Raw genomic sequence first — 288,358 nt, forward strand, 5'->3', positions numbered from 1 at the left:
AGACCTCTCCATGGTGCTGAAGAGCTACTCTTGCCCATTTGAGAGGAAAGAGTTGTTTAGTCAAACTGGCTTTGCAAGAAATCCATAAAGGACTGTCTGCGTTAGCAAGTGAAGTTATCTGAAGAATTTCTGTACCACATACTACAAACGAGATGCTTTGCTCTTCAGTTATCAACCACGATACTCAGGCAGCTCAAAGAAGATTTTGGAGCACAAATCTTCAAGTATTGACAAGAAAGAGGGAAAGCTCTTTGGGAGATGAAGTTTGCTGATTTTTGTCAATGTTCTTCAAATTTGGGGAAAAAAGAGAGAGAGAGAGACTACAAGGCTATTTAGAGAACAGAGGATTCCAGAAAAGTTCTTGATCTTAATGCAGAAAACAAGCTCCCATTAGTCCAAAGAAGCCAATTCGCTTCATCCTATCATTGCCTCTATTTTTTGATAAAAATATAATAAAATGAAATAAAGCTTAGAATTCCACGAGGCACTGCACACACTGTGTAAACAGGTATGCCTCTCTCTAGCCCCAGCCTCTGTCTGCTGAAGATTATGACAGCAGAAATCAGGCTCGTATAGCTTTCACAGATTATCTCTTTCTGAGGCTGAAACGTATAAAGAGCCACATGACACCCAATGATGTCATCTCTAAAGCAGGTCACAGTTGCTGCTGTATGTACATGAAGTCCTTCTAGTGAAGTATTTGACATGGTGATTTTCTTGAAAATCTACTTGCATTAAACAGTGTGGTCTTCTATCAATATACTTAACCCTATCAATACCATAAAGAGAAAAACAAATTATTCCCCACATGTGAAGCAGAATTTCTGTTTAAATTAAGATCAGCTTCTGCTGCTCCTTTAGGTTGTAATTAACCCATGGTGAAGATAGCAAAGAAGGGATTTCCCCTCACAGAGATATGAAGGGAATGAGAGGACTTGCAGAGATATAGAATCTACTTCTAAAACATCTCTCAGAATTTTTAGCAAGTTTTTTAAAATTATGTTGTAACATCAATCCATGAAAATTGCAAAATAAAAATTAAGGCAACTGTCCTCAATTACAGACATTTTACTTGATGGAATTTAAAATTTTCCATAGACAAAAATTTTACTAACACTATCTCACAAAGGATTTGAATATGTTTTCAAATGTTGGTAGGAAACTTTTTTATTCACTATTTCTAGAAGTTTTTCAGCTTTGAATAAAGTAACAAGACTTTAGCTATACTATAAATTTTACATGTAACTGGTAATAAATTGTATACACAGATTTATTTTAAAGAAAGTGTAATAATGACAAATATCTATTTCTATTCTGTGTAGTGTAATATATTTTCTCTTTCTCAACTATGTAGTCACACATCATAATTTAGGGTTTTCAGTTATAGTTGACATTCTTGTCAACTAATAATTAAATCATCAAATATCTTTTCATGCCAACTAAGAGCTCTCAAGAGCTGGGAGAAGGCAATGGCACCCCCACTCCAGTACTGTTGCCTGGAAAATCCCATGGATGGAGGAGCCTGGTAGGCTACAGTCCATGGAGTTGCTAAGAGTCGGACATGACTGAGCGACTTCACTTTCACTTTTCACTTTCATGCATTGGAGAAGGAAATGGCAACCCACTCCAGTGTTGTTGTCTAGAGAATCCCAGGGACAGAGGAGCCTGGTGGGCTGCCGTCTATGGGGTCGCACAGAGTTGGACATGACTGATGCAACTTAGCAGCAGCAGCTACAGCTCTCAAAGTCAAAGTGAAGAATAAATTGAAACTAATCTAATCAGTGCTTCTTGAATGTATCCTCTTTTAATATAGACCAAAATGGATCAAACAACAGAAGCCTTCCTTGTTGAGCACCGTATTTATATTCTTGAGAAAGAAAAGAACCATAAATCTTAGAAAGAGAAAATAGAATTTTCAACACAATGAGTGCCCCTGGGAAAATTCTATTAAAACAATAGTGGGTGTTTTGTTATAGGAACTATGAAAATTTGCCTAAGCACCTCCTCAAGGTACATCATTACAATACAAAAATATCGAGATGAAAATTGGAAAAAATATTGATCACCTGGATGATCATGTAAGTTTCTTAAATAAAATAGATTTTTTTTGCAATTTCTATAACTCAGTGTTTTCTATACTTCAATGATAATGAAAGTTACCTAGAATATTAAAATAAAACATACAGAATTCCCAGATATTCTGATTCAAAATATCTACTGTGGTTATAGAATCTGTATTTTTTAAAGCTCTCAAAAATAATTCTTATTCAGAAAACTGCAATAATTAATAAATTACAAAGTATACAATTATCTAAGTGCAAGGGAAGTACAAAAATATTTATGATATTAATATTTGTCATAATAAAAGGCCAATTATTGCTGCATGAAGCATCCAATGTTGGAGGTTCCCTTCTTCCCATCTCCTCAGGTTTCTATGAGAAAGAAATTTCCTAAATACTACCAGTCTTTGACTTCTACCCTTTGATCCATTTCAGGAAGGTGGAAGGAGTTACTCTAATTGGAGGATTAGGCAAAGGTCCTGGCAACCAGCATCATTCTCCCTCTGCTTTTTAATGGGATCCACCTCTCTGCACAAGATCTGTGGGTGAGGTTGACAGTATTTAGTGCTTCCTGGGATTGGTAAGTTTCCCTAAAGCCACAGTTTAGTAGCAGAAGGCACTGTGTCGGCAAGTCCTAAGTACACTCTCAAATCCAGCTTTGACAGGAAATAAAGCTCAGATTTCTACATCCCTCTGCCTGAATCGCTTGTCCTTCAAAATATGTTTCCAAATTAAAGGCAGAAAAGGAGCTATTTATTAACTCCCTAAAACCCCATCTCCTAATGCTGCTATGTTGTTGACTAGGCTTGGTCTTTGTAGCCAGTTAATGTAATAAGTTTTATATGTGAACCAATTGAGTAAATTTTGCATCATATAGCTCTGTAATAGAGACCTATTAAAAAAAAAAAGGAGATGTCATGTGTAAAAGTTTAATTGGAAGTTTTCAAAATGCACTGTTCAATTTATACTATTATTGAGCCACTTAGAAACTCCAGTTCTTAGGATTTGATTCAATAAGTACTAACTCTAGTAGTGTTCCATGGATCAGCAATCCAATAAGATGTTACTTTTAAAGAGTTTCCTGGTCAAAGAAGTTTGGGAAACATGGAGACATGACTGCCTTCTTTAAATTCAAAATGTGTATTAGCTTATTAGTAAGGCCCCAATAAGTCCTGAAGTAAATAAATTGACTTATTTCACCGTTCACCCAATTAGCATCTATCAATATCCTATGAGACTAGTACTGCAGGTTTTACATTTTGGGAAATTCTGCTCTGGAAGATGTTTTAGCAGTCAGATTTTTGTACCTAAACCATCTATACAATTAATCACTGAAACGTTATTGAGGATCTCTTTTAAGTTGTCAGTACCTCTGTTAAAAGAATTGCCAACCCCTACTGGGGAATTATGTAAATTATGCAAGGGCAGAAGTTGTGTGTATTTAGGAGGTCATTTTTACCTCCAGTGCTAGGAAAGGCCCAGCACACAGTAGGCACTCAAATATTTGTTGAATGAGTGAACAAATGCTATAGACTTAACCCAAGGATGTGAATAACTCCTCTTCCCCTCAAGATGTCTTATTTAGAGAAACTACATCCTAAAGAGTGACTTCCCTGGTGGCTCAGACAGTAAAGCGTCTGCCTACAATGCTGGAGACCTGGGTTCAATCCCTGGGTCAGGAAGATCTCCTGGAGAAGGAATTTCCAGTATTCTTGCCTGGAAAATCCCATGGATGGAGGAGCCTGGTAGGCTATAGTCCACGGACTCGCAAAGAGTCAGACATGACTGAGCAATTTCACTTTCGCTTTCAAAGAGTCTTAGACCAATGAGCTATCCAGGAAAAAGAAAAAAGAATACATTAACAGACCTCACTCCAGTTCCACCACATCCAATTTCTCCTTGAATTATAAAGCATCGCTCGATGTTCATCCAAAGAGTAAAATGCTGATTTGTGATGGTGAAACAGGTTTTGTAACAGAAGGTGCATCTGGTTCTAAACTAGGGACTCAACATTTTATCTCACCTAAGCTGTAGAATTAAGGAGAGGATCTTTATGAGGACAAATGCTGAGACTGGACTTGAGGTAAACTTCAAAAAGCACAAATTCTTTTTCAACTCTCTTTGTGTAAAATGAGGTACTTAATGCCTAGATTTTTGCATCTGTACTCCAAGGTCAATAACTTTTAGACTGCTTAGAAGGATTTATGATTTTACTATGGATGAATGAGTCAGTTATCAAATAAGGAATTGTCAATTTTGCATATCATTCTGAACTCAGGAAATGTTCAATGTTAGCAGTTCTTAAAATAATTTTTTAATCCTCAAACTGAAACAACATGCTCACCTTTAAACCTAACAAGAAAAATGTCCACAAATCATTAAGTCAAAAGGATGATTTGGGAAAAGGAATCAGTATTACCAACCAATATTCAAATACATAAAGAAGAGAGTGTTTGTGGTATACAGATACTGTTTTTTGCTGGAGAGGATGTGGAGAAAAGGGAACCTTCCTACACTGTTGGTGGGAATGTAAATGTGTGCAGCCTCTAAGGAAAACAGTAAGGAGGTTCCTCAAAAAACTAAAAGTAGAGTTGCCACATGATCATGAAATCCCATTTCTGGGCATATATAGGAGAAAGCCATAATTCAAAAAGATACCTGTACACCAATGTTCACAGCAGCACTATTTACAATAACCAAATACGGAAACCACCTAAATGTCTGTTGACAGATGAATGGAAGGAACATGTGGTACATATATACAATGGAATATTACTCAGCCATAGAAAAGAACGAAATAATGCCATTTGCAACAATATGGATGAACCTGGAGATTATCATACTAAGTAAATCAGAAAGAGAAAGACCGATGCCGTATGGTATCACTTATACGTGAAATCTAAAATATGCCATAAATGAACTTAGGTATGAAATATAAACAGCTGCACTAACATAGAGACTTGTGGCTGCCAAGGGAGGAAGAGGGGAGAAGTCAAGGATTGGGGGTTTGGGGTTAGCAGATGCAAGCTATTATATGTAGAATGGAAAAACAACAAGGTCCTATTGTATAGCACAGGGAACTATATTCAATACAAATCATAATGGAAAAGAATATGAAAATGAATTATATATTTATAACTGAATCACTTTGCTATACAGTAGAAATTAATACAACATTGTAAACTAACTAAACTTCAATAAATTAATTTATAGAAACATTATTTTTGTACAATTCCATTTTATTCATTCACACGGTCATATATGGTTATAAATCATATAATTTCTAAAAGTTTGAAAAAGAAAACACTTGTTCTCTAAGACCCTAGTTTGAAGAAGAGAAAAATGTATTTACTTCTATATCAAGAAGTCTTCTCTTTTTACATATGATTACTCTTGAGAAACATATATGCAGGTCAGGAAGCAACAGTTAGAACTGGACATGGAACAACAGACTGGTTCCAAGTGGGAAGAGGAGTACATCAAGGCTGTATATTGTCACCCTGCCTGTTTAACTTATATGCAGAGTACATCATGAGAAACGCTGGGCTGGAGGAAGCACAAGCTGGAATCAAGATTGCCGGGAGAAATATCAATAACCTCAGACATGTAGATGACACCACGCTTATGGCAGAAAGTGAAGAGGAACTAAAGAGCCTCTTGATGAAAGTGAAAGAGGAGAGTGAAAAAGTTGGCTTAAAGCTCAACATTCAGAAAATGAAGATCATGGCATCTGGTCCCATCACTTCATGGGAAATAGAAGGGGAAACAGTGGGAACAGTGGCTGACTTTATTTTTTGGGGCTCCAAAATCACTGCAGATAAAAGATGCTTACTCCTTGGAAGGAAAGTTATGACCAACCTAGATAACATATTCAAAAGCAGAGACATTACTTTGCCAACAAAGGTCCATCTAGTCAAGGCTGTGTTTTTCCAGTGGTCATGTATGGATGTGAGAGTGGACTGTGAAGAAAGCTGAGTGCTGAAGAATTGATGCTTTTGAACTGTGGTGTTGGAGAAGACTCTTGACAGTGCCTTAACTGCAAGGAGATCCAACCAGTCCATCCTAAAGGAGATCAGCCCTGGGATTTCTTTGAAAGGACTGATGCTAAAGCTGAAACTCCAGTACTTTGGCCACCTCATGCGAAGCATTGACTCAGTGGAAAAGACCCTGATGCTGGGAGGGATTAGGGGCAGGAGGAGAAGGGGACGACAGAGGATGAGATGGCTGGATGTCATCACCAACTCGATGGACATGAGTTTGAGTGAACTCCAGGAACTGGTGATGGACAGGGAGGCCTGGCGTGCTGCAATTCATGGGGTCGCAAAGAGTTGGACATGACTGAGCGACTGAACTGACTATATTCTCTGAACTAAAATTTGAAACAAAGAGATTGGCAAAAAAATTTGTGCTATTTCATGGTCTGAAAGACTAGATAGATAGAACTTGGGTGCTGAAATATTAGAATTCATGGAACCTAAATTTATAACAGCTGAGCATAATACTGTAACTTGTCCCTGACCTGGAAAATCTAGGTTATTAAATTATTAAGTAGCACAAGGCTTACATTCTCTATAATGTCACAGCCCTCAAGACTGTACTGGAAGTCCAGTCTTTTAGGGCCTGAGTTTCCTCCTAGAACAAGTGCAACTTTGTAAGAAGACTTTCTCCGTTTAGTTACTAGATTTTTCCTGATGTATTTAAAGCCTAGAGGTTGTAAATCTCAAAAAGGGTAATAAAACTTGAGGATAATTAAGCATATTTAATATAGGCACACTTGCCATGTCTGGCAGGCAGGCTCAGTGCTGGCTTTGGTGGTGTCCTTGGGGAGGTATGGTGGGTCACCTGGCTGCCTGTTATTGACTACTCAGCACTTACGCTGAACGCCAGGACCATTCCAGCAGCCCCATAAATATGAGGGCTCCACGGCTTTTCACCAGGACAATTAGGGTATCAGGGTCTTGAGTTGGTCTAGACCACTGCTCCTGAACCTGGTCAAGAATTACAAGAACTACAGAAACTGCTCAAGAATCACAAGAACTGTAATTGCTTCTGCCCAGGAGTGAAGTAGGGCCTCGTGGTGGTGGTGGTTGTGGGGGTGTGGGCAGCTGCTGGAAGGGCTCTTTCTGCACTGGCCTGCCTGAGAGGTGAGGCCAGGAAACCCTGTTCTCCCCAACACGCTGCAGAGTCCGCCATTTGTTTTTCCTCAAGTCTGAAGTGAGTAGAATAATCTAGATTTTCTTTTCAAACCAGTCAATCCTAAAGAAAATCAACCCTAAATATTCACTGGAAGGACTGATGCTGAAGGTGAAGCTCTAATACTTTGGCCCCCTGATGCAAAGAGCTGACTCACTGCAAAAGACCCTGGTGCTGGGGAAGAATGATGGCAGGAGGAGAAGAGGAGACAGAGGATGAGATGGTTGGATGGCATCATCAACTTACTGCACATGAGATTGAGCAAATTCTGGGAGATAGTGCAGGACAGGGAAGCTTGGCATGCTGCAGTCCAAGAGATCACAAAGAGTCAGACAAAACTGAGCAAGTGAACAACAAAATTTTTCTTTTACTATGTATGTGGGTGTGATTTATCAAAAGAAACTCGTTTAGAGGCAAAAGTGCTTGCACCTGACATCAACTTTGAGCATTGAAAATTCGTTTTTAAAGGATCAATACTAAAATGAATGCATAATATATTACTTTTTAAAGTACAGCTCCAATCTCAAAACCTATACACATATACATATATACCCTGAACATATGAAAAAAAAAATATATATATATACACACACACACTTTAGGGCACAATTTGATTCTCATGGATTCATCTGGTGAATTGAAAACAGGCTGCACGCAGCCCCGGCTCCCTCAGTGGGAATCAAGGTAAAACTGTCACCTGTGCTCTTCACAAGTTTTCCACAGTGTTTTGAAGGCATGGAGTGTTTTCAAGAGTGGGTTCAGAATTGACTAACATTTATTGAGAGACCTCAGGGCCCAGGTTCTGTGCTGTTTTATATATGCAGTGCCATTTAATCTTCACAGCAATAACAATCTATCTGTCTCTAAATCTATTATTTCCAATTGGCAGTTGAAGAAGGGCCTCTCAAGTGATAACCTTAGACTCAAAAGAAGTGGCAGAACTGCTATTTTAAGTCGGGTCCTCAGGTCCTCTTACCAAGCCAGGTCTCTATTCCCTGATCCACACTGCCCCCTACAGGCCAAACGGTAACAGTATGGGAACCAATGGGGGAAAGTGGGTGTGGCCAGGAAGGAAGGCCCAGGCAGAGGGAATCCCTTCAAAACAAATGGGACTCAGAATGTCTCCAAACAACGAAAGATTTTTTTGTATTTACGCAGGGATATGCTATTGATTTTTTAAAAAGGTATAAACCTAATGCTTTACAAGGTACCATTCTATAGCTTCTTTCCATGATATCCTATTGCATAAATCACAGATTTCTTAAAACTGGGAACTAAAAAAATAAGTATTTGGTCACATGAATTTGCTTAAGAAAAAAAAAACAAAAAAACACAAAGCATTTTCCAGTGTTGTCCTCTATGTAATAACTAATATTTTTATGGTTAAAAAAAGTTATTCTTTGCTTCTCACTTTGATACCCACAAGTTCCTTTTCTTAATAACAGCTGGTATTCAAAATTGTTATTTCTAAAACAAATTTTTCTGTTACCACATGATACACTGTGATAAAGGGCACTTAATATGCAAATTGCTAACATAACTTAATATTATCTTCCCTCCTGTTGCTCTTTAATTTGGCATTGAGCAGCTGAGGTTTGAGGTTTTAATCAAAGAGCATTGAATGAGGCAATTTATAAAATCAAATGAGCTTTCTTTTTTCAATTATTTCATTCACTGTTTATACCTACTCAATTGTAAAACAGCCCTAGAAATGCATTAATGCAATGATTATGTCTTTCACTGCTTGACCATGTCTAAATGAAGGCTTATTTTCAAGTGCTGCAATATAGTAGAACAGTAAAGCATGCAGGCTCCAGCCCAGTGAGTAACCCAAGGCAAGCTGGTTATCTCTCAAAGTCTCATCTTCATCATCTGTAAAATGGAGATAATAACAGGACCTCCTTTATATGGTCATAGAGACGATTAAAGGAAATAATCCACAGAAAGCATTGGCGAAGTGCCTGGCATACAACAAGTGCTCAGGTCTTACTAAGATGGTGAATTTGAGAGCTCATACGGAAACATTACTGTCGCTGTTTAATTTACAGCCGAAACATTCTAAGAACTGTATTAACTACATGCTTGGCCAAAAGAGAACACGAGCATGCAAACGCATCATTCTCAGCTCAGCACAAGGACTACCCTGGATCAGGTTTCTGGCTTCCCATGTAGCACATGCCCAGAGGAGACAGCTAGGATGAACAGTAATTGCAGTTATTATAGGCATGGGGGCGGGTGAGCAGCTGGCAAGGCCCACAGGTTAGGCAAGAGCAGACTGGCCTCCAACTGAGGTTGTGTTAGAGGTTAGTAGAGGCGTAGAAGGAAACAGACCGCTGATCAGACTGGAGAAGACAGACAATGGTCTCGGCAGCAACAGTGACAGATCAAGCCCAGAGGAAGAAGACTGTGGTTCAGCAAGCAGAGAGGATCCAGCAGAAGTCAGGGGCCTGGGAAATCCCCTAGGGAGACACCTCACTGACAGAATTTGACTGGGACCAAAGGCTTCTAACCCTGAAGTTCCGAAGGACTTTCTGATTATTTGAAAAAGCTCTTCTCTTTATGACAGGCTTAGCCAAGGTGAGCTGGGGGTCATCCTTATCCCGTCCATAAATTTGAGGTCTACTCATCAGAGGGTGGTAAAACCAAGTCTTCCTATCTGCTCCCCTGATAGGGTTCATATATGAACCCAGTGGGTCTGGCAGGTCAGTCAAGGTAGAGCAAAGTCATTTTCTTTTCATGGGACTGTCACCAACAAAAGATGTGAGAATGAATGAATCTTTTTGAATGAAGCCTCAGCAAAGGGATAATCATGGAAGATAAAACAACCTTTAGTTATACCAGTTCCAAACAATGAAGCATAAAGTTTTAAACAATAATGGCTTTGGTATTTTACCTGCCTGACAAATGAGAGACTTGGGAATGTGCCAACATCTTATATTTTCATGTTTTATTCTGTATTTAGTGTCACACCATTGCCATCATCAATACCAAAGTTGTTCTCATAGTCAACATTAGAATTCTGGGCAGGATCTGCTTGCTTTCTGAAGCTAATTCCAGTAATGATTTTTGAAAGTCTGCTTTGATTTTCAGTGTTTGTAGGCAGTCAGGAGTGAGCCAGACTCCCACACAGGAAATAGAGTCATCTTTGTCCCATGGGCACAGAGCTAAGGCATGATGACATGGTGGTGGAGCAGGGTGCCACTCTCAATTCAGTCTGACACACCTTATGGGAAACCAAATTGCTGGGCACACCAGAAAGGGAAAATCTCTGCTACTAAGAAACCTCAGGGCCCCTGGAGTCTAGGCTACATTAAATAAGGTGAAACCATTAGCAAAGCTGTGCAAAGATAGATGTAAACATAATGACCAACGAGGGGGAAGAACATGCATTTTAGGCACAAAAACACTTGAGGTGCTAGAATCAAAGCGATGCAGCAGCATAAATATAAAGCAAAGATAGATTCTTCCAGAATTTCAATAAGCCAAAAGGTTAACTATCCTAAAGCAATACTAAAACCATCAGGGATTTCTAGACAGTTGCTATTGTCTGGAATTAGGGCTGAGAAAGCACGAAGGTGGTAGTAAACTCAAGCCTTTAACTCCGGGGCAGAGTGATTTCTCATACTCAGTTTCCATCACTCAGATCAAGGCTTCCGAGTCGTTTACTTTGTACCTTCTATTAACATTCACAGCGAAGGTATCCTAAACACTCAATTTTCACATTCTTTTTCACTGACAAATCAAGAATTAAATACAAACTTTGCTAAACGCAGACATTTTCCAAAGTGGTTCATGAGCGCCCTCTAGTGACGGTGAGGCCTGTTAAGACAACACATGCCCCCTACCAAAACTGTATTTAAAAAGTGCAGATTCACCGTATTCCATTTCTAATGCCAGCTAAAAATAGATCTTCTGCCACCATTATTTCCACAGCTATTAACTTAACTTGCTTCTCTCTTTAGAATCCGTAACTAGATAAAGCCATTTATTAAAGAATATGTAATGCAATCATCTGAAAACATTTCAAAGTACCTTTGCTTGATCCCAATGTGAATGCATTATTTTGGCTGTTGGGAAGCATTTTTACAACCAAATAAACTTGATTACAAAGCAGTCAAGGATGATTTTTTTAAAAATAACAATACACGTGTATAGTTCATTTTTCTTCCTATTTCAGTACTCCAGTGACTATGGTAACTGATCACAATGGCTAAATCCACACAACTCTGTGTTACAATTGCCTAATCATTTATTTCCTTATACATTTGGTGTTCTTTTTTTTTTTTTTAAACAGAGGCTTCCCTCAAATTCCTCCATTCCTCAACCCTGTACTCCAGAGTTCTTAAACTAGTGGACCTGGGAAAATTGTGGTCTGCAGGCATGGTCTATTTACATTTAAAATTTTCTTACTGATTGCCAACATTTAAAAATCTTCTGAAGAAGGAAAATGATCTCTGGCAACACTTGGCAACATACTTCCAGGAGCCGGGGGAGGTGTGTGTGTGGCGGGGGGGGGGGGGGGGGAGTGTCCCTTTAGGTGAGCCAGCCACAACTCTCCCCATCAGTCACATGGGTTACTTACCCAGCCCTGAAAGCCTTTAAGATGCAATCTCTGAATCCAAGACCCCTTTCAGTTCTTCTCCTGAAAGTTCTCTTTAAAATCCTAGTAACCAAGCTAATCTATCCTATTTGTGCCACAAAAGGCTGCCAACAGCACAGATTAAAAGGAACACACTATCATCAAGAAAAGTAAAAAGTAACAGAGGAATGCCAACACACAAATGCATAGTTTAGACTGATTTCAAATGCAGTCACTTCCCTAAGCCTTGATAAAGTTCTCTTTGCCTTCATGACCCACATCTTTGAGATGACAAAACCCTCACCATAGCAAACAAGCAACTTGTAGATCACAAACCACCTGCTCACATCCCCAGATTCCTCTCTTGGAGCCAAAGCCCTGGAGACCAGATGACTGGCCAACCGAGTCATGAGAAGGACATGTGCACTCACGGGTGTGCTGCTATCGGAGAAGGTGTTCATGCTGACAGAGCTGCTCAGCTTGTCCGAGGACACGGAGGGCGGGGAGGGGCTCCGCTTCTCCGGGGGCTCCTGCCGCTGCAGGTATTCACGCCATGCTCGCTGAATGCTGCCAAAAACAAACAAAAAGCACAGGCACCGTCACTCCAGTCATAGACTCAGACCCTGACAAGCACGAGGATTCCGAAGGAATTGACTTTGACCAGGAACCTCAAGCACACGGAGCGTGACATGGGAAGTCAGAAGACCTGGACTGTGTTATTGGTTTGACTTTCACAAGCTTACCTGAACTAAACCAGTCTATAAGAAATAACTTAGAAAAAGTCATCTGTCAAAGTGCAATCAGTTTGCACATGTAAATGTACATGCTTCGACTTATGGGACACAAAACCTTTCAATTTCTCATCACTTTTTCAAGTGAGAATAATAAATTATTGTTGAAAGAACTGTTCTGCGCCAGAGTCAGCACTTGGCTCTGGATAGAGGAGACAGCACAGCCTTAGGGGTGCCATTCACACAGACTTCAAGGTGAAGGGCGTTCCATGATGTTAGATGGTATAGTCTATGTGACCAAATGCATTGGCTCTGCTCTGGGACAAGACTTGTAAGTGCCCTGCGGTCATGGATTTTACATACTGTGGAAGGAAACCGGTAATGTATGATGAATAAACAAAGACATCGACAGAGAAGACAAAAATATTTCAAACTGTTATGTACTATGCAGAAAATTAACTCATGATTAGGTGGCTTCTTGAGATTTCACCCAAGGAAGTTTTTTATGTCCTGTGGTTAGTAACTCTCAAAAGAGTCATCTTCTGATCTGAATAACAGAAACCTCTTCTTCATTCTTGCCTGGAAAATCCCCTGGAGGGAGGAGCCTGGTAGGCTACAGTCTATGGGGTCGCAAAGAGTCGGACACGACTGAGTAACTTCATTTCACTTCACTTCTTCATGAAAGCTAAGTGACTTTTCTCCATTTGGACTAGTTTCTAATCTTTGAAGAGATTAATATCTAGATTTTCACATGTGACCAAGGAACTGAATCTGTTTTCTCCTGGGAGTTGCTAGACATGAACACCAATTGTCAGGATTCAGCTTTTGAAAATAGTTTTAAATGGCTGTGCTGATTCTCTCATGATCTCTTCTCAACTCCTGGAAGCATTTGATCTTCAATTCTTCCACATACAAACAAAGTTACTGAAGGTGTTTTTGTATAAACAAACATTTGTTTTCATTTGGCTAGAACAGTTCAGAAACTGTCCATTCTCAATAATCAGAGAACATAAAGAACACATACACATTTGTATGTGTTCCCTCATTTATTAAGGCTTTGTGAGTTATAATGTTCAAGGAAAAGTCCAGAAACTACCCAGGGATCAGAGGCCAATTTTCCCTGAAACTATGAGCTGCTGGGGCCCTTGGTCATAGATGGTCACTGTTTTCTTATTTAATGTCTTCTCAAAATATACACATTTATTTTCCTTTGGTTTAAAATTTTAAACAGGATCTCAGAGAGACTCCTGTAAGATTAAGAGGGTCCTGTAAGGGTGGCTGAGTGTGGTAATCCTCTTGTTTCTTCTGGGATCCATTTTACTAAGGGAGTATCAAACTTTTGGCAGCTAATTTCCATGTCATCCAAAGTGCTTGAAGTGCTGGGCAACTGCCAGAGCACTGCTGAAAAGTTCTGCTACTTTTGGACACCTACAGCTTGTAAACCTGCCCATCAAGGACTTAAAAGCATGTGATTTTTTTTAAAGTAACTTAAAAAATAGAGAATACTGACAACTCATAGGATACCCACATGTTTATAGGACATGAAGTATTCCTCTCTCTAAGCCCCACTTTTTAATTGTCTTGGTTATTCAGAAAATATAGAACGGAGATATAGTAGCCTTTTGAGAAGTTGGGCTTCCCTTGTGGTTCAGCTAGTAAAGAATCCACCTGGGAGATTCTTCCCACCTGCGGGAAACCTGGGTTCAATCTCTGGGTTGGGAAGATCCCCTGGAGAAGGCAAAGGCTACCCACTCCAGTATTCTGGCCTGGAGAATTCCATGGCCTGTATAGTCCATGGGGGTCTCAAACAGTTCGACAAGACTGAGCGACTTTCATTTTGAGAAGTTATATTTTAGCGTGATGCACAGCAGGGGGCAGCATGACACCTTCAAACAAAACAAAACAAAACACTGCTGGACAAAAACCCAGGTGAGATGTGCAAAGAATTTAAAGCATTTTCTTCTCCTTTGTAGTTCTATGGGATCTGGAAAATGACATACCAGTTTTCCTTAAGTCAAAGATTAAGAAGAGAGTATTCTCCCCTTCGAAGTGGAAGGATATCCTCTTCTTTTCTTAATTGATAAAATGTGACATTTGTTGTTTGTTGTTTATTCTCTAGTTAGTATCCAACTCTTTGTGACCCCATGGACTGCAGCACACCAGGCTTCCCTATCCTTCAATATTTCCGAGTTCGCTCAAACTAATGTCCAATGAATAGGGGATGCCATCCAACCATCTCATCCTCTGTTCAGTTCAGTTCAGTTCAGTTCAGTCGCTCAGTCGTGTCCCACTCTTTGCAACCCCATGAATTGCAGCACACCAGGCCTCTGTGTCCATCACCAATTCCCGGAGTTCACTCAAACTCACGTCCATTGAGTTGGTGATGCCATCCAGCCATCTCATCCTCTGTCGTCCCCTTCTCCTCCTGCCCCTAATCCCTCCCAGCATCAGGGTCTTTTTCAATGAGTCAACTTTTTGCATGAGTTCGCCAAAGTATTGGAGTTTCAGCTTCAACATCAGTCCCTCCAATGAACACCCAACACCGATCTCCTTTAGGATGGACTGGTTGGATCTCCTTGCACTCCAAGGGACTCTCAAGAGTCTTCTCCAACACCACAGTTCAAAAGCATCAATTCTTCAGCGCTCAGCTTTCTTCACAGTCCAACTCTCACATCCATACATGACCACTGGAAAAACCATAGCCTTGACTAGACAGACCTTTATTGGCAAAGTAATGTCTCTGCTTTTGACTATGCTATCTAGGTTGGTCATAACTTTCCTTCCAAGGAGTAAGCATCTTTTAATTTCATGGCTGCAATCACCATCTGCAGTGATTTTGGAGCCCAAAAAAAATAAAGTCTGACACTGTTTCCACTGTTTCCCCAATCTATTTGCCATGAAGTGATGGGACCAGATGCCATGATCCTCGTTTTCTGAATGTTGAGCTTTAAGCCAACTTTTTCCCTCTCCTCTTTCACTTTCATCAAGAGGCTCTTTAGTTCCTCTTCACTTTCTGCCATAAGGGTGGTATCATCTGCATATCTGAGGTTATTGATATTTCTCCTGGCAATCTTGATTCCAGCTTGTGCTTCTTCTAGCCCAGCGTCTCATGATGTACTCTGCATAGAAGTTAAATAAGCAGGGTGACAATATATAGCCTTGACGTACTCCTTTTCCTATTTGGAACCAGTCTGTTGTTCCATGTCCAGTTCTAACTGTTGCTTCCTGACCTGCATACAGGTTTCTCAAGAGGCAGGTCAGGTGCTCTGGTATTCCCATCTCTTTCAGAATTTTCCACAGTTTATTGTGATCCACACAGTCAAAGGCTTTGGCATAGTCAATAAAGCAGAAATAGATGCTTTTCTGGAACTCTCTTGCTTTTTCAATGATCCAGAGGATGTTGGCAATTTGATCTCTGGTTCTTCTGCCTTTTCTAAAACCAGCTTGAACATCTGGAAGTCATGGTTCATGTATTGCTGAAGCCTGGCTTGGAGAATTTTGAGCATTACTTTACCAGCGTGTGAGATGAGTGCAATTGTGCAGTAGTTTGAGCATTCTTTGGCATTGCCTTTCTTTGGGATTGGAATGAAAACTGACCTTTTCCAGTCCTGTGGCTACTGCTGAGTTTTCCAAATTTGCTGGCATTTTGAGTGCAGCACTTTCACAGCATCACCTTTCAGGATTTGAAATAGCTCAACTGGAATTCCATCACCTCCACTAGCTTTGTTCGTAGTGATGCTTTCTAAGGCCCACTTGACTTCACATTCCAGGATGTCTGGCTCTAGGTGAGTGATCACACCATCGTGATTATCTCAGTCATGAAGATCTTTTTTGTACAGTTCTTCTGTGTATTCTTGCCACCTCTTCTTAATATCTTCTGCCTCTGTTAGGTCCATACCATTTCTGTCCTTTATCGAACCCATCTTTGCATGAAATGTTCCCTTGTTATCTCTAATTTTCTTGAAGAGATCTCTAGTCTTTCCCATTCTGTTGTTTTCCTCTATTTCCTTGCATTGATCACTGACGAAGACTTTCTCACCTCTCCTTGCCATTCTTTGGAACTCCTCAGCCCCTTTCTATTCCTGCCCTCAATCTTTCCCAGCATCAGAATCTTATATATACAAATGCCTTTAAAATAGGCATTAAAATCATCTATTGGTATAAGCCCACTCACTTCCTTAATTAAAAAGCTATTTCAATTTTTTAATATTTACCTTATTATCCTTGTCTACATATACGAAAACAGTTTTACTTAGTCTAAAGCATATTATATTTCGTTCTTTTTTCTTTAAATTTAGGGGTCAAAAATGAAAGGCCAGTCACATCACTTTAGGCTGCTATTCTAAATTGCTATACTATTTCTTTTGAATGGTAGAGCCTTGCTATTATTACTCTCTGAATCATAGAAAAGTATTCGCATCATACATTTACTCCTCTTTGCACTGATATGATGTTCATAGATTAAATTAGTCTAATATTAGCCCTCAGAATACCATCTTTAAATGTTATTTTACTGTAGGAAAGAATTAAAATGCAGAGGCATTTGTCCCTCGGTCAAAGGGAATGACTTTCACTCTCTTATTCCAGCTTTATCACAATTTCTACTCACAAGTCTCCTTTACGGCTGCAGTGGAAACCCTGAACACTAACTACCTTGACATTTTTACTTCTGAAACTAAGCAATACCATCAATATAATGCTTTAAAAGCTGGTTGCAGAGAGGGAGCACTCTCTGTGTGTTCCCATATGTTGAATTATAAATAAAGTGTAGAAATTTACTTCCAAAGAGATGATAAATACATTTTTCAATTTCTTTGCCAGCTCAATTCTGATTTATCTTCCCTTGTCTCAGGGACAGCATAATCATCTGCCTCTACCCTACCTCGTCAGTTTCACAGGGTGGTGCTTCTCTCCCACACTCACAGCTACTTGGGGACTTACAGCCTGGGCAGTTCTGGTCGTCTCTGGATGTCCTTACAGAGAAGAGCAGCAGAGAACACTCTGAGAGTTGGGATGCTTAGAGGAGGTTCGAGAGAGTCCTGGTTTTCAATTGGTTTTCAAGGATGGATGGGATTTAGACTGCTAGGGAGGAAGAGGAAAAGACCTTGGACAAAGGCATGGAAGTGAAGGTACCTGGTAGGATGCAGGAGGATCCCAGAAATGACAGCAGAGCATAAGGTTATGAAGATAGGAAGAGGATCCCGATGTCGACGGGGTCAGGTGGGGGCAAGACTGGGCAATACCTGCCCCTTGTGAGGGAGAATCCCCCATCAAGGCACAGTCCGTAGTTACTAGACCTTTTCAAAGGCAGCCAGAAATCTGGATTCTTGTGTAAAACTTACTAAATAATTTTAAAAATACTTTATTACCCAAAGTAAGTGGAATTTGAGGATGAGAAAAGAGGGCACCATCAAAGAAAAGACAAGTCTAAGTATCTTAGGAAACGATTTTATACAGCTCTTTTTGTGTGCATTCTCCCAATCAGCCCTACCACATGTGGGCTGTTGGGAAGGCTCCACTAATATTATTATCATAGTGGTAGGTTTTGCCTGCCCAACATTAACTTCTCCTTCTCTTGGTTCCAGCACCCATTTCTCCACGGGGACCCACCAACCCTCAACCAATGAGCTATGAATGAGGCAGATCCCACCCCTCCACCGTAGAGAGCAGCTTGTGTGCCAGACTGAACACCCAGAGGGCAGCGATTGGTTCATAGAAGCTCACATGGCTCAAGCCAGGCAACAAGAGGCTACAGAAAGAGAAGCCCCCTCTTGCACCTGGAGGTTTGCAATTGGTAACCTTGAGCTATCCGTGACCAGTTTGCTACAATCTTGGGAGAGAATGAAGAGAGAAGAGCTTACAGAAGACAGAGATGCCTGGTGACTGTGCCCCTTGGATGTTTATGTTAGGTAATATAATAAAAAATCTCTTTTTTTATATACAAGTTAGTTTGAGTTGAGTTTCTGTTACTTGCAACTACCAGTTTCTATGTATTAGATGAAACAGCCCCTTCTCCCAGTCTTGAAGGGTTGGCCTTGTGTAGGAGATAAACCTTATCATTCAACCTTCCCCAGCTCTTGATTGTCTCCCAAGCTTCTGCTTATCCAAACAACCCATTTCATTTTTAATAACTCCCAGTAGCTAAGAGTGTGCCCACACAGGAGACGTGGGTTCAATCCCTGGGTCAGGAAGATCCCCTTGAGGAGGAAATGGCAACCCACTCCAGTATTCTTGCCTGGAAAATCCTATCGACAGAGGAGCCTGGCGGGCTTCAGTCCATGGGGTTGCAGAGAATCAGACATGCCTGAATGACTGAGTACACACACACAGACCAGTGAGTGCCACAAAGGGGAGGATCTGTCAGCACCTAGATTTGGACTCATTGGAAGCTAGACCATCAGGAAGCAGCTTTCAAAAAAGTACAAATACGCACAGTCTTGTGGGACCATGAGCACAAGCCCTGCTGGCCTCCAGAGCCAGGAAGGGATCAAGGGGTAACATGCCCTGGGTGGCAGTCACAATAACCAGGGTGTGCATACTCAATTGCTTCAGCCGTGTCCAACTCTTCTGGGACCCCATAGACTGTAGCCCACCAAGCTCCTCTGTCCATGGAAATCCCAGGCAAGAATACTGGAGTAGGTGGCCATGCCCTCCTCCAGGGGATCTTCCCAACCCAGGGATCAAATCCGAGGCTCCTGAGTCTTCTGCATTGTGGGAAGATTCTTTATCCACTGAGTCACCAAGGAAGCCCAATATCCAGGGCACCAGATGTAAAAACTGGAGCCCCAGACACTCACAAGAGCTCCTCTGCAAGAGATGCTGAAGCTTTGGAGTATGGCCGAGGGGCAACTTGAAGATTAGTGCCCACCCCCCAATGTCTCAGGAAAGGTTTACAGCCAGCCCTTAGATGTGCACTTAATTAGAAGCCTCCTGTTTCACATCAAGACTGAGCTCTTGGCTCTGCTCCCTCTCGCTGTGCCCTGGGAGTGGGAACTGTTTATAAGAACACTTTCTCCGTTGCTTGTGGTCCATATCCTACTCCTCTGCTATAAAAGGGAGACTGTGTGCTGGGGCTGACCAGCTTTCAAATCAGCAAATGAGTTCTTTGACATGAAGTCTGGGCACTTTTTTAAAGGATGCTTCTGTGCTGAGCCCTGGAGTGGGTGAATCTGCACACAGGCTCTTTAAGAGAGGTTCCTCAGTTCACCATAACCTCTAGGATCTCGTGAGCATGAGCCAAATGGTCCTCAAAGCCAAATGCTTGGGGAACTCATCTCTCAGGGGCCAGTCATGACAGTTGGGGTGTTCAATGCAGAGTATAACTCTTTGTCTCCTCAGAGAGAAGCGCAAGATTTTGAGTGCACTCCCAAATAGGAGTCATCACACCAGCGTTTCATGGAGAGATTGTGTCTCCGCCTTTCCTATCCACTTTGATGTGGTTTCCCTCTTGTCTGCCCAATATGAAGGGGTCACTCCACCAGTTTTTAATTTTCCCTTTGAGAGGGAATTGTTCCATTCGTAGTTGTGGGTTCAGTGTGTCTGTGGGAGGACATAGTTCAGGATCTTTGTGTGTTGATGTCTTGAAACAAAACCTCGTGGAAACTAAACATGTTTGCACATGCTTAGTCACTCAGTCGTGTCTGACTCTTTGCTACCCTTAGGGACTGTAGCCCTCCAGGCTCCTCTGTCCATGGGATTCTCCAGGTAAGAATACTGGAGTGGGTTGCCATGCCCTTCTCCAGGGGATCTTCTCAACTCAAGGATTGATCTTGGATCTCCTGCATTGCAGGCAGATTAGAGTGATGTAGGTTCTTGCTCAGTTTTACTTCTTATTAGCTGTGGCCTTGGGAAAAGTACTCAACTTTCAGGCCTACACTTTGCTGATGCACAAAATGGGAACAACAATAATGTTTTCATATTCTTGCAAGGAGTCAAAGATATGGTATTTATATTTACGTCACTTAGCCCCAAACTTGACAAGTAGTGGTTCTAGATAAATCACTATAATTACTTAAGAAAACCAGACACTTTCAAATATTTTTAAGTAATAGGTGCAAATCATAAGGGCTTCCCTAGTGGCTTAGTGGTAAAGAAACTGCCTGCCAATTCAAGAGGTTCAAATTCCGTCCCTGGGACAGGAAATCCCCTGGAAGAGGAAATGACAACCTGCTCCAGGATTCTTGCTGGGAGAATCCTATGGACAGAGGGGTCTGGTGGGCTGCAGCATATGATATACTGGATTTCTGAGGATCTTTACAGGAAATATTTTATTAGCCCAATTTGATATAAAAATATGTTTAGAAAAGGTACAATTGCATGGGGAAGACACACTAGTGTAAATGTTTTTCTTAGATTTTCTCATTGAAAGCTCACTACAATCTTTTAAGATATGGTTCGTATTCTCATTTTATAGAAGAATGCAATGAAGGCCCAGAGAGGTAAACAATGCTCCCAAGGTCACTCAGCAGACAAGGAGCAGGGCTGGGATTTGAACCTAGGGTGCTCTAGCTTCAAAGTCTGCTCTCTTAACCCCTCACCCCTCATGGCTTCTTTTAATGAAATTTAAACAAAATTTTGGCAAATTGATAGGCAGTACTTTCAAACAAAGGCACTTTGGGTTTTACTGAGATTTGAGTTTGACTTATTTGGGGAATTGTCTTCCTTCTCAAGACTATGTCTGTCTGTCTCTGTCTCTCTCCCTTTTAGAGTCAAAATGTTATTTCATCACTAAATAAAATATACTAATAAAAAGTAAGGAGAGGAATTGATCATATTTAATGAGAAGACTTTTAAAAGATGATTCGTATTTGGTAGATCTTTATGTTATTCCATCACAAAATAAACATATTGTTAAAAACATAAAGAGACAGACCACACAGAGTTAATAATCAAGTGTTAAATGATGGCCTGTGTTCAGAAGATGCACTTTCGGTCTCACTGCAACATGCAAGGAGTGACCCTGATGTGAAGAGCAGGGATTTGAAGGGGTTTGGAGGGTCCATTTCCTTCCTCTGCAGCCAGGCCTCCCTGCTAAAGCCTGCACTTCTCTGCTGTGCACACTCATTCCCAGACCTTTGGGCAGCCTTGGCCCTAGCTCAAACCTTGTGACAACCTAGAAGGCTGGGATGGGGTGGGAGGTGGGAGGAGATGGGACGGGACATATGTGTACCTATGGCTGATTCATGTTGATGTATGGCAGAAACCAACATAATATTGCAAAGCAAATATCCTTCAATTAAAAATAATTTTTTAAAGAATACTTTGTGTCTTAGGGCTGCATAAGAGCGTTTGTCATGGTGCTTTCACTATGACTTTTGCCTTCACTAAGTTTTCTGACTTAAGAGGCTTTCCTTTGCTTGATCTTCCTGCCTTTCACCTCCCCAAAGTGACTTTTTATTAATAGCTGTGCAATCCTGATTGCTTTCGCCCTTTTGATGCAGTTCTTTGATCCTCTGAGTCTAAAACACAAAATTACCTCTTAACAGCGGCATTCTTGAGCCAGGGGATTTGCTCTTCCTGACATTTCCTCTAAATTCCACTCTCAGCACACTTGTTCTTTCCCCCACAGGCCTCTAATTCCTTCCAGGGGGCAAATACTTTGCATTGCCACCTACTGGTTGCGGTGGTTTAGTCTCTAAGTGAAGTGAAGTTGCTTAGTTGTATCCAAGTCTTTGAGACCCCATGGACTGTAGCCCACCAGGCTCCTCCATCCATGAAATTTTCTAGGCAAGAGTACTGGAATGGGCTGCCATTTCCTTCTCCAGGGGATCTTCCCAACCTGGGGATCGAACCCAGGTCTCCTGCATTGCAGGCAGATGCTTTACCATCTGAGCCACCAGAGAATCATTTCACTAAACCTCCTAGCAAAGCAAGGTTCCCCCAAACTACTATTAATTAAATGAACAGGAGTCTAGATTTTTGTCTTTTTCTTTAAGGCCCCTGACGAGGCCTATGGTGTACTTTCCTGACTAAGGACTAAGTCTCTAAGTCATGTCTAATTCTTTGTGACCCTATGGACTGCAGCTTGCCAGGTTCCTCTGTCCATGGGATTTTCCAGGCAAGAATACTGGACTGTGTTGCCATTTCCTTCTCCAGGGGATCTTCCCCATTCATGGATTGAACCTGGGTCTCCTGCATTGCTGGCAGATGCTTTACCAAGTGAACCGCCAGGGACGTGCTCTTATCAAACTGCCTCCTTTTAATGTTGTCCTGAGTGTGAAGGAATGACTGAGGTCCTTTCCTGCTCCTACTGACCCCCACCAGAGATTGGCCTGCCAAAGTACATCCCATCTCAGGGCTTGCAGGGGCTGGACCGTCCAGAAAACCTTCATCGGAACCTACTTCTCTCTTCTCATTAGGGAGGGGATTGAAGAGTCTACAGGAAAGCAAATGTTACGATGTAGTAACCCCAGCTTCTCCTTCTCCCCTTACCCCTTCTACCTGGGAAAGATAGGTTTCCAGCTGGTTCCCACCAAGAGAAGACAGAAGACCATACAGAAAGCTTGTGAAGTTTGACAGTAACTCTGGAACATGGAATAAAACATCACCTTTCATACCCAAGGCTCTGTAGGTCTAAAGGTCCCTTGAGAAGCAGGAATGGGTGTATGCCAAGGTATTCCTTGTTGAGAATGCCAAGGTCAGCCTGGGGAAGACCACCAGCAAAGCAAGAGACACAATGAGGGGTGCAACCCACACCACAGGTAGGGGCTCAGGGGAGACCCAGCAACCCTTCCCACAGAGTCCCAACTCTTTTAAGGAAGGAACTGCCTAGGGTGTGAAAGCTCACCATCGACAGGAAACCTGGAGCAGCCTTGATGTTTAGCCCTCAGAGGGTGGGAGAGGTGGCACCAGAAGGGGAGGAGAGGAGAAAGGAGGGGTGACAGGGAAAGAGAAAGAGGAGAGGGAAGGGAAGAGAGCCGGCTGCACAGCTGTGGGGAAGATATAATGCATGTAGAGGGGAGGTGTTCAAACTGTCACGAGAGTTAGGAATTTAATAACCAGATTAGACAAGAGTCACTGAACTGGAGTCAATTCTCCGATGGGACTCAAATTCCATTATTGGGTAAGATTAAGTTTTCTCTCCCTCATCCCCCTCCACTGAGTGGAAATGGGGTTCAGAGTTATTAGAAGAGATAAAACCATTCTGTTTGCACCTCACTGAGCTGAGACTCCTCCATCATACCAGCTACACATAAAACCCCAGATTCTCAGAGCTACTGGGCTCTTAGGCACAGAGATTCTTTTTGTTCTTTGCCTGCTCCTCTCTCTGGCACCTGCCCCTCTGTCTCTACAGATTGGAGAAGATGAAAACTAAAAAAGACCAGGGAGGTTTCTTAACTTAATTTCAGCATACAAATTAATCACTTTAATTTTTCACACAGCCAACCTTCCTTTCCAGTGCTTTTTCAGTTAAGAGAACGTTATCTTAATGAGAAAATTCCTAACAATAAACAACCTATGTTTGGAAACTAACATCTTGTGGAACGAGGCTGACACACGGCTTACATAAAACGATTTGGTAGCCTGATTCATTATTCACTTAGTAAGTGTGACACACAGCTCCTTAGCAGGGGGCCTGACTGGTTGAGAAGCCACATCTGAACTTTACGTTGAGAGGCAGCCCTGTGTGCTCACTCAGAGGCAAGCTTTTTACTGATAACCAAGGTTAATGTAGATTTATAGGGGTGTGTATTCATATTTGCTTTTATCCAGCAGGATATTATATATCTGCATCATTTCTGTTTCAATTCCTACATTCAGCAATGGCTTACTTTTTCAAAGTTGTACACCTCAATGCTCCCCTCTTCAAGGTGACTTCTTTCCTAAAAGATTCCTCTTTGGGCTTTTTGCAAATGATCAGTGTTCCTGACCAAGCACAGACATGTTCAGATTTTCTAGATACATGCTTTTCAGAGTGTTAAGCTGTGTGTGTGTGTGTGTGTGAGAGAGAGAGAGAGAGAGGAAGAGGGAAGGAGGGAAGGAAGGTGAGGGAAAGGGGGAGAGAGAGAGAGAAAGACTATATACACTCACTGGTAATGCTCATAACTTATCCCCAAAGAAAAAATCTGAATGGGAAAGGATCACAGAGTACAAACATAAACAGTTTAAAATTGCTTCTAAAGTGACTATTTGGAGAAGGAAATGGCAACCCATTCCAGTATTCTTGCTTAGAGAGTCCCATGGACAGAGCAGCCTGGCAGGCTAGAGTCCATGGGGTCACAAGACTCGGACACGACTTAGTGACTAAACCAACCAGCCAACCAAAGTGACTATGATGGGTCCTTTCTTAATAAAGTTTTAGAAGGTTGTTATTTTGTTCTAGAATACATCCTGTCTGTCTTTGGATCTCATTAGTTTTATTTTTGTTAACACTGAGGTGTATATACCAGTATTTTTATGCTTTAGTCACTTGCAGTGGGAGAAGGAGAATCTCATTAGGCCATATTAAGAGAGAATAAGAAAGGAAAGGACAAGAAGTGAGGAGGAAAAGGAAAGGATTTTTTCTTAAAATAACTGGACAAGAGTTGGACTGGAAACAGAAGGAAGAGGGTGGAAAGAGTGTGTATGTGTGTAAAAGACATGGTCTAAGGTGGAATAAACCAAGTTACGGAGAAGAAAGGCAGTGACAAATATTAGTGAGATCTGAAGAATGTTACTTTGCCTGAAAGGGAAACAAAGTGATGATCATCAAATACTTCCCTATGTTATCCATCAATGGTGCTGTGTGCTCAAAACAGCTTTGTTGCTACTTACAACTGGGAAGAAATACTGTGTAATATATAAATATAAATGTGAATAAATGTGTGATTCTTATACCCATGAACTCCAGAATAGTTCATAGATTAATAGAGTAAGAACTGTGAAAACACAAAAATTTTAATGTGAACTTTTAAATAACTTACATTTTCACCTTGGAGTCCAAGGGCTGTAGATTGAGGTGACACTTTTGAATGTTATTCTCCACATCCATGGCCAGTTGGTGACTACAAATAGAAATAATGCCTCAATATAAATGAATCCATAAAGCTGTCATCAATAAAAGTGCCAATTTAAATTTAATTGACAAAACAAGTACATATGCACTTTTGTTCATTTTATTAATACAGTCCTAAAAGTTCTGATTGATGGATAGTAGATAAATAACCATATCATAGAAAGAAAATGTGGTTTTGCCTTTTAACATTGCTTTTCTTTTTATTTCTACCACTTAGCTCAATATTCATATCTAAGGCATGTAAATCATTTACTTTACACAAAGACAAAGGCAGAATATTAAACTGTTTCAGAGGAATAAAAGCCATGAGTAGAATGTAAGCCCATGGTATTGTCCAACTAGTAAGTTGTAGAGAGAGTCTCATTCATTCCCAATGGTGTCACTACCACTGAACCTTTTCTCCTTTCATTGTGTAAGCTTTTTCAGAGCTCCCACTATGAACAAAGCATCAGTCAGCCCTGGACAAAGATGGAGGAACTGTGAATATATGCCATTGCTCCTATGAACCTAGGACAACCACTGGGTGCTACAATGGTCAAGGAAGACTATAGCCGCTGTGCTGGGTCTTGAAGAATGGACAGGGATTAGTAAGTTAACATGTAAAGGTAATGCCTATAAGGAAGATCCTAAAAGATGATGCTGTTAAAGTGTTGCACTCAATATGCCAGCAAATTTGGAAAACTCAGCAGTGGCCACAGGACTGGAAAAGGTCAGTTTTCATTCCAATCTCAAAGAAAGGCAATGCCAAAGAATGTTCAAACTACCAAGCAATTGTACTCATCTCACATGCTAGCAAAGTAATGCTGAAAATTCTCCAAGTGAGGCTTCAACAGTACGTGAACAGAGGACATCCAAATGTTCAAACTGGATTTAGAAAAAGCAGAGGAACCAGAGATCAAATTGCCAACATTCACTGGGTCATGGAAAAGGCAAGAAAATTTTAAAAAATCTACTTTTGCTTCATTGACCAGGCTAAAGCTTTTACTGTGTGGATCATAACAAACTGTGAAAAATTCTTCAAGAGATGGGAATACCAGACCACCTTATCTGCCATCAATAACCTCAGATATACGGATGACACCACGCTTACAGCAGAAAGCGAAGAGGAACTAAAGAACCTCTCAATGAAAGTGAAAGAGAATGAAAAAGCTGGCTTAAAACTCAACATTCAAAAAACTAAGATCATAGCATCTGGTCCCATCCCTTCATGGCAGATAGATGGGGACACAATGGAAACAGTGACAGACTTTATTTTCTTAGGTTCCAAAATTACTGCAGATGGTGACTGCAGCCATGAAATTAAAAGATGCTAGCTTCTTGGAATAAAAGCTATGACAAACCTAGACAGCATATTAAAAAGCAGAGACATTACTTTACTGATGAAGTTTGTATAGTCAAAGCTATAGTTTTTCCAGTAGTCATGTATGGATGTGAGAATTAGACCATAAAGAAAGTTGAATGTCAAAGAATCGATGTTTTTGAACTGTGAGGTTGGAGAAGACTCTTGAGAGTCCCTTGGACTGCAAAGAGATCCAACCAGGCAATCCTAAAGGAAATCAATCCTCAGTGTTCATTGGAAGGACTGATGCTAAAGTTGAAGCTCCAATACTTTGGCCACCTGATGCGAAGAACTGACTCATTGGAAAAGACTCTGATGCTGGGAAAGATTGAAGGCAGGAGAAGGGGATGACAGAGGATGAGATAGTCGGGTGGCATCACCAACTCAATGGACATGAGTTTAAGCAAGCACTGGGAATGGGCAAAGAACAGGGAACCCTGGCATGCTGCAGTCCATGGGGTCACAAACAGCCAGACACAACTGAGCAACTGAACTCAACTGATGAGGAAGATATTAAAATAAAGGAGTAAAATCCAAAGAAAACAAAAACACTAATTTAAAAAGATACTGCTGCACACTCCCCAGTGTTCATGACAGCATTATTTACAATAACCAAGATGGAGAAGTAACCTAAGTGTCCACCAAAAGATGAATGGATAAAGAAGATGCGGTATATACATACAGTGAAATACTATTCTGCTATAAAAAGAATGACATTTTGTCCTTTGCAACAACATGGATGGACCTGGAGGGTATTATGCTTAATGAATAAGTCAAAGACATACTGTATTGTTATCACTTAGATGCTGAATCTAAAACATAAAACACATGAGTGGATATAACAAAGCAGAAGCAGAGGATTACAAGGTACAAACTGCTCTTAATATGTACGAAGTAAATAAGCTACAAGAATATATTTTACAGCACAAGGAATACAGACAATATTTTATAATAACTTTAAATGTACTATAATCTATAGAATTGTAAATCATTATGTTGCACACCTAAAATTAATATAATATTGTGAATTAACTAAGTATCAATTAAAAATTAGGTCACTGATTCCAGAAACACAACCCAGGCAGGCCCAGGCAGGACTAAATCCCACTGAGATCCCATTCTGAAGGCGTGAGAATAGGGAGAGGAGGGCAGGAAGCTATTGACCTGGCCATGCAGGTAAGGGGATCTGGGATGCAGCTATTGGTCGGGTCAAGTTAGATCCAGTATCTTTCTACACCACCTTAAGGATCTTGTTCACCTGTGACTTTATTGTTCACCTTGTCACTTTTTTGTGACAAGCAAAATGATTCATTGAAAGTGACTCTACTGACATTATTGGGACCTCTGATGGCAATTTATTTCTATGACTGTGAGCATCAAACTAAACAAATGAATGTATTCTTTCATTGAAATGATGACTTGAAGTGCCATTGTTAAATGATTATAAAAGTGACCTATGTTCTTTGGAAAAAAAGAGTAGAAGTGAAATGTTCAGGCTATTTTTGAACAATAAAAAAAAAAAAATACTGTAGAAGGGGACAATACAAGTGGGAATAGAAGAGGAAATAAGTTTGTATAAGCAGAAAACTAATAGTCATTAGCCACACAATGTGTACAAAACACTGTTGTGACATTTTGCATGTATTACCTCATTTAGTTCTCCCAATGGCCTCTATTAGTCACGCATTATTTTCCATAGCATAGAGGTGAGAAATCCGAAGCTCAGAGAGGTTATGTGCAACTCAACAGAAATCACATTAAAACTCAACTCTTGCCACTACAAAGCACCGTTTGGAAGATTTTAATATCAGACTTTACTAAACTTCTACTGACTGTGGTTACCATAAAATATTTGATATCTAATCATGTGGTAATGGGTGTATGTGTATGTGTCCGTGTGTTTAAAACTGAAACAAAAGTTTCAGGAATTATGAATTCTCCAACTACATATAATGTACTCTGATATTTTTAAATTATATTTCAGATTTTTTAAAAGGTCAGTGGTGACCCAACAAATCAGTTTAACAAATCATCAGTGGATTGTGATCTACAGTTTGAAAAATGTTGCTACAGGGAAACAAAGAACTTGAAGCAGGAAAATGAGATAAATGGGATGTTTTAGAATGGCTTGTGGTGGGAGTGAGCAAGGAGAATGAAGGCAATCATTTAGCTGGGTATTCAAATTGGCCAGATAATAAAGACCAGGATTATAGTTACAGTAAAGAAGAGAAAAGGATAAGAAAAAAATTTGTGTAAGAGACATCATTAGAATAACGAATGTATTTTCTCCTCTCGAGAAAGGAATACCCAAGTGATGGGGAAAGCATGGTAGATTAGATATGGCCACTGCATGCTGCCAACAGCCCGACATACTGTTGTGGTTGCTCAAGTGGGGTGCTCAGGGGCAAGGGAAAAAACACCCTTGTCTTGTCTGTGCCACTGGTATTCAGGGTCCATTATTAACTTTATTTGCTCATTTAAAGTTATATTAAATGTCTCCTTTGTGCCAGGAATGATGCAAAACATGGGAGACACAATGATGAAAAGATTAGACATGGTTACTGTTCTTATGGTCCTACAGTTTAGGAGATGTATATTGAAAAAGTAACTAAAAATGTGGCAGATGTTATTAAAGGGCACCACAGAGACCTGAGCCAGTGGTGGTAGGCATGAAAAGTCTTATTTTTATAATTCTATGGTCTTGTGGGAACAACAGCCTTGTAAAAAGGATACTTTAAAATACTGTATTATTACAATAAGAAATTAACAATTTGGGCAATACAGATATACATGAAGTATTGTGGGACTTGTTGCTATATGCAGCAACCAAAGACAAGGCTCAAGTCCATAATGAGAACAATGTTTATAATATTAGCAAATTTGTTAACGTTTGTTAATTTATACATCCTCAGGAACTGATACACTATAAATACCAATAGGTTTAAATTAGAATGAACTTTAATATCAATAATTGCCAGTGGGTCATAAAGTGATTGGGGATTCCCAAGTAGCTCAGCTGGTAAAGTATCCTCCTGCAATGCAGGATACCCTGGTTCGATTTTTGGGTCAGGAAGTTCCCCTGGAGATGGGATACGCTAGCCACTCCAGTATTCTTGGACTTTACTGCTGACTCAGACAGTAAAGAATCCTCCTGCAATGTGGGAGACCTGGGTTTGATCCTTGGGTTGGGAAGATCCCCTGGAGGAGGGCATGGCAATCCAGAGAATCTCATGGACAGAGGAGCCTGGCAGGCTACAGTCTATGGATGGAGTCACAAAGAGTCAGACACGACTGAGTGACTAAGCACAGCACAATAAAATGATTATATTAATATGTCAGAAGACTGTGTGACTTGCAATCATGAATTTCCTATTCTCACACCCAGCCTGGCTCAATATTTACAAAAATAGCACTCAACCTAAGGTCTTAAGTTAATAAATGATTCTCAAAAACAACAGAGTCACAAGCAGCCGCCTTCCTGATTAATGGCCTTAGTAGTTGCTCTTCTCTGTTTATGGGCATATGCCAAACTTCACTGAGAGAAAGACAGACAGACAGAATGAGAGAAAAATGCACCCAAAGCTCCTGCATATGGTCTCAAGTAGAATAGAGTTGCCTTGGAGAAAGGAAATGGCAACCCACTCCAGCGTTCTTGCCTGGAGAATCCCAGGGACGGGGGAGCCTCATGGGCTGCCGTTGATGGGGTCGCACAGAGTCAGACATGATGGAAGTGACTTAGCAGCAGCAGCAGCAGAATAAAGTTGCAGCCTCCCCTCCCTTCCTATCAACTGTCTACCACAAAATCCTGTTGAGCATTCAGAATAAATGTAATGTTCCAAGGGGGAATAACAGATCAACTGCCACGACACCACTATCGCTTAACTTATGGTCATTTCAAGTAGCTGAGATGATTTACATCAGCACCCAAGTCAGCTACAGGTATAATGAAATGCCTAATCTGCTCACTCAAAGTACCCCAATTTCTCAATCAAATTTGACAGCTTTCAAGGACACAGTGTGGCCCTGAAGTAGACCAGAATTCCAGGCAAATGGACAGAGCAGTTAGGGCCAGCATGAAAGAGAAGCTTGCCCCGCAGGCCTGTGTGTTTTGAGAGAAGACTCTGAATCCCATCCCTCGAATTCCTCAATCATGACTGGGCAATACAAGCGTACAAAACAGATTGGCCATTTTCAGAAGCTTTTAGCTTTCTCGAGTTTCTAGAAAATTCAAGAGAAAAACAGAGGGCGGGCAATGAGGCGGAAGTCCACATATTGACCACTAGTCTTCGCATATCTTCTTGAGAGCACAGAGCTGGGAAAGATACATGCTGGTGTTAGCGAGGGGTTTAATACAGAGTAGTGGTCAATTAGCAGGAAAAAACTTCTAGAGTTCACTTCCCACATTAAAATCAATAATGACAAAACAGCATAGTCAGATTTAAAAAGTAAACGAGCTGAGCTGAACATCACAGAGAAAGTGTGTCCTCAGAGAATTAAGCTAAATGAGATTATTGAATAACTAAAAAAAAAAAAAAAAAAAATCTAAAATATATGTAGACCACTGGTTCTCAACCTCAGATCCTCATTAGTATCACACAAAGGAAGCTTTCAATAAATACTTATTCTTGGACCTCAGTCCCAGGGCTTCATATTGGACTTGTCTGGGCTGGTATTTTTATTAAACTCCCTGGTGATTCGAAGTGTAGCCAGGATGAAGAACCACTGATTTAATGTCATTATAATACTAATTAATCTCCATAGAAGAAAAATCTTCTTTCTAGTTTCAGCCAAAAAGTTTTCATTTATCATTGTTTATAAATAGTGATGATGGTGATGAGAGAGAAGAGGAAAATCAAACTATTTTATTCTTCTTTATTCAAATTAATGAGAACCAGCATAACAAAGATAAATCAAATCCATAGATAAGTCAGCGTCTTCATTTGATCAAATGACCTGTTCTTCAAGTGGTACCATGGAGAATTCTTAGTATTGCCATAGGATGGCGATGAACCTGGGGGGGTGGCTAATTCAAACAGCCCCCAGAAGGGTGGGGAAGGAGCTGATACTGAAGGCACCGTGCTATCATGGGTGCCACATTTCATGTGCTCCATAAGACTGTCAAGCCAGCATTCTTAGCTTCATTTTTAAAGATGGGGAAATGGGCTCAGGATGATTAAGTAATTTTTGCAGATTCATAAAGCCAGGAAAAAGCAGAAAGAGGAATCAAATCCAGGTTTTCCAATGTGCAGAAATGTTTTCAACAGCATCTCAGATGGCCATGCACACTCTTCTTAGGCACTTCCAGTGTCTATCACCTCACTGCTTAACAAAAAAAGTGCTCTCTGTTGAGCAGGCTGAATCTTTACTAAATTCATTCTTTTTTCTGTGTCACCAGCTATTGCTCCATAAATTCTGCTCATTAATCCCTGTTCTGCTTTCTAAAACAAGAAAAACAATGTAGTTCCTCTTTTATAGGAAAATGTCTTCAAATGTTTAAGTATAGGTATTTATGTCCCCTCCAAGATCTTTTTTCTCCAAGCTACACATCCTCAACTCTTTGCAGTAGTTTTTACATGGTCCCAGAACCCTCACAATGTTAACCCTTTGATGCTCTTGGGGATGTCAATGTGCTTTGAAAATGTGGTACCCAGAGACAAATGTGACCCCCACAAGGACTTGACCATGGGGCTCCCTTTGAAGACAAAAGGAGAACGGAGCAGCAGAAGATGAGATGGTTAGATATCAATAGCATCACTGACCCAATGGACATGAATTTGAGCAAAATCCAGGATATAGTGGAGGACAGAGGAGCCTGATGTGCTATAGTCCGTGAGTCCATGAGGTCACAAAAAGACACGATATAGCCACTGAATAACAGCAATGACATGGGGCTTACTGGTTACCAGCATGGGCTCTGGTGGCACTGAACCTGGCTTTCATTCTCATCCTCACCACTCTCAGCTGAGTGTACTTAGACAAGTGTTGAAAGCTCTCTGGGTCTCTTTTCTTATGGGTAAAATGGAAATAATAATGTCTATATCAAAAGGCCATCATCAGAGTGTGCTGAGGAAACATCTGTAAGCATCCACTGGTACAAAGTACACTGTAAATGCTCAATTAATGATAGCTCATTTTTTTCTTCTTTTATCTTGACAATATATACCTACTACTCAGACTATTATGGTGATATTTTTAGAAGCCATATAAAATCATGGTCTTGTGTTAATGTCAGATAAAACCTCTAAGCATTCACTGACACAGAAGTCAGAATATGTCTTTCACAAGCTCTAATGGTACAATTTTCTTTAATATCTAAATAAAAGACTGTACTTTAATCTCTGTTCAATTTCGTCTCTTTCATTCTTGCTTTTAATTCCAGCTCAGTTTTGTGCCACTCTTCAGTATTATTTTGAATGCTCATTCTATCAGTCTTAATGTTACCCTTGTATTTTTACAAATTTTATGACCTCCTTCTCTACACATCCCTGATTAAAAGCCAAAGCCAGAGTAGGGCTAAGTTTCAAGCCCTCAGACATACCATCAGATACATCTCCAGGTATCATGTCTCTCTGTTAACCAGCACAGTCTGTGTACTGCAGCTCAAGTAGCCATAAGTCTGTTTCACTATATCTCAAATGAGCCACATTTCTGGGTCCTGATCAAATAATATCCTAAGATGAATTTACATAATTATTTTTGCCTTGTGAATAGTTTTTTTTTTTTTTTTTGATGCCAGCCTTTCAACTTTAGTGTTTTAACTTACTTTTCAAGCAAATACTTTCCATCATTAACTTGTTTCAAGGGGTTCTGCAATCTTTTCAATTCTTCCTGTGAAAAAGAAAAAAAAAATGTCTTACAGGTTGACTCCATGTACTCATGGGTAATATTTCAGGAAAATTGTTACGCAAATTGATATAATCACTGTTACGAGTTCTGGACTTTGCAATGGATGAGTGTTTCACATACAATTTTATCCTTGATCAAATTAAAATACAGTTCTTCCACTTACATTGTATGATTTTTTTTTTAACCACTAAAGATAATGCCTCCTGTTATTTTTCCAGAGTGGCAATATGTTTATATAGATCCACCCACACACCTCCCAGATATACTCTTATCCACAGGGTTATGTTTGCTGGTTGCTGGGCGAGGGGCTCTAAGGAAAGTGGACTGGGTTTGACCATTTAGGAAACAGCGTCTCTTGTCTCTTGGTAACTCTTGGTTACCTCAGCCCCAGTGCTCACACACACACACACACAAACACACGCACACACTCCTTCCCTGAATTTCAGGCATCCAGTCTCGGTAATCCCATTCCCTCAGCCACAGCGATTGCTTCAGGGATGCGACAGAAGTCAGCCCAGGTTCCTGGTGAGATTGCCTGTCTCCAGACTTGTTGTCAGTCACAGCAGGATTTAAGGAAGGCCCACAGACAGCTACAGTCCATAGGGTCACAAAGAGCCAGACATGACTGAAGAGCCTTAGCATGCAGGCATGCACGGAAGTCTGGACCTGGGAAGACCACAATTCCTTGAGATCAACCTGCTTGTCTCATCACCACAAGTGACTGAAATGCCAAGAGGAAGCCCCAGTCTGCACTAACTACTCATTCACCTCTGAAAGACCATCAGACTAGTCCCAACATGTTTCCAACCCATCAGCCATCTGAGTCTCCTCGGTTAACCATTTTCTTTAACTTGTTACTTGACTGTACAACCCCAAATTTGACCCGATCACCCAACTCTCCCCAGTCCCTCCAGTCTTTCCACTGAACCCTTTGCAACTCACAGTCCATCATTATTAAAATCCTCTATCTCCTCAGTTTTTTTGAACATTCCCTTAATTGTCCCACTCTAACTGAACCTTTGCTGTTCTGGGGACAGCTAAGTCTTTGCTGGAGCTAGAAGATCAAAGAACAGTTTCAAAAAGAGTTTTAGGATATAAAGGAGTCTGCTGATGACAAACCTGGCTGATCCTGAGCACCCAGTCTCCTCTGGAATCCTCTGGAGAGGTGGCCATTTCCTCCCCATGTGCCATATACAATACACTCTGGAGGAGGGATGGGGCTGTTTTTGCTCCTCCCTGCTGTTCCCAGATCCTCTTCATCCTATAAAACCTCACTCTTCTGGAAACACACCAGCAGCCTGTCTGAGGGCTCTGGTCTTTCTCATCTATCTTCTCTTCTCAGGAGGTCTTATCCAGTCCTCAGCTTTAAATTTATGCTTGCACCTGACCTCTCCTCTAAACGCCATCTGACACATCCACCTGCCTTCTTGGGAGTTCTGTGTGCCTGGCTGACAGGCATCTCAAGTTCAAACCAAAGTCTTGATTTCACTGCCTAGACTTTCCCACCCAAACCTCCTGCTTCACCACTTTTTCCTCATTTTAACAAATAACATCAATATTTACCTAGATATGCAACAATATGACTCCTAAAACCTAGAATTCAGCCTCTACTCCTTCCTTCCTCTCTCAATCCACGGACAATCAATCAGCTGATTATGTTGGTCCCAAGTTCAAAATATATCCAGAAATTGACCACTACTCCTCAGTCTGCTCTAAGGCAACTGTGAGAGTCTCCTATCTCCCTGCTTCCCAAGTTAGCCCACTTCATTCGCTTCTCCTTATATCAACCAGCACGACCATTGAGTATTTGGGTTTGCTTTTTTAAATGACTAAAAAGCACACATCATAAGTGTACAGCACAACGAGTTTTGACAAATGCATACTTTGGTAGAATTACCACCCTAAATGAAATACAGAACATTTACTTCACTCCTGAAGGTTTCTTTGTGTCCCTGTTCAATCAATTCCCCTCTCCCAAAGGCATTTCTGTTCTGATTTTTATCACCATAATTAATTTTTTAATTAATTTTTATGGGAGCATAGGTGCTCACCATAGGTTAATTTTTCCTGGACTAGAATTTCACATATATTTGTCTATTCTTCGTATCTGGCTTAATTCCCTCAGCATCATATTGATAAATAGGCAGCTATATATGGTGAATGGCTATGAAGATAGAGATGACTTAAGGGTAGACAGAGAGAGACACAGCATCCTTTTCACTCTTACACATTTTATTTTCAAGGTAAAACTTACCCTTCAACCCTATAGACTCTAGTTTCTAGACTCTGGTTCCTAAGAGTAAGTCTCTACCTCTACTTTCTCACTGTCAGTCACTCAGTTTTATCCGACTCATTGTGACCCCATGGAATGTGGCCTGACAGACTCCTCTGTCCACAAAATTGTCCAGGCAAAAATAATGGAGTGGGTTGCCATTTCCTACTCTGGTGGATCTTCCTGACTCAGGGATCAAAGCCATGGCTCCCGCAACTCCTGCATTGGCAGGCAGATTCTTTACCCCTAGCGCCACCTAGGAAGCCCCCTCTATTCTCTATTTTCTCCCAACCCTCCACTCCTCCCAACTAATCCTTCAGCATATCCCACCCCACCTCTAGCAACCAGAGCAATAAATCCAGGTCATAGAAAAGGTCAGGCTTAAAGCCACTTTTATACAGAGAGGAAATAGGTTGGATAAGGATTCTTAGTTCTTGAAAACCAGAGGTGGATTTTTAGGCCATGAACTTTTCCTTGTTTCCCACCTGTTTTAGGATAAGGAAAGAAACTGAGTTGTGGTGGTTCTGGCACTTTCTTCTCTTGCATGTGCCTGTGGGTTTCTTTTCTTTTTCCCTGGGCATCTGTGGGGCAGGAAGGAACAGGTTTCTGCACTTGGGGCCAGCCACTCTCTTTCCTTTGGTTTTTTCATTGCAGGGAGCTTTGGGGAGGGAGAAGGAAGGCTTTGGTACAGCACTTTATTCAATCTGACTGTCCACGTTCTAGGAAATCATATTAAACATAAGGTCAATGACTAACAAGAGCTTTCTGAACAGCTGCTCTGCTGACAATTTGGAGGATTGATTTCATCATTTGGTTATTTAAGCTAACTATACAAAAACACTTCAGTTCAATTGGCCTGCAAGTTCCACACCGTATCCTCGTTTTCTGGGAGATAGACAAAGAAACTGGCTTATTCCATGGATCTTTGCTCGGAGTTTCACTCTGACAGTTTTCCATCGATTTACCATTAAAAATATATACATGTTGGTCTCTCCCACCCCTGGTTTCTCTCACTAGTCTTCCTTGCCTCAGTTGCACATCCAAGCATGCCGTTTCCTACTAGAAACCAGCATGGCTCCCAGGTGCTTTCAGATGGATTCCAGCATCTCAGCCAGAGCTGGTTTGTCTTACCAGGGAGGGCCCTGCCTCATGCCCTCCCTCTCCAAGTCTGGTCCTGTGAAACTTCACCCAACCCTGAACTCACATGCTCTCTTACGCTGGGGGACACTGGGGCCCCAACTCTTCTATTGGCCCGCTCTCATTCTTCCTTCAGGAAGCCCCCCCACTTTCCCTTCCTCCATAGAGCCTTCCCTAACTCAACAAGAGGATCCGGTACCTCACCCTGCCTCCTCAGCATCCTGGGGTGATGGTGATCCCTGGTTTAGCCTTACCTCGTTACCTGACCCACCCCACCACTGGGCTTTTCAAAATCAGGGGTGGTGATTTATTCACCTTGAGGTTCCTACTCCCCAGATGATGCATTTAGGTTGTGCCTACTGAATATATGCTGAATAAATGAATTGAGCTGAATGAGATGAAAAGAAAACTTAGTGGCTTAGTGTTCCCTCCAAATCTCAAGATGTTGTATGTCCTCCGGTGATTTTTCCCTGCCTCTCCACCTCTTTTGTTTGTTTTTTCAATCGTTCTTTAGCTTTCTTTTTTATTTAACATCATACCTTTTCTAACTTTACTTGGGTATACCTGACAGTTACAAATTGTATATATTTAAGGTACATACTTGATATATGTATACACTGTAAAAAAAAGATCACAATGAAGCTAATTAACATATTTATCACCTCCTACCCCTGCCAATTTCTTTCTTTTTTTTTTTGTTTTTTTTTGGTGGTGGTGAGCATACCTAAGATCTGCCCTATTAGCACATTTCAGATTTACACTGAAGTATTGTTAAGTACAGTAAACTGCTGTGCATTAGATCTTCAGAGTCTACTTGTCTTGCATAACTGCACATGAGACCTTGACCAGCATCTTCGCATTTACACACTTATGCATCATCTCTATTCTCTTCTATGCTCTGGGAGGCTCAAAATTAGACTTTATCATGCAGGTCCCTTGGCTCTGTGGCTTTGAATAGGCTTTGAGCAGTGGGAGGCACTGGCAGGAGATTAGAAGGGAACAGAAGAGAGAAGCTGAAGTATTTCTCCTCTGTGCTTCCTTCTTTTACTGCCTTCAGTACAGGCTCGAGTCACTGCAGGCCATAGCGCCTGTGGGGTGGTGGCCTCTCTCACGCGGTCATTCTTGTCACATTCCCATAACCGCTCCATCTTCTTGCCCCTCTGAAACATTTCTTTCCCTCTCTTCCCTCCTTCCCCTTCCTTCTTCTGGCCCTTCCAGCTGTTGATAGCCCCAGATGCTTCACCATTCCCTGTGGTTCTCCCTACATCCTGCCCATATCTATAGTCACTCAGTTCAGCTCTTCAAATCACCCTTCTAAGTGAGTCATCTGCCTTCTCCCTGGACTCTGGCTCACATGTCTCAAGGATGCTAAGATTGCTTTTGTTTGCCCTATCCATGTAATTCCTTTCCCATTAATATAATCCAACAAGTTTAATTAACATTAATTAATCACATTCATTAACATAAGAACATGTCTGTTTGATGGCTGATCCCTATTAGAGAAGTTGTCCTAACTCAAGGGCCCAGCTCAGCTTTATGACTCAGTTTGACTCACCAGATCAGGGGACAATTTCTACCATGCTCAATTTAATGTCTGTCTTTTTGACATGTGGGCTAAGCCCCTCAACAAAGTGCAAGTTGAGCTATTCAAGTACAACCTGGACGTAGAGCATTACATATTCCTTAATATCATTTCTCCAAATGAAATCTATGTTATAAGGGACTGTGAATGTAGGCTGCCCTAAGGGGGAATAATTGACTGACTACTTGCCAAACAAAGCCCATGCTTCCCACTGGCATCAGAGTCCTTCTGAGGTCACTTTGGTGTGAAATGCTAGACTGGATGATGGATTCTGGATTTTGTTCTTTTGTGTCTGGCTTCCCTTTCCCACCTTAATCCTGTAGGTTTTCTCCTGTCACAATCAGGAGAATACGGCTAAGAGGTTAGACAAATGCATCTCTGTGGCCACTTGGTCAGCCCCTTAATCTGACCAATAACAAAACACTCTACTTGTTTTTTCCTGTCTTTGCCACTTTTACTGTATAAACAAGCAGGGAGTGTTCTTCGGACAAGTTTAAAATCAGAAATTCACTCAAAACTGCTTTCTCTCTAAAGTGCACTTGTGTCTAAGCGGCAACCTTTTAACTTTTCTGAATTATGCCCTTGCTGTTTTATTCTCAGCATATCCCAGAGCATTTAAGGTAACTTAAAACCCACAGCAACAATCTACAATTTACTTCTTTGTGTAGCTATGGGTGACAAAACCGGTACCACTTCCATACATCATTTTTGAGTTGGGAATAATTTCATATTAACCTAAGGGTAGCTATTTAACAAAAGTTAAATGCCAAAATTACTTCTGACTATTCAATCATTCAATTAAACACCACCAGGCTTCCTCAATCCCCTCCACCACCCGCCCATTGCCCTTTTTTTAATGGAAGTGTAATAAGGGCACTAAAAAAGGGGTTACTAATGTTTGCATAATTTGGAAAAGTAGAAGACATAAAATCTATACTAATTTTAGCTCTGCATCATTAAACATGAAATATTGATTATTACTCTTTGCCACAGAATTTATGAAGCTAGTAGCTAGGCTGCTGTATCCACATAAAGTGAGTCTGAGGCTCTGCCCTCGGACCTCAGTGGCTGTAAATGATGCTCCTTGGTGACAGCTGGGAGGCTGGCATTCTGATCCACAGCCTTAAGAGATACATTTCCCAGATTAGACCAGGAATGACCCAGCTGCACAGCCCAACTTCAGAAAATTAAATTGGAGGGAGTCCAAACCTCTGTTGAAATAACTGTGTGAATTACAATGCTTCCATGGGTCTTGTTATAATGTAAATGTGCTTTACAATTTACTGCACTTCCCTCCTACCCCTGCTGTGAATATGAGCATTAACAGTCATCTCATATATTTAAAGGCAAAAAGGCATCAAAAATAAAAATGCAAGATTCATGTTTTCTCCCTTTGGAAAGCAGAGGCTAAACTCCCTTCTTTTTTTCTTTGGTTTGTGTGTGTGTGTGTGTGTGTGTGTGTGCAAAAAGCACATACATTTTGTTTATGTATTATGCATTAATGTTTTTTATGGCTGACAGACCTGTAAATTTTACACAGGGAAGTTACCTTGCAGCTGAATGTGAATTTCTTTGGGAGGAAAAAAATGGCTAATAGGACATCAACAGCTCATTTAAAAGATTCATTCAGGTAAGCTATGGGCACATGAGGCATATATGAGGTAGCAGACTTTGAAAGAGATTTGATTTGCCTGTTTCTAGCACTTTAAGAACATTCTGAATGTCCAATGAGATGCATCGGGGGCTATGGTTTTGTGGTGACAATCACTTAGTGAGGTGATCCTGGTTTCACTATGCAAGGTCTCAGTAGCATGATTATTCATCACCTCATACATAGTGAAACCTACAGACTTAAGAACATACAATATGATGCTAGGCATCATTGTGATAGCTCATTCTTTAATCTTGTTTGACCAACCAGGCTCTCGTTATAGGCATTAGGACATAAAAGCCTTTGACTGCCAATGCTGAGCATGCCAAACACCTGAGCTCATTTGAACAGATGCCAAAGAGAAACACCTTAAGTAAAAATCCAGTTATAACTGTTTCAATCATTGGTCACCTTGAATCTGATATGATATCAGCTCCTAAGATTCTCCTGGAGTGATGGATGGGAGGGTACACCTATAACCAGATCACCCAAGTCAACCCTGTGCCCTAATCTGAATAAGCATCTATAACTCCATCCACTTTCACTATTCGGCGCCAGTGGATCCAGGATTGTCAGACAGGGTAGCCAGCCCAAAGCCATGTGGAAAAGCATCCTCTAGGCTTAAATGTCCCGCATGACCTTTTCCTAAGATTGTGCATGATGTTCTCAAGGACTTTTGCTAGTTTTTAGGATCACCGGCATTCTAAAGTTACCATGAAGGAATGAAGCCCCAGCTCATTACAAAAAATCTAACCACTTCGACTAAATCTAGGATATGAAGAATTAAAACACTATTAGTAGTAATCTTGGAGAAGGCAATGGCACCCCACTCCAGTACTCTTGCCTGGAAAATCCCGTGGACGGCTGAGCCTGGTAGGCTGCAGTCCATGGGGTCTCGAAGAGTCGGACATGACTGCTCGACTTCACTTTCACTTTTCACTTTCATGCATTGGAGAAGGAAATGGCAACCCACTCCAGTGTTCTTGTCTGGAGAATCCCAGGGACAGAGGGGCCTGGTAGGAGGTCGTCTATGGGGTCGCACAGAGTCAGACACGACTGAAGCGACTTAGCAGCAGCAGCAGCAGTAGTAATCTTAAACTGGTTACTCTACTCAACCAATCCAGGCTTCCTGGATGGCTCCTGCAATGCAGGAGACACAGGAGATGCAGGTTTGAATTCCCACTTGGGAAGATTCCCTGGAATAGGAAGTGGAAACCCACTCTTGTATTCTTGCCTGGAAAATCCCATGGACAGAGAAGCCTGGAGGGCTACAGCCCATAGGGTTGCAAGAGTTGGACAGGACTGACTGTGCATGTTCCTGTTCACTCTGCTGCTGCTGCTAAGTCGCTTCAGTCGTGTCCGATTCTGTGCGATCCCATAGACGGCAGCCCACCAGGCTCCCCCATCCCTGGGATTCTCCAGGCAAGAAAACTGGAGTGGGTTGCCATTTCCTTCTCCAATGCATGAAAGCGAAAAGTGAAAGTGAAGTCGCTCAGTCGTGTCCAACTCTTAGTGACCCCATGGACTGCAGCCTTCCAGGCTCCTCCGTCCATGGGATTTTCCAGGCAAGAGTACTGGAGTGGGTTGCCATTGCTTTCTCCACCTGTTCACTCTACTCAAAGTTAATTCAGCTTAATTTCAGCAGGACAACCATGAAGACTCAACTGAGGCTGAAATACTAAGTTACAATCACTAGGGTGTAGATATTTTTGCATCTTACGTATTTCTGTATTTTGAGGGGGAAAAAAATCTAAATACCATGATTCAAGCAGAAAATTCAAATGCACATAAGCACACAAGCCAGCAAATAAACCCCTCTGAGAATGCAGACAGAATAGCAAAGGTGGATGAGTGAATCCACACACACCAAGTCCAGGTTTCCTGTGCCAAAGGACAAAAAGAAAGTGCAGGTATACAGAAAAACATGTGACTCCTGAAGCAAGATTCTGGAATGCATTTCATTGTAGTGCAGCAAATGCTGTCCAGATTAGATTTTTGGGTTAGTCCAATCAGAAAATGAGTTTAGGTTGCTTAGGTACTCATCAAGTGATATTGTGGAAAAGCAGCCCAAGTGCCTGCTGGGAAGAGCTCTCCTAACACAACTGCAGCACCTCAGACCTGTTCACCCCTCCCTCTGTTCTCTCCACTCCCAATGTATGCAGGACCTTTCCTGACTCTCACCAGGAACGGGTTGCACTGGGTTGCCTAAATGCTTTTCTTTAAGTACATTTCTAATAATTTAACACTCCTGCTCATAAACCCTCAGTTCAGTTCAGTTCAGTCGCTCAGTCGTGTCCGACTCTTGGCGACCCCATGAATCGCAGCACGCCAGGCCTCCCTGTCCATCACCAAGTTCCCGGAGTTCACCCAGACTCACGTCCATCCAGTCAGTGATGCCATCCAGCCGTCTCATCCTCTGTCGTCCCCTTCTACTTTTGCCCCCAATCCCTCCCAGCATCAGAGTCTCTTCCAATGAGTCAACGCTTCACATGAGATGGCCAAAGTACTGGAGTTTCAGCTTCAGCACCATTCCGTCCAAAGAAATCCCAGGGCTGATCTCCTTCAGAATGGACTGGTTGGATCTCCTTGCAGTCCAAGGGACTCTCAAGAGTCTTCTCCAACACCACAGTTCAAAAGCATCAATTCTTTGGCGCTCAGCCTTCTTCACAGTCCAACTCTCACATCCATACATGACCACAGGAAAAACCATAGCCTTGACTAGACAGACCTTTGTTGGCAAAGTAATGTCTCTGCTTTTCAATATGCTATCTAGGTTGGTCGTAACTTTCCTTCCAAGGAGTAAGCATCTTTTAATTTCATGGCTGCAGTCACCATCTGTAGTGAATTTGGAGCCCAAGAAAATAAAGCCTGACACTCTTTTCACTGTTTCCCCATCTATTTCCCATGAAGTGATGGGACCAGATGCCATGATCTTCATTTTCTGAATGTTGAGCTATAAGCCAACTTTTTCACTTTCCACTTTCACTTTCATCAAGAGGCTTTTTAGTTCCTCTTCACTTTCTGCCATAAGGGTGGTATCATCTGCATATCTGAGGTTATTGATATTTCTCCTAGCAATCTTGATTCCAGCTTGTGTTTCTTCCAGTCCAGCATTTCTCATGATGTACTCTGCATATAAGTTAAATAAGCAGGGTGATAATATACAGCCTTGACGTACTCCTTTTCCTATTTGGAACCAGTCTGTTGTTCCATGTCCAGTTCTAACTGTTGCTTCCTGACCTGCATACAGGTTTCTCAAGAGGCAGGTCAGGTGGTCTGGTATTCCCAACTCTTTCAGAATTCTCCACAGTTTATTGTGATCCACACAGTCAAAGGCTTTGGCATAGTCAATAAAGCAGAAATAGATGTTTTTCTGGAACTCTCTTGCTTTTTCGATGATCCAGTGAATGTTGGCAATTTGATCTCTGGTTCCTCTGCCTTTTCTAAAACCAGCTTGAACATCAGGAAGTTCACAGTTCACCTATTGCTGAAGCCTGGCTTGGAGAATTTTGAGCATTACTTTATTAGCATGTGAGATGAGTGCAATTGTGTGGTAGTTTGAGCATTCTTTGGCATTGCCTTTCTTTGGGATTGGAATGAAAACTGACATTTTCCAGTCCTGTGGCCACTGCTGAGTTTTGCCAGCCTAAACAAAAATCATCTTCAGGATTAAAACTAACTGTTAATTTCCTAACCCCAGCATCTCTCCTTCAATCCCTTCTGAAATCCTTTCAGTTCAGTTCAGTTCAGTCGCTCAGTCATGTCCGACTCTTTGTGACCCGATGAGTTGCAGCATGCCAGGCCTCCCTGTCCATCACCAACTCCCGGAGTTCACCCAAACTTTTGTCCATTGAGTCAGTGATGCCATCCAACCATCTCATCCTCTGTTATCCCCTTCTCCTCCTGCCCCAAATCCCTCCCAGCATCAGAGTCTTTTCCAATGAGTCAACTCTTTGCATGAGGTGGCCAAAGTACTGGAGTTTCAGCTTTACCGTCAGTCCTTCCAAAGAACACCCAGGACTGATCTCCTTTAGAATGGACTGGTTGGATCTCCTTTCAGTCCAAGGGACTCTCAAGAGTCTTCTCCAACACCACAGTTCAAAAGCAGCAGTTCATCGGTGCTCAGCTTTCTTCACAATCCAACTCTCACATCCATACATGACCACAGGAAAAACCATAGCCTTGACTAGACGGACCTTTGTTGGCAAAGTAATGTCTCTGCTTTTGAATAAGCTATCTAACCCTTATGGCAGAAAGTGAAGAGGAACTCAAAAGCCTCTTGAGGAAAGTGAAAGAGGAGAGTGAAAATGTTGGCTTAAACTCAACATTCAGAAAACTAAGATCATGGCATCTGGTCCCATCACTTCATGGGAAATAGATGGGGAAACAGTGGAAACAGTGTCAGACTTTATTTTTGGGGCTCCAAAATCACTGTAGATGGTGACTGCAGCCATGAAATTAAAAGACACTTACTCCTTGGAAGGAAAGTTATGACCAACCTAGATAGCATATTCAAAAGCAGAGACATTACTTTGCCAACAAAGGTCCATCTAGTCAAGGCTATGAAATCCTTTCAAGTTCATTGCAAATGCCATTTTGTATATTTTAGTATTTCCTTCCACAGCTAATTGCATGTCATTACTTTGAACTACTGTTATTACTACTAACATTTATTGAATTTTACCAGGTGCCAAGCACTTTGCATAAATTATCTTTTGAAAATTATGACTTCAGCCCCATAAAAATAGCAAAAGATGTGATTATTATTCCCATTACCTGGATAAGAAAACAGACTCTGAGAGATTAAGGAACTTGACCAAGGTCTTACAGGAGAAATGGCATGTCAACCCAAGCAGTCTGATTCCAGATTCTTTCCTTTTCACTCTTTCCCCATGAATGACATGGACAATGTGAGCAGCAGCAGTCTCTCACCAGTGGTGCTTGTAAAGCAGAAGTCATACAGGTCTGCAAAGTACTCAGACTTCTTACTTGAGCCAGACATGTCATCTACCCACTGTGTGACCTTAGACAACTGACTCACACCTCTCACCTCACTTCTGTCATTTGTAAAATGATGACAACCTCTAGTACAAAGTGTTTTGTGATGATCAACTAAAATGACATATTTTAAAGTGTTTTGTGTACAACAAAGTGCTGGCCACTCATAAAGAAATTCTTTAAGTGCCTGTGTTCCTAAGGACAGCAATGACATCTCTCTTGTCATTCCTGTGGTGCCATCTCTCTCAGTTCTAGTTGTGAGCTCTTGGGCTGGGTGGCCCCTCAGTTTCATCATCTTTAAAATGAGGACACTAATTGTACCAAATTCCAAGGATTGCTGTGAGGCGTGATGATTCAAAATTCATGTAAGTCATTCAGCCTTGCACTAGGCACAGAGTAGGTGCTCAGTATGTTTGTTATTTTCATGGTTTTTATTAGTATACTTCTGTAGCCCCTTCAAACATGGGTCTATACCTCAACACCTTCCCCAGGCCCGCACTAAACCCATTGTCCATTAGTCACCCTATTCTGCCAAATAGACTTCCTAATTGTGTCTAGAGCACACCTTCTCTGTTTCCACTGTCCCTGGTTGAGGATTTATCAACTGCCAGATGGAGCAACCTAAATGCTAACCTCATCCTTGGGTCAGTCCCCTGTTTGAAACCTTTCTTGCCTCCCTTCACCAATAGGAAGAGCTTAAGCCGCTGGGCCTGGAAGGACTGCATATGAGGTTTTGTGTGACCTGCCCCATCTGTCCCTCCAACTCCTTTCCCTGATCATCTGACCTCCCTATCCCACTTAATCCTCTTAGAACATCAACAAGTCATTAAAACTCAAATGTAAGATCAAGTGCTCAAAAACTTAAGAAGAGTCAGTCCACACATGAGTTGAAATAAAACAATGATAGAGATATTTTTAAAAGCAGAAGCAAAAGAGTAATAATGCACTATAGTATATATTTTATCATCAAATACTACAACATCACCTCAATTATCTGGAGTGTGGGCTCTTGGAAAACTCCATACTACACTGGAACATGTCTCCTGGGTACTAGGTCCTCTGAATTCCTCACACAGTCTCTAAACCCACCCATATTACCTATGGAGTCTTCATTTAGAGTTTTCTTTAGAAAACAATCCTTGTAAATCAACTATACTCATAAATTTTTTAAAAGAAAACAATTCTTCAGCAAATGTATTGTGTTTTCTAACTTGCAGCAAATAAAAAAATTCCAAAAAATGAGATTATCAGAAGTTGTGAGCTGAGATGTTCTCAGACTAAATGTGGGAGGAAGAAACAGAAAAACTAGAAAGTGGATCCCGATCTATATTTTCACTGAACACATAAAGGAAAATTCTTACTGCCTGGAATGTTGCCTTTTCTTGAAAACTTCCTGCAAGTTCTCCCCTTTTGAAGTAATTTTAATTTGCTGAAACCTTGTATGTGTTTACTCTGGGTATAGCCCTTATGTTGCTCATATACTTTGTATTTTATTTTCCTTAATATAACCTAAATGTTTAAGGGTAAAATTTATTTTTTTTCATTAAGTGTAAGTATCTTTCAAGCTTGCAAACCCTACTTCTGAATCTGGCAAACTAGGGTGTGCCAGCAACAGGCCAGGGGAACTAGGACCCTGAGATTAGGACACATTTTCCCAGGGCATCGCTTCACCCCAAGGATAACAAATGCGTGGTTTTAAAATGAAGTTCAAGGTTTACATCAATTTTAAAGTAAAAACAGAAGGCCTAAAATCAGGTTTAGGTTTCCTTATGGCAGCTTCTTCTCATAACCCCTAATAATAATATGTGCTCAGTTGCTAATTCATATCTAACTCTTTGCGACCCCGTGGACTGTAGCCCATCAGGTTCCTCTGTCCATGGGATTTCCCAGGCAAGAATACTGAAGTGGGTTATATACATGCTCACTATTTTATGCTTTTGATATTTCTGAGAATTTGATAAGCACTACCCTAGTCAGGAAGGAAAGTGACTATCATGTATTTTTAAAACTAAGATTTCTGAGCAGTTTGCAATAGTATGATTTCTATCAACACTGAATAAAAAAAAGAAACATTCTGTACTTGTAAGGGTAACACTGTTCTTTTCATTGCCATGGGACTATATTTCTATAGAAAGGCTATTTCTAGTTCTATTGTGGCACTCATTGGAGAGGGAAGTGGAATCCATGTATGCCTGTACATATGAGATCAAATGAAGTAGATATTATTGTACTTATGGAAGGGAAAACTCACTCCTACAACTGATTGCCCATCAGACCCAGTGAATACTGAGCTTTCTACGCCTGGATTATGATCTCAAGGGTACATCAATATGATAAATCTAGCGCCCAGCATAATTCTGGGACTCAGCAATAACTTGACTGCTAAGAGGAATATTTAATAAACAGTCATTAAATGAAGAAAGAGACACTTAGGGGTTAATGGAGGCCACAACACAGAAACCATGAAACTGAAAACAGATTGAGGAAGAACGTGAAGAAGAGGCTCCACAAGTCAGCAGCTGTCCTTTCATCATTTTTTCATGGTTTCACTCATGATTTAATGAAAATATAATCCTACATGTTCAGCACTGTGCTAGGCATGAGGAAACAATGGAGCCCAGGGAAAAGACAAGCAGACACAGCCGTCAACCTGCCACTTGAAAGGTCCAAAAATAACCAGAGGGGGAAAGGTGAGTTTTAAGTAGCCAAGGAGTTGTCTTAAGATTATTTTTACTCAAAAACTGGTTTAAATATTTTGACACTCAGAACAGAATGCAGATCAGTCAAATAAGGCTGACTCTTGTGTGTGCGACAATAGAGCCTGAACATGATATCCTAAGAGGGCCAAGAAAAGGAGGTGAGTGGGCCGATGTGCTCGTGGTGGAGCACTTGCTCCTACCAGCTGACTAGAATGGTGTGCCTGCGTGCAGTGTGCAAAGGTGTTGGAAATGGCACCAAAGTTCTAGGGCGCATATCAGGGGCTCATTCCGTAAGCATGACATGTCTTCAGGGAGGCAGAGATGAGGCAGGCAGGCAGACAAGAGAACAGAAGACAGTGTGTCCGAATCTGCTTTGTCACACGATCAGCCATGACATCATCACAAACAAGAATGCCTAGCTAATCCTTGCACGTTATAACCTATTAATAATTGAGTATCATATACATATAGTAACACAAAAGGCAGATCATACTGAATAATAATGCTTCCTTCTATAGATTATCCATTCTAAATTGTTAATTTTCTTGAACAGAGAAACCCATGCTGAACGGCAAATAAACAGGACATCACTTTTCAAAAACCAAAGAAATTTCCAATGAGATGACTTTATCCTGCTTATACGTGAAAATTCCTCATTACATTTCATGATTTTAGTGATTGCCCAGATCGCTTCATAACAAGTAGCTGAACAACTTGATAAGAAGTAATATATTCTGAACTGAGGTATGTTGGAATTGATGTTTCCTTCAACAGCTATAGCAGAATATTCAGAAAGAACACCAACATCCTGAAGAGGATATTAAACTTCAGCTGATCTGTCTTTTATTAAAATTACTATTACATCTTTTAGACATGCAATCTCTATGTACTCAAGATATAGTGACATTGTTATCTAAAAACCAAGTGGGAATACATGGGGGCAAAAATGAGTGGTTATCTAAAGGTGGAAGATGAAGAAGAAAAGAAAAGAGAGAATAAGAAATTATTGGAACAAAAAAATAAAGAGACAAATAAGAAGAAGATAAAAATAAATTATTGGAAAACAATAGGGAATGGAGTCTGGATTACTAAATCCATGAGTGATATTAACTTTCCTGAGCAGCTCCCTGAAGCTCCCAGCCCCAGCCTGGTGACTAGACTGCTCATCTCTTGTCTTCTCTTCATGTTAAATTGCCTTACTGACTATCACTTAGCCCTCCCTATTCAATATGAAATAGTCACTCTCAATATCTGTAAAATCTTCAAATTGACGATTTCATTCTGAATTCTCCAATGATTTCATGCACACCTGCTCTGTAACTTCCGTGTCCCCACCAATAACACAAAGCTCTTCTGAAAACGCAATCCTTCTTTGACAAAAAATTTACATCATAGTCTTCAGGTAAATGTTTCTCCTTTGCTATATGAAAATCTGGCAGAATCTTCTCTGAAGAATGCTCTCAGCCACAATCTTCAAGAAAAACTTGATGCACACAATAGGCTCCATCCATCTAGCATCTGTTTATTTTTTTTTTCTAATTTTATTTTATTTTTAAACTTTACATAATTGTATTAGTTTTGCCAAATATCAAAATGAATCCGCCACAGGTATACATATGTTCCCCATCCTGAACCCTCCTCCCTCCTCCCTCCCCATACCATCCCTCTGGGTCGTCCCAGTGCACTAGCCCCAAGCATCCAGTATCGTGCATCGAACCTGGACTGGCAACTCGTTTCTTACATGATATTTTACATGTTTCAATGCCATTCTCCCAAATCTTCCCACCCTCTCCCTCTCCCATAGAGTCCATAAGACTGTTCTATACATCAGTATCTCTTTTGCTGTCTCGTACACCGGGTTATTGTTACCATCTTTCTAAATTCCATATATATGCGTTAGTATACTGTATTTATGTTTTTCCTTCTGGCTTACTTCACTCTGTATAATAGGCTCCAGTTTCATCCACCTCATTAGAACTCATTCAAATGTATTCTTTTTAATGGCTGAGTAATATTCCATTGTGTATATGTACCACAGCTTTCTTAGCCATTTGTTTGCTGATGGACATCTAGGTTGCTTCCATGTCCTGGCTATTATAAACAGTGCTGCGATGAACATTGGGGTACACGTGTCTCTTTCCCTTCTGGTTTCCTCAGTGTATATGCCCAGCAGTGGGATTGCTGGATCATAAGGCAGTTCTATTTCCAGTTTTTTAAGGAATCTCCACACTGTTCTCCATAGTGGCTGTACTAGTTTGCATTCCCACCAACAGTGTAAGAGGGTTCCCTTTTCTCCACACCCTCTCCAGCATTTATTATTTGTAGACTTTTGGATCACAGCCATTCTGACTGGTGTGAAATGGTACCTCATAGTGGTTTTGATTTGCATTTCTCTGATAATGAGTGATGTTGAGCATCTTTTCATGTGTTTGTTAGCCATCTGTATGTCTTCTTTGGAGAAATGTCTATTTAGTTCTTTGGCCCATTTTTTGATTGGGTCGTTTATTTTTCCGGAGTTGAGCTGTAGGAGTTGCTTGTATATTTTTGAGATTAGTTGTTTGTCAGTTGCTTCATTTGCTATTATTTTCTCCCATTCTGAAGGCTGTCTTTTCACCTTGCTAATAGTTTCCTTTGATGTACAGAAGCTTTTAAGGTTAATTAGGTCCCATTTGTTTATTTTTGCTTTTATTTCCAATATTCTGGGAGGTGGGTCATAGAGGATCCTGCTGTGATGTATGTCGGAGAGTGTTTTGCCTATGTTCTCCTCTAGGAGTTTTATAGTTTCTGGTCTTACATTTAGATCTTTAATCCATTTTGAGTTTATTTTTGTGTATGGTGTTAGAAAGTGGTCTAGTTTCATTCTTTTACAAGTGGTTGATCAGATTTCCCAGCACCACTTGTTAAAGAGATTGTCTTTAATCCATTGTATATTCTTGCCTCCTTTGTCAAAGATAAGGTGTCCATATGTGCGTGGATTTATCTCTGGGCTTTCTATTTTATTCCATTGATCAATATTTCTGTCTTTGTGCCAGTACCATACTGTCTTGATAACTGTGGCTTTGTAGTAGAGCCTGAAGTCAGGTAGGTTGATTTCTCCACTTCCATTCTTCTTTCTCAAGATCGCTTTGGCTATTCGAGGTTTTTTGTATTTCCATACAAATTGTGAAATTATTTGTTCTAGCTCTGTGAAGAATACCGTTGGTAGCTTGATAGGGATTGTGTTGAATCTATAAATTGCTTTGGGTAGTATACTCATTTTCACTATATTGATTCTTCCAATCCATGAACATGGTATATTTCTCCATCTATTAGTGTCCTCTTTGATTTCTTTCACCAGTGTTTTATAGTTTTCTATATATAGGTCTTTCGTTTCTTTAGGTAGATATATTCCTAAGTATTGTTATTCTTTCTGTTGCAATGGTGAATGAAATTGTTTCCTTAATTTCTCTTTCTGTTTTCTCATTATTAGTGTATAGGAATGCAAGGGATTTCTGTGTGTTGATTTTATATCCTGCAACTTTACTATAGTCATTGATTATTTCTAGTAATTTTCTGGTGGAATCTTTAGGGTTTTCTATGTAGAGGATCATGTCATCTGCAAATAGTGAGAGTTTTACTTCTTCTTTTCCAATTTGGATTCCTTTTATTTCTTTTTCTGCTCTGATTGCTGTGGCCAAAACTTCCAAAACTATGTTGAATAGTAATGGTAAAAGTGGGCACCCTTGTCTTGTTCCTGACTTTAGAGGAAATGCTTTCAATTTTTCACCATTGAGGATAATGTTTGCTGTGGGTTTGTCATATATAGCTTTTATTATGTTGAGGTATGTTCCTTCTATTCCTGCTTTCTGGAGAGTTTTTATCATAAATGGATGTTGAATTTTGTCAAAGGCTTTCTCTGCATCTATTGAGATAATCATATGGTTTTTATTTTTCAATTTGTTAATGTGGTGTATTACATTGATTGATTTGCGGATATTGAAGAATCCTTGCATCCCTGGGATAAAGCCCACTTGATCATGGTGTATGATCTTTTTAATGTGTTGTTGGATTCTGATTGCTAGAATTTTGTTAAGGATTTTTGCATCTATGTTCATCAGTGATATTGGCCTGTAGTTTTCTTTTTTTGTGGCATCTTTGTCAGGTTTTGGTATTAGGGTGATGGTGGCCTCATAGAATGAGTTTGGAAGTTTACCTTCCTCTGCAATTTTCTGGAAGAGTTTGAGCAGGATAGGTGTTAGCTCTTCTCTAAATTTTTGGTAGAATTCAGCTGTGAAGCCGTCTGGACCGGGGCTTTTGTTTGCTGGAAGATTTTTGATTACAGTTTCAATTTCCGTGCTTGTGATGGGTCTGTTAAGATTTTCTTTCTTCCGGTCGAGTTTTGGAAAGTTGTACTTTTCTAAGAATTTGTCCATTTCTTCCACGTTGTCCATTTTATTGGCATATAATTGTTGATAGTAGTCTCTTATGATCCTTTGTATTTCTGTGTTGTCTGTTGTGATCTCTCCATTTTCCTTTCTAATTTTGTTGATTTGATTTTTCTCCCTTTGTTTCTTGATGAGTCTGGCTAATGGTTTGTCAATTTTATTTATCCTTTCAAAGAACCAGCTTTTGGTTTTGTTGATTTTTGCTATGGTCTCTTTTGTTTCTTTTGCATTTATTTCTGCCCTAATTTTTAAGATTTCTTTCCTTCTACTAACCCTGGGGTTCTTCATTTCTTCCTTTTCTAGTTGCTTTAGGTGTAGAGTTAGGTTATTTATTTGACTTTTTTCTTGTTTCTTGAGGTGTGCCTGTATTGCTATGAACTTTCCCCTTAGGACTGCTTGTACCGTGTCCCACAGGTTTTGGGTTGTTGTGTTTTCATTTTCATTCGTTTCTATGCAAATTTTGATTTCTTTTTTGATTTCTTCTGTGCTTTGTTGGTTATTCAGCAGCGTGTTGTTCAGCCTCCATATGTTGGAATTTTTAATAGTTTTTCTCCTGTAATTGAGATCTAATCTTACTGCATTGTGGTCAGAAAAAATGCTTGGAATGATTTCTATTTTTTTGAATTTACCAAGGCTAGCTTTATGGCCCAGGATGTGATCTATCCTGGAGAAGGTTCCATGTGCGCTTGAGAAAAAGGTGAAATTCATTGTTTTGGGATGAAATGTCCTATAGATATCAATTAGGTCTAACTGGTCTATTGTATCGTTTAAAGTTTGTGTTTCCTTGTTAATTTTCTGTTTAGTTGATCTATCCATAGGTGTAAGTGGGGTATTAAAGTCTCCCACTATTATTGTGTTATTGTTAATTTCTCCTTTCATACTTGTTAGCATTTGTCTTACGTACTGTGGTGCTCCCGTGTTGGGTGCATATATATTTATAATTGTTATATCTTCTTCTTGGATTGGTCCTTTGATCATTATGTAGTGACCTTCTTTGTCTCTTTTCACAGCCTTTGTTTTAAAGTCTATTTTATCTGATATGAGTATTGCTACTCCTGCTTTCTTTTGGTCCCTATTTGCATGGAAAATCTTTTTCCAGCCTTTCACTTTCAGTCTGTATGTGTCCCCTGTTTTGAGGTGGGTCTCTTGTAGACAACATATGTAGGGGTCTTGTTTTTGTATCCATTCAGCCAGTCTTTGTCTTTTGGTTGGGGCATTCAACCCATTTACGTTTAAGGTAATTACTGATAAGTATGATCCCGTTGCCATTTGCTTTATTGTTTTGGGTTCAAATTTATACACCGTTTTTGTGTTTCCTGTCTAGAGAATATCCTTTAGTATTTGTTGGAGAGCTGGTTTGGTGGTGCAGAATTCTCTCAGCTTTTGCTTGTCTGAAAAGCTTTTGATTTCTCCTTCATACTTGAAGGAGATCCTTGCTGGGTACAATAATCTGGGCTGTAGGTTATTTTCTTTCATCATTTTAAGTATGTCTTGCCATTCCCTCCTGGCTTGAAGAGTTTCTATTGAAAGATCAGCTGTTATCCTTATGGGAATTCCCTTGTGTGTTATTTGTTGTTTTTCCCTTGCTGCTTTTAATATTTCTTCTTTGTGTTTGGTCTTTGTTAATTTGATTAATATGTGTCTTGGGGTGTTTCTCCTTGGGTTTATCCTGTTTGGGACTCTCTGGGTTTCTTGGACTTGGGTGATTATTTCCTTCCCCATTTTAGGGAAGTTTTCCACTATTATCTCCTCAAGTATTTTCTCATGGTCTTTCTTTTTGTCTTCTTCTTCTGGAACCCCTATGATTCGAATGTTGTAGCGTTTAATATTGTCCTGGAGGTCTCTGGGATTGTCCTCATTTCTTTTAATTCGTTTTTCTTTTATCCTCTCTGATTCATTTATTTCTACCATTCTATCTTCTAATTCACTAATCCTATCTTCTGCCTCTGTTATTCTACTATTTGTTGCCTCCAGAGTGTTTTTAATTTCATTTATTGCATTATTCATTATATATTGACTCTTTTTTATTTCTTCTAGGTCCTTGTTAAACCTTTCTTGCATCTTCTCAATCCTTGTCTCCAGGCTATTTATCTGTGATTCCATTTTAGTTTCAAGATTTTGGATCAATTTCTCTATCATTATTCGGAATTCTTTATCAGGTAGACTCCCTATCTCTTCCTCTTTCGTTTGGTTTGGTGGGCATTTATCCCGTTCCTTTATCTGCTGAGAATTCCTCTGTCTCTTCATCTTGTTTAAATTGCTGAGTTTGGGGTGTCCTTTCTGTATTCTGGCAGTTTGTGGAGTTCTCTTTATTGTGGCGTTTCCTCACTGTGTGTGGGTTTGTACAGGTGGCTCGTCAAGGTTTCCTGGTTAGGGAAGCTTGTGTCGGTGTTCTGGTGGGTGGAGCTGTATTTCTTCTCTCTGGAGTGCAATGAAATGTCCAGAAATGAGTTATGAGATGTCTATAGTTTTGGGGTGACTTTGGGCAGCCTGTATCTTGAAGCTCAGGGCTGTATTCCTTTGTTGCTGGAGAATTTGCTTGGTATGTCTTGCCCTGGAACTTATTGGCCCTTGTGTGGTGCTTGGTTTCAGTGTCGGTATGGAGGCATTTGATGAGCTCCTGTCAATTAATGTTCCTTGGAGTCAGGAGTTCCCTGGAGTCAGGGTTTGGACTTAAGTCTCCTGCTTCCGGTTATCGGTCTTATTTTTACAGTAGTTTCAAAACTTCTCCTTCTATACAGCACCACTGATAAAACATCTACATTAAAGATGAAAAGTTTCTCTATGGTGAGGGTCACTCAGAGAGGTTCACAGGGTTACATGGAGAAGAGAAGAGGGAGGAGGGAGTTAGAGGTGACCCAAATGAGATGAGGTGAATCAATAGTGGAGAGAGTGGGCTAGCCAGTAGTCACTTCCTTATGTGCACTCCACAACTGGACCACTCAGAGATGTTCACGGAGTTATACAGAAAAGAGAAGAAGGAGGAAGGTGACAGAGGTGGCCAGAAGGATAAAAGGGGGGAATGAAAAGGAGGGAGACAGATCCAGCCAGTAATCAGTTCCCTAAGTGTTCTCCACCGTCTGGAACACACAGAAATTCACAGAGTTGGGTAGAGTAGAGAGGGGTTAGGGAGGAGACACAGGCGACCTGGTGGAGAAAAAGGAGAGTCCAAAGGGAGAGAGAGCAGTCAAGCCAGTAATCTCACTCCCTAGTGAAAAATGGGTCCTGAAGATTGGGTCCTTAAAGGTACAAAATTGGTAACAAATACATAAAAGCAAAAATTAAAAATCTAGAGTAGAGTTTGGAATTTCAAAAATACGATGTTAAAGAAAAGAAGAAGGAAAAGAAAGAGAGAAAAAACTAACAAACAAAAACAAACAAGGTCGCGAAAATTATAAAGAAAGTACCGGTACAAAATTGATAACTAATACCAGAAAGCAAAAATTAAAAATCTAGAGTAGAGTTTGGAATTTCAAAAATACAATGTTAGAAAAAAAAAAAAAGAAGAAGAAGAAAAATAAAGAGAGAAAACAAACAAACAAATACAAACAATGTCACAAAAATTATAAAGAAAATACAGGTACAAAATTGATATCAAATACCAAAAAGCATAAATTAAAAATCTAGAGTAGAGTTTGGAATTTCTGATATACAATGTTATATAAAAGAAGAAGAGAAAGAAACAGAGAAGAAGGAAAAAAAAAAGTCACAGAAATTATATTAAAAAAACTATAGGTACAAAATTGATAACATATACCAAAAAGCGAAAATTAAAAATCTAGAGTAGAGTTTGGAATTTCAAAAATACAATGTTAAAGAAAAGAAGAAAAAAACAAAAACAAAAAAAAACAAACAAAAAGAAACAAGGTCAAAAAATTATAAAATATATATATGAAGTTTGCTGAAGAAGAAAAAAATAGTCTTTTTTTTTTTTTTTTTTGCAAAGTAATAGTTTATAAAAGTGAAAATTAAAGGAACAATAGAGGACTTAAAAAAATTTTTTTTAATTAAAAAAAAAAGAAAGAATGATTGTAAAAATAATAAAAATATATCTAGGACTTTCTTGTTTTTTTTGTGGGTGTTGTGGGTTCAGTTCATTTTTGGCTAGTTCCTTGGTCAGACTTATATTTCTCAAGATCTATAGGCCCCTTCCTATGTAGTCCGTAGTAACCACAGGGTTTTGATCTATTGCCTGTAGCTTCCAAGGCGTTTCCCTCTGTTATATCTTCTTCTGTTTGCTAGTCTCTTCAGTATCTGATTTCCGCCCTGGCACAAAGGGCACGGTGGAGGACACTTTTTTTTTTTTTTTTTAGGCTTACTTGTTCAGTCGCGCTGTGGGGAGGGAGGGAGGGATGCTGCAAACAAATAACACTGGCGTGCGCTCGCAGTGCCTCAGCCACCCTGGGTCTGCCCCCGCTCACGGCGCGTGTAGCCTCCCTGTCCACACTGCTCGGACTCTAGGTTGTTCCGCCAGGAACAATCCGAGGCCGGCCCTGGGCTGCATGCACCTCCCAGGTCCAAGCAGCTCAGGTTCAGGCACTCGGGTAGTCCTCAGAGGCCCAGACTCAGTTGGGCCTGCGTTTTGTGCTCTTCCCAGGTCCGAGCAGCTCAGGTGATGAGGTGTTTGGCGAGCGCCAATGCTGCGACTTATCGCCTCCCCGCCACTCGGTTATCTGGGTGTAAAACCGGCGCACCTTCTCAGGCAGATGTTGACCGTCCAGAACCCCAAGAAGTTTTAGTTAGCAAAGAAGCCTGCTTACAGTTTTATAGATAATGTCTCTCTGGGGTTGCGATTGCCCCCTTCCGGCTCTGGCTGCCTGTCACCGGAGGGGGAAGGTCTGCAGCCGGCTATCTCTGTTCAGTCCTTTGTTCCGTGCGCGGGCCTGGCGGTCTTAGGTTAGGGCTGGCTTTTCGCGTGGTAGATATCCCACAGTCTGGTTTGCTCGCCCAAATTGTTTCATTCAGATAGCGCTCAGGGTATTCGGGCCAGATTCTTACTCTCAGTGATGCAGCCCACGCCGCGCCTCCCTGCCCAGCCCCCGCTTGCTAATGGCGGATGCAGGCGTCTGCGCTGCTTCTCCGCTGGGGGAGTTACCATAGGGCTCGCAATCTGCGAGTTTTAATTGTTTATTTATTTTTTCTCCCTGTTATGTTGCCCTCTGTGCTTCCAAAGCTCGGCACAGATTCGGCAGTGAGAAGGTTTCCTGGTGTTTGGAAACTTCTCTCTTTTTAAGATTCCCTTCCTGGGATGGAACTCCGTCCCTCCCTCTTTTGTCTCTTTTTTTTGTCTTTAATATTTTTTCCTACCTCCTTTCGAAGAGTTGGGTTGCTTTTCTGGGTGCCTGATGTCCTCTGCCGGCATTCAGAAGTTGTTTTGTGGAATTTACTCGACGTTTAAATGCTCTTTTGATGAATTTGTGGGGGAGAAAGTGTTCTCCCCGTCCTACTCCTCCGCCATCTTGGCTCCTCCCCCACTAGCATCTGTTTAGAGTCCACTCTGCACCTGGTCATTCTCTGCCATCAAGCAGCTTTGAAGATCTAAGGCAGGGCGACAGCCTTAGATGAATGAATCTACAATGTCACATTTAAAGGCCATTATAATACACCCAGATGCAAGGTGAGTGGGGCAAATGCATTCTGGGACATCCGTTTTAAGGAAAATAGTCATGCTATTCCACCCCCACCCTGATCCTACACAAAAAAGAATAAAGATTCTCACTGTGTTAGAAGGTCTTGAAAATATCAATGTAAGTGGTTATAAGCTTTAATAGGCCTTGGAATCCAATTAGCTGCAATTTTGTGGTGGCTTAATAATTTATGATAATTGCAAATTCATTAAGTTATAATTCACCACAGCCAAAACTATGGATTTCCTGATATCTTTAAAAACATGCATTCTCAAGGTGAAGCATGGTGTTGTCTACATTCATTGCTACCAAAATAATCTAATTTTAACCATTCAGAATGCATCCTATTACTTAAACCTGGATCATCTGGAGGTTTTCCCTGTTAATGCAGAGACATAAACCTAAGACTGTCACACCAGCTCATTAAGCCTTCCGATTTCAGCAGCTGTCTAGTATTAGCTGAATGCAATCTACTGTGTGTGCTTAAATGGTCCCTGTTCACCTCTTCCTCTGCTCCACAAACAAAAGCACATCCAGAGAATGCACACAAGTATGAACATGCACACCACAGACACAACACTTGCACAAAAAGGTAAAGTTGGTGAATTGTTATTATGCATATTCCTATCACTATCTCCTAAGAAAGAGAACTTCACAAAACATGTCAGGAGCCCCTTCACATGTCCATTCTGATTACAACTCCCTCCTCACTCCCTCCAGAACCACCTTCACCATAACTTACATAGGAGCCACTTCCTCTCATTTTGCGATAGTTTTCTCATCCAGTTGTACAGACTTAACCACTATGGTCTAACTTTGCCTATTTTTAACACTTTTTGAGAAATAATTATAGATTCTCAGGGAATTACAAAAAATTTACAATGTGGTTTCATGCACCCTTCACTCTCCCTTATTAGCATCTTGAATAACTATGGTGCACTAGGAGCACTGTGAAATTGACATTATACAATTCACAGAACTTATTCAAATTTAATCAATTTTATATTCACTCATTTATGTGTGTATGTATTTATAGCACTATGCAGTACTTATCACACATATAGCTTTGTGCAGTGACCTCCACAATCAGGATACCTGTTAATCACCACAAGGCTCCCTTATGTGCCCCTTTTTAGCCACAGCCACCTCTTCCTCTTCCCTGTCCTGCTCCTGCCAACTAGCAATCTGTTTTCCATTTCCATAATTTCTTCCCAGAATATTCCTGAATGCATCCGTAAGTCGTATAAATTTTTGAGAGTATTTATCACATAACATAATATCCTTGAGGTCTATTCATGTTGTAGTGTGTATTGATAGTACTGTTCCATTTTATTGTTGAATGCTGTGCTGTGCTTAGTTGCTCAGTCATGTCCAACTCTTTGCAACACCACAGACTACAGCCCACCAGGCTCCTCTGCCCATGGGATTCTCCAGGCAAGAATACTGGAGAGGGTTGCCGTGCCCTCCTGCCGGTGATCTTCCCAACCCTGGGATCAAACCCAGGTCTCCCACACTGCAGGCAGATTCTTTATGTGTTGTTCCATTTTATTGTTGAGTAGTATTCCACAGTATGGACATATTGCAGTTTGTTTAACCAGTCATCCATTGAAGAACATTTAGATTGTTTCCAATTTCTGACTATTATGAATAAAGCTGCTATGCACATTCATATATAGATGTCTGTATAAACATAACTTTTTACTTCTCTAGGATAAATGCCAAAGAATGCAATTTCTGGGTCATATGATTGGTGCATTTTTAATTTTAGAAGAAACTGTTGGAACTGTCATCCAGAGTGACTGTGCTATTTTACATTCCCACCAGAGGTACAGGAGTTAGCCTATTTCTCTGCATCCTTGCCAATACTTTGTTTTGCCCATTAAAATTTTTTTGATATGTACTTGATTTTTTTTTAGTTTACAGATTCTCCCTTTATCTCTTTCTTTTCCTAAAAGTGTGTTTGCTGAGAAACTCAGGCAAGTTGAATTACAGAGTTTCCTAGTCTGGATTTTACTGATTTATATGGTAATGATGAATTTGTGCATACAGTTGGATCCAGAGACGTCATCAGATTTTAGTTTGGTCCTCTAGGCATACAGTTAGGTGGTTGTGTTTCCTCTCATCAGGAGGTTCATCATGGTCTGATGTATCTCTGATGATAGTAACCACTAAAGCTTAGTGCTTAGTCTGCGCAGTTGCTCAGTCATGTCTGACTCTTTGTGACCCCATGGACTGTAGCCCAGCAGGGTCCTCTGTCCATGGGACTTTCCAGGCAAGAATACTGAAGTGGGTTGTCATTTCCTTCTCCCCACCCAGGGATTGAACCCACATCTCCTGTGTCTCTAGTGTTGGCAGGTGGATTCTTTATCACTGAGCCAGACTGCTTAGTCTACATCCATTAATTTTGGGGAGTGAGTTGCAAAATGATTGTGTACTAATTAAATGATTTTATTGTATTTAATATACAAAATAATTTTATAAAGAAACTTTCCCTTACTATTTGCTTATCCACTAGTAGATTGATATAGGAAAGTAAATTTTGATTATTTTAACAGTTTTTAAGATGAAGTGGTTCTCTGTCATCCTGCAAACGTGGCCAGTTATTTTTCTAACCTTACTAGGAATTCATGAACTTAAATCGTTTTTTCCCTTATTATTAAATATTACATATTTTAATTTTTGTTGTGTTTCTTATTATTAACACTCAAATTGTTCCATTATGGAGCATTGAGAACCCCCTTGAAACTGGCTCCTGTGTCCTTCTGATACAGCCCTGTAATCTCTGATAGCTTCCTGGCTGTTTGCTCTGACAATATAATCCAGACTTATATATTTCCTGCCACAAACCAGGAATCAGCCATTTCTTCAAGAAGCCCTGGTTTCTTTTAGTGGGAAATGGTATTTTAATATCATCATCTGGGCAGTAGGAATGCTCATTATCACTGCACTGGTCATTATTTCAAGTACTTTTCAGTAGACTGAGATAGGATATATAATAAAATACCTCACGGGCTCCCACTGAGATTTCCAATTCAATTTCAGGACTGCAGAGTTTTAACTTAACCTCTTTCATAAATGTCTCTATTTCCATCTCTCACACTGAAGTCTGGTCTCAAGGACATAGGAGATAATAGAATCCTGCATAATTACTCACTCCATAATAACATTATACACAGAAGAACTTACACATGTAATGTTACTAATACCACTACCACTCACTACAATTACCAAAAATAATTAGATTTTTACGTATGTCATCCTCATTTTGATCCCTCACTTCTTTAAATAGCTCTATTATATCTACATTGTTGCCTGTGGTCATTGTATACTATATTCTATCTTTTTTGATCCTGATCTTAATCTTAATTATTCAGTGAGTTTATGTTTAATAAAGACCACCATGCCCTCAGCTTGCATCTCTCTAATCAGTTTGGTTCTCTGAAGTTTTTTCTCTAGTAAATTCCTCTTAGAAACAAAATCCCCTAAGTTCTTATATGTCTGTAAGAGTTTGAAGAAGTTTAGCTCATGCCACACCAAAATGTGTTGCTTGTTACATCGATTATTTTGAGCTCAAGGAAGTTAAAAAATAGCAAAAGTAGGGATAGGGTTTCTCTGAACTCCTCTTATCTGCTTAAAGACAGATCCTCCAAAAGGAACTTGATTGCCACAAATTCCTTCCCTGGGAGGTTTATTGACCATTACAGGAGAGCAGATGCAATGCCCACGCCACATGCAACTTGATCACAAATGACCACCTCTCCCAGCCAGTTTTCTAAGGGTCCATTCATCCTCCCTAAAAATCAATCCCCTCCCCTTCCCCTATTATGATGCTATAGAAACTCTGAAAGCTCACTGCTTTTAGAGTATTTACTTTCTCTTGTGATACCTCTGTGTATGTCATATTAAAATTAATAAATGTTGTTTATAGTAATGGTCATTTTTTTTCCTGTTAATCTACCTATTATCAGTTTATTCCAAGCCCCAGCTAACTAACTTGGAGGTAGAGGAAAGACTTTTTCATCCCCTACAGAGTCTTTTACATTTGGAAAATTTCTTTCAAATACATAAAGTCTTTGGCATACTTTTTTTTTTTAATCTCTTAAATATGTTACTCCATTTTCCTTGGACCTAATAAAAAATCTAAAGGTAATCTAACTTTTTTCCCTTGTAAATCACATGTTCTTCCTGCCTAGATATTCAATGGCTATTTTTCTTTTTCTTTTTAGTTGAAAAAGTTCACTAGAATATATCGTAGTATTTGACATTATGGATTGATAGGTTTGGGTACACAGGATTCTCTTTCAATATATAGTTACAAATAATTATTTCAGCAAAATTTCCTGATGAATTGTAATTCTGTTATTTGGTTTCCTTGATTTCATTTTCTTCTTTAGGGATTGAGTATGTTAGACCTTTCTTGCGTGTCCTAAGTATTTGTCATATTCTCTTAAATCTTTTTTTTTCCTCTTCCATTTCTTTTGGATTTTAAGCATTTTTCTCTTTTTCACTTTTTTATTTCTCTTATGGGACTGTGTACTTATTCACTCATGTGTCTTCTAGTTTCGTGTTCAATCCTAAAATTGTTTCTTTCTTTATTTTCAATTCTTTCTTGGGCTCTGTCATCTCCCTGGCAGAGAGGCTGGATCTAGGATAAGCCCACCAGATTGGAAAAAATGAATAGAGTAGAAACTTCTCTTAATAGCGACTGTGGTCTGGCTTAAGAGACTGAGACAGCAGGGTTTTTTTGTCATTTGGAAGAATCTGGACCAAATAGAAAGCTGACATGCATTCTATATTCATATCTCCATGAAGTCTGTGAGAAGAAGAAAGTCGTGCCCCAGTGTTTGTCTCTACTTAGAAAAACTTGTTGCAATTTATAATCACTTCACTTTCTGTAGGAAAACTCTTAGACACAATCACCTTCAGGCTTTTTCCTTCAGAATTCTAGGGCTGAGATACAATTTTAAGAACAACTTTTCAGAAAAGCATTACGTAATTCTTGAAGGTCTCTTGTTAAGCATCTGTGGTACTGGAGAAGGTGTCTGGAAGTTAATGGTGCATCTATCCTATATCAGGAACCTTACATTTATGACACAACCAAATTCTCCCCCACAAGCCTATGACACTATTTCAATCATCATTATTTTAAAGAGGAAGACACTAACACTCTGAAAGGTTAAATACTTGTCTAAGATTACACAGAAGGGTGGGCATTTGAATTCAGACATGTTCTCACTTCAAGACTATAAATAATGTCACATTCTGTTTGAAATCTGAAAGACACAAAAACAAAACCCAGGTGTTGTTGTTTCTGACTTCCTAATTTACCTGCTCTCTGCTGGATTATTCTAAATAACCTTTCAAATGTTGGCAACCTGACTGTTATGCTCTCTATAACAGATTTTTCCTTTATATCATTAGGTCTTTCAAATTCTGAAAGAAATTGAAGGGTAGCACAATATGCTATCCTAAATATGCCTCTTTGACATTTTAATTATTGAGCTGAAAGCAGCTGAGATGAAGCAGATACAAGAAAAGCTCTCTGACCTTTCCTACTTGCCTTAAAGCAAGACATAAATTTATAAAGGTACCCCCCCTCCCCTTTTCACCAGGAAGGACAGGCATTAATCTCCAGAGACAATTCTGGACCTTTATCAGTGCAGAGGAATCTACATAACACATCTTGCTGAAACTAGCGCTTATCTACCATTAGTCCCATCATACATTTACTACTTTCACAGTTTGCTGCCCTAGAAACTCAAAGTTCCTTTCCTCTCTTGTGTTCTCTAAAAAATGTATTGTTCTTTTGTTAAGATGCTATGAAACCCAGGTTCTAAGCACTCCTTCGAATTACTCATTGCTGAGTGCTCCCGCATGTCTATGTAATGCACATGTTAATCAACTTGTTTGATATTCACTCATTTGTTACTCTCTTTTGTCAATCTAATAAAGGCACCCATGCCTGAGAATCTAAAAGAAGCAGAGGAAAAAGATTTTTTTCCCTCCCCTACAAACCAAACATGTAAATGACAACTGCTAAGGAAGGAGTCTAGTACAGAAATGGAAGCTTTAGTTCAGGACACAGAAGAACTTGGGCAAGTCACCTAAACTATCAACTTTATTTTCCAATACTGAAGATGAAAATAACCACCACCATAGTCAGCAGCCAGGATATGCAGCCCCAAATCTTAGTGTTCCAAACCCACAGAATTAAAGTTTTTGCCTGTGTTCCACATTCATCACAGATCCACTGTTGAGCTGCTGTCTTTGCTGTGCTGAGGTTGGGACCCAGGCCAATGGAGCAGCCACCCTTTGATATTACCTGAAGTGTTTCCAGTTCAGATGTTTCATGACTAGAAATAAGAGAGTGTATCTGTTTTCTGGGACTCCCAAAGCAAAATATGTAGACTGGGTGGTTCAGCCAACAAAATGTATTTTCTCACAGTTCTGGAGGCTGGAAGTTCAAGATCAAGGTCCCAACAGGGTTGATTTCTCCTGAGACATCTCCTCTTGCTATGTCCTCACATGTACTTTTCTCTATGTATACACTTCCCTAGTATTTCTTTCTGCTCTTATAAGGACACTAGTCCTATTGGATTAGGGCCTCCATCCTAATGACCTCATTTAACCTCAATTATGTCGTTAAAGGAGACCCAACCAGTCCATTCTAAAGGAGATCAGCCCTGTGTGTTCTTTGGAAGGAATGATGCTAAAGCTGAAACTCCAGTACTTTGGCCACCTCATGCAAAGAGTTGACTCATTGGAAAAGACTCTGATGCTGGAAGGGATTGGGGGCAGGAGGAGAAGGGGATGACAGAGGATGAGATGGCTGGATGGCATCACCAACTCAATGGACATGAGTTTGGGTGAACTCTGGGAGTTGCTGGTAGACAAGGAGGCCTGGTGTGCTGCAATTCATGGGATCACAAAGAGTTGGACACGACTAAGCAACTGAACTGAACTGAACTGATGTCGTTAAAGGGATTCCCAGGTGGTGCTAGTAGTAAAGAACATGACTACCAATGCAGGAGACATAAGAGTTGTGGTTTCAATCCCTGGTCAGAAAGATCCCCTGAGGAAGGGAATATTACCCCCAAATATGCCACTTTGACATCTTAATTATTAAGCTGAAAGCAGCTGAGATGAAGCAGATACAAGAAAAGCTCTCTGATTCTCCAGTATTCTTGCCGGGAGAATCCCACGGACAGAGAAGCCTGGCGGGCTACAGTCCATAGGGTTACAAAGAGTCGGACACGATTGAAGTGATTTAGCATGCCCGCATACCTCTTTAAAGGCCCTATCTCCAAACACATTCACCTAGGGCCTTAGGGCGTCAGAAAAGGAATTTTTTCAGGGGAAGAGGGTTGCAAAACTAAGACCAAAACAGAGACCATAGAGAACTATGCATTGACTTCAATCCCATAATCTTCTCCCATTTTTAATCTGCTACGGAGGCTGCCTCTCAAAGTCTAATGTGAGAGTGAAAAAGGAAATATCGGGGAGCATATGTCATGGAAATCTGAGACATACAAAGAATGAAACAGACCTGCTGTAGACTCACTTCTTGTCCATTAGGATTTATTCATGCCTCAACAGAGAAAAATTTCAAAAAACATAAAGGGCAAAGAGAAACCCGTTAAATTGCTCCATAGATATTCCTGAGTGCAGAGGAAAGCATCCCATTTAACTAGCCTTCCACTTTCACTCATCGAGGGCCTCATCCCATGGGACCAACTGGAGAATATTGCAAACTTGTATGTGAACTGGAAGTTATAAAGAAGTTGTTTTAGCTTAGACCAAAAGTCACTTCTCATATATAGAAATATGAGCAAGCCTATGTGTATATCCTGATGAGATCAGCCATTCCATTATGTCAGGGATACAAGCCAGTACAGTTAGAGAAAAAAAAAAAAAAAAAAATTTAAAGTCTCTAGCAAAGGAGAGACCCTTAATGCTTTATTGGAAAAACCTTGTGATCCTTTTGAAAGATCTGGAGTTGACTCTTTCTCAAATAACCTTTTTGAAGTTTGCTCATTGATGACTACAAAATTTACCTCTACCTCCTCTGTTAAGCACCAGATAGTCTTATCTCTCTTATACATCTAGAGGTGGTCCTCTTTTTTAACTGCAGGTCAGAGGATGTGGGGTCCTAGTCTAGTCTCATGTATAGAAGGCCAGTAACTTTGATATGTACTGAACTGAGATAGGATAGTCCCAAGCTTCTAACTGGGAAGACTTCCTCCCACCCTTTCTGCAACTCAATTCTTTTTAAAAGTAGTTTCTTTTTACATCGTAAGTTTGAATAAAAAAATCTGAGTCTTTGGATTTATTTTCTACAATGCCCTCAACCGGATGTCCTTTGGCTACTCATGCTTTTCTTAGAGATCATTAGTAGTCATCATAGACAGAATAATGGTCCCCACCCTGAATGATGTTCCTGGAATCTGTGTTCCCTTACATAGCAAAAGGGTCAGTACAGATGTGATTAAGAGTCTTGAGATGGGGGGATTATTGCAGATTATCCAGGTATGTGCTCAGTTACTCAATAGTGTCAGACTGTTTGTGACCCATGGACTGTAGCCTGCCAGGCCCCTCTGTCCATAGAAATTTTCAGGCAAGAATACTGGAGTGCATTGCCATTTCCTCCTCTTGGAGATCTTCCCAACCCAGGGATCAAACCCGAGTCTCCTACATCTCTTGAATTAGCAGGCGGATTCTTTACCACTGAAGAAAGACCAATTATCCAGATGGGCTAATGTAATCACATGCATCCTTATAGGAAGGAAATAGAGTCAGAGTGAGAATGGAGATTTGATGATGCTCTGCTGAGGGCACTGAAGATTGAGGAAGGGGCCAGGAGCCAAGGAACACTGGCAGTCTCTAGAAGGAGGGGACAGGCTCTCTTTGAGAGCCTGTAGAAGGGATGCAGGCTTCTGTACACTTGATTGTAGCTCAGTAAAACCCACTTATTTCAGACTTCTGACCGTCAGGTAGACAAGATAATAAATTTGTGTTGTTTAAGCCACTAAGTTTATAATTATTCATTACAACAGCAATGGAAAACTAATAAAAAGTTTCAATCCATACAACTCTGAAATAAAGTTTGAAATAGAAAATTATGCCTACTTTTTTATTTACCCCACTGACAATATAAACAGCTCTGAGTCTTGTGAACTCTCAAATCCTTTTCCCCATGCTAGGTCACCTAGGGATTTTCAAATGGTCCAGTTAAGCCACAGGTAGATTCTGACACTACTTCTTGTCCTCTCTTATTATACAAAAGACAAAGACAAGCTGATTCAAAAGCTTGTGACACAGTATTGCATATTTACATTTCTGACCGCTCCTGAGTCATCCCATTGACTGACTTGTCATAATCTTGCATCTTGTGTATTTAAATTTATGATAATATGTTATCTTTCTCTCCATCTCACCTCCCCACTCTCTTTCTCACACACACAGAAACACACACACATACACACAATTTCTCTTTGGTGAAATGTGATTATTACTATCTCAATAATTCAGCATACTCACTTAGAGCACACCTAAGTGAAAGCCACTCATGGTGCCTCTTGGCATCTGTAACTCTGTACTAGTTCAAGTATACTTGTTTATTCAGCTATTCATTAAGAACTCAGAACCCAGAGCCAGATTACCTGGGTTCAAATCCCAGTAACTCTTCTTGCTAGCTATATGAACTGAAATATTCAAGTTACTTAACCTTTTTGCTTCATCATGTTTAAAATGGTAATAATAGCAACAACTACCATATAGGGTTGTTTTTAAGACTTCCATGTATTGATTATATAATCAATCCAAGGCAAGTGCTTGGAACAGTGACTGCCACCAAAGCTGTACTAGGAAGAGAACACAGCCCTTGTCATCAGAGTTTTCTAGAAGGAGATTCAAGTAAGAAAAGAGGTCAGTGTGACTGAGGGTCCATGCTTCAACACACAGGCTCTGGAAGTGCTTATGGGGATGCAGAAGGGGTGAAGGGGCAGTTAAGAAAGACTACTTGAGGAAGGAAATCCCTCAGCTAGGGTCTGAAAAGCAAAAGGAGTTGGACAAGTAAATGGAGGAATTAAGGGAAGAGGCTGTGATCTGGGACAGGCAGAGAAAAGAGAAGACAAGAGAGCAGTGGGAATTAAGCATTCCTGTAGCAAAGACAGAATGTGTCCAGAAAGGACAGTATCTTGGTTTAAAAGTTACTCTCTCTCAATTCACTGGAATCCAGAAAGTTGAATCCTGCTTTTAGTACAATATGCAAATTCAAGATCATTGTTCCTAAGTAACAGAGATTGAGAGAGAATTCATGCTCCAGATTCTTACATGACAGAAATTATACATCTCACAAACTTTTAAGCCATCATGATGCAATTCAGCCAAGCATGTCATAAATGCTCAGCAAACACAAAAGATATTTTATTTTTCTAAAGAAAAGTGTCTTGAAGGACCATCTTGAAATCTAGATGACAACTCAATCATCCAACAATAAAGAAAGCACAATTTAGTGTTATTTATAAGAGTTCTACTGAGCAAAATTTCTAGAGGTTTTCAACCCTGGTTGGACATTAGAATTACCTAGAGAAGGGGGTTTCCCTGGTGGCTCAGGGGTAAATAATCTGCCTGCCAATGCAAGAGACACAGGTTTGATCCCTGATCCGGGAAGATCCCACATGCCTGGGACAACTAAGCCTGGAAGCCACAGCTCTTGAGTCTGTGCTCTAGAGTCAGCGAGCCTCAACTACTGAAGTTTGTGTACGGAGCCTGTGCTCCAAAACAAGGGAAGCCACAGCAATGAAAAGCCTGGGCACAGCAATTAGGCAACTAAAGAGTAACCCCCTGTCACCACAACTGGAGAAGCCCACACAGCAACGAAGACCCAGCACGGCCCAAAATAAATAAATAAAATTATATATACATGTAAAGAATTGCCTAGGGAGTTTTTGAAAATTACCTATTCCCAAGCCTCATCTCAAACCAATTAAAACTGAGTATCTATGGATGGAAACAGTTCACTCATACGTTTTCGAACCTTCCTGAAGCTATTGCTGCTAAGTCACTTCAGTCGTGTCCAACTCTGTGTGACCCTATAGATGTCAGCCCACGAGGGTCCCCCGTCCCTGGGATTCTCCAGGCAAGAACACTGGAGTGGGTTGCCATTTCCTTCTCCAATGCATGAAAGTGAAAAAGTGAAAGTGAAGTCGCTCAGTCGTGTCCGCCTCTTAGCGACCCCATGGACTGAAGCCTACCAGGCTCCTCAATCCATGGGATTTTCCAGGCAAGAGTACTGGAGTGGGGTGCCATTGCCTTCTCCGTCGAACCTTCCTAGGTGATGGTAAAATGCAGTCAGGGGTGAAAATTACTGGCTTAGCACTCTGTGTAAGATTCTAGAGTTTTGAAATATTCCAAACTTTTCTAGTAAGTGATCTATTCCAATTTAGATAACTATTTCATCCCAAATTTGTTAGGCAAAAAAGGGAGAGATAATCGAGTTCTTAAACTGGTGAAATGACAACTATTAATTCAATGATTAAATTGATATTGCTATTTGGATTGTCTATTTACCTTCACATATACCCACAGTCAAGTTACTGACTGCTATTTTTCCCAAGTCACTCTATTTTGGTTTTAAAGCTAACTTTAGGGGCTGTTTGGATAACACCCCTCTGACATTTTATCGTATTGCCTAAATGAATTCACCATTGATGGGAAATGGACTGTGTGCATGTATGCACTCATTTATTTTGAGGAAAAAAAAATCATATATGTCAGTCAAGAAACAAGTCATGGACTGCAGAAAAAATGTCCTGCTGAACAGAAAATTAGGCAATGGGCAGGAAACAAAGGGCACCATAATGGAAATCTTTCAAGCTTGAATTAGGTTACTGACTAATGAGGATCCTGCAGGGAACAGTGATAAGGGGGCTGGATGTTTATTAAAGAACTATTCATGCAAATTACCTGACTGATTGTGTTGCTGGCAAGGCCCCTAAAATCCCCGTGATAAGGCAGGACCTAAAGGGCAGCAGCCATTAAGCAATTCAGATGCAGAGGCATCTGAAAAGAAAGTAATTAGGAATTTTCTTTACATGTATTAAAGGAGGAGAACTAGCATTATTTATTAATAGGAAGATACTTTGGCAAAAATGCCTTAAATTACACCTGGTTGACAACTGAAAAAGGGGGATCTTTTTTGATGTTCACTCATAACAATGTGATGCATTGCTGTCACAGGACACCTGTGCAGAGAAGGTGCCCGTGAATGCCTGAACTCACGGAGCAAGCAGGGGCTTCCCCAGAGGTGCTAGTGGTAAAGAACCTGCCTGCCAATGCAAGAAACATAAGAGATGCAGGTTTGATTCCTGGGTCAGGAAGTTCCCCTAGAGGAGGTCATGGCAACCCACTCCAGTATTCTTTCTTCATACACGCATGCACATGGAGAGAGAGAGTAGGGTGGAGGACAGAAGCTTCTCAGTTCCTTTTCTGAGTCGTATATATGACATAAATATATATGTGTGTATTTTTTTTTCTCTCCCTCTTTAATGGAAGGGAGAAAATCCTTCAGAATCTATATGAAACACATTTACTCATTCCATCTGTAGTTACTGAGTTATTTCTAAGAAATGTAAGATGTTCTAGAACCTGGAAGTGTGACCTGAACCCAACCCCTATTCCTGAGAGAAACCTGAAACACAAGACAAATAATTACTGCTAACTGTAGGGGGAAATTGGGCTTCAGTGGAAAACTACACATTATCTAATCCAGACACCCTCTAGTTTATCTGCTCTAGCTGTTCATTGCCTTTGAGGTACTTCACAACTCTGTAAATTGTAGATAACTGACAACAATGCAAAATAAGTCCCACCTGCAGACTCTGTCCTGTCCAGGAAAGGTTTAGTTGACCTTTCTGCACTATAGAAACCAAGTTTACCTCCGTTTCATTTGCACATTCATATTTCAATATTCCTGTTCTATAATGGGTGTTTTTCAACTTTGCTGGTTTTCTCATTAATGAATTAAATAAAATCATTAATGTGTTCATTTGGAAATTGGAATGAGGGCTATTGTAACTTCTTTTGAAGTTATTTTTTAACAACCGACTTCCCTTCAGTGTGGCAGGCTGAAAAGGGATAGCAATACCTCCTCTGACTCCAAACACATGGATCTGCGGAACAGACTTTAAAAAAAAAAAAAAAAATTGTAGGTTCATAGCCAAGCTCAAAACTAAGAAAGGAAAAACTCCAGTTACCAGAAACAAAGAAGGAAACAATAGCCAAAGCTACAGGCCAGAGTTGAAATTGTGGTGCTCCCAGAAAAACTGGGTTAGTGCCTGCCTCGCAGGTGGGTTTTTATGTTTGTGAATGCACAGGACCTGCTGATAAGGTGAAAAGGGTCTCATCGATGGGCTGTGAGCCAGAAAGAAGGTTTGGTGTATGTGAATGAGTGAGGGGAGATCATTGCCAGCAGCCTGCCCTTGGCCACATGGTGAAATTGAGACATCATTGACAGATGAGGACCTAAAACCTGTGCTATATAAGTGAGAGGCTTGAATTTGAAACACCCATTTGATTAGAAGCATCAAGCCAAGAAACTAAGCTTAAGAATCATGCAGAACCAGTGAATCCTGTGAAGATCCTAATAGGAAGATCTTGAAATAGTTCAAGCAAAATGTGTTGAGGAGTGAACTAGGTCAATGGCAGTGAGGATCCAGGGAATGCGGGATGCAGGTAAGAGAACTCCAGGAGGCCGAACAGCTAGCACCAGCCCCAGATCAAATCAAGGAGAAAAAGAGAGTTGACTATAATAATCCCCAGGTTTTTTACTCCATTAACAAGTGTCATTAATAAGAATGAACAAAGAGAGAGTAAAACGATAGGCTCAGGTGGGCATAGAGGTGATCATAAGTCCAGTACTGTGTTCTGGTCATGCTGAGTTTAAGGTCTAGATAGATATGCCCAGAAGGCAGGTCAGCAACTCAAGGAACAGTCAAGGATAAAGACAGACATTTAGGAATCAGCAGGTAGTAATACGGAGAAGGCAATGGCACCCCACTCCAGTACTCTTGCCTGGAATATCCCATGGATGGAGGAGCCTGGTAGGCTGCAGTCCATGGGGGTCGCTAGGAGTCAGATACGACTGAGCGACTTCACTTTCACTTTTCGCTTTCATGCATTGGAGAAGGAAATGGCAACCCCCTCCAGTGTTCTTGCCTGGAGAATCCCAGGGACAGGGGAGCCTGGTGGGCTGCCGTTTATGGGGTCGCACAGAATTGGACACGACTGAAGCGACTTAGCAGCAGCAGCAGCAGGTAGTAATAGGAAAGAAAAATAAAAGTTATGACAAACCAAGACAGCATATTAAAAAGCAAGGATGTCACTTTGCTGACAAAGGTCCATATAGACAAAGCTATGGTTTTTCCAGTAGTCTTGTATGGATGTGAGAGTTGAACCATAAAGAAGGCTGAGTGGCAAAGAATTGATGCTTTCAAACTGTGGTATTGGAAAAGACTCTTGAGAGTCCTTGGACTGCAAGGAGACCAAACCAGTCAATTCTAAAGGGAATCGATCCTGAATATTCATTGGAAGGACTGATGCTGAAGCTCCAATACTTTGGTCCCCTGATTCGAAGAACCAACTCACTGACAAAGACCCTCATTCTGGGAAAGAACGTGGGCAGGAGGATGAGATGGTTAAATGGCATCACCAACTCAATGAACATGAGTTTGTGCAAACTCCAGGAGATAGTGAAGGACAGGGGAGCCTGGTGTGCTGCAATCCATGGGGTTGCAAAGAGCTGGACACGAGTGAGTGAATGAACAACAACAACAAATAGGAAGGAAGGGTTTCCTCAGGAAAAGTGTGTCAAATGAAAATTAAAGAACAAAAATGGCTGTTAAGAACATGAACATTTAAAGAATAAGTTGAAAAAAAAAAAAAAGAATGAGTTGGAGAAGAGAAGCCCACAGAATAGATGGAACATCCCAAGCTAGTAAAATAGGAAGAGAAAATGGGGGTCACAGAAAGCAAGTTAGGAGTTTGCAAAAAACAAGCTTAAAAATAATCAAGATCAGAATTGAAAACCGGCTTTCATAGGTGGGAGACTGTCTGTGGCAACAGCAAAGTTTATTCCTTTGGTCTAATGGTATGTTGTGGGCAAGTGCAGATTTCAGTAGTTGAAGAGTAATTCTTTCCAGAGCCTTCTGCCACTAAAGTAGGCTTAGCTTCTCCCTAAAACACTATGACTCCCTAAGAAATCTCCCACATGGAAGCAACTTAGATGTCCATTGGTAGATGAATGGATAAGGAAATTGTGGTACATATACACAACAGAATATTACTCAGCTATAAAAAGGAACTCAGTTCTAATGAGGTTGATGAAGTTAGAGCCTATTATACTTAGCAGTAGCAGCAGCAGCATACAGAGTGAAGTAAGTCAGAAAGAGAAAGACAAATACCATATATTAACACATATATATGGAATCTAGAAAGATAAAACCAATGATTCTATGTACAGGGCAGCAAAGGAGATACAGACATAAAGAATAGACTTTTGGACACAGTAAGAGAAGAGGGTGGGATGATTTGAGAGAATAGCATTGACATATACATTACCAGTTGTCAGCGCAAGTTTGATGTATGAAGCAGGATACCCAGAGCCAGTGCCCTGCGACAACCTGGAGGGATAGAGTCGGGAGGGAAGTGGGATGTGGGGGTCAGGATGGAAGGGACACATGTATATCTATGGCCGATTCATATTGATGTATGGCAAAAATTGCAAAGCAATTATCCTCCAATCAAAGTAAATAAATAAAATTTAAAAATGAATTTTCAACTCCCTAAGAAATCCCTTTCAAACACCTGGAGAGGTGAATCACCATCATTCATTATTTGATTCATTCAACAAATATTTATTGAGCAACAAGTACCAAGACGAATTCTGCTAGGCAGTGAGATGTAAAAAGTTATAAGACCTAATATTTGGTGGAAGGAGTTTAAACTGAATTGGAAAATAAAATAAATGTATACAGCATAGGACAAGCTGTTACAGTGTCTAATGGGAGGATTCCCTATGATTGCCTGGAAGTGAAGTCAGGAAGTACTCTCAAGAGGAAATAAGTTTATAAGCTGAATTTTAAATATTAACAGCTAACATTAACGTAGTGCTTCTCAGGAGCCAAGTTTCATTCTAAATACTAAACATTTAACTCACTTCATCTTCACAAGAACCCCAAAGTGTAAGCACTATCATGACCCACATTTTACAGGTGAGGAAGAAGAGGAAGTTAATACAGATATTAACTTGCCTAGGATCACACAGCTGGAAAGTGATAATGTTAGTTCTCTGCTTCCAAAGTTAGTGATTAAAACCACTATACTACATTGCCTTTTGGGGCTTCCCGGGTAGCTCAGACATTAAAGAATCTACCCACAATGTAGGTTTGGAAGATCCTCTGGAGAAGGGAATGGATACCCACTCCAATACCCTTGTCTGGAGAATTCCATGGACAGATGAGCCTGGCAGGCTACTGTCTAGGGGGTCACAAAGAGTTGGACACCACTGAGGAACGAACACTTTCACTTTTCACATTGCCTTTCAAAAGACAGCTCAGAATTTGTTCAGTGGATGAGATGGGAATGGTTGTTCCTAATCTAAGAAAGAGTATGCAATAAGACAAAGAAACATGAAGGAACATGCAGTTACACTGAGTTTCACGCACGACTACCCTGGGGTATGCCATCTTAGTTTTGTGCTCAGTCACTCAGTTGTGTCCAATTCTTTGTGACCCCATGGACTGTAGCCCACCAGGCTCCTCTGTCCATGGAATTTTCCAGGCAAGAATACTGAAGTGGATTGCCATTTAGCACTCCAGGGCATCTTAGTCTTATCCGCTATCTAATTCAGGTTGTGCTTTTATTTAAAATCTAAATTGGAGAAATCAATGATTAAATGTAGGGCATTACTTTGATTACTGTGTAGATTTTTTAAATTGTGCAGTATCACTGGAAGATTCTCAATTTGTAATATAAAGTGGAGAAAATCTGGATGCAAATTTGAATTGTATAATTATTTATGTTAATCCTAACTTGTGTATTACTCAAACTGCATTTAAATATATATCCATAAGAAATAAAAAACAAACTTTTATTTCTAAAATGAAAAAAAAAAATCTGATTTATTTTCTCTATAGTTATACACTCTTCTGCTGAATCTCAGCTGACTTTACCCAACAGTCCAACACTAGAACTTCTCTGCCTCCTTCAACTCTTTCCACTGTCTTCACTACCATGCTGTAGGATTCGACTCTAGCTGTGACAATTTTCAAATCTCTATCTCTTTTCTTTCTAGATTGCGTGTCATCACTATGGCATTCCTTCTAAAACCATTAAGCAAAGAAATAGAAACTTGAAGATCCACACTAGTGCTTTCCTTCTAAACACCTCATTGGCCTGCTCAACCAGTGAAAAGAGATGCACTTTCACTTCAGTTCAGTTCAGTCGCTCAGTCGTGTCCGACTATTTGCAACCCCATGAATCACAGAACGCCAGGCCTCCTTGTCCACCACCAACTCCCGGAGTTCACCCAGACTCATGTCCATCTAGTTGTTGATGCCATCCAGCCATCTCATCCTCTGTCGTCCCCTTCTCCTCCTGCCCCCAATCCCTTCCAGCATCAGAGTCTTTTCCAATGAATCAACTCTTGACATGAAGTGGCCAAAGTATTGGAGTTTCAGCTTTAGCAGCATTCCTTCCAAAGAAATCCCAGGGCTGATCTCCTTTAGAATGGACTGGTTGGATCTCCTTGCAGTCCAAGGGACTCTCAAGAGTCTTCTCCAACACCACAGTTCAAAAGCATCAATTCTTCAGTGCTCAGCTTTCTTCACAGTCCAACTCTCACATCCATACATGACTACTGGAAAAATCATAGCCTTGACTAGATGGACCTTTGTTGGCAAAGTAATGTCTCTGCTTTTGAATATGCTATCTAGGTTGGTCATAACTTTCCTTCCAAGGAGTAAGCATCTTTTAATTTCATGACTGCAGTCACCATCTGCAGTGATTTTGGAGCCCCAGAAAATAAAGTCTGACACTGTTTCTGCTGTTTCCCCATCTATTTCCCATGAAGTGATGGGACCGGATGCCATGATCTTCATTTTCTGAATGTTGAGCTATAAGCCAACATTTTCACTCTCCTCTTTCACTTTCCTCAAGAGGCTTTTTAGTTCCTCTTCACTTTCTGCCATAAGGGTGGTGTCATCTGCATATGTGAGGTTATTGGTATTTCTCTCAGCAATCTTGATTCTGGCTTATGCTTCTTCCAGTCCAGCGTTTCTCATGATGTACTCTGCATATAAGTTAAATAAGCAGGGTAACAATATACAGCCTTCATGTACTCCTTTTCCTATTTGGAACCAGTCTGTTGTTCCATGTCCAGTTCTAACTGTTGCTTCCTGACCTGCATATAAGTTTCTCAAGAGGCAGGTCAGGTGGTCTGGTATTCCCATCTCTTTCAGAATTTTCCACAGTTTATTGCAATCCACACAGTCACAGACTTTGGCATAGTCAATAAGACAGAAATAGAACTGGAACTCTCTTGCTTTTTTGAAGATCCAGAGGATGTTGGCAATTTGATCTCTGGTTCCTCTGCCTTTTCTAAAACCAGCTTGAACATCAGGAAGTTCATGGTTCATGTATTGCTGACGCCTGGCTTGGAGGATTTGGAGCATTACTTTACTAGCATGTGAGATGAGTGCAATTGCGTGGTAGTTTGAGCATTCTTTGGCATTGCCTTTCTTTGGGATTGGAATGAAAACTGACCTTTTCCAGTCCTGTGGCCACTGCTGAGTTTTCCATATTTGCTGGCATATTGAGTGCAGCACCTTCACAGCATCATCTTTCAGGATTTGAACTAGCTCAACTAGAATTCCATCACCTGCACTAGCTTTGTTCATAGTGATGCTTTCTAAGGCCCACTTAACTTCACATTCCAGGATGTCTGGCTCTAGATGAGTGATCACACCATCGTGATTATCTGGGTCATGAAGCTCTTTTTTGTACAGTTCTGTGTATTTTTGCCACCTCTTCTTAATATCTTCTGCTTCTGTTAGGTCCATACCATTTCTGTCCTTTATCGAGCCCATCTTTGCATGATATGTTCCCTTTGTATCTCTAATTTTCTTGGAGAGATCTCGAGTCTTTCCCATTCTGTTGTTTTCCTCTATTTCTTTGCACTGATCACTGAGGAAGGCTTTCTTATCCCTCCTAGCTATTCTTTGGAACTCTGCATTCATATGCTTATATCTTTCCTTTTCTCCTTTGCTTTTTGCTTCTCTTCTTTTCATAGCTATTTGTAAGGCCTCCCCAAACAGCCATTTTGCTTTTTTGTATTTCTTTTCCATGGGGATGGTCTTGATTCCTGTCTCCTGTGCAATGTCATGAACCTCATTCCATAGTTCATCAGGCACTCTATCTATCAGATCTAGGCCCTTAAATCTATTTCTCACTTCCACTGTATAATCATAAGGGATTTGATTTAGGTCATACCTGAATGGTCTAGTGGTTTTCCCTACTTTTTTCAATTTAAGTGAATTTGTCAATAAGGAGTTCATGATCTGAGCCACAGTCAGCTCCCGGCCTTGTTTTTGCTGACTGTATAGAGCTTCTCCATCTTTGGCTGCAAAGAATATAATCAATCTGGTTTCGGTGTTGACCATCTGGTGATGTCCATGTGTAGAGTCTTGTCTTGTGTTGTTGGAAGAGGGTGTTTGCAATGACCAGTGCATTCTCTTGGCAAAACTCTATTAGCCTTTGCCCTGCTTCATTCTGTATGCCAAGGCCAAATTTGCCTGTTACTCCAGGTGTTTCCTGACTTCCTACTTTTTCATTCCAGTCCCCTATAATGAAAAGGACATCTTTTTTGGGTGTTAGTTCTAAAAGGTCTTGTAGGTCTTCATAGAACCATTCAACTTCAGCTTCTTCAGCATTACTGGTTGGGCATAGATTTGGATTACTGTGATATTGAATGGTTTGCCTTGGAAATGAACGGAGATCATCCTGTCGTTTTTGAGATTGCATCCAAGTACTGCATTTTAGACTCTTTTGTTGACCATGATGGCTACTCCATTTCTTCTGAGGGATTCTTGCCCACAGTAGTAGATATAATGGTCATCTGAGTTAAATTCACCCATTCCAGTCCATTTGAGTTCGCTGATTCCTAGAATGTCGATGATCACTCTTGCCATCTCCTGTTTGACCACTTCCAATTTGCCTTGATTCATGGACCTGACATTCCAGGTTCCTATGCAATATTGCTCTTTACAGCATCGGACCTTGCTTCTATCACCAGTGACATCCACTGGGTATTGTTTTTGCTTTGGCTCCATCCCTTCATTCTTTCTGGAGTTATTTCTCCACTGATCTCCAGTAGCATATTGGGCACCTACTGACCTGGGGAGTTGCTCTTTCAGTATGCTATCATTTTGCCTTTTCATACTATTCATGGGCTTCTCAAGGCAAGAATACTGAAGTGGTTTGCCATTCCCTTCTGCAGTGGACCACATTCTGTCAGATCTCTCCACCATGACCTGCCCATCTTGGGTGGCCCTACATAGCATAGCTTAGTTTCACTGAGTTAGACAAGGCTGTAGTCCATGTGATTGACTAGTTTTCTGTGAGTATGGTTTCAGTGTGTCTGCCCTCTGATGCCCTCTAGCAACATCTACCATCTTACTTGGATTTCTCTTACCTTGGACGTGGGGTATCTCTTCACGGCTGCTCCCACAAAGCGCAGCCACTGCTCCTTACCCTGGACGAGTTGCAATTTATTGCCATTTAAACAGATTCATAACTACCTCACTATTTGCTGGTTATTCAATATTTGTAACTCACAACTGACAGTAAAGTTGTCAGTTGCCATTCTTACTACTAGAATGACTTTAATGTCCATTTATTTAAAACTACAAACAAGATTTCAGATTTTTAACTCTGTTCTGTGTGGCAAAACTTGCCCGTCATCTAAAGGATAATCAATGGGACACACTGATGGGTGGGAGGGAGGAGCTCCATTGCTGAGAGCTTAATGCCCAATGCAAGGCAACAGGCTTAAGCTAGAGGTATCCTAGGAAAACCAGGACATATGGTCACCTTCATTATTTGAATAGCCTCCTTCTTTTCTTTAAAATTTTTATAAAATAGTATTCAGATTGAATAGAGTAATTGCAAGCAAAAGATTTAAATTTGGAGGAATGAACTTAAAACCCACCATTGCTCAAATTCTACATCTACTTTTCCTCATCTACACAATTTTTGTTCATTCGCTCAGTCATGTCTGACTCTTTCCGACCCCATGGAGTGCAGCACGCCAGGCTTCCCTGTCCTTCACCATCTCCCAGAGCTTGCTCAATCTCATGTCCATTCAGTCGGTGATGCCATCATCTGTCAACCCCTTATCCTCCTGCTTTCAATTTCTCCCAGCATCAGGGTCTTTTCTAACGAGTTGGCTCTTCACATCATGTGGCCAAAGTATTAGAGCTTCAGCATCAGTCCTTTCAGTGAATGTTCAGGACTTATTTCCTTTAGGATTGACTGGTTTGGCCTCCTTTCTGTCCAAGAGTCTTCTTTTGAGCTCTCAAGAGTCTTCTTCAACACAGTTCAGATGAGGTCAGATCAGATCAGTCACTCAGTCATGTCCGACTCTTTGCGATCCCATGAATTGCAGCACACCAGGCCTCCCTGTCCATCACCAACTCCCGGAGTTCACCCAGACTCATGTCCATCGAGTCAGTGATGCCATCCAGCCATCTCATCCTCTGTCGTCCCCTTCTCCTCCTGCCCCCAATCCCTCCCAGCATCAGAGTCTTTTCCAATGAGTCAGCTCTTCACATGAGGTGGCCAAAGTACTGGAGTTTCAGCTTTAGCAGCATTCCTTCCAAAGAAATCCCAGGGCTGATCTTCAGAATGGACTGGTTGGATCTCCTTGCAGTCCAAGGGACTCTCAAGAGTCTTCTCCAACACCACAGTTCAAAAGCATCAATTCTTTGGCGCTCAGCCTTCTTCACAGTCCAACTCTCACATCCATACATGACCACAGGAAAAACCATAGCCTTGACTAGACGAACCTTTGTTGGCAAAGTAATGTCTCTGCTTTTGAATATGCTATCTAGGTTGGTCATAACTTTCCTTCCAAGGAGTAAGCGTCTTTTAATTTGATGGCTGCAGTTACCATCTGTACTGATTTTGGAGCCCCCCAAAATAAAGTCTGACACTGTTTCCACTGTTTCCCCATCTATTTCCCATGAAGTGATGGGACCGGATGCCATGATCTTCATTTTCTGAATGTTGAGCTTTAAGCCAACTTTTTCACTCTCCACTTTCATTTTCATCAAGAGGCTTTTTAGTTCCTCTTCACTTTCTGCCATAAGGGTGGTGTCATCTGCATATCTGTGTTTATTGATATTTCTCCCAGCAATCTTGATTCCAGCTTGTGTTTCTTCCAGTCCAGCGTTTCTCATGATGTACTCTGCATATAAGTTAAATAAACAGGGTGACAATATACAGCCTTGACGAACTCCTTTTCCTATTTGGAACCAGTCTGTTGTTCCATGTCCAGTTCTAACTGTTGCTTCCTGACCTGCATACAAATTTCTCAAGAGGCAAATCAGGTGGTCTGGTATTCCCATCTCTTTCAGAATTTTCCACAGTTAAAAATCATCAGTTCTTCAGCACTCAGCTTTCTTTACGGTCTAACTCTCACACCCATACATGACTATTGGAAAAACCATAGCTTTGACTAGATGGACCTTTGTCGGCAAAGTAATGTCTCTGCTTTTTAATATGCTCTCTAGGTTGGTCATGGCTTTTCTGCCAAGGATCAAGAATCTTTTAATTTCATGGCTGCAGTCACCACCTGCAGTGATTTTGGAGCCCAAGAAAATAAAGTCTGTCACTGTTTCCACTGTTTCCCCATCTATTTGCCATGAAGTGATAGGACCAGATGCCATGATCTTAGTTTATTGAATGTTGAGTTTCAAGCCAGCTTTTTCACTGTAGTCTTTCACTTTCATCAAGAGGCTCTTTAGTTCCTCTTTACTTTCTGCCATAAGGGTGGTGTCATCTGCATATCTGAGGTTATTGATATTTCTCCCGGCAATCTTGATTCCAGCTTGTGCTTCATCCAGCCTGGCATTTTGCATGATGTACTCTGCATATAAGCTAAATAATCAGGGTGACAAATATAGCCTTAATGTACTCCTTTCCCAAATGGCATATTTGACACATATTTGACACCCAGGGTGGATCATTTTTTAATACCCAACCCAATATAATAAAATTTATTTTCAGAAAAATATTCACTGAAAATAATCCTATTTTCTTGCTCTATCCTTCATTCTTAAACAATTAATAATTTTAAAATAATTCATTGCAATTTTAAAGATATTCAAATTCAGTAAAATACTTCATGTATGAAACAAAATTTGCATTTACTATATAAAAATAGTACACCTTGCGATGTGCCCTCTATTTCACTGTTTCAAAACTCAGTCCCAAATAAAATTTCAAATTATTTTCAAAGTGACAGAATTAAAGTAACTCCAATTATTTCTTGGTCTATAGAATCCATGAGCTATCCCTGATTTTTATGAATCAGCCCCTTACACACAGGAATATGTAGTCCCAGGTACTGAAAACATGAACAGTCCCAAAGAAACATCAAACAATACCTGACCCTAGACACTGACTCTCAAAAAACTGTTTCAAAACTCAGTCCCAAATAAAATTTCAAAGTATTTTCAAAGTGACAGAATTAAAGTAACTCCAATTATTTCTTGGTCTTTAGAATCCATGAGCTATCCCTGGTTTTTATGAATCGGCCCCTTACACACAGAAATATGTAGTCCCAGGTACTGAAAACATGAACGGTCCCAAAAAAAACATCAAACAACATCTGACCCTAGACACTGACTCTCAACCATGTGTAGTTGACTCTGCCTGTCAGGGGTTGACAGCATTGACTTCTATGTAGAATACAATGTTTATTAAAGTCTAAGTAATAAAAACATGCTCATTTTAAGCTTTATGTATATAATATTAAAACTCATCAGTACTTCAGCAATTGTTTAAAACACAGTAATATAGATTTATGAGGAGACAGACAAAACCATTTTATCAGACAAAATCATTTCTAATTGTTGGCCCATGGTGTTGACAAAGAGCAGGCTGACTTTTAGTGGCTTTTGTTATTTTGTTATGTTGCCTATAGCCTATGAGCCTCTCACTGTCTGCACTGGGCAGAGCACACCCATGGGCCCACTCCTGGCCAGGCACAGCTTTCTCAAGACCATGGACCCTCCAGCTCACTCAACCTCTCCTTCTCCTGAGCTCTGGCTTCACTTCTCCTTAGCTGTGCCAGTTTATTTTGGTGTGCCTGGTATCTGTCTTTACAGGTAAGATGACCCACGACATAATAACATAATTTTTTTTTTTTTTTCATGTTGAGGCATTGCGCTGACAGCTAGGATATCAACTTCCCAAGGAGGGAAGTAGATTTATTCTCATCCTTAAAGTGGGAATTCACAGGTCTTCACTTCTGTGATTTGTTTAATGGTCATTGCCAAGATACCCCCCATCCCTCCAGCTTTCATAGTACAAATTTAGGTTAGTATGGAGCAGTTTCATCCAAGTCCATCCCTGACTACAGCAAGATCATTTATTAGTTTCCTGGAGCTGCCATAATGAATGATTACAGACTTGGTGGCTTAAAACAACAGAAATTTATTCTTTCACAACTCTGGAGACCAGAAGGCCAAAGTCAAGGTGTTGTTAGGGTAGCACTCTCCCTGAAGGCTCAACGGGAGAATTTTTCCTTACCTCTTCCAACTTCTGATGGTACTAGGAATTCCTTGGCTTGCATCTGTGTAACTCTGTATCCAAGTAGGACTCTATGGGGTCTTCCCAGGACAAACTCCGCTCCCATATCCTTTGTTTTGGCTCCTCTCTGAAATATCTAGATAACTGTATCTGATGCCCATTTCCTGAGTTATTTTACAGATGCTAACTCCCACCATGGGGAAACAATGGAAACAGTGTCAGACTTTATTTTTTGGGACTCCAAAATCACTGCAGATGGTGATTGCAGCCATGAAATTAAAAGACGCTTACTCCTTGGAAGGAAAGTTATGACCAACCTAGACAGCATATTCAAAAGCAGAGGCATTATTTTGCCAACAAAGGTCCATCTAGTCAAGGCTATGGTTTTTCCAGTGGTCACATATGGATGTGAAAGTTGGGCTGTGAAGAAAGCTGAGCACTGAAGAATTGATGCTTTTGAACTGTGGTGTTGGAGAAGACTCTTGAGAGTCCCTTGGACTGCAAGGAGATCCAACCAGTCCATTCTAAAGAAGATCAGTCCTGGGTGTTCTTTGGAAGGACTGATGCTAAAGCTGAAACTCCAATACTTTGGCCACCTGATGCAAAGAGCTGACTCATTTGAAAAGACTCTGATGCTGGGAGGGATTGGGGGCAGGAGGAGAAGGGGACGACAGAGGATGAGATGGCTGGATGGCATCACCGACTCAATGGACATGAGTCTGAGTGAACTCCAGGAGTTGGTGATGGACAGGGAGGCCTGGTGTGCTGCAATTCATGGGGTCACAAAGAGTCGGACATGACTGAGCAACTGAACTGAACTGAACTGAACTCCCACCATACACCAAATAGAAGAAATTAACCACCTGATGCCTATGAGCACAAAGCCCCCAGAACTACTAGTGCCTAAGGACCGACAATGTTAGCCTCTGTGACACCACACTATTATCTCACTATCAACCAGAGAACTGTGCATGAGCAGGTCACATACCCTGAGACTTCCCCCTCTCTCACCTTTCCTTTAAAACTGCTTTGTTCAAACCCACTGGAGAGTTTGGGCTTTTTGAGCATTAGTTGTCCTGTGCATTATGGTGCCTTACAACAAATGCTTCAGTTTCCTTCCCCCACAATTCTGTGTCCATAGACTGGCTTTACAGCATGTGGAGCCAAGCTTAGTTTGGTAACAACTCCAATTTTCCTGTCTTCATGAGGCCGGAGACAGCTGGGCCCCAGTCTGAGCTCCTGGAACTTGTCTCCTGTTACTTTGATTTAACAATAAGGGTAGGAGCAGACTCTCCATGAATAAAGACAAGGAGGTCATATTTTTCTAGGGATCATGGAGGCCTCCTAGACCACACATGTGCAGAAAAGATCCTCAGAAGTCAGGGAAGAGAGAGAGTGGCAACCCATAATATGTCCTGCCAACTTCCCAGAAGCCCTCTCACCAGAATCCATCTTAGCTAAAAGATGCACAGATGCACTGAGAAGGGCCCTGAGTCAGACCAGATGAGACAGTCAGACAGTCAGACAGATGAGACCCTGACCAGACAATGAACAAGATGATTGGCCAGATGGAATCTGCAAAACCATCCCAAAAGTACACCTTTCTCTGAGTTCACTCATGTGTCCTTTTAACACATATTCTGCTTTAAATAAACACTTTACTTGCTTCACTACCCTCCATCTCTTTGCAGAATTCTTTCTTCAAAGAAGCAAGTACTGAGGTTCTCCAAGATAGCTGGCCCTTGTGGTCTAGCAGTTAGGATTTGGCATGCTCACCAATGCAGCCCAGGTTTGATTATCAGTCAATCTGCTGCACCCCTCGGCTCCCTGAGACCATTTACATGGCCTTCTCTGTCTTCTTCCTCCTATCTATCTTATAAGGACCTCTATCATTGGATTTAGTGCCCTCCCTAATCCAGAATTATCTCATGTCAAGAGATCCAGATCCTAAATTACATCAGTAAAGACTCTTTTTTCAAATAAGTTCACATTCTCAGGTTCCTAGGGTTAGGACATGGACATAACTTTTGTGTACCACTATTTAACTTATAGGCAGAGTACATCATGAGAAATGCTGGGCTGGAAGAAGCACAAGCTGGAATCAAGATTGCCAGGAGAAATATCAATAACCTCCGATATGCAGATGACACCACCCTTATGGCAGAAAGTGAAGAACTTTCTGGATGGCATCTTGATGAAAGTGAAAGAGGAGAGTAAAAATGTTGGCTTAAAGCTCAACATTCAGAAAACGAAGATCATGGCATCTGGTCCCATCACTTCATGGCAAATAGATGGGGAAACAGTGGAAACAGTGGCAAACTTTATTTTGGGGGCTCCAAAATCACTGTATATGGTGATTGCAGCCAGGAAATTAAAAGATGCTTACTCCTTGGAAGGAAAATTACAACCAACCTAGACAGCATATTAAAAAGCAGAGACATTACTTCGTCCACAAAGGTCCGTCTAGTCAAGGCTATGGAACAAAACAAAACAAACAAAAAAAAAAGGCTATGGTTTTTCCAGTAGTCGTGTATGAATGTGAGAGTTGAACTATAAAGAAAGCTGAGAACTGAGGAATTGATGCTTTTGAACTGTGGTGTTGGAGAAGACTCTTGAGAGTCCCTTGGACTGCAAGGAGATCCAACTAGTCAGTTCTAAAAGAAATCAGTCCTGGATATTCCTTGGAAGGACTGATGTTGAAGCTGAAAGTCCAATACTTTGGCAGCCTGATACAAAGAGCTGACTCATTTGAAAAGACCCTGATGCTGGGAAAGATTGAGGGCAGGAGGAGAAGGGGATGACAGAAGATGAAATGGTTGGATGGCATCATCAACTCAATGGACATGAGTTTGGGTAGGTTCTGGGAGTTGGTGATGGACAAGGAGGCCTGGCGTGCTGCAGCTCATTGGGTTGCAAAGAGTTGGACACAACTGAGTGACTGAACTGAACTGAACACACCCACAATGGGCTTCCCTGGTGGATTAGATGGTAAAGAATCTGCCTGTAATGTGGGAGACCTGGGTTTGATCCCTGATTTGGGAAGATCCCCTGGAGGAGGGCATGGCAACCCATACCAGTATTCTTGCTTAGAGAATCCTCATAGACAAAGGAGCCTGGAGGGCTACAGTTCACGGGGTCACAAAGACTCAGACATGACTGAGCAACCAAGCATAGCACAAAGCCCACTATAGACAGTGACAGTTTTGGGTTAATTCAAGAACCTTCCACAAATAAGAAGTTGGAGAAAAGAGAATTTCCCTTGGCAAAGTGAGGATTATTAGGAATAGAGTAATTTCCAGTCCATTGGTCAATAATTTTGCACTGGGGACAAGTTCCTTAGAAGGAAGCTAAGAAATATCAGGAATGCAAGAAGCAGAGAAAAAGAGGCTTAGGATTGCACCTGACCTCTCCACGGAGGAGAGTGGTAGGAGTCAAGAGCATTGTAGAGAATACTGACGGTGCGGCAAAATGTGGACAGGACAGTTTGTGGCCCCTGAAGGCTCATCAGCTGGGGCAGCTGACTGCTGATCTGGTCCCTCTGATGCTGGTGGGAAGTGGAAGGCATCAGTAGGACTAGCTGGGTGGGGTGAGGTGGAAACAAGGGCTGGACATGGCACAATTGTTCTGGGGATGGCTGTTCCTGGAGGAATAGTCTGACAGTCTTTCTATCATCTGTGAGGAGTTCCTGGAAGCACTAACAAATAATCCTTTCACACTGAAAGGTCTCAGGACCTGATGGTGCGTGAAGACTCAATGAACTCATTTTTTCTCCCTTCTAAGTTGCTCCACTCCCACACTAGCAAATGCACATTCATTATCTTGTCACAACTGTGCTAAAGGGTAAGTTTTAAAATAATGGTGCTCTGCACCACAGCCCTAATTGCCTCCGAACTATTCTGTGTTAGCTTTCTTAGCATGTGTACAAATGAAGTCAAAAGATCTTGCTGCATTTGCTTTTCTGCTTGTTCAGCTAGGGATGCATACTGGAAAAATCAGAGCAATTTCCAAGTGCCCCAAAGGTTCAGAATGAAGTTAGTTATTACCCCCTCACAATGCCAACCAGATGGAGCGAGATTTTTAATAACAGCTACAAATTTTCCCCAAAAGAGAGATCTTTTCAAAAACAACTTTTTAGCCTTGTTTGCCATATTCCCCAAATGCTAAACTTTCCTTCTTATCAGCTTTTGATGAATGATCAGAAATCTTATTTACAACTTCCCTGAGTGAGAATAGGACTCCGTTAGGCCTGCTTGCACCCATGACACTAGAGAGGCAACTGCTGTGAAACCCATCAATGCAACAGTCAAGTGACTTTCAAAGTCATCTATTTTTTTTTCCAAAATAATATACAGACATTTATTTTACTCTCTGATCATTTTATGGTATCTTAAATTTCCCCATGGCTCTTCATTTTGAAATGCCATCACTTTTAACTTTCATATTTTATTAATAAGAAAGGAATATTGATGGAAAATAAAACAATAAAGCATTTATCTACAGCTTTTTCATGACTCTACACAGTTGAATGAAGTAACTATTTGGGTTTTGAAGGAAAGTTCTAAAACATGAAGAAAATCATAGAATATTAATTATGAAATTAACTGTTTAGGTATATGGCATGAAAGCAAAAGGAGTAACAAAATAGGAAATATAAGTAGACCGTATGTATAAATGTCCTTCTTCTACTATTGCATGTGGAACAGTGACTGCCGGGCTCAGGGGCTCTGCACAGTAATTCCAGAGCTTAGGAGAATTCTATTATGATGTTGACCACTGACTAGTATCTTGGGATCTTAGATGAAAGCGAGTTAGAGAAACCAAATTACTAGGGTTCAAGAACTAAAAGTAGAGTTGGCAAGCTCTGATGTCTCAAGAAATCGGCAAGTGCAAAAACCATATGGGACTTTTGACAAAGTGCATAACCTTTGTGAATTTAAATTACTTAAACTAGCTGAACTAGAAATTTTATTCAGTAGATATTAGTTTTCCTCATCCCTGTACTTTATAAGACTAATGAAAAGTCAATAATAAGGTTCCACTGGGGTTCTTTGGTTGCCAGTAGCAGAGACTGCAAGGCTAACTTAGAGGAAAAGGAAGAATTTATCAACAGGATATGGCTAGCTCATAGAATGAGCAGAAAAGCTGAAGAACTAGGTCTTGGGAAATGGCATGAACCAAGGCAGAGTTAGAGGATGCAGGTAGTGAATCTAAGGGTCCACCTGTTCCATCATTCACAGGGATGAATGATGCTATCCACTTTGAATCTTGTATTACTCAGCTAAGATTTCTGTTCCAGGGAGGGAGCCACTTACCGGCCAGGATCACACAACAACCCCTTGGCAAGAACAGGGTTAGCATCTTGACTGACAGTCCCAGCAAGATTGTTAGTCCCAAATGGGGAAGATACTGTTCTGCAAAATTGGGGTGTTATTACCTAAAGAAAAGGAAACAGCTACTAGGTACGTGAAAACAAGGGGTCCCACCACGGTATGCAATAGTGCATGGTTAACTACATGCATGTGTGTGTGCTTAGTTGCTCAGTCATATCCAACTCTTTGCAACCCCATGGACTGTAGCCCACCAGGCTCCTCTGACCATGGGGTTTTTCCAGGCAAGGATACCTGGAGTAGGTTACCATCTCCTTCTCCAGGGGTTAGCTACATGGCACCACAGAAATGCCCATTAGTCATTATGACTCTATCAGTGGAGAGAGTTAGAAAAAAAAGGAAATGTAAGAAATGGTTCAGTTTAAAAATGGAAGGTACCAAAATACAGAAAATGGTAGAAGGGAAGTTGATAGGTGTGAGCATGTTCCACTGATGTAGCAGAAGCTGAAACTGAAAACAGGAATGACTGAAGATCAAGAATCCAGAGGAGTGGGTGGGGGTGGGAAGGAAGGAACACAGGAGACAAAGGAAACAGGCAAATCTGTGACAGAGAGAAGGTGAGGCAGTGCCCATCCCATTTATTCTTCTAATGGTCCTAGCAAAGGGAAGGAGGTACCCAGAGTTCTGGGGCTGGTGGCAGGGGGCTACTGAGAACACTGAGCGCAGAAAAGAAGAATAAATTCTGAAATACTTTATAGTCTAGAAGCAGGAACATTACAGTTGCCAGAATTCATATACTGTAAAGAAACATGTCATCCTAATTCCTGGGTGCCACTCAGAGTGTTCACATGAGGGAAACTGTCCACACTGCTGGTTGCCTTATTTACATGAGATTGTGGAGCAAATAATTTAACCTTACTGTAACAGGTCTGGCCTCTGCCCTCAGCTCCTGAGATATAATCTTTGTTCAGTTGTGGTCCTTGAGCTAGCTGGATTATTAACAGCATGAATAAGGGTAGGGGCTGAACACTCTGAGAAAAACATCAACGTGATTTAGGGTGGAGGATTTGAGTCATAGAATCTTAGTGGACTTGGAAACTGAGACCAACCATATGGGAAATTAATCAATTATCCCAGTGTAAGGGAGTCCCAGCAAAAACCGAACACAGTGGCTTGGATGAGCTTTCCTGGTTGGCAATACTGTGTGTGTACTGTCACACACTGGTGCCAGGAAAGTGGCACGGCCTGACTCCACAGTAGGAGAACCGTGGAAGCTCCGTGCTTGGCACTTTCCTGTCTCTGCTCTGTGTGCTTCTTCCCTTGACTGCTTTTAATCTGTATGCTTTCCTTATAATAAACCACAACCATGAGACAGCATTCACTGAGTTCTGTGAGTCCTTCTGGCAAATTACCAAAACTGAGGGTAGTCTGGGGAGGCCCCTGATATCAGCGGTGAGGGCAGTCTTAAGGACTGTTCCAACTTTACAGTTGGCCAAACTCCTCACAGAGACACACTGCATGGTGTAGAAATGTTTGCTACTTGTCAGCATGGAACTAAACTTGTGAGGCCAGGGCAGCTGGTTGAGTCACCTGCCACTCGAGTCTGAGACCCACAGCAGGACTTGCCTGGCACCCTTCAGAACATCAGCTTACCACCAAGTGACACAGGAAGTGACGGTGCAGCCAGCGATGTTCTGAATGCAAAAGCACAACATTCACTCAGTCCCATTCAGAAACCCTCGTTCTGCCAGATTCTCCCACCTCCAGCACACAGCCACACTGGTCCCCTCTCTTTGGAGTCCACCCTGCAGGAATTGCTTCCTACACACACACACACACACACACACACACACACACACACACACACACACACACACACACACACCCCTGTCTCCTGAAATACCCGAGGACCCAGCCCTGTAGTGCTTCCCAGGTGATGCTAGTAGTAGAGAACCTGCCTGCCAGTACAGGAGACATAAGAGATGTGGGTTCGATCTTTGAGTTGGGAAGATCCCCTGGAGGAGGGCATGGTAACCCACTCTAGTATTCTTGCCTGAAGAATCCCATGGAGAGAGGATCCTGGTGGACTATAGTCCATAGGATTGCAAAGAGTCGACACATGACTGTAGCAACTTAGCAAGCAGTATGCAGCTCTGTTAGGCACACAGAGACTAATCCATCATTACAGCAGATTTAAGATGGCCACAAATTTTCTGACATTCCTCCCATTGGAAGATGGTACGTTCCCTCCCCTTGAATCTGAGCAGGCTCTTATGACTGCTTCAGCTAATAGAAGGTGGCAGAAGCAACCCTGAGTCATTTTCTGTATAAGAAACACAGCTTCCATCTCCTATCTTTTGAAGTACTAGCCATGTGGGGAAGCCAGCCATCCCATAAAAAGCCAATCTAGCCACTAGGAAAGATGACTGGCCAGCTTCAGCTGTGCCAGCCACCTGAGCAAGATCCCAAACCCGAGAGTGAAGAAGCCCTTCTACACATTCCAGCCTCAGCCAATGTGACCTAGAGGAACAGAGAAAGAGAGACAGCGCGGAGAGGGCCCCAGGTGAGCCATTCTTGCCATCCACAGTCACCTGAGACCACCCAGCTGAGGTCACTGCATGCAGACAGAAGCCATGCAGGCATGTCCTGTGCAGATTCCTGACTCATAGGGCTGTGAGAGATCATAAAAGGGTGTCACAGTTCTATGACACTAAGTTTTAACAAGTTTGGTATGTGACCATAGGTAACTACAGTGCTCCCTCACAAACAGGGCCCAGTCTTTCCTACCTGGGTCTCTGCCTTCCCATGCCCATGGGGGCCTGGTTCTCTTTCACACACAGAGCCATGACCCTCTGGCAGTTGCAGAAACCAACCCTGCTACACATGCAAGAATTCAATCCTCTCTTCCTCCTGGGGACCCTCAGGAGGACAAAGCCCTTTCACACACACCAGCGTGGCCCTCCTACCTCCATGGAAAACTGCCCTTAACATACATGAAAGGATTGAATCCTCTCCCACCCAGGGACTGAGCTCTTACACTCCTGGAGGACCACCCTCTTATGCCCACCTAGAGGTATTTTGATGGCCTGTCCTCCCATGCTCAGAGATGTCTCCTTTCTTAGACAGGATTCAGATTCTGCCTTCTGCATGGTGCTCCTCTCATGCACAGACTCACAAGAATCCAGGAGCCCCTATATACACTGTCTTTTTCTCTTCAGCTACAACTTGTACTTAACAGCCACCTTGAAAAGACCATAATGGAACCTCTGGGGTCTGGGGTATAAGTCACTTCTGATAAGCAACATTTCAAACCTTTTAGGAGGAGATGGGACAGACTGCTAGGCAAATGAGTGGGTTTGAGAGTGACATTTGGGGCCATGCTGTGACAAAAGCATTGCACACTAAACCAGAAAACTCAGGATGTTCATTCCTTATCACCACTGTGAACTTGACAAGTGGCCTTGCTTCCCAGAGCTGCAGGTTCCTTATCACTAAAGTAGGGAGAGTCACTCCACAGACCACACCCTCCCTAACTATTGCTGACCTGCTCAAACCAGTGTCCTTAGCCCTTCAGTACACAATCTTGTTAGATGAGGCTTTTCCTGTGACACTAGTGGTAAAGAATCTGCTTGTCAATGCAGGAGATGTAAGAGACGTTGGTTCAATCCCTGGGTCAGGAAGATCCCCTGGAGGAAGAAATGACAACCCATTCCAGTATTCTTGCCTGGAGAAATCCATCAGAGGAGCCCAGGCTACAGTCCATGGGATCACAAAGAATCGGACACAACTGAGTGATTAACTCACAAATGACCACTGAAAAGGGAGCAGTATCCTTTTTAACTCACTCAGTGACATTGGGAGTTTACAGATTGGACAAAGGAGAAAACGTTTTCATAAGCTATCAGAAGTTAGTCAATTTCTGGGTGAAAAAAAAAGCCAGTAGGAAGGAATTTCATTAACGACACATTTCCTGGAATGCTAGCTCCTCTAACAGCCAGCATGTATAGGTCAAAAAGCAGTTAGGAATGTAACAGTCAATTAAAAACCCATTGTACCTTATCAAAAAGAAACTGTCTTACTTGTCTGTGTGCTCAGCTGTAATCATCGAGCTAAAAAGAAAGCTGACAGAGACGGCTCCCTCCTTTTCCAAACGGCAGAGGCAGCAATCTGCACCATTATGCAGGACTGCTGCTTACGCAGCCCAGAACAAGCGTGGTGATTGGCATTTACAACTTGCTTAGCTCCCACCATAAATCCCACTCTGCTCTGGCAGTTGGAGTGCATATAAGGGAGGACCGAGAGCATCCAGAGGAACCATAGAGGAATGGCCACCATTTTATGCTTATCTGCTTCAGGACAGAACCAAGTTCTCTGAGGGAATTCTGAGATCCTTAGAAAGCATTTGGGAAATGGAGACAGGGAGATGGAGAGTCCCTCAGGGAACAGAAATCCAGGAACTTACTGTTCAATCACATCTTCATATTTTGATTTGCTTTCTGTTTTCATAAACCACCTGGATTAGTTTTCATGTTTAGAAAATGACATTGATCCATCTAATGATTTCACCTTTCCTTCCAGCTCTCAGACTGACAACTCTTCCTGTCTTGGAACATTCCAGAAGGAGAACTAGGGTTTATTTTTCAGTCACTAAGTCATGTCCAACTCTTTGTGACCCCATGAACTGCAGCATGCCAGGCCTCCCTGTCTATCACCAACTCCCAGAGCCTACCCATACTCATGTCCATTGAGTCAGTGATGCCATCCAACCATCTCATCCTCTGTCGTCCTCTTCTCCTCTTCGCATCAGGTGGCCAAAGTATTGGAGTTTCAGCTTCAACATCAGTCCTTTCAAAGAATATCCAGGACTGATTTCCTTTAGAAGTGACTAGTTGGATCTCCTTGCAGTCCAAGGGACTCTCAAGAGTCTTCTCCAACACCACGGTTCAGAAGCATAGAGTCTTCGGTGCTCAGCTTTCTTTATAGTCCAATTCTCACACCCATACATAACTACTGGAAAAACCATAGCCTTGACTAGATGGACCTTTGTGGACATAGTAATGTCTCTGCTTTTGAATATGCTATCTAGGTTGGTCATAACTTTCTTTCCAAGGAGTAAGAGTCTTTTAATTTCATGGACGCAAGCACCATCTGCAGTGATTTTGGAGCCTAAAAAAATAAAGTCTGATACTGTTTCCACTGTTTCCCCATCTATTTGCCAAGAAGTGATGGCACCAGATGCCATGATCTTAGTTTTCTGAATGTTGAGCTTTAAGCCAACTTTTTCACTCTCCTCTTTCACTTTCATCAAGAGGCTCTTTAGTTCCTCTTCAGTTTCTGCCATAAGGGTGGTGTCATCTGCATATCTGAGGTTATTGATATTTCTCCCAGCAATCTTGATTCCATTATAGATGAGAATAACTTTTAACCACTAGGATCTTAAAGAGTCTTTCAAGTTGCCAGTGGACCATCACGAGGCTAATGAAGCTATAGACATTCTCCTCTGGAAAACATGAACATGAACTTGCATGCAAAATTTACATACTTTTCCAGGCAACTACCAGTGAGTAGGATCTCAGAAGTGGACTGACTTGCCTGAGGTCACACTCTAATTACCCGGGACTGGGAAAGAACCCACATCTCCCATCTTCCAGTGTAGTGCTTTTCATGGTCTCACGTTCTCTATGCTGGAAAAACAGACTTGCCAAGTGACTCAACTGAACTGTAAGCTCCATAAGGACAAGGATCAGAGAGTTTCTGCTTTCCAACCTAGACCATAATTAACTCACTTTCCCATGAGGAAGACTGAAAAATTAGATGAAGAATCACTGTCAAGAGTTTTCTTTTTAATAATGGCATTGTATACCATTAACTCTCAGCAGACTTGGTCTTCTATTCAATTTGAAACAATGCTCTTCCACATGCATGGCTTCATAAAGAACGCTTCTAGAAATTCTTACATAAATGTACCAGCATTAAGTATATCAGAGAATCATCTTTAAATAATAATTTTTTTCTAAATCTCAATCTTCCCCTTCTGACATGCTCAATTGTACATAAAATACCTTTGATTGGATTTTTCTAAATCATACTACTATAAAAAATTCAGATATTTACTTTTCAAAGGAATCACAGAGTAGTGTCTATTGAATGTAAAATTATTAAATTAGGTAATAATTAATATTAACTTTTCTGTGCATATATACATAATAAGCACAGGCCCTCACACAAGTGTAATCAGCCAATTACATGTCAGTTTCTATACTAGTGCCTTTTCTTTTACAAAAACACATGTTCCCTACTTCTCTCATTTCATACCCTAGCTAGGTAAGTTTTAAGGCCTCCTTATGATTACTGATGAACTTCTCTTAGCTTTTAATTCACTTCCTTCTTCACTTCTTTTTTTTTTTTTTAAAAAAAAAATATTTATTTTTATTTATTTGGCTGTGCTTGGACTTAGTTGTGTGACATGCAAACTCTTAGTTGCCTCATGTGGGATCCAGTTCCCCAACCAGGGATTGAACTTCACCCCCCTGAACTGGGAGCACAGAGTCTCAGCCACTGACCACCAGGGAAGTCCCTTCACTTCTTTCTTATCTTTCTGCAATTGTTATTAAACCGTGGCAGTGCCTCATGAGAGCACAGAACTTCTTACACTTCCTTCTTTAACCACCTCTCTCACCAGCACACTGCTCCTTAACTCAGCTCAGACTAGATAGGATCCCCAACTTTAGCTTTCTTTCTTTATCATGAGGCTTTTGAGAAGTCAGTAAAGATGTGGTAGAGTCTTGCTGTGATGGGAAGGTCAGAGGCCAGATCCTTTTCTCGTCTGCCCAGTACAGCTAAAGAGAGGGCACGAGGCTAGAGTGCAATGAATCAGATGTTCTCTTATAGGACACTCAGTCTTCAGCAAGAGACCAGGATAAACTGGCCCTTCAGCTGGAGGACCTGCTTCCCAGGTCTTCCGTCCACCACCACCAATCCTACCAATCAGCTCTCTTTCTATTCAATCAGCCCAAGCAGTTTCTCTGATTGCAAACAAACAACACTTACTGCTTCACGAAGAAACCCAGGGAGCAGACTAACCCAGATCACTCCACTGCCTCCCTGATGCCACAGCCGCATCATACCACTAGGAGATTAACTGCGTCTCCCCTCCCAGCTATTTCAGGAGATCACTCTGTCTTCTAGTAGAAAAATCCCTAAACCAGGACATAGGACGTCTGGATACTGAGCCCGGCTATGCCAATAACCGGCTAGGTCTCAGGGCTATTCATTTACTTACACTCCTTGAGCACTTACTATGTGCCGGCCACTGTTCTAAGTGCTTTACATGATTTACCTCTCACAACAGTTCTACAAAAATACTACAGTTGTTACTCTTTTTTTAGAAAACTGAGGCATGAAGAGGCTAAATATTCTCTTAGGAAGTCATGACACAACTTAGGAAGTAGTTTGAATCCAGGAAAATCTGAAGCCTATGTACTCTTAGCCCCTGCACTATGTTGCCCTTCTGGGTCTTTGTGAACTTTTCTCTCAGTTGTAACTGAACTACTTTGAGGATCTTACTCTCTGTCTGGAAGAGATGTGTACTCTAACTATAGACCATCGTGACCAAGCATGAAGGATCCAGGACTGCACCCCTCGTGACTGCTTTAAGCTTTCACCATCTCTGAAACGCCCCAGTCCCTCTCTTCAGCTCCTGATGAATGTTCAGCTTGTCTTCAGAGCCTATTTAATCAAGACAGGGAAAAGCTCTCTTTTTGCATACCTATGATCTTCAGCTTAACCATCTGTCCCTATGGCTGCCATAACAAACTGCCACAAATATACTGGCTTAAACCAACACACATTTTTACTCTTTTCAGGTCTGGAGATCGTAAGTATAAAATGGGTCTCACTAGGCTGAAGGCATGGTGTTGCAGAGCTGGTTCCTTCTGCAGATACTAGCAGAGAATCAGGTTCCTTGCCTTTTCGTTTGTAGAGGCTGCCTGCATTCCTTGGCTCATGGCCTCTTCCTCCAACATCAAAGCCAACGATGTAGTACCTTTTCTAATCCTGTGACTCTCTCACTTTGGTCATCACATCTTCTATGGCTCTTTTAAGCACCCTTGTTATTATAGTTAAGGCCAACCTAGATAATCTCCTGATCTCAAGGCCCCTCACATAATCATAGGTGTGAGGTCCCTTTTGCATGTAAGGTAACATATCCACAGGTTCCAGGGATTAAGATATTAATAATCCTTAAGGACAATTATTCTGCCTACTACTCTGTCTAAATGCACAACAGTTAAATCTACCACAACAATGGAGGGGAGTTCAGACATCTAAATCCAGAAACAATGATGGGAATTCCATATTTCTTGGACTATTCTAAATGAATATTTATTAAAGGATCTAATCCTCCTTCTGTGCCAGAGAAATACAGGCAGACATCCAGGAGAAAGGAAAATCACAAATTGGGACTCCCTCTGATTAGTTGCAAAAGTTATGTGAGCTTTTATCTTTCAACACTTTTTGAGTCTATATTTTATTGTTTAAATTCAGAAGCAGCTGGCTTTTCAAGCCCAGTGAAGCCCTGAATTTCTGGATTCTGTATATCATCTCCCATTTTTTATCTCAAACTAGCCAATTTTGGCTTTAACATCTTGTCTAATGAAGCAAGGAAACCATTACCAAATGTCCTGCCACTGAAGTTTCCAACTTTTCAGCCTGAAATATCTATTTTCCTAACTCGCTGACTGCAAATTTAGAACCACATATTTTAGGTTTGCATATGGCAATACTCACTTCACAGTACTAATTTGTATATTAGAGTAGTATCAATTGTTGTAAAAAAAAAATTTCTCAAAGAACTCCTGCACAACTTATAGTTATCAGGAGGCAAAAGGAAAGGGATAAATTGGAAGATCGGGGATGACACATATACACTGCTATACACAAAATAGATAACTAATAAGGACCTATATATAGCACAGGGAACTCTACTCAACATATATAGGCCTATGTGAGTGTTCCAGGTAATGAGTGGCTTCCTATCATGAGGTAGTTCAGTGCCCTCAGTTCTTTGTACCCTGAGGCTCTGCCATCAGTTCCAGGTCCTGGTTGCCATCACCTACATCCAGCTCACATAAAGGGAGAAAGAGCATGCAAGGACCACAGACACATTTTTCAGTTCTGGGGCCCAGAAATGGTACACTTTTCTTCAGTCCAAATTCCATTGTTCAAAATCACTGGCCAATCTGCAAGGGAGGCTGCAGAGGGTGATCTACTTTAGTTTCCAGAACTATACATTTTGATTGGTTTATCTGCTCACCAAAGTGAGAGTTCTAGGGTAACTGCCTTATTTGCTTTACTCTGTTTCATTTTTTATTATTATTTAAATTTTTATTGGAGTATAGTTGATTTACAATGTTGTGTTAGTTTTAGGTGTACAGAAAAGTGAATCAGCTATGCATATACATATATTTGCTCTTTTTAAGATTCTTCTCCTGTGTATTGAGTACAGTACTCAATACTCATCACAGAGTATTGAGTAGAGTTCCCTGTGCTATACAGTAGGTCCTTATTAGTTACCTATTTTATATATAGTAGGATATATGTGTCAATCCCAATCTTCCCATGTTTCCCACCCCTGTTGCCCCATGGTAACTATAAGTGTATTTTCTATACCTGTAACTCTACTTCTGTTTTGTAGGTAATTCTGTTCTACTCTGTATTAGAAGGTAGTAGGAAGTACCTGAGAATTATGCCTCTAAGAGTCCATGGTTTCCCACTTTTAATATTATTCAGATCACTGATTTCAGATCAGCATCACCCAACTTTCAAACTCTTTTCATTAAAAGTAGAAAAATGGTGGAGTACCATGGAAAGAATACAGATTTTATCATTAATATACAATTGTGCTTGAATCCTGGGTTTATTCCTTCACTAGCTATTTCATCTCCATTGTGTTACTTCATTTCTTTGAACTCTCATTTTTTTTTTCAAGGAAAAAGGAAAACTTTACCCATGATTACTTTTTTCCATACATCTCATAGTCTAATCACTAATATCTCACTGGCAAAGCTAATAGCTTCTCATCATTCCTTTAATGTCATCATATCAACTTATTTTATGGAGAATGTGTTCAGGGGCAGTAAGTGCTCACCCAGCCACATTTCTATGTCATAGGAAGAGTGAATACCATATTTACTATCCCTCTCAGCATGCTTTGTATATACTAGATGCTCAGGAATGGTACATCCCATTATTTTCTCCTTTCCCTTTTCCAATTGTTTAGAATTAGAGAAACGTGCCTCTGTGAGGAATTCTTGGTTCAGTGAAGTACACATGCTTTTCTGCTTGATTAAAATTTCACAGTCCATCTAGTTACCCTATAACCATTGAAGGAATGTCTCCATTTCTGCCACACATTCTTTGTTTAATAGGATAAAGCTCATTTCAGAGATTGCTGGAGAGCACTTTTCATTAGGATTTACAGGCCCTACTTTTAAAATTCAAGGTCCTAGAGTATTTACAATTCAACCAGAGAGTCAGAGTACACAGAGGAGAAAACAACCTTCCCTAGTCCACTGGTTGCAAACTGGAGGCCACAGACCATATCAGTCCTGGGTATGATTTGTCTGTGAGCATATACTATGCTAGTAAAAATTCTGACTCAGTTCCTAACATTTAAAAGTCAGGAGATGTGATATTAAATTGAAAATTCTGGCTTCTGGAGGAAAATGGGAAGAGCTGGCTTCCCTGGGCCCAGAGCACACAAGGTAATGATGTGCTCAGCTGACAGCAGCTACTCTCTGCATAAGGAAAACACTTCAGTTTGCCTGAGCATCCTGCCTCCCTATCTCCATATTTATCTATATTCCCTGCCTGGCCCCTGTAGGCAACTGAGTTTGTGCCTTGTGTTCTGGATCCTATAGCCTATAAGATATAATTAAGATAGCTTCTGGCATAGTTTCCATGTCTTCAGGAGAAAATCTATTGGATCAAGTGACATGATTTTCTAAACTTTCTATGATGTCTATGGAAATAATTCTCACATTTGAGAATGTATTTCTCATCAGCGGATCCAAGGTGGACTCAGATGCCATGATCAGACCTGTATTTCAGTCTGGCTTTATCTGGATCTAAGGAAGACTGGAGGTGGGAGAGAACAGTTAGGAAACAAGGGAAATCATTTAGAAGAGACAGAGGAAACAGCGGTTTGAAACAGGGCAATGGCGGCAGCCATGGAGAAATGCTGGATGTGGGAGATTCTACGGAGGTCAGTGGACCAGAGCTGACAATGGGTTGGATTTTAGTACTAACCCACCCTTCACAGCTCCCCAGATCCGACCAGACTTCCCACACCCACACTCCCCACTCCAGTCAGGCTCTACAGCTCAGTTTCCAATTTCCGCCTAACATTCTAATAGGTCACTTACACACAAGTAACGGAGGAAATGGGGGCATCAAAGACAAATCAAATTGTAGCTGCCTTTAAAGAAGACAAAGAATGCAGGAGAATGGACATTTGTTTTCTTTTTCAGAAGGTGGGGCATGGGAGAGGCTGGAGGTGGGGGGAGTTAAAGGTTTAGCTTGGCACATAAGAATTAAGAAATGGATGGATATGTACAGTAAGTAGTGGCATAATATAATGGCCAATCCCATGGACTCTAGAATCAGATCTGGGTTTGGATCCTAGCTCCACGACTTCCTATCTATGTGACTCTGGGTAAGTTACTTAGTCTCACAGAGCCTTGATTTCCTCTGAAAAATGGAAATTACAAACTGAGCCTATTGCATAAGTGTATAGGGCAGGAGTGAGTCTGGGATCCTAGAAAGAGACATGAACCATCCCAAGCATGGACAATGAATGTGCTCCCTGGAGAAGATATTGCAAAGGGAAGAAACTCAAGCACAGTCCTGCTGGGAGACAGAGGGGCAGATGGAGCCCTAGGGCAGCAGTTTGCAAATACTACTGCATATTATAATCACCTGGAGACCTTCCAAAAAATACTCGTGTCTGGTCTAGCCCCTAGAGATGCTGACTTTTTGGCATGTGGCCTGAGGGTTACGAGTTTTAAAAGTTACCCAGGTGATTTGAACACACAGACAATTTTGAGAATCACATTCCTAAAGAAAGGATGAATATGAGTGTTAGTTGCTCAGTCATGTCCAACTCTTTGAGACCCCATGAACTGTAGCCTACCAGGTTCCCAGGCAAGAAAACTGGAGTGGGTAGTCATTTCCTTCTCCAAGGGTTGAACGTCGGTTTCCTGCATTACAGGTGGATTCTTTACCACTGAGCCACCAGGCAAGCCCAAGGAAAGAATATCTCATTTTAATATGGGCTCCATCCATCAAAAAGTAGCTCTAAATGTAAATTCCAACAAAGCCCTTTCTTATAACATTACTGTATGTCAAAGACTTGTTAGAAGATATAAGAAAAATAATAGCCACCATTTACTAGCAATTAGAGTAGAATAATGTACCGATTATGAGCATGGGCTCTGAAATTAGGCCTGGGTTCAAATCACTTATTCACCTGTACTAATTTGAGAGAGTTACTTATCTTTCTACCCTTTAGGATTATATCACTGATAATCACAGAGAGTTAATTTGTAAGGTAAATGCATTAATATGTGAGAACTTAGAAGAGTTCCTGGCACAGAATAAGCACTTCATAAAGCTCAACATTCAGAAAACGAAGATCATGGCATCTTGTCCCATCACTTCATGGGAAATAGATGGGGAAACAGTGGAAACAGTGTCAGACTTTATTTTTGGGGGCTCCAAAATCACTGCAGATGGTGACTGCAGCCATGAAATTAAAAGATGCTTACTCCTTGGAAGGAAAGTGATGACCAACCTAGATAGCATATTCAAAAGCAGAGACATTACTTTGCCAACAAAGGTCCATCTAGTCAAGGCTATGGTTTTTCCAGTGGTCAGGTATGGATGTGAGAGTTGGACTGTGAAGAAAGCTGAGCACCAAAGAATTGATGCTTTTGAACTGTGGTGTTGGAAAAGACTCTTGATAGTCCCTTGGACTGCAAGGAGATCCAACCAGTCCATTCTGAAGGAGATCAGGCCTGGGTGTTCATTGGAAGGACTGATGCTAAAGCTGAAACTCCAGTACTTTGGCCACCTCATGAGAAGGGTTGACTCATTGGAAAAGACTCTGATGCTGGAGGGATTGAGGGCAGGAGGAGAAGGGGACAACAGAGGATGAGATGGCTGGATGCCATCACTGACTCAATGGACATGAGTTTGAGTGAACTCTGGGAGCTGGTGATGGACAGGGAGGCCTGGCGTGCTGCAATTCATGGTGTTGCAAAGAGTGACTGAACTGAACTGAAAGTGCTTACTCTATTATTATCCTTATTGTCATTACTTTGGGTTTATTGGTAACAGAGTGACCCAATGAAGGAGACTATAAGATGGAATTTTGGGGAGAGGTCATCTGCTAGCCAGCTGCAAAGATGATTCTATCACCACTCAGAGGGGAAGAATGGACTAACCCTGGCATATTTTAACAGTGCAGTTTTTAAACCTTTTAACCAATGGTGAACTAGAAAGAGATACCAAAGGAGGGGAGTGTACTGGCAGGTGCAAATACAGCAGATGTTTGATAGATCCTGGAAAAGTAATCATTAAATAATACTGACTGAATGCCATAGCAAGGCAATCAATATTAACTCAGGTCTTCCCAAAAGGGATCTATGACCATTTACTTAGGCAATACACTGAAGAAAGGGAAATACTTAGATATTTTGAGGACCATGGACACTGATACCTTCTGACAACTAAGTGGACAGAACTACTAGAGCACATGGTGATAGCCTCCATCATTGGACGCTATCAGTTTTGGCCAAAGGCCATATGAACAAAGTAGCCATGATGACAGGAAGGGAGGGTACAAAGGGGCTTAACAGCATGGGATTCCTTGCATCAAGCCTTATCTAGCTTCCACTGCTATCAAACATTCCATCTGTTAGTACAAAAGACCAGTGATTCTCCGTATGGCACCATCCCCTGAGAAGACCAAACATCTACTTACAGACAAGTTGATTACACTGAAGCCCTTCTTTTTAAAAGTGATAGTGATTGATCTTGACTGGAACTGACACATATTCTAGGTTTAGATTTGCTTTCTCTACCCATAGGATCTCATCCTACCCTACTATCCAAGGGCTTATAGAGTGTTTGTCCCACCAATATGGAATCACACTTGGTATCACATTGAACCAAGGAACCTACTTTGGAACAAAGAAGGTACAGCAGTGGGTATCCGGGTTCCTATCGCTTACTGCACAAGCCATAAGCTGCTGGACTCAGCTGACCTTTGGAAGGCTTATTGAGATATCAGTTTAGAGATGACACCTTTCAAATACTATCTGCTGCCTAGACCAGGAACCAAGGGATAGAAGTAGGAGTGGCCCCACTATGATCACTCCCAGTGACCTACTTGGGAAAATTGTGTTTTCCATCTTCATAACTCATCAGCTCCATAGGTCCTGGCCAGCAGAGAGGGAGTAATTCCTTCTGACCAGGTGTCTACTGGGGTGTCTCTTGGTACTTTCCTACCCAGTTTTTAAGATTAAACATAGCAGTCACAGACCACGAAGGACATCGGAATCAGGGGTTCAGACCCCTAAGGGATGAGAATCTGGGTTGCCTCATAAAATAAGCCACTTGGACCTGCAAAGTGCTAACTTAGGGTGAATGGTGGGTAGTAAAGGAAAGAAATGATGAGTATCAATGTGACCCTGAGACCAGCAACTGTGAAGGGGCTGAGGTTCATCTTCTAACCTTCTTTTTATAAGCTTCCCTTGGAAAGAGGCTAACTAGAATTCTGGATGACCTGTTTCCAAACAGAGGGAACTTAATATTTGAAAACAGTAGATCTGAGCAATCAAGTGGTGAACTATAGTCATTGCTGAGGTGCATGGCTCGGGATGCCCTTCAGGACCAAGACACCCATTTCCTCAGGTGCCAAGAGTGTTGGCCACTGGTGGCACACAGCAGCATCCCTCCCAGGAACTGCTCTTGGCTTCCTTTCCTCAAAGTTATATGACCTCCCACAGGTGGTTCATATTCAATGGCTGATAATGCAGAGATATGGAAAGCAAGGCCCTCTTATCTCAGTTCCGGACAACTTTGATAGACCTTTCTAGTTCTAGAATTCCCAGCTGAGGCCTTTGTTACAACTGTTTCACAGGTCAACTCCTCCCTCTTCCCAATCCTACTTTCTTCGCCCCCTCATATAGGTGATTAATGACAGTACTCTCCTATAAATATCTTGACACAAATACCCATCTCAGAGTCTAAGGGAATAACACTATGACAACAGAATAAAGGTTTTGTACTTGTGGTGCTGGAGAAGACTCTTGAGAGTCCCTTGAATGGCAAGGAGATCAAACCGGTCAATCCTAAAGGAAATCAACCCTGAATATTCCTTGGAAGGACTGATGCTGAAGCTGAAGCTCCAATACTTTGGCCACCTGATGCGAAGAGCTGACTCATTGGAAAATACCCTGATGTTGGGAAAGATTGAAGGCAAAAGGAGAAGGGGGAAGCAGAGGATGAGATGGTTAGATAACATCACCAACTCAATGGACATGAATCTGAGCAAACTCCTGGAGATAGTGAAGGACAGGGAAGCCTGGTATGCTGCAGTCCATGAGGTCACAAAGAGTCAGACATGACTTAGCGACTGAACATCCACTTAATGGATAAAAGAAACAATTTCCTCCACTCTAAATTTACTCTTGATGAGAGTGGCAATTCATGGATTCTAAAGGAAATTTGTTTCTAGAGCATGTAACTCTTATTAATAAAAGTAAAAATGAGAGAGATGCTAGGGAGAGCATGCTTAAAGGAGCCAAAATTCTGATTTTTCCAAATGATCATCTACCAAGACACTTTGGAAAGCAAACTCCCCCTAATAACTTTAGCATAAATTCATGTGTGAGCTTAATTAAGAGGGAAGAGTCTCTTCTCACTCTTCTGAATTTAACAGCATCACTACTCTGGGGAGGAAATGTCAGCTTTCTAAGGGAAATGATTTTCTGTTAAAATGTCTGAAAGGGCTTCAGTGGCCCCAGTAGTCTCCTGTACAGAGAAATGTACCAGAGATACTGACAAGAAAGTCATCATAATGATAAAATATAGACCTTTACATAGAACCTAATGGGGAGAAGGGAAAACAGAGCCGGTATCCAATCGCCTCTGTTTCCTGAATAGAATTTTCAACCTTGGCCAGGGTGTTTTCAGAACGGCTTTATAGTATCTTGTAACAGAGATAAAATCTCCCTTTTAAAATAGCTATAATATTAGTCACCTCAGGGGGATGCTGTCAGGCTTTGCAAAGTGCTTTGTGGCTCCTCAGATAAAAGCAGAGATAAAGCTATAGTGTTATTATTTTTCAACTTGGAGGGCTATTTGGCTAACCCTCTGCATGAACTCACTCTAATAAACCAACTCAAAAGCCTTATATAGGCTATAAATCCCATAGCCCACTTCATTTCAGCAATGACAGGGAAAACGAGATGACCACTAGCTAGCTCTGTGGGCCAGCTGAAGTGTCAGACTCCCAGAAGGGAAAACAAGAGACACTGAGCTATGGGTGCCTAAATGGGGGAGGAGGGTATCACTGCTGCCCCGCCTAACAACTATTACATCTTTGGGCGAAATCTAGATTCTCAGTCCAGAGCCACGATGTTTATGATCAGTCCCCAGCGTCTTCCTCTTTTTCTTCCTCTTCTTCTTCCTCTTCATATTCCTAACTAACAGAGGCAGAGGCATCTAACTCAACATCAAAATCCACACCCACCCCACCCCACCCCATGAGTAAAAACTGTCCTGGGAAGTAGCTACCAGCTAGGTAGGGCCACGGGACATGTTCTCACCACATGATACGTGTCACTTTCAGGCCCGGGTATAGGTTAAAAGGAATTGTGTTTTTCCCACGCCCATCTGCTGACTAAATGCCAAGGGCTCATGAATGGTGAGTCACTGAATTGAAGAACTTCAGAGAAGAGGACCATCCCTATAGGACTAATGAAATGAATGAAATTACATGAATGAAAAATCAACCTCTGTTGTGCCAAGCACTGATATTTGGAGGTTTATTTGGTATAATATCTAGTATTATCTTAACTATACAAGAACATCTTGAGCTGTTACTGTGTGTCATGGATTTTTCCAAGCACATATCCTGGATATGTCTCTTTTTTTGGAGAAGTATAGAACAAAATACAATTATTGGAGAACAACTGCTCTATAAGCTTGTGTTGGCCTCTGCCACACATCAAGACCAATCAGCCAGAAGTATATATAAATCCTCTCCCTCCTGAACTCCTGACCCATCTTGTCCCCGTCTCCTTCTAAATTATCACAGAACACTGGGTTGAGCTCCCTGTTCTAAACAGCAAATTCTCACTTGCTACCTATTTTACATATGGTAATGTGTATGTTTCCATGATACTATCTGAATTCATCCCACTTTCTCCTTCCTCCACTGTGTCCACAAGTCGGTTCTCTTGTTCTCTGCGTCTGCATCTCCATTGCTGCCCTGCAAATACATTCATCAGTACCATCTTTCTAGATTCCATATGCTGACATCAAGCCCCCAAGTTAGCTCCTGCTATTATCCCCATTTTACAGATGAGAAAATGAGGCACAGAAGAGATATGTAAACTATACAAGGCCACATTGCTGGTAAACAGTGCTGAGTTGAGTGTTGAATCCTCACTGGCCCCAAGACGCTGTCTCCATTATCTTCCTTCCTTTGTCCTCGGTGCTCCTCAGGCTACAGCCTAACCTGATCATGTACCTCATGACTAGTCTTACTGTTGGGAATGATTTTCCTTTCGTCCATCTTTTCTTGTCAAATCCAGCAAGGCACTGTGGAACTTCCACTTGCTTCTGAAGCAGTCCTTCCCAGCAGGACTCACCCCTTAGTTCCAAAGTCTCACTATGTCCTTCACAGGTCATTCTGTCACAAGAAAAGAATACACTCCCTAATGGGCCTTCTGGAAGAACAACTTATCCTTTTTTAGGCTTCACATACTGGGAATTCAGTACTAACTTACCTAGCTCAGAGCTTCACACATTACCTGGAAGAAGTAGGTGCTCAGGAAATGTTTATTGGATTGAACACATGCACATAAAATACAGAGCAGGAGACAAGTGCTTGTCTTCCTCAATAATACACCAAGACAACTGCAAGATCTCTGTATCAAACCCAGAAGAATCTAGTTTGGGAAAGGAGAGGCTTTCTCCAATTCAGTACATCTGAGCAGGTGCTGACCCTGACCCGAGTTCCCAACTCTGGCCATACATCAGGTGGGTGCTGGGTAGTTCCAGCAATAGTTCAGGAGCACTGGGATGGAAGGTATCCTACTGAAAACTGTATCCACCCTCCACGCCCTGCTCACAGCTATCTAGTGCCTGAAATTTTACAATTAAAGGTCCATTTCTTGACAAAGATTGAATATTTTCAGGTATTTATATCCTGATACAAACAGATTTGGCAGGCCCTTTCCAGAGAGTGTACTATGAGAGGTAAACAAGAGGGTACAAGGATGGCCCTTTCATTTAAAAAGAGAGGAATCAGAATTGGCAACAAGGGGAGAGAGAGGGAAAGAACCACCAGGATGTGGAACACAGGGCTTGCCTGCTACACAGATGTACTCAAGGTTGGTCCAAGCCCGAGACAAATCCCCACGGGATTGCATGCCTTTATGTAGAGGGAGGAAGCTATTGACATCCTCCTATTTTTCCGAACTAAGTCTTCTTGAAACAGGACTCAAAAATCCTACCCTTGGCCAAGACTAACCACTAACTGCCTTAGGGCAGCAAATACCATACAATTAGTTTCCAGAGCTTCACTCACTATCTCTGTCAGTTTTAGGAACTGCCTGTCACTATATCCCTCCAGTACCAGTGGATGAGGCTATGTGCAGCATAAAACCATGAAAGAGCCAGAATTTGCTAGAATAATCCTGGTCTTAAATGTTCCAGGGCTAAAGCTCACAGCTGACTATTAGCAAACTATGAAGGGCTAAACATTGAATTGTTAATTGTGAAAGTGAAAGTTGCTCAGTCATGTCCAACTCTTTGGGATCCCGTGGACTATAGTCCATGGAATTCTCCAGGCCAGAATATTGAAGTGGGTAGCCTTTCCCTCCTCCAGGGGATCTTCCCAACCCAGGGATCAAACCCAGGTGTCCCACATTGCAGGTGGATTGTTTACCAGCTGAGCCACAAGGCCCAAGAATACTGGAGTGGGTAGCCTATCCCTTCTCCAGTGGATCTTTGCTGTCCCAAGAGTCAAACTGTGGTCTCCTGAATTGCAGGTGGATTCTTTACCAACTGAGATATGAAGGAAGCCCTAAATTCAGCTTAAAATATATACATATCTTTATTTATTATGTATTATTATTTTATTTATATATATTAATTAATATATTTTATTTATAAATAATAAGTTATTAAAATTATAAATAAATACATTTTGTTTATTTATTAATGGGAGGGTTTAATTATCATCCCACCTTCAGGGGCTATGAAAATACAAAATGAATAATAAAATAAATAATACCTCCTACCACCTTCTGTAGCCCCAGTTTCCTTTTCCAAATTTCCTTTTACAGAAAGCAGCAGATTAGCTACAGTAGTTATTTCCTTGACCAGTAAACATCCCTCCTAAACATCCCACACAGTGGCTATTTTCTGAATCCAATCCTCCATTATATCAAAGTTCTATTCATGATATGGGACTCGACATAAGCCTGCTTCTATAACATGAATTCAGATGTGCCTTGAAGTCATCACTAGCCAAATTCTTCCTACCACAATCTCATTACCACCCCCTTCCCCAACTGAACCTGTAATTTCATGCTTAGAGCATCATCCTGTCTGGTTTAAATCAAATTCTGGTTTAAAAACATAAATTCTCCTAAAGGGAAAATTCCTAAAACAATTAAATGAACAGAGACTATAAAAGTCAACTTTTATTAATTCAACCATCCAAAAAGTAATTTCTTCAACTCCTACTATGAGCTGGACACGTTGATTCAATAAAGGCAATAGTTGATTTTAAACCACTTAGTAAAGGAGAGGGAGACCAAGGAAGGTCTGAGAAACTGCCATAACCAAGAGTAGCCTAAGAAGAAATGAAAACTAATTGTAATATAGTATCCAGGAACTGCATTAATGGGATCCAGGAACAGGCAAACGATATTAGGTAAAAATAAGAGAATCTAAGTAAAATATGGATCTTACTGAACAACTATTTATCAGTATTAGTTCATTAATATGACAGATGTACCATATACTGGGGCTTCCCTGATGGTTTAGAGGTAAACAATCTGCCTGCAAAGTGGGAGATGCAAGAGACACGGGTTTGATCCCTGGGTCAGGAAGATACCCTGGAGAAGGGAATGGCTACCCACTCCAGTATTCTGGCCTGGAGAATTCCGTGGACAGGGGAGCCTGGTGGGCTACAGTCCACGGGGTCTCAAAGAGTTGGACACAACTGATCATACATGCAGCATACACTGGAAGGTGTTCATAATCTGGGAAATTAGGCATGGGGTATATATGGCAATCCTCTATACTATCTTGCCGATTTTTCTGTAAATCAAAAACTACTCTAAAAAAATTTAATCTATTTAAAAAAAAAAAAAAAGGAAGGATGAGAACACTAAAAACAGTGACAGAGGCATCCACAACCCCTCCGTTTCTAATAGTGCCCAGATTTCCTTTAAATCACCTCTCCTTTAATGTCAGTAGGCAACTTGGGTGGGATCCATCCCAGTTCCAGCTCCAAAGAAGAGCTCTCATGGTCTAAGCCAATGAGAATATCCCACTCACATGGGCCATGTGATTGTTCAAAAGTAGGCAGGTAACCAATCAGAGCAATAGGATTCCAGCAGTTGCAAGAAAAGCTTTTATTCTTCCTCTGGATCAGGGTATGAAAATCTGAGGTTTCCAAGCCTGTAGAAGTTACCTTGTTACCAGGAAGAGAGTAAGACCGAGGGATGCTATGAGACAGCTCACAGCCTGGGGAAGCAAAGCTGAGAAACAGGTCCGGGTGGCATTATTTGAGTTTCCCAGGTGGCACTACTGGTAAAGAATCTGCCTGCCAATGCAGGAGATGCAAGAGACACGACTTCAATCCCTGGATAGGGAAGATCCTCTGTGAGGAGGAAATGGCAACCCACTAAAGTATTCTTGCCTGGAAAATCCCATGGACAGAGGAGCCTGGTGGGCTACAGTCCATGGGGTTGCAAAGAGTCAGACACGACTGAACACACACACAGGACAGACTATGTACTGCTCCTGAGGATAGCAGAGTGTTTGGGTTTCTGTCACTTGCGGCATGAAAAACTAATTTTTGGACGTACAAAGTTCACAGAATTGCCCATGGTGCCCACCTGACTCATCTGGGAAGGGTGCCCGCAGAGAGATGTTTCCTGCCTTTACTGACATCACCAGGCCTTGTGGCAGAGCCCCACTCACTTAAAGAGGAACACGCAGTCACAGTTTTATAGAGCTTGTTTATGACTTTGAAAACAGAGCAGCAAAAAGACTGAGATGGTGTCAGATGATAGGTCCTTCTGTGTTCTTTCCAAAGGCCTGTCAAATCAAGTCACCTTCCAGTTCTAGGCAAGACTAAGTAGAGATCAAAGGGTCATGCTTTACTTGATTCTGACACTGAGTTCTCAGTCAGGAATAAAAAGCTGGACTTCAACAGCCATGGAGGCAGGAACCACTTTTCTCGTTCACCCTGAATTCCCAAGACTTAGCATACCAACAAGTTTCTAATAAGAGCTCAACACATGTCTGCTGAAAAATAAATAAATTGCTTAAAATTGCCTTTATTTAACTATAAGCTAAGTTTTCTAGGTTGAAAGAAACATTTTGCTATAACAGCATGTCCAATCCAGTGTCTTCCAAACAAAACCTTGAGGCAAGTTTCAAGATTAGATGCCCAAAACCAACATTTTAAAGGGGAGTTCGGTGGATTTCTCAGAAATCCTTGCCTGAGCAATGGGGTGTTGTCACCCTGAGGCTTGTTTTTCACTCTTCAGAAAACCAGCCATGTGATTCAAGAAAGCCTTTCAAAGATGACCAATCTGACATTCCATTTTATCTCTCCAACGATACGTTCAAAAGTGCTGCGCTGGTTTAGACCTGCTAGTTCAGATTGATGAGTGAGAAACACGCTGCTCTGTCATTAACTGCATCTTGCTAGACAGGAAGCAACTTTTCAAAAATAGCTAGCGATTCAGGCTGGTGAAAAAAGAAAGAACAGTAACAGTCACCTTTTCTCCCATCTGAGTTTGCTGAGCTGAGAGGGTGAGCACATTTTCTGCTGCTCGAAAAGCAATGGTTATCTTAATAATATCTACAACACATGGGGCTATTGACCTGCTCTTCACTGTAGCTTCTATTTGCTGATCACAAACCCTGAACAACAGATACATGAGGGTTTCAAACTGACTTTCCATGATGTTTGGGTTTTGTGAACTGTTTTGAAATGAGTTGTCTTGTTAAAGAAGCAAGTTAGAACCCAATGCAAGCAGATTGGCTACTGAATGACTTTATATTATGGTTTGGGCTTCCCTGGTGGATCAGACATATTTACGTCATACTAGGTGCTGGGGATACATAATGATGAGGCTGCCTAGATCAATCATATTTATCTCATACCCCAAAAGTATAGCCCTTACTGGATCAGCTTTATTGTAGCATTATTTCCATCTTAACTACCCTCCTGCCCTGTTAACTCTTGATAAGATAACCACGGAAGTTTTAAAATACATCCACAAATTCTGTGATATTCTTCTCTTCAAAAAATGGAAACAAATTTCCCTCACCTTGAGAATGGATTTGCTGTTGTGACTTGCTTCTAACAAACAGTTGCTCTTGTTCAGTCGGTCAGTCATGTCTGACTCTTTGTGACCCAATGGACTGCAGTCTGTCAAATAGAGTTTGACAGAATTCACAGTGTGGATCTCCAAGACTAGCTCTTAAAATGTTTGTGGCCTCCTCCTGGTTCTCTCTCTTGGAACACTTGCTCTGTGGGGTGGGGAGGGAAGCAAGCTACCATGTTGTAAGGACAATCAAGCAGCTCCAGGAAGAGGCCCACATGGTAAGGAATAGAGGCCTTCTGCTAAAGTTAGCATGGAACTGAGGCTCCTGCAAACCACCATGGGAACGAGCCATCTTGGAAGTGTATCTTCCAGACCTGGTCAAGACTTTGGATGACTGCAACACCAACTAACATCTTGACAGCTATGTTGTCAGAGATGCTTAACCAGAACCATTTGGCTGAGCCATTCCCAAATTCCTGACCCTGAGAAACTATGAAAATAATGTCTGTTGCTTTGAGCTGTTAGTTTTGGGATAATTTGCTATGCAGGCAGTAGATAACTAATACAATGACTTTCCAGAAACTGCAGGTTTTATGAATATAGTAGAGTGACATTTAAGATCTTTTCCAACCTTCTTCTAGAGTGCCCTCCTCTACTGCAGACATTGTAAAGTTGAAAACCTTACTTCAGAAACATCCTTGAAGCTAGGGTTTCAAATGAGATTTAGTGTCCACCAATCAGAATCAAACGAATGTTGCATTTAAGATGACTATGGAACTTGCAGATTTCTCAGTCAGCCATGAGATTCGGAGACTGAAGTACAAGTGAGAGTTCAGAGATAAAGAGGAAGATTTAAAAGTTGTCAGAATATAGGTGGAAGTTTTTGTTTGACAAGAATAGTTTAATTTTTATTAATTAATTAAGTTTTACTTTTGGTTGTTGCTGGGTCTCTGCTGCGGCATGCAGACCTTCTCTAGTTGTGGCACATGAGCTTCTCTTGTGGAGCACGGACTCTAGAGAAGACAGGATCAGTAGCTGCAGTGCACTGGCTTCTCTAGTTGCAGCCTGCGGGCTTAGTTGCCCTGGGGCATGTGGGATCTCAGTTCCCTGAACCAGGGATCAAACCCAAGTCCCCTGCACTGGAAGGCAGATTTTTAACCACTGGACCACCAGGGAGGTCCCTAGCTGGAAGTTAAAACCAGGTGAGCCAGTAAGACCTCTTGCCCAGGGAGAATGTCAGAGGGAGGAGAACCTCAGATCAAGGACAGGGCATTGAGGAATACCAGTGTTTAAGAAATGGGAAGGAGGAGAGGCATGTGAAATTTCTGAGAAGGATCCAACTAACACAGGAAAGGCAACAGGACACAGTGGTGAAACCTCAAGAAAGGAGACAGGAAACCTCAAGAAAGAAAGATGAGAAGACAGTAAGACAAGAACCGAAATGTGTCAACCAGGCTTAGTGGTGTCTTACATTGTCCAAGAAGTTGCCATGAAGATGCTGGATTTAAGTGGGCGGAAGAGTGAATGGAGGTTGAGGAATGAGAGAGCACCCTTGAAGAAGCTTAGCTATGACAGGAAGAGGAGAGGGCAGTATGAATAGATTAGTAAATCTTGATCCAGGAGAATGATTTTTCCATTGAGGGATTTCACTAATGTGAGAAAATGCTTCGGCCACAGTGCTAAGTGAAAAGCAGCAGGTCACAGAGCTGTCCAAACAACCTGATGACAAAATCATGTAAATGAAAACCATAGCCATAGAAAAAAAGGCTGGAAAAAAATGCACCCAAATGTTATGATGTGTTGATGTGGCTATGTCTGATGGAGGGGGTGGGGTAGGTTATGGGTGGTTTTTATTTGCTTCTTTTGCCATTTCTTTATCTTTTACATTTTCTCTTTTTTATAGAAAAATTTAAAGAAAAGTTAAATGATCACATAGTGTATACCTACATACTCTTCATTTAGAACCTATCTTTCACTAATTGTTAACCTGTTCCACATTTTCTTGTCTCTCTCTCTCCTTCCCTCTCTCCATCCATCCATTCATCCATCTACTCTGCTGCTAAGTCGCTTCAGTCATGTCCGACTGTGTAACCCCATAGACGGCAGCCCACCAGGCTCCCCCATCCCTGGGAATCTCCAGGCAAGAACACTGGAGTGGGTTGCCATTTCCTTCTCCAATGCATGAAAGTGAAAAGTGAAAGTGAAGTCACTCAGTTATGTCTGACTCTTAGCAACCCCATGGATTGCAGCCTACCAGGCTCCTCTGTCCATGGGATATTCCAGGCAAGAGTACTGGAGTCGGGTGCCATTGCCTTCTCCATCTACTCTACTCTTCTTTAATAGTGGTCTATATATAATGTATAATATTACATATATATATATATATATATATATGTACACCAACACATATGTACAGGGAGGCCTGGGGTACTGCAGTCCATGGGGTCGCAAAGAGTCAGACCTGACTGGGTGACTGAACAACAAGAACATATATGTATATACATATATAACATTTTTTGTTGAATTACTTTTAAATGGCAGACATGATGTCATTTTGCTTTTAAGTTCTCCTGGGAAAAATGACATTTTGAAAAAGATAATTATTAAAACCACACCAATTATGTGTATATGTGTTCACACAATCACTAGGATTGTATGTGTGAGAGAGAGAGAGAGAGAGTGTGTGTGTTACTGACTCTAGGAGAGAGGAAGAGCTCTGAGTTTTGACCCATGGGTCAAGAACAAATTTCAAATAAAACTCCAAGAGTCAGAATCTGCTTGTGTTGTTCTCTGCTGATATACAGCATCAAAGTTTCTATTTAAGCATATTAATAGACTACAGACAAACCTCCCTGTCTACGACAATAGTCCTCCTTTTCCTTCTGAACCCACCTTGGGTGCCACTACCTCCAGGAAGCCCCTTCAGCCAGGTAAACTTTTCCTTCTTTTCAAATATCAAAGCATATTTGCTCATCCTTCTCTTATAGCTCCCATCACATCTTTCAGGAGTTTTTCTCAGGATTCCTCGTACACTTGAATCTACTTGAGTACAAAAGTTCTGTTTTGTTCACAAAGTCACAGCTAAGGTAGATCTGGCTCGCAAACCTGGCTCTTCCACTTTTTAGGTGAACATATTATTTAACCTCAGATATGCAGACGACACCACCCTTATGGCAGAAAGTGAAGAGGAACTAAAAAGCCTCTTGATGAAAGTGAAAGTGGAAAGTGAAAAAGTTGGCTTAAAGCTCAACATTCAGAAAACGAAGATCATGGCATCCGGTCCTATCACTTCATAGGAAATAGATGGGGAAACAGTGGACACAGTGTCAGACTTTACTTTTCTAGGCTCCAAAATCACTACAGATGGTGACTGCAGCCATGAAATTAAAAGACGCTTACTCCTTGGAAGGAAAGTTATGACCAACCTAGATAGCATATTCAAAAGTAGAGACATTACTTTGCCAACAAAGGTTCGTCTAGTCAAGGCTATGGTTTTTCCTGTGGTCGTGTATGGATGTGAGAATTGAACTGTGAAGAAGGCTGAGCACTGAAGAATTGATGCTTTTGAACTGTGGTGTTGGAGAAGACTCTTGAGAGTCCCTTGGACTGCAAGGAGATCCAACCAGTCCATTCTGAAGGAGATCAGCCCTGGGATTTCTTTGAAAGGACTGATGCTAAAGCTGAAACTCCAGTACTTTGACCACCTCATGCAAAGAGTTGACTCATTGGAAAAGACTCTGATGCTGGGAGGGATTGGGGGCAGGAGGAGAAGGGGACGACAGAGGATGAGATGGCTGGATGGCATCACTGACTCAATGGACGTGAGTCTGGGTGAACTCCGGGAATTGGTGATGGACAGGGAGGCCTGGCATGCTGCGATTCACAGGGTCGCAAAGAGTCGTACACGACTGAGCGACTGATCTGATCTGATTATTTAACCTCTAATTCTCAGTCCCTCATTTAAAATTTTCTCAGAAGGTTGTTATGAAAGGAAACAATGTGTTAAAGATGGATCTCTATTAAATACTTAATAGGTGGTAGTTATTTTATAGCTATTATCATAGTCTCTCTTCATAGATCTGTTCAATAAATACCTGCTTAATTAATACTAATACTAACTCATTAGTAACTGATACTGGTCAAATATCACAACTGCCTCTCTGGCTCCCACACACCTATAGTAGATATTTTAATCCAAGGAGAAAAGTATGATAATTTTAAGAACAGGCATGGATTACAGTAAAAGTCTGTGTGAGGGCTTTTCCATTTTCCCTTAAATAACTGCATCATGGTAATTCTCACTTACATTGATGAGACCAGGAGTGCTACAAGCCCACCAACCAATTACCAGTTTATTAGATTCCTTGAAAGATCATGGAAAGCAGGAAGAATCAGTGTTCAACTTCTGGGTCAGGAAGACCCTCTGGAGTAGGAAATGGCAACCCACTCCAGTATTCTTGCCTGGGAAATCCCATGGGAAGAGAAGCCTGACTGGCTACAGTCCATGGGGTCACAAAGAGTCAGACACGATTGAGCAGACATGTGTGTCATGATAGAGAGGAAAGTATGCTGGGCTAGGGGTCAGAAAACTCACACTTAGGAATTGATTCCATACCTTTTCTGTTGGATTATTGTTTCCTTCTACAACTGAGGTGATAATAATGCCCTCTACTACTGTACAGAGCTGTATGGAAGATTAAGGAGTTCAATAGCTGTTAAGTGCTACGCAGATATAGCGATTATTCTCTACCTGGATATCTTCCAGCATGCTCCCTTCCTTCAGAACAGAATACAATGAAAAGGTGAGACAGCATATAACACAGGGGTGCAGCACTATGGGCAGATAAACAGAATTGGTAGAAAGCACCTCTGGGTAGAACCACCAGCCACATAGACAATGTTGCACTCTGCGGTAATAACACTTTTATTGCTCTCTGGATATTTCCTTGTGCCAGGACTCCTGTTGTATTCCCACAAGGAATGACTTTTCTGGCTGATTGTGATTGCAGGGCTGCAATGACTTCAGTCATCAGAGTGAGTGGTTTCATTACTAGGTAACAAGTCATTCACCCAAGAGTAAGTGGCTGTCAGTCAAGTGGAGGTATGGATGGAACCACCTGTCCCAGAGCTGTGTGATACACCTCAGCATGCCCTGGCCTGTGATGGGGCCTTTTCTGACTACTCCCGTTAGTAGGAAGATGCTCGTTTGCTTCATGTCACCCATCATCTCTCCATGAATTTACTCTCAGGATACTGACATCCCCAGTATGAGGAGATAGAAATGAGGAAACGCTTTTCAAAAGCTGCTGCTGCCTGGTATTGCCTCTGAACAGCTCCCTTGGATTTGCTCTAAAACAGCAAACATGATTAGAACTGAATTTGCCCCATTTTGGAGGAGAGCAAATCATTAAAATGTCCATTATATAAGCCTGTGCATGTGTCACAGAAAACACTGCTTCTTGCAGTCAGAAGCTGAGTTCACTATCTATCCCTGGACAAAGTATAGTGCTCAGCACAGGTGAGGCATTCAACATCCACTGACCACAGTGAATTAAACGGAAGCAATATTTGTTTCCAGGTCAAATTCCATTGCTTGTATGAACTGGTATTGTATCTTTATATTCTCTTTTTGTTGCATCTCTTTTGGTCCTAGTATTTAATAATTACATAATACATGTTTTGTTTTGTTTTTTTGCAGTAACCTCTGTAGTAAAAAACATTCTTTTTTTGTGTGTACAGCTCTATGAGTTTGGCAGATGCCTACAATTGTGTAACTACTGATGCAAACAAAATAGAATTTTATCACCTCGAAAAATTCTCCTGTGCTTCTTTGTAGTCCTTAACTCCCCACAACCTCTAGTTCCTGACAATCCCTGCTTTGTGCAAGGATTTCATTTATCAAACTTTCATTCAGTTTGGTAAATCTTAGGAGTGGGATTGCTGGGTTATGTAGTAAATATGAGTTTAGCTTTATAAGAAGCTGCCATACTATTTTCCAGAGTGATTGTGCCCGACTCCCTTTTCACCAGCAGTGCAGGAGAGTCCCAGTTGCTCCACATCCTTGGTAGCATTTGGTATTGATGGTTGTTTTTCGTCAGGCATTCTAATAACATGTGGTGCTGCAGTAAAAGTGTTATATGTGAATTATCGGACAGGGGAGGAAAGAAGAGAACACACCCAGATTCCTCCATACAGTTAGGAGTGTTGTGATAATTAAACCAATAAAGACCATTCCAAAGGAGTCCCATTGATATGGGTTATAGAACAATAACATTGCTAAACTATAAATTTCTCTACCTGAAGGAAGAAACTTGGGTGTGTAGTTTCTGATCAAAAGCTTCCCCACTGTTTTTTGTTTAAGAGTAAAAGTTTTCCTGTCACTAACATGATTCTTAAGACCTATATCCACTTTCTAAGATATAACACACAAACAGAACATTAATGAACCACCCAATGGTATTTCCAGGAAATCTTCAAAGCTGAAATTGCTTTTTGATATTCACCTGGCTACACACTTGAATCTTTTATATTTTATCATCAACACTTGGTTCAATTCTGTCTACACCATAGGAGATTATTCAGTTAAAATAAATTTTGCCTTTCCTTTAGTGTACCAAGATGGTACAACCCTAACCCACGTGGCCTCAGAGCACTTCAAATGTGGCCAATGCCATATTTTAAAATTGTAAACTAAAACAGGGTATGAAAGAAAAAATGTAAAATATCTCATTAATTTTATATTGATTATATGTTGAAATGATAGCATTTTGGGACATATTTAGGTTAAATAAAATATATTACTAAAATTAATTGTGTCTATTTTAATTTTTAATATAGTTATTAGGAAATTTTAAATTACAGTAGTAATTACATACATGACTTACATTACATTTCTATTAGGTAACACTACTCTAGAATGTAGGACTATTGCTAAAGAGAGTTAAATTTGGTTATATTGAAAAGCTCTATGCATGCTGAGTTGTGTCCAACTTTTTGCAACCCCACAGACTGTGGCCTGCCAGCCTTTTCTGTCCATGGGATTTTCCAGGCTGGATGAAGCACAAGCTGGAATCAATATTGCTGGGAGAAATATCAATAACCTCAGATATGCACCCTACTCCAGTACTCTTGCCTGGAAAATCCCATGGATGGAGGGGCCTGGTGGGCTGCAGTCCAAGAGGTAGCTAAGAGTCGGACACAACTGAGCAGCTTCACTTTCACTTTTCACTTTCATGCATTGGAGAAGGAAATGGCAACCCACTCCAGTGTTCTTGCCTGGAGAATCCCAGGGACGGGGGAGCCTGGTGGGCTGCCATCTATGGGGTCGCACAGAGTCGAACATGACTGAAGCGACTTAGCAACAGCAGCAGATATGCAGATGACACCGCACCTATAGCAGAAGGTGAAGAACTAAAAAGCTCCTTGATGAAAGTGAAAGAGGAAAGTGAAAAAATTGACTTAAAACTCAACATTTAGAAAACTAAGATCATGGCATCTGGTCTCATCACTTCATGGCAAATAGATGGGGAAACAATGGAAACAGTGACCGACTTTATTTTCTTGGGCTCCAAAATCACTGCAGATGGTGACTGCAGCCATGAAATTAAAAGACATTTGCTCCTTGGAAGAAAAGTTATGACCAACCTAGACAGCATATTAAAAAGCAGAGACATTACTTTGCCAACAAAGGTCTGTCAAGTCAAAGCTATAGTTTTTCCAGTAGTCATGTATGGATGTGAGAGTTGGACTATAAAGAAAGCTGAGCGCTGAAGAATTGATGCTTTTGAACTGTGGTGTTGGAGAAGACTCTTGAGAGTCCCTTGGACTGCAAGGAGATCTAATCAGTCCATCCTAAAGGAAATCAGTCCTCAATATTCATTGGAAGGACTGACGCTGAAGCTGAAACCCCAATACTTTGGCCACCTGATATGAAGAACTGACTCATTGGAAAAGACCCTGATGCTAGGAAAGATTGATGGAGTAAGAAGGGGTCGACAGAGGATGAGATATTTGAATGGCATCAACGACTCAACGGACATGAGTTTGAGCAAACTCCAGGAGTTGGTGACGGATAGGGAAGCCTGGTATGCTGCAGTCCATGGCATCGCAAAGGGTCATACATGACTGCACAAATGAATTGATGTATATATAGTACAAAGTATATATAGTACAACTATATATATATATATACACATATATAATATAACTATTATAAATATATATATATTTAAGAGTTTACTTAGAGTATACAAAGAATTCCCCCAAATAAATATTAAGAAGTCAAGCAATCTGATTGAAAATGGCCAAAATTTTGAATAGAAACTTTACCAAAGACCTTACATACAAGCATAAACCAGAGCATGAAGAGATGCTCAACATCATTAGTCATTAGAAAAATGTATATCCCTATTTAAAAAAACTAAAACTAAGAAAACTGATAGTTTCAATTGTTTATTAAAATGTAGAGCAACTGGAACTCATATGTTTATATTGGAATTTAAAATGGTACAACCACTTTGGAAGAACAGTTTGGCAGTTTCTAATAGTTAAATGTGTACCTACAACTCAGAAATTCTAATACAAGGTATTAGCCCCATCCACACAAAAACTTGTAGGTGAAAAGTAGCTCTATTTATAGTAGCCCCAATCTAGAACCAGCCCAAATTTCCGTCAACATGCCATCAATATGAGGAAAATCCATAGGGGATATTACTTAGCAATTAAAAAAAAAAAAAAAAAAACAGACACTATTGAAACTGAGCAGGACTCTGTGGGGCCCTCCTAGGTACAAAAACCCTTCTGTGCTCTCATTTCTTATTTGTAGGAAAAAGGCTTCAGCCTCCTAGACCTTCCCTGAGTTCTAAAGGGCAGATTCAAACAGTTACTAATTAGGGAAGTGAGGGAATACATAAATAAAAAAGGAGCTCTCAAGAAATATTAGCGCAGTGACAATAGACTCCTAGTTCCTGCCCAAGGGATATACATAACATTATATCTTTGAGCTTCACAGAATCTAAAACCCTCACCCAGGTGGCAGATGGTAACTTCAGGCTGAGCCCAAGATTCCTGGAGCACCACTGTGCTACCTCACTACCAATCAACCAGTAGAAAATCACATACCCTGAAGTCCTCACCCCAAATTTTTTGTTTAAAAACTCTTCCTTGAGAACCATGGTGGGGTTCAGGTCTTTTGAGCACAAGCCACCTGTTCTTGCTTGGCCTTTTCTCTGCTCTGATGTTTTGCTTTGCTTAGCCTCACTGTTCAGGCACATAAGCTTGGATTATACAATATTGTATAACATGCAGTAAACTGGATAAATTTCAAGCACATTATGCTAAGCAAAATTCTAGAAAAAGGAAAACTAATCAAATACTTTGGCCACCTGATGTGAAGTGACAACTCACCTGGGAAGACCCTCATGCTGGGAAAGACTGAAGGCAAAAGGAGAAGAGGGCAGCAGAGGATGAGATGGTTAGACAGTATCACTAACTCAATGGACATGAATTTGAGCAAACTCGGGGAGATAGTGAAGGACAGGGAAGCCTTGCATGCTGCAGTCCATGGGCTCACAAGGAATCAGACATGACTTAATGACTGAGGGCTTCCCCAGTAGCTCAGACAGTAAAGAATCTGCCTACAATGCAGGAAACATGGGTTTGATTCCTGGGTTGGGAAGATCCCCTGAAGAAGGGAATAACAATGCACTACAGTATTAGTGCCTGAAGAATCCAATGGACAGGGGAGCCTGGCAGGCTACAGTCCATCAGGTCACAGAGTTGGACATGACTGAGTGACTAACATTTCACTTTAGTGACTGAACAACAACAACTACAATGATGATTGAAATAAGACCAGTGGTTGTTAGGGGCCAGGGTTGGAAAAGGAATTGATCAAAAAGGAGTAAGAATGTACTTCTGGGATGATAGAAATCTTCTTTATCTTAAATGTGGTAGACTGTATACACTTCTTACTGTTCATTGAATTGTAAGTTTAAATTAGCGAATTTTATTATGGCATCTGGTCCCATCACTTCACGGCAAATAGATGGGGAAACAGTTGAAACAGTAGCTGACTTTATTTTTCTGGGCTCCAAAATCACTGCAGATGGTGATTGCAGCCATGAAATTAAAAGACACTTACTCCTTGGAAGGAAAGTTATGACCAACCTAGACAGCATATTAAAAAGCAGAGACATTACTTTGTCAACAAAAGTCCGTTTAGTCAAGGTTATGGTTTTTCCAGTGGTCATGTATGGATGTGAGAGTTGGACTATAAAGAAAGCTGAGTGCTGAAGAATTGATGGTTTTTGAACTGTGGTGTTAGAGAAGACTCTTGAGAGTCCCTTGGACTGCAAGGAGATCCAACCAGTCCATCCTAAAGGAGATGAGTCCTGGGTGTTCATTGGTAGGACTGATGTTGAAGCTGAAACCCCAATACTTTGGCCACCTGATGCAAAGAGCTGGCTCATTTGAAAAGACCCTGATGCTGGGAAAGATTGAGGTCAGGAGGAGAAGGGGACGACAGAGGATGAGATGGTTGGATGGCATCACCGACTCAATGGACATGGGTTTGGGTGGACTCTGGGAGTTGGAGATGGACAGAGAGGCCCGGCATGCTGTGGTTCATGGGGTCACAAAGAGTCAGACATAACCGAGCGACTGAACTGAAGTGATTATATATAAATTGCTTCTCAATAAAGTTGATTTAAAAAGTAAAATCAGCAATAGAATTATCAATAACAAAATGAAGAAATGGAAATTTTCATAGATGGCTGGTGGATGCGAGTATGAATTGGTACAACAACTTGATAGTAACGTGGCACTATTGAACAAAGTTGGTGACGAGCCCAGTCAATGATCCAGCTATTTTACTATGAGAATCTTCTCGTGAAAGATTTCCAAACATGTACATGATGAGATATGTACAAAAATGTGTGCCCTATGTGTGTCAACACAGATTTTAAAAACATGGCTAATCAGGGGAATTCCCTGGTGGTCCAGTGGTTAAGATGCAGAACGTCCAACGCAGGAGGCAAGGTTCAATCCTTGATCAAGAAATAAAGATCCCACATACTGCTCAGTGTGACCAAAATAAATAAATACATAATTTTTTAATGGCTAATTTTAAAAATGGACATTTTAAAAATAACACAATATACTTTGTTGTGATTTTGAGATATCAAATAAATATTATCATAAATATATTATTGCATAATATATGGGCACAAATATGGATTAGTATGGATAAGTAATACAACCCACAACTTTAGGATAGAGGTGTCCTGCCTTTATAAGGCAAGAGAAAGAAAGGATAAATAAAACATATATTTTCATAATATATTAAAAATATATTTTAAGCATCTATAATAATTATTGTAGATTGATGGTCAATACCAACATCAGATTGATTATATTCTTTACACCCAAAGATGGAGAAGCTCTATACAGTCAGCAAAAACAAGACTGGGAGATGACTGTGGCTCAGATCATGAACTCCTTATTGCAATTCAGACTTAAATTGAAGAAACTAGGGAAAACCACCAGGCCATTCAAGTATGACCTAAATCAAATCCCTTACGATTATACAATAGAAGTGTCAAATCGATTCAAGGGATTAGATCTGCTAGACAGAGAGCCTGAAGAAATATGGAAGGAGTTTTGTAACATTGTACAGGAGGTGGTGATCAATACAACCCCCAAGAAAAAGAAACGCAAAAATGCAGAATGGTTGTCTAAGGAGGCCTTACAAATAGCTGAGAAAAGAAGAGAAGTGAAAGACAAAGAAGAAAAGGAAAGATATACCCATCTGAATTCAGAGTTCCAAAGAATAGCAAGCAGAGATGAGAAAGCTTTCCTAAGTGAACAATGCAAAGAAATAGAGGAAAACAATAGAATGGTAAAAACTAGAGATCTTCTCCAGAAAATTAGAGATGCCAAGGGAACATTTCATGCAAAGATGGGCACAATAAAGGACAGAAATGGTATGGACCTAACACAAGCAGAAGATATTAAGAAGAGGTGGCAAGAATACACAGAAGAACTATACAAAAAAGATCTTCATGACCCAGATAACCACGATGGTGTGATCACTCACCTAGAGCCAGACATCCTGGAATGCAAAGTCAAGTGGGCCTTAGGAAGCATCACTATGAACAAAGCTAGTGGAGGTGATAGAATTCCAGCTGAGCTATTTCAAATCCTAATAGATGCTGCTGCTAAAGTGCTGTACCAATATGCCAGCACTTTTGGAAAACTCAGCAGTGGCCACAGGACTGGAAAAGGTCAGCTTTCATTCTAATCCCAAAGAAAGGCAATGCCAAAGAATGCTCAAACTACTGCACAGTTGCATTCATCTCACATGCTAGTAAAGCAGTGCTCAAAATTCTCCAATCCAGGCTTCAGGAATATGTGAACCGTGACTTCCAGATGTTCAAGCTGGTTTTAGAAAAGGCAGAGGAACCAGAGATCAAATTGCCAACATCCATTGGATCACAGAAAAAGCAAGAGAATTTCAGAAAAACATCTACTTCTGCTTTATTGACTATGCCAAAGCCTTTGTGTGGATCACAACAAACTGGAAAATTCTTTAAGAGATGGGAATACCAGACCATCTTACCTACCTCCAGAGAAACCTGTATGCAGGTCAAGAAGCACTAGTTACAACCAGACATGGAACAATGGACTGGTTCAAAATTAGGAAAGGAGTATATCAAGGTTGCATATTGTCACCCTGCTTATTTAACTTATACACAGAGTACATCATGAGAAATGCTGGACTGGATGAAGCTCAAGCTGGAATCAAAATTACTGTGAGAAATATCAACAACCTTAGATATGCAGATGACACCACCCTTATGGCAAAAATCTAAAAGAAACTAAAGAGCCTCTTGATGAAGGTGAAAGAAAAGAGTGAAAAAATTGGCTTAAAACTCAGCATTCAAAAAATGGAGATCGTGGCATCCAGTCCCATCACTTCCTGGCAAATAGATGGGGAAACAATGGAAACAGTGAGAGACTTTATTTTGGGGGACTCCAAAATCACTTCAGATTGTGACTACAGCCTTGGAAGAAAAGCAATGACAAACCTAGAAGGCATATTAAACAGCAGGGACATTACTTTGCCAACAAAGTTCATATAGGCAAAGCTATGTTTTTCCATTAATCACATATGGATGTGAGAGTTGGACCATAAAGAAGGCTGAGCACTGAAAAATTGATGCTTTTGAACTGTGGTATTGGAGAAGACTCTTGAGTCCCTTAGACAGCAAGGAGATCCAACCAGTCAGTTCTAAAGGAAATCGGTCCTGAATATTCATTGGAAGGATTGATGCTGAACTTGAAGCTCCAATACTTTGGCCACCTAATGCAAAGAGCTGACTCACTGGAAAAGACCCTGATGCTGGAAAAGATTGAAGGCAGGAGAAGGGGACACCAGAGGATGAGCTGGTTGGATGTCATCATTGACTTATTGGACATGAGTTTGAGCAAGCTCTGGGAGATGGTGAAAGACAGGGAATCCTGGTTGGCTGCAGTCCATGGGGTCACAAAGAGTTGGACATGACTGAGCAACTGAAAAACAACATAATGATTATTACTCTAAAATGATCTGAAATATTTATAATAAATTTTTGTATTTTTTTCTGGGGTAGAAATAATAGGTGTTTGTTCGAATCTCTGTGCTTATATGTACATTGGAAATATTTCCTTTTTTAAGTAAAGAACTGTTAGAGCTACTTTAACTACAAAGAATAATTAAAAACTATAATCAAATGTGACTTTATATTCAAGAAAAGATAAATATTTGAACAATCAGAAAATTACTTAGTTGTTAAAAATCTTTAAAGAGAAGATAATAATCATAAAATAAGACCAGGAGCTTATGAATATAAAAACAAAAGAATACAAATCTAGAACTGAAAGTTTTTTTTTAAAGAGCAATTAGAAATTTTATAAATGAAAATATAGTTATTATAATTTTTTATACTCAGAGACAAGTAGATTAGAAGAGAAATGTAATGAAATTGTAATTGAATTAGAAGTTAGAACTGGTGAAATTTCAGACAATACAGCAAAGAAATATAAAGGGATGAATAAATTGACACATATGAAGGATTTATTCAAAAGTTTCAAGATATGCCTAATAGAATTTTTGGAAGAAGAAAACTGCTAAGTGGTTTCCAGAACTGGAGAAAAACACGAGTCATTAGAATAAAAAGAAAACATGATACACAAGCAGAAAATATAAAATTAAATTGACATCCATGCATACTACAGTGAAATGAGACAATATCAAGGGCGAAAACGGTATGGAAGGAAAAGATTGCCCAGAAGGAGTAATAATCACTTGGCAGCAAACTCATTAGCAACAAGAGATGCAAAAGTTAACACAGACTATCTCCAATGTTTGGTGGGAAAATCTAGAATTCTTCACCTTAATTAGAAAGTGTGGAAGTAATGACATTTTGGGGTACATAAGAGTGAATTATTACCCACAGATCTTTGAAATAAGAGGTGTACTTCAACAAGAAAAGAAATTATCTTGGAAGATAAGGGTGGAATAAAAGGAACCAAAGAGAACAAACAAATTGGTAAATTTTGTTTACAAATCTAAATACTAATAGTAGAAAATATACTCTCCAAAAATACAGAAAACTAGTTAAAGATATAAAAATCATCTTGAGTTCCAAGGACATGTCATTTCTGAACATTGGGTTAATGTCAAGAAAAGAAACTATAAAAAATGGCTAGTATAATTAAAAAAAAAAAAAGTTAGCATGAAGGAACACTTAAAGACCAAATGCAGAATTTATTCATTTTTCCTGTTTCAAAATTCTGTATGCCATCCTAAGGGTTGCCCACAGTCTGATCCTAAGGATGGCATGGGTGTTTATGACAAGTAATCTAGTCTTAATAAGGTCTGCAAAGCAAGATTGCCTCTGGCCATCTAAGTCTTAAATTTATTTTAATTATAGTGAGCAATCTCCTGAAATAATATTCCCAGTTGTGGGATTTGATCTGGGGATTTGATCTGTTTTGTATCATCTTACATGATGATATAGGAAAATAACTCTCAACATCTCTGATGAACCAGCACAGAACCAAAGAATATATTTGGAGCTTCTTACAAATCCTTAAGATATTGCATGCATAGTAAATAGAGATCAGTTTCATTTGAATGCTTTATCATTCAGCATGAAAACGAAACATCAACAGGCCTTCTGCCTCTTTCTTTGGCTGCGCTCTGCCTAATAGGAACCTTAAGCTCTTTCTATGTCACCTCTGAGATAATTAACATCACTCAGAAAGTATCTGAACAGGAGCTGTAGCAGAGAGAGCAAGCACTGTTACTTGGGAAAAGTTGCAATTAGGATCTGCAGGCAAATGCAGAATTCTTTTAAATTTTACTTCAAACCGAGATAAAACTCCATTATCATGAAAGAAGTGGTAATGAGTAATCTGATGTAAAATGTATGTTTATTATATGTAGTATAATTATAATTACAGTTATAAAACTGATAAACACAGTCATAGAAAATTTGGAAATGAAAGGAAAAAAAATCCCATCATCCTGACATGACATTTATTGTTTTGGTTTATTGCCTTCTGGTATTTTCTTCCTATGTGTACTTTTTCATGGTTGCAATAATAGCATTTATACATTTTCATGAGGATTTAAATCATAACACTTTTCCATGTTGCCAGCTTTCACAGCTCTCATTTTTAATGACTATGGGGATGTCATTATGGGGATGTGCCATCACTTATTAAACCAATCACCTACTCTTGGACATTTTTAGCTGAATAATATTTGACAATTATAAAAATCAGTTCTGTGAACATCAAGCTTATAGCTATTTTCCATATCTAGTCTATTTTCTCAGAATAAATTCCCCAAAGTGAATTACCAGGCCAATAGGCATAAAGGTGTTTATGATTCTTAATATATATTGCTACAATGTTTTCCAAAAATGTTGCAATTTGCAGTGACAACCAGTGGAAGTGTTGCAGTTCAGTCAGCCAGCACAGAACATCAGAGTCTAATCTTGACAGCAGGATCTTTCAGTGGTTGGTTCCTGGACCAGCAGCATCAGCATAACCGGGCAACTCGTTAGAAATGCAAGTTCTCTGGCCAGAGACCTACTGAATCAGAAACTTTGGGAGTGGGGCTTAACAAACCATGCTAACGAGCCCTCCAAGTGATTATAATACACCCTAAGACTGAGAACCACTGGTCTAAAATCAGTGACCCTCAACTTTCGCTGCACATAATAATCACTTGTAGAACTTCTAAAAACCTGTTATGCCCTGAGACACAGTTCCAGGGGTTCTGATTTGTCTGGAGTGAAACAAAGGCATTTGTATTTTTTACAAGGTCCCCTTGAGTGATGTGCAGCCAGGGCCCAGAATTATTAGCTTCAGGCAATGCTAACTGACCCTGTGATTCTTGAATCTACAACCGCATCACCTGGAAACTTGTTAGACATACATATTTTCAGGCTCCACTCTAGAATTCTTGGGATGGTGTCCAGGGATTTGTGGTGAACAAGCAGCCTAGATGAAGTTCACAGACATTAACCACGTGTCTAACGGGCTGTTTGGATAAGACAGCGTCCAGTGTTGCTGGTGCACAAATGCCTACACAGCCACACACACACACACACACACATGTTGTTGCAGTTCAGTCGCTAAGTCGTGCCTGACTCTCTGAGACCCCATGGACTGCAGCAAGCCAGGCTTCCCTGTCCTTCACTGTCTCCTGGAGTTTGCTCAAACTCATGTTCACTGAGGAGGTGATGCCAACCATCTCATCCTCTGCCATCCCCTTCTCCACCTGCCCTCAATCTTTCTCAGCATGAGGGTCTTTTCCAATGAGTCAGGTCTTCGCATCAGGTGGCCGAAGTATTGGAGTTTCAGCTCCAGCATCAGTCTTTCCAGTGAATATTCAGGATTGATTTCCCTTTGGATTTCACACACACACATATCCAGTCTCTAATGTATATTATATATATTCACAGTTGGAATCATAGCATTTACACATTTTTAATTTAGATTTAAATCATATACTATTCCATAATGTCAGCTTTCACAGCCATCATTTTAAATAACTACTCCATTTTGGGATGTACTATGATATATTAAATCAATCAGTTACTCCTAGAAATACATATATACAAATACAATCATGTATGTACACATACTAAAAAGTGCATAGATACAAGGATATGGGCAGGTAGATACAGATTTAGACAGAGATGTTGGTTAATTTCCTGGTGAGGGGAGTGCTAAAAGGTACCTCATTGCTAGTTTTATCATATTTCTTTAATTACTAGTGAGACTAATCATGACCCATATTTGTTCACCTACTGGTTTCCAAGAATAATGACTTTAAACATAGATAAAGTTTGAATATTCTGATATAGAAAAAAATTTAAAGAACTGGCCAATTACTAATGACTAACTTACAAAGGAGGAAGAAAACTTTCCACAAGCATAAGGAGAGACCAGAAAAGTTATTTAAATACAATCATGCCTAGCAGAATGACTAAGGAAAACATTGCACCTTAATTAACTGGGAATGGAAAGCTAATATTAGATGGTACTAAAATGACGGATGACTTCACTTTCACTGCTCATTTTTTTTTTTAACTTGGGCTCTGAGAGAACGCTGATGAGGAATCCATAGCAGAAGCTGTGGGGACAGGTTGCCACTTCTCACAGGACGTCTGAGGAGCTGAGGTTGACAACCTGGCCTCACTTCCCAGGATAGCCACGGCATCTCACCCCAACTAGGGCAATCTCTGACTCAGACCAGTACCGTCAAGCTCAAACAGGAAAGGCAAGAGAAAGAGCCAGGACCTGGAAGAGTGAGAGAACATTAGGCCGAGAGTCACGAGGGATGCCCGGCTTTCATCCTCTGAAGATCTTCTTGTTACTTACCAAATTTTTGCTTAGCACATTAAAAAGCATGAAAGATATGCTCATTAAGAGCTCATTGGCTGTGGTCTTATTTCAGAATAGCCAACTGGCTAAAATTGAACATGTCCCTAGTCATTAGAACCAGTCCAATTAGACAACCCTCAAAAGTTATGTACATAAGTGACCATTCTAGCTGGAAAAAAAGAGGCATCATGTTACTTGATTTCTTCTTTCTCTTTCTTCCCTTCTTTATTTCTATTTTTCTTTTTCCTTTCTTTTCCCTTCTTTCCTTCCTCCCTTTCTTCCTTCCTCTTTCCTCCTTCCCCTTTTTTCTTTCTTTCCTTCTTTATTTGTCTAACTTATTGTGTAATCTTAAAAAAAATACTAACATCTCATCTATGACATTGAACCTACTATGACTTCCTAACCCGGGCTTCTTCACACTTCAGTGGAAGTGTGGATGGGCTAAAAGTGGTCTCTGCATGCCTAACATTGTGAATAACAAGTTGTATGCAGGTGTGCTGTGCATCTTTCCCAAGGAAGAGGGTCATGGTGTGTAACACTAAAGGTATTTGCGTATCAAGAAAGGTTACAAACCACTTGCTGAGAGAAACTATCCTTCCTTCTAGGATTGAGTCTCTAAAGTATATCCAGTAGGTCAGTTCTAGAAATGGGTGGGGAACAATCTACTTATAATTATTGACCTGGAATAGTGAGTTGCTGAGATGTGGTGACCTGACACTAGATGGTCACAAACAGGCTAGGGTTTTCATATCCTATCCTCCCTATCCCACCCAGGAAGGACATTTGATGATGGCTAAAATCCTTGGGCCTATTCCCTTCCTCTTTCAGTACTTCCTCTACACACACCCAGAATCTGACCCCCAAATAACCTTCCAGTCCAAAGAATACAACTAGGCCCAAGTGATCTAAGTTGGAGTCAGGAATCCTGAGAGGGAACGAGGCAAGGCACCAAGGCTCTCAAGTGCCCCTCTTTATTCTTTATTCCTTATGTTTATTCTGGCAACTGGCTAGAGCTAGGGTGTAATTTAGAATATGGGCTTTGGCATCATTGACGCTCACCTGCAACCTTTATTTTCAAATTATATGCTTTTTGACAAGGTATTCAGCCATCTGAGGCTTAGTTTGCTCAACTATAAAAAAGGAATACCAAAAGCATCTCCTTTAGGAGAGATGAGGACTCAGAGGACTCAGAGGGCTCAATGAGATGATGCATGGAAAGAGATCAGTGTAGGGCCACAATGTCCTTGTGACATGTGCCAGGAGTATGTGCTAAAATAAGTGGCAGACACTAAGCCATAGTCACCATCATCCTCATCAGGATCACTGGGAGAGTTTGCTGGGTCTAGCAAATCCCACACCAGAGTAACATCAGCTATTTGGATCTGTTGTCTCTGTTAAATTAGGTTTGGGGGGTGGCTTTTGGTTTTTGTCTTACTTGTTTTTAATGATAACTTCAAAATATTTTGTTTAAAAAGTAGTAACCAATGAGAATAAATGTTGTGGAATATTCCACAATAAATGTTGTGGTCAATAATTATGAGAAGACAAATCAAACTACTAGCTACAACAGTACCCATCTTCAGTGTTAAAAATCAACTGTTTCATGCAAGAATGGGAAGTAGACAGGCCAGAATACTGGAGTGAGTAGTCTTTCCCTTCTCCAGGGGATCTTCCCAACCCAGGGATTGAACCCAGGTCTCCCATATTGCAGGCAGATTCTTTACCAGCTGAGCCGCAAGGGAAGCCTAAGTAGACAGGCAGAGTGGTCTATTACTAATCTCACGGATGAAATAATGAATACACATAAAGGCAGTGAAAAAGTCAGTTACTTACATTCCTGCTCAAATACAGTGATTTTGCAAAACTGGTATCTAATCACCTATGACCAATGAAACCATTTATAAGATTGCTTCATAGCAGTGGTTATAGGAGAGGAGGAACCACAATTATAATCCACCGCATTTTTAACGTAAAAATTTACATGACAAGTATAACTGAGAGAAGGTTTTAAAACCACTGATCACTAGTAATTTTGCACAGTGTGTATACTATGGGAGGACTGTACTGTAGGAGTCTCTGCTTTCCACAGGTCCCTATTTTAGGATTTCAAGAAACTTCTTCAACTTCACTGTCACTCTATTCCTTCTGTCTGGGGCCTCCCCACTCAAGCTCACAGGACACAGTGAAAGGTAATAAGTGAAACAAAGATCCAAAACCAGCAGATTATGTCTATACACGGGCCTCAAAGCAGGACTGGCTCATCTCACAGCCAGTCCCCTCAACAGCGTCAGCACTCTTTAGCTATGCTCTGCATCCATCCACCTTTCTGAGGCTTTGCACATGCCCAGAATGAAAAAAATAAAAGGCCCGTTTTCTGTCTCTACGAAGGATTTTACTGCCAGTATCCACTCACCTTCTGACTCTTCTTGCCCACTCCAGTCCTTCCAGGTGAGGAGAAACTTCTCTGAAAAGAATAGTAAGTCAAAAATAGTTTGGAATCCTGTGTAGTTAAATTTTATCTCTTGTCCTTCTCTTCTTCCTCTGTCATGGCCAGGATCCAATAATCTTGCCTGGGCCTTCACATCAGAAGTAGCTTGAGATATAGACAACATGTATCTATTTTTGTGAATACAAATGAGCTACCTGGGATGTGAGACCCATGAGAAACCCAGGAGAGCAGGGATCATGTCTGTCTGTTTTCAGTTGTAATGCCAGGGCCTGTCACATAGTAGTAACTCAATTAGTATTGACTTATGAATTAATTAATTTAAGAATTATGCCTGGAAGTACCATCTTCCATCTTAAGAAACAATTCATGACACCTTAAATCGTCACCTTTTTGTTATTTTAAAATATGGCATTATATTCCAGGATTGAGAGTCAAATGTTGCCTGCAGAGAACAGCACTTTATGCTAATATGGGAACTTGATTTATTTTTACGTGTACATTAATCATGCACTTTGGAGAAGGAAATGGCAACCCGCTCCAGCATTTTTGCCTGGGAAATCCCATGGACAGAGGAGCCTGGTGGGCTACAGGCCATGGGGGTCGTAGAGAGTTGGATGTGACTGAGTGACTATCACTCGCTCACTCATTCACTAATCACGCACTTAGCAGAGCCCAGTGAAATGAAAGTGTTAGTCACTCAGTCGTGTCAGACTCTCTGTGACCACACAGACTGTAGCCTGCCAGGCTCCTCTGTTCATGGGATTTCCCAGGCAAGAATACTGGAGTGGGTTGTCATTCTTTTTTCCAGGGGATCTCCCCAACCCAGGGATTGAACCTGCATCTCCCACATTTTAAGTGGGTTCTTTACCATCTGAGCCACCAGGGAAGCCCCTAGCAGAGCCCAAATGAGGCATAAATTAGTGAAACTGTGAATTAAAACTTGTGGCAAGAGCCCTAAAGTCAAAGTAGGAAGTCCTGGGTTCCAATTTCAGCTCCAAGTAGGTGGTTTTCCTTACTGGAAAATATAAATAAAGCATTCTGCCTTGGCTTGTTGCTACGGCTACCTTGGAAAGCAAATGAGACAGGGAATGTGAAACTTAAAAAGAGCTATAGAAATATGAGAATTCCTCACTAGCTGAATCCAGTGGATTCATACGTTTTGAAGGCAAGAGACAGCTGTGCTAGGGTTTTAGGTAACTACCATGTCAGGTGAAGATACTTGAGAAAGGGACACAGCAGAGGAAATAAACAGGGTTTAAAGGCAAACTCTGCCTCTTCCCAGTCTGATCAGAAGCAGGCTGTATGTGCAAGACCACCAGCCGGACTAGCAAATACTGAGCTCCCTTCCTACAGAATTTTTCCCTGGTGGCTCAGTGGTAAAGAACCTGCCTGCCAATGCAGGAAATGTGGGTTCAATCCCTGGGTCAGAAAGATCCCTTGTAGAAGAAATTGTGACCCACTCCAGTATTCTTGCCTGGGAAATCCCACGTACAGAGAAGCCCGGTGGGCTACAGTCCATGGGTTTGCAAAAAGTCCGATATAAGTTAGCGACTTAATAACAACAACAACATAGTTAGAGGTAAGTTTCCATCACCCCTAACACTTCCACTCATATCAGACACATGCCCCTTAGCCCCCAGATCGGCTCCAGCTGCCAGGGGTCACTCCCAATGACCTCTAGGAAGCCATGTTGGGAGAGCACATCTCAGATGCCAAAATATTCTTCCTTCTTTCCTCCAGGAAGAGTTTTGAGATTTGGCGGGTCTTGAAATCAACTATACTGGCCAGATGGAGCCATTCAACTCTCCCTTGGCATTAAAGTACCCTATACTTCTATGAAACCATCCTCCAGTCTTTACACAACAGCAAGTTTAACTATGTATGTAAATGCCCCCAATGATGTCATTGCTCTTAGTGCTAGGAAGAGGAGTATTTCCAAATTCCTGAAAATACTTCTTTTATACCAGGTCACTTATTTTGGGAAGTGAGGGAGCTAGTGTTGACGTTTAATTACAATCCAGTGCCCATAAGGATTCACTTTCTGGGAGCACCCAAGGCTTGAGCTAACATAATTTTAACTCAAAGGACATCAAAAATAAATTACAAGAATCCTCATGTCAATGAATGTCAGATTGTTAAAGCCATAATTGAAAGTGGAACAGGAATTCTAACTGTATTTGCTATGTTCCACGGTTAGCTTGACCCAGATCTAAAACTACATGTTTGAAGATTGTGGCATTGTTGATGAAAGTTATGAGAGTAGGAAACAGAAAAGAATGATGTAATTTTTATAAGTTGTATGAGTTCGTTTAAAGTTGGATGGAGAGTTATCTAATTTTTCACATGCTACAGACATTTGAAAGAAAGGTTTGTTTGGACTTTTTTTAACACACTGAGAATGGTTGCTTAGCAACTGCTTCCTGCGTGCATGATGCTGTTATGATTTCCACCTGCTGGAAAAAAATCAATAAAATTATTTCTTTGCAAATCAGAAAAGTAGGGAAAATGAACCAGTGACTCAAATGAATGCATGATACATTTGCAAGATTCCAAAAACTTTCACAGACACATATGCATTTCCTTTTTAAAACAATATTTTATAAAATGTACTTTAATAAAACTTAATAGCCCAGGCTTACCAAAATGAGGCTTGTTTAGTATAGTTTCTGTTGTAACTAAATATACAAAAACAGCTTTATGTTCAGAAAGACTATGCAGTTGCCTATGTGGTATAATCTGAAGGCTAACCCCCAGAGCTCTGCAATCCCCAAACCTTCCACTGACACACAGTATCCAAAGTCACCACCCCTGGAGGCAGGTCTCTGAGTTGAGTGCTTGTATTCATAAGACCCTGTTAACATGAGGCGTCATCTGGGAGGGCAAACACTTTAACACCTTGTGATATGTGCTATCATCACACTATATATTTGGGCTTGCAGATATAGTGTCCAGGAGATTTATTTGTCTCACAAGCCAATTGAGCTTAGTGTATGCTGCCCTAGTGATGCTTCAATCATAATGAAGGTGTCCTTCTAAAACCTCTCTAGGATGACGAGAGAAAATAAGACTCTCTTGTATTTAATGCACTGTTATTTTGGGTTTCAATCTCATGTAGCTGAACCTGAAGCAAGATATGGCCATGTAGCTGAATCTGAAGGAAGAAGATATGGCCACTTCCTTCTTTGTGAACACCTGATTTACACATACCAGTATTGTAAAAGGCAAGACGGTGAGGAAGCAAGAAGTCTAACCTGATCTAGGTTTCTTTTTTATGGTATCAACAGCAAAAAAAGCCAGTAGAAATCATAGCTCTGGCAGAGAAACCAGGAACAAGCCTTTGGTATGACTCAGTTACTTTGAGATATTTATGGCCCTTTACCAAAGGTAAGTTTCAAAGAGGTTACCACTTGCATGAATTTAACCTGCCAATTTTTTGATAAAAATAGTTTAATCACATGTTGAATTCATTTCTAGATTTTTTTCCCCCTAAATCACTTAAATACTTATCATAGAGCCTTCTGGACCAAAAAATCAAGTATTCCCAGGTTTCATATGGTACAGGAAACAGGGATCAAGAACATCCCCAAGAAAAAGAAATGCAAAAAAAGCAAAATGGCTATCTGAGGAGGCCTTACAAATAGCTGTGGAAAGAAGAGAAGTGAAAAGCAAAGGAGAAAAGGAAAGATATAACCATTTGAATGCAGAGTTCCAAAGAATAGCAAGGAGAAATAAGAAAGCCTTCCTCAGTGATTAGTGCAAAGAAATAGGGGAAAACAATAGAATGGGAAAGACTAGAGATCTCTTCAAGAAAATTAGAGATACCAAAGGAATATTTCATGCAAAGATAGGCTCAATAAAGGACAGAAATGGTATGGACCTAACAGAAGCAGAAGATATTAAGAGGTGGCAAGAATACACAGAAGAACTATACAAAAAAGATCTTCATGACCCAGATAACCACGATGGTGTGATCACTCACCTAGAGCCAGACATCCTGGAATGTGAAGTCAAGTGGGCCTTACGATGCATCACTATGAACAAAGCTAGTGGAGGTGATGGAATTCAAGTTGAGCTATTTCAAATCTGAAAAGATGATGCTGTGAAAGTGCTGCACTCAATATGCCAGCAAATTTGGAAAACTCAGCAGTGGCCACAGGACTGGAAAAGGTCAGTTTTCATTCCAATCCCAAAGAAAGGCAATGCCAAAGAATGCTCAAACTACTGCACATTTGCACTCATCACACACGCTAGTAAAGTAATGCTCAAAATTCTCCAAGCCAGGCTTCAGCAATACATGAACTGTGAACTTCTAGATGTTCAAGCTGGTTTTAGAAAAGGCATAGGAACTAGAGAACAAATTGCCAACATCCGTTGGATTATCGAAAAAAGCAAGAGAGTTCCAGGTAAATATCTATTTCTGCTTTATTGATTATGCTAAAGCATTTGACTGTGTGGATCACAACAAACTGTGAAAAATTCTTCAAGAGATGGGAATACCAGACCACCTGACCTGCCTCTTGAGAAATCTGTATGCATGTCAGGAAGCAACAGTTAGAACTGGACATGGAACAACAGACTGGTTCCAAATAGGAAAAGGAGTTCATCAAGGCTGTATATTGTCATCCTACTTATTTAACTTATATGCAGAGTACATCATGAGAAACACTGGGCTGGATAAAGCACAAGCTGGAATCAAGATTGCCGGGAGAAATATCAATAACCTCAGATATGCAGATGACACCGCCCTTATGGCAGAAAGCGAAGAACTAAAGAGCCTCCTGATGAAGGTGAAAGAGGAAAGTGAAAAAGTTGGCTTAAAGCTCAACATTCAGAAAACGAAGATCATGGCATCTGGTCCCATCACTTCATGGCAAATAGATGGGGAAACAGTGTCAGACTTTATTTTTTGGGGCTCCAAAATCACTGCAGATGGTGACTGAAGCCATGAAATTAAAAGATGCTTACTCCTTGGAAGGAAAGTTATGACCAACGTAGACAGCATATTGAATAGCAGAGACATTACTTTACCAACAAATGTCTGTCAAGTCAAAGCTATGGTATTTCCAGTGGTCACGTGTGGATGTGAGAGATGGACTATAAAGAAAGCTGAGCGCCGAAGAATTGATGCTTTTGAACTGTGGTGTTGGAGAAGACTCTTGAGTCTCCTGGACTGCAAGGAGATCCAACCAGTCCATCCTAAAGGAAATCAGTCCTGAATATTCATTGGAAGGACTGATGCTGAAGCAGAAGCTCCAATACTTTGGCCACCTGATGCAAAGAACTAAACTATTTGAAAAGACCCTGATGCTGGGAAAGTTTGAAGGTGGGAGGAAAAGGGGATGACAGAAGAGGTGGTTGGATGGCATCACCGACTCAATGGACACGAGTTTGAGTAAGCTCTGGGAGTTGGTGATGGACAGGGAGGCCTGTTGTGCTGCAGTCCATGGGGTTGCAAAGAGTCAGACACTGAGAAACTGAAGTGAACTGAACTGACGTTGGCACTCAGATTGGCTTCTAAGCTTTTGTAAGTTCAGATAGTTAATCACTTGAAGTCTTGGTAAGAGAAAATGCACTCTTTCTGGTACACATACTCAGAAAACAGGTCCTAACCTTATAGCTCAAGCATAGTGAATACGCAGTAGAACTGTTGAGGAAGCGGGGCCTGGAGCCACACTGCCCAAGCACAGTACTGCTCTGCCACCACTCGGTGACACTGAGCAGGTTATAAGCCCTCCATGCCTCAGTCTCCCCACCTGTAAAATGAGGGGGATAATAATGGCATCTATTACATAGAAAAGGTATGAGGATCAAATGAGACAAAACCTGAAAAATATATAGAATTGCGTGAGGCATGTGTGAACGTTCAATAAATTATAGTCATAATGAATATCTCCTCCATTCAGCACAAGGTCAGGTGTAGAAAGGTCAAGTGTAAGAACGGGTGAATATGTGGGTGCTTGTAGTGGGGCTAGGGCAGTATCTCGTATAGTATTTATTCTGGTGCTGCTGTTGCTGCTGCTAAGTCACTTCAGTCGTGTCCCACTTTGTGTGACCCCATAGACAGCAGCCCACCAGGCTCCCCCGTCCCTGGGATTCTCCAGGCAAGAACACTGGAGTGGGTTGCCATTTCCTTCTCCAGTTCATGAAAGTGAAAAGTGAAAGTGAAGTCGCTCAGTTGTGTCTGACTCTTCGAGACCCCATGGACTGCAGCCCACCAGGCTCCTCCATCCATGGGATTTTCTAGGCAAGAGTACTGGAGTGGGTTGCCATTGCCTTCTCTGATTCTGGTGCTAAGTTTGGCCAAACTTTGGTCCACAAGAAAAGACAGATGGAAACTGCAGGAGAGTTAAGTAAAGAAGGCAAGAAACTGAATCTCTCTTCAGAGCTTCATATCTTTGACCATGGACCATTTGGTAGCCCAGTGAAGATCACAGTCCTTCTCAGAACAGTAATTTCATAAATAAGGAAATAAAATACACAGGGTTACAAAGAAATCTAACTAGATTGAAATTTAGTAATTAAAATATTTTTAAAAGCACAACTGGAATTATGTAGTACCTGTGCTTCATTATTAACATAATATATAAATATTTTTGAGTATTTTTTATTTCTGTATTTTTGATACACAGACATTTGGAGCCTTCAACTTAGAGGGACTGCCCCTCCTAGGGTTAGCCAGTTCCTAAAGATAGGAAAGACTTGCCCACATGCTCAACTTTGATATACAAGCCAACTGCCTGGAGCCCACACTACAACTATTTGCTTGAACAAATTTTCACACCCCAAGCCAATATTCCCCCATATCGAAAATCACTTCAGGGCCAGGTACAGGGTAACTAGGAACCCAGAGTTTGATGGAATTATTCAAACTGTCAAATCCCAAACTCATTCAGCATACCTATGCTGCCCTGTCAGCAGCTTCTGGCATGAAAGAGCTCTCTGTAGGAAGCCCCTTTGTCTTGTCATTAACCTTAAACCAGGCACCCCCACCCCACCCCTCTACTCATCTCTGGCCTTAGCATATTTTCCCAATCTTTGGATCACACAATACCCTGCCTAATCTGTTGGTTATTTCATAGATCAAAAAGTAGAAATGAAGAATAAGTAAGTAACAGATTACCAGATCTCAATCCCAGCTTCCCCTTCTGTAATCTCAAGCAAGTTGTATGCACAATAGAGCATCTGAAGAAAGATCACTAGGAGCTGACAAGTCTGCCCACAGTGGGAAGGGCCATGACTCTGACCCCCAGAGATTAAACTGAAATTATTTCCCCTTTTTCCTTTAAAACATGTATGGCTGAGCAGAATCTTCAGAGGTGGTTTTTGGGGAACACTGAGTAGACCATCTCTCCAGATTGCCAGCGTTCTGATTAAAAGTGACTTTGCTTTCTACCAATATTTGTGTCTGTCTGTCTGTCTTTCATATTGATTTTTGAGTGGCAAGCACTGGACCTGATTCAGTAACAGCCTCACTCATTCCTTTACCTGAAAACCTCAATAAATGCTCTGGGCCATGCGCTTCCCTTCTTCCCTTCTGCCTCCTTATCAACCCAACTCTTTCCTCATGTGGCCTTGAGTGGTATGGCATACCTTCTATTTCTAGAGATCTGTGAGTATAAGTTTATTCCTATATGATTATTTCCATGTCTATGTGTCTTGTGCATGCATGCGTCTGTGCATGCTAAGTCACTTCAGTTGCATCCAACTCTTTGTAACCCCGTGGACTGTAGCCAGCCAGGCTCCTCTGTCCATGTGATTCTCTAGGCAAGAATACTGGAATGGGTTGCCATTTCCTACTCCACCATGTGTCTTACCACACCTAATTAAGACAAATCCTGGCTATGAAATTTAGAACACTACCAGGGGGGGTCTAATAAATTCATAATTTCAACATAATGATAAGTGCAGATGATGTGGAATATTTACAATGTGTGTAATATGACATGGCTATACCTGTGATTTCTTCGGTGACAAAATCACACATCCTGCCAATTCTGCTGTAGTTTTCCCTATATTCAAAATTTAAAAACTGAAAATTGAAAGTCACTCAGTCGTGTCCGACTCTTTGTGACCCCATGGACTACACAGTCCATGGAATTCTCCAGGCCAGAATACCGGAGTGGGTAGCCTTTCCCTTCTCCAGGGGATCTTCCCAACCCAGGGATCAAACCCAGGTCTCGTGCATTGCAGGCAGATTCTTTACCAGCTGAGCCACAAAACAAAATTAAAGAAAACATTTAATTTCAGACAGAGGTTAGAAAAGAAGAAAAAGGTAATTTTCTCATGTAAGTTCATAGGTCCCTCAATTCTGTGATCTGTAGCTTCTATGACACAAAACCCTGTAAACAGATGTAACTTGTTGACTTGTTTTGTACTGATTTTAAGGCCAGCAGTTCTCCAAAACTCAGGTCAGATTGGAGTTCTAAGAGTTCCAGAAACTTCCCTTCTAGACAGCCATCAAGGAAGCGCAAGGCTGCTGACATCACTAAGAAGCTTCCCCCCGCTGAACATAAAGACTTCCTATGAGTACTTGTTTAGAAGGAGGAGGACACACAAGAACAGTGGTTATTTGTCTGTGGGGCCATGGGAATTGTGTCATGGTTGACAACGGTAAAACAGAAATTCTTCCCTTTTATAATATCTTTTTATATAACCTATAGCTATACTGATAGACATACACTTAAAGTAAGACCATAAGAGGGTAACACCTATTCAAAAAAATCTTTCAGAGAATGCCTCCATGGTTTTACCTCATACCTACTAATAGTCTAGAATGAGGTCATTATTCACACTGTATAAAGATAAATATTTACTCACAAGACAACACTGCCTGAGGTTTCCTCTGACCAGTGACATTATTAAATGTTTGCTTCCATGGGATAAGAAACACCAGAAATAAGCATATGCAGGACAGAGGTAAGAGATAAAAACCTTATACTCCTGAAATTTGTAGAGTGCCACTTACATTCTTTTGAGCAGACTACCACTACCTAAAACTGACCATGGTCAGTTGACCCTACCACAGTTGATGGTAACAACCCTTCCCCCTTCATTTCTTACCCTCCAGCTCCTCCCCTGCTGTCCAGCCATTGTATGCTCAAGGAATGCAAATTAAGTTCAACAATAGACTAAGCAAAACACAATTGCGAAGGTTAATCTGCCACTGATGTGATGAGGCGGCACAATACAAAACCAAATATGACTGACTTTTGGATTATCAACTGCCTTGAAATGCCAAGTCCATTGGTAACAATAGTCAAGTGTACGTTGTAAAGACTTAAGAGAATGGAAAAGGGCCATTGGCTGGCCACTTTTGGTAGCAGGGCTGGGAGGTGCATCTTGGTATGTTACTACTCAATGGATGGGCTTAAAACTTCTTAATGTCTTTTCATTGACTATGGTACTGGTTTTCAAGCTTTTATTTTAGTACTTGAACTTTTCACCTCCCTCTAAGCCCAGCCCAGGGCCTCCATCAACACCCATTTTCTTTAGGAAATCTTGCTTTTTCACACCTCTGTGGCACTCACTTGAACTGTGCATTTTATTCATCTCTTATAAACACATTCAATCTTCCCAATAAAATTAGAAGCTTCTCCAAAACAGAATCCAGTTTTATCTTAGATTTCTCTCATCTCTAAGATCTAGCACATAGCAGAGCTTAAGAAATATTTGATGAAAATATGTAGGGAATTAGATAAAATTGGAGGCTGTTAAAATGCATAAAGAGTGCTAAATATATGTATATATTTAGAAAGGAGATGACATGCATTCAGTGTCTCTGGCATGCCTTTCAGGTATGTTATGGCTATAGTTCAATTTTCAAAATAGGTTGGGTAATTTTAACACTAGCTAGAAAGCTAAATTTCACTATCTCAGAGATGATCTACATTAGTAAATAAATGTTCACTGAGTGCCAGTCTGGTGCCTGTACTATTGGTAGCTTGGTTAAATGAGTAATAAATTACTTTAAAAAGGTACAACTTAGTCATTATTTTATTTTGCCTAAAATATTAGCTGTTTTCTAGAATTTCAAATGATTTGCATATTTTAAAGGCTTATGACATTCAGTTTCTATAATAATCTTTTAAAAAGTCAAATTAAAACTGACATACTAGGCCTGAGTGCCTAGAAACTCATCAACAGTATTTTTATTTTCTCATATCAAAAGTTGATGTCTTGTTTAAAAATGTCTCGTATTAAAATCTTTTTTCTGTGATACCATAAAAGACTGCATAAAGACAGTGTTATTATCTCAGAAGCAGGACATGTAGTCTTCTGCAAAGTTCTTGGGGTCGTACAGGTGGGACTGCAATTACCTAAGTGTTCTAAATGAAGAAATGATGTATTGGTTGCTGCCCTTCAATGCAGGGCAGCCAGAAACACCATTTAGCTAGGATCACCGGAGAAATTGCACCTTTGTACTCCAAGAAGGAAAGTTGTTTCATATCTTACCAGGATCTCAGTCTTGTTGGCCTGGAAAAAGAAGTGTGTAAACAGAGAGGTGGAGGGCTGGAAAGACTGAAAGCAGGATGCAAGGAGGGAGGTGGGTGAGGAGGTATTAAGGGGAAAAATGGAAGAGAGGGAGAAAAGGGGAAAGGAGAGAAGGGCAGAGAGAGGAGAGGAAAGAACAACAGAAGGACAAGATGTGAGGAAATAAGAAATTTATGTAAGTATTAGAGGACAGTGAGTGTTGACCATGATCATGGCTACTGGCCTTAGCTATGACACCAGACAGCTGTGGCTACAATGCACAATGACACCCCAGCTACAGGTAGTCTGAATTCACAGTAACTGCTCTCTCAGACTCCAACCAGAGAGGCTTTGCTTGGTGCTACCAGACATACCAGACCTGAAAAGGCATCTTTGAGTTTAAAAGGACTTTGCTCACAGAGACAGGTGAGCCAAGCCCCCAGAACCATTGAGAGGAAGAGGCCCAGAGAAGTGGTGAGGAGGAGGCTCCTCCTTGGACAGTCTTCCAAGCTCAGAGGCCTCAAACAGGTCATATAGGAAAGTCTTTTCAACTGACAGAAGGCAGGGCTGACACAAGCTTGGCTAATCAAAATGATTAAAGTTGAAAATCATAAAAAATAATTTAAATATTTTATTTCAAATAAAAACATATCAATATGATAGGAACAGAATGAAGGGACAAAGTAGGTGATTAACCCCACTTATAACCCCACTAGGGATTATAAGTAGAAAAAATATAGGACACCCCTGTAAGTTAATGATTACTCAAGAAAGCAGGATGGCTTAACCACAAAACCAAGCAGGCTTGCTTAGCAACAAAACCTTGCAGCAGAAGCACCAGACATGTGCCAAGCAATAAAACAATGGTAGCATGAGACCCACATCCTGCCCAGTGAGCTCAGTAAGTTAGTACACACTCTCTGCACACATGAAGACGACAATTTGTGGATCTAGCTTGAACATTGTAGGGACAAGAAAACTCCCTTGCTCAAGCTGGAGGAGAAGCTGATGATGGAAGCATGACGTCTACTCAAGAAAAACAAGAAAACTCTTTTCCCCCTCCCCACTTTTCCTTTGATTATAAAACTGCAGCCCAGTAAGTTCTCCGGACACTGCATTACTCGCCTGAAGGTGTTAGTCACTCAGCCATGTCCGACTCTTTGCAACCCCATGGATGCTAGCCTGACAGGCTCCTCTGTCCATAGGATTCTCCAGGCAAGAATACAGGAGTGGGTTGCCATTCCCTTCTCCAGAGGATCCTCCCAACCCACAGATTGAACCAGGGTCTCCTGCACTGGCAGGTAGATTCTTTATTGTACACCTCAAGCATTCTATTCTAACAAATCACTTCTTACCTATCTATCACTTTGATCTTGCTGAATTCTTCCCTGTGTTGAGACATAAAAAACTCTGGTACTGGAGCTCTTCAGAGCCCCTGAAACGACACCAATCGGTTTCAACTGTGCATACATATTCCATCTCCTGATGAGTCAAGTTCTTGCTTTTGAATCTTCTGACTGGAGTCCCATCATGTTATGTGCACCACCCAATATGCCACAGTGCTGCTTTCCACTTCAGTTTTTTTTTTTTTTTTTCAAGTGGAGCCAAAACTAATATGAAAAGTTGTGAAACAATCTTAGTGTGAACTCTTTCTAATGCTATTTAATGTCCCTTCAATTTTGTACCATAATTTTGCCCACAACCAACTTGAAAATTTCTGTGCTTGTTTGGGAACTTTAAAGTATTTTCAGAAGGCTTGTGATGGTTGGGGCTATTTGTGTCAAGCAACAAGATTCATTATGGCTGATTCACTAAGAAAATTAATTCATAAAGAAATATTTGGAAACACAGAATTTGGGGAGGGAGGAGATGAAGAAGTAGGCTCAAACTAAACTCTGTGGAATTACATCACAGAAATGATTTCCTAAGGAATCTGCCACTGCAGCCAACTCAACTCTAAAACCACAATACAAAACAGATGTCCCATGTCCCAGTCCCATGTCCTTCAGTTACAGGGGCATCAGATTGATAAATCCTAGGTGACAAGGGAAATGGAAATTTTAGACTTAGAGAGAAATTTTAAAGATCTTGTGTAGTCATAAAGGACAGATGTCCGCTATAACTTTTAATTTTCATAAAAGTCACCAATTCTCCTTTCACACTTACTTTTCATTAGTCAGTTGATGCAATATTTAAGTAAATTACATAATTACAAAACCAAATACAACCAGAATGCAATAAAACATTGGTTACTGCCATATCTCCAGGACTTAAAACAATATCTAGCACAGAGCAGATGATCAGTAAGTTTATGTTGAATAAAAGAATAAACAGACATAGTAATCAGCACAACTGACAACCTTACAACTCAATCAGTTATAGCAGGTGTAGGTATAGTAACTCTGAACTGTCACTGTGGTGGAGGCATCATCAGAATATTTTACAGAGGGAATGGAGACTTTCAGTTATTTGCAGTGAGTGAAAGTCACTCAGATGGGTCCGACTCTTTGCAACCCCATGGACTGTACAGTCTGGGGGATTCTCCAGGCCAGAATACTGGAGTGGATAGCCTTTCCCTTCTCCAGGGGATCTTCCCAACCCAGGAATTGAACCCAGGTCTCCCCACATTGCAGGCAGATTCTTTACCAGCTGAGCCACAAGGGAAATTGTTTGCAGAGTTAATCCAAAGAATGCTGATTAAAAGACCTACAGAAAATTTTCTTAACCTGCTAATAAGAGATGTATGGTAAGATTTTGGTAAAGGATACATGGTAAGATTTTGATTTTATTTCTCCCCTAAAGTTTTTATTGGGCTTTCCTCGTATCTCAGTTGGTAAAGATTCTGCCTGCAAGGCAGGAGACCTGGGTTCAATTCCTGGGTCGGGAAGATCCCCTGGAGAAGGAAATGGCAACCCACTCCAGTATTCTTGCCTGGAGAATCCTATGGACAGAGGAGCCTGGAAGGCTATAGTTCATGGGGTCACAATTTAGTGACTAAACCACCACCAAAGTTTTACCCACTTCTACATAATTAAAACATTATTATGTCTTAACTTACATAATCAACCTGTGAAAAAGCAACAAGCATCCCTTTTTACATCTGATTAAACCATGTGGTTCACTGCAAGCAAATGACTTGCAATATCTATAGCTAAAAACTGGCACAGCCAAAATCAGCTCCCAGACTTATCCACTCCTAGTTTGCTATTCTTTCTACCTCACTGTCTAGTAGATTACCCAAACTTTTCAGTTAGCTACCCTAAAGCCTTCACTCATTCTTTGCTTCATTCACTCATCCCTGGAGGCTCAGATGGTAAATAATCTGCCTGGAATGCTACACAGGAGACCCAGGTTCTATCTCTGGGTGGGAAAGATCCCCTGGAGAAGGGAATGGCAACCCAGTGCAATATTCTTGCCTGGAGAATTCAATGGACAGAGGAGCCTGGTGGGTGACAGTCCATGGGGTTGCAAAGAGTCAAACACAACTTAGCGACTAACACACACCCTAAAACCTTCATTTCTCCTTTGCTTCATTCACTCATCCAGCTAACATTTCCTAAGCACCTGTCTTGTGCCCAGAACTGAGGCAGCCCCAGGGATATCAAGCTAAAAAGAAGTTCACATTCTCAAACTAGGGGTAGAGGAAGGGAAATACACCAAACATTCTCTAAAAAATTCAAAATAAATACTTTTAATATTTTGAGATAGAGAACTCTCTAAAATATACTCTATACTTTCCTGACTCTTAAACACTATTTGACCTTTTCCTAATCAGTCAAAGTTATTAATATGACTTACTATTGTAGGATTAGGAATAATTCCTTCAGGTATGAGTTCCACTGGCCTTTGCAGAAAATGTCTCTGACAGCTCTCTAGAGGAGGGGAACCTGCAGCAGCCTGCCTTGTCTCACTTCTTCGCAGCAGATTCTTTTCTCCTTAGTAGGAGAAAAATAAATCTTCCTTAAACTTCCAAGCAAATTATTAATTCACTTCATCCACTGCTATATGTATCAGACCATGGTGGAATTATGTGTTCCTATTTCTACCTTCCTTACTAGAATGCAGATTGGGGCTGGGGCAAGGATTATGTCTTTGCACTTCTCCCCTCAAACTTAACATGATAACTTGGGCCTTAGTAAGCACTCAAAACTGTTTGTGGAATTAATTCTCATATAACACTAAAGAGCAGGTATTATTCCCATGTTACAGGTGAGTAAACTGAGGTTCAAAAGAGGTCAAAACCACACAGTGAATGGCTGAGCTAGTATTGAACCCCAGGTCTTCAGTCTGCCTTAAATAACCAGTGGTCTCCCCTAGTCGAGACATAGCTACTGGTTTTAGAGAGTCTTGAAGAGTTACCTACAACTTCCCTCGTAACACAGCAGGACCCTGAGAGACCCTGATTGTGGAGGTCGGGCTCTTCAGGAAGGGAGACTATGGCCCCGAACAGTCAGAATTAGCAGCATTCTTCAGCTGAGCATTTACTCTCCAGCACAACCAAATGCCCCCACAGAAGCGCAGGTGCCGCGACTGAACAGCCTGTAGTCACAGCCCTTCACCGTCTTATACCAGCAGGACAGGCTGGTAACCATTTCCCTAACCAGATGCAGGTCCTGGAGGTGGGAATCTTCACTGTAGTGTCTCCCCTGTCCCCAGTGCGCCAGAGGACTTTGTACATCCTTCAGACTTCAACGAAGTGAGTTTGGACTTCAAACCTAGAAATTATGCAGCCGTGACTGGGAGGGGTGGGGGGAACCACCTCAGGTCACAGAAATTTGAGTCTGAGATTTGGAAAGAATCTTAAAAATCATCTAGTCTGAGTACCTCTGTTCTGTGGGATTTGTAAGAAGGGCAAGGCAAACCACTCCAGTATTCTTGCCTGGAGAACCTCATGGACAGAGGAGGCTGGTGAGCTACAGTCCATGGGGTCACAAACAGTCGGACACGACTGAAGTGACTTAGCATGTAAGTGACTTGACTGAGTTCCCTTCGGGCCATGGCCCTGGGAGAGGCAGCTCCCCAGAGGACGGCTGGTTAGGGAGGAGGCAGGTAAGAGAGCAGTCGGCACAGCAGGTGGAAGGAGGGGAGGCATAGATAGTCTGGATATCATGGGGGGAAGTGCTAGGGAGAGAAGTCAAGTGGGCAGCTGCAGCAACTGTAGGACAAAGCCAAGCCAGTCAGACCCGACTAGAAGGCCCAGGCCCCACAGGCAGGATACAAGGCCCATGGCCACAAAGCACGGGCAGGCTGGCACTAAGGGAGGGCACAGCAGATGGGAGTGGGCTCCCCACACCACCCGGCTGAGGTTATTGTTTCTGGTCAAGGGGCCCCAACCCACTGCTTTGTTGGAAGAGAGGTTGTGCTCCTTACAAAGAGTGGGGCTCTGGGGTACCTGCCATCCAAGGTCAGTGTGTTTGAGGAGGAAGGTAGAAAATGACACAGAGACTGAAACCACCTCCACCCTTACCACCTTCTGCAGAGCTCCCCTGCATTCACCACCTCACTGGAAAAGGCCCGATGGAGTGTGGGCACACTGGGGGCTGTACTGGCTGCAAAATTCCTCTAGAAAGTAGAAATATAAAAGAACTGGGCTAGTTGCTGGGACAATGCACGGGGCTCTCTCTGACCCATGAGAACTGAGTAAGGAGAAGGAGGGGCAGGATGTGAGGCTGGGCAGAGTGAACTCATGAGAAGACATCAGAAACCCAGACTCGAGGCGGATCTGTCTGATAGTCACTTCACCTTCCCACATGTGCTGCTTCAACACGTGTTCCCTGCATGGTTACTGTGTGCTGGGCACTGTGCTAGGAGAAGGAGGACACAGAGGCCAGTAAGCAGCAGTTTCTTAGTCTCAACATTCAGAAGCACACACCATGTGCATGCACATGTGTGTGTACATGGGGGGGCAATGCAATACATGCTCTGATGCCCAACACACAACCCCTGCCTCCCAATCTCCAGGACCTACGTGTCCTACTGAACGCATCAGCAACCCTCCACCTTCTTTCCCCAGCCTTGCACAGACCAGAGCTAACAGGGGTTCAGTGCCTCCAGGCCACCCTCAGACAGTGATGGATGGAAACCAGAGGACACCTTCATCTTGATTCTCCCCAGGAGGCCCAACTTCACACTGGCGCCCAGTTCCCCAGCAGGTCCCAGTCTTGGCAGCCCACAGGAAACTGCTTCTATCACACCTTGCACTGGCTTCCTTCACTCCCCTCTCTTACCCACTTTCTTACCAGTCCTTCATGGAGTCACTTTCGCAAAACTACTAGCACTCAAATCCCTGGCTCAGGGTCTGTTTCTGCAGAAATAAACCAGGCATTCACAACAAGCTCTGGGAAAGAGTTGAGCAGTAACCTAAGTCCACAGGGTGAGGAAGGAAGTAATGGCAGGGAGAATGCGGGGGGTAGTGGGAGGGGGGGCGGGCATGCTGGCACCCTAGGCAAATATGACCACTGCGAAAAACAAAAGCAGAGAGAAAGAGAAAGAATCTTCCCGGTGGACGGATAACTTAAAGGCCTTTGGAACGGCTGTGGTATAAAGGGAGTGGAGGGGTGGGGAGAGAAGACTGGAGAGGTTTGGAGCAACTATACCTCCCAGCCCTGTGAGGCCTCCCTAGAGACCGTTGTTTTTCTCTGGGAGGCTGCAAGCACAGGCTCAAAGCTTGGTGTCAAATGGGGCATAAGAACAACAGGATCAGCAGAGTAAATCCCTTCAATCCAATTCACTTGAGTTGAGATTGCAGTGAATTGAGAAGAAATGTTAACTCCAGTCTCCTGAACAACACTTATACCAGGTGACTGTGCTGAGACTTTCAAAAGCTGAGTTCAAAAGAAGGACAATTTCTCAGGAATATTACAGCCCAATCTTAGTTCTCCATTCCCTTCTCTTTTACCTGGAGAAGTCTTAGAATCAGCCTCAATACAGTCTCTTCATGTTCAATGCTTTGCTAATACAACCCCACCCAGAAGCACCCAACAGCAAGCTGGAACAGGAAAAAAAAAGTTCTATTTTTAAAACGCCAGCAAAAAAAGATGCTGCCTGTGAAACTGTATGATAGAAGCCGTTCACATCCAGTATCTGAAAGAGCTACCGTTGGTATGAATAATTCAAAAACAGCTCCAGACAAATGATCCTGGGATTATATGGAAATAGGAAAAAAAAACCCTCTGGAGTCTGCTGCTCCTTTTATTAAAGCCTGGTTCACATTGAACACTGTTTTCTCTGGGGTTATTTCTACTACAAATGAACAGTCAATAAGGCAGAATCTTTGCAATCGTGCTGATGTGAGAGCCTGAAGAGAAGTCATTTTGATCTTCTATTCATTTTTACCTTGTAAATTATTAACTAATGTGGACTGGGAAAAAATTAAAGATAAGCAAATTATTCTTCATTTGTTTATTTTAATTATTTAGTGGGCTCACAAGCTTCATTACAAAACATACAGGAGGATGAGTCTTCCCCTAAATATGTATGTTTGTTTCACAGATCTGACACAATTAAGAACTGTGAGAGGTGCCATCCATAACTTAAATAAAACAGGGCTTGGTGGCCCAGATTATATGGCTGACATCAGGCTACAGCCTGACTTTGCTGATTATGGCACTCCTGTCAAAATGTATCTAGCAATCTGAAGGAGTGGTTGCTGTGTGTCTGAATTTCCCTGACAGCTGAAATTTTATAAAACCTTTGACATTCTCCATCTTCAAAGCATTTGCAAGAAAAATCCCTCTTTACAATCACATTTGGTTCTCAATGTGTTAATAAAGCCATTAGGTAGAGGTGATTTTGCAGTGTCAAAAAGAATAGACTTTGATGGCAAGAGAGTCCTTGATGAAAATTTTCACTACCATTAGGGAAAGACAGCACCTATACGAGGCAAATAGGGCTTCTCAGTTTCAATGTATTTAAACTAATGGATCACTTTGCACTAGAAAGATGTCAGTATGTGGGAGTGATCAGATAAAATGAGCCTGGCTATTTAAGCACATGTTTTCCAGATTCTCTCAAGAATATCCCAAATGAAGTTTTCACTTTGTGCATAAAATAAACAATTTGAGAACTGACACCAGGGATGGTATCAGGGATATTCATGTATTACTCATGCCAAGGAACAAGGTTGCTATTTAATACCTGATCTTTCAGAATATTCAAAATGTAACATAATTGTAGAAGGAAATTGGGGCAAAAGGGCAGAAAATTTTCCATAGGGTGGAAAATAAAAAAACTAGGATAGAGACCATGAGATCTTGCATAAGACAAGATTTGGCTGTGAGATTCCTAGCAGCTAAAAATAAAGAGAAAATAATAGTTTTAAGATTAGTTAGTTATACAACTTACAGAACCATGGAAAACAAGAACAGGAAGTGAAGAATAAACACAACAGTATAGTCAGGTAATCTGACTTTCTTATTGTGGTTGTTACTGTTCAGTCACTAAGTCATGTCCGACTCTGCGACCTCATGGATTGTAGCACACCATGCTTCTCTGTCCTCCAGTATCTCCCAGAGTTTGCTCAAATTCATGTCCATTGAGCCGGTGATGCTATCTAACCCTCTCATCCTTTACCGCCCCCTCCTATAATCTGATGCTTTTCAAATTTAGCTCAACAAGTGAACATACAGAATGTATGCAACAACACTATAAGTGAATGGTTTGCAAGCAGTTATCTTGCGTGTGTCTGAATCACCTGGAAGGTTTGGCAGACACAAAGCTTCTGATTCAGAAGGTCTGGACTGTGGCCGAAGAATTTGTATTTTGAGCAAGTGCCCAAGTTCTGCGGCTGCTGCTGGTTCAGGAGCCATATTTTCCAAACCACTGGTATAAATGAATTTTCCAGTTCCACTTCAGTCAGCATCCCTAGAAACTTTATGTTATGCCGTTTTTAGCAAGTTTCAGAGAGAGATTCAGATGTAAAAATCACGCAGATAAGACTTTGTACAGAATTTGTATACTGGTTACCTTGGAATAAGCTGAGACAGTTGACAAAAAATCCAATCATAGTAATTTTGCATGACATTAATTATTATGCTACAACCCCCCTTACTCCCCCATTCCCAATCTAACCTTCACCAAAATGAAAAGTTTGACTGAGAATTGTCTAAGGTCACAAAGTCAGTTTTAGGATGTTTCAAGATCTAGGTCAAGCTCAGGCCCCAAACAACTATATAAAGTTCTGAGAAAGAGGATCAATATGTCAACAAAACTGATTCTTGTTCTTGGGAGATCTTCTGTGTTTTCTGCCTTAATGTGAGAACATAAACTATTATTTTGTCTTGAGATACCATGAGGAAGAAAAGGAACAAAAGTAGCAATTGAAAAGTAAAGTCCTTGGCATCAGCTGATACATGCTTTCCAGGTGACGCTAGTAGTAAAGAACCTGCCTGCCGATGCAGGAGACTCAGGTTCCGTCCTTGGGTGGGGAAGATCTCCTGGAGGAGGGCATGGCAACCCACTCCAGTACTCTTGCCTGGAGAATCCCATGGACAAAAGAGCTTGATGGGCTGCAGTCCACAGAGTCACAAAGAATCAGGCACAACTGAAGTGACTTGGATGTACAACCTTCTGGAAATGATAGTCTTTATGCCTTAATGAATATTTTAAACTCAGTCTGAATTCCAGGAGCAAATAAATAAATCATGTCCCTTTCACTGAAATAAGTGCTTCTGTCCATTCCCCCATCCTTAAAGGATGAAACCTCATTTTGCTATGAATGCTTGACTCTAGTAAAAATTAGCATAAATCCTACATTGACATATTAAAGGGAAATCATACAAATGTGAAAAAATGAATAGAATTTTCTCAAGGCTAAATCCTGGGACTGAAAGAGGAATGTTACTTAATGCACAGATGCTGAAAAACTCTACATGAGAAACAGGGATTCAGCCTTTATTTATTTTAATAGCTGACATTAATTTTAATTATTTATGACAATTCTTCAAAGTTTATTTGTAATAGTAATGAAATCTTAGGAAGTTAAGCCCCCGTGACAGCCCTTGACTGTTTAATCTCGTTTGAAAAATATGATGAAAACACAAAGTTCTTAGAATTACATACCCTGTGAATTAATGAAGTGAGAATTAACATATTCCCTTCATGCCAGAGGCTTTTATTTATGCACCTGAAAATATATTTTGAAGCTATTACAGTCCTTTCTAATATCATGCTTTTACGAACGTTTTGGCTGAAAGATTGTATTATCGTAACAAATGAGAAACCTAAAGTCCTGAGAAGTTAAAAGATTTGTCCAAGGTTAAACACAGAGTAAGAGTCAGAGCAGGTTCAAAACATGAGTTACTCTGGATTTTTCCCCTGACTGTCCGTAGCATCAACCCTGTGGGGGGTGGGGTTAAGGGAAGGCAGTCACATGAAGTGCAGGAGTGGGACTTGCCTCTCTCGATTCTTTCATAAGGCTGAACTCTAAAACCTCAAGGGCCACAGTAGGGGAGGAAAGTTGGAAAATAGCACCTGGGATGTGAAAGGAGTGACTGTACCCGGTGTGGTACTCTATTCTGTTGCATTTGTCTGCCTCCTCCTTTTTTTCCCCCACGCTCTGATTTTGAGCTTATCTAAATGTTTATTTCCAAAGACTTCCCAACCTCACCTCTACTATTTGCCATATCTTCAAGGTAGAGCCAGCATCTGGTTCTTTTTTTATCTTCCACCCTTGCCTTCCTTTCGTCCCAAGTGTTCCACATTTCAAGGTGAAGCCCTGCCTTCCCAAGGCCAATCCCGTAATGTAAGTGGATAGTGAGGAGGGTTTCTACAAACACCGTCAACCTCCACGGCTGAAGGGGGCCAATGTAACTGACCCTTTCTGATCACAATAGCATGCATCTCCCTCACATCCTTCTTCTGTCCATCCCACCTCCACACACCCATCAAGATCCTACTTGCACTTATTTTCTCCCAAATATATCCTTCATGTAGCCTTCCTTGAGGCACAAATATTAATAGCTCCTCAATCACTCAGATGATTACATTCTGCATTGTGGTGGCTGTGGTCTAGTCTACCCACCTTATCCCAGGTTCTAATCACTCTGGGCACACTTTGCATCCCATGTCAATCTCCATGCTGTCTTGCACATGGTTAACACCCAATGAGTATCTGTTAAAGCTATTAATATTTATTGAATTTATTCATATATAAGTGGGCCCTGGTATAAAGGATCAATAAATATTTGTCAAATGAAAGAATGGATAGGAAGTTGGAGAAATGAATGAAAAAAATAAACTTATAATAATGGATTTATTCATCTTTTTCCCCAGATAAGTCTTTCTCCTATGATTCAAAAAACCATATTTAATAAGGCATAACCCTAGGAGTTATTTCAAGAATCAAAATGTTGCCTGTCACAAAAATTTCTTTTACAATTCATATTCACTATTCTTGAAGAAAAAAAAAATCTTTGGAACTTTTAAGGTTGCTTACAGTTACAAATTCTTTCCTACCCACGTAACAGAAACAATTCACTGCTTCTTCTCAAAAGTAAGTGGGTTGTATGTGATCAATCTAGATGAATTAACACGAAACTAAGGATGCAAATGACTCCACCTATGAAGAGATGTGCCATAAATGCCCTCCACATCCCTGAATGTCTTCTCCTCAGTCTGACCAGCTTCTCCACTGTTCTCTGCAACACATTCTTCTCCCTTCTTCATTTTCTCTCTATATCAGTAGGGAATCACCATAGCAACAATCTGAAATAAATCAATTCAGCTACTATTTTTCTGGATGTTACAGCCTTGTTCAGAGGTCAGATTTCAAAGAAAGCAAAAGACTGAAGCTCCTGACAGATGAAGAAGGCAGAATTTTCTGCTAACCTGAATAACAACCAATGAAAGGAACCAGAAGGTGATCTCATCGCTTCAAGTTCAGAGACAGACAGCTGCAAAAAGGGACAAAAGGGGAAAGAAGAAGAATATGATCACTCAGACTTGCTTCTGCAGACTTTTAACCATCTGTGAGCAGTGCTGGAAGAAAAGGTAGAAACAATTTAAGCCAATTAAAAGAGGATGAACATTTTTCTTATTTAAAATAATGCCGTTCATTCTTCATATCCAATTATTTAAAAATAAAGAAATAGTTTACCATTAAATGTCTTTAATGATAAGAGTCATTGATTTATTTCCTCCTACAGGCTTCCCTAGTGGCTCAGATGGTAAAGAATCTGCCTGCGATGCAGGAGACATGGGTTTGATCCCTGGGTCGGGATGATCCCCTGGAGAAGGGAATAGCAACCCACTCCAGTATTCTTGCCTGGAGAATCCCTGGACAGAGGAGCCTGGTGAGTTATAGTCCATGAGGTCAAAAAGATTTGGACAAGACTGAGCAATTAACACACACAGAGGCAGTAAGGGGCTTCCCTGGTGACTCAGTGGTAAAAAGTCTGCCTGCAATGAAGGAGACCCGGGTTCAACCCCTGGGTCAGGAAGATGCCCTGGAAAAGGGCATGCAACCCACTCCAGTATTCTTGCCTAGAGAATCCTTTGTACAGAGGAGCCTGGCAGGCTATGATCCATGGGGTTGCAGAGAGTCAAACACGACTGAGCAACTGAGCACATAAAGCATGTATGGATAGGCAGTATGGTCTTTTCTACCCAAAGAAGACAGGAAGATCCTGTAAAATTCTATCCAACGTATACTATGATAGTTGATACAATAGGAATTGTGTGTGTGTGTGTGTGTGTGTGTGTGTCTATAAATTGAATATTTCAGAAAGGCTGAACATAGATCACAAGTAGTCAAGAGATCTGGAAGTGAGTTGTGGCTCAGTCACCTACCCAGCAATGGGACCAGGAACAGGTCACATAGCATCCCTGATCCTCAATATCTCATCAGTGAATAAGGCTAATATTATCTGTCAGCTTACCTAAGAGGGATATTGTGAGGCTTTGTGAGGTAATGTGCGTGAAAGGATTTGTCCACCATAGCACTGTTTCGCCCATGGTCAATATCAGAGACCTTTATGATTCCCAAATCATGCCAAAGATTTGCTAGCTATTCTGTACTTGCATGCACACAACAGTCAAGTCTAGCGTGCTTGGACATAACTGAAAAGTCTTCAAATAACTCTTTTGAATAATCACAGTAAGAGTGATCAGTCAAGAAGCTTGGGTTCTAGTCCTAGATCTGCAAGTAACTAAATGTACAAGCCTGTGTGGGTCATTTTACCTACGAGAGTTTCAGTTTCCTCTCTGATGTCTGTCATACCTTCTGGCTCCAATATTCCTATAGAACACATTAGGAATGGACTGGTTAGAATTTTGAAGTTAACACCTGTTCCTATTTATTTCAGAGGTAATCATTTACACATGGAGTTTTGCAGCCTTCTTCTCTTCCCTCAATCTGTAAAGAAAATTAAGGCATCTATTGTTCAGCCAGAGTAGGCAATGGCACCCCACTGCAGTACTCTTGCCTGGAAAATCCCATGGACAGAGGAGCCTGGTAGGCTGCAGTCCATGGGGTTGCTAAGAGTCGGACATGACTGAGCGACTTCACTTTCTCTTTTCACTTTCATGCATTGGAGGAGGAAATGGCACCCCACTCCAGTGTTCTTGCCTGGAGAATCCCAGGGACAGAGGAGCCTGGTGGGCTGCCGTCTATGGGGTCGCACAGAGTCGGACACGACTGAAGCGACTTAGCAGCAGCAGCAGCATTGTTCAGCCTCCCCTCCCCAACCTTCACCCTGCTTTTCTAAGAACAATGACAAATGTCCAGTGGGGAATTTGTGGTGAGGAGGGTATACAATACAATATGAGGGATCATACAGGAAGGCACAATGAAAGGAAGAATTGAACGATAAAGACAAGAGTCAGCACAGATGAGAAAAGAGATTTTTCTGGGATGAAGTGGGACCGGAGGGAGGTCAGAAGCTATCAAAAGGTTCAGGCTACTGAAGGATAGAAAGAACCCTAAGAATTTGTCTGGACAAGTACTTGGATTTCTTTAAATGGGAGAAATATTAATAAAGATTTACTTAGGCCCTTATTCTTTAAATGTAGCCTGCTCTGGACCACATGAGTCACAGCTTTATAAGCAATGCTGTGAGTGACTTCTTCACACCCACAACTGGCTATGTGACATGGAGACAGTGACTTCAGGATTTTGTTTCAAAAACATATGTTTTCCTTCTCAAGGGCTGATGGATATCTTGAATCTTGTATTTTTGCAGAAATTATTTTGGGCACACTGATGACAAACACATGTCCACTTACACTACCAAAAGTGACTATATATCAAATATAGAAATATATATCAAAGGCTTATCTATATTAATAATAGGACCCTCTAAGGCTGTATGTCTGTAACTTAAAAAAATCAGTTGCAATTATCAAATTATTAAGAATATAAAAGACTCAGTGGGATGTGAGAAAGCCAGTATTACAGATTTTTGGCCACTGTTTGGCAACACAATCCAAAAATAAAATTTTAAAAAGTCCTGTGCCCTCAGTACATGGCCTCTAGGTAACAACCTGCTCCTCAAGCATTTACCATCATTAATACCTAAATGACATGCCTTCTCACTGATAGTTCTTGGGACCATGGATACCTGCTGTGAAGGACCCAAGATCCCATGTTCTTTTAGAGGTGCCAACAACAAACAGCTTTCCCCTCTGAACAAGCTTTGGGAATCTTCAGGGAATAGATTGACCCACAATCAGTTCAATTGGCAGTCACAGGTTTTTGATGAAGACTGAAAACTAAAATACAAAATTGAGTCAAATACTTATCCTCCGTTTCAAGGAACTGTGACAACCATCTGTTCAACGGAGGAAGCAAAATAATAACATAGTTGGACTCTGCAGAGGAATGACTGGTGAGTACTCTAAGAATGGAAGATAATTAATTACTCCATGCCTCGAATTACTCAAACCAAATGAACAGACAGAACAGACAGACAAAAGGGAGGAGACTAATCCTTTATTTCAATTTCCTTTAGGAACAACAAAAAGGTCATCTGGATCTGATTAAACTGTATGCATCCAAAGTAATCAAAGCACAATGGGACATGTTTTAATATGTCATCATAAAAAATTTATTCTGTAAAAGTAGACAAATTCATGACTTAATATATAATTAAAATCTGAGTGTATGGGATATCTAAGTAATTCTAGCAGGGTCTACCACTGCACTTTGCCTATAGTAAGATGCTTAGCTGATTTGGAGGAAAAATATGACTGGATAGTAATTTATTAACCTAAATCGTACCTCTAATTTGTAAAGAGAATTTATTCAAATACCAATGTTTATTTCTTAAAAAGATTTACTATGTTTTAACAATATTTGAAGAGAATTTCTTCTACTCTCTTAGCTAATCAGAAATTTCTCAAAGTAAATATGGGCTCTAATGCAAATGATGTAAGCCACTTCATTGCCTTATTTGTAGACATAAATACAGATGGAAAATTCCTCTTGATTGTCAGTATTCTAAACAGGAGTTTTATTATTCTAATAAACCGTTCCATTTCTACCACTTAAAGCCCTTCAATGGTTTCCCATCAGTCTTAGTATGCAGATCAAAATCCTTAATATATCCTACTGGTCCTGTGGGATCTGCCCTGCCCACGCTCCAATCTCATTGTCTGCCCTCGGCTCCTCATTCAGTGCTCTTAAGCCTCTCTGGACTGTCCAAGTATCACAACCTGACATTGCTCAGTCTCTGCTCTCTGCATGGAACCTTCTATTCCACATTCCTCTTCTGGTCAACCTTTGATGTTTTTTTTTTTTCCCCCTGATCCTGTTCTTCAATATAATTTCCTTACAGAACCCTTCCTAGAATCCCTAGATGAGATCTTGTCCCTTTGGGAAGGTAGTCCTTCCTGGGTCTCTTGTGCTCCTGTGTGTCTTACTGAATGGATCAAGACTGCAGGGTAGGCTTCCCTGGTGGTCAAGTGGTTGCAAATCCGCCTGCCAATGCAGAGGACACAGGTTCTATGCCTGGACTGGGAGGATCCTACATGCTGCAGGGTGACAAAGCCCGCACGCCACAACTAGTGAGCCTGCACTCTAGAGCCTGTGCTCTGCAACAGGAAAGTAGCCCCTGCTCCGCACAACTAGATAAAGCCTGCGAGCAGCAACAAAGACCCGGTGCAGCCAAAATAAATTATTTTTTAAAATCTGCCACCAAATGTGGCCTTTGGTGGGTACTCAATATATATTTGCTAATTGAACAGATTTGATGATGATGGAAAACACAGAGTGTCTAGATGGGCATGTGTTTTATGCACATTATTTCATCACATCAAATCTAGGAGGTAGTACTATGAGTTGATGTATATTACCCCCTCAAAAAAAAAAATGTTGAAATCTGAACCCATAGAACCTAAGAATGTGACCTTATTTGGAAACAGGGTCTTTGAAGGTATAATCAAGTTGAAATGGCATTGTAATTAATTAGAGTGGGCTCTAATCCAATACAGCTTGTTTATAAGAGTAGGAGAAGAAAAGAGACACAAATACATGAAAGGACCATGCCACATGGTGACAAAGGCAAAGTCTGAAGTGGTACAGTGGGAAGCCAAGAGACGCCAGAGGTTTCCAGGAAACCACCAGAAGCCAGGAAAAAGGAAGACAGGATTCGCCCCTTCAGGTTTCAGAGGCATCGTGGCCGACACCTTGATCTCAGACTTCAGCCTCCAGAAGTGTGAAGAAGACACTTCAGTTGTTTTAAGCCACCCCAGTTTGTGGGACTTTCATGTGGCAGCCCCAGGAAACTGGCACAGGGAGGTGCCACCACCTCATTTTACAGAGGGAAACATTGAGGCACTGGGCAGCAGAACGACGTGGCTAATATCTCACTGCTGGTGTGCGGCAGAATCAAGAGAGAAACGCAAGCACTTTGATTCCACAGCCTGTACCCAGAGGACCTATATAATCCTGCCCCTGTGATGAACTCTTCCTTTCACACTCCACACTTTGCTCTTAGGTGTCTCTATGGAAACTGCCTAATGATTTAGCACTATGGACATGTGACAAAATTTAAAAGGGTGATCATATCTTACATACAGTGTTGTTCAAAACCTGGAGGATGTAGAGGTTTGTAACAGCCCGGTGTGTGACCCACAGGCCTCTGCACAAAGCCTCTCTATGGCAGTCCATCCACAGCTGTTCATCTCTGGGCCTTCCCTTCCCACTCCTGGGAAGCCCGGGGCAGCTGCAGTGAATGAAGAGTCACTAGCCTTCAAATCAGAAGCCCCTTTTTAACCCTCTTTTAAAAATTCATAACTATTCCATGCAATACTATCGATAAAATGGCAAATACTTCTCATATGTTTGTCAAAACCTACAGAGTGTACAACGCCAAGCATGAACTCTAAACTATAGACTCTGGGTGATGATGTATCAGTATAGGTTCACCAGTTGTAGCAAATGTACCTCTCTGGTCAGCTGTGCATTTGAAGGGAGGCTATACATGTGTGACTGGAGAAGGGAATGGCTACCCATTCCAGCATTCTTACCTGGAGAATTCTAAGGACAGAGGAGTCTGGTGGGCTACAGTCCACGGGGTTACAGAGAGCAGCACATGGCTGAGTAACTAACACACACACACACACACACACACATACACATCAGGTATGAACTGGGGAAAATATGTTCATTCAATTTTGCTGTGAATCTAAAACTTCCCTACAAGATAAAATCTATTAAAAATGTTTGATTTACATCCTATCATTTTTTAAAAGTGACTTTAGGACACTCAATTAAAAGACCTAAATTTTGATCCTGGTTCTGCTCAACACTCGCTGTGGAACTTGGGCAACAGATCTTAATGTGACATATGATATTACACACGATATGATTATGTGATGTGAAATCGTCATCAGAAAAATGGGTATAGTACACTGCATCCTATTGCTGACCTTCCTTGCATGATCTGTAATGCAGCTAGAGAAAAGCAAATACATGACTGTGAGTCTCAATAAATATATGTTTGAGGCATGCCTCATTGGCAGTTGCTTCCAGTTGGGATGAGTGTGTGAAGAGGATCTTTCTGTTGGGCTGCCCCCCAGCAGGTATCTCCACCACTACAGGTATCTCCACCACTACTGTTGGGTTTGTGGACTCCCGAGCAAGCTCACAGGGGCATTTGTCCTGGTCTTTACAGCAATGCCCCCAAGAGTTGGCAAAATATTATTCCTGGGCTGCTGAGCAGGGTCAGCCAGCCAAGCAGGACTTTGGCAAGTCGACTTCAGCCTGGGGGTAAGAGCAGTGAGCCAGACCTCACGAAAGGGGATCATTTAGCAGCTTGACAGTAAAGATATGTGTAAAGAATACCAGGGGAAAAAAAAATGTCCATGACACTGGAGTGAGAAGTTGGGACGCATTCAAGCCACACAGCCTCACAGTAAAAGGGCCAACAATATGCCATCACATAAAATATATTTTTTCCAAGTAAAGCTGTTTTCATATATAGTTCTATAAAAAAAGAAGTGAAGACAAAGATAGTTAATTCATTTATTTTTTAATTATGTTACTTCAAGACCAACATGTCAACAGAACTAACCTAGGTTTCACTTTTTCATCACTAAGTCAATACAAATAAAGTAAATAAACATGTAAATAAAAATTCAACATTCTTACTAAGCAGAACCCAAAGAAGAAAAAAAATGCCCTGTGGTTTCATATTCTTTCCTTACTCAGGAAAATTCATTTTATAAAGATTTAAGTGCAAATGTATAGATTTACTTGACTATTAGCTTGGCTTCTTACAGAAATAAAGGCATTGTTTCAAGGTCTCAGAGAAAAGATAATTGTTTGATTCAAGGCCAAGTAACAAATAGGTCATAGGTCTTGTTTTCAGGATCTCAGTGTTGGAAGAAAATAACTGCTTCTTATATAAGAATCAATCACTATTTTATGAATAAACCTCCAAATTACTTCTTATGAAAGACTGCAATAAATAAATACATATAGAAAATCAAGTATGGACTATCAGGCCAAGAGCATCAGTCTGAAACAGAGACGGGAACAATCTCATCTGAAAGCAGTAGAACATATCCACCAGGGAAATTCAGGTGCAGGTGTTAAAGATTATAAAGGGAACATGAACACACCCACCTGATCCAACAAGGCACACCTTAACACAAGCCCACGCTAATGACCAACTTCTCCTTACTCAAGTACTGGTTAAGCCACAGGCCAGTACCAGAGCCTAGTTATCTAAGATTTGCTGTTTAACTCAATAAAGGTAGGTGGACTTCCCTGATGGCTCAAACTGTGAAGAATCTTCATGCAATGCAGGAGACCTGGGTTCAACTCCTGGGTTAGGAAGATCCCCTGGAGAAGAGAATGGCAACCCACTCCAGTATTCTTGCCTGGAGAAGTCCATGAACAGAGGAGCCTGGTGGGCTACAATCCATGGGGTCACAAAGAGTCAGACACAACTGAGTGACTGACACACAAGCACACACAGTGTTTGAAACAAAAGTTTTATTTTGGAAGATGTATAGGGAAAGCACAGAACTTTGGTCTAAATAAACTGAGGCTTGAACTCTAATTTTACTGTTATAAACCATGAACCCCTGGGTAAGTTATGTAATCTTTCTAAATTTCAGGGCTTTCCATCTATTTAAAGAGAGACAGTAACACTGACCCAAAGAACTGTCATGAGGATGCCAGGCTCCTGAGGAGAGTGGGGTGCCTAGCAGATTTCTGGGAACACGCATAAGGCTCTTTCCGGCTATACTGACTCCACCGACCACATTTCAGTGGAAATATTCACATTAACTCCCTGCCAACAGGAAGAGGCAGGAAAGCTGAGACACTGAGTCCTTGTGAAAAACCTGAACCTCAAGCTGTCCCCTAGTGAGCTGTGGGACACAGACAAGTCCCTCGTGGGGCCTCTGTCTTCTTATGTATGAAATCAAATGATAATTATATTCACTTCCCACAGCTGTGGTGAATATATTAAATAAAAAGATGTTATGAAATTCATCTCTAAATTTCAAGGTGCTCTTAAAATATTGTGATTTCTAGTTTATGTATAGATAAAAGGAAAGTATATGGAAATATGAAAAGTTACATTGGAATAAATATATCTCATACCCATTGGTTTTGTTTTTAAATTTTTCTTTTAAAAATTGTGGAAGAGTAAAAACTTTTTAAGAGATTTTAATCCAAAGAGATCAGATACATGATCTTGTAACTTAAATAAAAAGGTCAATTCTGTGATCTGAATGTTTGTGTCCCCTCAAAATTCCTATGTTCCCCCTGAAATTCTAAATTTGGATTCAGAAACTAACCCTCAGTGTGATGGCATTAGGAAGTGAAGTCTTTAAAGAGATGAATAGGTGCTGAGGGTGGAAGCCTTCATGAGTGAAATTAGTGCCTTCACAAAAGTGACCTCAGACAGTAACTTCACTCCTTCCACTTCGTGAGGATGCGACAAGAAGACAGGCATCCATCAGCCAGAAAGAGAGCTCTCACCAGACACCACACCTGCCAGTGTCTTGATCTTGGACTTCCAGCCTTCGGAGAAAGAAACACTTGTTGTTTATGAGCTACTCAGTCTATGATAGTTGGTTAGAACAATCTGAATGGATTAAGATAGTCAATAAGTCAAAAATAAAGAACAGCTAAAATTATAGAATTATCTAAGTGTAATTGAATTGCTAAAGCAGAGATACTGTCCTCAATTTTTTTGCTTTACATTTTTAAAAGTCCTATGATGAATCTGATAACATCAAAAACTCAAGGAAACACACACACACACACACACACAAACACTTAAAAGACAGGTCTTTAGGTATTGTTCATAGACTGCTACCTGAAGTGTAAAGGTCAGATCACTGCTGTGGAATATTCTTTAATACTCTCTGTAACCTTCACCCATAAAGAAGTATGAAGGTCACATCAATAGCTCCATGTATTATTTTTCAACAATAAGTAAACTTGAGCCATAAGAAGGATTTTCTAACATTCACTGCACTCCTTGATACAAGTGGCTGCTGGCATTACCTGACAGGGAAAGACTCTTGGTATTTGTGCTCTTAATTCACACCATGCTGAAGACTTCCTGACAGCTTGATGGTTACAAGAACTGAAGTTAATTCATAGTCTTCCCTTGCTCTTCTTGGATTAAATAAGTCTTTTGCCTCAGATATTCACATTTTTGCCCATAAAAGTAGCACCAAATGCCCTCTGAGGGGAGCACACTCAAAGACGCACCCACAAAGCCCAGGTATGGCCATGAGGAAACTCATTCTTCCCAAAGGGGCAATTTACTGCTCTGCTGGTGTAATGTGGGGAGGCTCATCGATTTCTGTGAAGTGTGTTATACAATCTATAAAATGGGAATAATACTATCTTTCTTCAGGGGGCTGTACTAGGATACCCAATTTCCTTATCAATAAAAAATTTATTCTCATGAAAGAATCACAGTGGGGATGAAGCTGAAGTCCATGAGGCACAGTGGTAAAACACAGGCTCTGAAGCCAAGATGTCTAGATTCAAATCCTCACTCTTCCCATTTACTGGTGCTATTACCTAGAGTAATCTACTTAGCTAGTCTGTGCCTCAATTTTCCCATCTATAAATGAGGACAATAACAGGACTACTCCATAGGGCTATTGAAAAACACTTAGAGCAACATCTGAAACATAATAAATTTTGTATGTTTCAATACAAGCTTCAATTAAAAAACCCACTGATTATTGTCCTTGTTTTCAAGAGTGCTGCCCACTAAGTCTCCCCAGTATGCATGTGGGTACAGTAGCCTCATGGCTGTCAAAAGATTCCCTGTGGCAGACACTGCTAGCTAAGTTTCCCTTTCTTCTTGGCCACATAGATCACACTTCCCAGCCAACCTTGCATTTGGGTGTGCCCCAAGAAAGTGAGACTTGATGGGCTTAGCACATAAAACCCTTTCTGCACAATCTTTGATAAACTTTTCCTTTCCATGGCTTGATGCAGAAAAACACAGTGATGGGGGAAGCTGTGTGCTAGAGATGGCAGAGCCAGAGATGGAAGGAGCCTGGGCCCCAGTATCACCCCATCTATGGGAGAGCTACCTGACCAGGAACACCTGCATTCTCCTGTTGTGCTGATAAGAAATAGTCTTACTGTGTTAAGCTCATCAAATTTTGCTTTAGCAGGAAGAAAGATCTCTTCAAGAAAATTAGAGATACCAAGGGAACATTTCCTGCCAAGATGGGTACAATAAAGGACATAAATTGTATGGGCTTAACAGAAGCAGAAGATATTAAGAAGAGGTAGCAAGAAGAAACAGAACTATACAAAAAAAGATCTTCATGACCCAGATAACCATAATGGTGTGATCACTCACCTAGAGCCAGACATCCTGGAGTGCGAAGTCAAGTGGGTCTTGGAAAGCATCACTATGAACAAAGCTAATGGAGGTGACAGAATTTCAGCTGAGCTTTTTCAAATCCTAAAAGGTAATGTTGTTAAAGTGCTGCACTCAATACGGCAGCACATTTGGAAAACTATGCAGTGGCCACAGGACTGGAAAAGGTTCATTTTTCATTCCAATCCTAAAGAAAGTCAATGTCAAAGAATGTTCAAACTACCGCACAATTGCAGTCATTTCACATGCTAGCAAAGTAATGCTCAAAATTCTCTAAGCTAGGCTTCAACAGTACATGGACCAAGAACTTCCAGATGTTCAAGCTGGATTTAGAAAAGGCAGAGGAACCAGAGATCCAATTGCCAACATCCTTTGGATCACAGAAAAAACAAGAGAATTTCAGAAAAACATCTACTTTTGATTCATTGACTACATTAAAATCTTTGAGCGGATCACAACAAACTGGAAAATTCTTCAAGAGATGGGAATACCAGACCACTTACCTACCTCCTGAGAAACCTGTATGCAGGTCAAGAAGCAACAGTTCAAACTGTACATGGAACAATGGATTGGTTCCAAATTGGAAAAGGAGTACATCAAGGCTGTATATTATCACCCTGCTTATTTAATTTATATGCAGAGTACATCATGAGAAATGCTGGGCTGGATGAAGCACAAGCTGGAATCAAGCTTTCTGGGAGAAATATCAATAATTTCAGACATGCAGATGATACCACCCCTATGGCAGAAAGCAAAGAGGAACTAAAGGGCCTCTTGATGAAGGTGAAAGAGGAGAGTGAAATAGCTGGCTTAAAACTCAACATTCAAAAAACGAAGATCATGGTATCGGGTCCTATCACTTCATGGTAAATAGTTGGGGAAACAATGTAAACAGTGACAGACTTTATTTTCTTGGGCTCTAAAATCACTGCAGATGGTGACTTCAGCCATGAAATTAAAAGATACTTGCTCCTTGGAAGAAAAGAAATGACAAACCTAGACAGCGTATTAAAAAGCAGAGACATTACTTTGCCAACAAAGGTCCATATAGTCAAAGCTATGGTGTTTCTAGTACTCAAGTATGGATGTGAGAGTTGTACCATAAATAAGTCTGAGCACCAAAGAACTGATGCTTTTGAACTGTGGTGTCAGAGAAAACTCTTGAGAGTCCCTTGGACAGCAAGGAGATCAAACCAGTCAATCCTAAAGGAAACCAGTCCTGAATATTCATTGGAAGGACTGATGCTGAAGCTGAAGCTCCAATACTTTGACCACCGATGCAAAGAGCCAACTCATTAGAAAAGACCCTGATGCTGGGAAAGATTGAAAGCAGGAGGATAAGGGGACCACAGAGGATGAGATGATTGGATGGCATCACCAATTCAATGGACATAAGTTTGAGCAAGCTCCAGGAGATGGTGAAGGACAGGGAAGCCTTGAGTGATACAGTCATGGGGTCACAAAAAGTCAGACATAACTGAGCAACTAAAAACAACAACATGCAAGCAACACTGTCTAAGGGCTTCCCAGGTGGTGTAGTGTTCAAAAATCTGCCTGCCAGTGCAGGAGACACGAGAGTTATGGGTTCCATCCCTAGGTTGGGAAGATCCCATGGAAAAGGAACTGCCAACTCAATCCAGTATAGAATCCCATGGACAAAAGAGCTTGATGGGCTACAGTCCGTGGGATCACAAGAGTTGGAGTCCATGGGATTGCAAGAGTCTGACATGACTGAGTGTACATGCCTCCCCCACCTCTACACCCACCCACACACACACACACACACAAAACACTGTCTTAACTACACAGTCCAGTGTTTCCTCTAGGGTGCTGCATATTGAGGCAAGTCGCTGGGCTGAAAACTGATGCCTAGAGCATGGGTAACAGAAAAACTTTATCCAGACAGGAAAGCAGAGTTATGCAGTGGCCAGAGGCAGATGCCAAGTAAACCTTGCAAGAAATGTCAAATCCAAAGGGTGAAGCATAACAGTCTAGAAGAAAGTGTAAACTGAAAGATGGCTTCAGTCCAAAAAAAGCTGTCAAAGGCTTAAGAACAAGCACTTCCAATCAGCTTAGATGATTCTTAGGGGGAAAAAAATTTTTTTTTTTTTTGCCCAAGTTCCTGTCCCCATGAACACAAGCCAAGCATCCTATAAGTAAAATTTTCTTGACTGCATATGGTATAATGCACCCAAACATCTTTCCAAGTGGGTCTGCCTCAGTGACAAAAATCCCCGTAATTCCTACAACTCAGGCTGATGCAGTGTTGTGCCCTATTAGTACGGAAATGCAATATATACATGGGACAAAAAGTAAGGTTATTATCAACTATGAATTTCTGAGCTTGTGTTGCTTTATAAGAACATTTTCCTAATTGCTTAGACCTGAGCAAATTAAACAAGATGCATGGGTAATATTTTCATGACAGGAGAGGGGCTAGTCCTCTGCATGGACTGATGCTGAGAAAGGCATGTTTGGGTATGTCACATCCCGTAGAAATGCTAACCATTTGAGTACTAGCAAGGATCTGCCAAGGGTCCCAGGATGGTCAGAAAAGGCCACTGAAGAAGGATGCAGAAGTTCTGGTCACTCTCAGGTTTGTTCTATCACTCTCTCCAAAAGCGGAACTATTCTAAACACCTAATCAAAGAAGCTGAATCAATTCATTCAAGTGAACAGATCCTCTTCATTCTCTCTGTGTTGAATAGACTCTAGGGTGGCACCATCACCTCCTGGCATCCACAGCTTTGTGCGATCATCTCCCGCTGATTAAGGAAGGAATTTATGACTTGCTTCTAATTTATAGAATGTGGCAAAGGTAATGGGATGTTCTCCTGATAATTACATTATATTTCAGACTTCTTGCTATCAAGCTTACTCTAGAGATTCATTTTTTTAAATTTTATTTTATTTAACTTTACAATATTGTATTGGTTTTGCCATATATCAAAATGAATCTGCCACAGGTATACACGTGTTCCCCATCCTGAACCCTCCTCCCTCCCCATACCATCCCTCTGGGTCGTCCCAGTGCACCAGCCCCAAGCATCCAGTATCATGCATCGAACCTGGACTGGCGACTTGTTTCATATATGATATTATACATATTTCAATGCCATTCTCCCAAATCTTCCCACCCTCTCCCTCTCCCACAGAGTCCAAAAGACTGTTCTATACATCAGTGTCTCTTTTGCTGTCTCGTATACAGGGTTATTGTTACCATGTTTATAAATTCCATATATATGCGTTAGTATAGTGTATTGGTGTTTTTCTTTCTGGCTTACTTCACTCTGTATAATAGGCTCCAGTTTCCTCCACCTCATTAGAACTGATTCAAATGTATTCTTTTTAATGGCTGAGTAATACTCCATTGTGTATATGTACCACAGCTTTCTTATCCATTCATCTGCTGATGGACACCTAGGTTGCTTCCATGTCCTGGCTATTATAAACAGTGCTGCAATGAACATTGGGGTACATGTGTCTCTTTCAATTCTGGTTTCCTCAGTGTGTATGCCCAGCAGTGGGATTGCTGGATCATAGAGATTCTTTCTCCCTGCTGATTTGATAAAGTAAGCAGCCGTACTGGAAAGCCAGCATGGTACAGAACTGTGGATAGCTTCTGGGAATGCTGGAGAGCCTCTAAGAGCCAAGGGCAACCTCCAGCTGACAGCAAGAAAGATGGTGGTGACCTCTGTACTTTCCTCCAAACATAAGAGAATGAATTCTGCCAACAACCTGAGTGAGCTCAGAAGTTAGATTATTTCCCTGTCCAGGCTCCAGATGAGAATACAGCCTGGTCGACACTTTGATTGCAGCCTTTGAGACCCTCAGCAGAGGATCCATTTAAGTAACACTTTGACTCTAGACTCACAAAACTTGTGAGATAAGGTGTTGCTTTAAACTACTAAGTGTGCAGCAATTTGTTACACAGCGATAGATAGCTAATACACTTCCTTAATAGAAAGTGATCACAGCTCCCTGCATTCCATTAATGTTACTCTTCTAACACTTGTAATGTTGTGGGCGGGGAGGGGGGGGGACTGCTACAGAATTTTATTCTAGCAAACTATACTATGCTTCTGCCACTTCCCTCATCATCCCCTGGACAGGTTTTAAGCCCCTCAAAGATCCATGTATTTCAACATTCTAGAGGGCTTGCATCCACATCACATAAATAATATCATAATGTATTCATGTCACACATTAAATTTTCTCTGCAGGAAAATGAAATTTTTTAACTTATAATTTTACCTTGAAATTATTTGGCTCAAAAACTCATCTAATTTAGAATGTCAATTATGTCTCGGCAATTACCATGCATACTTAGGAACTTGTGAAAGAAGAACATATCACCTTCAAATGTTTTCCAATATAATGAAATTTTCACACATACCAAATTGAACACTTAATGAAGTCGAAAAAATGCATTTTTAGGAGATGTTTAAATACTTATTAATTTCATTTTTGTAGGCTTTTTTAAGAATTGTGGGGCCCATGGTTTCTTGTTTAGGTCCCAATCTGTTTTATCCCCCGCCCCGAGAACCTCATGTGTCCTGGATCTTGTGCCAGTAATACTTAACGAATTAAAAAAGGCTGTCTTTCTTGTATATGTCTTTTTAAAATTAAATCTATAATTTTTCATCATGCAAATGTCATGGATAGGTCAAATATAGTGATATCAAAAAGAGAAGAATAAAATAATGCACACATATGTGCACGCTCAATCATGTTAGACTCTTTTGTGACCCCATGGACTGTAGCCCACCAGGCTCCTCTGTCTATCAAATTTTCCAGGCAAGAATACTGGATTGGGTTGCCATTTCCTTCTCCAGGGGCTCTTCCCAAGCCAGGGGTTGAACCCACTTCTCTTGTGTCTCCTGCATTGGCAGGCAGATTCTTCAACACTGTGCCATATGAGAAGCCCACAGTTTTCAGAGCTTGTTAGTGAAAAACAAAAAGAAAGCAAGCACACACACAGACACATGCATACAGACACACATCAGGACCTTCTTAATTTTAAACTAGGGTTATGTGGATCAGTATACTCAAGCTTCTGTTTTTCATTTCAAAAAGTCCATGTAAATGGTATCATTTTCTACTCAAGGTCCTCAGGTCAATAGCAGCACTCAGATTATGCTTTTGAATTCACTATCCTTAAAACTAGAGATGGCGTCTTTCCAAATGAACAAGTCAGTCCTTAATGCTGAGCCTCAGCTGCCTTATCTGTAAATGGGAGGAACTGATCGGTGGTCAGTACGGTTCTTTCTGTCTCTAAAACCATAAGAGTTCAGAAGCAAGAAACAGACTTGAATTAGACCCTGAATACTGACAATCATGTTATTTGTCTCTGGCCATACAACTTCATTGTTCACCAATATTTCTCCTCCTGAAAATTATATAATTAAAAAAATCATTTGTGATTACAAAAAGACTTGTAAAATTAATTGTACTCATTCAACCATTTAGGAGTAGACAAATATCAGAAAGGCCGTCAAATGGCAGCATCTTTGTGTTGTTTTTGAACTTTTTATTTTGCATTGGGATATAGCTGTTTAACAATGTTATGATAGTTTCAGGTAAACAGCAAAGGGACTCAGCCATACATATACATGTATCCATTCTCCCCCAGACTCCCCTCCCATCCAGGCTGCTGCCACATATCATTGAGCAGAGTTCCATGGGCTGTACAGTAGGTCCTTATTTATTATCCATTTTAAATATAGCACATGTCCATCACAAACTCTCTAACTATTCCTCACCGCACCCCCCATGCTTCCCCTTGGTAACCATAAATTCATTTTATAAATGGCAGCCTCTTAATCCATGCTTGGATATCATAGGGGAAAAGATTGGGTTAATTTTTTCCTCAAATTATATTCCTTAGTTACCTAGAGCTTGAAAGTCCTGGGTACCCATCTGCCAGGAGTGCTTTGGAGATTGTTTGCAGAAGGGAAGCTGAAGGACGTGACCCCATGGTAGCTTCCAGTTCTGAGTCTGAATCTTAAAAGCAGCAACAACAGAATGTTCTCAGCCAAAAAGCAGACTGTTAAAAACTCCAGGAGGAGCTTGGCTGATTAGCACGTGTTCCAAACCTGAGAGTAAGGATTTATAAACTGGTTGGAGGGGCTGGCAGGGGAAAATTAACAGAGGAGTAATCGCTGTGTGGGGGATCAGACTTGCTCTGTGTTTTGTGTGTTTAGTGTAAAGGAGCAGATTTTATGTAAGCCATGAAAAATAAAAGAAAGTTACTCTCTGCACAAAAATGAGGCAAAACAACATAGATAAATGAGATCCTGAGAACCCCTGTTTATGTGCCAGATCGAAGACTAAACAATGTTCATTTATGTTTAAATGTAATCCCTTTCTACCTATACCAGCTGGAATCTCAGCAGGAACAATAATCAGTGCAGCTGGTTTAAAGTAACAGACCTCAGTGAAGGGTACGGAGGTGGATACAGGAAGACTAAAGGAACCAATAAGGAGTGGCCAGGCACCCAGAGACTAGCAACAGCAGGTAGCAGTCACCACTCACCAGGAAAAGATAGTATTCCTGGAGCCCAGTAAGAACAAGAACTGTCAGGGAGGTGATGACCAGGAGGCTGAGATCAAGGAGGGCATATTCCTTGCCAGAGACTCGGTTATTCCTTACATTGAAGCAGGAGAGAGCAAAGAAATGCCAGCTTCTTTCCTATCACCATCAATGCCTCCTACTGGCCAACTCAACTGGCAACAAATGCCTGGATGATGCAGTCACAGTGATGAGACATCAGAGGCACAGAGAAAAGCAGAGAAGGGATTGGGGCAGGGAGGAAGGGGGCATGGAAAATAACCAGAACACACCTTAAGAGACACCCATGTATGTAATGGCATTCCTGTTTGAAATGTCAGCAGGCTGAGGATTAGAGTAGTTAAATTACTTGTCGCAGGTCACACAACCAGCACAAATTGGCTGAGTTGGGATTTGAATCCAGGTCTGTCTGGCTCCAAGTTCACACTTAACTCCTCCATATCACTCTCATAACACTTCCTATATGTAAGCCCTTCACTATTTACCAATTCTTTCACATATTTTAAGGGGCTTCCCTGGTGGCTCAGACAGTAAAGAATTTGTCTGCAATGTGGGAGACCCAGGTTCAGTCCCTGAGTTGGGAAGATCCTCTGGAGAACAGAATGGCAACCCACCTCAGTATTCTTGCCTGAAGAATTCCATGGACAGAGGAGGCTGGTGGGCTACAGTCCATGGTGTTTCAAAGAGTCAGACACAAATGAGCTCTCACATACTTTTCTGTATCTGTTCCCTAAATAACTCTGAGGGGTAAGAAAGTCAGATTTTAGCTCTATTTTACAGATGATGGAGCTAAGGATCAAAGAAGCAATTAACACTTTTCTTCTAAAAGTCAGATGATAATGAATGGCTTTGATCCAACAGCAGAAGGGACTAGGCAATAGAGGATGGGGGCTGCCTGATACATGTTAGCTAAACAGAAAAGATTAAGCACGGATCAATAATTTGCAAATTTAAAAATAAGAAAGGCACTAGCAGGTATTTATTGCTGCAATCTTTAATTTTGCATATGTCTTTCATCATTAGTCTAAATTTTATTTTTCCCTAAGACTACATTAAAAAAGATAAGAATTAACATCTGGCTAACTGAGTGCTGCTTTATGAATGATGTGCCTTCTGAAAAAAGATCACCCAGTAAAGCTGTAGACTGCATGATTTTAAAAGTGTGATGCAAAACCATTTCCTATTCTCTAGCATCTTAAGAGCAAGGGGCTTCCATTGTTAACAACATGGAAGGGATTGTTAAAAGATATCAAAAGAGAAACACTTTTAATTTATTAAAAGAAATAAAAAGACCTTAACCAGGAGAAGTATAATTCTACTAAATATGTCTACTTTTGTTGAAAAGTAGATCAGATTAGATGATGCACTAGTCCTGCTTCCACATGTCATCTGAAAATATACCCTACTTAACTAAAAGCAGTTATCACACAAAGGTCCACATAGCCTTGCTCACCATTGCATCCAACCCGGGTACACCCTAGCATAGCAGATGCTCTAGAAGTTTTTGTTAAGTCTACACCTGAAGAGCTACTTATGTTTCAAACTCTATGTGCCAGAGAAGTTATACAACCTCTGTATTTCATCCTCTCCTCAGTCCTATGTTGTTGAAATCATCATCATCCCCATTTCATAGATGAGGAAGCTGAGCTTACATGGCTAGCAGGTGGTGTGGCCAGGATGAGCTCCATACACTGTCATCTGTAGTCCTCTTGTGTCTCAGAGACCCAGGTATCATGATCTCAAAGATCCACCAACTCCGTGGTCACTGAAAGTCAAAGCTCTCCCGGAAGCTTTTGTTAATTCCCAGGAGCTTTCATTATCTCACATACAGTCTCTGCAGAGCCTCAACTGTAAAGAAACTCTGAGCAGCAAGACACTGCCTTGAAGATGACACGAGGAGGAAGGAGGAGGTACTTACCTCACAAAACTTCCCAGCAAGCACCTGAAAAATGCCTACGAAAGGTTTCTGTTTGCTGTGAAGTTAAAGCATTAGTCAGTTGTGTACGACTCTTTGCAATCCCATGGACTATAGCCCACCAGGCTCCGCTGTCCATGGAATTCTCTAGGTAAGAATACTGGAGTGGGTAGCCATTCCCTTCTCCAGGGGATCTTCCCGAGTCAGGGACTGAACCCGAGTCTCCTGCATTGCAGGCAGATTCTTTACCTTTTGAGCCACCAGGGAAGCCTTCTTTCTGTTTACTGTATGACGCCATAGATTTTTGTGATTTCAAGAATGTTATATAATGGAGTCTGTTCACTGTATCACTCTATTATATAACATTGTTGAAATTGCAAAATCTGAGAGCTGGAGAACAAACGGATCAGTGGGTCCCAGAGGCTAGGGGTGGGAGGGGCCTGTGGCTATGGAAGCTTAACACTAATGATCCTGATAATGGAACTGTGTCTTGACTCTGGCGGTAGCCACACCAATCTATGCATGTGATGACAGTACATAGAACTAAACACATCCATGAGCACGTGCACACACACACACACACACACACGTGCACACAGATTCAAGTGAGTGCATGATAAACTGGTGAAATCCCAATAGGATCAGTGGATGGTAACAACGTCAATTTCCTGGTTGCCATCCTGAACTATAGTTATACAAGACTTTACCACCACTGGGAGAAAGCAGGTGAAGAGCAAATGAGAGCTCTTTGTATGATATCTTACAATTGCATAAGAATCTAAAATTATCTCAAAAAAAACCTAATGGAAATAATAATTACATCATAGGCATTGCTGTAATCTTTCTTCCCTGTTTTCCAAATTATCACTAATGTTGTTTAGTGATTTTTTATAATTAAAGTTTAAAAAATGCATTATTGAACATGTGAATTGATTTTACAGATAGGACATTAGTACATGGAGATGGGAGTAAAAAAGAAGGTATTTCATACCAAAGAATCAAGAGGACCAAAAGCACAGAGGCAGGAAAGCAGAAGGCACCTGTGTTCAGGAAACAAAGAGAACCCTATTTGCATAGAACACGGAGGAGTGTGTGAGTAGCCTGGATGAGGTAGGTAGAAAAAGGTGAGTCAGTTGTGTCTGACTCCTTGCGACCCCATGGACTATACAGTCCATGGAATTCTCTAGGTAAGAATACTGGAGTGGGTAGCTTTTCCCTTCTCCAGGAGATCTTCCCAACCCAGGGATCGAACCCAAGTCTCCTGCATTGCAGGCAGATTCTTTACCATCTGAGCCACCAGGGAAGCTATAGGTAGAAAAAGGTGAGTCTGGCTAAATCATGAAGGGAAATCAGTTCTGAAGGCACTGTGGAAAGAAAAGTGTCTTGTGTGTTTGGGGAAAGGAAAGGGAATGATGTGTTCAGTGTGGATTTTAGGGGAAAATGTGTGGTCACACAGGTGGGCAGAATGGACCAGAATGCATGTGGACTGGAAGATGAGAATGTCTAAGCAAGACTTAATGTAGAGGATTTAAGTTTAGAAACAAGAGGCCAATGTGCCAACACTGCAAAGAACATGGAATGTGTGGATGAAACTTGCACCTGGGAAGGGAAATTCCAACAGGTATCACTAGAAAAATATTTGTGAAATCTGCTTGTATATTCCTAGATAACAAGAGAGGAAAAAACATGTTTCTAACTCCCATTCTGTTATCAGACGGATAAGAAAATTCATGTCTACACCAGGTGAAATGACACAGGTAGTATAAAATTAATATTTGATGTCCTGATTTCTACCCATTCCTCTAGCTCATACATAGACATATCTGAAACCAATGCTAAGCTCAGTTATTACTAATTTTCATCTTAGAATGTACTTCAAATTCACAAGGCTCCAAAATTTCTCTTACAATTGTATCCTCTGGTAATCTTGGTTTATTGTCCCATGAATTTTAACACATAACTTTGCTTGAATATAAAACAGAACCATTTTACTAGACTATGGTTTATTCAGACAAAATGAAATAAAAGAATTTTTTTGACTTGTTTTATAGGTTTATGAAGATGGTAAGCAGGAAGCAATAATTTCCAATATTTCCATCTACAGCCTTTCAGATACACTATAATAAAAGTGACCAAGGTCTCTTTTTAAGTAGACAGCATTAATAACTTATAAGGGATCAATGATAACTGTTTATCACATGAATAAGCACTGTGAGTTACAGAACTCCCAGATTAAATGAGAAGCATTTATTAAACTTCTGCATTGCAGCAAAATGTTTGGTACATGTTGGACAGAAAACCCAAAAGCAGCCCCCCACTGGTTTTTAATTAAGTGTAATTCCCACTGAGTTAATAAGCATGCTATCAATAATGTGGCTTTCTATTAAAGTTTTGATAATAATTGTTCAAGCTATATTTTGTAATTACTGATAATAGGTTTGATAAAGTTTTCTAATTGCCACCCTCTTCTTGACTAACACAACTAAATGTACCACTCCTTTTGTGGTACAAAGGACGATCAGTCTTTCTATTCCTAGAGCCCCTCAGTCTCTCAGAATAAGGTGCTGGGAAGCTGCCACACTTGGAGCCTCAGACAAACTCAAGAAAGCAGTGTCCCCATTTTCCTACCCTACAGGGACTATCTCTGCTCCCACCTGGTTAGAATATTGTTCCTCCAGCACCCCGATGACTCTGCTACACTGGGAGGTCCCCCAGCTTTGTTCCCTATGTCAAGATTGCCATGAATTAGGTCTAGATTTGAACTGCTGATCCAAGTTTGCACCATGGAATTTGGAATGTTGTTACACTTTCCAAGGACAGCCTTAAGGAACCCCTCACATAGTAGTACAGAGATTAAGGGCAGGGAATATAGTCAGATAACAGCAAACTGAATCTTGGCTATGAACATTACCAGCTCTGTGACCTTGCCTTTTCTTTTAATTTCTTTTAAATAAACTCTAGTTTTTAGAGCAGTTTTTGGTCTTTGAAAAAATGCCAAGATAGAACAGAGGGTTCCCATTAAATTCCACACCCAGTTTCCCTTGTCATTAACATCTTACATTAGTATGGTTCATTTGTTGCAATTAATAAACCAATATTGATATATTCTTATTAATGAAAGCCCATCTATTATTCAGACTGACTTAACTTCTACCTAATGTCCTGTTTCCAGTCAGGATCGCTTCCAGGATGTCACACTACATTTAGTCTTCATGTATCCTTAGGCTCCTCTTAGCTCTCACAGTTTCTCAGACTCTCTTTGTTTTTAATGACCTTGGTAGTTCTGAGAAGGACTAATCAGGTATTTTGTAGAATGTCCTCAGTTGGGATTTGACTGATGGTTTCTTCTTTAGTCTTGTATTTGGGGGAGGAAGATCACAGAGGTAAAGCACCATTTTCATCACATCATCCCAAGGGAGGGCTTCCCAGGCAGTGCTAGCAGTAAAGAAACTGCCTGCCAATGCAGGAGATACAAGAGATGTGGATTCCATCTCTGGGTTGGAAAGATACCCTGGAGGAGGGCATGGTTTGATCCTTGGGTCAAGAATATCCCTTGGAGGAGGGCATGACAACCCATTCCAGTGTTCTTGCCTGGAGACTCCCCATGGACAGAGGAGCCTGGCGGACTGCAGTCCATAGTGTCACAGAGTTGGACGTGACTGAAGTGACTTAGCATGCACACGCAAAGCAAGGGGACATATCATCATAGGACTTACTCACGTGGATGATTACTGATGTTGGCCTTGACTACCTGGCTGAGGTTGGGTTTGTTAGGTTTCTCTACTATATTTGGCTACTCTTTTTGTCCCCTTCTCCATGATGGACTCTTTGCACGGAAGTCCCTATGTGTAGCCCACACTAAAAAAGTGGGTATTTTGCCTTTTTGTGCCTCAGTTTCCTCATCTGTAAAACTGGGGATAATAATAGAATGTCTCAGTGTGTTGCACATACGGAGTTAATATATGTAAAGCACTTAGAACAGTGTCCAGCACAGAGTAAGCACTAAGCATGAACAACTCTTATTGTTATATTCCTTTTATACCAGATTCCTTATGGAAAAACGCACTGAGATCGTCATTCATCCACTTAGCCACCATACTCTGAGCACCTGCTATGTGCCAGGCATGGTCCTAGACTCTGGGAGTTACAATGTTGGGCAAAAACAAATACATCTCCTGACCTACAGAACATAAAAAGAGATTAATGAAGTAATCACACAAATGAACACATACTTCCAAACAGTGAGAAGTGCAATGATGAAAATTCATGGAAGCTATGGGGGCATATTTCAGGGAAACCTCCTTATTTTTCCTCTAAAGACATGACATGTTTCCCCCAAGGGCAACATGTGGCTTAGGTAGCACCTGTGAGAAGTGAGTAGGGTGTAGAGAGTGAGATGGACAGTGGCATGATGGGAGGCAGGACAGGTAGGTGGGTCACACCTATGGTATGGATCCATAGTAGCCACTGCAGATGGTCAAGCAAGAAGAGATCTGATCCGATATTAGTTTCAAAGAGATCACTCTGGCCACAATGTAGAGCTGGGATTGTATGGGGTCAGCACAGATGTAGGGAGACCAAGCTACTACAGTAATCCATGTAGAAATGACGGCAAATTGTACCAGACAGGCGGCCACAAAGAAATGCGAGGTGGAAGGACTCTGGAGCGCCTAGTCACAGACTGGAAATGAGAGAGGAGGGAGCAAGAATTATGGAGCCTGACTCTACCTTTCTGTCTTGAGGGATCTGATGGCAAGCAGTGACGTTTAGGGAAAGTGGGACACTGAAATGAGACAGAGTGAATGAAATGATGAGGCAAGAGTCTAACAGAGATCAGGGTACCAGGTGGGATAGGACCCTGATGGACCCCCTGAAGAAGTATGGACTTCATACAGGAGAACCTACGTATTCCCAGGTGGCTCAGCGCTAAAGAATCCACCTGCCAAGGCTGGAGGTGAGGGTTCCATCCCTGGGTCGGGAAGATCACCTCGAGAAGGAAGTGGCAAATGACTCCAGCATTCTTGCCTGGGAAAGAATTCCTCCAGGGACAGAGGAGCCTGGCAGGCTACAGTTCATGCGGTCACAATCAGACGATCTACAGACTGAACAACAACAGCAGCAGAACCCAGGAAAAACAGGAACATTTTATGTGGACCTGTTCCTTTGTTTTGGCCCAAGGCAAGAGTCTAGACAGTGTTTTTAATTCTATATATCCTAAAACTCTTCTTCATCCCACCAACTCAAAGGCAGCTCCTCAGCCCTGTCAGCAATGCCCTTTGAGGTTTTTTAAAAGAATCTGAGGCTGGAAGGTTAGAATTTAGACTTCTCAGATCTCCAGAGTTTGGCACTTGAGTGTAGAAACATGAAGAGAGTCAGCCCCCAGCTTCTGGCCCCCAGACTCTGGCCTACCTGCCCCTTCTGTTCCCACCCTCAAATCCACCAGTGCCATGAAGGACTTCAAGTCTATGAACAGCCCAACTCATTTATTCAAGCTCCGGTCCATCTATCATCACCACCCCCAGGAAAAGTAGCTGTTCCTTGGTCACCTCTACACAGATCCTAGATGTCAACTGGGCAGGAGTGTCCCGAATCCTGGACATCTGCACGGAGGGCTTTAAGAAGGACATGTATTCCAGGAGGCTGGTGTGAACTCTTCTCCCCGCTGGTGCTGACTTTATTTCAATTACACTCACCATAAGCACCACTGTCATATTACCTTGAGCATAACTTACTGCCTGTCACATTTAAAATTTATTGTTTTGAAAGAAGGGGGAAATGTCATGTCCCTACCTTTCCAAATCTGATGACTGACTGAGATAGACGCTGCTTCCCTCTGAAGGTTCAAATAAAGGAAAAAACATCATCATAATAAACATCATCACCATTCATCTCGGTGGTAATTACCCATTCATGCCAACCCCCCTCAAGATTTAAACTCTAGTTAAAATGCAGAAAGATGAACAGACTGAACAATGTAGCTTATTTATTTATTTCCAAAGAGAAAGTGCCATTCTGCAATCCAAAGACTTTAAGACAAATCTGACAGCCTAAATTACATCCTACCAAAGGAAATGGTTTTGATAGAATAAGACATTAATAAACAATCTGGATTTTCCTCATTTATTTTCACTTTATTTATTTGTCATATTTACTCTATATTTCAAAAGGCAACTTATGATAAAAATCCATATACAAGAACAGATAGTTAAGAGTGAAGTTAAGAAAACAATATCAGAAGCTGTATAAAGGGGAAAAAAGAAATAATTTAATTGTGAATCTGAAATCAGACATTATTCATATGAGCACTAAATGGGCTCTGAGTTTCCTAGAAGCCAAAGCAAAGGAAAAAAAAAAAAAAAAAAAACTGGGAGGAGGGTCACACGTTTCTCAAAGCCTGTTAAGGAGCAGATTCTCAGTTCTTTATAAGAGACACACTTTCCACCACCACCAAAGTTCTGCCAAACAGTACCTCCAAGTAGTAATGTTGAGGGCTGCAAAAAGTTCTCCATTTCATTACTAGTCCTGCCTATAGTCTAAATGTGTAACAAGAAGACATGATTGTTAAGAATAAAGTGCTGCCAAGCACATGCTTTCTGAAAAAAATGATTGCTGCAGACAGCAGAGTTAGGGAAATATCTGGAAATCAATCCAAGACTGAGTTTTAAGTGCTTGCACTCCTGTTAACTGGACTTCCCTGGTAGCTCAGCTGGTAAGGAATTTGCCTGCAATGCAGGAGACCCTGGTTCAATCCCTGGGTCGAGAAGGTCACCTGGAGAAGGGATAGGCTAACCACTCCAGTATTCTTGGGCTTCCTTGGTGGCTCAGATGGTAAAGAATTTGCCTGCAGGGCAAGAGACCTGGGTTTGATCCCTGTGTTGGGAAGATCCCCTGGAGAAGGGAACAGTATTCTTTTTTTTTTTAATATAAATTTATTTATTTTAATTGGAGGCTAATTACTTTACAATATTAATTCCATTACAGAGGAGCCTGGCAGGCCCCAGTCCATGGGGTCACAAAAAGTCGGACATGACTGAGCAACTTTCACTTCACTCCTGTTAACTAGAAAATGGGTCTCAAAGGGTCTATATTACAGTTAACTTAGAGGAAACAAACATGCAAAGAATTTCAAAATCAAAGCAAATATAGTTTAATTTATAACTCCAGTTATAAGAGATTTCAGTAGTCAATTTGAAGTCAGACAAAAACCTTGGGGAAGTGTAACTTATGCCAGTGATATAGTCAGTTAACTGGCATGCCAGCCTCCTTTCACCAGGCTGGACTGAGATTTCCGAATGATCAAATGGTTGCAGAGAGCAATTTTTCTCTTCTTTCTAGTAACAGAACCCCAACCTGCTCAGGTTGGCAGTCTACCCAGTTGAAAATCATCAGGTTTCTAGACTCCTTTGCAGAATTACTCGCCATGTTACTTGCCATAAGTTGACACAGTTATGGCCAAGGAGCTATGAACAAATTCTACCGGAAGAGGTCTCTTGCTAAATGGGACTCCACTGATTTTGATTTGCTCTTCATCCTTCATCTTGTTTGAACACAAACAAAATGTCTGAAGAAAGACCAGCCATCTATGGACAACAAGTGTAAAAAACAGATATAAAACCACTGAAAAGGGAGCTGGAAAGACCTTGGGTACCGATGGCTCCAGACAGCACCCCCAACCCCAGTTCTGCACTGCTTCCCTGCCCTTCTTATGAAGTGAAAGAAAATAAAGAGACCCCTTTTGAGTTAGCCACTCCAGATAGGTTTTTGTCACAATCAGCAGAACGTAATCTCTAACTGAAAAATAGACACAGACCCATCTCTCTAAATGCTTCATTCAACAAACTAAAAGTGAGATTTCAAGTCCAGGGAGACTGGACAGAAGAGAATCTCCTTCTTGGTGTAGCATTCAGCTGGCGTCCAGAGTGTTGTTGACATTCCCCCGACCCAGTTTTCCTTCTGGTCTCACAGCTGAGTACATTTCACATCTTCCCCAGAGGAGTCTGTGTGGCTGAGTTCCGGTCAGTGAAACAGGAAAGGCGGTGATGTTAGCATAAAGCCCTCCCCTCCCTCAATTCTCCAAGCTGGCTTTTTCCCATCCTCCAGCTGAACGGGAAGGAGGACAAACTCCTGGCAAATGAAAGAGCCACACAAAGGAAGAGCCCAGGTCCCTGACCCAGGACAGCAACACAAAAGAAGAACGTGTATTATGTGAAGTCACTGGGATTTTGAGGTTGCTGGTCAGCCTACTAAGAATATACCTCTAGGAATGGTCTCCAGAGTGGAGGGCAACTACTATAGCAGGTAAGCAAAACGATCCACTGCAGTAGCCTCTACTTAACCACATTTTAATGAATGTAACCAATTTTGGGCTATTTTTAAATGAACATATGTTGGTAAAGTAGTACATGTATAAAACAAATAAATACGTTTATACTGAAAAGTATGATCAAAAATGTTCTTTTTACTGAACAGGATGCACAATTCAAAAAATCATGAACATCACTGTTCTAGGGCAGTGGTTTTAAAACAATTTTTAAGCAAGGAAACTTCTCATAAAAACATCCACGTGCAGTCAGTACAGAAAATAGGTGATGGCTTTGCTGCTCTGGTTAATGAGGGTGCCCTAAATCCTGGAAGGAATGAGGCTACACAAGGAAGGAGGAGAAGGATCAGTATTGAGGTTTTGCATAAGATACTGATTAGAAAGAGAATCACATTACTTAATATTTAAAAACAATAGTGTTCCACAGAATCTATGGGAGAAAGCAATGGCAACAACATTCTAAAGACCTATTTATAACTGACATATTTCTAGTCTCCTTGGTCTTGGTCACCTGGTTTGAATGGATGACTTATACACTGGCTCTTCACCCAGGGCAAGGGGAACTTGGGAGACCTGATCACCTCCCTCTGCTTGATCCTACTGCCAAATTTCCTTCTCTTCACCTAAGCTTCAGGAACAGAGCAGGAGGAGGCAGAAAAAGAGAGAAAACGGCAAAGTGAGATAACACAACACTGTTTCTTGGGCAGCTGAGGAAACCAGGGGCAGCTTCGACATGGCAGGCTTCTATTTGCAGAGGTACAGAGAGGCCGTGGTTTGCTCACCAATCTCTCAGCTTCTCTTTCATTGGGTTAAGCATGCAAGGGAGCTCAGAATTTAGCCCAAAGAAATACTTAAAACCATTTAGAAACAAGAAGTCTTGCGTGAAATTAAACCTATGTTACTGATAAGTATGAAATACAAAAGAATTATTCACACACCAGAGAACCCCAGAAAATACAGTGTACTGTTTCTATGGCAAGACTATCCAGAAACCCAATATACTCAGGGACCTGGAGCCTATGTCAACCGCTCTTCAACCCATAGAAACGAGTGTCAATCTGAAGTACACAAACCTCTGACTCATTTCTTCTTTTTCTTCACAGTGGAGAGAAGGAGAAGGAAATGATAACAAAATTACACCCAGCAGCCAAGTATGGAGCTGAAAAGAATAATCGGCTAGAGCTGTCATTTGACTTTCTATCATTTCTAGCAAGCTTGTACCATCAAATATTTCATTTATTCTTCAACCATTGCTGCCACTTAATTTTTCAATGCATGAAAACAGATGTGAAATTTCCCTGGTGGTCCAGTGGTTAAGACTTTGCCTTCTAATAATGCAGGGGGTGCAGGTTCGATCCCTGGTCGGGGAACTAAGGTCCCACATGCCTTGCGGCCAAAAACACCAAAACATAAAGCAAATGTAATATTGTAACAAATTCAATAAAGACTTTAAATGGTCCGTGTCAAAAAAATCTTTAAAAATAATTTAAGAAAAACAAACTTTTCCTTTAACTTTTCCCCTTATTATAGTACCATAAGTCTTATGCACAAGTTCAGAGTCCACTAAGTCAGGGCCATTTTGTATCATCAGAGATCACTGAGTAAGCTGTAGTTAATTCCATGTGTGCATCTTCCATCCCTAAGTGCTCTCGCAGCCCAGCCCCTGTACTCAGCGGCCTCAGCCTCTGACAGGTACCAATGATGTAACTACTATCCCAGCCATCATATCGAGGTGCCAAGAATATCCCTTTGTATCATGAGTGTTGTAAAGGCAGAGCTATCTTTGAACTCTCTGTTGCTTATTAAATGGACATAAAGCAACTCAAAGGACAAAAAGAAGCAATTCTTTAAGCAGAATCTCCCTATAAGAATATTCATTTCCTTCTCTGTGACAGATGCTGTCAAGGGGCTTATATGTAACTTCTCTTTCTTTTCCTCCCCTTGAATATGTTTGCTGTCCTGATGATAAATCTACAGTCTCCGCTGAGCAGAAGAAAAATAGCTGGAGCTTTTCTGTATGCCAAGGCTGTGGGCCGCATCTATCATCCTCTTGCTTCTGTTTTCCTTTTAATTATCTCACTTCAGTCAGAAACTTGACTTCAAATCATAAGCCTAAGGAGAGACTAGATTTTAATTCACAGCAGCACAGCTAAATATTTTTGTTCTAAGACTGTATTTCATAGTAAAGCTGGGAGCCCCAGGGCTCTTTAAACCAAATGGCAACTATAAACATTTTTCTTCATGGCATGGTTTTTTGCTTCAAATCAAACTTGAGTTCACCTACAGCCCAGCAACCAAAAAATTATTATAAGATCACATTCCCCTTTTCCAATCTGCCGCCTAGCACACAAGAGCCTGAATTAATCACACATTAGAGAGGAATTTTCTTAAATGGGCCATTTCTTTAGGAATTTTCTGATGCTTAATTTAGGCCTCTAGTTGAGGCCAGTTGACTGCTTCGGAGGCGGGCCCACTCTCCTCCAGTGGGGGACAGCGTTCCCTCTTCTCTTTCTGATTTTCCCTCCAGCTCTGCAGGTTCTACCCCAGAGAGACCCAGGAAGCTAATAATCTGGGGCTGCATTCAGACTGCTCAAACGATCTTCCCCACTCATTCAGCACGAGCTCTGTCCCAAAGTACCACAACCGTGCCACCCACAGTTGAGTTGTTTCAGCTTCCCCAGGGCCCCAGACGAGAGTGTGCATGGCTGTGGATCAGGTCCCAGGTCTGTTATCATGCTGGAGAGACTTCACACCAATTAAGAGAACTGATGGCCCCTAGAGCAGAGGGAGGGAGGGGACGGTCAACGCTCCTCAGCGTTCTGCCAGCAGCCTTTGTGCGAGATATTAAAGTCCTTTCAAAGGGGATATACTATTTCTATAAGCCCAAAGGTCTGGGTTAAGCATTTTCCTCTTATATTTCTTTTCTTTCAAGGGGGGAAAAAAAAGACTTTACAACTTCCAATAAGAAAGGTGAGTTCATGTTTCAACAAAATTGATTGGATGAACTCAAACATGGCAGCGTTGTCAGTGATATCCAAGAAATTGAAAAAAACAATCCAATTTTATGGGTCAGGGTGGGTGATGTGGTAGAAAAGTAAACAAATGGCAGACACTGGCAGGCTCTGGAGGCTGTCATTTTGGAGACGGAAGGAGCTAAAGAAGTCCTGAAAAAGCACCAAGTTGGTTAGGTAAGGAAACCAAGTCTGCAACTTGCTTACATCTGCCCAATGAGCAGGGGACAGAATGAGAGGAAGACCCCAGGGTGCTCCTCAGGTGCACTGAGAGTTTGTTGGGCACCTGTGGCATGCAGTACGCCATACAACAGGGGGCTCTTAGGTCACTGACAAACTCTTCCCCACAAATCAGCGTCATAAGTATGACCCATTGAAGTATTTCTCAAAATGGAATTATACGACTTGTTTTCAAAGAACTGGAAGGAAAAAAAGCTCAAGACCTAATATTGCGTTACATTAAAAAATTATAATGCTATTTAAATATGTATAAATGTAAAACTAAACCCTATATACTTATTGTTCTTTTAAGCAACTATCAAACCAGAGCAAATTTTCAAATTAAATGCAAATAAAACTACAAAACCAAAAAAATCCAATTAATAGCCTTACTTTAATGTGACGAATTTATGTGCTTTTGCCAAAACTGAGTCACTGTTGGGAACGTGCATTGTGCTGCTGACTGCTAATGGCAGGTTCTTTGGACTGAGCACACCCATTCCACCGCATGTGGGGGCTGCCCCATTCAGCCAGCTTCTGGGCTTCCTCCTTAGTCCAGACTAGGAATCATTTGACCCCAATACGAGAAGGAATACAAGCCCAGTGTTCAGTTACAGGATGGCCTAGAAGATGCTTAGGTTAATTTGCACACTGTCATCAAAATAAAAGCCCTAATTGTAAAGATTCTCTTAGAATACACATTGTACCCTCAAGAACAGACCTGTTCGAGAGATGCTGGTCAACTTGTCAGTTTTTTTCATTGTTTTCCATTTAAAGTCATATAATCAGAAGAGGAAGCTGGCTCAAATAGAAATATGTTTCAATGTAATATGATTAAGACAAAATCATTTTACTGGATAGTTTTATATTATTTCAAGTTAGAGCATCGCTTTCATACTTGAACTCCATCCCCTACAATGAATGTATCCCCACCCATTTGCTGGTATGGGATTTGAGGACACTCTGTATTCATAAAGTCTTGTCCTGGAGCTTTCTGGGAATATAAAAATCACAAATATAAGTCAAAACTGTGTGGCAGTTACAAGGGAGTCCCCAGTGAGGGCTAAACCACAAGATGGGAATCCCAGTAGTAAGGAGGCCTGCAGCAAGAGCAGGGAAGCCCAGGACAAACATCTGAAACTATAATTTGCAGGACCACATCAATAAGGTTTGCTATAAGCCTCTTCTGTTATCATAAAGGGTCTAGTCTTTTTCTGATACAGGTCATTTTCAAGTTCTGTTGTATACAATACAATGTCACACTAAAATTCCTTTAACCACAATTTCAAACTGGATGTTCTTTTTTTTTTTTTTTTTTAAGTCTATCAACAGAGGGCTTGCCTGATGGCTCAGCAATAAAGAATCTACCTACTAATGCAGGAGAGATGTGGGTTGGATCCCTGGGTCGAGAAGATCCCTTGGAGAAGGAAATAGCAACCTACTCCAGTATTCGTGCCTGGGAAGTCCATGGACAGAGAAGCCTGGTGGCTATAGTCCATGGGGCTGCAAAAGAGTCAGACATGACTCAGTAACTAAACAACAACTGTAAACAGATCTTAACTTGAAGCAGCAGGTGAAGAGAAGAATGCTTACTGTTAAACACCTGGATCCTCAGATTCTCAGTCTCTGGATTCATGACACCAAATGTGGCACAGCCTATGTCTGTTAGACTTTCAACTGAGTAATCATTCATGGAGCACCAACTGCCTGGGTACTGTGCTGGGTGCTGGGGATACAATGGTGAGTAAGAAAGAACTGTTCCTCATAACAGTCACAGTCTGGACAAGGAAAGAGTGACTCAGGAAACAACCATCCAAGCAGGGCATCTAATGTTACAGCAGAATCAAGCAGAAGAAGAGGAAAAAGCACTGAAGAGGAACAATCATTGTGTCTGGGCTAGAGGAGAGGAAAGGATCCCTAGAGGAATATTCTAGGATATTCCTGCCAGGCTTTGAAAAAAATGAAAAGGAGTTCATTAGGAAAAGGCCAAGTGGGAGAAGATGCAGCAGAAAGACAGATGCAAACAGTAGAATGTGATAACAAAGATGATAATCAGATTATAGCCAACATTCACTGAGTGGTTCTATGTGCCAGATACTGTTAAACACTCCAGGCACTCTCTTTCATTCAGTCTTCACAACAGACTTATCCCTGTTTTATTGATAAGAAGTTTAAGCCTTGGAGAGATTCACCTGTCCAAGATCCTACAGCTAATAAGTGGCAAAGTTCAGGTCAAACTAGGAAGAAGATAGTCACAGCCTACATTTTCCACCTCTCCAGTCTACTGTTCAGAAGGCTAGAGCATGAAGTAGAAGGCAGAGAGGAAAAACATATCTGACTGCTAAAAAATATTGATATTTCTATCAACATTTCTATGGATGAGCATGAAATACTATAAAACCCCCTCAAAAGTTGTTGCAAAGGATAGGTTTGATGTTTCACACACAATGTTATTAACTAATATGTATTAGACATTTTTTTTTATTACAGACTCTGATTTCATTCTTCTTGTGAAAGGTGGAATTTTTGTTTACTTTTGATTTTAAATACTCAAGGGAATGTGATGAACATCTTCACAAGATATTCATGTATAAATAAACTCATGAATTAGACAAAATTCTTTATTAGTCCATATGTCCCAATTTCAGGTTAAGAAATCAATACATACATACGCGCGCACACACACACACACCAGCTATACAAAACATTGAATCCTGAGGCTGTCTCTAGAAACTAGCAAAATAACCGAGAATATGATTATTTCTTGCTGAAAATGGAGGGATTTAAATGACAACAATTACAACTGGCATGGTTATTGGTTAATACAATTAAAAATAGTCTATGATATGATGTAGTTTCTTAGTCTTTGAGAAATTTTATGTGCTTGTAATTTTTTTAATTTGGCTCTTTGAGAGTTAAAGAGAAGTTGTCTCCTTAGTTGAAAGAAAGTGAATATCATTATCATAAGGCTCTTAGCAAGCCAAGCCTTAACTTTTGCAGGTTGTATGATCATTTCCTTGTAAATGTCCTGCTCTCCTCAAGTGAGCCCAACAAAAAGGGTGGATTTACGTATTCAAATTGCCGCAGTTGGAGAGAGCTCTTGTAAGGGAGCTAATCCCTTCTACTCTACAAAAGGAAAAAAAAATCATAGCAAAAACAGCAGGCATGGAAACAACTTTCCATTAACCTACTCAGTAAGTGCCAGGTGCAAGATTCATTCCACCGGGCTTCCACTTAGCTCAAAGCTGTCGTTAAGACAGGAGACAGGCAGAAACAACATCCATATCTAAAGATTTCTGGTTGAGTTCAGTGCTTGTCATTGATAATTTAAGAGCTATTATATCCACTTCACAGAGTTATTGGGAGGATTAAATTAGATAATGTATTTAAAATGTCTATCACAGTCTTGGACCTGGGAGGCATCAAATATGGGTTGATCCCATCCCCTTTCACACACAAACCCCACTTCCTCCCTATCTCCTGGTGGAGACTGCCAAACAACAGCATTTTTTGTTACAGTGCTTTCTTAGAAATCTGATGAAAACAATAAAACACAAGGAGTTTATAGTGTAATCATTTTATATTTTTGTGACTTCAAATAGTTACTTCTGGGACTAAGTGGTAGGCGTGTGAGGGTATCAGGATGATGGGGATTTACTGCTGAGCTCCATCTTGGGGCATGAAATTCACCAATAAATAACTGCAGAAGAGGTTCATGGCTAATGGTTATGTAAATCACAATTTGAGAGAGGTTTTTTTTGAAAGACTTGATATAAGTAATCAAATAGAATACACAGTATTTTTACAAACAAATCAAAAAAACTCTTTTCTGTTTTCTTTCCTCATCACCTATTTTATGTAGGGAAGAAGACATTCCTCTTTAATCCCCTGAAATTAACACTTAAGAGGTCAAAGAATTGCCTTTACTTTAAAATAAGCAAATATGATTATAAATTTAAGTCTTTGTCTCTTCTAGTCTTGTTACTATCTAATTTTTTTGTTGTTGTTGTTCTACAAGATGAGAAAATATTCAGGTTTGTAGAGAACGATTGATTAACAAAATACATGGAAATCAAGTAATTAATTTTAACCAGGTCTTCAATATCCTTAGTGCTGACAGTAAAGGAGAGCTGGGAAATTTAATCTCAATTTGTCAATATTTACAATCTCTAAATGAAACAGCAATCACAATGGCAGTTCCTCAGGGCTCCTGGCAAGCACTTATATTTTGCAAGTTCTCATTTCAGTAACTTGAACTAGAGACAATGTTGTGTTTGTCAAACCAATATTAAAGTCCTTTCCATGCCCATCAAGTTGTTCTCTAGAAAATGTTTTGGAAATCCACAGATGCAACATGCATATTCTCACAGCTATTCTGGAAAGCCCTGGTAAACAGGAATTAGGGATGACAGCAAGTTCAGGGTGTAGAAGGCTGCTGTCCCTGTCTGTCATCTGTGCCCAATACCTCAAGAGCATCTAATGAAAGAGTGAATGAATGAAGACAATCTACCTTGAGGGTTAGGAAGCTCAGGCCTTGGGTTCTTAGGCCTCCACACGGTCCAGGTGCTTGACCTTGGCAATTTGCTTACCCTCTCTGTGCCTCAGTTTCCTCATCCATAAAGTATAGTAATAACAGTACTTAGCTCATGGGCTGCCATGAAAATTAAAGGAAGCAATAAGTGTAAAGCACTCAGAACAATATCTAGCACATGGTAAATACCTAATAAGTTGTTTTACTATTGCTTTCAGTCTGATTAATATTACTCATCACTTAACAGTATTAATATTAGAATCAGTAGCACCATCCTTAAACAAACTGGACAGAAGTTTCATTAGCAGGTGCATGGCAATTTAAATTAAATTTTAATTTTAAAATCAGAAAATAAATTTAACGACTTCAAGTATATCAAGCAGTTGAGTATGTCAGGTAAAGGAATGAGAGTTTTACTTGAAACAAATAGAAAAGAAAGATGCCTGCCACCTGAATCACAGCTCTTAGAAAAATTAAGGGCTGGTAATTTGCAGTAAAACAGAATATTTGACTTCCCAAAAGGACTCCCTTCAGGAAAATCATTCTAAGTAACAGGATCCTCTGGCATCTATAAACCAGAACTTGATTTATAAAAACACAAACAACATAAAAGTATGTGCAGTCATTTTTCAGCTACACTGCAGGAAATAGATCTTGGGGAAGTTTTTGATGACCCCAATTTTTGACAAATCCAGTGAGCAGTGGATTTTGTGCAACTTTTCAGCAACATCTAATGGAAATGACCAGTCTCCCTCTTGACCACTTCCTCCACTATCTTTCTCTCCTTTCCTTCCTATCTCACTGGTAGTCCTTCTCGTCTCTTTTGCTGGGTGCTCCTCTTCATTTGGACTTCCAAGTGTGGAGGTACCTGGAGCTAAATCCTTCACCCTTCCTCTTCCTTCTCTAGCTCCCCTCACTCCCTCAGGGCTGGCTTTAGAATGATCTATACACAAACAGGGGCTTACCTGGTGGCTCACAAGGTAAAGAATCTGCCTGTAATGCAGGAGACCTGAGTTCAACTCTTGTGTTGGGAAGATCCCCTGAAAAGGGAATGGTAACCCACTCCAGTATTCTTTCCTGGAGAATTTCATGGACAGAGGAGCCTGACGGGCTACAGTCCATGGGGTCACAAAGAGTTGGACATGACTGAGCGACTAACACTTCCACTCTCACTTCATACACAGACAGCTCTCACATTTCCATCTCAAGGCCTAACCTTTGCTCCAGCCCTGGGTTGCTTCTCTACTTGATAAGGTCCGTGGATTTCCAGCAGATATCACAAACCAAGCACATCCACCACCAAGGTCCTGGCTTTCTTCCTGAAATCCACTCCTTCCTCAGTCTTTCCCATCTCAGTCAATAGCTCCATCATTCCCTATACTCAGTCTTCCTTTCTCTCACCTTCCCCACCCCAGTCTCCCCTCTTCCACTAGACACATCCAGTGAGTTAGCAAATCTTATTTGCTCTACTTTGAAATATATTTCAGACCTGACCACTTCTTACCATTCCCACGGATACCTCCTTGGGCTACAACAATGGTCTCTCTCCTACAACAACTGATCTCTCTCCTTCTATTCTATATGCCTCCATAATCAATCAAATGGACCTTTCTAAACAAAAGTGAGATCAAGTAACTCCCTGGCTTAAAATCTGTCCATGGCTTCCAGATACACTCACAATGTCTTAATCATGGCCTCTAAAGCCTTAATGAGAGTCCCTTGGACTGCAAGGAGATCCAACCAGTCCATTCTAAAGGAGATCAGCCCTGGGTGTTCTTTGGAAGGAATGATGCTAAAGCTGAAACTCCAGTCCTTTGGCCACCTCATGTGAAGAGTTGACTCATTGGAAAAGACTCTGATGTTGGGAGGGATTGGGGGCAGGAGGAAAAGGGGACAACAGAGGATGAGATGGCTGGATGGCATCACCAACTTGATGGACATGAGTCTGAGTGAACTCCGGGAGTTGGTGATGGACAGGGAGGCCTGGCGTGCTGCTATTCATGGGGTCGCAAAGAGTCAGACACGACTGAGCGACTGAACTGAACTGAACTGAACTGAAAGCCTTAATGTGACATGTCATCTACCTATCCATCTGATATAATTTGAAAGTCTGTGTCTCTCCAAAATTCATATGTTGAAATTCTAACCTCCAAGGTGATCATATATGTAAGTGAGGCCTTTGGGAGATAATTAGATCATAAGGGTTTATCTTCCTGAATGGGATTAGTGCCTTTATAAAAGAGGCCTAAAAGAGCTCTCTCATGCTTCGCTGATATAAGGATACAATGAGAAGTTGGCAGTCTACAACTCAGAAGTGAGTCCTAACAAGAACCTGGCCATTCTGGCACCCTGATCTTAGACTTCCAGCCTCCAGAACTGTGAGCAATTAATTTCTACAGTTTATAAGTCACTAAGCCTGTAGTACAGTGGTATTTTGTTACAGCAGCCCCAAATGGACAGAGCCACCGTCCACCTCACTTCCTCCACTCCCAGCTTGTTCACCAAGCTGCAAGGGGCCTCCTCCTTGTTCTAAAAACCATCAAGCTTGTTCTCCCCTCCAAGCCTTCACACGTACTCTTCCTTCTGCCTCGAATGTTCTTGCTCTGGACTTCTATGTGACTGGTTCCTTCTCATCCTCACCTATTCCAATATCCTGACCAACTGATTTAAATTACCCACTACCACCATAAGACCACTCTGAAGCTTCTTGAAACCACCTGAAACTATATGTTTATTTGTCCATTGTCTCTCCCATGAGAAATATAAGCTACACTACTGTAGAGATTTTGCTTGTTACCTCAGCTACCATTCTCAGCTCCTTTGACAGAGTCTAGAATGTAGTAGGAGTTCAATAGAGATGCTCTGCTGAATTTCTCTACTTACTTCCCCTTCAGCCTACAGCTCCAGAAAAAGTGTGCTAGGTATCAGAAGTTAAAAGAGTCTTGATTACAGCAAAATCATCAATCAGAAAAAGCCCCAGACTAGTCCCAAAAGGCTTCAGAATCTAAAATACCACAATACACAAAGATTTGTGTCTGAAGCCCACCTCCATGACTCATCTGCATGTAACTTTAAGAATTTTTTTTTTTTTCCTGAGCTTCAGTTTCAAATAAAATGGGCATGCTACTACTGACTGTGTCACTGGGAGCATTAAGAGCTTCTTGGATTCAGTGGTTACATTTTGATTTCATTCATACACTTGTTCATTCTATCAACAACAACATTTTGATAGAACATCTACCATGTTTTACACATTGGAATAGTTACTGAGAAGTTAGCCATTCAACAGTGAGCAGAGCAGACATGATCCCGGCTCCTGAGAGCTTACTGCCTAGTAGAGCATTATAATATAAAGTGTCATCTTGGTTTCAATAAAGGAAGTACAAGATTGCCGGGAGAAATATCAATAACCTCAGATATGCAGATGATACCACCCTTATGGCAGAAAGTGAAGAGGAACTAAAAAGCCTCTTGATGAAAGTGAAAGAAGAGAGTGAAAAAGTTGGCTTAAAGCTCAACATTCAGAAAACGAAGATCATGGCATCTGGTCCCATCACTTCATGGGAAATAGATGGGGAAACAGTGGAAACAGTGTCAGACTTTATTTTGGGGGGCTCCAAAAATCACTGCAGATGGTGATTGCAGCCATGAAATTAAAAGACGCTTACTCCTTGGAAGGAAAGTTATGACCAACCTAGATAGCATATTGAAAAGCAGAGACATTACTTTGCCAACAAAGGTCCATCTAGCCAAGGCTATGGTTTTTCCAGTGGTCATGTATGGATGTGAGAGTTGAACTGTGAAGAAAGCTGAGCACTGAAGAACTGATGCTTTTGAACTGTGGTGTTGGAGAAGACTCTTGAGAGTCCCTTGGACTGCAAGGAGACCCAACCAGTCCATTCTAAAGGAGATCAGCCCTGGGTGTTCTTTAGAAGGAATGATGCTAAAGCTGAATCTCCAGTACTTTGGCCACCTCATGTGAAGAGTTGACTCATTGGAAAAGACTGATGCTGGGAGGGATTCGGGGCAGGAGGAAAAGGGGATGACAGAGGATGAGATGGCTGGATGGCATCACTGACTCGATGGACGTGAGTTTGGGTGAACTCCAGGAGTTGGTGAAGGACATGGAGGCCTGGCGTGCTGCAATTCATGGGGTCGCAAAGAGTCAGGCATGACTGAGCAACTGAACTGAACTGAACTGAGTGAAGAACAGGACCCTAAGCATACTCTGGAGGGGATATCAGGAATGGCTTCTCAAACTAAATGATATTTTAAAGAAATATAAATAATATATTCAATATAACAATAGGTGTTATGCAGGTGATAGGCATGGGGGCCAAACAGGAGATGCAAAGACTTCTGCTGCTTTAGAGGAAACTAAAGAAGTCAATATGATCTGGATTCAGATTTGGAGAATGGTGGGAGCAGGAGCTCTAGAATAATGGAGAAGTATAAATTCACCATAATGACTTTATACCATAATAACTGCCCAGAATTAGAAGCAATGAACCAGCTATACACACAAATAGACATTTTAAATGTATTGAGGGGAAAAGGCAAGAAAGAATGAGAGCTATAACACAGTAACATATATAAACAGACACAAAGACTTCATATTTTATAGGGAATCACACATCATCACATTTACATCAAACACATTTGAATGGATGTCTTGGGGGGAAGGAGAATGAGTATGGATTAAGAGGAAAATAATTTTATAAAACAAAAAAGAGAACTTGCACAAACTATTGATAAGAGAGTCCAATGAACTGAGGAATGGGAATTGCTCAACTCCAAGTCCAAGTACCAAGGGAAGGAACGAAAGGAGGGGTGGAGTAGGAGGAGACCAGAGACTAGATCACCAGGAGGCCAAGGAGAGAACATTTATGACCCACCTGGGAAACAGCGAGTGGTCCTGAGCAAGTTCATATCCCTCCTCAGACAGCACAGGGTACATTTGCTTTGCTCATTTCTAAACTGTCATTTCCCCAACAATCACACTTGAGATCTATAGGTCAAGAAGCAAAGACACCGGATCTATTTCTAAGGATTCCAGACTGAAAATAAATCTATTAGAGAAAATGAAAAAGGGAGAGACTGGACGGAGGTGCTCTCAGCCTCATCAGCCTGGCCTCAAAATGAAACATATATACATACATTAGCAAACAAACAAAATGAATATAACAAAACAGACACAGATTCACAGACACAGAACAAACTAGTGGTTACCAGTGGGGAGACAGAAGGAGGGAGAGGCAAGATGGGGTAGAGGATTAAGAGGTAAAAAATACTATGTATAAAATAAATACGCAAACAAGGATATATTACACAACACAGGGAAACATAGTCATTATTTTGTAATGAGTTTCAATGAAGTATAATATATAAAAATACTGAATCAGTATGATGTACACCTGAAACGAACATAATATGTAACTCAACTATACTTCAATTATTAAAAAAAGAAATACATGTAGGTTGTGCAATGTTAATATATATTAAATCAAATCATTGCAGGGTTTACTTTTCAAAAATGGGAAACTGAAACTACCCAGCATTATTCCTTCTTAAAAAATTGACCCAGAGGGATGGTATGGGGAGGGAGGTGGGAGCAGGGTTCAGGATGGGGAACATGTGTACACCCGTGGTGGATGCATGTTGATGTATGGCAAAACCAATACAATACTGTAAAGTAAATAAAATAAAATAAAATGAAAAAAAATTGTATCTATTCCATATTTAAGCCCCAACAGCTATTAGGCATTTAAAGTGCCCTTGTCTGCTGTAAAGAGAAATGAACACTGCATCTGTCCAGTAAACCAGCAATGTAGATATAAAACACTGCAGATAAGTCAGTGATTAAATGTTAGCTCTCAGAAGATTCCCCACAAACTTCTGTAAGAAATACCAGCATTATGGAATTTTAAGTTTAGCCCAGAAATGGGAAAATACAAAACTTGTTTCATAAATATTTTATTTGAGAATGATGAATTTTGTTTGGACTTTTTGCCCTTAACTGCCCTATAAAACATACTTGCTCTTTAGTAAGGGAAAATATAGATCCTAAAACACCCTTAAATCAAGCCATAAGCTATTACAACTCCATTTTGTGCTTAATCTACTCACCAAACACCTGAAGAGTAGAATATGACACATTTCAGGAAGCTTTATAAATGTCTGTCAAATCACAGGTCAGTAACTAAGAATGGAAAGCATAAGTCAATTTACCTACAAAAGAAGTAATCCTCCAAGGCTTTAAAATATAAAATGACACTGTAGATTTTCTGCAAATATTTAATTATGTGCACATTTTACAACTGAGAAGACATTTAATAATATTAAAAGTTAAGTTTATACTAATTTGTAAATAACTTTCACGTAGAATCTTTGTGAACAGAAGTGGATATTTCCTCAGTGATCTGAACCACAGACATACCTGAAACATACTGCTAATATATGATAGCCTCATCTCTGATGTAAAAATAAATGAAGAGCATATGCTAGAGGTAAAATGCATAGATGCTTGGAAATGCACTTTGATTTGAAACAAAAAAAAAACAAAAAAATGAAAGCAAAACCTGCGGAAGTAGCAAATCATTTCATGCAGCTTTTACACAAGCGAAGTTGGATCATATCATAGAGCTTTTATAGGATGATCATACCAGGGATAGACAACCAAACGTTACTGCTATTGGTTCTTTCCAAAAAGAGAAAGTGAGAGAGAGGAAGAGAGAAAGAGACAGATCCCCTCAATTAAGGCAAAAATGTCACTAGTCACCAGGATTTTTAATTGTTCCCATATGATGAACAGAAAAAAGCACAATACCTATACAAACTAAAAGACTGAGTACCAGCTATTGTTCTCAGAAGAATTAATTCACTTTTTGGCTCTGCTTTTACATATTTAGTCAAATCTAATTATTTGTTTGTTTTTTAAAGGTTCAATTCAGTTCAATCACTCAGTAGTGTCCTACTCTTTGCGATCCCATGGACTGCAGCACGTCAGGCCTCCCTGTCTGTCACCAACTCATGGAGTTTACTCAAACCCATGTCCACTGAGTCGGGGATGCCATCGAACCATCTAATCCTCTGTCGTCCCCTTCTCCTCCCACCTTTAATCTTTCCCAGCATCAGGGTTCTTTCAAATGAATCAGTTCTTTGCATCAGGTGGCCAAAGTATTGGAGTTTCAGCTTAAACATCAGTCCTTCCAATGAACACCCATGACTGATCTCCTTTAGGATGGACTGGTTGGATCTCCTTGCAGTCCAAGGGACTCTCAAGAGTCTTCTCCAACACCACAGTTCAAAAGCATCAGTTCTTCAGCACTCAGCTTCCTTTATAGTCCAACTCTCACATCTCACATCTGAAGAAGGAAATGGCAACCCACTCCAGCATTCTTGCTTGGAGAATCCCATGGACGGAGGAGCTTAGTGGGCTACAGTCCAAGGGTCGCAAAGAGTCGGACACGACTGAGCGACTTCACTTTCACTTTCACTCACATCTATACATGACTATTGGAAAAACCATAGCCTTGACTAGACGGACCTTTGTTGGCAAAGTAATGTCTCTGCTTTTCAATATGCTATCTAGGTTGGTCATAACTTTCCTTCCAAGGAGTAAACGTCTTTTAATTTCATGGCTGCAGTCACCATCTGCAGTGATTTTGGAGCCCCAAAAAATAAAATCTGTCACTGTTTCCACTGTTTCCCCATCTATTTTCCATGAAGTGATGGGACCAGATGCCATGATTTTAGTTTTCTGAATGTTGAGTTTTAAGCCAACTTTTTCACTCTCCTCTTTCACTTTCACCAGGAGGCTCTTTAGTTCTTATTCACTTTCTACCATAGGGGTGGTGTCATCTGCATATCTAAGGTTATTGATATTTCTCCTGGCAATCTTGATTCCAGCTTGTGCTTCTTCCAGCCCAGCGTTTCTCATGATGTACTCTGCATAGAAGTTAAATAAGCAGGGTGACAATATACAGCCTTGGTATATTCCTTTTCCTATTTGGAACCAGTCTGTTGTTCCATGTCCAGTTCTAACTGTTGCTTCCTGACCTGCATACAGATTTCTCAAGATGCAGGTCATGTGGTCTGGTATTCCCATCTCTTTCAGAATTTTCCACAGTTTATTGTGATCCACACAGTCAAAGGTTTTGGCATAGTCAATAAGGCAGAAATAGATGTTTTTCCCGAACTCTCTTGCTTTTTCAATGATCCAACGGATGTTGGCAATTTGATTTCTGGTTCCTCTGCCTTTTCTAAATCTAGCTTGAACATCTGGAAGTTCAGGGTTCGTGTACTGCTGAAGCCTGGCTTGGAGAATTTTGAGCGTTACTTTACTAGCATGTGAGATGAGTGCAATTGCGTGGTAGTTTGAGCATTCTTTGGTATGGCCTTTCTTTGGGATTGGAATGAAAACTGACCTTTTCCAGTCCTGTGGCCACTGCTGAGTTTTCCAAATTTGCTGGCATATTGAGTGCAGCACTTTCACAGCATCATCTTTTAGGATATGAAATAGCTTAGCTGGAATTCCATCACCTCCACTAGCTTTGTGCATACTGATGCGTCCTAAGGCCCACTTGGCTTCACATTCCAGACTGTCTGGCTCTAGGTGATGATCACACCATCAAGGTTTTCTAGGTCATGAAGATCTTTTTCGTACAGTTTTCTGTGTATTCTTGCCACCTCTTCTTAATATCTTCTGCTTCTGTTAGGTCCATACCATTTCTGTCCTTTATCAAGCCCATCTTTGCAGGAAATGTTCCCTTGGTATCTCTAATTTTCTTGGAGAGATCTCTAGTCTTTCCCATTCTGTTGTTTTCCTCTATTTCTTTGCACTGATCACTAAGGAAGGCTTTCTTATCTCTCCTTGCTATTCTTTGGAACTCTGCATTCAAACAGGTATAAATCTCCTTTTCTCCTTTGCTTTTCACTTCTCTTCTTTTCACAGCTATTTGTAAGGCCTCCTCAGAGCCATTTTGCTTTTTTGCATTTCTTTTTCTTGGGGATGGTCTTGATCCCTGTCTCCTGTACAATATCATGAACCTCCATCCATAGTTCTTCAGGTACTCTATCAGATCTAGTCCCTTAAATCTATTTCTCACTTCCACTGTATAATCATAAGGGATTTGGTTTAGGTCATACCTGAATGGTCTAGTGGTTTTCCCTACTTTCTTCAATTTCAGTCTGAATTTGGTAATAAGGAGTTCATGATCTGAGCCACAGTCAGCTCCTGGTCCTATATTTGCTGACTATGTAGAGCTTCTCCATCATTGGCTACAAAAAATATAATCAATCTGATTTCAGTGTTGGCCATCTAGTGATGTCCATGTGTAGAGTCTTCTCTTGGGTTGTTGGAAGAGGGTGTTTGCTATCACCAGTGCATTCTCTTGGCAAAACTCTATTAACTTTGCCCTGCTTCATTCTGTACTCCAAGGCCAATTTTCCTGTTACTCCAGGTGTTTCTTGACTTCCTACTTTTGCATTCCAGTCCCCTATTATGAAAAGGACATCTTTTTTGGGTGTTAGTTCTAAAAGGCCTTGTAGGTCTTCATAGAACCGTTCAGTTTCAGCATCTTCAGCATTACTGCTCAGGGCATAGACTTGGATTACCGTGATATTGAATGGTTTGCCTTGGAAACAAACAGAGATCATTCTGTCATTTTTGAGATTGCATCCAAGTACTGCATTTCAGACTCTTTTGTTGACCATGATGGCTACTCCATTTCTTTTTTTGGGGGGGGGGGGGGCAGGGTCTTTTTAAATTTTTTTTTAACTTATTTTATTTTTTAACTTTACAATATTGTATTGGTTTTGCCATATATCAACATGAATCTGCCACAGGTATACACGTGTTCCCCATCCTGAACCCTCCTCCCTCCTCCCTCCCCGTATCATCCCTCTGGGTCGTCCCAGTGCACCAGCCCCAAGCATCCATTATCGTGCATCGAACCTGGCTGGCGACTCGTTTCATATCAGCAGATGAATGGATAAGAAAGCTGTAGTACATATACACAATGGAGTATTACTCAGCCATTAAAAAGAATACATTTGAATCAGTTCTAATGAGGTGGATGAAACTGGAGTCTATTATACTCCATTTCTTCTAAGGGATTCCTGCCCACACTAGTAGATATAATGGTCATCTGAGTTAAATTCACCCATTCCAGTCCATTTTAGTTCGCTGATTCCTAAAATGTTGATGTTCACTCTTGCCATCTCCTGTTTGACCACTTTCAATTTCTCTTGATTCATGGACCTAACATTCCAGGTTCCTATGCAATATTGTTCTTTACAGCATCAGACCTTGCTTCTATCACCAGTCACAATGACAACCGGGTATTGTTTTTGCTTTGTCTCCATCTCTTCATTCTTTCTGGAGTTATTTCTCCACTGATCTCCAGTAGCATATTGGGCACCTACCAACCTGGGAAGTTCATCTTTCAATGTCCTATCTATTTACCTTTTCATACTGTTCATGGTGTTCTCAAGGCAAGAATATTGAAATGGTTTGCCATTCCCTTCTCCAGTGGACCACATTTTGTCAGAACTCTCCACCATGGCCTGTCCATCTTGGTAGCCCCACACAGCATGGCTTAGTCTCATTGATTTAGATAAGGCTGTGGTCCATGTGACTAGATTGGTTAGTTTTCTGTGATTGTGGTTTCAGTCTGCCCTCTCTCAGAGCCTACCATCTTACTGGGGTTTCTCTTACCTTGGATGTGGGGTATCTCTTCATGGATCCTCCAGCAAATCACAGCCACTGCTCCTTACCTTGGATTTTAAAGGTTAGAAACCTCAAAACCATTAGTATCAATAAAGGATGATGTATCAAAAATGCCACAGGTGAGAGCAGATATCTAGTTCAGGGCTCAGGTAATTCAGCCTAACCAGCAGTTGCCTGTGTGGACACATGTGATCAGTACAGGGCATTTCAACTGGAAAACTACTATCTTTCCTGGTCAGAGTCTAAATAGAAGCCTAATTCATGAATTAATGATTGTTCTTTCCAGCTATGGATATTAGTTGCTATTCATTTCTAAGCTTCTAAAATACCTGCTCTTTTCTCTGAAACTATTTTTTACTGAAATTTTGAATAGATTTGTCTTTTATCACTCTACTCCCTAGGTGCTTAGAAGGATAAATACTATTATCAAGGTGTACTGCAAAAGTGAATACATTTTAATAGGATTATGATAACAGAATCTTTATCCAGTGACTGTTTCATAGAGGAGAGGAGACTTCTGTTTTAAGATTAGAGTATAGTCTTTGAAATGAAAAGAGGATTATCTTATTAGCTTGGCAACTGATGTACAGCACTTAAAGTCATGTTTCTTGTTTGTACAAAGAACCATTTTAGGTGAATATGCTTTTGACTGGCTACTAGTATGACATTCATCATAGCAAAAGAGCAGGAGAAAATGTAGTCAAAGACAGCCATTCTGAAGATTCAAGCCAGCTGTGATTACGTTTTTTTCTGAATCTGAAAGGCAACCTAACACACTAGAAGCTAAAAATGTACAGCTGTTATGTGTAAATAGTACATAAATGAAATTATATACAGAAATATACTCTCATGGGATAGAAATATCTTTACCTACAAAATAATTTAATGAGTTTAGCCTTTCCTACACTAAAAAAAAAAAAAAAAAAATTTAAATGTACACAAGCTAGATACAATGGATATTGGCATTATAAAAGTATTGATCCTGGAAAGACTTCAGGCTAAACCTGATGAAACCAGAAGAAAAGGAAAATCTAATGTCTGGAGGACACTGGGTTTAAAGGCCATGGATGAGGAGAAGTCGTCATGGGAGACACCAAAGGACAATTCTTAGGAGGTCACTAGCAGAACCTCTCCTGACAAAGATGGAGTCAAGAGACGTCAATACCTTGGGAAGGTTGCCATTGTAACAAAGCACATTGGCATGATAGCTGATTCTCACTAAATAACTCTCTCCTTCACATGGAACAGCCTCATCCCCTATAGGACAATCTACCAACATGCATGGAGTGCCTCTGGTATGCATAGCTATGTTGTGCTTGATATTACCTTAATTTTCCTTTTGACTGATGGTTTCCACATTCCATATAGAGGCCAGTTCTCTGTCAAGCATTCAGGAATATGAACATTATCTATAGACATTTACAATTTTAACTAGAAAACTACTAAGACTGTAAGTTTTCACTTGATGTCATGGTTTTGAAATAGTTTTTAATAGTTTTCCAAGTTCTAAATTATAAGAATATTTTATAGGAATAACTTTATAATTGATTGGCATGAAATTAGGAACTATAATAATAACAGGGAAAAGAGGATACTCAAAATATATAACAACCAGTTTCCTTGTTGTGCCAAGCGTCAATCCTTTGGTGGCTGGATTTCCAAGATACGGATGGTGGACTTGGTTCCAAAGAGGATGCTGGGAGAGTGGAGGTGAGTGTTTTCATGCAACAGCAGTTATAATCAAATAATGTGGAAGTACTATTTGTATTATAGTAGTATTTCAATATTGTAACAACCGATTTCACTGTACAGATGCATACTAAACAAATATCATCACAGTTCTGATGAAAACAAATGTATATCAACCAACAGTTGATAACAAGGAAGATAACTTTAAAACATCTTTCAGGATTTGACCCATCCAAGGTCAAATCCTATCTCCTAAAATACAGTTTCATGAACTTAACACTTGACAGAGAGCAGATATCTTTTAGCAGCTTCAATCTCATCCTCCTACTTTAAGGGTTCACAAGAGGCTACGCTGCCACTCCCGCCTCGTCAGTGAGCCCATCCAGGGGTGACACATTTGCTCTCACTATTTTGTAGTTGTGCAAAGAAAGAAGACAGTGAAGTAGAGCAGCGCTCCCCACCCTTTTTAGCATCAAGGACCAGTTTCGTGGACAATCTTCCCATGGACTGGATGGGGGACGGTTTTGCAATGATTCAAGCACACTACATTTATTGGGCACTTTATTTCTAATTTAACATTGACAAGAGGTGCTGGTCCACGGCCCAGAGGTTGGAGACCCCTGAGGTAGACAGAAGAAAATGCCACTGCAGACATGGCAAGGAGCACAGGCTTGGGGCATTGCCAAGAGGACACATGTAAAGGAGGGAAAAACCCCAAAGAACCAGGAGGCCCAGCCTGTTCTCATCACTCAAGCATGAACTACTTGTGTGACACATTCTCCTCCCCAGCCTCCATCTCCCCATCATGAAAAGAGGGTGGCCCCTGTCTTGTCAGCCTCACCAGGTTTTGGTGAAGTTCCATTTGGAGGACAACACACAACACAGTTGACTCCAGCTGCCATACAAAGGAGATGGAGTTCATGGAAAGCGGGGGAGTCAAATCTTGATAAAAGTATGCGAAGTCTTTATATACCTCATCTATATGAATAACGATATGTCTGCATGAATAATGATAATCTAAAGAACTAGTTCACAAAAGGGGTTTTCAGTGGTGATACAGAGGTCCCGGACTTTTTTCTAAATGATTATTCTCTCAGAAACTAGTGGTCTAGATTCAGTTTCAGACAAAGGTTAGATGGAATCCAGGAAAAGACAAATTCCTTCTGCAAAATTGTCACAAGAATCTAAAAAATGGTAAGGATCATGCAGGCTTATATGCTAATCTACACCCACTGACTGAGATGCAGGTGGAGGATCCTGAAGGACACAAGAGATTAATACAAATCCAGGCATTTGCTTCATCATTGCTGAGAAAGTACAAAGATGAAAAGAAACCAAAAAGCTGATGAAATGGAGGCAAAGTTCAAACTGCCACAGAGGGATGTTAAATGAACTGTCATAACTTTGAGAAATGGGAAATTCCAAATTAATAAACACTGAGTTAAAGATCAAAGCCAGTTGTATCAGATCATAAGTTCCCAGAAAATTTAGTTATCTGAAAGTTCATTGTAGATATTATGATGCTTCATCTCTGAATACTTTCACATGTATATTCTAGAAACAAGGGTATCTCTTACATGACCACAATACAGTTTGTCGCTCCGTATCAGCATGGAATTGGTTCCAGGACCACAGCGGATTCCAAAATCTGCTGATGCTCAAGTTCCTTAAATAAAATGGTGTATTGAAGTCGGTCCTGCATCCACAGATGTGGAACCCTCGGATAACGAGGACCACAGTGCAGTATCGTGGCTTTAAAAAAATATCATATTAATTCAAGAATATTATCTTGAATACAGTCCTTATTTAAATTTCTCCAGTTGTCTCTAAAATGTCTTTTACAGTCTTTGCTCAAGATGGGTAGTGGGGAAGAGAATCTAGCATCCAACCAATATTCATAAACTATATTAGGAGGCTGTGTTTCTCTTTAGACTTTTTACAACTATAATAGCCCGAATGCCTTTTGTTTGTCTGTTTTTCAAGACACTGACTTTTATACAAACATCAGCCACTTGTCTTATAAATGGATTTCTTCATTTTTCAGACTGTTTCTTTCTGATTATATTCCTAATTAACATTTTTATCAAAGGTACTGGTAGGTGATACTGTATTCTCTTACACATGAGGAAGCACATAATGACAGGGATAATGACAGCTGGTAAGGTGATGTCCTCTGGATCACTTCATTATACAGGTGTATTTTCCTTTTTGGGGTGATATCTTAAGATTATAAGAATGTCCTTTATCTCCAAAATGATTTTAGCACCCATTGGTGACCTTTGCCTAATTTATTATGAATTTCAAAATAGGGATTGCTTAACGCCATTATTTCGTCTGTATTCTTAGAAAAAATAATTCTGCATTCATAGGCTTACATTCTTCTAAGAACAGTTTTCCTCACTCCTCCTGCCTTTATTTTTAGTATCACTATGAACCCATAGACTGTTTAAAATTTTACTAAATGAGTTATAATCCATTTGTGGTCTTTTTATGATGCTTAAATTGTCCCAAACTTTGCCAAAGGGTGCCCCTTCAAGCTATCTTGTGTGTGTGTGTGTGTGTGTGTGTGTGTGTGTGTGTGTGTTTAATGACTCCCTTAGGTTTTGACCACTGCCTTTATTTTTTTCCCAGATTTACTGAAGTATAATTGAAAAAGAAAACTGTAAAACTTTAAAGTGTATAATGTGATAATTTGGCACAATAATTGTGAAAAGATTCTCATAATCAAATTAATTAACACGTTCTTCACTTAACACACTCACATGAAAATGTTTAAGACCCACTCTCTTATAAAACACATTATTATTAACTATAGTCACCATTCTGTACATAAGATCCTCAAAACTTATGCGTCTTATAACAGTTTGTATTCCTTGACCAATTTCTCCCCAATACTCCCACTCCTCAGCCCCTGGCAATCACCATTCTGCCATTTGTATTTGTTTCTTTGAGTTGAACTTTTTTTTTAGATCCTACACATAATACCATACAGTGTTCGTCTTTCACTGTCTGACTGACTTCACTTAGCATAATGCCCTCAAGATCCATCCATGTTGTCACAAATGGAAGAATTTCCTTCTTTCTCATGGCGGAATAATATTCATATATATATATATATATATATATATATATATATATATATATATATGCTTGTATCTAAGTCGCTTCAGTCATGTCCAACTCTTTGGCCTCTATGGACTGTAGCCCGCCAGGCTCCTCTGTCCATGGGATTCTCCAGGCAAGAATACTGAAGTGAGTTGCCATGCCTTCCTCCAGGATTCATATTTATTATTTTATATATATATATATATAATCTTCTTTACTCATCTATCAACAGACACTTAGGTTGTTTCCATATCTTAGCTATTGTGAACAGTGTTCCAATGAACATGGGAGTACAGACATCTCTTCAAGATCCTGATTTCATTTCCTCTGGATAAATACCCAGAAGTGGGATTACAAGATCATATGGTAGTTCTATTTTTGATTGTTTTAAGAACTTCTATACTGTTCTTCATAGTGGCTGCACCAATGTATACTCCCACCAACGCTGCACAAGTGCTCCTTGTTCTCTACATCCTCACCAACACTTATTACATCTTGTCTTTTTGATAATAAGCAAACAGGTGTGAGGTAATACCTTACGGCAGTTCTGATTTGCATAACCCTAAAGATTACTGAGAAGGCAGTGGCACCCCACTCCAGTATTCTTGCCTGGAAAATCCCATGGATGGAGGTGCCTGGTAGGCTACAGTCCATGGGGTTGCAAAGAGTCAGACACGACTGAGTGACTTCACTTTGTATAATTATAAGGGTTTTGATTTAGGTCAAACCTGAATGGTCTAGTGATATCAAAAAACTTATCTTAGGTTCTCGTCTAGGAATTTCATGGTATCAGGTCTTACATTCAAGTCTTTAATCCATTTTGAGCAGATTTTGTGTATAGTGTAAGACAGGAGTCCAATTTCATTCCATGGCATGTGAATATTCAGTTTTCCCAACACCATTTATTGAAGAGTTTATTCTTTCCCCCATTGTGTAGTCTTAGCATACTTATTGAAAATTAACTGACCATATATGCATGAGTTTATTTCTGGGCTCTCTATTCTGTTTCACTGATCTATGTGTCTGTTTTTATGTTGTTACCACACTGTTGTGACTACTGTAACTTTGTAATGTAGATTGAGATCAGGAAGAGAACTGACTAAGATATCTGATACTACAGATTCACCATGTATTTTCCCTACCTTACACATGTAATCACCCATTTATTCCAGGAGTATTCTTTTTCATGAATGTTACAATAGCAAAACTGATGGATTGATGATCTATAAAGATGACACTGCTGAAGCATTCAAAAACACACTAGAAAAAATTCAAATTTAGGTTGCTAGGTGTCAGTGTTATTAATATAATTTTAAAAGGTCCTTATTTGATGTTTCTGACTATCCTTTAGGAATTTAACTTTTTAGCTACATTTGTAGGAATTATACAAATCAACCAGGAAATCAGAACATTCATGTAAGAAAAAATACATTTTTTCCTTTTTCCTAAAAGCTGGTCATGTGTTTATGTTACGCCCACATGAACCCAGATATTTGATCACTTTGATCAATGCCTTCCAATTGGACAATTTAGTGAAAAGAATGGGTGGAAGCCTGGGACTAAGTCAGACAAATGGTCTGTGTCAGGTCTCGCTCTGTCTCTCGGAAGGAGGGGCCCTGCCAGTTCCAGGCCTTATGAAAAGGAAGGTCGCTGCAGGCTCTCCTCAGCTCTAGACTCAGCTGCAGAATCATCTCATTTCACCCGCTTGCACTTTGATTTCTCACAGTTGACCTCCACTTTACTCCATTCCCTTCCTCCCAGATCTTCCATGATGACATACCTACAGCATACCTTCCACCTTTCAACCAAGTCTCCTGATCTTCCCGCGGTCCTCAAACACTGATCATGGATATAGACCTGGTACCAGCCCTACCCACCAACTCTGAGAACACATGCTTATAAGAACCAAACCACCCTTCTAACAACTTCATACAGTGTCTTTCCATTTTGCTTATTCTTTTAACTTTTTTATTATTACATAATTGTAGATTCACATGCAGTTGTAAGAAATAATACAGGGAGATCTTATATACTCTTTATTTAGTTTTTCCCAAAGATAACATCTTGCATAACTAAATATCACAGTAGGGAAATTGACACTGATACAATCTATCTTCCGTAATTATATTTTATATGCACTGTGTGTATGTGTGTATATTTAGTTCTTTGTAATTTTAACCCATGTACATGTTTGAGTAATTGCCACCACAGATAAAATACCATTCAGTTCCATATAGGGATCCCACACGCTACCATTGTATAACTACACCCACCTTCTTCCCTATTCTCTAACTTCTGATAACCACTAACTTCTTTGATTCTTTTGTATCTCTAACTTCTGGTCTCCATCTCTATGATTTTGTCATTTTAAGAATGCTATATAAGCACGTGGAACTCTGCTCCATGTGGTAGAGTACATAGCAGCCTGAATGGGAGAGGAGTCAGGGGGAGAACGGATACATGTATATGTATGGCTGAAACCCTTCACTGTTCACCTGAAACTATCATAACGTTGTTAACTGGCAATACTCCAATACAAAGTAAAAAGGGTTTTTTAAAAAATAACACTATATAAGTGGAATCATATAGTGTGTACATGTTTGATATTAGTTTTTCTCACTCAGCATAATTCTCTAGAGATGAATCAAATTGTGTATGTCAATAGTTCGTCTCTTTTTACCAGTGAGTAGTATTCTAAGGTGGGCTTCCCTGGTGGCTCAGAGGTAAAAAATCTTCCTGCCAATGCAAGAGACACGGGTTCAATCCCCAGTCTGAGAAGACTCCCTGGAGAAGGAAATGGCAATTCACACCAGTATTTTTGCCTGGGAAATCCCATGGACAGAGGAGCCTAGCAGACTACAGTCCATGGGGCTGCAAAGAGTCAGACACAACTGAGCCACAAAACAACAGCAACAGGGCCTTTTTATCTAGGCCTTGTCCCTCAATCTTAGTTGAAAGGTCACCTTTTTTCCATATCTTTCCCCCCAAAAATGAACCCCACACCTCATTGGGCAAAATTAACTGCATCTCCATGAGACTCTCTTTATCCTTCCCTATTAGCTCTGTTTTTTCGTCTGTAAATGGGGATAGTAAAAAAATTTCTCTTGTAAGTTTGTTTTGAGAATTAAATGAGTTAATACATGTAAAGTATAACAAAAGCATATGCTAGAACACAGTAAGTGCTCAATACATTATTACTGTTGTTAAAATTATTATATACCTTTGCTGTATCTCATGTAGTGGTTTACCATAGATGATTTTTCTGTATTGGTAATGTACTCCTCTCTTGAGAGTCCCTTGGACTGCAAGGAGATCCAACCAGTCCATCCTAAAGGAAATCAATCCTGAATATTCATTGGAAGGACTGATGCTGAAGCTGAAACTCTAGTACTTTGGCCACCTGATGCAAAGAACTGACTCATTTGAAAAGACCCTGATGCTGGGAAAGATTGAAGGCAGGAGGAGTAGGGGACGACAGAGGATGAGATGGTTGGATGGTATCACTGACTCGATGGACATGAGTTTGAGTAAACTCCAGGAGTTGGTGATGGACAGGGAGGCCTGGCATACTGCAGTCCATGGGGTCACAGAGTTGGACATGACTGAGCAACTGAACTGAATTGAACTGAATGTACTCTTCTACCAGGTTGTAAGACTTTTGATGGTATATATTACTTATTCTATTTTAGTATATTGTAGGTTCTTGATAATTCATTGAACTAAGTCAAATCAATTTAAACATTATTAAACTAGCTTTCCCCCTTGAATCAACAAACTATTTTATTGAACTAATTATTTTGGCAATTGATGGATATCCCATTACTTCAATTTCTGTTTCAATTGTGCTAATTCAAGCCTGAATATTAAAAAAAAAAAAAAAAAAAAAAACACTTGCCCTTTCTGCAGTGAGATAATCAGAGTATTCATTCATGATAGAAAATACAGGTTTCTTTTACTTAATGCTTCTCAATAAGACAACGCTGATTTTTTTAAGCAAAAAAATTGTGCTAAGTCTAGTACACAGGCATTGTTTAAAATTTCCAGCAAAATTTTACTTTCTCATTCTTAGAAGCTGTCTCAAGAAGGTGCAGAAGAGTTAGAATAGTTAAATATTTGGGTAAAGAATAAAAATACAAAATCCTATTAGAGCAAAGTGATGGAAATGAGGATTTTGGGGACCACACTGAAAAAATATGTTCATTTGTAGATGGTGGTTATATAAAAATAAAATTTTCTAGAAAGCAACAGTGTTCTCTTCTCCCACTGAACATAATTACTGAGCCCCTGAAAAAACCCAGAGCCCCTCTGTCCCAGGATATCTTGTTAGACAAGATACTGAACTTCCTGTTTCTGGCCTACAAAATTACCTTAACTGACACAGCATTTATAAGTGGACTGAGTCTCTAAGTCTGCCTAACACACTGATGTTTAAGAGGGAAACTGCAGTTTAGTTGTTCAAAAGTGTATTCATGTTTACAATGAATATTCTAGAAGAGGAACAGTCAGGCATGCTGTGTAGCTGGTGAGAAGGAACGGTATAAACACAGGCTCCAGAAGCAGGGAATCTAGGCTCAAATTCCACCTTTGCCAATTCACCAGCTCTGTGGCCTTAGGCAAGACATTTTGTTGACTGAGTTTCAGTTCCTTCATTGTAAAATGCCCCTGGTAATGCCTACCTCATAGGTTTATAGGGAATATTAATTGCAATAATGTAATAATAAAGGGGCTGTCAAATAAAGAACCCAAATAAATGTTAGTTTCTCTTCCCTTAATTAATCCTTTGCCAAGCTGAAACACTAACTCAGTTTATTAGACCATTAATGCAGATGCTTTCTTTCCAGCAGGAATTACTCTGCCAGCAAGGCTGGTGTCATCAACAGAAATTCCTACTGAAAAGTTTCCAATCTTCACATTTCTACTGTGAATCCTAGCATAGTACAGAAAAGATCAGGCAGGGTTACTTTCAGCCCTAGAGAACACTGAGGGATGATAACCACAGTGGAAGGGTTTATACACCCTTGATTGTCTTATTCTCACACCTTAAAAAGAATATGTGGGTGGAATTAATTAGCTCCAGTGTAAGTTTGCTTGTAGTAAGTTTTCCTCCAAATTATTTCAACATTTTCTGTTACAACATTTCTTTCAAAAGCTAATGATATTATACTGATATCATAACCAACCTCTCAAGTACAATTAGCACACTAGTTTTTGGATATATTAAGTTTAGAGTATAAAACCAAAATGAGATATTGGTATTAATAGAAAGTACTCTATTATTGGAACAACAATACAGGCTAGTGTAAAGGGAATAATAGCTATGAAGTAGCTAGTAAGGGGTAGAGTCAAAATGGGAACCTGGATCCATCTGGATTTTATTAGATGTTCCTTAATCATTACTGTATTATTTTACAATAAATGAATAGAAGTTATGTTTACTTAAATAGTCATTGATTTAGATGTTCTCTTGTACTAATATGATAAAATTTATCTGGCAGATAATTTGATACCAAATCCTTAAATATGCATTTACACTTAAACCTAGAAACTCCACTTAAAGGAATTTATTTTTTTAATAATAATTAAAGATTTATATAATGATTTTTCAAGAAAATTTTTCTTGTAGGAAGGAAAACCCCTAAGTATTCAACATTAGAAGATTAGGTAAATAATGAAATATCTAAATATTAGCTAAATAATGAAATACCCAAAAGAATACTAAGCAACCATTGAAAATGAAGCTATAGAAAAAACACGTACAGACATGGAAATATGTGAATATTCTGTTAGGATTTGAAAGGCCATAAATTATTTCTTTAGTGCTCTACAGTTTTTATAAAAATAAATATACTTACTTATAAAAGTTTCAATAACTACATACCAAAATAAATGTGAATAATGCTTCTAAGGACTTTTTTCCCTTATGCTTTAATTCTGCATATTTTCTGCAGTAAGTATAAATTAATTGCATAATAAAGAAAAATAAGTTTTTAAAAATTCAAAAGAAGATTTAGTAAAGTACTTTTAAGCTAAACAGCAAATAGATTCCTTTATCATTCATTGTGTGGATTCTGAGTTCTGGCTTTCTGGATTTCCCCTAAAATCTGATTTAAGAAGTTGAAATTTAAAAGACTGAAGACAAAATCCCAGGGCAAGAATGCTCTTTTAGGAGAAGTGACTATCCTTTTGTTAAAGCCCTGGATGACTGGGTCTTTTTACCTGCCTTATCTCACTGTGGATCATAAACTGATGGACCCTGTTTCAATATAGGGGTAGTCTCTTTAGATCAAGCCCCTTCCTGAGCACTGAGGCTCAGTGGTTTTAGGCAACTTTTTTGCTCTTGCTTAGTTCTTTGCAGTTTCAAGAAGGTCTCTTTCAAAAGGAAAGAAACTGATCAGTGCCCACTCCGGGATGTAGCTCCTGCAGTCACCTCCAGGTGGACAAAAGCTGTGCCTCTATCAGAGCCATGCCTGCTGCACTGACCAGGACTCTGACTTATTTATAATATTATTAATAATTATTATTGTAGTTGTACGTATTGACCCTTTGCTATGCTTCATGCACTCTGTCAGGCACTCGTCATACATTATTTTATTTAAACTCTTAATAGCAGCCCTGGAAGATTAATACTACCATTATTCCTATTTTGATAGATGAGGGAACAATAGCTAGTACATAGTAAGGAGTAGAGTCAAAATGGGAACCTGGATCCATCTGGATTTTATTAATGTCCCTTAATCATTCAAATGAGCACATTTATAATTCACAATGTGGGGGGTGGAGTTCAACTGGGCATTCCTAGGTCTTCCAGAGTCAGAAGAGCAGTGATTTCACAAAAACACTAAACCAACTTCACAACCGTAGGAGTAATTCTGCTTCACAGCTCTGCTCTTGGCAGTGGTGGCAAGAATACCCAAGATACAACCAAGGGTCCTTGTGTGTTCAGGTCCACACTGACTGGCTTCAGCTTCTCATTTAACCTCTCCAAACCTCATATCCTCATGTAGAAAATGAGCTTTATAGTACTTGTCTTAAATATCTCATTTGTGAGTATCAGAGGAGACAATGTATGTGCCAGCACTTTTAAAAGTACAAAGAGCAAGGAATCTTGATTAACCCCTGCATGCAAATTACTTTTGCCCTCGAAACCCAAAAGCAACGGAACTTTTATATAGCATTTTGCAAAAGACTGAGCAAGAAGCTTTAGAAATACAGAAAAACCTTAATGCAAAAAAAAAAAAAAAATCCCAGTGTAACATTTCCCCATGTTTAGCATTCAATTTAACAAGTCCTGAGGAAACATTATTGACTCAACATTCCCTTCTCCCATCTAATGCTCTTTGATTTAATGTTTACTCGCTAAGTGCATGAACTTTCAAATAACAGGAATTTTTGCCACAGGACTTAAGGCTCTCCTGTGACTTGATGTTAGGAAATCTCCTTAGTAATTTTGTATTCTGCTCCCTGGGAGCAAATTGGAGCTTTGGCAGTGAGTTGATACATATTCTATTTTAATTTAGGATGATATTTGGCTCAATAATTCAAAAATATACCAAAGCTTAGGATTATACTTGCATGAAGGACTACTCTTTTAAAAACTAATATCTAGTGGTAGGGGAAAGAAAGGAGTTTGTCTTGACTATTTTTTAAATTGCAAAAGCAATACACACCTATGTTAATTCAAATAGTACACAAACAGTGAAAGGTAAAGATGTTCACTCAATACACATTTGTACTTCTCATTGGCAAACACTACTGACAGTTACTCATATATATTTTGAAATTTCTTCTATGATTAAATAAGCACATGAATATGTATATAAATACATTAGCCTATTTTTAACACAAACAGTATCATTCTTATGGTAGGGTTTCCTCTGAAAAGAGTTTTTCCCCCTCCTAAAAGTATGTTTGTACAGCTTTTGCTATCCACTTATATGGCTCTAACAGTTAAATCTCCTCTGTGGTATTCCATTGCATGGAAATACCATCAATTATTTAAACTTTTTCTCTGGATATATATTTAGTTGTTTATAGGTTTTTAATATCACAAACAATGCTGAAAACAATGACTCTACCACATGCCTTTGCTCAATGATATGAGACCATCTGTAGGAAAATTCTTAGAAGTAACACTGAGAGGTCACAAGAGAGGTGCATTTAAAATGTTGATGATATTACAGATTGGCATCTCAAGGTGGCTGTACTAATCTATTATTTCCCTCACAATCAGTATGCGACCTTCACCAGCAGTGAGTGTGGACTGTATAAGAAATCAGTAGGCTGATTAGGTGCATGATATCTGTGATTCAGTGGACACTGGTTTAAAATACATATTCGTAGGTCTTAGATACCAAGAAACTTAAGTTTACTTGGTAAGGAATGGCCAGGCTCCTCGCTCTGAGAAGAAACAAGGTTGAAATGAACTGAAGCTCATAAAGAGGGGGCTTAACACTCATGGAGTGCTTCCTACATGCGAGGCACTGCTCTAAGTGTTTATTTAGATCAAGTCATGCATCCCTCCTCCCAATTCTAAGAGGAAGGTGCTTTTATTATTCCCATTTTAGAGACCAGAAAACAAAGGCACAGAGAAATCAAGTACTTATCCCATGTCACTCAGCTGCTAAATGACAGAGCTCAGATTTGCACTTAGGAAGTTTGAGTCCTGCTGCTGCTGCTGCTAAGTTGCTTCAGTCGTGTCCGACTCTGTGTGACCCCATAGACAGCAGCCCACCAGGCTCCCCTGTCCCTGGGATTCTCCAGGCAAGAACACTGGAGTGGGTTGCCATTTCCTTCTCCAATGCATGAAAGTGAAAAAATAAAGTGAAGCCGCTCAGTCATGTCCAACTCCTAGTGACCTCACGGACTGCAGCCCACCAGGCCCCTCCATCCATGGGATTTTCCAGGCAAGAGTACTGGAGTGGGTTGCCATTGCCTTCTCCAAGTCAGGTACTTATAACCGCTTATGTGTCTACTCCTGTTGATGAGCTAAACACATGTTAAATATCTATTCTATGCCAGAAATGATCCTGCACCACTTTGTCCTCACAGCAATATAAACTATCCCCATTCCTCAAAGATATTAACGTGACTTGCTCCCATGACAGAGGGACAATTTGTACTCAGGCATGTCTGGTTCTGAAGCTTGTGTTGATTTTACTATACCATGTCTTCAGAATGAAATGTGTCAATATAAGGAGGCTAACCCAGAGTCATTGATGTCAATAAATAGAGTGTATCTGGGGCTGTATCACACCTAACCTTTCCTTCGTCTGACTTCTGCATAGTTAGAATGTTCATGTACTTTTAATCCCTTGCATGTGATCACATAGTGGCAATTGGCCCTCTCCCATTAAGAGTGAGCTCAAATTTTCCAGTGTGGACCAAAATTGAAGGCAGAATTAAGGTCCCCCAATTCCAAGTATCAACAAAGCCCATTTAAGAAAAGTGACATAGTTGGGTGAGGATATGCAGATGGACGCTCACACTACAGCAACATATATCACAAGACTATGGCAGCAACATATTTTTATCTAAGTGAACAATTCACTATCAGTCCATCAGAAAATGAAGTTTGGCACTGGTTCCTGAGTTTACAACTGTACTTCTTTAATGTATACAGAAAGGAGTCAAGGGAAATAAGAAGAGCTGTAAGAAAGAGAGGAGCTTAGAGAAGAGGCTTCCAGGTAGAAAAGCCAGGCAGTCACTGCTCTGTTCGCACTCATCACAACCAGTGCAGTGTGTGAGAGTTCAGGCTCTGGGTTCAAATCTTCCCCGCTACTTGTGTGCTGTGTGACTTTGGACAAGTTACTGAACCTCTCTAGTCATAGTTTCCTCATCTGGAAAATGAGTAGTACTAATAGTATTTAGCTCTTTAGCCTGTCATGAAGATTAAATATTACCCAGTACAGACTGCTGCCCTGAAGGTTGAGAGTACAGAACAGAATCACCCAAGTCCACACAGACAGATCCCTCCCTTTCATGCTGCCGTCTTATTACTTCTTGTTTAATGCAATCAGGAAAATATATATCTACATCTACGTTTGGAACTGAGAGGATTTCTACTCGTATAGAGTTACATTCTAGAAGTCAGAGTACATAAATCCTTATTTCTATGTCTGGTAGCCCTAGTTTTGAATGGACATCAGATCTATGTTATCATCACAAAACAACACATTACCAGAGCTTATCTTTGATTATCACTGTTTGTTAGTCACCAGTCTGTCTGTATATGCCACTTAGTAGCCTTTGGAGGTTAATTTGATCAGTTCTTAAAAGTTTACTTTTTTGTACACTACAGATGATAATGTAATATTACCACAAGTATTTTCCTGCACTACACAGTAAAATAAGCAAGCCTGAAAGAATATGCAAATTTTACTATGTTGTTCAGTTTTAAGGGCAATTAAATATTTGCTTTGAGCTCCTCACATTACACTGCAAATCCATAAAAAACCTACTATCATTTCTGTACCTAAAGCTTATTTAGCATTATGTCTTTGCCATTATTTCCCTTTCACTGAAAATTGGGTTTTCAATTATGCATCATAATCCTATATTATGTGAATTTTATTTGCAAAGAAATTTAATCTTTTTTTCTGTTTATGTAAAATCAATAACCTCTGTTCCTGTGGGAGGCAGTGGCTCAGGTCTTCTCTATGAGGAGATGTTTGCATCTCATGAGACAAAGTTAGCTCTTCTATCTCCCCCATGAACAAAAACCATCAGTGAGATAGGCTGGTCCTACTGGCCAGGATCAGGTGTATATGAAACCAAGACACCTTCTTTAAAAAAAAAAAAAAAAAAGGCATAATAAAAATAATTCACTCAAACCGGCTGCTGGAAACTGTGTGGGTCCAAAATAGGTATTTTCACAGTTGAATTTAGAAAAAGGAACCTAAGTTCTATCAGAATGCTTGGTGTCTATAAACACAACTTCTGTCTTCTATACCTTAATCTTTTGTTCAAGGAATTAAGGCAGTGAATTAAATATTAGTCAAAACTTGAGAAGCGGAATAAGCAGTGCCTGAGATGAGACAAAAATAAAAGATTTGTATGTCATTTATTTGGGGGAATCAATGAGGAGGTCCGTCATGCACACAGCCAGTGGACCCTTGTTGTCTTCCCTTAACAAAAGCTTTCCCCTGTTCATTTCTGGCTGCCATACACTAGCCTCCTGGAACCCAATTTAAACTTTTAAGTTGTCTTTGAGTACTCTCTTCCCTGAACCCCTTCCTTTAATTAATCCTGGAGTCCTGTTCACCTTTACTTCATATTTTCCAACATCTTTTCCATTCTTTACACACTGAGTTCAAGAATCCACTTCCTCTTGCCTGGAATAGCAAAAGACCCTTCTAAGTGATCTCCCTGACTCCTGACCGCTCTCCATCTGGTGCAGTGTTGACACCAAGACCATAATCACTTTCATACAAGATCATTTATATCATGTCACTTTTCTGCTCCAAAACCTCCAGGGGAAAAACTTAAGCTCCGTGGCTACAGTTCTTTGATTCTGAGTGATTTTCCCAGGCTTATTTCCCATTAACTGCTTATATATCTTCCAAATTCCAGCCAAGTTGCTGGAATTCCCCTAAACACCCCAAATCACCTCATTCTGCCTCTTCCATAATGAAATAGTTTCTCAACTCTACAAATTCCTACGCATCCTTCAACCCTAAAATCAAATACAACCTTTCTATATATACAAATCAACACTTCTGCTATTCCTTAGCTGGAGTACTGAAATTCCTCCAGCTCTGGGTCCACACTGTCCACAAAATCACATCAGACTCTACAGGGGCTTTCTGTGCCACAGCAAGGAGCTTGGGATTTATTCTCTAGGCTATAGAGAATCAATTAACAGTATTAAGCATTGGAATTACAAATCAGAGTTGCATCTAACTCAGATGATGCTCTGGCAGTGGAGAGACTGAACTGGATGGTAGATAAGACACTAGCGATAGATGGACCCATGAATCTCCCTGAAGGAAGGGAATGTTTTGGAGGGGAGGATCTGAGCAAAATTCTAAGTGTGTTGAATTTGAGGTTTGGAAGACCAGGGTGAGACAAGCAAAGCACATAGGGTATAGAATTAAGGAGGCACTCACTCTTAAGCCATGCCCTGCATTTGCATGACCCTGAAAGTGAACACTTCCTTAAATTCTTTGTCCTGTGTATCTAGCTTGCCTCACCCTGAATTTCAATGGTATATTCTCTATAGACATCACCCTGGCAGCCAAGGAGGTACACATCGCAGATCACCCTTCAAAAAAGAACTTGCTGTTCAACTACAAGAAGCACAGGTAGCTGACAGCCTCCAGCTAACAGAACATTCAGGAATGGCCTCAACTTTTGAGACACGGCCATGCCCTTCCTTCCTGGGAATCTCCAGTCAGTGGCTGAGCAGGTTAGGGGTACTCAGCCTGGCCATTTCTGTCCAGTGTGGGGTTCCTCTAATAGATAGTCTTCCTTTTGGAGATCGTTCCTGGATTGGATGAGGCTGTGTCTGCACTGTGGTCTGAAGACTTTCCCTGCACAACTCTGCTTCCTTCCTCTTTATCTTTACCCTCCAGTAAAATACTTGCTCAGTAATTCTGTCTCAGCATTTGTTACCAAAGGACCTAAATGACACATCTAGTCAGCAACTGGTCACACCAGTCTGAATCTGGAGCTAAGATGAAGTGAAGGGGCTTTGAAATGCAGTGGTTAGAAGACTGGGCTCCAGAGTCTAGGTTCAGATCGCAGCTCACCCATTTCTGACCTTGTATAATCTTAGACAAGTTATAGAACTTCTCAGTACCTCAATTTCTTCATATATAGGATGAATATTTTAATTAGTCAGTGAAGACTATATGAGATCCTCCATTTAAAGTATTAGCATAGTACCTGGCCCAGAGTAAATGTTCAAGAAATATTAACATTATTGCATAGATTTTGAAATGCTGTTTTATAGAGCTTGACAGAATAAAATAGAAGAAATATCCACTGGCTCAAAGAATTTTCCATAGGACATACTAAGGCTAGTAAAGAGTAATTTAAAATATTTCATACCCACCTCTGTAATTTTTTTTTCAATTTCTATTGCTGTTACTCCCAGTGTGGTCCCTCTTCCCCATATAATACCACCTTTGTTTCCTCCTGACATGATTTGCTTCCTCTCAGATTTCTTTTCCATCCATGCAAAATGCCTATTTCTGTCCTTTCTTTCAATTGCTGCTAATAACTGCCTTAAAAACTTGGTTGAGAATTCACCTTCTCCAGTTTCCTTGGCTTGTCTGCCCTATCCACCCCAACTGTGATCATTCCTCTCTACTTCAGACTCTAAGAATGGAAACATTTTGAAACTAGGTAGGGCAAAATATTCTCCAATTAGTAATAACAAAAGAGCAGGAAAGCATCTCCTCTTTCTTAAGACCTCCCACCCCCACCCACCCACTTACTCAAGGCCAGGTTATGATTTGGCAAAGGGATGCTCAATAAATGCTTACTTAAAGGATGGATGTTTCAGCCATGTTGCATGGTCAGTCCACAAATTATATTTTTATAGCTTCTTTCTATATGTGAACCTTAAAAAATGAAATGTTTCATAAGACAGTCTCAGTCATACAACAGAGAAATTATTGTATGAGGGAAGTGTTTTACTTCACTTTAGGTATTATAGGTAAGATAAATCTGTTTTATAAAATAAAGACCTGATCTATGATCCATCTAAAAGCGAGTAGGAAATCATAATTAGAGACAGATGGTGAATGTGGCATTCTTTCCTCTATTTGGTACACATAATATTCCCTTCAAAATGGCATTGTATTTTTCCTGTTACCACACAGTGCCACACAAACTCAGAAAAATAAAACCTCTTTTTATGCCTATGAAACTGACTTCAAACAAAATAACCAACTTCAAAAGTAAGATGAAAGGGTTTTGTATTGCGGTTGAATGCAATGAATGTTTTTACATAGCTTAATATTTGTATATTACATTAATGCATATTGCAATACATACAAAAAAAGTACTAAATCTTCAGTCATCCTGTACATTCAATTTGAGACCTTCATCAAGTTACTCACAGAGACAAGATTTCTACATCAAACAGGTCACAATATTAGATGTATTTAAATATTGGAAATGAATAGTACTTAAAATCAATTACACACAGAACAATACACGAGTATAACATTAATAGGCAACACCGGTTTTTAATGGCTTCTAATATAATATGTTCCTTCAAGGAACCATTTGTACATAATGAAATGCATTTTTACTGTACTGTTTTGAGCAATTATGAATTGAACATGGCTGATAAAAATAAGTATTAAAATGTATGCAAAATTTTTGGAAATACATATAATCCTCTGTAAGTATACAGATCTATAAGTGATAAAACAGTAGATCTCAAACACTAAAAAGTAACAATGATTTTCACACTAATTTTCAAGAATATACCTTTTCACTTTTACAATTCAGTAAACTATTTTACCAAAGTTAAAATTAATTTGTTCTATAATCAATATCATGAAGTAAAAGTAATTAATAACCAATATAAAATAATTAACCTGTTTACTACTTCATTTTATATATGGTAAGTAACTACAACAAGATGGCATTAACACTATCCTAACCTGTTATATTTAACAAGTTTATATTTAAGTTGTTTCCATTTGCAAATATCAATACCTACTGCACACTTAGAAACTCACTTGTGAAAATCTGCTTCATTTAATTTCTCAGAAAACTGCTAATTCAACCTACTTTTGTTTGTGAATTCTGAGTTGCTACATTATTTTCTCATCTTCACAACAATTAGTAATTATTGATTTCTCAAAAAGCAAGAACAGAATGCAAAGTAAAAGAATTATTACAATATGAAGACAAGAAAGCAAATCTTATTCTACAAGTGAGCAATACTCAAGAGAAGTTGTTTATCTTAAATGCATAGCACATTACAGTCCTAATTAGCTCACCACCACAGTGAGAAATATACATACACATTTTTCAAAACAAGTCTTTTAAATAAAGTACTGCAAGCATCTTTCTAGCTAAAGGATTTGAAATAGCAATTAAGTCTGAACCTTAAATCATCAGTCTCTATAACTAGAAGAGCAAGTCCCCAGGATGTAAATCTCACCCAATGAGACAAGGGATGCTGAATGTATTATTAATTGCTAATAATTTCTTAATTTTAGAAGCTAGCACCCAGTACTGGCAAAGAAATGATGTGATTTATGAGCCCACACTCTCATGCTGCTTTACTAGAGTTCAATAAACACACGCACATCCTAAATGTACAGTGTGAATGCGATTTCTACAAGCCAGGAAACAGAGCAGGACTCGGCAATAGCAAATTTACCCCATCTACTTATTATTCCAGCACCAGTATTTAGAGTACCTAAAATGCCTGCTGAACACTGCAGCTCAGCATCCCCATGGGGTTACTCTGAAGCAGAACCACATCTCTTCCCCGCCGTGATTACTGAGTTTTAAGAAGGCAGGTAACATGGGGTAGAAATTTTCGTGCAGCAGCAAGACAACTCTCCAAATTTTCAAAAACCCAACACTCCCTGCCCACACACACACACACACACACACTACCTTTTTTTAAGAAAGAAAGTAGGGTTTTTCAAAAAGGTGCCTAAAACATGCCATTTGCATAGGGATGAAAAACGTATTTTTCCTCTACTTGCTGCTGTGTGAGATGTTTACAGATCTGATTAGAAAACCTGGATGTACATAAAAAGTAGTGCTTTCAGTGAGATCCCTTTAGTGAAATCTGTCTGCAGACAAATGTGTCCATAAATAATACATATTTATGTCAACATGCCTACATTAACAAGGACACACACACACACACACACACACACACACCTAGGCATTAATTAAGCTTACACTGTCCTCCAAGCCCCCTTTAACATTTAGCATGCATGTTATTCAGAAGACAGATTTAAAAAAAAAAAAAAAATAAGCAGCTGCATATAATGCATGCCAAAGTGGCATGTTAAGAGGAGCAAATACATTACCAGACGCATTTTGAAGTTTCTGGAACACCTGCAGGTAAAAGGAGCCTGTGAATCGGATGCTGGCACGCGGTTATTCCTCCAAATCCCAGAGCTCGGTGTGACTGTGGGGGAATGTGAGGCGAGTGTGAGGCTGGAAACCTTTGAGTTGAGCTCACTCTAGGCATCAGAAAGCCTCAAAGAGGGGAAAGAAAAAGGCAGCCCACAGACAGCTAGATGAGAAACTTCTGGCACCTCTCCAGCTCAGGAATGAATTCTCTGTAATTTGGAGACGTATAGTGATGGAAATGAAGAGAAACTTGGATTTACGGGGGAATTTGCTCAGCCATGCAGAAATGGGCAGGTAGCCGTCTCGTAGCTCATTTTAAAACAGTCATTCAGGAGCAAGACTGAATCAAAAAATTAACAGGCACCCTTTCTCTGAAAAAATAAAAAGGCTACTCCTGCCAGCTTCCCAAGATGCCTTTACAAACTTCAAATGGATCATTCCATCAGCTATTTGTTGCACATTTTATTAATCCCAGTGCAGAGGTAAACTAGAAAATCTAATTCCTTTTATGTAGAAAACTGGATTTATTGCTTCTTTTTATAATGCACTTTAGTCATATGAACACATAGATTTACTTACAGAGTTCTCGTTTCTTGTGTAACACCACTACTGTTTGGTCCAGATAAAATGCTAAAAGGTTTGTTTGCAGCTTTTCAAGGAAGGGGAGAAAAATGTTTTAATACTCAAAAGCCGAGCTGAGTACAGATATTTAAATATAGAGTTTGAAGCAAAGAGAGTATAAAGGAAGCGCCCTGAGCCATTAAGTGCCACATAAGAGATACGGTTATACATGAGCATTGAGCAGGCAGGTGGCTCAAGTCTATAAATACATACATAATTAAGGATGGGAAGAAAAGAGCTTTGGCAAATTAAGTTCTTAGAGACAATAGCTGTGATTTTGTTTAGGCTTACAAATAGGCTAATAATTCCTGGGAAGCACATGTGGGCTTCACCTTGTCTGAAGAACTCCTCAGCTCACGCATAGAGAGCAAGGTTGGAAGCGTTGCATGCTGGCAATCTATATTCAAATGTAATGAGGAGCAGGACGATATTACCATGAAGAATGTTGTCATATTACATTGTGCCTGTGTGGCTTAACTACTCATCCAACCTTGCAAATGGCCATTTGCCTGGACTCAATAGCAAATGTGCTGTTGATGGGAGGGTGGAGGTGGGAGGCCGGTTTTATTTGTTTTACTACCCGTGCACCTTTGAGAGGCTTGGGATAAAACACATGGGCTGAACGTGGGAGTGTTTCTTTTCAAGGCCATGTTTATCTGTAATAAATTCAAAGTAGAATTAATGAGGACCAATTAAGCTATTTATTATTTTAACTCTTGAGGTCAAGGGCAGAACAGTGTTTATGTACACTGATAAGAGGGTCGATGGCAAGACAGCTGAAGATGGCCAGGCTCAATAAACACGTATTGACCAAGCAACTTTCCAGCCTCCTCACATCCCAGGGCCCAGTCCTTTCTGTCTAGGAGTTTTGTTTTCCTTATCTCTCCAATGCCATCTGTTTCATCTTTCCATTCAACAAATATGTAGTGAATGAGACACTCCACCTGGTGCTGCAGACACTTAAGACAAGGCCCCCCTCAAGATGCTTACCGTTGTCTGGCAGTACCACAATGGGTGTCAGGAAGGGATGAGCACAACCAAAGTACTTATCAGCACCTAGGCTCACCACCACCTCTTTTTCCCTTTGGGTGCACTTTTGACAAGGAGAGGCAAGCAGAGTTTGCGCATGCGTTTTGGAAAATCTCCCTAGGTGATTCTGATTGGTTCCTTCCTCCACCACACAGGAGTAAGGGTGATTCAACATGACTGTGACCAGCCCTCTAGTAACTGAGAGGAGAGCATCCCATCCACTGCTGTGACTCAAGCTGCAGAGCCACTCAAGCCAACCTACCCTCTGTGTCTGTTCATCCCACACTGCATTGGTGTGCCCTAGAGCCTGGATCTACAGGTTCTGAATGGATCTGGAAGCCAAAGCTACAGGCAAAAGAAAGAGCAGATATTCTGGTTCATTCATGTCACCTCTCTGAGCCTCTATCTCCTTATCTGTAGAATGAGAGGGCAGGGCGGGCTTTGAGTCTGTGATTTCTCTGCCAAAACATATGTGCACCCTCTCTGAGGGAGTCAGTTCTATGCTACACTGGCACCTACACAACAGCAAGCCTGGTCAGAACTCAGAATTCTCCTTTCTACCAGCTCACTGCTTTAAAGTACCTACTCAGCAAATCGAATTTTGTGAGGGTGAAGCTTTAGCATAAGGAGCTAGGAAACCAGCATTGCACACGTCTCCTTCTCTACTTCTTCATAGGGGACCATTGAGGAACTCAGAATGTGGAAACAAGCATGCTATCCAACTGGCTCCCTCCTTCCTCTGCTCCAGCAACTGCCTCAGCTCCAGTCCCAGAGGACCCCCTAGTAAGTGACTTACTGGAACCTTCAGGTAGAGTGGTCACACAGCCAGAAGCCAGGCTGTCACCCAGCGCCATCCCCCTCTATGGCCAATTCCCTTCTAATGAGTGTGAGAACCTGGAAGGGTGGACTTGCGCCTTCCAGAACAGCTCCTCCAGGTTCTGCTGCTAATTTCTGATGGTGGAGGAGAGTCCAGGCCACTCCTCATAGATGTAGGAGGAGAACAGCCACACCATCCTCAGATGGCCAGCCTGCCTGCCCGCCCCACCCCTCCCTCAGCACAAGCTCATTCTGTTCCACAAGCCCACCCACGGTGACAATAAGAATAGCTCAGCGGGGAGGGCTCACCTGGCCTCCTCTCCACATGACTGCTCTGCATTCACTCAGGAAGAAAACCATCCTGGCAGGTATTTTGAAGACAAAGCTCCTGTGACCAACTAAAATATAAATCTCTTCATGCAACAATTCTACTAAAAATTAAATGATTTCTCTCTCGTCTAGTTCTCTAGTTAAGAAGATCAGAAAAGCTTGTCCTTGATGCACAAAGAGAAGGAATAACACCAATGTTCAAAGGTGGTGGCACTGCAGAAATGCTGGAGACACAGGCTTGAGTTTGAAGACAAGATTCTCTACCCAGTGGGTCTTCAGGTAAGCCATTTAAATTTCCTCAGACTGCTTCCTCCTTTGTAAAAGAAAAAATACTGACCTTATCAAGTTATTCTGAGAATCAAAAATCTTAAAAATTCCTGATACATCAAGAAATAATTATTCTCATTATAATAATGAAAAGTGTTGAATCATCATCAAGACACCATTCACCTGTGGAAACAGGCAATGTCTTAGTCATCTGCCTTCTCCCTAGTATGTACGCCATGTGCCTCCACGGCATTACACAAGTTTGTTCGTTTTTAGCATCTGCCTCTCCCATATTCCCAGCTAGGTGCCAGGGACATGGCAATGGACAAGACACAGGTGACTCCTGCCCTCATTTGACTCACAGTCCAGTGAGGGAGATGAAAATTAAGTGTTGCAGTCCATGGGATCGCAAAGAGTCAGACATGACTGAGTGTCTAACGCTTTCAAGCATTTTGAAAATAATACTTCAGGAATTCCTTGGCAGTCCAACGGTTAGGACTCCAGGCTTTCATTACCAAGGGGCCAGGTTCAATCCCTGGTCAGTGAACTAAAACCTTGGAAGCCTCAAGGTACAGCCAATTCAAAAAAAAAAAAAAAAGGGGGACATCTTATGTCCTTTATGCTGAAGCTGAAGCTCCAATACTTTGGCCACCTGATGCGAAGAGCCAACTCAATGGAAAAGACCCTGATGCTGGGAAAGATTGAAGGCAGTAAGAGAAGGAGATGACAGAAGATGAGATGGCTGGTTGGCATCACCAACTCAATGAACATGAGTCTGAACAAACTCCGGGAGATGGTGAAGGACAGGGAAGCCTGGCGTGCTACAGTCCATGGGGTCACAAAGAGTTGGCCATGACTGAGTGACTGAACAACAAAATATATAAGTTCAATACATAAGTTAAGTGCTTACTGAAATACATGTTTCAGTCTTCCATAACAAACTACCATAGACGGGGTGGCTTAAACAACAGATCCAGAGACTGGGAAGTCTGATATCAAGGTGCCTAAAGGTTCAGTTCCTGGTGAGAGACCCCTTCAGGGCTTGTAGATACTCTCTCGCTGTATCCTGGTGTCACTTCCTGTTTGTACAAGGGCACCATTCTTGTCGTGGGGGTCCCACCCTCATGGCTCATCTAAACCTAATCACTTGTCAAGAGTCCCACCTCTAAATACCATCATGTTGAGGGCTGGGACTTCAGTGTATGAATTTTGAAAAGGCACATTCAATCCATAAAAATATACAAAGGAATTAACTAACTTGTTAATGATAATCTTTTTAGTTTGTAACAGCCCAAACAATGTCAAGAACACAAATGAAAGAATCTGTGTGACTGCTTCCAATAATCATCTACAAACTGGGGTCTCAGGGCTAGGTGGGCTGGCCCTCATCAAGTGGCAGGTTTTCCCCCTGAGACCCACCAGACTGGCTAGTCCGGGTGACCCTTTGATCTGTCCTCATGGGCCCTCTCATCCCACCAGCAAAACGCTCTGATTCCTGGCCTCACTGTTCTACATCCAAGCTGTCAGAAATGCAATAACGTTTTTTTAAAGAGCAACCAGGATTTTAATTAAAGTTCCAGGGATCCAGCCAAGGATATTTTTTCTAAAAGAGAAGCAATATCTGTTTTTGGAGACAGAACATTTCATAACAGAGATCTCATATATTTCAATGAATGATAGTGACATGTACTATACCCACACAGGAACCAGACTATGGATTGTCATGTGTGTGCATGTGTGCATGTGTGTGCATGTTTTTTAATGCTCATCCTGCCTAATGAGGATAAAGTCAGGGAGACAAATGCACCCCAGTTGCTTAAACCGTTCAGATACTTAAGGCAGACAGTTAATGGAACAACATTAGAGCTTGTGTCTTAAGGGCAGGAGACTACCTTTTGTTCTCCCTGATGATTCCCTTTGATTTAAAAGGCTTTGGCTATAAGACTCCTGGCAAACAGCATTAGGTAAGAATTCGGCTTCTGCAAGTGCTGGTCAGCAGATGTCTAAGTAGAGCTGATACAGGCAGAGACCACGTGGGGTTCTGCAGTTCCACACAACTCATGCTCAGTTGCAAAGGAATTTAAAGTAGAATGAGGCCCCAGTTGTCACAGCTGTTGAGTTTGGCAAGATTATTCTACCTATGAGTTTTGCCTTGTAAATCCATGTTTGCTGCTTGGAAAGTTTCTAATAATCTCCCCTCAAAAATCTCTAATAACCTCCAGAAAATCTCTAATAATCAAGACAGTCAGGGGCTATAGAAAGTGAGCTCCAAAGCCACACAGCTTCCTCCATGAACCTGAAAAGGCTTGTGTGTGGGAAGGGAGTGCACCCACGTCCATCTTAGGCCCATCTGGGGTCCTTAGATACTGTGAAACTGAGGCATAAGTGAAACGCCTGTTAGGAGCTGGCAGGCCACCTCAGGCAGAAGGGCCAGAGGCTTAGAAGCTTCTGGTATCTGCTCATCCCCAGAGATGTGGCACTGCCATGGGGCCAGCAACCACAGATGGTGCTCTACATAGACAGGGAGGGGCAGACGCCATGGGTCTGCAGGGGGTCTCAGCCAAGATGCTGACTGAGCACCATTACTAAGCCTATGGACATGGAACAGGAAGCTGGAGGGCAGATGGTATTAGCCCCTTTCCTAAACTTATGGTTTTATTTCTTTGGATGCAAATGACAAAGAATAAGGAGGTAATTTTATGAAAGGGTAACAGACGGTGCCATGCTAGACAGACATCTCAACCCTAAACACTTACTCACATAAGAAAACATTAATGTGATTTCCCCACCTCTGGTAAACTAGCAACAATTAGGCTTAATTACCCCCAACCTAGCTTTTTACATCAATTTCAGCAGGTGATAATTGCTATAAACTCACAAGATAATGTAACAGACACACATATAATTCTTTATCATTCTCTATTTTGCTGTAAGGCAAATACATTGTATTCTTTAAGTGACAACAGCAAGTGACAATATTTTCAAGCCCTGAAAGGCTAGCCAGTGGAAGAAAATGAGAACAATGTGTAAGCACCATCCACAGAAATCCAAGGTATGGAAAGTGCCTAGGAATTAATTGTCTGACTCTTTGTGACCCCAAGGACTGTAGCCTGCCGGCTCCTCTGTCCATGGAATTCTCCAGGCAAGAATACTGGAGTGGGTTGCCATTCCCTTTTCCAGGGGCTCTTCCAGACCCAAGGATCAAACCCAAGTGTCCCACATTGCAGGCAGATTCTTTACCCTCTGAGCCACCAGGGAAACCCATACACATACAGGAGTCAGTTACCACTCAGAATGGGGTGGGGGTGTATGTAGAGAATTGCTTTACAATGTCATGCTGTACAGAGCATGGGGCATTTCCACAGCAGGCACACTTGATCCTCACTCCAAAGGAAATGGGTCCAAGCAGGGAACAGCACTGGACCAGGAGTCAGAAGACCCAGGGTTGCAGTTGCTGCTCCATCACCCAGCTCTGTGATCTCAGCCCCAGATCTCTCATTAGTGTAGTGGGGATTATGTATGCCCTGCCTACTTTGCAGTATTGATATATGGAGAAATAACACTATTATACTAATTTGTATACTGACTGAAAACAGTATGCAAATATACTGTAGTCTTACTGACCTACCTCAGCCCAGATCATCACTAGTAAATCATTACTATTCCATCCACGTAAGTTTAAGCAAAGGGAGAAATTGCCCCTAAGAACCTGAAGAGGGAGTCAGCGTATGGAGGATTAAGCCATAGCAAAGAGAGACAAGAAAAATCAAACTTCCCCCTTGTTAAACAGTCCAGCCCAGTCAGGGGCAGTGCAACTTCAATTAAGTGCCAGGCTTCCAGACAGCCTCGTAGATTGACTATCAAAATTCCTGCTCAACTGAACTGAAACCCTGCAAAGTGGCCACCACGAAGACTCACCCAGGAATTCCTCATGTAAACAGTAGTCGATGTCAATTAACCTTTGTGAACATGAAAAATAAATGGTAAGGTTGAGGAATTAACAAGGAGATAAACACAGATGCCAGACACAAACATGATGTTACTGTAAATGCTACAATCACATGGTGGTTAATTTTAGTATACTCGAAATGGCTCTCGTGATAAAAGATCTTTGCTAAAACTGGAAGGGCATTAAAAATAGGGGCTGAGTCTAATCTCTCTTTTCCCCTGTAGCACTCTGATTAGGCCCACATCTGCAGTGGCAGTGCAAATATTTATTGATGATACCATATTGGTGCCCTTCTGAATGAATGCTTGAAGAATCAGTAAATATACTGCATTCAGCTGTGTATCATTCAACTTCCTTAATTGAAGATTCAAGCAAAATTAATTAAATCCATAAGTTATGAAGACATCCTTTCCCCCAAGGGGAAAAAAAGATTCACGGAGCGTAGAACAGAGTGACAACATCACTTGAGCCCAGTGGCTGGCAGCTCCATAGCAACGATGCAGCTGGAAGCTGCCACCCCCACCCCTCGGCCGCCCCTTCTCTTCACATCTCCACATCCCACGTCCATCCAGCAGCACGTGGGGCCTCACAGACATGTGTGTCAACAACCCAGAGACAAGTTCGAGCTCTGTTCAGACCACCCCTGACCCATGGCCCAAAACACCTCCCCTGCACACCTCCTGGGCTTAGATATGTACGTGCTAGTTACGCAGTCCTGCCCTTAAGACAGTGGACCAAATGCAGAGGTCAGTAACTACTAGAACTCCTACCTTCCCTCACATTTTTGACAATATAATGTTGACAAAGTTTATATGCATTTTGTGAATTTAAGATTGATTTCTTTTAATCTGTTTTATTTTCCCCCTTAGATGATAAATTCTTACATTTAAGGAACACAATCTTTTAGAGCTGTTTGGCACCCTGGAGAGAGCTCTTCATTCACACAGTTCTTCAACAAATATTTTACTGAATGCCAAATAAATAAAAGTTTGGTGATTGTGTTATAAAGGGAAGTAGAGCAAGATAAGAGGGGAAAAGAGCAGTGGACGAGAGGAAATGTCATTTTACTTAGTGGCCAGCGAGGCCTCACTGATAAGGTCACATTTGGGCTGAACTGAGGATGGAGGGTGCAAGTCACGTGAATTTCTGAGAAAAGAGTTTTCAAGCCGAAGAAACAATAAGTGCTGAATGTTCGGTGTTTGGGAAAGAGCAAGGAGGGCAGCATGGCAAATTCTTTCATTTTATAAAAGAAGAAATTGGAGCCTAATTTTGGCAGACACAAATGTTCCCATTAAGTTAATATTAGCTGCCATAACAAAATGACCAAATACTTCAACTCAAGAGAAGTGTGTCTTTGTTTACAGAAAAAAAAAAAAAAAAAAGCAGAGGACTCCTCCAAGCAGTGATTCAGAGACCCAGCCTCCTTCCATACTGTGTCTTTACCATCTTCAATGCCAGGCACACGTCAGATGTTAATCTCTGGTGTCTGTTAGGGAGAGATTATAGAGGATCACATATAGGAGGCTGGTAAGAGGCCAACCTAGAAATGGCACACAGCAATCCCACAAACACTCATCCTCTATCATTTTGTTACTTGACAAGCACCTATCACAAAAGAGACTGGAAGATACATTCTAGCAGGAAGATGAGGAAAAAGGATTTGGTAAGCAGCTAGCCAGGCCTTCCTCCTAGCCCCTTGCTTTCTTCCTTTGCAAACGTGTGCATGAAAATACACATGTGTGCATGAAAACAATGTTCTCTACAAAGTGAATAATTGGTGCTAATGATAATATGAGACAGGAGATAAAAGAATTTCTAGTTATCTGCTACCAGCCAGAACACTTTCCATTGTCAAGTAGTTTAATCTTACTGAGATGAGAACACTGGAGAGAGAGACACAGAACAGAGTGAAGGATCAGGTGGAGACATGTTGTGACGAGGACGGAAGAGATTGCACAGACAGAAAAATCTTATCATTAATACACTCACCTCCACGGCTTCATGAGATTTAGTTGCAATTTAACCACCAGTTGTCTCTGAATTTTCTCACTCTGTCACTCATATCAGCAAGACTGTTGTGAGGATTATGCAGAGATTACATACATAAATACAAAACTGAGTTATCACTGTTGTTATAAAATGCAATTATAAATAACATAAAGAAAATATCAATGTTAGGAGGGCAAGAAATTAAGAGTCATACAACAGAATCAGGTTGTTTTACGGAAAGTCTTTTTCAGTATCAAAAACAGTCCAATTAAAACTTTTAAAAGCAATACATATCTAGGAAAAACATGATTACCAGGGAATAAGTCAGGATATAAATAATTACTAATGAACAAAGTCTATGCTTTGAAAACTCTACCCTTTCTTCTTAAACTAATAAGGCCAAAAAATAAAAAAGCCTTTTTAAAAAACAGTCTTCTATAGTTTTAAATTTCTTAGGAGAAGCTAAAATTCAGAGAAGGCAATGGCACCCCACTCCAGTACTCTTGCTTGGAAAATCCCATGGACAGAGGAGCCGGGAAGGCTGCAATCCATGTGGTCACTGAGGGTCGGACACGACTGAGCGACTTCACTTTCACTTTTCACTTTCATGCATTGGAGAAGGAAATGGCAACCCACTCCAGTCTTCTTGCCTGGAGAATCCTAGGGATGGGGGAGCCTGGTGGGCTGCCGTCTATGGGGTCGCACAGAGTCGGACACGACTGAAGCGACTTAGCAGCAGCAGCAGCAGCAGCAGCAGCTAAAATTATATAATTAAAGTCAAATGAACCCATCCCATACAGACATTCATAATTTGAGATTAATGAAAGTGGTGGTCCTTTGAAGGAAAATCTAAATTAAAATGATATAAGGCTGGATTTTATTTAATGCTCATTAATAACAAGAAAACACCATGTAAATTAAATCCACCACTGATTTTAAATTAAGTTGTACAGATAACTTGAAAAATCCCTCAAAGATAAAATCATAGGTGGGCTTCCCTGGTGGCTCAGATGGTAAAGACAGAGTCATGAGAAAATTAAGATAGCAAAAAATTAGGAAAGTGGGAGAAATAGAAAGAGTTGAGTCATATCATTTCATTTTAATAAATATTTGCTGAGCACTCACCGTGAGCATTTAATGCTGACCACCTCCTGAAAATAACCCTATGAGCCCCAGATTTCTGAAAATAGTCATAATTCCTCTAAAACTGAGCATGAATTTTATAACCTTACTTGCATCTGGCACCAAGATTTTTCCTTCTGCAAGAACAAGTTAATGATGATATGGAGAACTGCAGTGGCTTTGGGGGTATGCTTGATGGAGTTAATTAAGTGGTAGTGGGTAATATATGAGCGTGGGGTACACACAACACAGAGTTATCCTTTCTCTGAACTCATTACATTCATTTCCTGTTCCACTGATTTGCCCATTAATCATTGATCATGTGCTGCCTGTGACATTTCCTGTCTTGTCAATCAGTATTATTACATTACTCTTATGCTGGTTTAATAGCTTCATCTTGCCTCTCCGAAAACAGAAACCATATATAAAACATTTTAACTTATTTGAAAACACATTTGCACACAGTAGGTGCCAAATTGTAATATCTGTTGATGTAATGATTGAATTCAGAATCTGGATCTTTTTCGATTAGGCCAAAACAAATTAAAAGTAAATCCAAAAAAAAAAGTAAGTCTAAGGTAGAATAAGTAGAATATATCCTTTTCTCCCTAAAACTCAGGATCTGAAGCTCCTATTGGAAGTGTTAAGGTTGACTTTTGTCAGTAATTACAGGAAAAGCTTTGAGTAGAAGGAAATACAGGGGAAATGTGGAGAGAAAGGACTGGGGGAGAGAAGGAAAGAGCAGTGGATTGAAAAGCAAAACCAAACTTTATAAAATCCACCTACTAAACAGTTGATTAATATCTCTGTAAGCTTCACATCCAAATACCAAAAACACATAGAAGATTACTAAACACTAATAAATTTTAAAATGTAATTGATAATCTCCTTACAACAATCTATATTTTGTTCAAGACATATTTTACTTTTAAATGTAAAAAGCCGTAACTTTGAAGAAAGGACTGTATTAGGCACAATAATGTGCCCCCACAGACAACCACTTGAAATTGTAACTTTGTTACATTAAGTGGCAAAGGGAATTAAGGTTGCAGATGCAAAGAAATTTACTAATCAACTCATCTTAAAATAGGGAGCCTTTCCTGGATTATCCTGGTGAGCCCAAGTGAAAGTGAAACTCGTTCAGTCATGTCTGACTCTTTGTGACCCCGTGGACTATACAGTCCATGGAATTCTCCAGGTCAGAATACTAGAGTGGGTAGCTATTCCCTTCTCCAGGAGATCTTCCCAACTGACGGATCGAACCCAGGTCTCCCACATTGCAGGCAGATTCTTTACCAGCTGAGCCACCAGGGAAGCCCAAGAGTACTGGACTGGGTAGCCTGTCCCTTCTCCAGCAGATCTTCTTGACCCAGTAATCAAACCAGGGTCTCCTGAATTGCAGGCAGATTCTTCACCAAATGAGCTACCAGGGAAGCCCAGTATAATCACAAGGGTCCTTGAAAGTGGAAGGAGAAGAAAGAAGAGCTATGTATGGGTGATGCAATATGAGAAAGACTCCACCAGTCATTGCTGGCTCTGAAGACTGAGGGGGAGGGCTATGAACCAAGGAATTCAGGCAATCTCTTGCAACTGTAAAAAGCAAGGAAATGGATTCTCCCCTACAGCTTTAAAAAAAATGCAGGTCAGCGGACATCTTGATTTTAGTCAGTGACACCCATATCAGACTATTGACCTCCAGAAAGGTAAGATTATAATAAATTTACATTGTTTTAACACTAAGTTTGTGTTAACTTTTTATAGTAAAATATAATACAAAGTGTGAAGAAGAAGAAGTTTGACAATAGCTAGAATGCATATAGTAGTTTTATGTAATGAAGTCTATGCTGCTGCTGCTGCTGCTAAGTTGCTTCAGTCGTGTCCGACTCTGTGTGACCCCATAGACGGTGGCCCACCAGGCTCCCCTGTCCCTGGGATTCTCCAGGCAAGAACACTGGAGTGGGTTGCCATTTCCTTCTCCAAATGAAGTCTATATTAGTGAATAAAATACAAATGACTGGATAAAGAGTGAATGCTAATCTGGATCAAAAGGAAAAAGTTGGATCCATATCTCACACTTTATATCAAAATAGATTCTAGATAAATAAGAATTTTAATAGTAAATATTGAAACCATAAAATGCTGAAAACAACATGGGAGAATTTATTTTTATGATACAGGGAAGGTTTTTCTAAGAATGATGAAATCCCAGACTTTAGAAAAAGACAATAAATACAAGCAGATAAAAGTCAAAAGTTGCTACATCAAACAAAAATAATAAAAGGCCAGTAAAAGAAAATACCAGTCACAAAAGTGGAAAATAAATAATTGCAATTCATATAACAGGCCCAAAGCTGTTTTCCTTAACATATGCTCTCTGGGTAATCAATAGAGAAAGACCAAGAACCTAAGGATAAAAGGGCAAGACTTAGATAACTAACAGAAAATGAAATGGCCACAACTATTAGACCTGTGGAGAGTTGCTCAAACAACTCTTACAGTAAGAGAAATGCAAATTAAAACTATGGGAAAATTTTTGTTATAAGATTTGCAATGATCAAAAAATATGAGGTTGAAGATCAAGGAAAATACACACTCTTGTGATGGAAATAAAAATTGGTACACCTCTAAGAGGGAAACTGAGCAAAATCTGTTCAATTTTACATGTGAATATAGTCCTTGATTCAGGAATTTGACTTCTAGGAATTTATGCTAATGACAAAAGCACAAAGGAACTTACATAGGTGCAACAATACTTACAGAATCAATGGTTTAATAGTGCATGTCTGTACAAGTCTGTCAAAATACAAGATAGCTACAAATAGAGGACTATAAATAAATTATGGCATATCCATACTATAGGATACTAGGCAAGAAAAGAAAAGGCATTTCTATACGAAGTGATATAGAAGGGACTTCAAGAGATATCACTAAATAAAAGAGAGGTGTTGATGTTAAAAAAAAAAAAAACCAAGAATAAGGGTAATGATAACAGGAAGACCCAAAAAGAATAATACTTATTTTCAGAAAACAGACCCTTAAAACTCAGAAGCTTTTTGTGATTGTAAACCTGCTTTCTTTGGGCAGCTGCTCTTTTCTTTCACAGTGAGGTGTAAAGTGTAAAATTCCTTTTAAAAAATGTGATGAAATATGTCTCAGAGAAAATGATAATGTGCCTTAGCCCTCTCCCCCAACTCCCAGTGTATTGTTTTGGTATGGTCCTAAGCCATACTTTAGTTTTAATTTTAAAGAAAGAAAAGTGAAAGTGAAGTTGCACAGTTGTGTCTGACTCTTTGCTACCGCATGGACTGAGCCTGCCAGGCTCCTCCATCCATGAAATTTTCCAGGTAAGAGTACTGGAGTGGGTTGCCATTTCCTTCTCCAGGGGATCTTTCGGACCCAGGGATCAAACCCAGGTCTCCCACATTGCAAGCAGACAGACACTTTACCATCTGAGCCATCTGGGAAATAGCCAGGTTTTAAAGAGCATAATATAATAATTGCTTCAAGTTCTCTGATGAGAAGAGGTACCATACTAGGAATAGCAAGCAGGTAGACTCTGACAAGGTCAAAATGAACCATTCCCTGGGTAGTAGTAAAACTCCAGCTGTTCATCACAGGCAGTGTAGCAGGGGTGAGAGTGGAGCAGGAATTGCACTTACTGTTATTGCTGATTTGCTGATGTTGAGTTGAATTCAGTCTTTTAATTTTGAGAACCTCCAAAATTCATACACTGTGTTGTGTTCAAATACGAATAAATATATACAAATAAGCAAGCAGATATGTAAAGGGAATAGTGAATCTACCCAAAGAAGACAGGAAAGCAACAGTACTCCATTACCAAAAGTATTGCTACTGCTACTGCTGCTAAGTCACTTCAGTCGTGTCCGACTCTGTGTGACCCCAGAGAAGGCAGCCCACCAAGCTCCCCTGTCCCTGAGATTCTCCAGGCAAGAACACTGGAGTGGGCCACCATTTCCTTCTCCAATGCATGAAAGTGAAAAGTGAAAATGAAGTTGCTCAGTGGTATCCGACTCTTAGCAACCCCATGGACTGCAGTCTACCAGGCTCCACCCTCCATGGGATTTTCCAGGCAAGAGTACTGGAGTGGGGTGCCATTGCCTTCTCCACCAAAAGCATTATCGGTACCTAAGTATAGGAGAGTTCAGATAGACCATGCCCTAAGTTGACAGGTTACCACTAAAAAGCATCCCTCTTTTGTGTTGTTTTAATTGCAGGGAGAAAGTGTTTGGGGAAAATGGGGATCAAGAGATAGGTTCCAGGGCTGACTTGCCCAATAATTCATCTTTGTGAAATCTAGATTTTCCACTTTAAAAACTAAGGAGATTAAACTAAGTCAATGTCTTCCAAGCTTTGGGATCTATAATGGTGGAAGTAGTAAATGAGTTGGTGTGTGTGTTAAGTCACTTAGTTGTGTCCGACTCTTTGTGACCCCAAGAACTGTAGCTCACCAGGGTTCTCTGTCCATGGGATTCTCCAGGCAAGAATACTGGAGTGGACTGCCATTTCCTTCTCCAAGGGATCTTTCTGACCCAAGTAGTGAACTCAGATCTCCTGCATTGCAGGCAGATTCTTTACCATCTGAGCTATAAAAAGCACTAAATAATATTGAATCTCTTAGTAAGAAAGTTATTTGCTTTTCAATGCCCTTTTTAACTTTTCTAAAGTCAAGGAGAAAGTATCAGCTTGTTGCTAGTGTAGATTTGACACCTCCATAATAAAAGCAAATCTCATTTTTTAAGAAAGAGAGGGCAGGCCTTAAGTTCTGAGGTCTCCAAAGACAAAGTCACTATCTAGAATTAACATATTGATTTATCTTTATTGATTTAGTTATATCTATATTTCTATTTATGGCATACAAAACTGGTTTTATTTACGGTTTAATGCAATTTAAATAAAAACAAGAAGTTGATTTAAAGAGAAACATTAAATAATATATAGTGCTAGTTAACATGGGTATGTTTTTTAAATCTTGAACAAGAGGTACCCAACTGACTTGAAGTTTGAAAAATGGGGAATTAAATAATTTCTAGACTCCTTTCTCATTCTATTACTCACTCTCTGGGCCAATGATCAGAAACCTTGCCTCCACTATCAAGGCAACCTACTGAAAGACTATCTGTTCCATTTAGTTTCTAAGATAACTCTTGGAATTGTTCTATTACTGAATTAATATACACACATCTCATTTCCAGAAAACAAATAATAACTGCCCAAAGCCAGGAAAAGCAATGTGTATATCATTATTGTATATTTAAAGAATAACTGGTTCCTGGCTTCTCTTACATAAGGATGTCTGTGGAACTAAAAAGAATTCTAGGCTTAAAGCCACAACTAAGTCAGTGTAAATATATTGTTTCCCTGTTTACACTTTATACACCGTTAGGAATGTTACAAATATAAACCTCTTCAGTCACTATCTCAGAACTCAAGATCCTTCAAAACAATGCACTCAATACTATTTGAAAGCTCAAACCTGGAAGTCAAAGGAATATTTTATTACTGGCATGCATTATCTACATATCTTAGCCCAACCAGGAAGGTATCATAAGGTGGCTGTCCATACTTATAATCTGCCAACCCAATTCTTGCCATATAAATCCGGAGAAAGGAAAAGGGTAGGGGGGTTGGGGGGCAAAAGCCAGGCCAGACAAGAAAAGTCATGAAAGTACAGGTACCACTATGGGCCTTGCAGGGGATGGCTTGTTGCTGATACTGAGTGGGGAGCAGGGAGAGTGGAGACAGTAAATAATGGGGTTCAAAGTGGAACCAATATCCTCCTGAGCAGAAATTAAGGAGCTCATGTGCCAGGCTGACTGGGTCAACTACTTGCTGATATGTGACATTGGACAAGTTACTTAACCTCTTTTGCTTCAGTTTCATCAACTGTAAAATGAGGCTAATAATAGCTGTCTCTCTGGGTTTCTCTGGGGATTATATTAACATGAATACAGGTATGTGTCTACCATTAGTGTATTAGCATAGCAGAAGATATTAAGAAGAGGTGGCAAGAATACATAGAAGAACTGTACAAAAAAGATCTTCACAACCAAAATAATTACAATGGTGTGATCACTCACTCACCTAGAGCCAGACATCCAGGAATGTGAAGTCAAGTGGGCCTTAGTGAGAGAGTCATTTCCTAAGCAGGTTGATAGGAAATCTAGGGGTCCCCAAGGAGAGAGGGGTCTGAAATTCTCAAGGAGGAAGAAAGGACAAACTTTTCACAGTCTTTGTAGACCAGGACCTGGGGACTGGAGTCGATGAAAATGAGAGAGGTTAACAGGCAGGAAGGCCAGGGGTCTCCAAATGGAGGAAATAGCCTGCAAGTGTCAGACATTTTTATCTCACTTAAGCGGCAGGAGGAAACAAACTAGCAATATTTTTTCCTTCTCTATACAAACTTAAAGGGAGGTTTCTCTTAAAATACTGTGTTGCCATAATGACACCTGGTTTCCCCTGAAGTTAGCTATTCTCTAGCCTAGAGATAACCAATGCCTTTTTCTTATGGAAATGTCCATCTTAAGCTATGCTAATGTACTATGCCTTTACCCCAAACTCTGTCTCCAAGTCGGTTCTGCCTCTTGGCCCAGAACCTACTTGACAAACCAGTATGTTATACTCAGATATTGTTCCCCTAATCTATGTAAATGAAACTATTTGTATGGTGGTCTGCCCTTCTTCAAGATTCAAGTTAATCATTTTATGGCAACAGGATAAACCATTTGGTGCCAAGATTATCCCAAAATGCATCTTACGGGTGAGGGGCCTGGTGCCATTCTGAAGTTTAAGACATTCCTTTCTTTCATTAACAGACTGCTAGTGACTATATAACATCCAGCTGAAGACTAGCAGGGGGGTACTCTTTCTGCCCCCTTCTGATGCCTATGTCAGAAGCTTTCTCTATCTCCTTTATACTTTAATAAAACTTTATTACACAAAAGCTCTGAGCGATCAAACCTCGTCTCTGGCCCCGGATTGAATTCTTCTCCTCCGGGGGCCAAGAATCCCAGTGTATTCACGTGATTCAACAACAACCTTTCATTAGGCAGCATTACTATGAACAAAGCTAGTGGAGGTGATGGAATTACAGTTGAGCTATTTCAAATCTGAAAAGACGATGTTGTGAAAGTACTGCACTCAATATGCCAGCAAATTTGGAAAACTCAGCAGTGGCCACAGGACTGGAAAATGTCAGTTTTCATTCCAATCCCAAAGAAAGGCAATGCCAAAGAATGCTCAAACTACTGCACATTTGCACTCATCTCACATGCTAGTAAAGTAATGCTCAAAGTTCTTCAAGCCAGGCTTCAACAGTACTTGAACCATGAACTTCCAGATGTTCAAGCTGGTTTTAGAAAAGGCAGAGGAACCAGAGATAAATTGCCAATATCTGCTGTATAATCAAAAAAGCAAGAGAGCTTCAGGAAAACATCTATTTCTGCTTTATTGACTATGCCAAAGCCTTTGACTGTGTGAATCACAAGAAACTGTGGAAAATTCTGAAGGAGATGGGAATACCAGACCACCTGACCTGCCTCTTGAGAAACCTGTATGTAGGTTAGGGGGCAACAGTTAGAATTGGACATGGAACAACAGACTGGTTCCAAATAGGAAAAGGAGTACGTCAAGGCTGTATATTTTCTCCCTACTTATTTAACTTATATGCAGAGTACATCATGAGAAATGCTGGGCTGGAGGAAGCACAAGCTGGAATCAAGATTGCTGGGAGAAATATCAATAACCTCAGATATGCAGATGACACCACCCTTATGGCAGAAAGTGAAGAGGAACTAAAGAGCCTCTTGATGAAAGTGAAAGAGGAGAGTGAAAAAGTTGGCTTAAAGCTCAACATTCAGAACACGAAGATCATGGCATCTGGTCCCATCACTTCATGGCAAATAGATGGGGAAACAGTGGAAACAGTGTCAGACTTTATTTTGGGGGGCTCCAAAATCACTGCAGATGGTGATTGCAGCCATGAAATTAAAAGACGCTTACTCCTTGGGAGGAAAATTATGACCAACTTAGACAGCATATTAAAAAACAGAGACATTACTTTGCCAACAAAGGTCCGTCTAGTCAAGGCTATGGTTTTTCCAGTAGTCATGTATGGATGTGAGAGCTGGCCTATAAAGAAAGCTGAGCGCCGAAGAATTGATGCTTTTGAACTGTGGTGTTGGAGAAGACTCTTGAGAGTCCCTTGGACTGCAAGGAGATCCAGCCAGTCCATCCTAAAGCAGATCAGTCCTGGGTATTCATTGGAAGGACTCGTGTTGAAGCTGAAACTGCAATATTTTGGCCACCTGATTCGAAGAGCTGACTCATTTGAAAAGACCCTGATGCTGGGAAAGATTGAGGGCAGGAGGAGAATGGGACAACAGAAGATGAGATGGTTGGATGGCATCACCGACTCAATAGACATGGGTTTGGGTAGACTCTGGCAGTTGGTGATGGACAGGGAGGCCTGGCATGCTGTGGTTCATGGGGTCGCAAAGAGTCGGACACAACTGAGCAACTAAACTGTCCTCTATTATCCCTCATTGTAGCACAACTTTGTTGCACTGCCTCAATAGTCCCTCAGAAGAGGGGAACTGTGCTTCATTCACTCTTACTTCCAGAACCATTAGTGATTCATAGTACATGATCTGATGTTCTTGAATGAATTCATTAACATAACAATGCTATTGGGCTTTCCTGGTGGCTCAGATGATAAAGAATCTGCCTGCAATGTGGGAGACCTGGGTTCAATCCCCAGGTTGGGAAGATTCCCTGGAGGAGGGCATGGCAACCCACTCCAGTATTCTTGCCTGGAGAATCCCCATGGACAGATGAACCTGGCAGACTACAGTCCACGGGGTCACAAAGAGTCGGACATGACTGACTAAGCATAGCATCAGTGCTATTACAATGATTCTTTTCAATATACAGGCTGACTACCTTTAGAGGATGCACTAACACGTGTAATCGTTAAAACTGGAAGAAGGGAAAGGCTTAATTCATCCCAATAGGGCTTGAGTGCTGTTTTATGGAATTGAAGGAAACAAATTAAAAACACATATTGTGCATTACAGTGAAAAAAATGATAAAGAGAGTGGGGGATTGCACACAGCAGTACTGCTTTGCGCCAAGAATTTTAAAGCACAATCTGGTCTTTCAAACACACACTGCAGAGATAAATAATTTCTTCAATAGCCCTTTATTTTTCCCAACATTACTAATTAACCTGATGAGAGGGACTTAGCCAAGCTGGCTAGCAGAGTACAGAATTTGGATAAGGACTTGATGAGGGACATTGTTCTCCAATAGGCAGCTGAGAGGCTCTCTGTCAACGTGCTTAACAGTCTCTTCAGCTTTCATAATTCTGCCGCCTCAGACTCTCAGAGCTTGTTTTCCAAAACATGGCATAACTTGAACTCACTCTCAAGTTAAAGTATTTTGAAAGGTTGTGCCAGAATTTTTGAAAGAAAATATATTATTTAACTTTATGATTCTAAAATGGTGATGATGATTCGAAGGAGATGATGTAACAAACAAAACATTTTGAAAGTACATTTTGTCAACCAAAGTTAGTTTATCTCCTATATGACATATTCTCTCTCCTTTTCTTTCTTTGATGAGGGAGGGTATTCTAAACAATACCTTGTCTGAATGCCCATAGGTGACTAACTCTGCTGGCTCACTTTGTTTAAAGCTGAACCTAGAAGAACAACAATAACTCTCATTCACCTCCTGGGATCTAATTAGTGGAGAACTTGCAAGGTAAAAAAGTCATCTCCACTCACCACGTGTACTTCACTTAAATCTGTAATTTACCTCCCACATTTGAATTACCAGACAGTTCTAAAAATGTGCCAGTCTGAGGTTGCTGGAAACTAGTATGGCTTAATAATTTCTGAACTTGACTTTCAAACTGAGTTTGCAGAAATTTCAGCCAGCTATTAATATGATGGCAAAAAAAAAAAAAAAGAGGATATTTTCTCTTTGCTTACTACTATTTCCTTCGAGAAAACAAGGATGCAAAGACTCCAAGTCATCAAATAGATCTACTGCCTTTTGGAATATGTAATCTCTCTTTACATTGTTTCTGTCCTATCAGTTAATCAGTCTCTATATTAAACAATATTAGGTAACAGGAAGTAATGAACCTAACTTTAATCCACTAAAATAGCCTTGACATAGATTCAACTGTAATCTTGTTGATAGTTTTATTATTTAAACTTGGCTAGATCTTTAAAATGTGGTAATGTTGAAGTTAGCAATCTTAATTGCAAAAAGCTTTGATTCTATTAATATGAAGTACATGTGAACATTATTCTATGTAATTTGCTAATAAGGTTAACCACTGAGTTAGTTGATTCCCCAGAAATTCCTTTTATTTCTATTATTAACTTGTGAAATGCCAAATTTCAGACATATAAATAGCCCTTATGAGAAAGACATTTGATGATTCTGATTAATTCTGTTCTGGGCATATAGGTGATAAAAAAAAAAAAAAAAAAAGCATTTGATGACTCCCGATGTTCCATAATTGTTGTATTAGTTTGCACAAAGAGGGGGAAAAAAATCTCATAACATTTTAAAATAAAATTTAGATTTTTCTATGAAGCATTTCCATAAAATGAATACCATGGTGTCAGTAATAACAAGCATAACTGGAAGGGAAAAGTACTTTTCTTTTTCTAATTAACTTTATAGCCAAGACTGATATCTTTCCCTAGGATATTTGACTCCTTTTGTTTTGCTTCTAGTATCTATTGCTTCAAACACGTAAACTCCTTCCCCTAGTAGGAGATGATCTCAATTGCATTTCAAAATATGAATTTCTTTCTCCTGGGTTCTAAACCCTAGAGAATTTCCCATTTCTGCAGTTTTCAAAGGGAATGTTTGGGCAATGCCAAATGTCTCCCCCCACGTCAAATCTCACAATCTCATATACTCTCTGGAAAGATGGCTGGAAATAATTAAGATCCTCAAAACCATTTTTCTGGGTACTCAGAACTCTGCCACTCAAACTTTTAATTATAAACTGACATCTAATAAAGCAGAATGTCACAGAGCTACTGCAACTCCACTCGCCTTGCAGTGTTACTGTGGATCTTGCTATATCAAAAGCCTGCCTTGCGGATCATTTTTAATTAAATAAAAGGCAGGTCCTCCCAGAGCAAGAATTACAATGAAAGTCAGCTTTTCAGTGGAGCAGCTGTGTAAACGGGTTCTAAAATTAGCCTAGTCATTTCCAAGCTGTGTTTTACAGCTTCAATGTGTCTTCTGCAGCCCATGTCAGGATGAGAAAATGAATTTTCTCAAGAACATCCCAGTCATTTGGGTTCAGTCCATTTTAATGATGTCATAGCCAACTCAAACCTTTCAGTCCTAGGCAGTCTGGGTGTAGGGAGATGTGATCAAAAAGTGCCATCTGAGAAGAGCGTTTGCTTTAATTTAGGGGTGTTGACAGACCGATGGGTATTGTAATAAAACCACCTGGCCTCTTGCCCAGGGGAGGTATAAGCTAAACAAGACAAACAGGAAAATAATGAAAAACTTGGGCTGACAGGCAGTAGCTAGCTTCGGATTTCAGACTTCCTGTCCTTTATTAGAACAGTTAGGAGGAACTTTTTTGATTTCCATTTCTCATACTTGTTTTTGTAGGGAAAAAGTGGGGGTTATCACAGAAAAAAAAAATTCCTGTGAGACAGCGGAGGCACTATCCCTCCACTTACTACCTCAAAAAAAAAAAAAAAAAGAAGCCTGAAATGATTTTCTAACCCAAACTACTGCACTGGCTGTGGCTGTCCTAGAAGATTAAGGGGATGGGGGTGAGGAAAGATGTGGAGGACTGGAGCAAGAAGAGGAAGCGAATGGAGTTGGTATTGCACGATAGGTGAACATTAACAAGAATCTAATGTATGCTTCTGAGAGCATTCAAATCCATACATAACCACAAATAAATGATCATTTTGTGGGGAGCATTTGCCTTCTGTGTCTTTTATTAGTGGATCTAATGTTGCTAATGCATACGGCACCATGAGATTCCTAGATATTAGGCGACCAGACCTTGCAGAATCACATTTTCACAGAAACAGCCATTCTAAGGCTCGGTATATGAAATCATCTCTGACCTAGAAGAGAGAGTCAAAGAGATCAATAGGAAGAGAGAGGGTCATGTTAAAATAACACACTGACAAGTGGTGAGCCCATACTCAAAACTTAGAACCAGGAGCTCAACCCATTCACAGCAAGTCTCCCAACCACCTTCTTGGGTAGGAACTGTCCTTATAGATCCCAGGGGATCTAAATGGTAACTGGCTGGGATCAAAGAATTGTATAGTGGCTATTCCGATGTGTCTATGGGGATCTCTGGACACGCTACTGTAAAATGCTATTTATCTTATCAAGCAGTGAGCACCACAAACATTCTAGGTGTTCAATTTATTTTCCAAGTGACCTGAAAATGATAAGCAGAGGTAGATCTATCATAAACGTAATGAAGCATTGATTTCAAGGCCCCTGATTTGCATCGCCCCTGTGAAGTTACAGAATGTTCCAAGTGAAGAGGGAAGGCAAGCTACAAGCACAGATTTCTGGTGTGCTTGGGAAATCTATAGTTCCCAAAGAGATCTCAGAAGAAAGGAACTTGTATCCTCAAGTTTCCACTAATTTGTTGTGATTTCTTTTCGTTTAAAAAAAAAATTCACCTCAAACCTGGGCTCCGTAACAACCTAGAGGGGTGGGATGGGGAGGCATGGGAAGGGATGTTCAAGAGGGAGGGAACATAGGTATACCTATGGCTGATCCGTATTGACGTTCGGCAGAAACCAACACAATAAAGCAATTATCCCTCAAGTAAAACTAAATAAATTTAATTTTAAAAATTCACTTTGATGTACAAAGTATTCACAGCTTCATGTCCTTTTTCTGAAAGCCCTCAAAATCACATTAAGGCCCCAGAAAACTTGGATTTGCCCTTCATGGTGATATTTAGACTTTCAATATATTCTTGTCAGCCTGTGATTTGAGAGGTGAGGATGTTTTCCAAGAAGTAGTTATTATTACTTTCAAAAGTATCCCAGTTTGAATAATAGATGATGTGGTCTCTCTACACATAGAATAATAGATAAGAACATAAATTGGATAAACGTGTTGAGTTGAAAACCAATCACTGTTATTTAAACTTAAAGTTATTTAACTTCTCTGTGCTTCATATGTAAAATGAAGATAAAAGTACATACACCTCATAGATGTTTATAAAGATTGAAGGAGCCCATATATATAAAGCACTTAGAGCAGTGCCTGGCACAGAGGAAGCACTATATGCTATTGTTATTGTTGTTAAATTATTATAAACTCCTCTTTTTAACAAATTAATTATCAATATTTATTTATGAGAAAGCACTGTGCCCGTAAAAAGCTAATAATCTACTGATGAATATTAGCATGTTTGAAGTGAAGTCTCTCAGTCGTGTCCAACTCTTTGTCACCCCATGGACTGTAGCCTACCGGGCTCCTCTGTCCATGGGATTTTCCAGGCAAGAGTACTGGAGTGGGTTGCCATTTCCTTCTCCAGAGGATCTTCCCGACCCAGGGCTCAAACCCAGGTCTGCCGCAGTGTAGGCAGACGCTTTACTATCTGAAAGGGAAGCCCCATTAGTATGTATAATCACTGATTAAAAGATATCTTCATTGACTTTTGATCACTTTTTTCCAGTCTTATTGAGATATAATTGACACATAACATTATTTTAGTTTAAGGTATACAACATAATGATTTAATTTATGTTGATACCACAAAATGATTTCCACAATAAGCTTAGTGAACATATAGCACCTCAAAGTTATAATTTTTTCTAGTTATGAGAACTTTTAATATCTACTCTAAGCAACTTTCAAATATACATTATTGTTAACTATAGTCACCATACTGTAGATTACATACCCAGAACTTATTTATCTTATTATAACTGGAAATTTGTATCTTTTGATCACACTTACTAACTTCCCCCAACCCACCCCCTTCCTCTAGAAACCACCAATATCTTCAGCTCATATGAGTTCATTTTTCTTAGATTCCACATATAAGTGAGATCATAAAGTATGCATATTTCTTTGTCTTACTCATTCAGCATAAGACCCTCAATGTCTCTCTATGTTGTTTCAAATGGCAAGATTTCTTTCCTTCTTATGGCTGAATAATATTACATTTTAGATACAGATATCTAATTTGGATTTAGATTTAGATCATACTTTATTCATTCATCTGCTGATGGACACAGACTGTTTCCATATGTGGACTATTGTAAGTAATACTGCAAAGAACATGGGAGTACAGATATCTCTTTGAGGGAGTGATTTCATCCTTTGGATATATATATATATATATATATCCAGAGGTGGGATAGCTAGGTCAGATTGTAGTTCTATTTTTAATTTTTTGAGAAACATCCAAACAGTTGCACAGATTACATTCTCACCAACAGTGCGCAAGGGTTCTTTGTTTTGCAAGTCCTCACCAACACTTACTCCTTCTCTTTTTGATGATAGTCACGCAACAGGTATGAGGTAATATCTTACTGTGGTTTTGATTTGCATTTCCCTAATGATTAGTGATGTTGAGCATCTTTTTGTGTTGACCATAATGATGTCTTTTTTTTAATGTCTGTTCTGTTCTTCTGCTCATTTTCAAATTAAAAAAAAAGTGTTTTTTGGGTTTTTTTGCTTTTAAGTTGTATGAGTTCATTATATACTTTGGGTATTAACCCTTCATCAAATTATCAAATATATGATTTGCAAATATTTTCTCCCATTCTGTAGGTTGCCTTTGCATGTTGTTGATAGTTTTCTTTGCTGTTTGAAAGCTTTTTAGTTTGATGTAGTCCCACTTGTTTATTTTTCCTTTTGTTGTCTTTGCTGTCGGTGTCAAATTCAAAAACAGTCTAACTTGTTCTTTTATTTTTATTATTGGAGTATAATTCCTTTACAATGTGGTATTTGTTACTGGTATACAAAAAAGTAAATCAGTTATATGCACACATATATCGTCATAGACCTCCTTCCCACCCTACCCCCATCCCAACCATCTAGGTCATCACAGAGCACTGAATGCTACACTACAGGTTCCCACTAACTATCTGTTTTACACATAGTAGTGTATTTAGATCAAACCTAATCTCCCAACTCATCCCACCCTCCCTTTCCCCCGCTGTATCCGTAAGTCCCTTCTCTATGTCTGTGTCTCTATTCCCATCCTGAAACTAGGATCATCTGTACCATTTTTCTAGACTCCACATGCTTGTATTAATATACCACTGTTTTTTTCTTTATGACTTACTTCACTCTGTATGACAGACTCCAGGTCCATTCATGTCTCTACAAATGACCCAGTTTCATTCCTTTTTGTGGCTAATATTCTGTTGTATATATGTACCACATCTTCTTTATTCATTCATCTGTCAATGGGCACTTGGATTGTTTCCATGTCCTGGCTATTGTAAAGAGTGCTGCAGTGAACACTGGGGTACATGTGTCTTTTTGAATTATGGTTTTCTCAGGGTATATGGAGAAGGCAATGGCACCCCACTCCAGAACTCTTGCCTGGAAAATCCCACAGACAGAGGAACCTGGTAGGCTGCAGTACATGGGGTCGCAAAGAGTCGGACACGACTTGGCGACTTCACTTTCACTTTTCATTTTCACGCACTGGAGAAGGAAATGGCAACCCGCTCCAGTGTTCTTGCCTGGAGAATCCCACAGATGGCGGAGCCTGACAGGCTGCCGTCTATGGGGTCACACAGAGTTGGACACGACTGAAGCGACTTAGCAGCAGCAGCAGCAGGGTATATGCCCAATAGTGGAATTGTTGGGTCATATGGTAGTTCTACTTTTAGTTTAAGGAGCCTCTATACCATTCCCCATAGTGGCAATGTCAACTTTCTCCACACCCTCTCCAGCATTTACTGTTTATAGATTTTTCGATGTTGGCTATTCTGACTGGTGTGAGGTAGTACCTCATTGTAGTTTTGGTCTGCATTTCTCCAATAATTAGTGATGGTGAGCATCTTTTCATGTGCCTCTTGGCCATCTGTACATCTTCTTTGGAGAAATGTCTGTGTAAGTCTTTCACCCATTTTTTGATTGGGTTGTTCATTTTTTGATACTGAGCTTCATGAAAGAAAGAAAGTGAAGTTGCTCAGTCGTGTCTGACTCTTTGCAACCACATGGACTGTAGCCCACCAGGCTCCTCTGTCCATGGGATTCTCCAGGCAAGAATACTGAAGTGGGTTGCCATGTCCTTCTCCAGGAGATACTCCCAACCCAGGGATTGAACCCAGGTCTCCTGCATTGTAGGCAGCTTCTTTACTGTCTGAGCCATCAGGGAAGTCCTGAGCTTCATGAACTATTTGTATATTTTGGAGATTAAACTTTTGTCCATTGCTTCATTTGCAAATACTTTCTAACACTCTGTAGGATGTTTTTTCATCTTGTTTATAGTTCACTGTGAAAAAGCTTTTAAGTTTAATTAGGTCCCATTTGTTTTCACTACTCCAGAAGGTGAGTCAAAAAAGATCTTGCTGTAATTTATGTCAAAGAGTATTTTTCCTGTTTTCCTCTAAGGGTTTTACAGTGTCCAGTCTACATTTAGGTTTTAATCCATTTTGAATTTACTTTTGTGTATGGTGTTAGGAAGTATTCTAATTTCATTCTTTTACATGGAGCCATCCAGCACCCTTTATTGAAGAGACCTGTCTTCTCTCCATTGTATATTCTTGCCTTCTTGCCTCCTTGGTCATAGATTAGGTGATAATAGGTGTGTGGGTTGATCTCTGGCTTTCTATATTTCCATTTTCATGCCAATACCATACCATCTTGATTACTGTAGCTTTGTAGTATAGTCTGAAGTAGGAGAGCCTGATTTCTCCAGCTGTTTTTCTTTCTCAAGATTGCTTTGCTATTTGAGGTCTTTTGTGTTTCCATACAAACTGCCAATTTTTTTTCTTCTAATTCTGTGAAAAACATCATGGGTAATTTGATAGGGATTGCACCAAATCTGTAGATTGCTTTGGGTCAGATAGTCATTTTCACAATATTGATTCTTCACATCCAAGAACATGTGTATCTCTCCAGCTGTGTCATCTTTGGTTTCTTTCATCAGTGTTTTATAGTTTTTTGAGCACAGGTCTTTTGCCTCCTTAGATAGGTTTATTCCTAGATATTTAATTTCTTTTGTTGCAATGGTAAATGGGATTGTTTCCTTAATTTTTCTTTCTAATCTTTCATTGTTAGTGTATAGGAATGCAAGAGATTTCTGTGCATTAATTTTATATTCTCCTACTTTACTAAAATGATTAGCTCTAGTAGTTTTCTGGTGGCATCTTTAAGATTTTGTATGTATAGTATAATGTCATCTGTAAACAGTGACAATTTTACTTCTTCTTTTCCAATTTGTATCCTTTTTCTTCTTTGATTGCCACGGCTAGGACTTCCCAAACTATGTTAAATAAGAGTGGTAAGTGTGGGCATCCTTGTCTTCTTCCTGATCTCAGAGGAAATGCTTTCAGTTTTTCATCATTGAGAATGATGTCTGCTGTAGGTTTCTCTTATGTGGCCTTTATTATGTTGAGGTAGATTCCCTCTGTCTTCTTTCTGGGCTTAGGGGGAGGGTTTTTTTTTTTATCATAAATGAGTGTTGAATTTTGCCAAAAGCTTTTTTTGCATCTATTGAGATAGCTATATGGTTTTTATTCTTTAATTTGTTAATGTGGTATATCACACTGATTGATCTGCATGTACTGAAGGATTCTTGTATCTCTGGGATAAATTCTACTTGATCACAATGTATGATCCATTTAATGCTGTTGGATTCTTTTTGCTAGTATTTTGTTGGGAAATTTTGCATCTATGCTCGTCAGTGATATTGGCTGGCAATTTTCTTTTTTATGGTATCTTTGGGTTTTCATATGAAGGTGATGGTAGCCTCATAGGATGAATTTGGGAGTGTTCCTCCCTCTGTGATTTTTGTAAGAGTTTGAGGACAGGTATTAGCTCTTCTCTAAATATTGGATAGAATTTGCCTGTGAAGCCATCTGGTCTTGAACTTTTTTTTTTTTTTTTGGAAGATTTTTAATTACAGTTTCAATTTCATTGCTTGTTATTGGTCTGTTTATATTTTCTAATTCTTCCTGATTCAGTCTTGGAAAGTTGTACCTTTCCAAGAATTTGTCTATTTCTTCCAGGGTGTCTATTTTACTGTTATATGGTTGCTTGTAGTAGTCTCTTATTAGTCCTTTGTATCATATTTCTGTGGTGTCAATTGTCATTTCTCCTTTTTCATTTCTAATTTTATTGATTTGAGCCCTCTCCCTTTTTTCCTTATGACTTCAGCAAAAGGTTTATCAATTTTATCTTCTCAAAGAACGAACTTTTGTTTTTATTGATCTTTGCTATTGTTTTCTTCATTTATATTTCATTTATTTCTACTCTGGTCTTTATGCTTTCCTTCTACTAACTCTGGGTTTTCTTTGTTTCTTTTTCTAGTGTCATTAGGTATAAGGCTAGATTGTTTTTTCTTGCTTCTTGAGGTGAGACTAAATTGATATGAGTGCCCCTCTTAGAACTGTTTTTGCTGCATCCTATAGGTTTTAGGTCATCATGCTTTCTTGTCATTTGTTTCTAGGTATTTTTTAAATTTCTCCTCTGATTTCTCCAGTGATTTCTTGGTTATTTAGCAGTGTACTGTTTAGCATCCATGTGTTTGTGTAACAGGTTTTTGGTTTTTTTTCCCCCTGTAATTGATTTTGAATCTCATAGTGTTGTGGTCAGAAAAGATGCTTGATATGATTTCAATTTTCTTAAATTTTCTGAGGCTTGACTTGTGACCCAAGATGTGATCTATCCTAGAGAACACTGCACATGCACTTGAGAACAAAATGTATCTTGCCACTTTTGAGTGGAATGTCCTATAAATAACAATTAAATCTATCTGGTCTATTGTGTCACTTAAAGCTTATATTTCCTCCTTTATTTTCTGTCTGGACGCCTTGTCCATTGGAGGAACTGGGGTGTTAAAGTTCCCACTATTATTGTGCTTCCGTCAATTTTCCCTCTTATGGCTCTCAGCATTTGCCTTATGTATTGAAGTGTTCCTATGTTGGGTACATGTGCGCGTGTGCTAAGTCACTTCAGTTGAGTCCAGTTATTTGCAACCCAATGTAGCTTGCCAGGTTCCTCTGTCCATGGGATTCTCCAGGCAAGAATACTGGAGTGTGCTGTGATGCCTTCTTCAGGAGATCTTCCTGACCCAGGATTGAACCTGCATCTCTTATGTCTCCGCATTGGCAGGTGGGTTCTTTACCACTAGCACCACTGTGCATAAATATTTATAATTGTTATATCTTCTTGGATTGATTCTTTGAAGATTATGTAATGTCCTTCTTTATCTTTTGTAACAGTCTTTAAAGTCTGTTTTATCTGAATATTGCTACTCCAGGTTTCTTTTGTTTTTTTATTTTTTAACTTTACAATATTGTATTGGTTTTGCCATATATCAAAATGAATCTGCCACAGGTATATATGTGTTCCCCATCCTGAACCCTCCGCCCTCCTCCCTCCAGGTTTCTTTTGATTTCCATTTACATGGAGTATCTTTTTCCATTTCCTCGCTTTTAGTCTCATATGTCCCTAGGTCTGAAGTGGTTCTCTTGTAGATAGCATATACATGTCATGTTTTTGTACCCATTCAGCCAGTCAGCATGTTTTGGTTGGAGCATTTAATCTGTTTACATAGATAATTTTCAAGAGAATTATCAACATGTATATTCCTATTACCATTGTCTTAATTGTTTTGGGTTTTTGTGAGTCCTTTTCTCCTCTTGTGTTTCCCACCTAGAAAAGTTCCTTTAGCATTTGTTGTAAAGTTGGTTTGATGGTGCTGAATTCTCTTAGTTTTTGCTTGTCTATAACACTGTTGATTTCTCTGTGGAGTCTGAATGAGATCTTTTCTGGGTAGAGTAATTTTGGTTGTAGGTTTTTCCCTTTCATCACTTTAAATATATCCTGCTACTCCCTTCTGGCCTGCAGAGTTTCTGTGGAAAAATCAACTGATAATCTTATGGGGATTTCCTTGTATGTTATTTGTTGCTTTTCCCTTGCTGTTTTTAATATATTTTTCTTTGAATTTAATTTTTGTTAGTTTGATTAATAAGTGTCTTGGCATGTTTCTCCCTGGATTTATCCAGTGTGGGACTCTCTGCATTTCCTAGACTTGCATGGCCATTTCCTTTCCCATATTAGGGAAATTTTGGACTATAAGCTCTTCAAATATTTCCTCAGACCCTTTCTCTTTCTCTTCTTCTTCTGGGATCCCTATAATTTGAATGTTGGTGTGTTTAATGTTGTCTCAGAGGTTTCTGAGATTGTCCTCAATTCTTTTTATTCTTTTTTCTTTATTCTGCTCCTCAGCAGTTATGTTCACCATTCTATCTTCCATCTCATTATTTGTTCTTCTGCTATTGAATCCTTCTAGTGTATTTTTCATTTCAATTATTCTATTGTTCACCACTGTTTGCTCATCCCTTATTTCTTATAGGTCCTTGTTACACATTTCTTGTATTTTCTTGATCCATGTCTCCATCCTGTTTCTGAGACTTGGAATCATCTTTACAACTGTTACTCTGAATTCTTTTTCACATATGTTGCCTATTTCCTCTTCATTTATTTGGTCTTTTAGGTTTTTACCTTGCTCCTTCATCTGTAACATATTTTATTGTCATCTCATTTTTTTTTTTTTTTTTTTTTTTGATGGGTGGGTGTTACTGTCTTACAGGTTGTTTTGGCCTTAGGTGTCCAGCTCTGGGGTTTGAAGGCAGTAGGAAAGAGCCAGATCTTTGTGCCTAGATGAGAACCTCCAGAAGATCTCACTCCAAGTAATACTCCCTGGGGTCTGAGGTTCTCTGTTAGTCTAGCAATTTGAACTCAGAGTTCCCACCACAGGAATTCAGGCCTGACCCCTGGCCTGGGAACCAAGATACCACAAGTGTACAGCAAAAAAAAAAAGAAAAGAAAAATGTGGGAGGTGAACAAAAATTAAAAATAAAATTAGAAAAATTAAAGGTGCATGTTAGAAAATAAAAATATAAATGAAACAACAACAATGCAAAATAGAGCCACAACAACAAAACAAAAAATTTAAAAATTTTTAAAAGGGCCAGAAATGACCTTGGGAGGGGTGGGGCTCAGGCAGGGGTGGGGCGTAGGCTTGGGCTGGACCTGGGCTTAGGATGTGTGTGACCAGAAAAGGCCTAAGGAGGCAGGGCTTAGACTCATCTCTGCCTGCAGGGGCTTCTGAGGGAGGAGATTTAGGACCCACAGCCTCAGCAGGTGATCTGGGGCCCCAGCGGATGGTGGAAACACTGGTCACTCCCCTCCAATTCCCGATCCCTCCATGGTCTCTCCCTGTGCCCATTGATCCTTCACTGTGGGTGGGCCACACCAAGCATAGGAATCCCTGCCCTTCCCCAGCCAGCCCTCGGGGGCACTGATCCCATCCCGCTTCCACTTCTCCACCTCTCCCTTTCCCATGTTCTACCCAGTCATGGGGGTTTCTCCTGTGCCCTTAGGTGTCCAGGGTCCCCTGCCAGTGTCTTGTACGTACCCTGTTGTGAGGAGACAGCAACTCCCCATTCTCCTACTCAGCCATCTCCCTTATTGTCCCTAAATTTTCTTGAGTTCAATTCCCTCAATGCATACTGGGAAAATCATTCCTTTTTGTGGAACTTATTAAGTACAGCAAACATGCCTGTAGAAAATTATTTTATACAAAATCATGTTCGGAATTACCTAATTTCATGTAATGGCTCCAGGAGAATAAATTAAAATTAGTGGCTCATTTAGAGGTAATATTGAACTCAAGATAATGTTCCCCAAATGAATGCTGTCTAGTTACAGTATAAGCAGGTAGTGGGGTAGTGAGTTCCGTAATACCAAAGGGATGCAAGAAGTGATTAACCAATCACCTAAAGATGTGTTACCTGGATTCTGCTTTAGGTAGATGATTAAACTTGACAACTTTCAAGGTCAAGCTCCACAATTAGAATCTATGCTTCTATCATGTCTTAATATTGAATAATTTCCTTCTCTTTACCACAGACTCAAGCTCTCCTCACGGCTGCATTTAGCATGATGGGGTTAACACTCTCAATGCTGAGGATTAGAGTGTGGCCTGTTAATTCACCCTTGTCCTTATAGAAGAAAAACTCCATGAGGACAGATACCAAATTCACAATAGGTATATAGAAAATATCTAGATTATCCAGACTTCAAAATAACAGAGAAAAGTAGAAATGTTCAAGGGGTTCAAGAACTTTGCAAGAGGAAAAGGCTTAAATATTTAATATGTCTGGCAAGGTCTTTTTGGGAGAGATTAATATTCAAATGCAGTTTGTTTGTATTAAAGTATTTAAATGCTATGCATTTAATATAAAACACATATTCTCACTTCTACCCTGATGCAAAATCACACTGGGAATTATGTGATCATGTGTAATTTGTTAAATGCAAATCACATTTTAAATATTCATATACCATATTTGCATTCTTTTTTTTTTTAATCAGAATTTTCAGAAAGAGGAGGGAAAGCAAAGCTGGAACAAAAGTTAAAACATATCCTACTCAAGACACCAAAGAAAAGAATATAATATGCATGTTAGACAGACAAATCCCTGCAGCTATTGACAAGACAACCAGAGAAATCTGCACAGATTTGAAATGTGAAGTTCACAACAAGAGATTTATCAGAACTTAGAAGCCAGGTAGAATCTTAAAGGCAGTTCACCCTGCCATTTGTTTTCATAAATGCCAAAATAGAGGTTGAAAGAAGAAAGTTACCTGCAGTTTGGTAGACCAAGAGGAAACAGATATTAGTTAGATTCTATGATGAATATACAAACAATGGGGATCCACTCTGCCTTACATCTCTTCCCTCTTCACCTAGCCCTGCTCTTTCAGAAGACTCATTAAGTAGGTTCAGTGGAATCCAACAGCTGAAAACTAAAAATCAATAAGAACAATACTTTCCTAATGTTGTTGTTCATTGTTCAGTCACTAAGTCATGTCCAACTCTTAGCAACCCCATGGACTGCAGCACACCAGGTTTCCCTGTCCTCCAGTATCTGCTGGAGTTTGCTCAAACTCATGTCCATTGAGATGGTGATGCCATCCAACCATCTCATCCTCTGTCACCCCCTCCTCCTCCTGCCCTCAATCTTTCCCAGCATGAGGGTATTTTCAATGAGTCAGCTCTTTGCCTCAGGTGGCCAAAGTATTGGAGCTTCCATTTCAGCACCAGTCCTTCCAATGAATATTCAGGGTTGATTTTCTTTAGGATTGACTGGTTTGATCTCCTTGCTGTCCAAGGGACTCTCAAGAGTCTTCTCCAGCATGAAAATTCAAAAGCGTCAATTCTTCAGTGCTCAGTCTTCCTTATGGTCCAACTCTCACATCTATCCATGACTACTTGCTTAATATAAATGATAATACCCAGTGCTGGCTGGGGTGGTGTGAAATATATTCTTACATTGCTGGCAACAGTTTGAATTGGCATAAGGTTTTGGAAAGCAATTTGGCAAACTTCATCAAGAGTCTTAGTGCATTCATGTCTTTCTTTCCAGTAATTACAAATTTAAGTATCTAAGTGCAGAGAAATAATGCTTAAACTGAGTTAAAAAAAAAAAAAGTCTATGCATACAAAGGTTATACAAGGCCCTTCACCACAACAAGGCTGTGATCTATAGTGAAGAATTCTGACAAAACATGGTCCACTGGAGGAGGAAATAGGAACCAAGTTTATTATTCTTGCCTGGAGAACTCCATGAACAGGATAAAAAAGCAAAGAGATATGACACCAGAAGATGAGCCCCGACATTGGAAGGTGTCCAATATGCTACTGGAGAAGAGTGAAGGGCAATTACTAATAGCTCCAGAAAGAATGAAGCAGCTGGACCAAAGCAGAAACAATGTTCAGTTGTGGATGTGTCTGGTGGTAAAAGTGGAGTCTGAAGCTGTAAAGAACAATATTTCACAGGAATCTGGAACGTTAAGTCCAGGCATCAAGTAAATCGAACATGGTCAAGTATGAGATGGCAAGATTGAACATTGATATTTTAGGAATCAGTGAACTAAAATGGACTGGAATGAGCAAAGTTAATTTAGATGACCATTATGTCCATTACTGTGGGCAAGAATCCCTTAGAAGAAATGGGAGAGCCCTCATAGTCAACAAAAGAGTCTGAAATGTAGTACTTGGGTGCAACCACAAAAATAACAGAATGATTTTGGTTCATTTCCAAGGCAAACCATTCAACATCACAGTAATCCAAGTCTATGTCCCAACCACTGATGCCAAAGAAGCTGAAGTTGACCACTTCCATGAAGACTTACAACATTGTCTAGAACTAACACCAAAAAAAAAAAAAAAGATGTTCTTCTTATTATAGGGGACTGGAATCCAAAAGTAGGAAGTGGAGAGATACCTGGAGTAACAGGAAAGTTTGGCCTTAGAGTACAAAATGAAGCATGGCACAGGCTAACAGAGTTTTGTCAAGAGAACACGCTGGTCATAGCAAACATCCTTTTCCAATAACACAAGAGAGGACTCTACACATGGACAACACATGTCAATATTTTGGTCAATACTGAAATCAGACTGATGATGTTCTCTGCAGCCAAAGATGGAGAAGCTCTATATAGTCAGCAAAAACTAGGCCTGGAGCTGACTGTGGTTCAGACCATGAACTCCTTATTGCAAAATTCAGGCTTAAATAGAAGAAAATAGGAAAAATCATTAGGCCATTCAGATATGAACTAAATCAAATCCTTTATGATTATACACTGGAAGTGACAAACAGATTCAGGGGATTAGATTTGATAGAAAAGTGCCTGAAAAACTACAGATGGAGATTCGAAACATTGTCCAGGAGGCAGTGAACAAAACTATCCCAAAGAAAAAGAAATGCAAGAAGGCAAAGGGGTCATCTGAGGAGGCTTTACAAATAGCTGAGGAACAAAGAGAAATGAAAGGCAAAGGAGAAAGGGAAAGATACTGAACTGAAGGCAATGTTCCAGAGAATAGCAAGGTGAGACAAGAAGGCCTTAAGTGAACAATGCAAAAAAATAAAGGAAAACAACAGAATGGGAAAGACTAGAGATCTCTTCAAGAAAATTGGAGATATCAAGGGAACATTTCATGCAAGGATGGGTATGATAAAGGACAGAAATGATAAGGACCTAACTGAAGCATAAGAGATTAAGAAGAGGTGGCAAGAACACACAGAACTATACAAAAAAGGTCTTAATGACCCAAATAACAATGGTGTGGTCACTCTCCTAGAGCTGGACATCCTAGAGTGTGAAGTCTAGTGGACCTTACTTGACAAAGAAGCATTACTACTAACAAATCTGGTGCCGATAATGGAATTCCAGCTAAGCTATTTCAAATTCTCAAAGACGATACTGTTAAAGTGCTGCACTCAATATGTCAGTAAATTTGGAAAACTCAGCTGTGACTGCGGGGCTGGAAAAGGTCAGTTTTCATTCCAATCTCAAAGAAAGGCAATGCCAAAGAATATTCAAACTATTGTACAATTGCCCTCATTTCACATGATCGCAGGGTTATCCTCAAAATCCTTCAAGCTAGTCTTCAGCAGTACATGAATTAAGAACTCCCAGATGTACAAGATGGATTTTGAAGATGGAAGAGAAACCAGAGATCAAGTTGTCAACATTTGTTTAATCATGTAGAAAGCAAGGGAATTCCAGAAAAAATCTACTTCTGCTTCATTGACTATGTTAAAGCCTTTGACTGTGTGGATCACAACAAACTGTGAAAAATTCTTAAAGAGATTGGGAGTACCAGATCACCTTACCTGTCCCCTGAGAAATCTGTCTGAGGGTCAGAAAGTGACAGTTAGAACTGGACATGGAATGACTGGTTCAAAATTGGGAAAGAAGAACAAGGCTGTATGTTTTCATCCTACTTATTCAATTTATATGCAGAGTATATCTTGTGAAATGCTGGGCTGGATGAATCAAAAGCTGGAATCAAGATTGCTAGGAGAAATATCAACCTCAGATATGCAGATGATACCACTCTAAGGGCACAAAGTGAAGAAGAACTAAAGAGCCTCTTGGTGAGGGTGAAAGAGGAGAGTGAAAATGCTGGCTTAAAACTCAATATGCAAAAAACTAAGATCACAGAATGTGATCCCATCACTTCATGGCAAATAGAAGGGGGGAAAGTGGAAGCAGTGACAGATTTCATTCTCTCAGACTCCAAAATCACTATAGATGGTGAGTGCAACCATGAAATTAAAAGACACTTGCTCCTTGGAAAGAAAACTGACAAACCTAGATAGCAGTATTAAAAAGCAGAGGCCTTACTTTGCCAACAAACGGCCGTATAGTCAAAGCTATGGTTTTTCAAGTAGTCATGTACTTGTGAGAGCTGGACCATAAAGAAGGTTGTGTATAGTGCTAGTCACTCAGTCATGTCCAACTCTTTGCAACACCATGGAATGTAGCCCACCAGGCTCCTTTCTCCATGGAATTCTCCAGGCAAAAATACTGGAGTGGGTAGCCATTCCCTTCTCCAGGGTATCTTCCTGACCCAGGGATCAAACACAGGTATCCTGCATTGTAAACATATTCTTTACCATCTAAGCCATGAACAAAGCCAAAGAAGGTTGAGCACCAAAGAATTTATGCTTTCAAATTATGGTATTGGAGACGAGATTGAGAATCCCTTGTACAGCAAGGAGATCAAATCAGTCAATCCTAAAGGAAATCAATCCTAAATATTCATTGGAAGGACTGATGTTGAAGCAATCCTTTGGCCACCTGATGCAAAGAGCCGACTCATTGGAAAAGACCCTGATGCTGGAAAAGGTTAAAGGTAAAAGGAGGAAAGGGCGACAGAGAACGAGATGGTTAGATGGCCTCATCGACTCAATAGACATGAATTTGAGCAAACTCTGCGATATAGTGGAAGACAGAGGAGACTTGCACGCTGCAGTCCATGGGGTAGCAAAGTGTTGGACACAACTTAGCAACTGAACAACAATAACATCAAGGTTTATCAAAGGATCATATATTATAGCCCAAAGTTAGAAATGGTTTAAATGTACAGAATGAAGAAATGACTAAGAAAATTATTATTTATTCCTCACATTATAATATTCCCCATATTATAATTTAAAATGACAGTTACATGAAGAGTCTATGGAAATTATAACAAAATGTATTCCATATTAATGTTTTTAAGGAGGACTGAACCCATAGTCTGAAATAAGAACTATATAACATCTACTTCATATTAACTTAAGCATTGATAATTAGAACAACTAAAAGCAGTCAGAAGTCTGATGTTAATATCTAGTTTCTTTACTTTCCTAAGAAATTCCTAAAGCCAGTGGTTTTAAAATTTCATTGTGAGCAACTCATCACAAAGAGAATTTATCAAAACTACAGATCCTGACTGGTGGGTCTAGGACAGTGTTCAGAAATAGACATTCTTAAACAGACATTCTTAGTCTCTGGATGTCAAGGAAAAAAAATTTTTTTTTCTCTGATTCCTTCTGAATATTTCTTCTGCCAGGCTTCCTGAATTCTCCCATGTGTTTATCCCAGAAGACTGAACCATGAGTAGGTGAATCCTTGTACCTCTTCTTTACCTAGGCTCTATGTATCTCAGTTCAAGGTCAAGGAGGCACAGTTACAGTTTTTCCCACATTTTCTGTAATGTTTTGTTGATTTCACAAATTTAAAAACGTATTTTCAAAAAGAATTTAGAAAATAGATGTATTTATAGAACCATGACTAGAGTTATAGCAAAAAAAAAAAAAATTCTTAATAGATAAGCTACAACAAAACTAATTTAAATTAATTTCATGGAAGAACGCAAGACAAAAATAAAAGAATGTTGTGAACCATTTTTGATGGAGTTTTTTGAATACCTAACACTATGATTTTTATTAATGGAAAAGATCTTATCTTTGCCCTCTGAGTTTTACATATTTCAAGTACTATATACAGGAGAAATTATTTTCTTTGGAGAAAAGTAGCATCCCCTTTCAGCAAAATGATGGACCCAAAACTAGATGCTTGGATAAATAAGACAAACTCATAGATTATTTTAGACAAACATATTTTATAAGGCATTTTGAGCTTAGGAGAAATCCTCAATAACCAAGAGAGGGAAAAAAGAAAAATGATGAGCTGAATCATGCATTGTGCCAGTCAGCAAACACAAATGAAGGAGCAAAGTCAGAAAATTTTCCAGAAGCCAGAGCTGATAAGGTGTCTGGAAGGCCGCCCTTGGCCAGGTAAAGAAATTGAACCCAATGCTCCTGCTTCAAGCAAGGACTCTTAAAAGAGCCTGAAACATTCCAAGATTGGCAAACCTCCTGGCTCTCAGCAGGTGCAAACTCCAATCTTCTCTGCAAAAACAACTAACATTTAGGCCCTCAGAATTTCCACCAGATCAGTTTAATCAAACCTGCCAAGCATACAGGGAAACAAGCCTTCATGAGTATGAGTCCACAGACTGAAAAAAGAAGACCTCTAAGAACTTCTGAAGTTGAAAATATCAGATGACAAATATAAAATAAATACCTGAGTATAAAATGTTTCAAAATTTAGAATAAATGAGCTTTAGAGTTGTCACATGGCATGAAGTCAGACAGAAAAAGACATTCCATATGATATTGCTTACATGTGGAATCTTTAAAAAATGGTAAAAATGAACCTGTTTACACAACAGAAAGAGTCACAGATGTAGAAAACAAACATATGGTTACCAAGAAGGAAACAGGGCGGGGTGGGGGGATAAAGGAGTTTGGGACTGACATATACATAAAACAGATAACTAATAAGGACCTACTATATGTATAACACAGGGAATTCTACTCAGTACTCTGTAATGATCCATATGGGAACAGAATCTAAAAAAGAGTAGATATATGCATATATGTAACTGATTCACTTTACTGTAATTAACACAACATTGTAAGAGTTGTGTAACTAACAACATTGTAAGTCAACTATACTCTAATAAAACTTAAAAAAAAAAAAAAGAAATCCTTTCCACATAGCCCAAGAAAACTCATCTCCCTTAAATATGAAATAGGTATACCGCCTAATTCCATACTAAATGATTGCTAGAAAAAAAGATTAAAATAAGCTGTTAAATATCCCAACAGACAATGAGAACAAACCAGAAAATGTGGACTCAGAAGCGATAATCTAATATTTCAAAATGAGCAAAAATAAATCGAGAAAACTTAGTTTAAAAAAATAGCACCCATCAGAAATAATGAAGTCATAAATAAAATGACAGGAAAGAAGAGAATAAATATGAAAAATTATCAGAAATAAGATAGAACCAGAAAAAATTAATCAAAAGGAACATGAGAGAAAACAGACTCACACAGAAATAGAGAAAGCAGTAAAAAGGATCTGAGTGAGAGAAAAGATAGGGGAAAAATGCATAAACATGCATATAATTTGAGTCTTCAAAAAGAAAACTAAAGCAGATGTAACTGAAAAAAATTAATAATAATTCAAGAAAATATGAATATGTCTGAAATTTTAAAAGACATCTTAATATGGAAAAGGCACATCATGAGATTGCTAATACATATATATTTGTAAAACTATTAGACTTTTTAAAAGAGGGAAAATGTATTTGGTCATCCAAACAGAAAGACCAGGTCACACATGAAGGGCAGAGAATAAAATTGGTGTCAGACTTCATAACAACAACATTTTATGGTGAAAACAATGGAACAATATTTTTAAAGATATTCCAAGAAAGAAAACATAAGCCAAGGATTTTATATATATCTTTCCAGAAAACATGCCTTAACTAAATAATAATGAACATGTAAGAATTCAGAGATATTGATTCCATGAAATTTCCTGACTATTCTACCGGAAAATGAGTTTCAAACAAATAAAGAAATTATTGGGAAAACTTCAGTATAAAGAATAGACTGAGTATTGAATCTATTTTGCTGTAGAACTAACATTAAAAGATAAGGATGGGGAAAATAAATAGTATAGAAAGTGTCATATGCTCTGATGATGTAAAAATCATACAGCTAACAAAAGAGGAGGAAAGGAAGAACAGGCAGAAACTTCAATAGCATTGGCAAAGTTCTTCTTAAAGGTTCATGAATGTTCACTTTATTATTATGTTGTATACTGGACATAGGTGGTACATAATTTAAAAGTTTTTTAAAATGAGTGTTTGAAGCATTAAGATGTCATCTCCTCATCCCAGCTCTCTGTAAATAAATACTACAATATCCATCAGAATTTGTAAACTAGAATAACTTTTATCAATGATCAACCTTCAGAAATGGGTCACTAATATAAATTTGGGTGCTTCTACTACTAATGTAAAGACTGCAAAAGTGAAGCTGCACCAATTAAAATAATGCATCAGTAAGCATCCATATATATAGCCATATACATGTGTGTGTGTGTGTGTGTGTGTGAGACAGTCTTGGGAGTCTGGCAGTCTTGGGAGCAGGTATAGTTAAGTCAAGGATGAGGGAATTGAGTTCTTAGAGAAAGTAAATTTTTTAAATCTTTTCTGGATAAGGGATCTTTCTTCAGAATTAAAATGGCCTGATATTTGGGAAGTCAAGCCAATTGCTAAAGAATTTGATTTCAACCATGCCTCAAAGTTGTGGAAATGGAAGGAAGCCTGGAGCAATGGAAGTTTTCACTTGTGGGTTAAGACAAGTACCAAATATGTCTTAGTAATTAGTGGCTGGCATGGCTCCCTTCAAGTCTGTTGCTTACCATCTGTGATGTGTTTGCTAGCCAATCTCTAACTCCTCATTAAACAAGAGGACTATTTGACTAAATGATATTTTGAGCTATTGATTACTAAGTCAAGCACCAGTATTACAAATGGGGGCCATAATTCTTGATCTTTGGATTCTGTGAAGAAAGCATCTAGAGACCTACATGAAAGAAGGTTGGTATACCTGGTTGTGGACATGTACAAGTGAGTCTTGTTTTTCATATAGTTGACTTTTGGAAGAAAATGCAGTTGTAGAAAAACATAGGCCCTTGCAAAACTGTGCTCATGTGCATATTTTCATACCTCAGCTGAGTAATAAACATTTAAATCTATCACACTATGGCACTGCCTGCTTGCAGCCAGTTCCATTTTGGCAGGCACCATCTTTGTGCAGCAATTTGTGCGATTATGTGAATACTTTATTGCATTTTGTCCTTATTGGTTTATAAATGAGTGGAAAGCGTAAAAATGAAAGTGCTGATACTAGTGATAGCAAGTATAATTCTCATGAAGTTAATATAATTGGTACAAACTTGGAAATCACTAGGTGTGCTGAAAACAGCGAATCTTTAGGCTCCATTGGTAGCTCACTGGACTCAAGCCAGTTGCCTGTGTCTTCAACTGTGAAGGCAAATAAGGAAATTAAAGAACATGCATAAAATGCTGGCATTGTATAATCAAACATAATGTCTCCAAGGAAAATTAAAATCAGAGATTTTATGTATTTTAGCTCTTTATAAAATAGAGGCAGTGGTAGTGGTTGTAATCATACTGACCATTACTACCTGTCAAGCTCTCAGTTAAGTACTTTATACACCTGTCTGGCTGAGTCATCTCAGTTTCCTCTCTTTTGTGTGTGTGTGTGCGCGCGCATGCACATGTGCGCACACATGTGCGCACACACATACTTAGCTGCTTAATTGTGTCTGACTTTGCAACCCCATGGACGGTGACCCACTAGGCTCATCTGTCCATGGGATTTCCCAGGCAAGAATACTGGAATGGGTTGGCATTTCCTGACCCAGGGATTGAACCCATGTCTCCTGTGTTGGCAGGCGGATTCTTTACCACTGAGCCACCTGGGACTTCTAAATGCTAGAGAGCTCAGATCTCAGGCCTCTTTGCTTCCTCTATACCCACTCCCTTCAAGATCACATCCATTCCTGAAGCTTCAAATGTCATCTACATACAATGACTCCCAAATATCTAGCATCAGTCTCCATATTTTCAGTTCAATTCAGTTCAGTCACTCAGTCATGTACAACTGTTTGCAGCCCCATGAACTGCAGCATGCCAGGCCTCCTTGTCCATCACCAACTCCTGAAGCCTACCCAAACTCATGTCATTGAGTCGGTGATGCCATCCAACCATCTCATCCTCTGCATCCCCTTCTCCTCCTGCCCTCGATCTTTCCCAGCATCAGGGTCTTTTCAAATGAGTCAGCTCTTTGTATCAGGTGGCCAACGTATTGGAGTTTCAGCTTCAACATCAGTCCTTCCATCTTTTCCCACACCCAAATATATCCAAACTTACCCACTTCACTCCATCCCCACCACAACCACTCTGGCCTAAGACCCCATTTTCTCTTGTATTAAATTATTACAATAGGCTTTTAACTGGTCTCCATGCTTCTACTCTTACTCTTCCCCAACCCATTTGCCATGATAGCCAGAGTGATCTTAAAAAAAAAAAAAAAATCAAATTATGTCTGTTACCTGCTTAAAACACTCTAAGAACTTTTCATTGCATTCTGAGTGAGATCTAACTCCCTACCCTAGTTTACAAGGCGATATACAAGCTGCCTCCACCTGCTCTCCAGATACTCTCTCCATTCATGGTAATTCAGCTCCATTCCACACCCTGTTCTTTCTTGAGTATGATTTGTTCATTCACAACCTTCGCACTTCCACTTAGGACGCCCTCCTCCCATATCCATGCATGGCTTCCACCTTGCCATTATTCAGAATTTAGCTTTCTAAAGCGGCCTTCCCTATGACCCACCTGAACCCAGGGACACCGACTCCAGAACCCATCCTCTAACCTTTTCCTGTTCTGCCTTCCTAGAATAAGACTATCATGACTACTATCCAAATTGTCATATGCTCCTCTCAGGAGTTTTCAGGAACAAAGACATAATGTTCAAAGCAGGGAGGAGGAGGGAAGTGCTGGGGAGTTGAATAAACTCTATCTTCTCACATGCAGACTTCTGGCTCTTTTGAGGTGTATCTTTTCTATCCTTTCAGATTATCTTTGGTCTCAATTTTAACAAGATTTTGCCAAAATTAAAATGTGAATGCAAAAGGGTAGAAGGACGATATTAGTAAGCAAGAATGTTTTCTGAATTTTCCTGAGTCCTCTACCCAGTAAGGCTAGCCAAAACCACAGTTGTAATGTCCTAAATATGCCCAGTGATGCAAGCCAAAAAGGAGTTACATCTCCCCAGGATCCATAAGGCAAGACTTAGGCCAGAAAGAGTATCATCCTCTCTAATAAGGATATATTCATATAACTGAAGAGCAAGAAAGTCATTTCCAGTTATTCCACACTGCAGCAGAAACATCCCAAGTAAAAGTGAGAGTGTTAGTCACTCAGTTGTGTTCGACTCTTTGCAACCCCATGGACTGTAGCCCACCAGGCTTCTCTGTCCATGGAATTCTCAAAGCAAGAATACTGGAATGGGTAGCCATTCTCTTCTCTAGGAGCTCTTCCTTACGCAAGGATTGAACCTGGGTTTCTCACATAGAAGGCAGATTCTTTACCATCTGCACAACCAGGGAAGCCAGAAATATCACAGCCATCTCCCTACCACAATGATGCTAAACAGAGAAGCTGTAGATTAAACACACACACACACACACACACACACACACACACACACACAAGTCACCATCCATAGTCTTCACAGTCACGATCAGTAGTGTTGAGCCATCACAAGCCTGAGCAGCTGAGCACAGGGGCCTCAGGCACAGGGCAGACCGCAGAGCCATTCTAAAGTCAAAGAACTGAGGTGGTTTGGCACCTGATGAGAGACAAAGAGGCAAGATCATGAGGAGAGTGGCCTGTGACAGCATCATCACAGATGGGAGCCAAAGAGGCCTGACTGGGAAGATGGGCACCCATGGTCAGCTACTGTCCAGCTCCACCCTCAGCTTCTCAGGTTTTTCTGAGGCAGATTCCTTCCAGGCACCCACCTTGCCAAGCACCCAACCTTCCCTCACCTCTTCCCTATCAGGGCGTGTCACCTGGCTGCTCTATAAGAAACAATCTGAAGGGGATGCTTTACACTTTATAAGCTGGCATCGCTACCCTTCAGAGACCATTCATTCAATTGAAAGAAACTTCACAACACTGGTTTCAGACATCAAGAGATGAACGGTGGGCAAATTCCACAGATGGAGGAACCTCTTCAGCCTCTCTGAATATAATCTGCTTCTGCTTTTGCCTCCCAGCTAGAGGTGACCAAGCAGGGGAAGTGGCGATGGAACTAGGAGAAATTACCATTAAAAGAAGAAGTGAAACTGTAAAGGCAGTCAAACAAGAGGTACAGGGAAATCTGGTATGTTGGGTGTTTTTACTTGATATCCTTAAATCTAGAAATTCGTGTTCTCTTTCATTTTTCTTGGTTGATCAGCCTAGAGGCTTCTCAACTTTGTTGATCATTTTGAAGAAAAAGATCACAGTTTTGGCTTCATTGATTTTCTGTATTGATTTCCTATTTTCAATTTGACTGATTTCTGCTCATTGTTTCCTTTTCTTCTACTTAATTTGGAGTTAATTTACTGTTTCATAATGTGGAAATGTATGTTACTGATTTTAGACCTCTCTTCTTTTCCAGTATATGCATTCAGTGCTACAATTTTCCCTCTAAGGATTGCTTTTGCCACATCCTACAAATTTTAATAAGTTATATTCTCATTTTCAAACTTAAAAATATTTTAAAATTTATCCTGAGATTTCATTTTTTTGACCTATGTGTAATTTGGAACTGTATTATTTAACTTCTGCCTATTGGGGGATTTTCCAGTTATTGTTCTTTATTGATTTCTGGTTTAATTCCTTTGTGGTCTGAGAGCAGATATTGCATGTTTTCTCCTCTTTTAAATGTATTAAAATTTTGAGCAAGCTCTGGGAGATGGTAAAGGACAGGGAAGCCTGGTATACTGCAGTCCACGGGGTCACAAAGAGTCAGTCACAAATGAGCAACTGAACAACAACAGAGAGTGTTAAGCTGTGTTTTATAGCCCAAAATGTGGTCTATCTCAGTGAACATTCCATGTGAGCTTGAGAAGAATGTATATTTTGCAAACACTGGATGAAGTAGTCTATTGATGTCAATTATATGTACTTGCTTGATGATGTTGTTGAGTTCACCTATGTCCTTACTGATTGTATTAATCTGTCCATTTCTACTAGAAGGGTTTTGAAGTCTCCATCTATGATAATGTATTCATCTATTTCTCTGTGTAGTTCTATCAGTTTTTGCCTCATGCAGTTTGATTTGGTTAGGTACATATACATTAAAGACTGTTATGTCTCCTTGGAGAATTGACACCTTTATCATTTTATAATTCCCTTCTTTATCCTTGATAACTTTTTGTGCTCCAAACTCTGCCTGAAATTAACACAGCTACTCCTGCTTTCTTTTGATTAGTGTTTCCACAGTATCTTTTTCTCCATTCATTCACTTTTAACCTATATGCATCTTATATTTACAGTGGAATTTTATGGCAGTGAAGAGTTGAGTCTTGTTTTTTCCATTCAGACAATCTCTTTTAATTGGTGCATTTAGACTGTTGATGTTCAAACTGTTTATTGAGCAGCTGGATTTATATGTAGTACATGTGTTCATATTCTTCCCTGTTGATTGTCCTTGTTCTTTGTTCCTATTTGTGTCTTTTCATTTTTTGTGATTTTAAATGAGCATTTTATATGATTCAATTTCCTCTTTCCTCTTAGCATATCAGTTATAATGTTTTCTTGCTAGGTCAAACTTAAAATGCAAATTTTATGAAACTCTAACAAATATTAGCCAATAAAGTTCATCACTATATGGAAAAGACTACTGTGTGAAAAAAACATATGCCAAACCTTAAATGTGATACAGAATTCAAAACCTTGGGTTCAGCTTATAAAAATTAGCATGTCCTTCTGAGGCTAAACATAACTATTAAAAATGGCTAGAAGTAATTCATAATCTCTAGATGTAAAGACTTAAGCTCCAAATAAGAATGTCATAGTATGAATAAGGTATGCTACTTTCATTTCATTTTAAAAAGTATACTTGGTGTAGTGCTAAACAGTATGCCTTGAAATTAGCCAGATGTGGTTAACAGACAGGCGTTCAGAAGCATGAATCACTCCTCAAACTCTTCCACATTTGAAAATCTGTGACTAGAACCAGGCATTTGGCCACTTTCACAGTCTTCAGAGTCATGGACTGTCTTTCTATAATTAATTTCTAGTGTCTAAAAATGCTTGAATTCAACGCTGCATCACTGTAACACCCTTTTAGAAGACATTTTAATCCACAAAAGAGATAGGAATTTAAGTCAAGATTCAGGAGAGTGTGGTACCTTCAGATCCGAGAACTCAACTGAGGTGCTAACTGGATAAACATGTTCTGCCCAAGCTCTGTCCACATATGCCTGAGGCCTTGACAAATCTGTCCCAGCCCACTCCTCCACCCAGTTTCTGGCAGGCATCCTTGAAAGCCATTGTAAGTCACCCCCTGAAATATATGGGTTAGAGAGAAAAAGGAAACAGTGGGTCTCAGAATGGAAAAAAAAAAAAAAAAAAATGAGTGTAGATGACCACACAAACTGTCTCTGTTATTTGCTTTCTTTCATCCTTAACACACTCCAATTAGTCATCTGCTCAGTGTACCTCTGAACTGTACTCAGCAAAATGACCAATGATCTCCATGTAGCTAATGAAGTAAAGGCATTTCTAAACTCATAACGCTTGAATGCTCAGCAGTACTGACCCTTTGTTGACCCCACTCAATATTCCCATCTCCTGGGTTTCTTTTGGTGGTTTCTTATGCTCTATTTATCTTAGCTGCTGGTGCTCTTTGGGGGTCTAGACTACTATGCCTTCTTTCCTCCTCAATCTCCCTCATCCTTGCTGACCTCAACCCTGCTCCCTTGTAGAATTCTAGAAGAATCTATTTGTCATGTAATTAAAGAGGAATTCAGGTATTTTGATTTTTCTGTAACCTATCACAACTGACCCTTTATTCAGAAAAGGGAAAAAAGCATAGTAGTTTTTAATCCCCTCCTTCATTATTACCCCCCACTTCCCACCTCCCCCATCAGTCTCCATCCCCATCACTCTGACCTATTGAAAGGATAAGAATTGACCATTCCCTTCCTTTAGAAGTTGAATTTAGAGATTAGGTATGAACTTAGAGATTGAATTTAGAGATTAGTTAAACTTAGAGATTAGGTATGTGAATCTCCATACCATCTTCCATAGTGGCTGAGAACACTTGATGACATATTTAGAGCATAAGTTTAGCTCAGTTCAGCCGCTCAGTCGTGTCCGACTCTGTGACCCCATGAACTGCAGCATGCCAGGCCTCCCTGTCCATCACCAACTCCCGGTGTTCACTCAAACTCACATACATTGAGTCCGTGATACCATCCAGCCATCTCATCCTCTGTCGTCCCCTTCTCCTCCTGCCCCCAATACCTCCCAGCATCAGAGTCTTTTCCAATGAGTCAACTCTTCGCATGAGGTGGCCAAAGTACTCATGCGAAGAGTTGACTCATTGAGTTTCAGCTTTAGCATCATTTCTTCCAAAGAACACCCAGGACTGATCTCCTTTAGAATGGACTGGTTGGATCTTGCAGTCCAAGGGACTCTCAAGAGTCTTCTCCAACACCACAGTTCAAAACCATCAATTCTTCAGCGCTCAGCTTTCTTCACAGTCCAACTCTCACATCCATACATGACCACTGGAAAAACCATAGCCTTGACTAGACAGACCTTTGTTGGCAAAGTAATGTCTCTGCTTTTTAATACGTCATCTAGGTTGGTCATAACTTTCCTTCCAAGGAGTAAGTGTCTTTTAACTTCATGGCTGCAATCACTATCTGCAGTGATTTTGGAGCCCCCAAAAATAAAGTCTGACACTGTTTCCACTGTTTCCCCATCTATTTCCCATGAAGTGATGGGACCAGATGCCATGATCTTCGTTTTCTGAATGTTGAGCTTTAAGCCAACTTTTTCACTCTCCTCTTTCACTTTCATCAAGAGGCTTTTGAGTTCCTCTTCACTTTCTGCCATAAGGGTGGTATCATCTGCATATCTAAGGTTATTGATATTTCTCCCAGCAATCTTGATTCCAGCTTGTGCTTCTTCCAGCTGAGCGTTTCTCATGATGTACTCTGCATATAAGTTAAATAAGCAGGGTGACAATATACAGCCTTGACGTACTCCTTTTTCCTATTTGGAACTAGTCTGTTGTTCCATGTCCAGTTCTAACTGTTGCTTCCTGACCTGCATACAAATTTCTCAAGAGGCAGGTCAGGTGGTCTGGTATTCCCATCTCTTGAAGAATTTGCCACAGTTTATTGTGATCCACACAGTCAAATGCTTTGGCATAGTCAATAAAGCAGAAATAGATGTTTTTCTGGAACTCTCTTGCTTTTTTGATGATCCAGTGGATGTTGGCAATATGATCTGTGGTTCCTCTGTCTTTTCTAAAACCAGCTTGAACATCTGAAAGTCACGGTTCACGTATTGCTGAAGCCTGGCTTGGAGAATTTTGAGCATTACTTAACTAGCATGTGAGATGAGTACAATTGTGTGGTAGTTTGAGCATTCTTTGGCATTCCCTTTCTTTTAGCACAGAAGATAACAAGAAGAGAGGGAGTTAATATGAAAAGGAGACAGAGAAGAGAGAAACAGAAAAGAGGAGAGGTTTAGGCTGAGCAGAAAGAAAATCAAATATAACTGATGAGTACAAGATGATGATTTGGAAAAGACCTCTTTGCCTACTCAAAATCCCGTGACTGAGCCACACCATCTGAAATACTTTCAAAGAACTACTCTAGTTCAATTACTAAAAGGAACAGTGCATTAAGTGATGCCCAATAGATACCATTTTAATATACTACAGTATGCTCACAAGTAAAGACCACTGAATATTTAAAATAGTATACTAATGACATAGAGAACTAATTAACCTCCAGATGGTAAGCATTTTACTTCTTGCTCAACAATAGGTTTAGATCCACTACCTTTAATATGAAAAAATGATATCTGTCTATTAGTAGTTTAGCAAGTTTATATAAATTCTTCCACCTATCTTTTTTTGAGGGCATAGACAGCATAGGGATTCTTAGAGGAGTTAGAAATAAGAATGGGGTATTCCCCAGTGGTCCAGTAACTAAGACTTCATACTCTCAATGCAGGGGACAAGTCTCATCCCTGCTCAGGGAACTAGATCCCATATGACACAACCAAGAATTCACATGCTGTAACTAAAAATCCCTATGCTAAAGGTTCTGCATGCCACAATCAAGATCAAAGATTCAGAGTGGCACAACTAAGACCTGGCAGTCACTGCAGTCTGACAACCATTAGCTCAAAAGCCCACCAGTACCAATCTCGATTAAAAAATTTTTTTAATTTTTTATTGAAGAATAACTGCTTTATAGAATTTTGCTGTTTTCTGTCAAACCCCAACATGAATCGGCCATAGGTATACATATACTCTCTCCCTTTTGAACCTCCCTCCAAACTCCCTCCCCATCCCACCTCTCTAGATTGATACAGAGCCCCTGTTTGAGTTTCCTGAGCCATACAGCAAATTCACATCGGCTATCTATTTTATGTATGGTAATGTAAGTTTCCATGTTACTCTTTCCACACATATCACCTTCTCCTTCCCTCTCCTCATGTCCATAAATCTATTCTCTATGTCTGTTTCTCCACTGTTGCCCTGTAAATAAATTCTTCAGTACCATTTTTCTAGATTCCATATATATGCATTAGAATATGATACTTATCTTTCTCTGACTTACTTCACTCTGTATAATAGGTTCTATTATACTCTGTATAATGAGGTTCATCCACCTCATCAGAACTGACTCAAATGCATTCCTTTTTATGAGTGAGTAATATTCCACAATAAACTGTGGAAAATTCTGAAAGAGATGGGAATACCAGACCACCTGACCTGCCTCTTGAGATATTTGTATGCAGATCAGGAAGCAAGAGTTAGAACTGGACATGGAACAACAGACTGGTTCCAAATAGGAAAAAGGAGTATGTCAAGGCTGTATATTGTCACCCTGCTTATTTAACTTATATGCAGAGTACATCATGAGAAATGCTCGGCTGGAAGAAGCACAAGCTGGAATCAAGACTGCTGGGAGAAATATCAATAATCTCAGATATGCAGATGATATCACCCTTATGGCAGAAAGTGAAGAGGAACTCAAAAGCCTCTTGATGAAAGTGAAAGAAGAGAGTGAAAAAGTTGGCTTAAAGCTCAATACTCAGAAAATGAAGATCATGGCATCTGGTCCCATCACTTCATGGGAAATAGATGGGGAAACAGTGGAAACAGTGTCAGACTTTATTTTGGGGGGCTCCAAAATCACTGCAGTTGGTGACTGCAGCCATGAAATTAAAAGACGCTTACTCCTTGGAAGGAAAGTTATGACCAACCTAGATAGCATATTAAAAAACAGAGACATTACTTTGCCAACAAAGGTCCATCTAGTCAAGGCTATGGTTTTTCCTGTGGTCATGTATGGATGTGAGAGTTGGACTGTGAAGAAGGCTGAGTGCCAAAGAATTGATGGTTTTGAACTGTGGTGCTGGAGAACTCCTTAGACTGCAAGGAGATCCAACCAATCCATTCTGAAGATCAGCCCTGGGATTTCTTTGGAAGGAATGCTGCTGAAGCTGAAATTCCAGTACTTTGGCCACCTCATGCGAAGAGTTGACTCATTGGAAAAGATTCTGATGCTGGGAGAGATTGGGGGGAGGAGGAGAAGGGGACGACAGAGGATAGGATGGCTGGATGGCATCACTGACTTGATGGACGTGAGTCTGAGTGAACTCTGGGAGTTGGTGATGGACAGGGAGGCCTGGCGTGCCGCGATTTATGGGGTCGCAAAGAGTCGCAAAAAGTCGGACACGACTGAGTGACTGAACTGAACTGAACTGAATATTCCATTGTGCATATGTACCACAACTTCTTTATCCATTCGTCAGTGGACATCTAGGTTGCTTCCATGTTCTAGCTATTGCAAATAGTGCTGCAATGAACAATGGGATAAATGTGTCTCTTTCAATTTTGGTTTCCTCAGAGTATATGCCTAGGAGTGGGACTTCTGGGTCATATGGCGGTTTTATTCCTAGTTTTTTAAGGAATCTCCATACCATCTTCCATAGTGGCTGTATCAATTTACATTCCCACCAATAGGGCAAGAGTGTTCCCTTTTCTTCGCACCCTCTTCAGCTTTATTGTTTGTACACTTTTTGATGATGGCCATTCTGACCAGTGTGAGGTGATATCTCATTGTAGTTTTGATTTGTATTTCTCTAATAATGAGTGATGTTGAGCACCTTTTCATGTGTTTGTTAGCCATCTGTAGGTCTTTGGAGAAATGTCTGTTTAGGTCTTTTTCCCACTTTTTGATTGGGTCGTTGGTTTTTCTGGTATTGAGTTGTATGAGCTGCTTGTATATTTTGGAAATTAATCCTTTGTCAGTTGTTTCATTTGCTATTATTTTCTCCCATTCTGAGGGTTGCCTTTTCACCTTGCTTATAGTTTCCTCTGCTGTGCAAAACCTTTTAAATTTAATCAGGTCCCACTCTTTTACTTTTGATTTTACTTCCATTACTCTAGGAGGTGGGTCATAGAGGGTCTCGCTTTGATTTATGTCATCAAGTGTTCTGCCTATGTTTTCCTCTAGGAGTTTTATAGTTTCTGGTCTTACAATTAGGTCTTTAATCCATTTTGAGTTTATCTTTGTGTATGGTGTTAGGAAGTGTTCTAATTTCATTCTTTTACATGTAGCTGTGCAGTTTACCCAGTACCATTTATTAAAGAGGCTGTCTTTGCCTCATTGTATATTCTTGCCTCCTTTGTCAATAATAAGGTATCCATAGGTGCATGGGTTTATTTCTGGGCTTTTGATCTTGTTCCATTGGTCTATATTTCTGTTTTTGTGCCAGTACCATAATGTCTTGATGACTAGCTTTGTAGTATAATCTGAAGTTGGGAAGCTTGATTCCTCCCGTTCCATTCTTCTTTCTCAAGACTGCTTTGGCTCTTCGGGGCCTTTTGTGTTTCCATATGAATTGTGAAATTTTTTGTCCCAGTTCTGTGAAAAATGCCATTGGTAATTTGATAAGGATAGCATTGAATCTATAGATTGCACTTGGTAGTATAGTCATTTTTACAATATTGATTCTTCCTACCCAGGAACATGGAATATCTCTCCATCTGTTTATATCATCTTTGATTTCTTTCATTAGTGTCTTATAATCTTCTGTGTACAGTGCTTTTGACTCTGTACACAGAGATATTTAATATTTAAATTAATATTTAATTCTTTTTGTTGCAGTGGTGAATGGGATTGATTCCTTAATTTCTTTCTCATTTTTCATTGTTAGTATATAGAAATACAAGTGATTTCTGTGTATTGACTTTGTATCCTGCAATTTTGCTAAATTCACTGATTAGCTCTAGTAATTTTCTAATACAATCTTTAGGGTTTTCTATATACAGTATCATGTCATCTGCAACAGTGACGGCTTTACTTCTTTTCCCATCTGGATTCCTTTTATTTCTTTTTCTTTTCTGATTGCTGTAGCTAGGATTTCCAGAACTATATTGAATAACAGTGGTAAAAGTGGACACCGTTGTCTTGTTCCTGATCTTAGGGGGAATGCTTTCAGTTTTTCACCATTGAGAATAATGTTTGCTGTAGGCTTATCATATATTGCCTTTACTATGTTGAGGTAGGTTCCTTCTGTGACCATTTTTTGAAGAGTTTTAATCATAAATGGGTGCTGAATTTTGTCAAAGGCTTTTTCTGTATCTATTGAGATGATCATATGGTTTTTATCTTTCAATTTGTTAATATGGTGTGTCACATTGATTGATTTGCATATGTTGAAGAATCTTTGCATCCCTGGAATAAACCCAACTTAATCATGGTGTATGATCTTTTTGATGTGTTGCTGAATTATGTTTGCTAAAATTTTACTAAGGATTTTTGCATCTATGTTCATCAGTGATATTGGCCTGTAGTTTTCTTTTTTGTGTTGTCTTGTCTGGTTTTGGTATCAGGGTGATTGTGGCTTCGTAGAATGATTTTGGAAGTGTTCCTGCCTCTGCAGTTTTCTGAAAGAGAAGGATAGGCATTAGCTCTACTCTAAATGTTCGATAGAATTCTCCTGTGAAGCCATCTAGTCCTATGCTTTTTTTCTTTTTTGGAGATTTTTGATCACAGCTTCAATTTCGGTGCTTGTAATTGGGTTGTTCATAATTTCTATTTCTTCCTGGCTCAGTCTTGGAAGACTGAACTTTTCTAAGAATCTGTCTATTTCTTCCAGGTTATCTATTTTATTGCCATTTGGTTGTTCATAATAGTCACTTATAATCCTTTGCATTTCTGCATTTTCTGTTGTAACCTCTCCTTTTTCATTTCTAATTTTGTTGATTTGATTCTTCTCTCAATTTTTCTTGATGAGTCTGGCTAAAGGTTTGTCAATTTTGTTTATCTTCTCAAAGAACCAGCTTTTAGTTTTATTAATCTTTACTGTTGTTTCTTTCATTTCTTTTTCATTTATTTCTGCTTCAAACTTAATGATTTTTTTCCTTCTACTAATTTTGTTTTGTTGTTGTTGTTGTTCTTCTTCTTCTTCTTCTTTTCCCAGTTGTTTTAGGTATAAAGTTAGGTTGTCTATTCAATGTTTTTCTTGTTTCTTGAGGTAGGATTGTATTGCTATAAACTTCCCTCTTAGAAATGCTTTTGCTGCATCCCATAGGTTTTGAGTTGTCATATTCTCATTGTCATTTGTTTCTAGAACTTTTTAAATTTCCCTTTTGATTTCTTCAGAAACCTGTTGTTTATTTAGAAATGTGTTGTTTAATCTCCATGTGTTTGTGTTTCTTACAGTTTTTTTCTTGCAATTGGTATCTAGTCTCATAGCATTGTGGTCAGAGAAGATGCTTGACACAATTTCAGTTTTCTTAAATTTACCAAGGTTTGATTTGTGACCCAAGATGTAGTCTATCCTGGAGAATGTTCCATGTGCACTTGAGAAGAAGGTGTATTCTTCTGCATTTGTATGGAATGTCTGGAAGATAACAATGAGATCCATCTCATCTGATGTATCATTTAAGATTTGTGTTTCCTTATTAATTTTCTGTTTTGATGATCTGTCTATTAGTGTGAGTGGGGGTTAAAGTCTCCTACTATTATTCTGTTACTGTCAATTTATCCTTTTATGTCAGTTAGTACTTGTCTTATGTATTGAGGTACTCGTATGTTGGGTACATAGATATTTACAATTGTTATGTCTTTCTCTTGGATTGATCCCTTGATCATTATGTAGTGTCCTTCCTTATCTCTTGCAATCTTCTTTATTTTAAGGTCTATTATGTCCATGAGGATTGCTACTCTAGCTTTCTTTTGCTTCCCATTTGCATGGAATATATTTTTCCATCCTCTCACTTTCAGTCTATATGTGTCCTTAGGTCTGAAGTGGGTTTCTTTTAGACAGCATACATATGGGTCTTGTTTTTGTATCCATGCAGCCAGTCTGTGTCTTTTGGTTGGAGGATTTAATCCATTTACACTTAAAGTAATTATTGATATATATGTTCCTACTGCCATTTTCTTAATTGTTTGGGGTTGATTTGGTAGATCTTTTTTCTACTCTTGTATTTCTTGACTATATAAGTCCCTTTGACATTTGTTGTAAAGCTGGTTTGGTGGTACTGAATTCTCTTAACTTTTGCTTGTCTGAAAAGCTTTTCATTTCTCCATCAATTCTGATGAGTCCCTTGTCAGGTACAGTAATCTTGGTTGTAGATTTTTCCCTTTCAGTACTTTAAATATATCCTGCCATTCTCTTCTGGCCTGCAGAATTTCTGATGAATGATCAGCCATTAAGTGTATGGGGTTTCCCTTGTATGTTACTTGTTGCTTCTCCCTTGTTGCTTTTAATATTCTTTCTTTGTGTTTAGTCTTTGTTAGCTTGATTAGTATGTGTCTTGACATGTTTCTCCTTGGGTTTATCCTGTATGGAATACTTTGTGCCTCTTGAACTTGATTGACTATTTCCTTTTCCATGTTGGGTAAATTTTCATCTATAATCTCTTTAAAATTTTTCTCATACCCTTTCTTTTTCTCTTCTTCTTCTGGGACCACTATAATTTGAATGTTGGTGCATTTGATATTGTCCCAGAGGTCTCTGAGACTGTCCTCAGTTCTTTTCATTCTTTTTATTTTATTCTGCTCTTCAGAAGTTATTTCCACTATTTTATCTTCCAGCTCACGGATTCATTCTTCTGCTTTAGATATTCTGCTATTGATTCCTTCTAGAGTATTTTTAATTTCAGTTGTTTGTCTCTGTATGTTTATTCATTAATTCTTCTAGGTCTTTGTTAATTGATTCTTGCATTTTCTCCATTTTGTTTTCAGGACTTTTGATCATCTTTACTATCATTATTCTAAAATCTTTTTTAGGTAGATTGCCTATTTCCTCTCCAGTTTGCCTATTTCCAAATACAGGACTTCTGTGTTTCTAGTTTGTTCCTTCACTTGTGTAGTATTTCCTGCCATTTCATTATTTTTTTTAAACTTATTCTGTTTGAGATATCCTTTTCCCAGAATTCAAGAAAAGTTGAGTTTCTTTGAAGAAGGTTGAATTCTTTCTTCCTTTTGGTTTCTGCCCTCCCACGGTTGGTCCAGTGGTTTGTGTAAGCTTCTATTGGGTAAGATTTGTGCTAAGTTTTTGTTTGTTGGTTTGTTTGTTTGTTTGTTTTTCCTCTGATGGGCAAGGCTGAGTGAGGTGGTAATCCTGTCTGCTGATGACAGGGTTTGTATTTTTGTTTTGTTTGTTGTTTAAATGAGGTGTCCTGCACAGGGTGCAACTGGTGGTTGGTGAGGCCAGGTCTTGTATTCAAGTGGTTTCCTTTGTGTGAGTTCTCACTATTTGATACTCCCTAGGGTTAGTTCTCTGGTAGGATTTTCTAGGCAAGAGTACTGGAGTGGGGTGCCATCGCCTTCTCTGAGTGACTTAGCAGCAGCAGGGTTAGTCACTGGTAGTCTAGGGTCTAGTGCTCCCACTCCAAAGGTTCAGGGCTTGATCTCTGGTCAAGAATGAAGATTCCACAAGTGGTTTGTTATGGCATTAAGTGCTATGAAAACAAATTTCCAAGAATAAGAAATCAAAGATGAACCCCAGGCAAATGTCAGTTACAACATCAGGCAAATAATAACAAAAATAATGGAATATACACATATACATATACACCCATGAGCAAAGTCAAAACAGTTCAACAAAAATAGAGTACAGTAGATTGACCCAGTGAACTAAGGAAATCAAAAATTATATTTATCAGTTAAGAACAAAACTAACTAAAGCACAAACTTGATAACAAAACTAAAGCAAGGTGCCAAGTGGGGAATAAAGCAATGAAAACAAAACTAACAAATATGTTAAGAGGAAAGGAAAGAAAGATATACAAAGTTAAACAGAGGTAGTTGAAGAAGATTTATATACATTTAAAGATTAACTGCAAGGGGAAAAGAACAGTAGGGAAGGCAACAAGGGAATAAATGTAGAAAAAATATAATAGGTTTAAAAATTAAAATTATTTAAAAAAAGAGAAAAAAAATGGAAAACTCCACAGAATTGCAAAAGCCCAATGTAGAGGCAGAGGTCTATAACAACAATAAAAAGTGTGACTGAATATACACATATACATATGCACCCATAAGCAAAATCAAAACAGTGCAACAAAAATAAAATACAATAGATTGACCTGGAGAACAAGGGAAACCAAGAATTATATCTACCAAAACAAAACTAATTAAAGCACAAACTGGAAAACAAAACTAAAGGTGCCAATTGGGGAATAAATCAATGAAAATAAAACTAACAAATATGTTGAGAGGAAAGGAGAGAAAAAAAAGAAAGATAGATATGCAAAGTTAAATAGAAGTAGATAAAGATTTATATATGTTAAATATTAACGGTAAAGGAAAAGAACAGTAGGAAAAGCAAACAAAGGAATAAATGTATAAAAAACAATAGGTTTAAAAAATTAAATTTAAAAAAAAAGAGAGAGAGAAAAAAAGGAAAACTCCACAGATCTGCAAAAGCCCAACATAGAGGCAGAGGTTTGTAACAACAATAAAAAATGTGATTGAGAAAAAAAAAGCTCAAAAGCTTAATTGGATTTCTTACTGCCAATAAAATAGACAACTGTAACGGGGGGAGGGGGGGAGGGGAAGGAAAAGAAAAAAGAAAAAAAAATCCAAAAAAATCTACAGAACAAGTCAAAAAATGAGAGTAATAAATGTTTTTCTTGAGTCACTGCTGTCAGAGTCCATTCCCTCGCTGGGAGTCACAGTCCACCTCACCTCCCTAGGATGCCCTCCAACACTGTGATGATCTCTGGACCTGCTGTGGGGGCAGCTCAGATTCTAATCTGGTCCTACTCCTGTGTGTTCCTGCCTCCAATGTCCACAGCTATCAGAACTAGTGAATTTTCTTTTGTGGGAGCTCTCAATGGCCTTTTATATATTCCATAGACACAGAGTCTGCCTAGTTGATCATGTGGATTTAATCTGCAACTTGTACAGCTGGTGGGAAGGTTTTGGGTCTTCTTCCTTAGCGGCACTGTTCCTGGGTTTCAATTGTGGTTTTATTTCCACCTCTGCATGTGGGTCGTCCACTGGGGTTTGCGCCTGAGGCTGCCCTGGAGGACTTGGGTTTGTCCCTGTGAGGGCCAGGTGTGGAGGTAGTGCACCTGCTTGGGTTGCAGGGGTTCTGGCAGCACCAAGTACTCAGCGGGGTTGGCGGCTAGAACAGCAGGAAATATAGTGTTCTAGAAGGGTATGGCAACCAATATTGGCCAGTACGTTCCATATTCTTGCTTGGAGAACTCCCCTCCCTGACAGAGAAGCCTGGCAGGCCACTGTCTACACGGTTGCAAAGAGTCAGACACGACCCAAGTGACCCTGCACACATAGATGCAAGACTTTTTTGCCTGTGGCAGTTCTGCCCCGGTGAGAGTTGAGTGTGAAGGTGGCACAGCTGCTTGGTTTGCAGGGACCGTGGCAGTGCCAAGTGTACAGAAACACAGACTGCCTCCGCCGCAGGAGTTATGGCCCTATCAGAGTCTTTTTTCTAGTCTCTTGTAACTGGCAATCAGAAAGCCTCTTTGGCCAGTCTTTATCCATAGCTCCACCCATTCTGGCACTTAGAGGGCTCCCTTGTCTGGAGTCCTCTGTTGTTCGGCCCGTCAAGCACATAGAGAGGCCCCCCTCGCAGGGGTCTTACTCTGTAGATCAGCTCATCAGACACTTCAAGGGGCACTCTAGGTGGGGTCCTATTCTGTAGTTCAGTGCATCAGGTGTTTGACGGGCAAGCCTCTCTATTGTTCAGCTGCCAATGCTGGCGTGGGGAGAGAGGCTATGGTGATGGTTCCACCCTCTAGGTGTGACTCAGCAGTATCGCACCTTGCTTCCATGGCTGCCTGGTTTTCCTCCACCAGCATTTCCCACCACAGTCTCCTCCCTCACATCCCCTCACTCTGTGTCTCCACAGTCAACAGCAGCTCTAGCCCTGGGATTGCTCCACAGTCCCTAAGCTCCAGCTCCCAGCCGCTGTATCTTCCAGGGGACCAGCATTCCTGTCTGTGGCAAGGACTATCTGATTCTCATTCCATTTAGGCTGCCACAGATCAGCTGTTTCCCTATCAGCCTTCAGTGTTTCTCCTCTGACTCAGACAACTGCCCCAGTGTGGGGATCGGACCCCAGCTTCAGCTCCCCCACCTGCCAAGAGCAGCTCCAGTCCTACTAACACTGTTTTTCCCCTTAGCTCCTTCATCCTGCCGAGTTTTACATGGTTCTTAAATTCTTTTCCACTGGTCAGTTATTCCTGTCTGCTCTCAGCTGGTATTCTGCATAAATTTCTGTGTCTGAAGGTGTATTCCTGACGTATCCGTGGAGAGAGATGTACTCCACACCCACCTACTCTTCTGCCATCTTCCTTCCCCAAACTCAATTTTTAATACTTTAAGTTATTTTAAAAGTAGCTCAAACTAGGTCCAAGATGGTGGCTAGAAAGACCTTGAGCTCACCACCTTCCACAAACACATCAAATCTATACCTATATGCAGAGTAATTCCTCCTGAAGAAGACCTGAGGTCTGAATGAACAGTTACTGCACATAGAGGGACCACACAGAAACCAGCAGGAAAGATGAAGACACAGTATCCACAGGAACCATCACCAGCCTGGCAACCTGCAGCAAGGAGAGATACTGCTGAGGGGCCCAAGCACAGATTCACCCACCCTGGGACACAGGAAAAAAGGGGCAGTTTAAAGATCAATGAGACTATACAGAAATGAAATCCATTTACTAACCCTGGAGCTTCTGACAAACAGAGAGAAAACTGCTGGGACCCTTTCCAAAGTAGAAAAACCAGCAATGTCATTTTGGGTTTCCCCTGGGACTCCCCTGGCCCATACCTGCCAAGGCAGCCTTAGTGCAATGCTCCCTAGGGACTTACCCTGGCCCACTTCTGCTCCAACTGCAGCCACTCTGACAGAACGGCTTTGGGCACAGCACTTCCCAGGGATGGTCCTCAGCTCAGGCCTGCTTCAGCTCCAGCCAGCCTGCCAAAGCCACCAGATGCAAACAGTCTACTCAGGGGATGCTCCCACACAAGCCCATTCCTTCAAGACAGAGAGGTAGCTGTTTCAGCTAATTCATAGAAACAAAAAGCAAAAAACAAAATGAAGAGACAGAAGACTATATTTCAAACACTTTCAGAATGGCTTTGAACTTAAGTGACTATCAGTTTAAAACAGACAGCTATATATAGAGGTCAATACCTATATGAACCTGATTGATAACCACAAACCAAAAACCTAAAAGGTATACATAAAAAATAAAGAAATTAAAACATAACACAAAAGTAATCAATCAAACCACAAGGAATGAAACTAAGAGAAGACAAAAGAAACAGAGATTTACAAAAAAAAAAACAGAAAACAGTTAACAAAGTGACAATAAGTATAGACCTATTTAAATGTAAATAGAGCAAATGCTCCAATCAAAAGATACATAGTGGCTGAATGGACAGAAAAACAAGACATATCTAAATGCTGCCCACACATAACTCATCTCAGATTTAAAGACACACATAAAATGAAAGTGAAGGGATGGAAAAATACATTCTATGCAAACAGAAAGAAAGTTGGGGTGGCAACAATCATACCAAACAAAACAGATTTTAAAACAGACTGTAACAAAAGATAAAGTAGAGCCTTATACAGTGATAAAGGGGTCAATCCAACAAGAGGTTATAACATTAGTAAACACTGAAGGGCCCAATATAGAAGCACGTAAATATATAAAGCAAATATTAACAGAAATAAAGAGAAAAGGGGCCATGATACCATAATAGTAGGGGACTTTAATACTCCACTTTCACCAATGGATACATCGTTCAGACAGAAAATCAATAAGGAAACACTCACTGGCCTTAAGTAACACATTAGTTCAGATGAGCTTAATAGATATATATAGATTACTCCACGCAAAAGCAGAATACTTTTCAAGTGTACATGAACATTTTCCAGGAATAATCACATGTTAGACTACAAACAAGTGTTATTAAACTTAAGAGGAAATTTAAAATTGAATTAAGATTAAGCATTTTTTCCAACCACAACAGGATAAAACTAGAAATTAAGTACAAAAGAAAAACTGGAAAAAACACACAAACACGTGGAAACTATACAATATGCTTCTAAACAATCAATGGGTCAATGAAGAAATCAAAGGCAAAACCAACAAATACCTTGAGACAAATGAAAATGGAAACACAACTGTCCAAAATAGGACACAACAAAAGAAGTTCTAAGAAGGAAGTTCACAGTCATACATGCCTACCTCAAGGGGAAAACAAAATCCAGATAAACAACCTAACTTGACACGTAAAGGAAAATAAAAAGAAAAACAAATGAAGCCCACCATTGGAAGAAGGAAAGAAGCAATAAAGATCAGAGCAGAAATAAATTAAGTAGAGACTAAAAAAAAAAAAAAAAACTGAAGATTAATGAAACTAAAAGTTGATTCCTTGAGAAGATAAATTAAATTGACAATCTTTGCCCAGACTCATCAAGGTATGTCTTGTCATTATTATTATTTTTTTTTTTTTGATACACAGACATGATCTACTTGGTAAAAGGAATTACTACCAGTAGCCATTAGTAATGTAGCGTTGAGGTGAGGGAGGAGGGGAAATGTTCTAGAGTCCCATGATTAGGTCTCAAGTCTTTCAGTGAGCCTAAATCCTGGTCTGTGTCCTTCAAAAGTGTTCCTCAGATTTTTTCTTTTTCCTTAGGTGGGACAGGATGGCTAGAGTGGGCTGGAGTTCAGTATCAAATTGAGTGCCCATGATCAAGTGTGATTCACTTCAAGGATGCAAAAATGGTTTAATATGTACAAATCAATAAATATGATACCTCTCATTAGCCAAAAAAAGGATAAAAATCATATGGTCATTTCAATGGATGCATAGAAAACATTTGACAAAATTCAACATCTCATCATCATAAAAACTCTTAACAAAGTAGATATAAAAAGAACGTATCTCAACATAATAGAGGACATAAGTAACCCATAGCTAACATTATACTCAATGGTGACAAGCTTAAAGTTTTTCCTCTAAGATCAGGAACAAGACAAGGATGCCCATTCTCAACATTTTCATACAATATAGTATTGAAAGTCCTAGCTACAACAACTAGTCAAGAAAAACAGATAAAAGACATTCAGACTGAAAAGGAAAAAGTTAAACTGTCATTATTTGCAGATGACATGATTCTATATATAGAAAATCCCAAAGACTCCACCAAAAAAATAGAACTAATAAACAAATTCAGTATAGTTGCAGGATATAAAATTAATATATAGAAACACGCTGCATTTCTATACATCAATTACAAACTATCAGAAAGAGAAATGAAGAAAACAATCCCATTTACAATTGCATTAAAAGAATGAATTACCTAGGAATAAATTTAACCAAGAAGGTGAAAGGCTTCCCAAGTGGCACTAGTGGTAAAGAATTTGCCTGCCAATGCAGGTCGACATAAGAGACATGGGCTCAATCCCTGGGTCAGGAAGATACTCTGGAGATGGCATAGCTACCCACTCCAGTATTCTTGCCTAGGAAATCCCATGGACAGAGCAGCTTGGCGGCCTACAGTCCATGGGGTCGCAAATAGTCAGACATGACTAAAGCAACTTAGCACAGCACAGCACAGTACAAGGAGCTGAAAGCCCTATAGTCTAAAAACCAGTAAGACATGGAGGACAAGACACTGAAGATGACACAGATAAATTCAAAGTTATACTATGCTCATAAACTAGAAGAATCAATATCATTAAAACATCTATATTACCCAAAGCAATCTACAGATTCAATTCAATTCCTATCAAAATACCCAAGTCATTTTTCACAGAACCAAAACAAATAATCCTAAAATTTATATGGAACCACAAAAGACCCCAAATAGCCAAAGCAATCTTGAGAAAGAACAAAGCTGAAAGCTTTATTTACTTTATTTTATATGACAAAGCTATACTAATCAAAACAGAAAAGTGCTGGCACAAGAAAACAGACACATAGTTCAGTGGAACTGAACAAGAGCCCAGAAGTACACCCATGCTCATATGGTCAATTCATCTACTCAAATGAGGCAAGAATATACAATGGGGAAAAGAGTCTCTTTAATAATTGATGTTGAGACAACTTGATACATATTAAAAATAACTCAAAATGGATTAAAACTTTCAAAGTTTTTAATTGGAATATAATTGCTTTACAATGTGGTATTGGTTTCTGCCATATAAAAACGTGAAAACAGTCATAATTATATAGATATAGATAGCAAAAAAATATTGCTAAGACCAATGCCAAAGTGTCTATATATATGTGTGTGTGTGTATGTGTATATACATATATATATATATATAAAATCTCCAAAAAAATTATTGCTAAGACCAATGTCAAAATGTGTAACATCCCCTCCCTCTTGTAAAAACTTAAAGGTAAGGTCTAAAACCACAAAACTTGTAGAAGAAAACATAGGCAGTACACACTTTGACATTGGTCTTAGCAATATTTTTTTGGCTATGTCTCCTCAAGCAAGGTCCAAAAAGCAAAAATAAATGGGGCTGCAACAAAAGAAACCAACAAAATGAAAAGGCAACATACTGAATGGGAGAAGATATTTACAAACAATACATATGATAAGGGATTGGTATCTAAAATATATAGAGAACTCATTCAATATTAAAAAAAAAATTAAAAATGGGCAGAGAACCTGAATAGGCATTTTTCCAAAGAAGATATAAGATGGCCAACAGGCACATGAAAGATGCTCAACATCACTGATCATCCAGGAACTGTAAATCAGGAAGATAATAACTCACACCTGTTAGAGTGGCTGTTCTCAAAACGACAAGAAACAGCAAGTGCTGGTGAGGATGTGGAGAAAAGGGAGCCTTTATGCACTGTTAATGGGAAAGTAAATTGGTGCAGACACTAAGGCAAAAAATCTTTGGAGGTTTCTCTCCTCAAAAAACTAAAAATAGAACTAGCACATGACCCAGCAATCCCACCCCTGGATATTTATCTGAAGAAAACAAAAATACTATTGAAAAGATATATGTACCCCATGGTCATTGTAACATTATTTATAATAGCTAAGATATGAAAACAATCTAAGTGTCCATCAATAGATGAATGGATAAAAGATGAGACACAAGACACATACAGACACAAAGGAATATTGCTCAGCCGTAAAATAAAAAAATGACATCTTGCCATTTGCACCAACATGGACAGACATAAAGAGTATTGTGCTAAGTGAAGTAAGTCATATTGCTGAAAACAAATACTCTATGATTTAACTTATGTGTGGAATCTGAAAAACAAAACAAACAAAACAACAACAACAACAAACAGACTCATACATTCTAGCTTATTCAAAAAATCAGTCAGTGGTTGCCAGAGGGGTAGGGATTGAGGGGAAAGCCAAAATTGGGGTGAGTGGATTAAGAGGTACAAACTTCCATATATAAAATAAATGAGTCATGAGGATGTAACGTACACAAGGGACTATGAAGTAGCGAAGTAATGAAAGTGCTAATCACTCAGTCGTGTCCAGCTCTTTGCAACCCCATGGACTGTAGCCCACCAGGCTCCTCTGTCCATGGAATTCTCCAGGCAAGAATACTGGAGTGGGTAGCCATTCCCTTCTCCAAAGGATCTTCCTGAGCCAGGGATTGAATCCCAGCCTCCTGCATTGCAGGTAAATTATAGTTAACAGCTTTGTACGGTGACAAATGGTAACTGGTCTTACTGTGGGGATCATTTCACAATGTATAAAAACATCAAATCACTATGCTGTATACCTGAAACTAATATATATTGCATTTAATTATAACTCAATAAAATATAGCCCAAACTAGCAAATTTCTATCCATTCAGGACCTGTTTACTTTGCATACCCCACAAGACCTCACCAATAGCTGTTAACTAGTGATAAGATGCGGAGAAAGCAATGGCACCCCACTCCAGCACTCTTGCCTGGAGAGTCCCATGGATGGAGGAGCCTGGTAGGCTGCAGTCCATGGGGTCGCTAAGAGTCGGATACGACTGAGCGACTTCACTTTCACTTTTCACTTTCATGCACTGGAGAAGGAAATGGCACCCCACTCCAGTGTTCTTGCCTGGAGAATCCCAGGGAGGGGAAGCCTGGTGGGCTGCCGTCTATGGGGTCGCACAGACTCGGACACGACTGAAGTGACTTAGCAGCAGCAGCAGTGATAAGATGGGCTTTGTAGCTATAAAACCCCAAGCCACTGTTGCCCTTCAGAGCTCTCTGACAAAGAGATTCCCACTACATTGCTGAGGGACATTGTATAGACACTTGAGCCCTCCTTTTGATTCCTCTGTTCCCTGGAATTCACTTGCCCTCCTCCACGTTTCTGGATGGTGGTTCCCTCACCATAAGCCTCTGGATGGTGTGCTGTGAGAACTTCCCTTCTCATGCACCCTGTCCAGTCACCACCCAATAAAGCATGTGATGTGTTACTGCCTCTTGCGATTCTTTTCTCTAAATTAGCCCCTAAATCCCTCAAGCTTCCACATGCTATTATTATTTATTTCATGATTTAATTTGATCAAGTAGCCAGGTGGCCCCTGAAGTCTTCCTACTTGTACTGTAGCACATTAAGCAAGGTAGAAGGTGAGGTTCCTGCCTTCAAACTTCATACTCCCCTGCTGTGAATCTGAGAGGAGCGAGCCATCACTGAGAAGTGGCATGAACGTAGAGAGGCTTATGAAGGATGAAGACTTGGCTGGCCATTCTTAGGAAATATCTCCATGAGGGAGGGGAAGGAAAGGCATGGGCAAAGGCATGAAGCTGGAGATGACTCATTGCCTATTGCCAGAAAGTAAATAGCCTGCTGAGCAAATCCTTCCAATGGGAAAAACTAAGGTTGGGAAAGGAGGTTAGGACTGGAATTTAACAGCCAGTTTTTAAAAGATCCTCTAACCAACGAGGCAGCTTCTCTGGTACCTCAGTGGTAAAGAATCCACCTGCCAACGCAGGAGACACAGGAGATGCAGGTTCAATCCCTGGGTTGGGAAGATCCCCTGGAGTAGGAAATGGCAACCCACTCCAGTATTCTTGCCTGGAAAATCCTATGGACAGAAGAGCCTGGCAGGTTACACTCCATGGGGTCACAAAAGAGTCAGATATGACTGAGTGACTGAGCACACAACAAATGAGGCAAGTGGAATCCAGCCAAGCCTGAAATCACACTTCCCAGGGCCCACCCTAACCTATCAGTTCAGTTCAGTCGCTCAGTCATGTCCAACTGTTTGTGACCCCATAGACTGCAGCATGCCATATTTCCCTGCCCGTCACCAACTCCCAGAGCTTGCTCAAACATGTCCATCGAGTCAGTGATGCCATCCAACTATCTCACCCTCTGTTGTCCCTTCTCCTCCTGCCTCCAGTTTTTCTTAGCATCAGGGTCTTTTCTAATGAGTCAGTTCTTCCCATCAGGTGGCCAAAGTATTGGAGCTTCAGCATCAGTCCAAACCTACCAAACTCATACTGTGAAAGAAGAAAGATTACAATTCATATCCTCAGACCAAGTCACAATACACTATATTAATTACACTAATTGAAAGCCCAGGATGGAAATTAATCCTAATTACCAGATGCCTTAATGGAGTTTCCTGAACACACAGGCTTTACCTTCAGGGTTTTAAAGCTTACTGTGGCTGGCAGAGCCAAATCCTGATTACAAAGGTGGAAACATCAAATACTTTTTCATGCCTCTAGGCTAATTACAGAGGTGTTTATTCTCCAAATTAGATGTCATCTAAAGTCATAAAAGGAGTAGTTAGCCTAAAATGTAAAATACCCAGGTCTCCTCTGAGACTTAATGATCTAGTGTCCTGTTAAATAGTAACCTAATCACTGATTCTCCTCATCCAAGGCCTGAAATAGGCCCCTAAACTCTGCAGGAGGCCCAAGCTTCAACATCTAGCACATTATTTTTCAACAGGGAAGGTACTTAAACAGGTTTTGTTTGAATTCACCAATGCTTAAATAAACTGCCCTTCAAAACTGATAGCTATTTTGAAAAGCAACAATCACATTTTAACAGTACATTTTTAGGGGAAAATCCTACTATTCTACCAAAGTAGGGAACATCTATTAGGAGGGAATATGTGTGTGAAGGTTAAACAGAGAAGGGAACAAAGGTCTGAGTTTTTTGAGACACCCACTGTGTGGAAACCAAAAGAGGTACCTTGTTATTATGGGTAACATCTACCTGAGCCTCCATGTGTCACTTCATGAGATTTGAAGGACAGGAAAACCTGAACTGAACATGAAGCTCATGCTTCTTGCTGTACCATGAGTAATAAGGTCCTCTGCCTGTGATCCAGGCATCCTGTGTCTTCTAGCAGCGTCCATAACACTGTAGCAGGCTAACCTACTAGCTTGCAAGTGGGATCACATTTCAGAGCCTTTCCAGGTCTTAAAAATGACAAGTAAATGGGTAGGAGTTACAAATACTGAAAATCTGATCCCACAACCCCGCTTGCCTTCACCTAAACCATTTTGTGTAGGAGTCTTCATGCCCCAGTTCAGTTCTGTGACTCTTGGACATGCACAGCCAGGGCTTTTGTTTTCATTGTAACTAAAGACTTCACTAAGGCAGCTTTTCCATGACATTTCTCTCTCTCCCAAAAGCTCCCTGGGACCACCATGTGCTCCTTGAGTTCAACTCAGGCCAGGCCACTTGGGGGCCTGGGGTAATTACCAGAAGGTAATCACCTTCTTCTACTCTTTGTAAACACTATTTGTATTATGAGGCACAAGACAAGGGTTATTGATTGAGGAACAGGTAAAGATATATATTTTTAATTGAACATCCTGTCAAAGGATCCATTTTTGCATTAAAAAAAGACAAACTTTAGAAAAAGTATAAAACGTTATATACAACATTTCAACAGTAGTTATCTCTGGCTGGTAGG

General features: G+C 40.3%; 1 protein-coding gene and 1 non-coding gene across 2 annotated transcripts; both read right to left on the reverse strand.

Annotated features, from left to right (window-relative positions):
* Positions 1–5,985: 5,985 nt before the first annotated feature.
* Positions 5,986–242,371, reverse strand: IQCJ (IQ motif containing J). The gene is given in 6 exon segments (XM_019966185.2): positions 5,986–9,927; positions 9,930–9,995; positions 12,264–12,399; positions 25,466–25,546; positions 33,660–33,724; positions 220,467–242,371. Coding segments are annotated over 6 exon segments (405 nt in total). The 5' UTR covers positions 220,476–242,371; the 3' UTR covers positions 5,986–9,879.
* TRNAC-GCA (transfer RNA cysteine (anticodon GCA)) lies at positions 22,334–22,405 on the reverse strand. The gene has a single exon. It is a non-coding gene; the product is annotated as a tRNA-Cys (tRNA).
* Positions 242,372–288,358: the final 45,987 nt, after the last annotated feature.

This window comes from Bos indicus, chromosome 1 (assembly GCF_029378745.1).
Source record: "Bos indicus isolate NIAB-ARS_2022 breed Sahiwal x Tharparkar chromosome 1, NIAB-ARS_B.indTharparkar_mat_pri_1.0, whole genome shotgun sequence".
Lineage (NCBI taxonomy): Eukaryota > Metazoa > Chordata > Mammalia > Artiodactyla > Bovidae > Bos > Bos indicus.